This window comes from Carassius carassius, chromosome 12 (genome assembly GCF_963082965.1).
Source record: "Carassius carassius chromosome 12, fCarCar2.1, whole genome shotgun sequence".
Taxonomy (NCBI): Eukaryota; Metazoa; Chordata; class Actinopteri; order Cypriniformes; family Cyprinidae; genus Carassius; species Carassius carassius.
Genome location: NC_081766.1, coordinates 7,037,030 through 7,267,214, shown reverse-complemented (window position 1 = coordinate 7,267,214; position 230,185 = coordinate 7,037,030). Strand labels below are relative to the sequence as shown.

Here is a 230,185-nt window from a genome sequence, read left to right as displayed (position 1 = left end):
TACATGTCAGCTGTCTGAGAGTGTTAAATGTAGTCTGGTATCATTATGTATTTACAGTATAGAACCTTGTGAAGGAACAGACAGGAGTGAAAGCATATTTTAAAAAACCTTTGTGCTGTGTTCAGGACATCCGACTATATAATCAAGGCCTAATGAACAATGCAGGCGCTTCTTGTTTGGCCAGCAAATTTCCCACAAGAATGAAAACATTAAACACTGTGTGGATTTGTATGTATTTTTTTTCTGGTTTCCTGCGGGTTATGTTTAGACTAAGCCTAAATCTCAGATGTTTAAGACAATATATGGCCTTTTTTTTAAACTTCATGAAGTCATATATGAAATCCTAAGTTAATATGTTTTTTAAAAAACACCACATATATGTGCAAACAGTTTTATTAAAGATTTCAATTTTTTTTTTTACTGTTTACTGAAAACTTCATTTTTTTTTCTTCATTTTTTTTTTGTTCTATACATGCATTTTATTGTTATATCCTTATACCTAAGCTGGACATTCAAATTTAAATTATGAAAATCAATCATAAATTATTACAGTTTGTGAAACTATGACAGTCTAAATAAAGCCTGACATTTATTGTGTAGAAATTATTTATGTTGACTATCCCTCGGTTGTGGTATCATTTCAATCACAACCGACAATTTTGTCACTAATAGAATTAGCATACTTGTTTTATTAAAATTATTAAGATATCATTAAGTTATTAAGATATAAAAAATTAAGATATTTGAAGATCAACCAATATCAATTAAGAACAGATCATTTCAGTAATTTTCAGTTAAGCCCATTTTAGTAAAATTACACAAAAAGTATAAAAATACTATTAAAATAGTAAATATGTATTTTTTTAAATGCATAGAGTATATACATAAATTAGCTGTAGAGAGACAAATGATTCTACCATTTTTATTCAAAAAATGTTCTAAATGTCATTTCCACAACATCAGGTTATCAAACACAATACAGAATTACCCATCAAAAAACACCCATCAGTGTGCAGTATACATTTTTATGTGTATCCTCAAGTGAGGAAGCTCACATTTCATTTCATTCATTAGGCATCTGTCAGTTATGTGATTTATGGATGTTTGTACTCAAAAGACACAATCAAATCTCCCACTATCCTGAAACACACATAGAGACAAGTCTGCAACTCCGGGTGAAGCTCAAGGATAGTTTGTGTGTGTTTCTATCTCAGGCTGGCTCCAGTGAAGGTGTTTTTAGGAGCCATGGCAGCCTTAAATAAACACACATGCGTGCACACACAAACACACACATAAACTCAAAGTCAAAGTGCATTTTACCCTCAGTGCTCCGTGCTCAGTTACTCACTGCTCCGCTAAACAGTCATCAGAATAATGTGGAGTCTGTGCACTACTCAAGAAAGAATCTCAAGGTCTTTGTGTGTGCGAGCGTGTTTTTGTCTGCCAGTGGTGTTTATGTTCCCTCACCGTTGTTTTCATTAGAGCAATTTCCATCCTGAGAGATGGCCGTGTGTGTGTGTAGGATGAAGGATTTTACCAGGTCAAAGTTTTCACAGTTCTCAAGACAATGTCCAAATGAGGTAATAAACCACCTCAGCACTTCCATACACTCTTGTTGAAACACACTTAGGGATTTTGGAATGACCAGTGTTCAAAGATGCTCTCTCTCTATCTGTCCATTTTAACTATATTTATCTTAGTTCTGGTTGTGAGACTGTTTTAATGCAGTGGTGTTCATTTCAAATCTTCCCTCACTCTACTCTTTATGTTACTGAAGTAGATATTTCTAAGTCAAAGTTAAATGGACGGAGACACACACACACGCACGCACACACACACACACACACACACACACACACACACACACACACACACACACACACACACACACACACACACACACACACGGTCCTGATACTTTCTTCACATTCAACAAAATAACCCTAAATTAATGACCTTGTAAAAACAATACAATGTGAATAGTCAAGGCTCAAGGCACATTCTTGTCATAATACGAGGTTTATCTTATATTTTTTAGACTCAGTAAACTGGAAGTTTTTCCATTTACTGGGGGTGTAAACAGATGTGTGTAAACAGCACATTTAGTCATGATACACATTTTTTTAGTTCATTATCTAGTTTGGAGTTCGTAAGATTTTAAGACCAGTTTGTCTCTTATGCTCTCATGCACATTTATTTGATGAATAATACACTCCATAATACACTAAAGAACATACAATATTATGAAAAAATATTATGATTTATAATCACTTTTTTATTGCAATATATTTAAAAAATATGTAATGTAATTTATTCCTTATGGCAAATATGAATTTTAAGTCTTCAGTGTTGCAATCGCTGGTTTCTAATTAACAAATATACTAATTTGCTGCTCAAGAAACAATTCTTATTATTATCAATGTTGAAAACAGCTACTTGATAGTCTTGTGGAGATCCGTGACACATTTTTTCAAGATTCTCTGTCTGATGAATAGACAGTTTAAAAGAATAGAATTTATTCAAAATATGTATATTTAAATGTATATTTTAAATTGGAATGGAAATGTGCTTTTTTTTTTAGCAAAGTAAAAGTCTTCATTTCCAATCATTCATTGCCTTTTGATCAATAAAATCTTTTGGGATTTCTTTCAAATAAAATTATACTGGCCACAAACTTTTGAATGTCAGAGTTCTTGCAGTATAAGTAAATCAACTTTTAGGATCATTACTGAGCACAAGACTCTGCTAAATGTAATTTTTATAGGTGATGTTTGTGTACATTTTCAAATGATTATGACAGCAATAATTTAATAAATAACAGAGACGAGTGCTTTAACAAGGCACCCAGACAGGTGGTGTGGTCAAACATATTTTAAAAGTGCCAAATAAAGTGCTTGGATAAGTATGACAAATTGTTGTAGTCCGCCTCATCCTTCACAACCTAGGATTTAGACGTGGCCTGTTAGATGGGGATTTACAGCATGCAAATTTTGTTCATTACCACTTACCAAAGCATTCATGCTGTTTCCTAATTTTCACAATAATTCCTTTAGTGAATTATGGACTTAAAAAATACAAATAAACTGCTTATAGCAGGTGCAATTCATGTTCCCTGTTTTAATTTTAGTTCCACTGTGTGTTGTTAATGATTCTCTGATGGTTAATAACAGTCTAAACCATGTTCACTGATCAGGAAGAATCAAGAAGGAAGTAGCACTTACTGGACACACACAGTTATGGCCTAAAAAAAAGAGTGTTTTTTTTGGGGGAAGTATAGAAATTAAATAAAACAATTACCTGGAGTGAAATATGTCAGACTCCTTCTCTCAACAGTCACACTGTTTGTCATCCTGAAAGCACATCCAACATTTGGCTTTTAACTCATGCTCTGTGTTAACAAGAATAATCAATTCAACAAACACAATCACAATAAATATCATATGACTCATCACTGCATATTTATTCTTCAATTCATCTCGACCCATCAAACAAAAAAGAGCTTCTAGTTTCTCTGTCTGCTCAGTGTTCTGGAGTTATTCATTAGCCTGAGCTGCTGTTTACGTAGAGGCCTGAGCCCTAGCCAACAATGTGCTGGTGTGTGTGCGTTTTGTTTGAGTACATCTCTAGGGTTAAGAGCTTGTGTGTGTGTATGTGTGTATTTGAGCTTGGAGGACAGATCTAAAGTTATTATAGCATGTTATAAACTTTGACCTGTCACATTCTCCTCTCCCTCCACTTGAGTCCAGTCCTCACCAAAACATCTCAAAGATGTGGCTCCACACTGCCTCCTGTTGATGTGGAGTTAAAATAACAGAGTCTGTATTCAACATACAAGCACACAGGTGCACATAAAACAGAATATAAACTACGAGGGTGAATGAGGATATGTTTTATTAACTTATCTTCTACTCATTTGTTTTTTTTTTAAATGTACACATAGATATTTAGGGTCCATAATATTTAGATTAGCAAGATTAAGTCCATTGCACACAAACAGGTGTTCAGCCAGTACACAACACAAGCCAATAAATGATTCAAATACTGACTGAGAGGCATCTAATAATACCAACATACTGGAAAAAAAGCATAATATCTGAATATGTAGTCTTAATTAGGCAATATACATGCCATTGTCCATATCTAATGTTAGTTTATTGTATTTGAATATGAAACCATGAATGTGTGTTTGCTTCCAAAATGCATTGCTGCTGTTACAGCACAGTGATTGGGTCAGATTTTCTGCTCCAGTTCTCAACCCCCTCCTCTGCCTTTAGCCTAATGTTTGTGTTTGTGTATGTGTTGGAGTTTTAGAGTTACATAAGCAATTTGGGATTCAAGGCTACACACATTTATATGGCAATACAGCCATATATATGAAAATTTCTATTAAAAATAGAAAACAGTTATTTTATGTTGTAATAATATTTCACAATATTACTGTTTTTAATGTTTTCTTGTATATATAATGTATACAAGTGACTTAAAATCAAATAACTGATCGAATGTGCTGCTCATAGCTTTTCAAATAAATACTTAAAATAATATAAAGTGCAGATTTAAACAATACAAAATAATATGCAATAAAACAAACAAGAGTTTCTGAAAAAAAAAACAGCAGAGCATTTCAAATTATTGCAGAATAGTTATTAAAATAAAAACAATAAAAACAATTACATCTTCATCTGAAGGTTTAATCTTACTGATGCTTTGAGTGTCAATATTCAGTCTTCCACTCACCTAAACATTTTTGCATGGCTCTGTACTGGAGCAGAAGCCAAAGGTGCAGTTCATCCTTTGCTTTAATTTTGAATTTGCCAATGGGGATTTTGATTTACTTCTTGTACACACTGCATAGACAGATTACAAGCAACACCAGGATTGAATGTTCTACCAATTAGCAGGTTTCACACAGGAAGTGAATTTCAAGCTTTCTGTACAGATGAGACAGGTCACAGATGCACACACACTGCAGCGTATTGTTTAAAGCTGAAACAGCGTGCTGCTGTCTGTTTGACTCAGCGGAGACGGGAGAGATAGTGTCTATTGTTCTCTTATACATTGCAAGGAAAGACTTTCCATGTTTCCATTGTCATATGTGTGTGTGTGTGTGTGCAAGAAACACTCAACTCACATGTTGGCTTCACTTGATTACTGCTCTCCTTCTGTCTGGAGAATAACTGTATGTGTGTGCAAGTGTGTCATTACACAGATGGTTGTTGAGCTCAGGAACGCTAAAGCAGCCAACAGGGAGAATGGAGTGAGAGAGAGCGAGAATGTGTTTTGCACAGCTCCATATTCGGAATTGGTCACATGAGCACCCGGTTGCCTTGGTAACTGCAGTTCTGAATTGCAGGTAGTAAGGCTCAGAGATGCTATCCTCTAAAACCCCCTCCATCTATCTAGATAACTATCAGCGCTAGTGTTGTCACAGTACCAAAATTTCAGTATTCGGTACCGATACCAGTGAAAATCCACGGTTCTCGGTACCAATTTCGGTACCAAAGCAAAACACAAAAATATGCTAATTAAAAAAAAATAACTTTTTAGCACTAAAAATAAAACCAATGCCATTCTTTATACTTATTTACAATTGTGTTTAAAGTTTTTCTACAAGTTATATAATTATGAAAAACAGTAAACAACTTTCACCCAAATTTAATTTGTCTTTTAATTTATGAAATGTAAACACATTTTATTTTTGGTAAATAAAGGGGATTTGCTATTAAAATTAAAACATGGAAGAAATATTGTGATTTATTTCTTTAAAAAAATAAAATTTTATAAAATTTTTCAACAGTAGTAGCAGTATCACATACATTTACTAAATAATAGTAATATTTCTAGCACAATGCCTTTATGTAAAAATTAACTTTTAGGCCTAATGAATGCATATTTGTCATTTTAACTGAACTTAAGACTGGTGGTGATGCTTAAGATATTTTTGGTCATTGAGGGTTTCTGTAAAAAAAATAGATCATATTAATTATTATTAAAAGATAATACTACTACTAATTCTACTATCATACTAATGTATATACAATGCACTATGAATTGATGAGCTGCTGGGTTCATGAATATTAATCTGACAGATTAACCCTGACAGACTGTTTCAGAGATTTGAGATTAGCCTATTGATCTTTTATTAGCTCTCTGTTTCAGGATTAAGGCGTATTTACTAAAATAAATCCAAAGCAGAAGTATATTCATCCCATCTTTTGCTTTTTTTTCCTAGTACCTTTTAAAGACAAGAATTAGATTTTTCTTCCCAGAATGTGATTCTGATTATGCAAGACATGTAGTGTGTGACATGCTACACTTGAATTTTCACAAATAATCCCAGAGGAAAATTTTATTGCTCAGTTGTTGCTCTTTGCTCATGGCTCAGGAAGCAATAGAGAAAACTCTTTTAAATCCTTGTCTTTGATGTTTCTTTTAAAATTCCTGCAGAATCAAAAACACAAACAAATTAGATAACTGTTAACATAGTACAGTATTAAAAATATAGCATAGCATAGTGTAACACACAACAGCATAAGATATTTTATCTACTATAGTATAGGAGCCTGCAAAGTATGTTACGAATGCTAGATGTTCTGTAGAAAGGTTTAGAGAAAAACTAAATAAATAAAACTTAATTACATCAACCAATCAATCAATCAATCAATCAATCAATCAATCAATCAATCAATCAAAGTACTATAATAAGTAAAAAAAACAATGTAATAGAATTATTTCCAAATAACATTTTAGGCATATTTATTATGCAAATATATTCTCATAGAATAAATTGCATCTTTATACAAGAAACTATAGATGAACTATAGATAAATTTTAGCGTAGAGGGCTCCCTAAAAGTGGTCATATTTGGGGTCTTTGGCATCCAAAAGATTGAAAACCTTTTGGTATAGCATTATAGAGTTTATTCTTAAATATTTTATGATAGCCCAAATCATTTGGAAAGCGTTAAATGAAAAAAAAAATTCTTAATGAGTTCTTATTACAATCTCATCTTGCAGACTGGTACATGTATATTGGCAAAGCTGAACAAAGTCTGAGACACTGTTGAGATCTGAAACTCTAAAGGAGATTTCTGAATTTTTCTAGGGTCCATTTCTTAAAAACACTTAATCACACTGCTGTTTGAGAAACAACAGAGGTAGCTGAAAGATTTCATTTATGATTTTAGAGTTAAAATGAAGTGGACCCTTTTGTGAATTCAAGAGCTCATTCTGGTCATTGCAGCCAGTGTTGATTGTCATGCTTCTCTCTTCCACAGGTCAGAGGTAAAATGGGAGGGAAGCTGAGCAAAAAGAAGAAGGGATACAATATGAATGACGAGAAGGCAAAAGAGAAGGACGCAAAGACGGAGGGAGCGTCGGCGGAAGAGGGAGAAGCTCCTAAGGAGAACAAGGAGGAAGCTCCTGCTGCCACTGAGACAACCAATGACACGGAGGCGGCCGCCAATGAAGCCACGCCCACCGCCGATAGCAATTCCACCGCACCCAAGGAGGAGGAGAAAAGCACCGCCGCTGCGAAGAAGGAGGAGCCAGCGGCGAACGCTAATGCTCCTAAAGCTTCTGACGCCAAGAGCAGCGAAGCTGCCAAAGCAGAACCCGCTAAGAGTCCAGATGCCCCTCCTGCCAAAGCAGAAGATAAATCCGCCCCTTCTGCAGCTTCAGCCAATGAAAAAGAGGCTGCAAAAGATCCCGCCCCTCCTGTAGCTACAGTGACGGAGAGCAAGCCCGACGCCGAGTCTAAAAAAACTGAGGCTCCGCCCACAAAAGAATCCACCCCTGCAGAGCCAATCACCACGGAGACCAGCCCCGCCCCCAATAAGGAGCAAGCAGTCACTGTGCAGGATTAACAGAAGGAACAGTTAATGACAAGATTAATGACAAATGAAAAACAAGATCAAATCTAAATAATAAAACTAGCCCGCCCATTTTAAATTATATAAGCAATTATAATTATGAATAATGATATTAGTAACAACAATGATTTTAACATGCTGGAGGTTGATCATTGTGTTGGCGATGGACATGATCATGGTGAATAAGACTGGAAGTTATGATGATATCTTTACTATTCAATTGAACTTTGATACAAACCACCAGCCCCCAACTCTCTCTCTCTTTATCTCTCATCACCTTTCTGTCTACCTCCATTCAGTGAGGGGTGGAAAAAAACATGAAATCTATTCATTGCCACCCTCCAAATCTCACTTCCCTCCATTTGAGTGTGATGGCAGTGTGTGGGGTTAATATATGTGTGTGTGTGTGTGTGTGTGTGTGTGTGTGTGTGTGTGTGTGTGCGTGTGCGTGTGCGTGTGTGTGTGTGTGTGTGTGTGAGTGACAGTAGTAGTAATAGTAGTAGTCCAGCCTCCCTGATACATGTTTCATATTTCCTGTTTGCTGCTTTCTAGTTAGTGATTGGCATTGTGTCTTTGCTTATCCCCCGACTTTCCTACTTTATTTATTTGTCTCTCTCTCTTTTTCTCACATATCAGTGGAAACTTAATCAGTGTAATGCATAATACATCAAACACACACATACACCATGCTCAAAATTGAATGTTAACATTATTAGTTTTTTTTTTTTTAAAGGAACAGTTCACCTAAAAATGACCTAAACCTGTATGACTTTTTGTCTTCCAGAGAATGCAAAAAGAAATACATTTTGCTGAATGAGCTGCTCATTTCCGTGCACAAAAGTGAATGGGGACAAGATCTGTCAAGCAAGGTTTTGATTAAAAAGCGATTTAAATTTCAAAGAAGACTTGGAATATAGTGCACAAGCCGTATGGACTCCTTTTGTGAAGCTTTTATGGTGCTATTTTGTCCTTTTTGAAACTAGACAGCCTTTGGTCCCCATCCACTTTACTAAGAACAGCGCAGCGTGAACATTGTTCAAAATGTTTCCTTTTGTGTTAGATGTAAGAAAGTAAGTCATACAGGTTTGACATGAAGATAAGTATATTATTACAGAACTTTAATTTAAGGTGAACTATCCCTGTAATTGGATGTTTAAAAGTTCATTTTTAAGTGTGAACATGTGTGGAGGGATCCGGGAGTATGAAGTGAGTGTGTGTATGGAGTTATACATGGTATAAGCATGTATTTTCTGCACGTGTGTGTGTGTGTGTGTGTGTTAATGGAGTTTTAGTCTTTCTGTACTTTGAAAGCAGCAGATTTCATGAAGTCAGAGAGACATAGGGAAAGAGCCCAGACCTCCAAACTCACCAAATAGGATGATCTCTCAACATGCTGACAGAACAATGTGAGCGTTGTGTGTATCTGTATGTGTGAGGCTGTGTGTGTTTTGCATGTCAGTGGTTGGCCCCACTGTTGTGTATTTTTGGTTACTGTGGAGATAATGTTGCTACAGGTGATTTTTCATTTGAATTAACACACATGCTCTCTCTCTCTCTCTCTCTCTCTCTCTCCTTCTCTCTGTTTCTTTCTCTATCATTCCTTTTCTTTTCAAAAATTCCCTGGTAAATGAAAAAAATACAAATAAAACGGAAGAATTGAGATATATGTACTTGTATACATGGAGCAACATTAATAAAATGAAACAAACAGATAAAAAATCAGCTCAAATGTCTTGATTTTTGTGTTTTCATAAACTCACAGCTTCAGTGTTTCTCCCCAACACATCCGATTATATTTTTATGCTCATAACGGTTCAAACAAATCAAAAATCCAAAGCAAATATCTTGTCTAATTTTACCTGCAACAAATCCAAACTCTTATGTAATCTGAAGACACATTTGGTGGAGGATATAAACTAAAAATTTTACATTTACAAAGTTTTTTATATGGCACAGGGGAAGAAGAATTGTATTTGCATAGCATTCACAACTGCGAAAAGAAACTGATTTGAAAGAGAAATGCTAATGTTCTTGTACAGCTAACCACTAAATCTGACACTGTACAAGCTACAAGACTATTAGAAGCTATTAGTCTGGCTTCTAATAATATATATAAAATATGAATATATATGTATTGATATTTTCATACCCTAAACAAATTTATTGGTGGGCCATTTACATGACAATTTTTAACTTAAAATGGAAAACTTTTCATGTGTTTTGCCTGTTTGTTTATGACAAGTGTTCTGAGGGCCTGAAAATGCAAACTTTTGAAAAGGGGTTTCAAAGTGCAAGTCTTTGAAAACAATGCAATTGACGTCTATGTGTAAACAACAAAAATGTGAATTTGTGAATATGGTGGCATCGTGTATTACATGTTCAGTCTACATGTATATGTGCAGGTGCATAGTGCAATCTGGAATTTTGTCCGAGGAAGAAAAAAAACAGCTCTATAAATAAAAAAATTAAAAAAAAAAACGTTTTTTATTAATAAAATTAAACACATCAATGCACAGTTTTCCACACCACAATCAGTCAAGCTCATATCACCAACAAACATACACTCATTTACATCCTTCTCTTCACTCTCTGAGGCAGAAATCTCAAAACTCATCCTTTCTAATCACCCTACTACTTGCCCGCTTGATCCTATTCCATCTCATCTCCTTCAAGCCATTTCTCCTGCAGTTGTACCTGCACTCACTCACATCATCAACACATCCCTCCACACTGGTGTTTTTCCCTCATCATTTAGACAGGCTCGTATAACTCCACTACTTAAGAAACCCACCCTCAACCCATATCTTTTAGAGAACTACAGACCAGTTTCCCTTCTTCCTTTCATTGCAAAAACACTTGAACGAGCTGTGTTCAACCAAGTCTCTACATTTCTCACACACAACAAACCTTCTTGACAGCAACCAATCTGGCTTCAGAAGTGGACATTCAACTGAGACTGCCTTGCTCTCAGTTGTTAAAGCAGATCCTCTGAACTCTACTGGCAAAAGGCATCTCAGGAACCACACTTCAATGGTTTGAGTCTTACCTATCAGATAGGTCCTTCAAAGTATCTTGGAGAGGTGAGGTGTCCAAGTCACAACATCTAACTACTGGGGTGCCTCAGGGCTCAGTTCTTGGACCACTTCTCTTCTCTGTCTACATGGCATCATTAGGTTCTGTCATTCAGAAACATGGCTTTTCATACCACTGCTATGCTGATGACACTCAACTCTACCTGTCATTCCATCCTGATGATCCGAAGGTAGCTATTCACATCTCAGCTTGTCTAACAGACATTTCTTGCTGGATGACGGACCATCACCTTCAACTCAAACTTGCCAAGACAGAACTGCTTGTGATTCCAGCAAACCCATCGTTTCATCACAATTTCACCATCAAGTTAGGCACATCAACCATAACTCCTTCAAAAACAGCTAGAAGCCTTGGAGTTATGATTGATGATCAATTGACTTTCTCAGACCACATTGCTTAAACTGTCCGATCCTGCAGATTTGCTTTATTCAACATGTTGCACAACTCCTTGTTCAAGCTCTTATTCTGTCCAGGCTGGACTATTGCAATGCTCTCTTGGCAGGTCTTCCAACCAGCTCTATGTAACCTTTAAAATTAATCCAGAACGCGGCAGCAAGATTAATTTTTAATGAGCCAAAAAGAATACATGTCACACCTCTGTTTATCAATTTGCACTGGCTTCCAATAGCTGCTCGCATAAAATTCAAGGCATTGATGTTTGCCTACAAAACTACCACTGGCTCTGCACCCATTTACCTAAATTTGTTACTTCAGACTTATGTGCCTTCTAGAAACTTGCGTTCTGCAAATGAACGTCGCTTGATTGTGCCATCCCAAAGAAGCACAAAGTCACTTTTATGGATTTTAAATTAAATGTTCCCTCCTGGTGGAATGACCTCCCCAACTCAATCCGAGCAGCTGAGTCCTTAGCCATCTTCAAGAATCGGCTTAAAACCCATCTCTTCCATCTTTATTTGACCCTCTAACTTTAACACTCACTATTCAAATTCTATTCTTAAAAAAAATCTAATTGCCTTTCTAATCTTTTTTTTTAATTTTCTTTTAATTTATTATGCAATTGTGTATGAGTGTGTGTGTGTGTGTGTGTGTGTGGGTGTGTGTGTAAACACCTCTAACACTAGCTTGTTTTTGTATTCTTTTTTTGTTCTATTCTTTTTTTTTATTCTGTTTTCTTTTTATTTATTATATTATTTAAAAGCCCATGCTACGTGTACTTAGGTTAACCTAACTGAGACTTGTTATAGCACTTATATATCATTGCTCTTTTTGTTGTTTTTGATTGCTTCCACTGTCCTCATTTGTAAGTTGCTTTGGATAAAAGCGTCTGCTAAATGAATAAATGTAAATGTAATGTAAATGTAAATAACCAACGAGCTCATAACTCTGACACCCTTAATTTTGCTGGTTGACTATCTTTTGTGCTTGTAGAATCAAAAAATGTTTTCTTTATACATTGTTATTTTGTTATTTGTGTTGATAATGGTTTAATTGTAATTAATTCTCCGTATGGACACTCATGGCAGTATGTAATAAATTTATCCAAACTTAGTTTAGTTTTAGTTTGCTACATTATTAATTTATCCATGCCCGTCTCGGATGATTTTAATTTAAAAAAAAAAAAAAAAACTTAAAGTTTACAGTTCACATTTTGTAGAGATTTTTATAATACTGAACCTGAATATATATTTGAGGTTATTTGTTTAAACATTTGTGGTCTTCTATCCTTTTACCATCCTTTCTCTCTGTGTCTCTTGTCTCTGGGTTGACTAGGTTCATGTATAACTGCCTTTGGGCCTTGGTAACAGTCGTCAAGCCTCTGATCCCATAGCAACCGGTCACTTGGTTCTGTAAGGCAGAAGGAGAGGACACAGGACACACACACACAAACACACACTTAACACACATATCAAACCAAATGTAACACTCCTACAGTTCTGACAGATGCACTGACTATGGCCTACAGAGTTCTCTATCTGTTCACTACAGTTTAAAGAATGAGTTCTGCAAATTCAAAACCTAAACCTAAATCTCAATCTAAAACACAGCTCTGTTTCTACGACCAGATTTAAGTTCCAGTGGCCAACTATCAGAGAAAATATAGACTGTTCAGAACCTAGGAGCAATAACTGTGAAAGATAGCTTATATTTTTATCACTTACGCACATACATACATGAATGAGATGGGCGCCAACATCAACGTTAACACCTGATTGGATATGGAGGTAACCATGGATACCGTTCTTGCCTAGCAACAAGCTAGAATGCATACGCTGTAAACCCCGCCTACCTAAAGAAAACTGAAAGAACACACATACCTGCACAGATGCACACACATACCTGCATATACTCACACACACAGTCTATCATTTGTCACTATCCACCCACCTCTTGTTCTTCCTTCCTGTTTACACCCCCATGATCCCCCCAGCTCAAATCAGCATGGTCCCTGGAGGGAAAATTGCCGCCTGTCATTGGCTGACTGCATCTCCATGGTGACGCAGATGCAGCTGTACTCATGTAAGCGACAGAGAAACACAGTGTGTGTAAATCTCGTTCCAGCCTATAATGGTGTCACATAAATTGAGATGAGAGTTCACTTTAGTCACCTGTGCAGGTGTGTTTAGTTGCTATAAATAGACCTTAGCATATATTATTCCAACTCTACAGCATGTCAGCTAAATTTTATATTCAGGCTCAAACTAAAAGCTATCAAGGGCTGTGACCTTAAGAAAATATGTTTCAGTTTGTTCAGAGGTTGCCCTTCATAACTCAGGAGACTTAAAGAGTTAAAAGAAAATTACAGGTAAAAAACTCTTGTAGTGGGTTGTAATTACCACAAAATATGTCTCTTTTTCTTAAGAAATAAAATAAATCTTGGTTACAGTGAGGCACTACTATGAAGAGCCAATTTGTCTCAAAATACATAACTATGGTGCTGCTGTTGTGCCAGTCAAAAATTATTTTTCTTTTTATTTCAATGAAATAATTGTATTATATTTTAGTTCTATATTTTTTTCTTTGTATTTTTAGAGGATTTTATGATACTAAATTATAATTATGGTATACGTAATATCCATTACCTGTTAACTACTTTTTTAGCAAAATTTAATTTTCCAACTTAAACTATCTTAAATCTTGAATGCTTTGGAGCAAAGACTTAAGTTTGGTTTATTTTTAAGAGACCGAAAAAGTGAAACAAAAAAGAGAAAAGGGAAAAGTAAAGAGTTATAGAAGTTTATTATTATGAAGAATAATCAAAAATACTATATTCAATTATATATGAAATATATTTATTTTCCAAATCTTGTTTGACTCTAAAACTAGACTCAAAGCCGTAAATCTAAAGTTGTGGTTAAGGTTTATACCTTAAAAAAATGAGCTTTTAGTAAGATTTTGTTTGGGTGATGACAAAGATGACAGTTTGACACATCAGTGCCTGGAATGACCACCAGCAGAGAACTTAACTGCCGGATGTATACCTAATACAAGAATGGCATGGAAGAAGATGGAAGTTGTCTTGGGTGTTCTGATGAGGCAGGCCAAGTGCACACATTCAAAGTTTAGCTAGGGCCAGGGGTATACAAATTATTTCTAAAAACATCAGGGAACACATTAAGCCATGAATCTTTGGGCACAAAATCCTGTCTTGTTTTTTTAAGGACGGCATTTCAGGAATTAACAAGCACGAAAAAAAAGGACAAAATCACCACAAAGCATTATAAAAATAGTAACACTACATCTTGTGTATTATATTTTAAATCTTCCGAAGCCAAACATTAGCTTTGTGTGAGCTAAATATTGTTAAGATGGAAGAATCCCAAAACTTCAATGGATTAAGAATCGCTTATGTAAAAAATAAAAAAATAAATAAAAAAATCTTTTATTTTTATTATTAACCAGATTTTATTTTATCATAATTCTTTAGAATTTAAATTAATACTATGTATCCATATATATATATATATATATATATATATATATATATATATATATATATATATATATATACAGTATATATATGATTTTTCCTATTTTTTGTTTGGAAACTAATAAATAGTTAGAAAATGAGAAAATCTGTCTCATAGATCTCAAATATCATTTAAGTTTTCACATATTCAAACTTCAAACCTTTTGGTTTCCTTTAAAGGTGTTTTTGTATGCAGTCTACAAAAGTTCGAACCAAATTTCACATTTTGTGTAGAAAGAACAACATTTTAAATTTTGGAACGACAAGATGTTTAGTAGATGATGACAGAATTTTGCCATTCTTTTAATGACCCAATTAAATTTATTTGACCCTGTGTTCTGTCCTGTGTTGACTTATTTACTATTAAAACTGAAAGTTTGAGAAGGATGTATTTAAGAGTTTGTGGTTATTGTTATTGTTTTTTTTTTTAAGTAGCCAATACTATAAGTAATATCCGAGTCATAACCCATAATTTGCCTACTTGTTTGCAGGTGACCTTAAAATATAATGATCATCTCCTGAAAAACCAGCAGGACAGTTATGATGAATACTGTACCTCACCTACATTAAACACATCCTGTCTTTAGCCCAGTAACAGTAATTAAATATTCATAAGGCTTCATGAATAATGCAGTACCTGAGTGGGGATCCAGGCTGCTGAGAGGCTGATGGAAACTCAGCTCCTCCCTCCTCCTATCACAAGAAACATGATAATTGACTCTGAATTTGTGATTAAGAATGTCATAAGAATGATCAATATGGACTGCCATTTGCCGGAATACATACACATCCACAACAGCTGCACATTAGTGGGGGAGGGGCTTTCACTGGTGTTTCTTGATACACCATTCTCAGGATTGTGACTGTACGTGAAAAATAAGAGAGCGTATTACAAATAAAACGTGTTACCTTCTGTGTAAAACTGCACTCAGAATCGTTTCATTTATGCTATATTTTTCAGGTAAACAAGTGAATAGGCAGTTTTGACAACTATGATTTGAATTTAAAAAAGCATGTGCCCATACAGAAATGAAATCAAAAATAAACCTTTCCTCAGAAATATTCACTGAATTAATAATAAAAGTGTGACAACTATCCCCAGTCACTCCCCTTATATATTTTACATTATATATAAATAAAAAACAAGTCTTGACGGACATGTTGTGTGTCAGCTAACCGTTTGTGAGCATCCAGTGCTGAGGAAAAATCTGCAAACTGTTCACAGATGGCTTGTCAAGGAACAAACACATCGTCATTCCACACACACACACCCTACAGTGCCACAGCTGTGGTCGTATTAGTGCCAGTTTTCAAGCGTTTTAACGCTTTCATCCCCTCTATCTCTCTTCTATCTCTGTTTCCCCAATATCAGAGGTTTGCACTGTTCACCACGGAAAATGCTTCCATTCAATTGTATTTGTCAGGTAAATAAAACAGGGCCAAGAATCACTACATCCCTTATTGGCTGTCAAGAGTGTGACAGGAGTGATGTGATAATTAGCCCCGCCCATCCGTCAGAAATACACTCGGAAGAATCATGTCCGACTGACAAGATGAGGAGTTCTGTTTCCATGGAGACAACACCTACGTAAGGACAGTGGGAAGAAGAAGATGAAGAAAAAACAAACAGTATATACACACACACACACACACACACACACACACACACACACATATATATATATATATATATATATATATATATATATATATATAAATATATATATATATATATATATATATATATATATATATATATATATATATATATATATATATATATATATATATAAATATATATATATATATATATATAAATAAATATATATATATATATACACACACACAGAAATTATATAAAACTACATGTATTAAAAATTTATATAACTTAATTTAATTAATTTAAGGCTATGCCCAACCTCATTTAAAAAAGCATTCAAAAAATTTGCCAGCTTTGATTAACACTTCACATGTTATATTCCTTCAATTCATTCTTTATCTGTAAAAGCACTCTGTATCTGTAACAAGGTACATAATCCAGGTGTTTATGCTTGTTTTAGTGTATCTAAACAAATAAACATTTGTAGCTAATCAAAAGGCGAAAAACATTTGTAAAAGTGTTGACTGAAAAAGAAATCTGTTATAACATACCTTAACTCGGCATCAGTTGCTTCGTGCAAAATTGCAACTTTCCTAATATAGAAAAAAACAATAATAGTGCATTCTGGAATATTTTTTATAAAGTATTAATGTAATGTTGGGTTTTTCATAATTAGCAGTTGATGACAAAAAGTAAAAGAAAGAAAAAAATGTGACTTGACCATCATGTCAAAAATTAACCAAAATGTCAGCAGCCCAAAACATTTGAAGTTTAGATCACCCTAGAAACCCATCAGAACACCTTAGCTTGGAAAAGCCTAGCAACCTTTTGGAACACCCTACAAGCCCTAGCAACCAGTTAGAACATTTTTTGAATGTCTTGACTTCCTAATGTGCTTTTGGGACCAAAAGCTGCAAATGGGACCATTATGGTTATAAGTGTTGAATAAAATCTGGGTTTAGGGACGTTAACAATTTCTCAGTCACAATAATTCCAACATAACGTGAAAGCATCACCATGAATGTAAGCGATCAAACATACAGACCTTTATTTAAAGGAAGCCAATTACTTTATAAAAAAATTAAACCCCTTTATTGTTTTTCAGATACAAAAGAAATACAAAAAGAAACACAGACAGCAAGAGGGACACTCAGTCAGCGGCAGCAGCTCAGTCTTTTGGTTAAGTACGCAGATTGTTTTCCTCATTCTCTAGGCCAGCTCGCTCTTGTCCGTGACCTCAGCGTGGCTGGTGTCCGAGTTGCCCGGCGCCAGCAGAGTTCTGCGGTTGTAGTGGGCCTTCATGATGCCTGAGTTGTTGTTTTCATTGAGGATTTGTTTCTGTTTCTGCCGGTTGAGGGACTGGACCAGGCCGAGCACCACGGCGGCGAGCGAGTACTGGCCCGTGAGCTTCCTCGGCTGCAGGATGAGTGGGTTGGGCTGCACGCGGCCCAGAAGGAAGTGCGTGCGGATCTTGCCTTCCTGTTCGCTGATTCCCTTCACGTAGATCTCGCCTCGGTACTCGAAGGCGAAGCCGCGCTCGTTCAGGATGCCGTAGGTCTCCTCTGGGAGCTGGATCTTTCCACTGACACCTGTGCTGTCCATGCGACTTGCCAGATTGACTGTCTTCCCCCAAATATCATACTGCGGCTTCTTAGCGCCAATCACTCCAGCCACCACAGAGCCATGAGCCATGCCTGAGGAGAGAGGAGAGCACAGCGCCAGCATCAGCACATCTCACTGTTAACATTTAAAAATGGTCCAACCTACATTTAAGTCTTTTATAGAGGGCTATTAAGAAAATAAAAAGCAAAAAATCCTACTTATTTTCATCAGAAAAACACAGATTTTTGGCAATAATAAATCAATCTTTTAAGATAGACTTGAGTGCTGGGCTTCTTTAGAATAATAATTAATTTATTTACTCATTAGACTCTTTTATGCCATGGCAGCCTATTTTTAGGGGTAAGAACAAAGTAGAATCAGTTGAATTAAAATAGGTAAATAAACTATTAAACATATTTAGAAAGCGATAAGGAGTAGATAACAGAATCTGAAATGACTGTTTTCTATTTTAATATATTATAAAATGTTATTCATTTCTGTGATGGCAAGCTGAATTTTCAGCAGCAATTAGTCCAGTCTTCAAGGTCACATGATCCTTTAAAAATCACCTTAATATGCTGGTTCTCAGCAAAAATCGCATCTTATCATCATTGGTTGAAAATAGTTGTGCTGCTTATTATTTTTAAGTCAGAAATTCTGTGATGAACAGAGAGTTCAAAAGAACAGCATTTATTCGAAACAGAAATCTTTTGTAACATTATAAATGTTTTTAATGTCATTTTTGACCAATTTAATGCATTATAAAAGTATAAATTCCTTAAAAATAAACTCTACATAATCTACATAAAGATAAAACTTTTAATTTACATTTTAAGCTGCATCTGAGATTTAAAAAAAAAAGAATATTAACTCTAACACTACTAATAATATTAAAATGTTTTTAGCATGATTTTAAAATAAATCACAGAGAAGAACTACATTACCCATGATCCTGAAAGGACAGTTAGAGAAGTAACCATGGAAAAAGAAATACTGCCCACTCCCTTAAAGCATTGCAAATGACATAACCATGTCTCCTTACAACCTCAAATATCTTTTGCAATAATATTTTGTAATAAAAAGTCCATCAAATATATATATATTTATGTTTTTTTTTTTTTTGGCTTCAAATCAAATATAGTAATGTTGTGACTCATCTAAGAGTTGGTTTGGACTCATGGCTTTGAAACTTTATTTAAAAAAATGGAAAAATGTTCCCGCAATCAAGGCTGATCAAAAAGTGGGCAGTCACTGTTGAGCTCAATTCTTTCTTTCATAGGTTTTTCTAAATCATTTAATTTAATAGTTTGATTCTTACCGATTCTGAGTTGGAAGTTGTTAAACGAATGTTTGTTGATCTCCTGAATGCTTTCATTCAGAGCAATGGCGAAATCAGCCAGTGCACACAGATGCCCCCATTTATCCTCACATTGCTATGGTAACACAGACATATAGAATGATTACTGCACAAACTACAGGCTTCTAAGACATCAGATAATATCTGCTTTAGTATGAGTGAGTTTGTAGGTTTCTATAGGTGTATGTGTGTGTGTGTGTGTTTTCATACTTGTTTCTCAGGAGACAGTCCTGACACGGCCATGTATGTGCTGCCGATGGTCTTTATCTTCTCGATGTCCTGAAAGCGTTCCTCCCCCAGCAGCTGAACAGAGACAATCTTTCAGATATGACAGCCTACATATGTAGCATTAAACATTCAACAGCAGCTTCTGAGCAGGTGTGATGGATCTGTGTGTCTTAGAGAAAATCATTAATATTAAAGGGGTAGTTCAGCCCAAAATGACAATTCAGTCCTTATTTACTTACCCCCATTTCACGACAAACCTGTACGCTGTAATATTTGTCATGATGAACTGTTATTGAATGAGTTTGGATCAACATGGGGTCAGTAAATATTGACAGAATTGTTATTTATTTATAAACTATGCCTTTAAATACGTGTAGGTTTATGCTGGTAGAATTCTGACCTCATCAAAATCAGCGATGATCTCGTTGAGCAGCCGCAAACACTCCACACCCTGATTATTCATCTCAGTCTGTGAGTAAAAATCAGCAAAGCCTGGAATAGAGGCGAACATCACTCCCACCGCATCGTATGACTGCGAGTAGAGCTCCTACGGATGGAGATCACACATTAGAAACCTCCTCACTGGACACAGATCAACTTCAAAAATTTGTTCCATTTGACACAAATGAGCTTTAAAATAACACATGTGGAAACCTACAGAAATGTGGGTCCAATGAACTTCAGAACAACAATACAGTGCATGCGACATATGCAGAATGGGTTGACTTTTTAAAACTCTACTCTAGAGGGCAGTGTTGCTTTATATTAATACACTTGTTTTACTCATAAGAACAGAGAGAGGCCAGGGTTAGAGTTTAGGGTGCAGAGATGCATATGATTAGGATGGTATCTGATATTTAATGCCAATAAAACGCATACACCATACAAACAAACATGGTTTACATATATTTTATGTGATTTATATATATATATATATATATATATATATATATATATATATATATATATATATATATATATATATATATATATATATATACTGCTCAAAAAAAATAAAGGGAACACTTAAACAACATAATGTAACTCCAAAGTATTTAATAAGACTATTTCATTGATTCAGATCTAGGATGTGTTGCTTTAGCGTTCCCTTTATTTTTTGAGCAGGGTGTAAATATTATATATATATATATATATATATATATATATATTGCTCTTTTTGTTGTTTTTGATTGCTTCCACTGTCCTCATTTGTAAGTCGCTTTGGATAAAAACGTCTGCTAAATGAATAAATGTAAATATATATATATATATATATATATATATATATATATATATATATATATATATATAAAATTTATATAAAATTTATTGCATATCAATGTATATGTACAATATAATATATAATAAAAACGCTACCTGCAGGTTTTTGCTATTTGCAATTAAATGCTGAAAATTTTTATAAAGAAAACAATTATTATAAAAAATCATTAAAAATTATTTCTGTCACATGTAGCCAAGGGAACATTTCTCAATTTCATTTAGTTTAACTCAACTAAAATAATTAAAACTAAACTTTAAATAAAAATGAAAAACGATATACAACCCGAATTCCGGGAAAGTTGGGACGTTTTTTAAATTTTAATAAAATGAAAACTAAAGGAATTTCAAATCACATGAGCCAATATTTTATTCACAATAGAACATAGATAACATAGCAAATGTTTAAACTGAGAAATTTTACACTTTTATCCACTTAATTAGCTCATTTAAAATTTAATGCCTGCTACAGGTCTCAAAAAAGTTGGCACGGGGGCAACAAATGGATAAAAAAGCAAGCAGTTTTGAAAAGATTCAGCTGGGAGAACATCTAGTGATTAATTAAGTTAATTGATATCAGGTCTGTAACATGATTAGCTATAAAAGCTTTGTCTTAGAGAAGCAGAGTCTCTCAGAAGTAAAGATTGGCAGAGGCTCTCCAATCTGTGAAAGACTGCGTAAAAAAATTGTGGAAAACTTTAAAAACAATGTTCCTCAACGTCAAATTGCAAAAGCTTTGCAAATCTCATCATCTACAGTGCATAACATCATCAAAAGATTCAGAGAAACTGGAGAAATCTCTGTGCGTAAGGGACAAGGCCGGAGACCTTTATTGGATGCCCGTGGTCTTCGGGCTCTCAGACGACACTGCATCACTCATCGGCATGATTGTGTCAATGACATTACTAAATGGGCCCAGGAATACTTTCAGAAACCACTGTCGGTAAACACAATCCGCCGTGCCATCAGCAGATGCCAACTAAAGCTCTATCATGCAAAAAGGAAGCCATATGTGAACATGGTCCAGAAGCGCCGTCGTGTCCTGTGGGCCAAGGCTCATTTAAAATGGACTATTTCAAAGTGGAATAGTGTTTTATGGTCAGACGAGTCCAAATTTGACATTCTTGTTGGAAATCTCGGACGCCGTGTCCTCCGGGCTAAAGAGGAGGGAGACCTTCCAGCATGTTATCAGCGTTCAGTTCAAAAGCCAGCATCTCTGATGGTATGGGGGTGCATAAGTGCATACGGTATGGGCAGCTTGCATGTTTTGGAAGGCTCTGTGAATGCTGAAAGGTATATAAAGGTTTTAGAGCAACATATGCTTCCCTCCAAACAACGTCTATTTCAGGGAAGGCCTTGTTTATTTCAGCAGGACAATGCAAAACCACATACTGCAGCTATAACAACAGCATGGCTTCGTCGTAGAAGAGTCCGGGTGCTAACCTGGCCTGCCTGCAGTCCAGATCTTTCACCTATAGAGAACATTTGGCGCATCATTAAACGAAAAATACGTCAAAGACGACCACGAACTCTTCAGCAGCTGGAAATCTATATAAGGCAAGAATGGGACCAAATTCCAACAGCAAAACTCCAGCAACTCATAGCCTCAATGCCCAGACGTCTTCAAACTGTTTTGAAAAGAAAAGGAGATGCTACACCATGGTAAACATGCCCCGTCCCAACTATTTTGAGACCTGTAGCAGAAATCAAAACTGAAATGAGCTCATTTTGTGCATAAAATTGTAAACTTTCTCAGTTTAAACATTTGCTATGTTATCTATGTTCTATTCTGAATAAAATATTGGCTCATGTGATTTGAAAGTCTTTTAGTTTTCATTTTATTAAAATTTAAAAAACGTCCCAACTTTTCCGGAATTCGGGTTGTAGATATATTTACTAAAATAATAAAAATGACAAAAACACAACCAAATGGATAATATAAAAATGAATAAAAAATATTAAAAACTGTAATAGTTTTTCATTGATACTAAAATAACACAGATTACCATATACCACAGATACAAAATCATTTAAAAAAATGGTTCATGTATATTCTAAAATGTTATTTTATTAATACTATTCAAATAATATAATATAAAAATACTTTTATATAGAATTAATGCAGCAAATAAGTGTTTCAGTGGCAAAAAAAGGCATTACTGCATGCAATTACTGATGAGCGATCATATGTATAAAAAGTCAATGACTGCTAAGGACGAGTGTAGAGAACAGGCATTAATGCACTTAATAGTTGTTAGTCACTGAACTAAATTACTGCAGTGCCCTTTAAGAGTGGCAGGTTTTGTGAGCAAGACGGTGTATGCATGCATGTATGAAGGAGAGAGATCATTTCCTCATCTTAATAATAGAGAGTGACGTCAATTATAGCTCACACATTTAAGTGCAGACACATTTAGCATTTAGCATCAGCCGTTAAATCATGCCTCAATACTCCACCTGATTATAAATGAATGGGATAATTAAAGTAACTCAATTCACACTCTCTCTCACATACACACACTCACACATAGGCTTAATGGATGCATTTATTTATCTGTGAGTTATACAGCTTCATTATTAAGCCTCCCTATTTTCTGATTAACTGACAGCGGAACATTCCCGAAATAAACAGAGGAGTCATGTCATATGTACATAAAAACATGGCTAACAGAGGATAAACAAGATATATGTTGCAAGAACAACAAAATTCACCAGAATTGTTAAATTGGGAAATATAAAATAATATTTTCTAAAATATTATATAATAAAGAAAATAAAGTTATATTATGAAATATTAATTTTTTTGTGTTTTATGGAAAAACTTAATTTTCTGCATCATTACTCCAGTTTTCATTGTCACATGATCCTCCAAAAATCATTCAAATATGCTGATTTCATGCTGATTTCTTATCAATGTTAAAACAATTGTGCTGCTTAATATCTTAATATTAGATAAAATTTTGATGAAAGTATACAGCATTTCATTGAAATAGAAATCTTGTAAGATACGTTTTTTTTACAGTCACTTTAGATAAATTCGACTTCATCCTCGCTGAATAAAAGAATTTAAACGTGTGCTCTCTGTATTTTTATGATTTTTAAAATAATGTGGCATTAGCCTACCATCATGCTAAAGTCACATTCGACTGAAATCAGTGGGGAGTCTACTGGTGTAATATACAGAGCTGTTGCAGAACATTCCAGATTACTTATCACTTATGAGGTTTTGTGATGGAAAAGGATGTCGTCTATTTAGGGAGTTCACTAGATTTTGGAATTGTTTTTCATTGTAAAAAGTTTGTCAAATTAACAGTAACTTACTGCCAACAATTATCCAGTAGTTGCTGTATTTTGTACCACAGTAAAACTGTGTACCACTGTGTACTTTGTACCACTGTAAAACTAAGTACAGTAGATTTTACAGTACTGTAAAAATCAAAGTACAGCATTGTTATTTTTTATATATTCAATAACACAAGTTATTGCTTATACAAGTTATTGCACACCAATAGCTTTATTCAGACTTCATCTTTTACATTTCAGAGCTGAATGTCCCTCAAATATGCAGAATTACCAGCATATTAACCATATTTCATTAATGAACAAAACACAACTATAACCTAAAATCACAGGAACACATTGTGCAAGTGAAAAATAAATGGTGGAAATATAAAAATTTAAGTTTGAAGTGTTAAAGTACTTAATTTGTGACAGTATACAACAATAATCAGAGAATACATATTGTCTCAAAACATTTAAAACATTCTTCTTTATGGTGATGACTAGGGTTGCCAACTTCAGAAAAGGAAAATACAGGACAATCGTGGTTTGTAAGATACAGAATAATACTTACACACACACACACACACACATATATGTATGTATATACATTAGGCTATACAGTATATAAAAAAATACGTATTTATCAATTAAAGAGAACTTATAGATTTAATATGGGCTGTTTTTGGTGCTTAACACTTTTTTATTGGTCATTTTTGTATTTAAAGAATAAGGTCCAAGTTTAAGAATACACTAGAAGTTAATAAAATGTAAAATGTTTTTCTTCATTTAACCACATTACAGTAGTGAAAGTAGAAAATTAAAATGAACCTACTATAGCCTACTTTCTTGTGGGCTTTTATCTTCACAACAAGTCTGTCACAGAGCCGCTGTGCGAGGAGGTGTGTGGTTGTTTTCACAGTCATTTGGTACAGTCAGTTTTTTTCCAAAATGCATCAAAAATCTACAAAGATATACTGTAATACAGCGTATGCGGTATTAAACTGCTGAGAATACATACTGTATGCAAATTGTACAGTAGGGAACTGTTGAGAATACACTCTTATTGGTCATTTTGTGTTTAAAGAATAAGGTCCAAGGTTAATAATACACTAGAAGTTGCTTAAATGTAAAATGGTTTTCTCTATTTAACCACATTACAATAGTAAAAAAATGACTGCCCTTATAGATGGTGTTGTATCAATCAGTGGTTAGATCAGCATAGCAGTCAATAAACGGGGCAAGGGAGGTCACGTACGGGACACACCAATTAAGCCCAATATACGTGATGTTCCCGGTTAATATGGGACAGTTGGCAACCCTAGTGACGACTCTTCCCGCCTGTCTCCCGATGGTCCAGCCATTCTGCTTGTGCTGCTGTAGGAGGGAAATGCTAGTTAGCATGGCTTAACATGGAAATTAGCACCCGCTCTGATGTTCTCACAGACATTTATTAATGCATTAGTATTAAACTAATAAGTTGAATGTATGTGTTTCAAAGATGACCTACCAAACTAATGTACTCATACGGCTATCCGTCTTCATGAGTCTCCCTGCCGGTTTGCTAGTGTTGCTGCAGGAGTAAAATACTAGTTAGCAGAGCTTTACTGGTAAAGTGAACATTACATTAAAATAATATGTACAAGATGATAAAAAAAGTTTATACTTTTAGTATAAAAAAAGTTCTCTTCCACTGATTCTCTTTCACAAAGAGTCTCTCCATCATTTTGCCAGTGGTGCTGCGGGAGGAAAAGACCAGTTAACGCAGTTTGACTCGGAAACCGAGCATTCGCTCAGATACTCTTTATTTTGCAAATAACATCATAATAAAATGTACAAAAAGGGATTAAAAAGTCGAAGATTAAAATGAACCTACCATTGTCTACTTTCTTGTGGGCTTTTATCTTCACAACAAGTCTGGGTGTCCCTATCTGTCACAGAGCTGCTGTGCGAGGAGTGTGTGGTGGTTTTCACAGTTATTTGGTACTACTGTATTTAAATTTACAACCAGAATGCATAAAAAAATCTACAATGACATACTGTTATACAACATATAAAGTATTAAACTGCTGAGAATACATTCATAATACTGTGAAAACAAAATTCACAGTAACATACTGTATGCAAATTGTACAGTAGGAAACTGTTGAGAATACAGTAATTTAGTGTGAAAACAGCAATAATGATTTAAAGTGTTTGTACAGTGTAAACCCCATATTTTATTTTTTACTTTTATTCTTGTTTTATCATGTATATAAATCAGGGATTGGCAACTCCAGTCCTGGAGGGCCACTATCCTGCAGAGTTTAGCTTCAGCCCTCATAAAAACTCACCTGCCCGTATCTATCTAGTAATCCTGAAAACACTGATTGTCTTGTTCAGGTGTGTTTAATTAGGGTTGGAGTTAAACTCTGCAGGATAGTGGCCCTCCAGGACCGACGTTGCCTATCCCTGATATAACTTATTGATTTGTATAACTTTCTTAATTAGTTTCAACTTCTACAGTTCAAATGCCAATAAAGCATAAAGAACAGAGTGAAAGTGGCAATGATTCACCCTTTCCTCACTTGTTCTCGCAGTCTAAGTGCTGCCATGCTTTTCCTGTCAGACTAAAGGCATGAGACACCCAGATCCACTCTGTCTCTCTACCTCATTGTCTCTGTCTTTCTCCAGGAAGTGGCGTGCGACATGGCTGGGGAGAATGTTCCGGAGCATGTTCTCATTGTGTTCACGCAGCTCTCGCATCTCATTTATCTCTTCCTTCGCCTGTACACGCCATAGGAAGTCCAGACGAGCGGTATACTCCAGCTGAGAGACAGAGAGAATCAAGCTAGTGAGAACTATAAAAGCATCACAAGATGCATTAAATCAATACAAACAAGCAAAAGTACAGAACAGCCAATCAAGTGCTACAGCCCTTTACAGTTATTTTACAAAGCATTCATCAGGCTCACACAGTCCTTGGCAGAGAAGATCACCCTATTCTACGGCTGTATGTGTCAGAGAGAAGCTCAGTATCTGCCCAGATAAACTCATATCATCTGATCGCACTTCAAGACCGAATGATTGTCACCACAAATGCAAACAATACTATGAATTGCACCTGCTACTAAACTCAGAACAGACAGACAGAATATATTAATAACAAAATGAAATATATTTATTTGATCAAAATGCAGTAAAAAATTATAATTTGAAATATTATTACAATTGAAAATAACCGTTTTTATTTTGATATATTTTAAATTTGTATTTATTTATGTAGTAAAGCTGAATATGCAGCAGCCATTACTCCAGTCTTCAGTGTCACATAATACTTCAGAAATCATTCTAATATAATGATTTGGTGCTTATGAATCTTCTTAAAACTTGCTGAAAATATTTAGTTGTAAGTTTTCTAATTTATCTGTTGAAAACATTCAACTTTTATTATATATATAGAAAAGGACTTATACAGTACATTGCCATTAAATAAAATGAATGAACCTTAGCATAGGAGCCTGATAGAAATGCTAATTTTAGATGAAAATTTCAGATGGCACTTAGTCTTTTGCATCTGAACTCTTCATATATAAATAAAAAAAGGCTTTAAGTTTCAAAGAAGAGAAAAAAAAAGGTATCTATTAACTGTCAGCAATACTAGGCAGATAAATCACAAATACACACTCAGCAAACACAATCCAGTCACTGGGGGGAAAAAAAGGCACACAAAAATCCTAGCAACCAGAAGAGGACTGCATCAGGTAGGTAATCAGCAACAGGAAAAATGCAGAGAGGTGCACTTTGTGTGTGTGTGATAGAGAGAGAGAGACAGGGTCACACAGTGGAGTCAGCGGTCTTAACCGGCCGTGGCTTGTGTACTGCAAACACATACGAGCTTCATCACTGTGTCTGTCACTCCACTCTGTTCCTCTTTCAGGCTTGAACTGATGGTAAAACTAAGGACAGTATTAACTGTCTTTATGTTTATTTTGAAAGATGAAGCTTGTGATTATGGAAAGGGGTGTTACATTTCCGTCGAGTGCTTGCGGTGTTCGGCCAATCACAGTGCACTAGGTCAGCTGGCCAATCAGAGCAGACTGCGCTTGTCGGAAGGAGGTATTTTGTCGAAAACGATGCGTTTGAGAGAGACTGGGCATAGAGGGGCTTTTTTTTTTTAAATGTTTTTTGAACATTAAAGCATGTCAACATTTTCTGTCACAACAAATACATAAAATAATAATCTTTAAAAAAGCATCATATGAGCCCTCAAATTTTTTTTTGAGCCGCTCCAGTATGGAGCTATTATTATGACAAAATGATTTGAATTTGAATTGTGTAAATTGGAATTATTTGCAAGTGTAATCTAACAAAATTGATTTTTAGGTGGTAGTTTAAATAGTTCTGAATTTGATTTTTTTAAACGAATATTGAACATTTGTAATTTAACAAACTCAAATTCTGTTTTCTAAAATTCAATGTCAAAAATTCAAACTCAAAAATTCAGATCTTACAGAAAGTAGGTCACAGGTCATCCACAGGGAAGAGTAGATGATCTCAGAAAAGTCGAACAGAGCATTTTGGCCAATTGGGGACTGCGGAAATTTTCCATCGCGAACGTGGTGGTGGTTAGAGAGGTTGCCACTCTCTGACCTCTGAATTTTTTTTAAATGAATATTAGCAGTATAAGAATTCAGAACAAAAAAACTAGCTGTTTGAAAATACATGTCTATAAAATTCAGCCATAAAAACATTTCAGTTTGTTAAATTTCAAATGTTCAATATTCGTTTAAAAAAATCTAATTCAGAACTATTTAAACTACCACCTAAAATTCTATTTTGTTGATAACACTTGCAAATAATTCAAATTTACACAATTCAAATTCAAATCATTTTGTCATAATAATAGCTCCATACTCCAGTAAGTTATTAAAAAATGAATGTGGCTCTGTGATCATCAGTGTGCTAAAAGCATCAGGCTCTTCTCATCCATTCCTCACTCTGTTTTAAGAAGATGTGGAGACCTTGAGCAAGATGCCACAACCTCACTATCAAATGACACTGTATGTATAATTTGTTTTACATTTGGACAGCATTTGTTTTACAGTTGGCTCTATTTACACCTTATATAAAGATCCATCTCAGGAGATCGGATCACAAATAATTATTATTTTGCTGTTTATATCAGGACAAGCATCTCAAATGTATCTCCTGTGACAAATGGTGTTCAGTTACAGTGGGATGGTCTCTGATTTCATGATTACACCCATCATCACTCGCAATGTTGTTTTGATTGTTATTGCATGTTGACAAAGTGAAAAAGCACTGTCTATGAAGCATCAGAACAGATTAGTGTTTGGTCCTCAAGCAACATGAATAGATGATGACATCACTTTTCATTTTATTTCTTTCACACACTGTACTCAGTGAGTTCCCTTAAATGCTTTGGCAGTGTTGTGACCCTTTGTGGTACATCTTGCCTCTAACAGGAAGTGAGCTGTACTGCGTTTCTGCTATCTCGGTTCAGCATGGCTTCAATCAGCTCTCTTCCAAATGAAGAGCTACAACAAGGTCCCTGCTTATTAAGCAGTAGCACACGCTCATCTGCATATATTAATATCCAGCTTTAATTGAAAGTGTTTCACAAAGGCGTCCAGATTGAAAAATTAATTTACAAACAGTCAGGGTGTGATGTAAGTGTTTATGCATGTGTATGAGTGTAAAATGCATGCGTGTGTGCATTAATTTGCGTATGCTCTCAGACTGAATATGAAGTGAAAGATGATTTTATGAGGAGTAATTATGCAAGTGGGGCAGACAGGGGTGTAAGACTGTCCGACTGATTATTAAAAACACATCAACAAGACTAACCTCCATTAACCTCTAAAACACATGCACACACACAGAGACGGACGCACACACTCAGACAGTAGACAATTAAAGCAGTGCATATATCAACCAAATTACTTTTGACAAAAACAAACTGTATGAAAAGAGTTTAACACAAATGAGTTTTATAAGTTTTAGGTGTCTTGGGAGGCCCAGTTTTGAATCTCACCACTGTCTAGAGTGGTTTGGGACTTTATCAATATCAGAACATTCATTTAAATGGTTAAAAATCTGGCTGGTGGAAGAGCAGCTGTTACAATAGTAGCTAAAATAAATGCATTGTTTTATCCATAATAAAATGATGTGCTAAGTTCTTTGGTGGTGAGATACTGGTTCTCAAGGCTCTCACTCAGCAGATAATACAAAAGTTATGTTCCCACATGCTTTATTCCATTTAGCGAGGCATGTACCTGCATTCATAAGTTAATCAAGGGGAACATTTTAGTGCCTTTCAGAGCTCAGTAGACTCATCGGAGTTCTCCATTTATAGAAAGTATCTATAAATGTTGTAAGTATAATTAATTGAGAAAAGATGAATGAAACAACTAATGTAGACACACTTAAATTCACGATAAAATACAGCAAACAAGCATTAATGTCTTATGCAGTGTTGCATCAAGTAATTATCCATTATCTAATTATTCTATGCATTATTTTAAATTTAAACTAGAAAACAAGATTAAAACACTCAGAATGTTAATTAACTCTGAGAAAATTATTTTTTATATATTTTTTAAATATTAAATTATTTTTTGCAGTGTTGAAGCAATTAAACAATAATACATTATTTTAAATAACTTTAAATATGCATATAGTAGGTTTCAAAGTCTGAGAGCACAAGTGAAATTTGTTTTGATCAAAAAAAATTATAAATAAAATAGAACATCAGATTTTTTTTACATGTCTTTGTTGTATTTTTTTTTTCAAAATCCCAAAACTTTCAAAAACATTTATTTTAAATTGAATTTTGATTCCCAGATTTTCAGTGTGTTCTCAGACCTTTGCACCCCACTGTATATGCAAATTAATGTCTCAATACCTGCAGTGACAGAGTGCTTGTTTATTCATTCGACACACACACCAAGATAAGCATAAATAAGAAATGATCAAATCACTGTCCAAGAAACACATGCCAAATCCCATTCCATAGGCCAAGCAGTGCCAGTGGCACCACCCGCTGTTGCCATACATATGGGGGGAGGGCAGTTAATAGCTGGACACAACACATGGCACAAGCACAAAGCATTGTGGTCAACTCCATGCGCATTAATCAGAGTGGTGCCAACACACACCACACACACACACACACACACACACACAAACTACACAAACCCAGCACTCATTTTTCTTTCTCTCTCGCTCATCACCACTCAGAATGGCTCTTTCCACTGATCTACGGCATCAAAGACAACAATCAGTGGAGTGAACTTAAAAAGCTTCACACACGGTGTGTCAGAGAGAGAGCAGGGCTTTTATATATTAACTGTGAGACCTTATGAAGCAGCCAATAACTTGCAGCCGTTTCTTAGAAACGTGACATTATAAAATAGGCACTGAATGGCCTCTGATCTGCTGTCAGGTTAGCATCTGTGTGTGCGCCTCTGTTACCTGTTGGCCGTGGTAGAACACAGCTAAAAGGAACATCGCCATGAGAAGCAGAGACGTTTCCTTGGTTCCCAGGAAGCTTTTGCTGTAACCAGGGAAACGGGACAGAAAGCCTCATGAGCTCTGCAGCACATTTATAATGTCCAGAGTGCAGTTAGTTAAGACAAAGATCTGTCATAAATGTCATAAAGAGCCTTAAACACAGTGTACACTGTTTGTCAAACACTTATGATATCTGACATTATTATTTTTATTATTATTATTTTTTTTGTTTTTTTTATGAAAGTGGATTATAATGTCAGTTTTAATCAGTACCTACTTCAGGATTTGGTTCTGCTTTAGAGGTTGTAATTTGGTAGACGGTTTGGTTTTATTTAATCCAAACTGATTTACAGTGTTCTCATATAGGGACAATAACTCTGGAGTAAATATGATGCACAATGATGATAACTAGGGCAGACATCTTAGCATTGCAACAATGTTGTATAAGTAGTACATGCAAATAATTTATTTAGCTTTTACAAAATGTATCATTTTTTTTCATATTATATAAATATTTTCCCCCAATTTTTCCTTGTTTTTTAGGTGGTATACCATGGTATTCTTTGAAGTGCCTTTGAAATATAATGTGAAAATGATTAACATCCATAAAGAACTTGCATGAAGATGCACAGTAACTTTTCTTCAGTATTGTTGTTAATCAGCAAAAAAAAAAAAAAAAAAAAAAAAAATTATATATATACATATATGTATATTCTGACCAGGTACAAAAGATCATCTTATAACTGGTATATTATTACTGTTCTTGAAAGAAGTCCATGAAGGTTGCATTTATTTGATCAAAGATAAAAAAAAAAAACAGTAATATTGTGAAATATGACCATAATTTAAAATAACTGTTTTCTATTTTAATATTAAAATAGAATTACATTTTTGAAATTTAATGCAGTTTTAAAAGGTACTTTTTGCTTTTGATGGAAAAGCCGAATTTTAACAGCCATTATTGCAGTCATCTAATATGCTGTTTTGCCGCTCAATAAATATTTCTTATTATTGTCAATGTTTAAAACAATTGTGCTGCTTAAAAATGTTTTGGAAACTATTTTTTCAGGATATGCTGATTAATGTAAAGTTCAAAAGAATTGCATTTATTTGAAATACAAATCTTATGTTACATTGTAAATGTCTTTAAGTCTAGATTTAAAGGGTTAGCTCACCCTTGAAGCATCCTAGGTGTAAGTGACTTTCTTCTTTCAGAATAATCCAACTGGAGTTATATAAAAAATTGTCCTTGCTCATCCAAGCCTTCAATGGGGTAACTGGATGTTTGTTGTCAACGGTTCAGAAGATGTGAAATAAAGTGCACACATCTGTAATAAAACGTCCCTCACACGGCTCCGGGGTGTGAATGAAGGCCCCCTGTAACGAATCCATGCATTTTTATAAGATAGATATCCAGAATTCAAACGAATAAACACTTTTTTTTCTAATATCTGCTGACTGTGGGATGCGGAATATGTGCAGGTGGATGACAGAAGATGTATTTCACACGCACTTTATTACGTCTTCTGAACTATTGACAACAAACACCCGCATACCCCCACTGAAAGGCTTGAAAGAGCAAGGATAATATAACTCCGACTGGATTATTCTGAAAGAAGAAAGTCACATACTGTACACCTAGTATGCTTCGAGGGTGAGTAGAAGATGGACGAATTTTCATTCTCGGGTGAACTAACCCTTTAATACAGCTTTGCTGAATGATAATAACATTAATAATAAAAACTTTACTGACCCCAAACTTTTGGCAGTCACAGAAGTGTATGTGCAATCCTTGCAGGGTTAAAAACCTAGTTGCCAAACTAATCTTTTGGCCACCAGGCCACACCACCCACATTTAATTTCTGACGTAGTTTGATGTGTCCTTCTCATTAAGAGTTTAGCAAAAGACAGAAATGTATGTCTGGGTTGTGTCAATCATAAAACTTGCAGAAATCTATTAAAACACTTGCAGACTGCTACTCTAGAAACAGCAAGACATTTATTGCTCTTAAGTCGGTCCGCATCATTTTATGAACTTGCATCACATCCATAAGGGTCAAAGTGTGATATATAATTTCACTCTTTATAATTTGTTCCTTAATGGCTTCTGAATGGCACAATGTGAAAGTTTGCATACCTCTGATTAAGTGTAAGTGTGTCATAGCGGATGAACAGAGGTGTGTAGAAGGCCTCGGTCAGCACTGCGTAGATAGTGATCATGATCAGCAGGATGGCCAGCTTCAGGACAGAGTTCAGTCTGAGGAACACTGCACACGTCACCATAGCCAACACTCCAGTAAACACGAAATACTGTCAATGAACAGGCAGATAACCTCACCATTAATAAGCCATTGCTCTGTGTACAGTGAATGAATTGATTTTAAACAGTTTACACATTTGCTAGAATTCTATCAATCTTTTTAACAGACTGAAACTGGCAATAAGCTGTGGGTCTGACTGTGTGGGAGGCAGTGGATGAAAAGACCTCTGGGAAGAAGCAGATATCGGGGATTGAGGCAGATGCATTAAACGTCTGGTTCCTGAATGAGCCCGATTTATCGAAATCACACCAAAGCTACAATAAAAGAGAAAGAGGGTGCTAATGTTAGAGAATCGATTGCATTTGAACAATAAAACTGCATTTCCAAGAACTTTCTAGCTACACAGTACACTACAAGTGTACAGTAGCTGATAAATGGCTTAAATAATATTCTACTGAAAGTAGAAACTGATAATATTATATTAAATCAAATTAAAAATATAAAAAATTAAGATCAAATTTTTTACATGCAATTTAGGCATCACAACATTGTAATATACAGTATGAAAATTAGATTTTTATCTGGAATCTAACTCATTAAGTTCCTAGTGTTTTTGAAGATCAACTTCGAATGTTAGATGATGGTAAACATTTGTGAAGTTAAAAAAAAAAAAAATCCACATTAAAATGGACTATTCTAATATATTAAATAAAAAAACTCTCAAATCGGCCAGTAACCAATATGATATTGACATGAGTCAGAATCTGCTAAGGGGTAACAATGGAACAACAGTTTCAAAAAGTGATTTTTCACTATTATGTACTACAAGAGCTGCATTTTCATGGATTTAAATAACATATTTTTGTTATAAGAGACAATAAAAACAACTTTGTGCATCAAAACCACTTCTGTCCTGAAAAATTTAATTACAATTGAATTAAATTAAATTGAAAAGTCAACAAATTTGCGACAGCTGAATGTTTTTGACAAGCCAAGTAATTTAGTTAGGCCACGAAATAGTCCCATAAAACTTCATTCTGTAAAATAAGTATAATGAACTATGCCAAAAGCATTTTGAATGTTTTATAATACCCAAAAATGATTTATTACATTCAATTACCCCTTTGCAGATTTTGAGCCATATATTGTGCATGCCTTCTTTTTAGTCTTAGATTTTTTTTTTTTTACAAATTTATCACTAGACATAAATAAAAAATCATTTGTACTCCACAGTGGGTCTTTAATCCTAGAGTTTAAATTGGTTCAGCTCACAAATTAAAATGTATCCACGGAAACATTTGCATAGTATAATGATGATATTAAAAATACAATTAATAACAGTGTTTGCTCACTATGTTAATCATGGCAGCCAGAAAGTTGATGAGGATGGAGAGGAAGATGACAACGTTCCGTGCAGCGTACGTTTCGTTCACCCAGCAACATGCTTTTCGCAAAACCAGTGGCAAACACTTATAGTCCTCCGCCGTTGTCACGACAACAAGGCAACAGTGCAGCAAGATGAGGACGGAGAACTGTATCACCATAGTGACCATCCTACAAACATGAGTGATCACATATTACATGATGCGCTTGTAGGAGTAATCGAATATCAAATATCCAAGATCAAATTTCATTGAAAAACCCACATCGAACACTACTGAAAATATTACTCCATGACTTTTATATGCACTATAAACCCAAATAGATCATGTGTCAACCTCAGTGTCTGTGGTAGTTATGGTCATCAGTGTATTTATGTACTTGTGTATTAATTACCTTGCTGAGGGAAGTAAGCTCTGTATTCCAGTGATGAAGCAGAGAACAATGAAGGCACACACTAGATTAGACTTAAACACCTCGTCTCGCATCTGGGAGTACTGTAGAGAAAACACACACACACGCACAGAAAATTAAGGACAAAAATTCCTCTTCACATGACGTCCACAATGACACCATGAAAGCAATGCTAACCACATAGGAAAGAGTAGGGTAGGAGCTCAAACACACATAAACACACAACTCCTGTGCTCTTTAGTGAGAGGATGTGTGATGTCAGGGCTGGAGGCAGGGCAAACAAAAAAACTCAAGCACAGAGTGGCACAGGCCAAGTCAAAGGCCAAACAGGGGGCAAAGGTCAACTCAAACCAGCAGAAACAAGGTGAGGGATATATAAACTGAATAAAAAGCGTTTTTTTCTAAGATGAAAACATGCATGGTAGTGGATCATGAGTAACCTGAAGGCCCATCTGTGGGCCAATCCCAGTTGATCAGGAAGAATTAAGGTTCATATGATGAGCCAAGTTCATCAGTGATTAAAAACAATCAATTTGGAGACCAATCCAATCGACTGAATTCACTAGCTCATTATCCTAAGTGTTGATTTAAACTCACTCTCTTTTTCTTAATCAGAACCGGCTGATCGGATCAGGAAACAACCTTTTTGTCAGACTAATGGTCTAAAAGCGGTTCTCAATTTAACAGCTCAAAAACTGAATCACGATTTGTGAATGAAACATTTAGACCATGCCATAAAATGACCTTTTTTAAAATCATTTTTGGAGCTGTAGTCACTATATATGAACTGTCACTGAATATTGAAGAACTTGAAGACTCTTTAAAATTTAACATTTTTCGTTCCACTGAAGAAAGGCTGTTTGGACATGAGAGCGAAAATAATAACAGAATTTTGTTTTGAGGAGAAATATCCTTTAAAGTGAAGTCCATAACTGCTTTGCAGTGGTCTCAGAAGTGTCATCACTCCTGCTACCTGCTAGAAAATCCAACTAAAACTGGTGGCAGATGATCAATAAAATGGTGCAAATTGGTCTAGATTTTTTGGTCCATCCAGCTGACCATCTTTGACCAACAAGAAAGCAGCTACCATCTTCTAAATACAGCTGGACCACCTTAACTTGTTTTTTCGGATGGCATATAGTAATAACTGAGAACATTTAAAACTGCTGTGCATGTTCTAAAAAGTATTGACTTCTATTGCTGGCAAATAACGTCCTTTAGTTTACTCATGACAAAAACACTCTCTCGTCTCCTTCTCTTGTACCCCCAAAACAAAAATAAAGCAAAAAAGAGAGAGTGAGAGAGCAGAAAGCGAGGACAGGATTGCTGGAAGGTGGGAGCAGGCTACCTTGTGCTCCAGCAGTGCTTCTCTAAAGGTGAGAGAGAAGGGGGAGATATGTTCTTGGCGGAGCTTGTCCCCGCTGCGCAGGGCGATGGCGCTCTGCATGCGAGCGTTAATTTCCTGTGAGCCGGCGCGCACATGCAGGGCTTGAGCCAGGTGGTTGGGGAGCAGGTTAATGGAGTGACGTGTGAGCGCAGCCAGAGTCTACAGAGGAAAAGCACATGCAGCGCCCATGAGTCTAAGAGAGTGTGTGTATCTGTTCATCCAAGAGCTCTGCACAACATGAATGTGTGACAATCAAAGAAAAAATAGAAAATGATTGCACAAACACATATATGTTTACTAAATGAGGACAAATATAATTTTTTATATTTATATTTATATAAATATATATTTTTATATATTTTATATTTATAAACTGTTTCACACATACAACAGCTCCAGTGTAGGTTTTGCCAGATTTAGTTCACTTCTCATGACAATTTTGTCCCTAAATGACAGCTAAGCATGCACACACACACACACACACACACACACACACACACACACACACTTGCACATAACATGATTATTTGTACAGCAAATGCTCTGGACTGTAAGTAATAGGCTTTTCTAACTGCTTACAGCTCAGTCCATCTTTTAGAGTGAATCTAGAAAATCTACACACTATTCCAACGCCTAATAATTCCACTGCCTTAATGCCGGAAAGCCGGACCTTTTATATCAGATATTTTAAGTATCAGAATATGAGGCTGTTCCAGTTAGTTCTTTCTGCTGGAAAATCCAGTTAAAACAAGGTGGATTGATGGTGGTAGACAACCTTGGATGAGGTAAGAACCCTTTATCATTTGCTGAAAATACCACATTTTCCCTTTATGACCTATTTAAGCTATTTATTTCAGCAACTTTTGTGTTATACAGTATTTCAAAGCTTTTTACATCATGCAGTGTCAACCGATCCAAGTCCAATACCAAGATAAATCTATAGTCTATTTTGAAAACTGTCACATATATATGCTTTGAATATAAACAAATTGGTTGATAATAATGGGAGAAATATAGTAGAAGCAATGAAATAAATAAAAACTATATATTTATTTACATAAAAAATGAAAAGATAATGTCCCTTTTCTTTTTAAAATTTTTAAATTATGTAACATTTGGATTTTAATTTCCAGAAAAAAATAACTATATCATGATATAAACTTTATCATACCCTGACACAGGATTTTGGTCATGCAGCTCACCCTAGTAAACACCTGTACAATACAGCCTCACACAAGATTACAACAACAAATAGCTGAGAGGTTCAAATGAGGATAGAGCTTAAACAAAGATATCACTAGCCTTAAACGCACTGTACAACATCAGGACATAAATTAAAAATGGCATAAAAAGGACCTGGCTAAGTTCAGGCCACTCGGCTAAACCTGATGACTGTACAAGAAAAGGAAGGCGACCTTACATGACCTGCAAAACATTACCTCAGACAAGCTACACCATGGCTCTGTTTCAAATTCTTTTCAAATTTTTTTTTATACTATTTCCATGAGACATCCTAAGTGGTCCTATATAGGCGGTAACACCCATGCAAACTAACTCACACACCCAAACAATCAGTGTGGCAGACATAAAGTGAGACTTGACTAATGCAGAGTGAGACTTGACTAATACATGTCTAACTAGCTAATTCAGCCAGCGTGAAACTAGTGTGAAAATAGACTTCCAAACAAAATAGGGCAAAATATTAGCAAAACAGTGTATAATATTTGCAAGGTGCTAAGCTAAATGCTCAATACTTAAATTAGCACAAAAATATTGCACAATAAACTTGTTTTTATGGTTTTGTTTATGTTAGCAGAACAGAATAAAATGTTTTTTTTGTTTGTTTTTTTTTCATCTTCTGAACATGTCCCTTGAATGGTGGCTCCTGTTTATTCATAAAACCTAACTGACAGATGCTTAGTTCAAACATGACAAAATCAAGGAACCTGTGTCAAGATGGCTGTTTTAGAAGCATCATGCTGTCAAAAGTTATTATTACATGGAAGAATGGGAGAACACCTCCATGTGTTTGGGTCACCAAACATATTTCTGTGCAGCAAACCCAGTATCAACCATATATGTCACAAATGTAAACTGGAAGTAAAATGAAATCTTTTTTTCTCTCTGTCACAGTGTAGGCATGTGTTGCGTTGTATTTGATCATATTTCACAACGGAAATGTCAGCACAGGGGCGGAGGTCAAATGGAAGGATAACGAGCAGAGGATATTGTGTAAACAGGATCTGACAAAGACGTCTGATTTTGTTTAGACCACTGAGAGTATCTTTTAAAGAGGACTATCATCTGTGCCATGAGCTGGAGCTGTGGTCACTGTGAGCCGTGAGTCATCTAGAGAAACACCAGAATTACAAACTCCCACAGACTCAATTTCATACATACACAATAGAATATTTGCACACAAACATACGTAGACAAGGTGCTGTTCTGTCCAAAAATGCATAATATATATATATACTGTAAACCGTGGCATCAAAAGCATTGTGGCAATTAAAGGAGTAGTTCACTCAAAAATTAAAACTGTTATCTCATTTTGTGGTCTACGGAATAATTGGTTTCAAATGATGTAATAATAAATAAAAAAAACATATTCTGCAATTTCTGGTTGTTAGAAACAGAACGTGTGATGAACTACAGCTGTGTTCACTCTGCTAGGACACCTGTGTGAACTCGAGGGGCACTGACTTTATACATCCATTAAAATTACAATAAGAAAGTTCAATACTATTGCAAATGTTTTTAAACATGGCTTAATTGCCCAAATATTGTTTTGGGCCCTGTATATGGAGTTTTCATTCATCAGATGTTAGTTCTACAACAATGTGCCTAGCTTACAAGCTATTCTATATTCAATAAGATTTATTATAATTCAGCCTTGGGTATAATTTTAAACAGCTTAACATTATTCTTTACACAAGGTTGTACAGCAGTGCCAAAACAACAACATAAAGTACCGTTCAAATGTTTGCTGTTACTAATTTGTTTCTGAAACAAATCAGTTTTTTTTTCTCTGCAAGAATCCATTAAATTGATCAAAATTGATGAGTTCTATTCCAAAAATAAATGTGATTCTTTTGAACTTTCTATTCATCAAATAACCCTAATATTAAGATATCAAGCAGCACAACTTAATATTAAGAAATCTGTCTTAAGTACAAAATCAGCGTAATAAAATAAAACTTCCTTTTAAAAACATTTCAGTAATCTTACTGACTTTTGGTAGTTTATATTAATAAAAACTGGGGCTTTCAATTTAATACAATTATGATTAATCATGCCCCCTGATGTTTAAAATCATACTGACTGATGGTGTAAAGAGTAAAAGCGATTCACATTTATCAGCCTCGTGCTCATTTCTCCTGCAAACCTGTAAAAAATTGCTCTTGCACTACAATTCAGATGCATGCAAGGTACTTTTCTCACTGTAAACAGCCTTGCAACACCCCTTCCTTTGAATCAAACTGAATATGATTTTTCCTGACTAAAGGGTTTACATCAATTCTGATTGAGGTATTAATCAGATTGTGAACTGAATAAAACCTAAAAAATCTGGGTGGAGTAGAAGAGATGGAAAAGCATCTGGGTAGAGATGTTGGAGAATCAATTTGAGTTCTCCTCAATAATTCCATCGATGAAGAAATAAAGCTTTTGAGAGATCTAATGCTTTTCAGAGCAGCAGAGCTTCCTCAAATTGCTTATAGTGTGAAGTTTAAATAGCTTTTAATAGTGTAGTCAGATGGCAGGAAGCCATTGGTGAAGGATACTATGATTAAAGAAAGAAGAGAGGTGCACTTCTCTTCTTCTTCTTCTGTAAAGTGTTTGGCTCCAATAAACAAACTTCTGTATAGATCTGCAGTCACCTATTCACATTTCAGTAATATAGCTTTCAACCTGGAGAGCACAAAAATGACTTCCCAATCTGTAGTTCTCTCAAAATTTAGATCCATATTTTATTTATTGATTTTGGAACACAGACATTGCAGGTTTTTTTTTGGCTGATCAATACTAAATGCTTTCTCTACCAAATACAAAAGACGAGGCCCTCTGTAAAACTCTGGAGGAAATACTCTCAGGTTGCAGTGTTTATATGCATGTGTGTATGTTTTCAAGACCATAAAGTTTTGGATTACACACAAAAACACAAGGATCGAGACATTAAACCCATTAAGAGAACCACCCTTCGGCAGAACACGCACACCCGAACTCACTAAAACACACATTCACTCCCTCACTCTCACACACGCACACACACACACACACACACACTCACACACACACACACACACTGTGGCTGCAATGCGTCACTAAGGAAAAAGCCTGAACAAGGATACAGAGAGAGAGAGAGGATGTGAGATAAAGGAGAAGAAAAGAACAGCAAATGAAAGAGGAGAGAGAGAGGGAGGGATAAACGGAGCGTGAAGGAGAAAAAGAATCCTGTTCCTGCCTTACAGACATTCCTGTTGTCATGGAGACCAGCCCTATAATCTTACACACATGAACATGTCAGCATACTTCTGTTTGAACACATCTAGAATAGCTCAGACACACACACACACACAAACGTCTAATCAACGTGAAAGCTTGTTCTCTCAGCTGATGTGTAATTGGCTGGTTGCCCTGCCAGTCATACAGTGAGAGCTCTTTGATGTGTTAAGATGACTGCATGACAAAGGCAACAAAAGCCCTGCATTAATCAAAGACAACATTCCCCTATGCTAACTATGTCACCATAGCAACAGCCTGGCAGATTTTTGCATCATAATCAACTGCACATGCCACAAAAACCTTCTAGAACATTGTTGTGAGCCATTCCGCGAACCTACATGAACACTATTATTGCCTTTAATCTTTGAGAACTCACTGGAACTCAAGCCCACAAAAACATTGTCCTTACCCTGCAGCCTTAAAAAAAACTAATTAAGAATCAGTTAGAACATATTCCTTATGAAACAAATTTGAAAACCACATTGGAAATATCCTAGCTCTACTGAACTCTGTCTCCACCCTGAAGTTTAGAGAATCAACTAGAACATTTAGTCCCTGCCCTAACATTGAGAACCTTCTATAGAACACTGTCTTAATGCTATAGTCTTGAGAACCCACTACAACACTTTCCACACCCTAAAGCCTTGAGAACCCTACTATGCTGTGCTCTAGAGCAGTGCCCCTTTTAAACAGCATTTGAAACCTTCTTGAACCTTCTTGAACCTTCTTCCTATAGCCTGAGGACCTTCTACAACACCATCTATTCTTAACAGCCCTCCCGAACACTGTCCTTAACCAACAGTCTAGATAGCTTTTTAGAACATTACCCTTTACCCTACTGTACTGAGACCTTCTAGTGCACTATAGCTTCCCAACAGTACTAAGAACATTTACAATTAATTAGCAACATGACCCATTTTTACAGAGACTTCTGCTGGTACACTTCTGTTTCATTGCATGTTACATTAACGTTGTGGCAGGAAGAGTGTTGTAATGGGTTTTTCCAAATCTGCATGGCAGAAACAGTGTTTTGGGAGCATATATTCACATTTAATCCATCCAAGGGGAGCCACTAAAGCTGAGTAGCTGTCTACATCTCTAACTTTAGTGTGACTACTGGTCTACTGGGTGTAGCAAATCTAAAATCTTAAATAAGAATCTTCATGTAAAGAAAAACAGTTAGGGGACATTCACAAAAAAGACGCAGGGCAAAGGACTGGAAAAATAGTCTTCATACAAAGATGTAAAAGATGTCCATCTAACGCATATTTACAAAGAAAATCAATGGAAATGCAGCACTGTGGAATGCAAAAACATTTGTTTTTTGAATGGCTCCTTACATGTGCACTTACAGACCAGATCACCATATACGTTACAAAGTAACTACACACAACAATCCAGAGCAACCAAACAATGCAAAAACCATGCAGGACAAACATGAGACAAAATGGAGAGATGTGGAAATAAATGAGGAGCTCACACTGAAATGAAAGACAGGCGCAGTAAACAGACACAGAGCCTCAATTTAAGCTCAATTTGTCTGCTGTGTTTGAGGTTCATAATTGATGTGTGTTAATGTGTGTTTTCTTAACTGTGCTTGTTTGGTTGTTTGCTTGTGTGTGTTTTTGCACTCACATTCTGTTTGCCCACTATGTTATGGAAGGGAAGTTCAGGGCTCCATGTTCCCTCCGTGAAGGAAGTGTTAGACGTTCTGTGATCTGATTGGTTGGTGGAATCTCTCATGATGTCCTCAGGCAGTGTGAGTAAGCTCTCCTCTGGCTGCTTGATCAGGAAAGTCTCGATGTTATGCCTGCGCAGGAAGTCGTTACGGTCCTTGCCGTGACCCTCCTCCACCTCATAAACACCGTTCAGACAGTCTAGAGCTGCTTTAGAGATGTGGATCCTCCTGAGGGGGTCAAAATTAACTACAGATTCATCTCACACATCCAAAACAAAGCATCTTTTTCAAAATGAGAATAAACAAAAACTCAATTAATTTCCTCCCACACAATTACACAAGAGGGAGAGGTGTCCATAAAATATATATTTTCCATCACAGTCAAGCATGTTGAGGGCAACTGGATAATCCCACTTTACTTCCCTTATTTTTTAATCCCATAAGAGAGCTTTTGTGTGCACATGTGTGTGTATCTTACCCAGGTATTCCCCCTGACTCCAGTTTGTTGGCTATGTCGACATCCCAAGACCAGACGTCAAACTGCCATTTCCGCAAACCAAGAACTCCACATAGAACTGAGCCGGAGTGGATACCGATGCGCATGTCTATGTCATGCTTTGTACGTGAGCGAACATACCTAAACATACAAATACAAAAAGGTTAGGATGGATAGCTAGCTAGCTGTGTTGCAATTCTGTAATGGTGCCGCTAAACAACTGTTGAGCTAGAGAACTCACACTGGGTTTACAGGCAAGTTGAAATACACATCATACTATTACTCCTGAATGGGGTAACAGGCAGAAGTAAGTGGCTGTTTATAAATAGAGGAATCGAGGTCACACTGTCACTGCTGTGTGCGTGTTGAGTGGTAGTGTGAGTGCTGTGATATCTGACAGCACTCACACTAGTGCAATACACACATACAAACACACCTGTGGAACAAGGGCGTCTCATCTGCTATCTAGTCTCTATTAAGGGTCAACAGAATTGGTCTACTGGCATCTCCCTCTCTGTCATTCACTCACTCACTTTACCTTACTACTGACATACCATAGACTTCCATTGTTTTAAAATAACACTAATAATACCCAATTTGGTGACCTATAGGAAAGAAGCAAAGCAAATGAGATCCCTTTAATTGCACTCTTGTCGTCACAAATTGGTTATGACTTTCTTCAGTGGAACACAAAGATGAGAAATTAAATAATATGATGGTTGGTTGATTGTGTAGTTAGGGAGAGGTCAAGCTACAATAATTTCCATAAAAGAATCTTAAAAATAGTCCATACAACTCATGCACACTTGACAAGTCATTCATTATTCACTTACAATCTTCCACTCAGGTGGGCCATTGACCACTGTGATTATTGAGTCAGTCAGTTGAGCTCGAGAACAAGATCAGTCTGATTCATGATTCAAATAATTCATACAAGCTTTGTGAACTGGATCATATGATTCATTATTGGTGCGACTCAATAGAACAATTCAATTTTGTGCATTATTACGTCTCGCATTAATAAGTACAGTTATAGTATGGTTGATGTCAAGATAGTTCAAAATCACTGAATGGCTTAAATTTCAGTCTGTTCACTACAAAAAGATGTAGTGTATGATTTCAGAAAGTGTGAAATACAATGTAGATGTATGAGTCAAATAGATCACATTTAAGATGCTGTTTGTCATTTCTGAGCTTGAATGACCCCTCTTTACTCACTTTTATTAAATGAAAAAAAATGTTTGGAATGATATGGAGGTGAGTAATTATGCCAGAATTTAATTTTGGGTGAACATTCCTCCTAGATCTCTTACATGTGTCTCCTGAGCACTAGGCCTATTATATACACATTCATTTTATAGATGTATACTCTACTACGTCACTATGAAACATTGAATCCCATATTTAGTGTTGGCTGGCAGTATAAAACATGAAACATTTCACCATTACCTGATGGTTTTGATCATGCTGAGGCCCATCTCAACACAGCAGTGGGCATGATCCAGTCGAGGCTCGGGAAGGCCAGAAACACAATAATAACAATCCCCCAGTATCTTGATCCTCAGACAATGATGCTCCTTAGGGGGAAAAAAGAAGACATTTTTAATTTTTTTTACAAACTGTTGACAATATTTTTATTTATTGCAACTGAATCAATCAAAATACATTAAGTTATCCCAATAAAATTAATTAAGGGTCAGATCAGGCAGAGATAGCTGCTTAATGTAATAGTTGCAAAATTTCACATTTTACAGTACGTCAGAGGGATACTTTATATGAGGGTTTGAGCATTTATAACCACTATTACCCTATAATTTCCACTGCAGTCTCTATCTGTGGTAGTTATCTCTCAGCCTGCCAGGTTTTTGTGTAGAGCTCAGAGAGGGTGGTAATTATAAGGCCCCCACTCACTCATTCAGTCTTTCTGAGATCCATTACTCATGCCTACTGCCGTATTAATGTCTTTTCACAGCTCAGTAAATGGCTGTATGGAAACAAAGAGTCATTACGCATGTAACTGTCATTTGTCAGATGCTAAAAACACCACCTACAGCTCGATTAGCTCTGGACTGATTCATGATAGCAAGTTTGAAGCACTAGTGCTAATCTGAAGGCTAAGTGAATTCTCATCACATAATCAATATCAAACCATGGGCCAATTTATTGGAAATAAACATGGGAACTAGCATTAAAAGCTATTGTAACAACACACTCCATACTCAAAACATCAACATCAACATTACAGCAATTATGCTAATAAAAATATTATTAAACTTGAACCTGCTCTTATTTGGATTGAGCCTTAAGGAAAAAGTACTGTAGTAACATTGATGGTATCAGATGATAATACGATGGTATTTTATATATACACACAACTGTTCAGAAGCTCGGGATCAGTAAGATTTTTTGTGTTTTTAAAAAAGTATCTTATGCTCACCAAGGTGCATTTATTTGATAAAAAATGGTTACAGTGAATTTATATCAGGGGCGTTGTTACTGAAGGTACGACATGAATCGTATTGTATAATATAATAGTCATATTATTCATAGATTTCTGTAGGTCAAATGCTAGCACATGCTGCTTGCAACATCAAGGTCATGGATTTGTTTCCAAGGGAACAGACATACTGATAACATAATATGGTACTCAAATATACAGTACTCCAACGAATATCATGGCACAACCAGGGTTTATGTCCAAAAACATGTAATTTCCATGGCACAAGTCTAAAACAAATAGCAAATTTTGTCAGATTCTTGGTGTCTCTACATCACATGCTTAGATCATATGTCAAGTAATGAAAGCGTTAATGTACATTTCCCATTAGATAATGTGAGGTTGTAGAAGAAAAAGAAAGAGCTAGGGAGAGACTAGTATCAGCATCAGACGTCACACCCACGAACCGTTGGCTAAACGTCTGATGCATATGGGACACAAATATGGAAACACTTCAGGAGTGTCGAAGTCATCATTAGATTGGTTGAATTCTACAGGATTTCCGGGAGACGTTGTGTGTCGTGTTCTTTAACGTTCTGCTTGGAAACAGAGATGCTGTGGTGCCAAACCACCTCATGAAAGAAGAAAGCAGTCATGATTACAGCTAATACAACGAGCGCTTATCAGGATCAAACAAACGCTAGATTTTCAAAAGTATGTAAAATATTTTAAGTTCAAGGCATAGAATCTTTAAAATATGTCAGAGTGTTTTACACAACAGTCTGTTATTTAGGTGAAATTTCCACGGGCCCAAATGTGGTGCTGAACGAAACTAACTGTGATTGGTTGTTTGACATGTCGGTCAAATGACCTCATGGACGGGCCTTGGCCAATGAAAACTGCCAACGAATCAACCGCACAGTTAACCAGTACAGCACTTAGCAAACACATACGACACCTCTGAATAGACATTGCCATTGGGAAAGAAAATGAATACTGTTCATTACGATAATCTGCTACAGAATTTAATACCACACCAGGCCTGTTCGCCTGAGTGTGACTGCAAATTCACATAAACACGCGCAAGGACACAAGGATATTTAAACATGACATACTGATACAACCATCTGCAAACACACATATGCCACATTTGAATATCTGCATTATGCATCAGCAAGCCACTTTATGGTTGGTTAACCTCCAATGATTATTATACTGACTCATGAATACGATTATTGGGAAACTGCAGAATTAGGATGGAGCTTAATATTCTTCATAATGCATTTATTTCCTCCTCCAGTCTGAACAACAGAACAAAAAACACATTTGTTAAAAACACAAAAATCAATTTGCCCATAATATACGTGTGTAACTAATGTTTCTCTTTTTTCCAAGGACAGCTATCAAGATATTCACTAGCTGTTGACAGTTGTACACTTGCGCTAACACACACACTCATAAATCAATGTTATTAATGTTGGGGACACTGTCAGAATGATTTTATTTATATGACTTTTGCAACAGGCATTTAGCACATCAGTGCACTGCAGGACATGAAGGAGGGTGAGCTAGCACATATTTCAATCGCCTCTGTACTCTAACTGAACTCAGCTTATCTGGTGCCACTATAAACACCAAGCCAAGATATGCTGGAACTGCCCTTGGCACACAAACATAACACTTGTCTTTGTTTCACACATCCTGCAATAAATATGTGCAAGCGAAGCAGCAATTGTCTGAGATGAACAGTGCTGACTTATGTGAATAAAGCACTAAAATAAGCCTAATTTACATATAAAGGTGGTGTGTTGAATCACAATGACTTAAAGGGATAGGTAGCCAAAATGTTTAAATCTGTCATCATTTACTCAACCTTATGTCGTTCCAAACCTGTATAACTTTCCCAAGAAGAAATTCTGTTATTTTTTTTTCTTCATACAATGTAAATCCAAATCCCACCCCCTTGTTATGCCTTAATTAACCCTCTGGGGACGGATTGGGCGGTACCGCCCAAAATGGCATACTTTTACAAATGTGTAGTTATCTCAAAAACTATTAATGCTAGAGAGATGCGGTTTTTTTTCCCTTATTGCGCAATTCCACTGCGTAAACAGGCCAATGAAAACTATTATGTTAGGCAGATTCAACACGCAACAACCAATGTAAAAACCGCTGGGAGGAATATTTTTCTAACCCAATCAGAGGAAGGTTACCATGATTTATTCTAGCCATTCAGAGGACTCTGTAGCTCTGCTGTAGCCTTGTTAAAGCTGGGCTGGACTATAGTAAAACGACCTCCAGCCAGGTGTAATCAATAACCGATCGGAGAATCAGCATGAGGTGGAGAAAGCAGAAAGCGATCGGAGTGTTACAGAGAACGATCGGAGTATTAGCGAGCACAAAGAGATAAATTCAAGAGAGATATAGCATTATTACAGAATTGTTTTATCAAAATTGCAAGCAGTAAAAGATCTAGGGCAGAACAAGCTCTGGAACAATTACTGGAAAGTGACGAGGGGAAATCTGGAGCAGACAGCTTTTACACAGATGACGAAGTATTTTACCAGGATGGGGAAGATCCATTTGAGGACTGGTATGTAACTTCAAATAACCTCTTTATCATTATAATTTATTATATCATACATCTTGAGTATGTATATGTTTTGGATTTTTAGTCAGATAGCGATTGAGGCATGAAATATTTGTTTTAGTGTACCATACTACTCTTTCCCTGTAAACTCAGTTCAAGAGTGGTGTGCAATTTGTTTCAATAGACTGACTTACTCAACTAAGTAAACTGCTCAGGTCAAGAGAGGTGAAATGTGTTTTTAGTGTACAGTGGAGTTTCATAGGGTTACATGAGTTTATAGGAGTTATTTTTTCTACATTGAATTTTGACACAAAAAAAGCTTCCAGTTTGATTGTGTATTTGCTCTGATGCAGGATGCAGACAGGACAACTCGCCGCACACCCCTACCCATTGTCCCTTGGACCCAGCAAACCCTGCACACAAGCCTGCAGATGTCAGAAAGTACTGTGAGCACTGCAAGGCAAGCAAAGTGTACAACAAGACCTCCTGGCTTTGCTTTGCTCACTGGCATGCCTAGGACTGTTTGTAAAAAAAGTTAATTATTTAATTGTTCTTTACACATTTGATTAAACAATAACACATTTCTGTCAAGCAAAGAGTTTGAAAAAATTTTTTTTTTTCAAAAACTGTTCTATATTGTGTGTTTTTCAGTAATAAATGACAAAAAAAAATCTAATTTTCGTTTTTGAAATTCTCTAGTTTATTGTACAATTTTTCACTCATACTTCCTTCATAAACATATTGCATGCATGCTTATGGTAGCTTAGGGTCTTCTGAATCCATCGATACCAAATACATGGTGGTCCATCATCATTACATATGGTTTATAAGCCGAAATGTAAAAATAGAGAAAACGGACCAAAAAGGGCTTAGTCCCAAAAATGAAAAAACGCCTAGGACTGTTTGTAAATAAAGTTAATTATTGAATTGTTCTTTACACATTTGATTGAACATTAACCCATTTCTGTCAAGCAAAGGGTTTGAAAAATATATTTTTGGGTCAAAAACTTTTCACTTTTGTTGTGTGAGGTAGGATTTTCAGTAATAAATGACAAAAATCTCATTTTTGTTTTGAAATTCTCTAGTTTATTGTACAATTTTTCACTCATACTTCCTTTATAAACATATTGCATGCATGCTTATGGTAGCTTAGGGTCTTCTGAATCCATCGATACCAAATACATGGTGGTCCATCATCATTACATATGGTTTATAAGCCGAAATGTAAAAATAGAGAAAACGGACCAAAAAGGGCTTAGTACCCTAAGGGTTAATTTCCAACTGCTATTTCAAGGACCATTACATGTTTTATACCCCAAATGAAGCTGTGATGTGGCTTGACAGATTGTAATGTATGTGTGTAAGTCACTCACGTGTGCCAGTATGTCAAAGCGTGCAAAGAGTTCATTGAGCATTCGAACGAGTTCCTGAGCGGAGAGTGTGGTGGAAAGATTGGTGAAGCCCTTCACATCAGCAAAGAGAATACTGCACAAAACACACATGCACACAGATCAGCAGAAAAAAAATGATGATAATACATTTCCCAAACATTTTACAGCCAATCAGTACATTTTAAAGTGAGATAAACAGACAAAACTCACTAAATATATAAGCTAATAAGTTTAAACATAATAGCTATGCAAGCTATGCTACTATGTTTAGGGTTAGTAAGTTTTTTTTTTTTTAATTGATCAAAAGTGACAGTAAAAACACATTCAACATAAATTTAAAGCAGTAAAATTTTTCATTGATAAAAATGAGAAATGTTTCTTGAGGACCAAAATCTGCATCATGTGAAACTGAAGACTGGAGTAATGGCTGCTGATAATTCACAGGAACACATGAATAAATCTTATTTTAAAATACAGTAAATAGAAACAGTTGTTTAAAATTGTTTCACAATATTTCAGTTTTTACTATTGTTTCACAATATTTCTGTTTTTACTGTATTTCTGATCAAATAAACGCAACCTAGGTAAGCAAGTGATGTCTTTCAAAAACATTCAAAAATCTTATTGATTTAACATTTTGAACAGTCCTATAACTACACAAATAAACAGATTACAGAAATTATGCTTTGGAATATGCCATTTTTTTTATAAATTTCTATAAGGGACTTCATGTTAAGAACAGATTAAGCTGACATTAAATGTTGTTTTATGACAGGACAAGTATTTTATCTGCGATCATTCATTATTCATTTGTTATTACATATACTATATTAACACAATTTAATGGATGATGTAAGAATAAGGCTAGGCCAGCATTAAGAGTGGCTAAAATGGATTCATTTTGGCTCACATGGTCATGAACTGCCATTTTCGGGGCCAGTCGGAGCCTATTACATGCTCTTATGGTGACTGACTGCGCTGTACTGGGCTACTTGTGTGGGTTACATAAGACAGTGACTCAGCCATAATCAAGGATGACTGAGCCATTACGGCGGGTGACTGGGCTGGAATGGTGGGTGATCAAACCTTAATGGTGGTTGACTGATTCAATTCCATTTGATTCTTTTTTGTTCTATTCATGATGTCAGTACCCCAATGGAAGAAATTACCTCACGTTCTCATAGCGGTGAATGTAGATACGGTGAAACTGGTGCTGTAGGGTCTCGTCCTCCACGTTGGTCATGTCGTTAATCATCTCCAGCACTACAAAGCGCGGCAGCACTGACAAGACCAGACGCTCCTAACACAGGTGCAGCATGGGTAACGTGCTTCATTAAACATGGATTTAAATTATTCAGTCATTGAATACACAAGTACACAAACACATTTTTTTTTTTTATATTATACACATCAATTCCCTTTTAGTTTCATCGAGTTTACCAATTCAACTAGTATACCAGTTTTACATTTAAACTACTTCACAAATTATAAGGTAGAATTTCATTAGGAAACAGTTTTTTTTTCATTATTTCATTATTTAACACCAAACATTAATATATGATACAGTTTTCTTTTACTGCAGTAACAGCCAAGTTCAGTCAATTAAATATCCCAGAGCATCCAGAGGGCTAAATACAAATGCATAACTGTGTCTTTTCAAAATCATTTCCCTAAAATCTAAATCAATTTATAATTCAGTACAATGTGAGAATAAAAAGTCTGAATGCTTTTACAAGAACATCTGCCAAATATATTAAAGCTGAAGTATGTAATTGCACCAAAAGTAATTGCAAAAAAATTGATATTTTCAAACAGTTTCCAGTCTTCCATTGGTTGAGCCAACATTGTGGTGTTGGGCTGGTCAGACCATACACAATCAACAATAGCGTTTACACTTTTTGGGAGGAATAAAATTAACAGCTGCCTCTCTATATTATGTTGGCTGAGGTAGGAGAAAGTATTATCAAACTGAAAAACAATTACACACCTCAGCTGTAATTCACCATTATGATGCTGCATGGATAAAGAGGTACATGCAAATATGAATTCACCAAGCCAGAGGTTTGTACTCTCACCACTGGCTGGGCTAAAAGCACAGGAAATTTGGATAGATGGACATACAAAAGAAGAGGAAATGCAAGCACACACACACCCACACAGTGGTACCAGCATGGGCTCCACTTGACTGGCAAATAAAACCCACTTCAGCATACAGCTAGAGTGCTCTCAGAGAAAGAGATTGGTGGGGGGAGGGGGAAACAGAGAGAGATTCCCTAAGGAGTCTCGGCACCTTTCTACACTAGTCTTCTGTCCTCATGAGACGCTGTTCTCATCTTTAAATCAATTACTCTCACCCACTGTGGCTCATTGCTAATAAAGGAGTGTGATATAGCAAGGTTACATGTGAGCATAAGTGCGCACACACTTTTAAAAGGTTGGGGTCAGTAAGATTTTTTTGGGGAAAGGAACTGAATATTTTTATTCAGCAAATATGTATTAAATTGATCAAAAGTGACAGTAAATACATTTGTAAAATTTCAAATAAATTGTGTTCTTTTGAACTTTATATTCATAAAAAAAATCCTGAAAAAATGACCAAAATTGTCAAATATTGGCAGAATAATTGTCGCTTATAATATATATATATATAGTATATATAATATAAACACACACATCTAAATTAGGGCTGCACGATTAATCGCATGCGATTGCCATGCGTGTCTCATCGGTAAAGCTGGTTCTGTGATTAGTACTAAATGTCCATCACCTGCTTTCAAATGGAGCGGCACTTACTAAACAGAGCCGTAGTTCGCTGACAAGCTACACAATACCGCGTCATAATCGCAGATGAATCGCATGCGGTTATGAACACGATATTGCGTAGCTTGTCAGCGAACTACGACTCTGTATATTAATTGCCGCTCCATTCGAAAGCAGGTGATGGACATTTACTGCCAATCACAGAACCGGCTTTACTGACGAGACACGCAAGACAATCACGTGTGATTAATCGTGCAGCCCTAATCTAAAATATGGTATTTGGCTACAAGAACAGTTTGCATCGCAATTTGTTGAAGAGGTTGTTTTGTTTTGCACACATACAGTACACATAAACTTCCTGGAAACATCCAAAAGCACTCTGCTCACATACACATTTACATGTGTGACGTGAATCTGTGTGAAGGAAAATGTAAAAGTTTGCAAACACTAACCTGTCGCTGGTTCTCGGTCTCCAGGCGGAGACGTGCCTCGATGCATCTGCGTGTCTCCAGAAAGGCCTGTCGCTGGGCGCGGTCTGACAGGTAGCTGATAAACATCCCTGCAGTGTTTATACATAAGAACAGCAGCACCTGAGCTAACAGCTGAAGAGAAAGAGAAGAAAAAACAGAGAACCTTAAGCAATTAGTGTACTAAACTGCAGGTGAAACTATTCTAGATACAAATGAACTACAACAGTTTATCAGCTGTATATGACAGTGTGTGGAATATTACACTGGAAACAAAAACAGCATAAACAGTGTCCAAAATTAATATTTTGCTACATGTGCCAATGGTGAGTGGCAGTATTTTGCATTTTTACTAGAGTATATTTTTGGCATTACACTGCCTGATTTACTGTTCAAAACGAACCTGCACAGTAGCAGATACCAGCCATTGCCAAGTAAGATTTATTTTTCCCTTGCATTTGGCACTTGGCAAGTGTAAATTTCAGACCCTGAGCATAAACATACAAGAGAAAAATACTTAAATGCTTATTTTAATTAAAATACAATACTTTTTCCTAAGAGACAGAAGCTAAATGTAAAATTTCTTCCTATTTCACACACACAAACAGAGACAGACATAAATGAACACTAATGTGAAATTATTAAATGTCAGTCATATACAGGATGCAGAGTACAATATTTTAGAGTTATTAAGCATGCTATTATTTTAAAAGTACTAATTTAAAAGCAAAAGCAAATAGATTTTTAAAAAACTGTGCATGGTCTTTTTTTTTCACTTTTCAGGTCCAATTATTTAATCACTGTTTAAACTCATAAATTAACTGATTAAAATTCATAGACACTGTGATTTTCTTATGATAAATCTGTCAAAATATTTTGCATTAATATAAAGATATAAAACCATGCTGATTTTATATTGCTGGTTTCTGGCTTCCTTGTGTATCTTATGTACAAGTACATTAGAACTGAATTGAACCAATTACCCCAATTAATTTTGCAATTAATAATTGAACCACTTACCCTTCTGCAATCAATAAGATTTCGATGTGTGAAGTATGATGTAGCCACCTGAAATCATTAACACTCTAAAAAAATCACTGCCCTAACATGTTTAGGCATGTCATTGCACCTGTTACTATAAAAGCCTTATAGGCATTGTGTGTGTGTGTGTGTGTGTGTGTGTGTGTGTGTGTGTGTGTGTGTGTGTGTGTGTGTGTGTGTGTGTGTGCATCAGTTAGACACATCCCTCACCGGAATATAAATTTTATGACTGATTAAAGAGCTGCCCATCCTTTACAGTTTCAATTACATCAGTCTTTTTTTGTCCTGTGGGGGCATTAAAAGGCTGCCATTTCAGACAGAGGCCTTAATTAATACAACCCCTCCAGTACACACACACACACACACACACACAGCAGAATTAATTCAGCAAACATTATCAACATTCAATAAACAAGTTAGCATGCAAATCCACTAAAATATAACTTTTAATAATTCTAATTGTTGCTGTTTGTAATTGTAAATTATATTAACAAACACATAAACAACACCAACATGCACTTAAGCAATGTGCATGGGCAGTAATATACAACAACACACACATAGAGATCAGTGATGTGGACAGTTCTAATAGGAAAGCTCATTATTTCAGACTTTTCCTATTCAAATTACTGACCTTTAAAAACATCATCTCACATCACACAAATCCTTCTCCACATACCAAAATATGAACAGGCTACAGAACAATGACCAGTATTTGTGTGTTCTTAGAATATTACTCTTAACAATGGGAAATAAACAATAGATGGGCAGTTACTCTTTCTAGCTTTACATTTATCTACGGTAAAGGTACATTTATCCAATGTTGTTTTAATAAGTTTTAGGTCAGTTCCCCACAGGTGTACTACTGTAGGAAGATAACCACAGGTTTAGTTCTTTACAGTAATTAATTATGGCCATGATCCACTAATATTTAACAAACAGAAACAGTCATAATAATTTTGAACAATATATCTTTTTAAACATAAGAAACATCTGTGAAATGCTTTACATAATAAGTATGGAGACCTGTTTAAGTAACTGTGAGAAAGTTTAAAATACACTTTTTTTTTTGTGTGAGGCATAATGTTGCAATTATGAATAATAAGATCAAAATATTTTTGAGACATAAGGTTCAATCATGAGAACGATTCCCAACTGTGAGACACAAAGTCACAATTATAGAAATACTCCCTAATGTGAGATATGGAATTGCAACTGTGAAATATAAAGGTGCAATTATGAGAACAAAAGACCCAATTGTAAGATATCTGTCACAGTGTCTGGGTTGTGTTCTCTGGGTGTCGACTAGGTGTCCTCAGTTCCCACGGTGTTTATCATATCACTTCCTGTCTCTTTATTTGGTCACCTTCCTCCTTGTTTAGTTAATTGATTGTTCCCCACCTGTCTCCTGTTTCCCCATTATCCTTTTGTGTATTTATACCTGGTCTGTCTGAGTCTTTGTCACGGAGTCCTTGTTGTATGTTTGATACTTCCCAGAGTCTGCTCTTCCCATGTGGTCTTGTCTTGTCTTGTTTCTATGTGTTTGGATTTTCTGGTTTTGACCCTGCCTGGACTGTTTACCCCTTTGGATTTGCCCTTGTAATAAATCTCACACCTGCAATTGGATCTCTCCTTGTTTCTTGTATCACCATACGTGACAATATCAAATCCCAAATGTGAGATGTAAAGTTGTAATTATGACAGTCCCAATTGTGAGATATAAAGGCGAAAGTACAAGAATGGGTTTCCATAGAGAATTGTGCTTCTACTAACTTTATTTAAAATAAATGATATTTGAAATGTTATTTTATCTATGCAATATTCCTTCTTTTCTATATTTGCAGCTTAGCTTAAATATGAAAATGTTTTGAGTCCACTCTACATTTCATACAGTGTGTGTGTGTGCCCATCAGATCAGCTAAATACAGCAGGAGAATTAACACAACAAATCTGTAAAGTTAAATCACTGACTTCTAAATGAATACTTCAAACCACACACACACACACACACACACACACATGCACAAAAACACAGTGCACTTCAAATATAGTCATTAACACCATAATTATCTCAGCAAAGTACAGTGATATCCATCAGCATGCAGCAGAAATCGTTAAGAGTGATTGACTCCCATTGACTGCAGCTAATTATAAAAAAATAATCATAACAACAACTGCATAGTGGCTCGTAGACCAACAGATCTAATGAAACTGTTAATATCAACATTGTACTCCAGCCAGAGAGTCTTCACCACGCTGAGGATCCGAACTGATATTTAATTAACACTCCATTTAATTTCTGGGGTTGATTACAGTTGCAAAATGCTGCCTCTGAGATTTCCAATAGATGGGCTGCTGTCCACTGATAATTCAGCTGGTGAGCAGAAACATTATAATGCCAAATTGATAAACTTTGAAATTGAAATTTTACATTTGGGTTGATGTACTGCAGCCAGTTTCATTGGAGCATATTGCCTATAGAAGATGCACTGTGGGGGTAACTGCATTTCAGTGATGCTTGCTGTATACCTCGTGGCTTTTGATATTGAAGGAACAGTTCCCAGAAAATTGAAAATTTGATAAACAGCTGATAAAAACATCACAATAATCCACAAGTAATACACATGACTTCAGTCCATCAGCTAATGTCTTGTTAAGTGAAAAGCTGTGTGTTTTTAAGAAACAAAGGCATCAAGGCATTTTAACTTTAAACTTTCCCTTCTATAGTCCATAATCCATAATTTTGCTTCCTCCAGCAAACAAATGCCAGCCCCTGTTGTCATCTCACATAACAATCCACTGACACACTTGTTTAGAACTGTTTTGGACTGTTTCCTCTTGTAAACAGTGCTTTATCTGTAAATATTTATCTCCTGATACAGATGAGATGACATTGTTTTACTGGAAAAAGCTATATTTTGGATAGAGGTCTCATATTTTATCCAGGAAGCAACCATTTTAAGATAAAGATGTCTTAATAATGGATTTATTTATTACAAACACACAGCTTTTTGTCTCATAAGACATTAACTAATATTCTGGAATAATGTTTTTATCAGTTGTTTGGATTCTCATTCTGACGCCACCCATTCACTGCAGAGGATCCATTTCAGGGCAAGTGATGTAATGCTAAATTTCTCCAAATCTGTTCTTATGAAGAAGCAAACTCATCTTAAAAGTGAGGTGAGTGTGAGTAAACATATAGCAAATTTTTATTTTTGGATGAACTATTCCTTTAAAGCCCACAACCTTCTCCTTTGACAGCCGAGACCTTTAAGTGCTATACAGAATAATAGTTTCACCTATAACTGCTTATCTACAGATCACTTTTACATATTTTATTCCCAGCACTTTTCACTGATGTGGTCAGGGTTAATCTCAATCTATTTTAAAGAACTTTAATGATCCTGTCTTCTTGTGTCTTGTGAAACATTAGTCAGAGTACATGCCATATTTATTTTGATTTGAAACAGTCTTTTCCGATCAAACCGGACCGTTACCTACTAATTCTGTCCATGTTGCCCTCTACAGTGCAATACTGAACTCAGGACAACTTTACACTATCATTGTTAGCAGCACCTGGTTGATGTGAGAGTTTTGATCACACTGCAGAACCATCTACCATACATTATTAGTCACTCAGACATAAAACATTTAATTAACTAGGGAGCCTGCTAATACTGATCTCTGTACAAGTGTGAAAATCTCCATGTGCAAAAAGGTCCATAAATGCATTCTGTGTGTGCTTGCTCTACACATACAGTCAGGTTTCTGAAAGTAACTAATACTGTGTCATAGGCTTTGCTAGAGCCCATTTATTTAATTGTATTTATTAATACAATTTGCACTGAATCCTTAAAAATCTGTGATCTCGCTACATGTTTGCTGAAAACAGCAGCTGCCGCAAGCTGTCTGAAGTTATTCACTCCGAATCCTTCTCTTAAACTAAACTTTGTTATATTAAGTGTCATCTTTCCCTCAATTCAATGGCAGACCTCTGCATATGTAGGGCAGCAATGTTCGGCACAAATGTTCGGAGTGCTGCCCCCACAAACAGTGCTCCACTTCTGTTACTTTCTGTTCCACAAAACCAAATGCACCAAAAGATGGTACCTTTACTTACATAGTTGTGTAAAAAAGTATTTGCATATATATTTTGGACCCTTATGTCCAACTTAAAAAAGTCTGTATTTCACTTCATTAGATACAAAATATTAAACCAAGTTATATCTGCAAACAAATGATGCTAGAGCTTTTCTTTGAACTGACGTCCTTCTTCAGAGATGTTTTTAATGATTTTTAACCAATTGGTCTCAAGGATGTTTAAGTGGATGTATGAAGTCAGCTCCTCTCAAATTCACATGTTCTAGCACAATAACCACTGGTGTATTTCATAATATTAACAATATACTGTATTTGAACAAAAATGACAGTAAATACATTTAATGCTTCTTCAAAAAGAAGTTTCCACAAAAATATTAAGCAGCTATTATCAACATTGACAGTAATAAGAAATGTCTTTTGAGCACCAAATCAGCATATCGGAATGATTTCTGAAGGATCATGTGACACTAAAGACTAGAATATTAGTTGCTGAATATTCAGCTTTACAATCACAGGAATAATTTACCATTTCAAATATATTAAAATAAAAATCTGTAATTTTAAATTGTAGCAATATTTCACAATATTAATGTTTTACTCACCAAAACCTTTAAAAAGCCTATCTGAGATGAGATATGTATGTATGTGTGGGTGTATTTATGGTCAGTCAAGCAAGATTTGAACTCCAAACCTCTCGTACTGAAAGCTGAAATTACTCTTCTGACCCAAATCATCACCCTGCACTTTGTCTATCGACAATCCTTCCAGCTGCATACAACACTCTCACACTTGTCTGGTGGAGTTTGTGAAGTGTCTTATAAATGATTGATGGAGACCCTGCAGGAGTTTCCATAAACCCAGAGAGAGAACAAGAAAGCAACCGCATGCTAACTGATGTCTGTCTTACCCTGGCACTGATGACATTCTACAAACGTAGCGCTAAACACCGAAGCAGGTGTGTGGACAGGTCTGAGAAAGTGTGTGAGTGTGTCCTACAGTATAAGCGAAGGAGAAGAAAACAGAGATGGGAAAGGAAGAGATGCTGGCAGACAAGTGTGTGAGTCAGAGAGCCCTATATCTCCCTCCCACGCTTGCTATTTTTAAAGTCTACCTCACAGCATTTTCGACAAATTCAACACACACATTTTTTGGGTTTGCTTGGCTGAGTTTGACTATTTTGACCTGAATCTGTATGTGAAAGGACACCAAACAACTCTGTCTGCCTGCCTCTCTTTGCTGTGATCACAGTGAATAATCATTTCACACTATAATTAATTCACTCGGCTTCCTGCCTCTTCACCAATGCGTGTGCCTGGGCGCTTGTTTTTGTGTCCAGCACATTCACTTGTTTCTGTTTTTACTGTGTGTGCAGGTGAACACCACAAAATAACTGAAGTGCCACTATGACTCAATTTAAATGTGATATGATCATGTCGAGTAGCATGATCTCAGGTCATCTTGTCATTTAGAATCTTTCAGCGTCTGACAGAGAGAAAAAGAGGCTTTGTTGGACTGTATAAAGACATGTCTGCAAGCGTTTTTTTTTTGCAATATGATTTCATAAATATATTGGAAAAGCTTACAATGCTCAAGCTCTCCTCAGATGTTATTGAAATGTGTAACTGACCCGAGTGCTCTAATATGACTGCTTTGCCGCATTCACGAGCGCTTCATGACCTTTACTGACCTCTATATAAAATTTGGATCGCAAAAACAAACCATCAATATCACACTCAACAGCACGGCGCAGTCTGCGACGAACGACCTTCAAATGTCACTTTCAGCACCACGTTGGATGGACAGCGACCGTTGCGCTTTGGTTATGCCTTGAGCACTGAAAACATCCGGTGTTGCACCAGCACAAATGCACCCAAACTTGGCATGATGTAATATAGCCCATTTCTCTGTCTCACCTGATTCGTGGAGATCTGCGCTCGAGGGGGCACCAATAGCTGGAGCGCGATGTGTAGCGCGGAGGTCAGCAGTCCCGCCACGATGGCCCAGGTGAGAGGCAGAGGCAGCATGCTGTAGGTGGCAAAGAGCGTGAAGAGCACGTACCCTATCCCATCCCCGAGCAAGCCGTAGCCCAGTCCCGTCGCGAGGATCTGTGTGGCCATGGCGACCCAGGTCACCGCGCCGCTGTACTGCAGGTATCCGTGCGAGCTCGTGTCCTTGCGCACCACCACCAGAGCGCAGATGACCACCTCGATGCCCGTGAAGAAGCCGAGCAGCATTCCTTTAATCGGGTCCATCGTAGTGGACGCCAGGGTCAGATGTAGCATGAGCAGGGTCAGCTTTGTCACCACGTCCAGAATGTTCATGACCACCACCGACTTCCGTCGCTGGCCCAGGAAGTAGCGCTGGTACAGTCGCTCGAGGTCCCTGGACTTGAAGGCGTAGCGCAGCGTGGGGAAGATGACCCCGCGGTACGTGTAGCCCCAGCTCAGAAAGAAGTCGGAGTTGCTGGGCGCGCAGTCGATCTGAAGGAAACCAAGGTCGCTGCTCGAGCGCTCGGGGAAGACTTTAGTGCCGCCGTTGTTGTGCCGGTCGCTCATCGACGTCCTGCCGGCGGATTGTTTGCGCGAGCCCTGCGCGTGAGGCTCGTCTGGTGAGAGGGGTGTCGGAATGTGCTCGTGAATGAATCGCTGCTCGGTGATGTGTCGCACGGCATTCTGCCACAGCAGGCGCTTCGGTCGGTTCCCATTGTTGCTGGGGATTTTGTTGATGGTGTACAGCTCCTCGCTGGCGCTGGAACAGCGAACCTCAGACAACTCCATTGTTCCCACGCCTGACGCGGTTCTATTTACCTACGCGCGATCTCAGAACAGAGACAGCGAAGACGAGCAGGGGTGCGAAGAAGAGTGAAGGCGAACCGAACGGAGAGTGGAGAACACATCGGGACAAGCAGACTGGTCCCACGGCAGCTGCCGCTCATCCTCATACCTCTTGTCCTCCGCGAACGTCAGAGCGATTCGGTCGCGCTGGCTCGTGCCATTTGGCTGCGCAGCGCTACAGCATGGCATGCGCCCGCTCCCGTGCTGAAAAACAACGCATCTTAACGCAGTCTGACGAACAAAATGCCCACCTGTTGTCTGCGTGTTTTATCTTCTGTGCTGATACAGAATATCTTGGTTGTGTCTCTTTTCTCTTTATCGCAACCTGGGTGCACAAACAAGAATCTTAAGGAGTCTTTTCCACAACGCCATTCCGCCCCTCGCGCGGCACAGTCGAGTCTTTTACAATATGTGGGTCTTCTGTGATATGTTTTCCGCTCAGGAACGGTCTCCAGGAATCTTTGTCAAATCCAGAGGTGAGGTTTAGAGCTGGATGGGAGTTGAGAACACCTTCCTCTTCGGCAGTTTTGCGATAGCAGAAGGATAATGGAGTGCTGAAATCCAAGAATAATATCACATAATACAATCATAAACAAGAGAAACGTTTGTATCAGTCAGTAAAGATACTGAAGGCTTCTGTGATGTTATACAGAAGCATTCAGTGCGTCCGCACACATCTGGTGAAGATGGTATTTACACTGAGCGAGAGAGAGAGGAGGCGGAGTGTGTGTGTGTGTGTGTGTGTGTAACTGAGTATTCCCGACGTTTGTTACGCACCGCACAGAGGAGCGCGAGCATTTGGGGCAGTGGGGGAACACAAAGCAATTAACAACATAATTTATGTCTTCTTTCAAACACAGAAAATAGGTCAATTTAAACAATACTGAAATTTAATATCGCTTATTGATCTCAATATCGTCTCAATAACATCTCAATATGCATCCTTACACTTCCAAGATAAAAATTTTATTTTCTGCTCTGCCTTCAGTTTTGGGGTCCCTGATTATTGGAATCATTACAGAAAACAAGAGTTGGACATTTAAATCTTTGTGCCAATTTTCATTAAATTAATTATAAACTAACAAGCAGACAAAATGTTCTATCCACTGGTTTCACTTTTTTTTATCTAGAAGCCTACTTTTCGTAAGTTGCACTATGCATTGTTTATTTATTGTAAAAATTATAATATTATTAAAGTTAAACTGCAATTCATTTTTATAATTTTTATCGAAATTTTCTGGATATTTTGAGCAACTTAACATACTTAGCTCGAGCGCCGTTACCGTGACTCACCGGTTATTCGTCTTTTTCACATGTTTTACAGCTCGAGACCCCAAACGGGGCTGATCAAAGTGGACCGACAGCCCTTCGCGAGTGACTCATCACGTCCCACGCTCGCGCTGCTGGCTCTTTTTTTAACGGCTGTGTGCCTGTACCATACGACCCCCAGTCTCTCAATGTTTGGCTAGCTTCTTCACTTTTTCTGCTTGCTCTGGAAAAAGAAGGATGAAAAACTGTCATAGAAAACTCTTGGAAAACTCAGAGTCGAATCATGGTCCTGCAACCCTCCTCCAGCTCCTATAACCACTAATTGCAGCCGTTCTCCAACTTTAAGTGACAAGGGTGATTTGGCAAAATGCATACTTAAATGACTAAATAATAATAACTTGGGGTCCTTGTGGTAACAGTTCTGGTGTTGCACTCAATGTGGTCCACAATGAGGTCTCAGATAAAACCATGACTCATTATGGAACAGTTCATCCAAAAATATGTTGTGATCAGTTTTATGAGGCCGGGGTACTTGGCATTACTGGTGTTAAATTAGTGTCTTCATGTGCCAAGTTTGAATATGCTCTATGTTCCACAGACGAAACAAAGTCATAAAGTTTTGGAATGACATGAGGGTGAGTAAATGTTGACAGAACTTGTCATTGTATTAATGTTCTTATGAAGTTTCTGCTGGTCCAACATCAAGTCGCCATCAAACCAGTGTCTGATTTATCTTTATTTAGATCAATTACTTGGTCACATATACAAGCACATATTGTACACTAAAGTTAAAAAATTTTGGGATGGCAAGATTTTTTTAAGGCTGCATTTTATGCTCAACCAAATGCTGCATTTATTCGATCAACAGCAAAAAGAGTAATATTGTGAAATATTATTAAAATTTAAAATACCAATTTTAGGTAATTTATTCCTGTGACACTTTCAGCTGCCATTATAGTCTTAATTGTCACATGATACTTCAGAAATCATTCTAATATGCTGATTTACTTCTCATAAAAACATTTCTTATTATTATCAGTGTTGAAATTTGTTTTGTTGATTCATAGTTTTGTGGAAACTGTAATATTTTCTTTTTTTAAAGTTTAAATATTTTGTAATAATGTAAAAGTCCTTACTATAGCTTTTGATCAATTTTATGCAACCTTGTTGAATAAAAGTAATAATTTCTCTCAATAATAATAATAATAATAAAAACACTTACTGTCCCCAAACATTTGAACTGTATCGTATGTCACAATAGAGAATCCACATTTACTCACATGCAGAGCTAAAGTCATGGTCTATGTTTGTCAGATGAGGACTGGTGAAAAGATTAATTGTTAAGGACTCACTCACTACTGTAAATACAATACATGAGTCATGAACAAAACATGAGGAGCGACATACAAGTCTTGCTTTATATGACAGCGTCACTATGCATTTGAATACGGTTTGTGTGTTATGGAGGAGGGGGGTTACTCTCAGGATGAGTGATGTAAGTGGGCTGATTATACTGCTAATGATTTGATTGGAGGAACTGGTGAAGACATGAATGAAGACAGAACATCATTTGAGTGTTTGTGCAAGCATTGTATAAAGGCATCACACGTTTGGCTAGAAATCAACTAAAACGTATTCATGGTAACGTCTGTGAATGCTGCTACAGTGCTGTTATAGCCCAAAGCCTATTTGTGAATGCCTATTTGTACATTTTGGCAGTTCATGTGTGTTTGTTTTCCAATTAAAGTCTGACATTTGAGACGATCCCATTGAGGCACTAAAGTCAGATCTTTCAGTTTAGTTAAATGTGAATCAGTTGAGAACAGGTCATCTTTTTGCATATTTGCATATTAGAATGATTTCTGAAGTATCATGTGACACTGAACACTGGAGTAATGGCTGCTGAGAACTCAGCTTTGCCATTACAGAAATAACGTACATATAAAATATATTTACATAGAAAAACTTTATTTTAAATTGTAATCTAAATGAGGACAACATTCAGCATTTTAAGAATAAAAACAAAATTTATTTTTAATAAAATCATTTTATGAAAAGTCTGGATATCATATTTCACAAGGCTTTGTAGTAAACAACAACTACAATGTTCACCCAAAAACAATAACTTTTATTCACCCTCATGTTGTTCTTTTATCATCTTCTGCAAAACACGCAAGTCAAATTCATTGATATATAATCACTCAGAGATCTCATAGAAAAAAAATGAATGTAATACAGGTTTGGAGGCAAGGAAATGATGACCAAATTAAATTTTTTGGTGAACTATCCTTTTAAGTTGTGGTCAAACTAGGCTTCGAGCATGTGAAATTACATAAAGTCCTGCAGCTTTTGAGTTTATGCAGAGGTTAATCTGATATGTTTACAGAACAATCTCTATTTTATCAAATGTCTAGGTCAGAAATCACCAAACATGAATTTGAATCGCAACATGAATCGCGTTTCCAGTCTACGCGTTTCCGCATAATACTGTATACAGTATGTATGAATGCAAGTGAATTAAGCATAAAGTCTCCTGTAAACACAGTTTTATAAATCAATTTTGAAATATACTGTAACTGCTGATGAAATATCAGCATCATTTTGTTGTGAAGCCTTTTAAATGTGTCATCAGTGTCTCTGTTTTAAAGACCCTTGCTAATGCATGAATTCAAGTTCATTGATTCACATTATAGGGAACTACGGAGTGGAGCGATCCACTCATTTTTCTCAAATTCACCTCACACACCTGTGCATGTTAAAGCATCTTGATTACAGCAATTATTGGCAGAGATCATGGCTCAGTGCTAAGAAAGAAATCACTGATATGACACACACCTCTCTCTCTTCCTCCATCAGGCCATCTGATGAATAAGTGACTGCAAAGATCAGGAAAAAGGGATGCTGAAAAAATCCATTCAACACACACATCCAGACACACCTCACACACTCTCAAATGAAACACAGCGAAGAGGAAACCTTCACTAAAATAGCCATTGAAAAAAGACACAGAAAATACATTAGCACTTACGCAGCAAAAGCATTAACACACACACACACATACTGTGGCTTTGAGTGTTTGGGCTCAGATAGGCATGAAGGACATTCTATATTCAGCAGACACATTTGCGTAATGGCTTCTCCTGCTATTGTTATTTGCACCTCTTTCCACATGTACAGTTTATCTATCTCTGTCGCAGATGAGGGATTCACATGTGATAAATGCAGGGAAATAGTTAGGCTGACAGAGAAGATATCAGAATTAGAGACACACATCCAAACTTTAACTGAGGACAGTAAGAATGTTAGGGCTCTAGATACGGCTTTGAATGCGTCTAGCTCAGGGATTCCTGTACATTGTTCGGTTCCGGCAACAGAGCTCCTGCAGCAGGGCAACTGGTTGACAGTGAGGCAGCGTAGTCGTGAGTCAAAACACCGCTCTTCTGTTCCGATCAAAACATTAAACAGGTTCTACCCACTCAGTGATGCACCCACTGAGAAACTTGATGAAAGTGCTCTAGTTATTGGTGATTCTGTTGTACGGAACGTGAATATAGAGACACCAGCCACCATAGTCAAATGTTTACCGGGAGCCAGAGCGCCTGACATCTAGGCAAATTTAAAAGTGCTGGCTAATGCTAAACGTAAGTACAGTAAGATTGTTATTCATGCCGGCGCTAATGATGTTCGACTTCGCCAGTCAGAGATCACTAAAAATAACATTAAAGAGGTGTGTGAACTTGCAAGTACGATGTCAGACACTAATATGCTCTGGTCCCCTCCCTGCTTACCGTGGTGACGAGATGCATAGCAGATTGTCATCACTCAATGGCTGGATGTCTAAGTGGTGCCCACAGAATAACATAGGTTTCATAGACAATTAAGAGATGGTCTTCATCCCTCCTGGGGTGGCGCCACTCTTCTCTCTAGAAATATGGCAAATAGTCTTAGCTTTTATACTTGACTAACTGGGGCCCAGGTCAGGAAGCAGACAGACTGGCTAAACCGACCGTCTGCTAGCTGCCTCACGTCACAGAGGTCAGCTAATTCTCAGCACATAGAGACTCTTGCACCTAGATATCACACTATAGAGACTGTGTCTGTTCCCCGAACTAGAAAATACAAAAAACGTCCAAACCAAATTAAGATTAACAATTTAATTGAGGTTCAACAAATAAAAAACAGATGCAATATGGATAAACAAATGATAAAGCTTGGCTTATTGAATATCAGATCCCTTTCTACGAAAACACTTTTTGTAAATAATATGATCACTGATCATAATATAGATGTGCTCTGTTTGACAGAAACCTGGCTAAAACCTGATGATTACATTATTTTAAATGAGTCCTCCCCCCAAGATTACTGTTATAAACATGAGCCGCGTCTAAAAGGCAAAGGGGGAGGTGTTGTTTCAATTTATAACAACGTTTTCAGGCTTCAAGTATAACTCGTGTGAAGTAATGGTGCTTCATATAACATTATCCAGAGAAACAAATGTTAATGATAAATCCCCTGTTATGTTTGTACTGGCTACTGTATACAGGCCACCGGGCACCATACAGACTTTATTAAAGAGTTTGGTGATTTTACATCTGAGTTAGTTCTGGCTGCAGATAAAGTTTTAATAGTTGGTGATTTTAATATCCATGTTGATGATGAAAAAGATGCATTGGGATCAGCATTTATAGACATTCTGAACTCTATTGGGGTTAGACAACACGTTTCAGGACCTATTTATTGTCGAAATCATACTCTAGATTTAATACTGTCACATGGAATTGATGTTGATAGTGTTGAAATTATGCAGCCAAGTGATATCTCAGATCATTATTTAGTTTTGTGCAAACTTCATATAGCCAAAATTGTAAATTCTACTTCTTGTTACAAGTATGGAAGAACCATCACTTCTACCACAAAAGACTGCTTTTTAAGATATCTTCCTGATGTATCCAAATTCCTTAGCATATCCAAAACCTCATTACAACTTGATGATGTAACAGAAACTATAGACTCTCTCTTTTCTAGCACTTTAAATACAGTTGCTTCTTTACGCTCAAGGAAGGTTAAGGAAAACAGTTTGACACCATGGTATAATGAGCATACTCGCACCCTAAAGAGAGCAGCCCGAAAAATGGAGCGCAGCTGGAGGAAAACAAAACTAGAGGTACTTCGTATTGCTTGGCGGGAAAGTAACCTATCCTACAGAAAAGCATTCAAAACTGCTAGATCCGATTACTTTTCTTCTCTTTTAGAAAAAAACAAACATAACCCCAGGTATTTATTCAATACAGTGGCTATATTAACGAAAAATAAAGGCTCAACAAGTGTTGACATTTCCCAACACCACAGCAGTAATGACTTTATGAACTACTTTACTTCTAAAATCAATACTATTAGAGATAAAATTGCAACCATTCAGCCGTCAGCTACAGTATCACATCAGACAGTGCACTACAGACCCCCCGAGGAACAGTTCCACTCATTCTCTACTATAGGAGAGGAAGAATTGTATAAACTTGTTAAATCATCTAAACCAACAACATGTATGTTAGACCCTATACCATCTAAGCTCCTAAAAGAGGTGCTTCCAGAAGTCATAGATCCTCTTCTGACTATTATGAATTCCTCATTGTCATTAGGATATGTACCCAAAACCTTCAAACTGGCTGTTATTAAGCCTTTCATCAAAAAACCACAACTTGACCCCAAAGAACTAGTTAATTATAGACCAATCTCGAATCTCCCTTTTCTGTCCAAGATACTAGAAAAGGTGGTATCCTCACAATTATATTCCTTCTTAGAGAAAAATGGTATATGTGAGGATTTCCAGTCAGGATTTAGACCGTATCATAGTACTGAGACTGCTCTCCTTAGAGTTACAAATGATCTGCTTTTATCATCTTATCGTGGGTGTATCTCTCTGTTAGTTTTATTGGATCTTAGTGCTGCGTTTGACAAAATTGACCACAACATTCTTTTGTGTAGACTTGAACACTTTTTTATGTCAATCACAAGTGCAGTATGGAGTACCTCAAGGCTCAGTACTAGGGCCGCTACTCTTCACGCTTTATATGTTACCCTTGGGAGATATCATCAGGAAACATGGTGTTAGCTTTCACTGTTATGCTGATGATACTCAGCTCTATATTTCTTCACGGCCCGGTGAAACACACCAATTTGAAAAACTAATGGAATGCATAGTCGATATAAAAAACTGGATGACGAGTAATTTCTTACTGCTAAATTCTGAAAAAACAGAGGTGTTAATTATAGGACCTAAAAACTCTGCTTGTAATAACCTAGAACACTGTCTAAGACTTGATGGTTGCTCTGTCAATTCTTCGTCATCAGTTAGGAACCTAAGTGTGCTATTTGATTGCAATCTTTCCTTAGAAAGCCACGTTTCTAGCATTTGTAAAACTGCATTTTTCCATCTCAGAAATATATCTAAATTACGGCCTATGCTTTCAATGTCAAATGCAGAAATGCTAATCCATGCATTTATGACCTCAAAGTTAGATTATTGTAATGCTTTATTGGGTGGTTGTTCTGCACGCTTAGTAAACAAACTACAGCTAGTCCAAAATGCAGCAGCAAGAGTTCTTACTAGAACCAGGAAGTATGACCATATTAGCCCGGTCCTGTCAACACTGCACTGGCTCCCTATCAAACATCGTATAGATTTTAAAATATTGCTTATTACTTATAAAGCCCTGAATGGTTTAGCACCTCAGTATTTGAATGAGCTCATTTTACATTATAATCTTCTACGTCTGCTACGTTCTCAAAACTCAGGCAATTTGATAATACCTAGAATATCAAAATCAACTGCGGGCGGCAGATCCTTTTCCTATTTGGCGCCTAAACTCTGGAATAACCTACCTAACATTGTTCGGGAGGCAGACACACTCTTGCAGTTTAAATCTAGATTAAAGACCCATCTCTTTAACCTGGCTTACACATAACATACTAATATGCTTTTAATATCCAAATCCGTTAAAAGATTTTTAGGCTGCATTAATTAAGTAAACCGGAACCGGGAACACCCTATGTACTTGCTACATCATTAGAAGAATGGCATCTACGCTAATATTTGTCTGTTTCTCTCTTATTCCGAGGTCACAGTAGCCACCAGATCCAGTCTGTATCCAGATCAGAGGGTCACTGCAGTCACCCGGATCCAGTAGGTATCCAGACCAGATGGTGGATCAGCACCTAGAAAGGACCTCTACTGCCCTGAAAGACAGCGGAGACCAGGACAACTAGAGCCCCAGATACAGATCCCCTGTAAAGACCTGGTCTCAGAGGACCAACAGGGCAAGACCACAGGAAACAGATGATTCTTCTGCACAATCTGACTTTGCTGCAGCCTGGAATTGAACTACTGGTTTCGTCTGGTCAGAGGAGAACTGGCCCCCCAACTGAGCCTGGTTTCTCCCAAGGTTTTTTTCTCCATTCTGTCACCGATGGAGTTTCGGTTCCTTGCCGCTGTCGCCTCTGGCTTGCTTAGTTGGGATCACTTCATCTACAGCGATATCGTTGGCTTGATTGCAAATAAATGCACAGACACTATTTAAACTGAACAGAGATGACATCACTGAATTCAATGATGAACTGCCTTTAACTATCATTTTGCATTATTGACACACTGTTTTCCTAATGAATGTTGTTCAGTTGCTTTGACGCAATGTATTTTGTTTAAAGCGCTATATAAATAAAGGTGACTTGACTTGACTCATAAGACCAGGTGCCTGTTAGGTGCTTAATTTGTGTTTTTCATGGTCAGGGTGTTTAAAATTAAAAGCCATGGTCATAGTTTAATTCACTCTCCTTAATGTCATTGTGTCTCTCTGGTTACACACATACACACAAAACCCAACAATGCAGCTTACCTTTTCAAAAACCTTTATGAACTTGTTTAGTGAAGACCTTCATGTCTCTACACCAAACAACACATGACAGCAGAAGGCAGTAGAGAGTAGTCATCCAAATAACACACACACACACACACACACACACACACACACACACTGAAGACTGTTGTATTGAATGCTAAAAATTCAGCGTTGCCATAACAGGAATAAATAAAAATTTTAAATATATAAAAAAAAAGTTATTTTCAATAACATCAATATTTCAAAATATCAAATAAATGCAGGCATTTGTAAACTAAAAGTCTTACCAACCCCACACTTTTTGACAAATTTTTCTCAATATTAATTCATTTTACTACAATGGCATCTAACTGTAGTCAAAATTACCTTAAAATCACACCAACTATGTAATCATTGTCTGTGCTATGCTCACTTCTAGTGTATTTTTTGATTCAACCCTTTTTTCTACAAAACAAAAAAACATTAGTGCCTTAGTAATTACTTTGTCATTGTATTTTTCTCATCATATTTGTGCCAACAATATGTTTTTAATGCAATAATTTAATTATAATCATTATTTGCCATGTCTCACCTTCAATATTGACAAAAAAAGGGAAAACATTTGTCAGATTTTCATTGACAAGTCATACAATCTTAAAAGTAAAACAACATTTGAATGTGATTAATTTGTTCCTTTGATTTCCAACAAGGTTAAAGGTCACAAAATAAATGAGAAACTAAGAGAAAGACAGAGATAGAAACTGTTAAAACTAAAGTTCCCATAATTCCACAAAAATTTCTGCTTACATGCTGTCTTGTGCAGGCTTGCATGTGTTTGTTTGTGTGTCATGACTGTATGTGTGTTGGATTCAGCCACCTGTCAGCCCTTTCTTCTGTTGATGTTTTAGGTTCCAGAACTGTGGAAGTGATCCATAAAATTCAGCCCAAGAGTTCAGTGCTGTTCATACATGCTGCCATTACTATGAGAGACGTGAAGAAGTAGGAAGAAGCAAGCAGAATATCACAGCAAACAACAAATCACAGACTATAATTAAGTACACATATCTGCCAGTTTCTGTCTCTCTCGTCTGCTTTATAATTAAGTTTCTCTTTCTCTTGTTATAGCTTCACTTCCATGCCAACTTTCTTTCATTTAGCCTTTTCACTTTTATTTTGAATTTCCCTTTGCAGCCAACATTCTGTGTGTGAGAGAGAAAGAGACAGTGCCAGTGCTTCACAGCACGAGAGGGTACACGTAACACAACTATAAATAATGAAAACCCTCCATATCAAATCTATTCCGTTCAGGATTAATTTATTTGATCAAAAATAAAGTCAAAACATGTGAACTATTCTTTTTAATTTAAAATAACTTAATATTATTAAGCTTTTTATAACTTTTCAGTGACAGACGATCATTCAGAAATCATTCTAATTTGCAAATAAAGAAACGTTCCTTATTATCATAAATGCTGAAAACAGCATTCTGCTTAGTAATTTTCTTAAAACAGATCATTTTTAAGAGTCTTTGATGAATAGAAAGTAAAAAAAAAACAGCATTTATTATTTGAAAGATTTTTTGGGTGACAATATAATTATTTTAACTTCTGATCAATTTAATGCATTCTTGCTGAATAAAAGCATTTACTTATTTCTCTCTCTCAGAATAAATAAATACATTTAAAAAATGAACTGACCCCAAACTTTTTAATAGTGTATTGACATGTTATATACTTACACACACAATACAGAACTAATTTTTTTTTTATATTTAAACGTATGTTTACTCTATATGAAAAATCTGTTTAATATTATGTGAACTCACATGCTTTGTATGCAGCTCTGCTTCTGCAATGACTTTGTCTTTTGATTGATGGTATCTAGGCTGTGAGTGTGAGAAAAATGTTCTCAAAAGCCAAATAACCATTTATACATTGTTTTAGAGTACTTTTGTAATACAGCAGTTACAGGAAATTTTACACTAATTTAATAAAAGTTATGTAATAATAGCAAATAAATCTGAAAAAGAAGTGTTACCATTGATATATTAGGAAACGTGTCCATCCTTCAGTGTCCATGTCAAGGGTCACCATTTCTGTTCCAAACAGGTCAACTACTGCATTCAGCTAAAATAGTTTGGGAAACCTATTTTGGGAAAGATCATTTTTTAAATTTGGATTGATGAAATTACATACTGCAGTTTTAAATAAAGGGATGAACAAATATAGGGTCAAGTGTGTCACATTCATAAACACATACACGTAGCCAATTTCCCTCACATGTAATGCCTTTGAGACTTCACAGAAACTTGATAACACACAATTGAATTTTCAACAGTTTATTTAAGGTGAAAAAGTAAAATGAGCATTCAAGTTCAAACATTTGAGCAGATTTTATTCAAATGCTGATTTCACAAAACCTACACAGTTGTTTCCTTTTTAATTATATTCAAAATCTATTTTATTGCCATGAAATATGACTGACAGTTGCACAAGTTCATTAATAATGCTTTAACCATTATGAAAACCACATCTCATTCTCAGAGCTTTGAGACATTTTATACAGATTGAATGTTAAATCCCTCACTTTTCACACTGCAGATGCTAATTCCTTTTTTAATCACTTCAAGTTAATTGCACACAGTTTTAGATCAACCAAAATAGAACAGTTATCTTTACAGAAGCGCACAATTCTGTGATTTTGTATTCATGGCTTGAAACCACATTACAAAAACAAAACAAAACTCCAGATTCATTTCACATAAGAAACAAAAGTTTTATCAGTGATATAGGCCTAATATCTCAAGAAACTTTTTTTTGAAGGAGTTTCAGTCATGTGTTGTTAATATACTGCATTTAACAGCTCACCACTTTCCCAGACAAACTAATATTAAACTAATGTTGTCAGTGTTGTTTAAATCTTCTAAAGTGTGTACACACTGTACAATTTATATTAGTTCTTGCTGCTTGTCAGACTGTACGAACATGTTTGTGACACGACAAGACAAGAAAATATGTGGGGAAAAAGATGTGTGAGGAGCAAGTGGTTTGTTGTTGTCACACTAATCGTGTCATAATTTACTCACCCTCAAGTTGTTCCAAGTTGTTTCTTTCTTGTGGAAAAAATACTATGGAAGTCAAAGGCTACCAGCAACTGTTTAGTTACCAACATTCAATAAAATAAAATAAATTCTTACAGATTTGGAACAACTTGCGGCTAAGTAAATAATGACAAAATTATAATTTTTGGTCAACTATCCCATTAATGGTTCTTGATCTGATAGTTGTAAATTGTTTTGTGCCTCAAAACTTCTTAGACTGGCAAAATGTCATCATAAAATTTGAACACATTGGTCATTAATAAACTGTTGGTAAACATGTCAAACTAGCGATTGAAGACTACAGATTTTGAATCAAAGGAATCTTTTAGGATTCATGCAATTTTTTCTCAGACAGCCAAATCATGGAATCAACATGAAACCTCACCTGCATTTACTTCAGCAATGAGGAACAAACATGATATTCAGTGAGTTTAAAAATGTTTTGACATTAAAAATGATAGATTACGAATGCAAACATTCTGTTTGCAGCACTCACCAAAGAATTACACCAAAAATACAAAGAACATAGTAAATGCAACTACTGTTCATTTCGATTTCCTGCTGACTTACAAAGAATAATCATGGCAAATAAAAGGACAAAATGTCAGAATTAACTTTTACTGTTGTACCAAGAGTGCATGCACACTGTATATATCCTGCCTTCATAAATACTTACAAGCGTTACAAGGATGTCGGAAAATAATATCTGTAGGAATCAGCTGACCAATAGAAATTTCAGAATGGCAAGTCGAGCTCTGAGAAATCCAATTCACTGTTCCTTTTTGCTTTCAAACTGACCCTGCATCTTTACACATATTCCAATCCAATAAACTGACACTCAGTTATAGATTTGACCTTGCTATCTTCCTTCATCTCAGAAAAGATCTGTGATTTCAACTCTGACGCATCCAACCAGTGCCATCTCATCACCCTAGAGCTTTACCTCGAATGAGCTCATCCTCTCCCACGAATCTGGACTACAGTCATATTTCTACTGAGTTTACAAGGCCCATTAACTCATCCTTAATGACTAGTGTTTTCTGACAAGTTCTGTCTGTCCTGCATTATGATCTTGATGTTATTTCTAGTTCTGAGGGGTTCTAAATTCAGCAGCTGACTTGATTTTTTGCTACCTGTTTAGCTGCTGCCACATTATATATGTACTTTCTGTTAAGCCTCCCGAGAAAGCATCAGCTAAGTAAATACACCTAAACAGGCTAGTGTAGTATCCTATTTTTAATATGAAAGCAGTGGTAATGCAGTTTAATATGAGCATGACAATAAGCACATGTTGCACACAACTGACTTTAAATTTGACGTATCTAGCAAGTCAATTCAATTTTTAGCCGGCAACATTTCAGTTTCTTTAATGATCCTCTGACAGAGTGATCTGCTCTCACAGATCCATAATAATGGGCGCTTTTTTTTCGACATTTTACAAGATAATCATTTGCAATCATTGTCATTTTGAAGTTCAACATTTGAGTCTTTTTTTAGGAGTTTTTTCTTTCTTTCTTCTATCTTGTCAGGGGTTTGAGAGAATATTTAAAAGTCTCTCAATTGCAAATATATGTGTGTGTTTATTATGCAATCTATCCATACATCTGTTCTGACGAAATACACTGAACAGACATTGCACCCAAATGCTAGTTGGTGAAAAATGTCAAACTCCCAACTCTAAATCAAACTGTCTATTGCTCTCTCGCACAAACAGTTGTTCTATGGGTCAATACTGATCTGAAGCTCAGTGTGAAGCTCGTGGTGGAAAACTGGAAATCCTTAAAGGTGGACATGTTATGTAAAAAATGGGTGAGCCATATTTAGGTTTAAGCATTTTCTGTATAGGTATGAAATTAAAAATTAAATCAGCATGTTTTAAAGATTTATATATAGAAAAAGCACAATGCTGGAACGGGAAAAACAACAATGTTGCACCTTGTTGGATGGAAAACAACATATATACCCTATTGAAAAATAAAAATAAAAAAGTGAAGTGACATTCAGCCAAGTATGGTGACCCATACTCAGAATTTGTGCTCTGCGTTTAACCCATCCAAAGTGCACACACACAGAGCAGTGAACACACACACACACTGTGAACACACACCCGGAGCAGTGGGCAGCCATTTATGCTGCGGCGCCCGGGGAGCAGTTGGGGGTTCGATGCCTTGCTCAAGGGCACCTAAGTCATGTTATTGAAGGTGGAGAGAGAACTGTACATGCACTCCCCCCACCCACAATTCCTGCCGGCCCGGGACTCGAACTCACAACCTTTCGATTGGGAGTCCGACTCTCTAACCATTAGGCCACGACTTCCCCACTGTATACTTTAGTATACTTTTAGTATACTAAACTGGTAGTTCACCCAAAAAGGAAAATTATGTCATTAATGACTAATTAATGACTCACCCTCATGTCGTTCCAAACCGTAAGACCTCCAGTCATCTTCGGAACACATTTTAAGATATTTTAGATTTAGAGCTTTCTGTCCCTCCATAGCCTACTCCGTCTACAGCGCGTATTAACGGATTCCAGTTGCACGAGGTTGTGGTCCGTCAGTGCGTTTTAAGCAGCGGTGCGTCTGCAGCAGTGCAGCGATTGTTAACGTACTGAGTCTATTTTTGCTGTGCTGCAAGCGCTGAATTAAAGTGAAAGCGCATTGTTCACGGGAAAAATTAACATGGATTGACATGGAAACGCAGTCATTTCACAATAAATGTATACTAATTAAAGTCTACTGTGTTTCACACGCAACACATGTTTCTGTTTCTGCCTGTGGTGTTTTAATTTTAAATATTTTAACAAGAGAAGCAGGCTAATTATTGTGTTTAAATGTTTTGCCGCTTGCTTGAGCAGCTTATTATACAAACCTAGAAGTAAAATGCATGAATAATGCGTTGTATATATTTTTTTACCGATATCTTTACGTTCCTGGGCCTGGGAACATTTCAGTTGCATTTGGTGTCTATGCAGGGTCAGAAAGCTCTCAGATTTCATCAAAAATATCTTAATTTTTGTAACAAACATTAGGGAAGGTCTTGCGGGACATAAGAGTGAGGGTACTAGGGTATTGTGTCACATAAAATGAATTGCCACACTTAAAAAAACTATAATAATATTTGTTTTATTTAAAACTAAAATATATTTTTTCATCCTTTTTTTAAATTCAGCTTTTAATCCTCAAGACAATTTCAAGACAAAGCATTTCCTCAAGACATTTCTTCCCTAGACAACAAAAATGGTATTCTGTGTAAGTAGGTGCAATATTTCCAAGTTTTCTGAAGCCATATAACAGAACAGACCAAATTTTGTTTTTATAAACTGGAAATGAAAACAATGTTCTTTCCTTGCCACTGTCATATCCATAATATTCTCAACATTCTTCATAATATCTACTTTTGTTTTCCACATATATGCAAGAAATAACATGCAAGTTGCCAAATCAAATAGTAATATAGTAAAATGTACATGTCCAACTCTTTTAATATTAATTTCCACACTGGAAGTCCTGATGTAAATTTTATAAATGTCTTCAGATGGATTAAGAGAGTAATGTGCAAGAGTGCGTGTGGTTTTGTCTGTGTCTGTAAGGAGTTGAAAAATAATATACTGTATCCATTAACTTAATTGTAAACAAATATTTAAGGTTCAAATGTATATTTGCCAAAAGAAAAGTGCATATTTTAGATGCAATCACTGCAATACACGTTTGCATGCAATATTCAAATAACTACGGCACTTTACTGAATGACTGGAAATACCTGCTGCCATTTGTGCACACAAACAAACACAACTAAACCATTACTCAATCAATCAAACTGCCCAAACTTTCATGCTTCATTACCACCAATATCAATGAGGCAGAAAACAGTGTGTGTTTGTGTGTCCCCACAGGAAAAAAAAATCACAACACACAGATTTGATGGAGATTACTGAAGAAATAGGATTATTTGGCCACCATTTCAGTAATTATTATGCAAATGTTTGCATCTGTAGGTGCCAGCGTAGTTTCAAACCAGTTTGTGCTGTTTCCCTTAGTACACTGTGTTAAACATTCAAGCCATAATACAATGTAAACACACCTAGTTGTAAAGAATTTTAAGTATGCATGAGAATGTGAGTGATTGAGTGTGTGTGTTTTCAGTGTTTTAACAGATGCTTGGATAAAATGGAGCTTAATCACATAATTCCAGTAAAGCAAAGATTTTATCTTAATACTGTGTATTCTCTCTCTCTCTCTTTCTCTCTCTCTCTCACACACACACATGCTCAGGTCTTCAAAGCTTAGGCTATTTGACTGGATGGTTTCAGCTTATCCTAATATAATCCAGTTATACACATGAGGTCTGAAACAGGCACACATTACTGAGGTTTGTATTATAATACAGTATGACTACTGTAAATGACAATATTCTGCCAATAATGTGTTGTGATGAAGTGGCAGGTTTTTGTAACAACAAAGACATCAAAAGCCATTTAGAGTAAACCCCTTCAATTTATTAGTAATATCGAAATGAAACGTTTATGATTAGAAAAAGGATACAAAAGCCTAATAAAGGTGCTTCTTATGACTATATTCCAAGTTTTCTTAAATTATAGAATACCAAAATGTTATTCACTGATAATCTTTCCCTCCAGTGGACCATCAACCAGTGGTTGGGGCCAGATAATTAAGTACTGAAATTGAACTTGAGAAGCGAATCAGTCAAATTCATGAACAAATAAGTTAGAGCAGTTGTATGAACAAGATTAAATGCTTAATTGAAAAGATGGCAAATTTGAGGAAAAACAGTAAAAAAATTATAAATAAAATTAATTATTCAAAAATCAGTTTAAAAATGTGATTAAAATGAACAAATAAATAGTCCAGTATAGTACCGAGTAGAAAATAATAATGCAACATAAAACATTATATTTTACACGTATTTATAATATTTGTAAATTGGGTTTTTATTCATGAATATAGCAGCCATTTAAATTTTAGGATGGGGTGCCTTGCATGAGGATTATCAAAACTGGGGATCCATGATGATTATGATGCTTCTATGGTGCCTTTTAATTTTATTTTAATTTTTTTTTTTTTTTGCTGTTTACAAGGTCCAGTTCATTGTACTAGCATGGGAAAACAAAGCAACAGAATGTATCTTGTAAAGTACCATAGTAACATTCATTAAAGATTAAACAATATACATTATTTATTTTTATTGGTTGAACTACACCTTTAAGAAGAAATTAATGGTAAAAAAAATAATAATCTCACCACATGTAATAGATTTTTAATGACTTTTTTTTTTTTTTTAATAATGCCAAGGTACCAAAGATACAAATACAGATAATATCAACATCACGTGCAAAGAGGTGATACTACATGCAAAGCATCATTTACAGACATATGCAACAGTAAATAAATAATACAAAACAAAAACTTTAACAAAATAAATTAAAAATATTAAATAAATGAATCGTTTTACAAGCTTTGAGATTCTTGGAAGATGAAATAGTTTGAATATACTGTTGAGCCTCTTTTTCAAAAACAATATATAAAGGATTTTGACGATTGAATTTACTACGGTGAATGTGAAATTTTGGTATATTAAAGAAGCCAAACAGTACATCCTTAAAAAGCAGAGAGAAACCATGGAGCACACTGCGATTGACAACACTACAGAATTCAATCCAAAATTGCTGTGTGTGAGGACAATCCCAAAATATATGTACATCTGTTTCATTGGGGTCACCACAAAAACAACAGCTTGTATCGATGTCTGATTTAAATCTTTTCAAAAACACTTTAGTTGGGTAAAATCTGTGTAATAATTTGAATGAGATCTCTCTAACCTTGTTTGTTATTATGTATTTCGAAGACAGATTCCATACTTTTTTTTTTCTTTAATGACTTTTTATGCAGCAACATACACGCGCGCACACGTCACACGTCTCTCTCTCTCTCTCTCTCTCTCTCTCTCACACACACACACACACACACACACACACACAGTTCATTAACCTAAATCAAAAGCAACTGAGATTGCCCTGCTTATTAATTTTAGAAGCTGGATAGGAGAGCAGGTAATATTCACACAAACCTCCAGGGACTTGTTATTATAATACATTATAACAAAGTAATCAACTTCTTTCTTCTACCCACCTGTCTCACTCTGTGAATCCCCCTTCAGCGTGTGCTGTGTTTTTAGTTTTTTTTTTTCTTCAGTGCGCGCGCTCTGCTCTCTTCTTTTTTCTCACTGCCGCTCGACGATCACTTCCGTGTTGGCGAGTCCCGACGTCACGCGGAATGTGAAGCAGGAAACACGGATGTGTTGCGCTTAATCTGCATCTACAGGTATTCACACACAACTCGATTTCTTTACTTTATTAATTCTTAACAACACAAGACATCGTAGCGCCATTTTTGATCATATGTTTTTATAGCCGTCTGTTTTAAGCTCGTTGAACGGTTCTGATCGGATTCGCTTAATACGTGTTTGTGTGTATTTGTATGTGTGTGATCCAGACGTGCTCCGATCCATATGTTAAACCCAAACCCCCTTTCAAGCTGATCTAATCCAAACGCAGTGCCTCGGACGCGGACGGAATCGAGTGGAGGAATGCCTACCGGTAAGAACCCGAATCCTCTTTCCTCTGTCTTTAACTTAAGACGGTTTATGGTGCAAATATTGTACTGCAGTGTGTATGTGAGAATGAGTCAGTGTCATTAGCCTACTGGGGTTCTGCTGATATCAGCTCTTCCCTGCTGCTTCTTCATTACAAGAAAAGCACAAAAAGTGTGGTATTACATTGTTTTGTTATTCCTTCAAGTACCCTAAATAACTAGGTACATCATCCAGTAGTAACATGGTCAGTTCCTATGGTCATTGACTAAGCAGTCTGTTTTACCCATGATCCCATGGAGGGCAATGAGTCAGGTCAGACTTGAGGTGTTGGCACTGATGCCATAGACTTTGACAGCAGGTGACCCTGGCATGTGATTTAGTGTCAGCATAAAATCCCACTCTAAGATTGACAATTTATATAATGTATTTGGATGTTCCTGAAGAGCTTATGAAAGTCCTCTGCGGCCAAGAGACACTGTTGTGCTTCATTCTTCAGTGTTATTTCAGAAATACTGAGATTCTGTTGTAGTTTTTATTCACATTTTGAATTAGTTTTTGTCGAAATGTCTGTTTTGTATTAAAGTTTTTATAAAATTTTCAGTTATTTTAGTATATAAATTTAAATTAAATAAAAATTAAATAAAAAAGTTTCCTTGGCAAATAGCTGAAATAAGTGTGTATGTGTGTGTGTGTGTGTGTGTGTGTGTGTGTGTGTGTGTGTGTGTGTATATATATATATATATATATATATATACACACACACACACACACACACACACACTTATTTATTTATATATATATATGTGTGTGTATATATATATATATATATATATATGTGTGTGTATATATATATATATATATATATATATATATATAATTTTTTTATATATATATATATATATATATACAGTGACCAAGAGACCTCAAAGCGTTGCAAATAAAAAAAAAAAACACCTGCAAATTAAGAAAACATCTTCATCAATTTGACAACACATGCGCTGCAAAAACTTACAACACAACAAAGAAAACTGCTGCAAATACAAAACAAACAATAAAAAAAAGAAACATGCTGTAAATATGCACAGACCACATTAGAAGTGTTTAAGGGAAGGCCGTGTCTTTGTTTGTGTTTTGAGAATTTGCAGCGTGTTACTGTTAGGGCCCTATGAAATCAGTTTAATTATTTCCTAAATTCCGTTTATTTTATTTTTTCAAATAGTTTTTTTTCCATTTGAATTTTTCTTGACTCCTTTTTAATAGTTAAATTAAATTGTATTAATCAAAAAGCATGTCTAACTAATTAAAATCATGAAACTTGTTATATTTTTCCCCACCATATTTTTGATTGTTACCAAATTCTGTTTTAGCATGTCTAATTATTTGAATGCATAAAACAACTTAATTTTTTTTTCTTCTCCATAAAGTAGCCTTATTTTTTTCCCCTCAGCAATTCTGTGTTGTGTATTTAAATATTTCTGGTTATCAAATGAATGCATAAAACATTCATTTCATTTATCTTTAAATTATTGAAAATTTAAGCAAACTTTATTTTTTGGCAAACAAATGACACATGTGACATATTTATTTGTTCTTATGGCTGGTGGTATTTATCAGCTATTTAGGCTGATAATTTGTTGGATATTGTTTTGTTAGTTTTCAAGTCTGGTTTGGTATTGTTTACTTTATAATTGTTTTGGTATTTTAGTTGGCATTTATTAATTGAAATTTAAATATTTTACCTGGGTTTTTTGGTGTTGTGTTTTGGTACGTTATTGCTATGTTTAAAGTTTGTGACATTGTTTGGTTTCACATGTAATATAATTTTATTGTGGCATTTAGTTTGCCATTTGTGATATAGTTTAGTGTTGCATTATTTTGTCAGATTGCGTAATGTGTAGTTTGACGCAGTAGACCAGACACCCCTGAGGGTTATTGCTGCTGACTCTCTGCACTCAAAAGAGAAGTACAACAAACACACACACACACACACACACACTGAGAGTAAGGTGACCTCTCCACTGAAGTACAAACACAACTCCCACACCCCTCAGAGGGAGTATGATAACCTCTATGCTCTGACACACACACTGTCTATTTCTGGGCAGTCAGGACCCTGTAAGACAAGCCCTTTATCCTTGAACTTGGATGAGAGCGGAAAATGGACAGAAAAAGTGATTCTGTGAATGTTCTGTGGCTACATTCACACTACAGTCCTATTTCCTTTACACAAATATTACTCTTTTTTTCATCTGAATTTACATTTACTTAAGATGTCACTGATTGCAACTAGCAATCAAACATCGTTTAGTAGTACCAAGTTCTATGTCACCAACTTCCCTGCCCACGAACACAGTAAAATGTCCATGTGGTTAACATCATGTTGAGAAGATCCTATGCTGTTAGAGTAAATTTGTTTTATCAGATCTCATAATTACCACAAACTTGTCAACACTTGACACTTTACCAGTGAGACATGTCCTACTCCAGTGCTTGTGAATTAGTTTCCTGCCGATAAGCCAGTTCAACCATTTCATTATCAGACTCTGGCTTGAATTGGTGAGGTACAATAGATACTATCTATTCCATTTATTTACAAGTCTCCAGGGCCCTCATTCTATCATGGCAATGGGCGTTTTGTTTCCGACACAAACTGTACACAGTAGACAAATCCAGAGCAAGTCTTTACTGTTCTGCACCAATCACAGCAGTGAGGGCTCGCGGAAAGGAGCGGTTTAGAGAGACTGATTCTTTGCACTGCTTCGCACGAGTCATTTAGAAATGAGGTCAAATTAAATCTATTTTAAAATAAAAAATAATGTGTTTTTTGACCTTGCATGCATTTAAACCTGTTTTAGGAGACTGAGAAAACAATATTAGAAACCTTAAAAATGGCATCATAAGGGGCACTTTAAAGAGGTTTACAAAACATGGCAGAATCTGACATACAGTAGAAGTCAGTTATGTTGTGACATAAGATAAATAACTGGTTCTTGGTTTGTTGATTGCCCTGATAACTCAGGTGATTTACATTTGAACGGTCCCGTCTGTCATGTTTGCTAATGATAAGGGGAAATTAGAGTTCGGGTAAGTTCAAGTTCATAGTGTGATTCTCTTAGAGTATACATTGTGTGTGCTCCGGATTTACATTTTATGAATCTTCTTCAAGCACAAGCAATCAGGTTTTTGAACCTTGAGCACATTAATAAAAAATAAATAAAAAAACTTTTTTCAACTACTTTATTTTTGCCAAATTGAATTAATCTCACACGGATCCAAATAATCAAGGTTTTTGGAATCCGAAGAGCATTTATAATAATAATAAAAAAAACGTTGGTCACCTACACAGTTCTCAGATAAAATAAAGGGCAATTTATGATGATTATTATTATTTATCAGCAACTGGACTTATTATTAATGTTAAATTAAGTATTATTATTGAATTTATAATCATTTTTTTCTTCTTTAGTTTTATTCTTCTACAGAGGACTTGGGTTTGCACAGCCTTAACAGTTTCTGTTGGCAACAAAGCATTGGCAGAACTTAACTGTGGAGAAGTCATTGCCAAATTGGATAAATCTTACACATGTCCAAATAAACAAGTTTTTGGAATATGGAGTGCATTACAGTTATCTGCTAAAACAAATAATTTTTATTTTATTTTTTATTAAGAGCAACAACCATTATTATTTTAATATTAAATTAAATCTTATTTCTTATTGATATTAATAAAAATTTAGTTTTAATCTTTTACGAAGGACTTGAATTTGCACAACCTTAACATATTCTATTGGCAGCTAAGCATTGACTATTAGTGACTGCTTGCTAGTTTGTAGTTTGCACACCTTGCTGAAAATGAGAACTGCTGTTTCAATGTGATTGTATGCCTTTTTGTTCTTTCAGCTTAGCTATAGGATATCTAAGCAGCGTATTGCAGTACATATTGCTATGTCAAATATTTACGATATGTACTTAATCGTATTTCAGATTTGATATTGTCATTTAGGTGTGATCTGTTTCAAATATTGGTGAAAAAAAGAGAATTGATTGAAATTGCTCAGCCTAGCCTCTCTCTCGCTTTCTCAGGGATCTTTCCGTTTGTCTCTCTCTGAAGGATCTTTCTGATTATCTCTCTCTCAAGGATCTCTCTCCCTCTCTCATGGCTTTGAGATGATAATGTGCACATTTCCAAAGCAAAGTTTGATCTTCCGTTTTAAGTGCATGAGAGAGTTTGATCTGTGTGTGTGTGTTTGATCTGTCATCTGTTTTGCATTGATGTTCCTGGCTTTCCTTTTGGCAGTGTCTCATTCATATGCGCAGTGGACGATGTGCTAGTGAAGATTCAGTGTGAGGGAAAACATCAAGGGAAAGCGGCGACGTGTGTGTTTTGTGTTGGTCAGGAGTGTGCACGCGCATGGTGGCATTATTCTATTAGATGCTCGTGTTGACATTGCAGTGAAATTTTCAATGTGCCAAAACACCAGCATCATCAGAATTAAATACTGCTCACCCCTCTGTCCTCATGCAGAAGGGTGTGTATGTGTGTGTAGAATATGGTTAGACTTCCTGCACTTTACAGCACCTACAGAGAGAAAGATAGAGAGACAGAAAGACAGCGATTGTATCCCAGGTCCAGTGAGCAGACACAGACATGGACTCAGAGAACACTGATGCTGGTAGGTCTGATCTGTGTCTGTTTGTGCATGTTTTTTTCTTGATTGCTTCAGGTAATTTTACAGCGCGTGTAATATATAGAAATATTAAAATATACAGCCTGAACATTGAAAATATATTCAGTGGTAAAATATTAGGTGCAAAAGCTTTGATTAGAATTAACAGTTGAACAGTATATCGGCATGGCCAATATTTGGCTGTTGATTAACAGAAGTGGTAGTTTCCCCTTGTGCCAAAGATGTCCGTCTGAATGTGTGTGATTGTAGTGATCATAATTCAAAGTAGATGAATTTAATGTAAATTTATTTAAATTAAATTAAGTGTAAATATAATTTGAAGCTCACTAACAACCCACTGTCAGCGTGCAAGTTAAAATATTTTACAAAAAAATTGATATATATATATATTTATATATATATATAATGAAAAACTAGTTAACCTCAGCAATTGATTATAATTAAAACAATGATTTGAAAAGCTCCTTTCCTTTCATGTAAAGTGTACTTTAAAAATAACAAATGAATAGCCAAGAAAGTACATAAATAGCTGAAACCATTGTGCTTGGTGATTCATAAAATGCAAGTCAAGGGCTACCATTACTGTGAGATTCAAACAAAAGCTTATCAGGCAACACAAAATTAATATCCATGGCCCCTGATATATTGAGGTCTTAAGAAATGAAACGATCAGTCTGTGCAAAAAACATTATTTTCTGTGATCCTTAGCCTCAGGCAAATGGGGAAGTCCGATTCCTATCTGCAGTCTGGTTGTTTCGGATGATGAAGTTTCAGTAATTATATTTGGGTTACTCTTTATTCTGTTTAATGACCGTTAATGAATTAAAGCTGTAGTAGTAAAGTTATTTGGCATTGAGAAGCCTCTAGATATTTCACCAGAACACAATTCAACATATTGCTACTTGAATGAATGAATGAATGAATGAGGGATTTATAGCACTTTATTGTGTATTGCTGCTGTACACCCAAAGCGCTTTACAGTCATATATATACTAGAGGTCTCTCCACCTGTATGATTTAGCATAATTTTTGCTCATGGTGAAGTATGTAAATGCTGCTGACATGTGCACCTGTTGAAGTGTATCGACACTGTGTGTATGAAATAGACACTGTTGCAGTCCACATGCTAAGAAGCACTAATTAAATGTTTTGGTCAATGATTTCAATTCATCACTGTATTTGGAGCTTGTCTGGTGGTAACCAGCTGGAAGAACTCAGGCAACAGAATCTAAACTATTTCCGATTTTTTATTTTTTGCTCTTTTCTTTTTTTGCTTTTTGCTGTTTTCAGGTTGTTAAAATTTTGGTGCATCACTATTAATTTAATAATTTTATAATAAAAAAAGAATTTCATCACTATTATTAAGTTATCAAAAAATAGCAGTCTTTTACCTCCTTGCTATTATTTCTGTTTTTATTAAAAATATCAGATGTTTTATCTATTTTATTATTTTATTCTATTATTTACATTTACTTACAGGGATAGTTCACCCCCCCAAAAATCGATCATTTATTTACTTACCCTCGTGTCATTATAAATGTGAACTTCCTTTCTACTATGAAACATAAAAAAGTTTTAGAATGACATCATTCAATTATGACCACATGTATTTTTTGGATGAAATATGACATACAACTGACCATGTTTACATTAATATTTCACTAGGAGAAGCATTTTGACCATTCATGCACAGCCATGCCATGTGTCGACTTTAGTATTACATTAACCATCCTGAACTTTAAATATTGGTCATATTGGTCGATTACTAATTAGAACTATAAAGAACATAGAACAAGAGAAGGATTATGATTTTAAAACCGCATATTTACTTACTGCCAGAGAAAATTCCATACACACTTCATGCTGTTTTTGTTTGTAGTCTCCTAAATTATCGCTGCCTGCCGTGTTTGCAGATGTCAGTCATATATTTTATAAGCAAAAATTTTGAGACATTTGCATTGCGTTATTGGAAATAATAACTGAGCTAATGATCTCATAAGTGCACAGCAAATGTGCAGACGATGCACATCGTCTAAATGGTTGAATTTCTCTCAAATGTAAAACCGGTCAGATGTTTAGAAGAGATAAGAGGTTTTCCGTTTCCTTCACTCTGTCCTCCATTCCTTTTTCTGCTCTGTATTGACTAGCTCATGCATATCTGCCCTCCACACCATCGACCCATGCAGGTAAATTTAGCACAGCGTATGTTTGGGAGAGTGTATTTGTATAGACTCTACATGTACTCTGTCAGATGGCAAAGGATTATGGGTTTTTTACATCATAGACTTTGGTCTTCAGCTTCAAATATGAACAGAAAGCCAGGTATATACGCACTAAAGCAAACACACACAGACGAAAGGTCAGAGGTTAAACTCTAAAGTGCAACCTTAGTTTAAACCAAGAGTAGGTTAATTTTAGTCTTAGGATGCTTTCACACAAGCACTTTTGGTGTGCACCCTTTTTTTTTACTTTCATTTTTTGATTAGATTACTCCCCACAGGTTGTTTTGTGTTTATGCCATGTGCTCACAAAGGTCTTAAAGTTCTGCCTTCATTATTATGCATCCTGGTCTGTCTCTCTGTCTTTTTCTCTTGGGCTCTGTTCTCGCTTTTCAAACTCTTAAGCTATTTCAGGTCCTCATAAGGTTAAGAGGATTTTCTCTGCAAGCACTGAATCAATCTCTTCATTTCCCCAGATGCTCTCATGTTGGCAGTAATGGGGATTCAACAGGCACTAGTGGGAAGCAGGATTTGCACCCTGCTCTGGGGTGGCCCGCACAGGACGAGCGCCCCCTGGTGGCTGTGGCTGCTTCTTCTCTGTTATGAAATCGCTTTCCTCATGGAAATGAAGATGAAGAAGAAAACAAAACCTTAATGATTTTGTCCTCAGAACGCCCTTGACATTAGTATTATTTATGTATATTGTCTCTTCATTTGTGATTAGCAGTTTTAGCCTGGGCTTGTTAACTTTTGTGTTTTTTTTAAAAGTAATATGAAAAAAAATCAAAATTTTATATGAAATCAAAATATACCCGCATTTGGAATTATCGTTGATTTATGTCTTTCAAACTTAAATATTGGGCTCTCTATGATGAATACAATGTGATTGTATTCTGAGGTCACAAAATAACATTATCTATCCAGCTGACCTGAAATTTTGTAGAAAATGTAAGTGTCTTTTGTTATTTCTTTCTATATAAAGTTACTCCGTCAATTTCCAGAATCGTTTCTGAATTTAAAGCTGACATAGAGACACATTATAATAATTATTCATACAGAATATTTATAATTTATCTGTAGTTGCACATTTAAAAAACATAATATTCTAATATAGTTTATAATATAATATAATCCAATAAACAGTTTCTGTTAATTTTGAAATCATTTTTTTTTTTTTTACATTTTATTGTTTTAAAATAGTAAAACATGACAGAATTCCATGGCAGTATGTTTTTGTCCTCAAAAAACATAGGTTATAAATGTGTAATTTAAAAAATTGTTCATAATAGTGTGAAAATGGGTAAAATTGTAGAGAATGTATTTAATCTCTTCATCCCTCTTACTGAACCCCATTATTACATAATTATCCAGTTATTGGTGGATCAAATGAAAATATCATGATTTTTAATATGTCTGATTGAGTTGATCCACATTTTAAGTTATGAAGTGAATAAATGTAAAGATTTTGAAAACAAAAAAAACTTACTTTATTATGCTTCATTAGCTTAGACCTTTCTCTACAAATATATCAGCGTACAATGTATCAAGGGTTAAGATGATTATTCTTTCAGAGTCCTGGTCTGGTTTCTCTCTGTCACCTCACAGACAGACCACACTAGGCGTAACTTCCATTCATCTGTAATTGGTTGGTTCTCCTGTCAGTCCCAGTATGGGGCGAGTCCTCGTGCAGGTATTTGGTTCAGGTGTGTCTGTGTCTCATACCATGGTTCAAGCATTAGGCTGAAAGGTCACAGTTCGGACTAGGTTTGAGGTTCCGGGGGTCTAAAGGAGTTAACAAAGGTCAGAGGTTATAATGAGGAGGTACAGGCAGGTGCCTCTCTCGGAAGCTGACGGGACCTTCAGATACAGACACACCTGGGAAAGGAGATCTTTCCTTAGCAGGCTTGGTATCTATGTGTGTATGTTTGTGTGCGATCATGATGATTAATACAAACCTGTTGCACACCCTTTGTTAGTAAGATTGTTGATGCATTTGTCACTTTGCAGTAGCGTTCGGCTCGCTCACCCACTCTCTTTCGCTATTCTATTTATTTCTCTCCCTCACAGCATCTCTCGCTTTTTCCATCTTTCTGAAGTTGGATCAGGTGTTTGAGCTGATAATGGCGGCTCCTTTTCCACATCTCACTTTGCAGCCCCTGCAAACACACACACACAAGGCATATACTCGTGCATGCACGTGCAATCCAGATTCATTATCCATGTTGGAATGGATGAATGAACAATTTCATCTCTAGCTGGTGAAGGGCTGTCAGAGCAGTGTGTGTGTGTTGAATATGAGGAGTGTGCGTGTGTTTGTGTGAGTAATGGCTGCTCTTGTGCTCTCAGATTTCTTCTTTGACTTTTTTTAAATAATTAATCAGCTCTTCTAACCGTGTGGCTTCACACACAATGAACACACACAGTAGTTTGCATTGTGCCTTTCATCAGTGAGTGCACTTACACATTACATCCTGACAGCTCATTTTAATAACATGCATATGTAGATTCTGATGTGCTTATTGGCTTTAGTGGGTGAAGTCTGAATCTATGTGTCAGACTGCTTATGTTGCATATCTGTCCCATCTCATTAGGGCCATTCTTGCTTTCAGAAACCGTTCGACACAGTGCTAAGAAATGCAGCAGAAAGCAGGTGTCATGAGGCACATTTGTAAAAGCTGAACTTCTTTTAAAGTAAACTGTCTCAAAAAGTGATGCTATAGCAGGAGATGCTTTAAAAACCCACAACAGTCAAAGACATCAGTCTAGTGCATGTTAAGATAGAAAAAAAAAACATTTACAAAACCATTCAGACAGAAGTAAGGATGGTACCTTAAATCTGTTTATTTCTTTAAATGCACATATTCAACCTCATTACAATCACTTGTGTTCATGCAGACTGAACAGAAAACAAAGTGAGTTTGAATGCCAAGGATGTGCATCTTTAGTATGTCTAACACTTCTCTTTTTCTTCACAGGTGTGTGTGGATGTTGTGGTCCTCTGCGGCCACGCTACAAGCGTCTAGTGGACAACATTTTCCCAGAGGACCCCAAGGTAATATATCCCTGGAATAGATGGAAATGCAAAGATTATTCAGGAATATTACATAAGAACTTGTATCTATGCATTATATCATTATATCATTTTATAATAACACAAAATTGAAATAAAAAAATTAAAAAAAGTTAGTGTGTGTGTTCTATATTATGATTTTTCTTTTTTTTATTATTAAAGAATTTTCAAAATTTGTAGAGTGTTCCTTTAGAACAGTAGACTGTAGAATTCTGCTGTCAACAAGTCTAGCTCATTTACATAAGTTCTTGGAAAGATGCTTTAAATAAATGCTTCTTTAAATACCATCTGCATATCAGAGTTCACGCACTGGGATCCAGACACATTCAAGTTCAAGTGCTGTGATCAAAATATATTCTGATTGGCTCTTCCTGTCCTCAGAAAACAGCTGAAGTAAATGCCAGGCATAATAGGAGAGAAGCTGCTTGGTCTATCAATCTAAATTTAAAGCACTGTTGACTAGAATATGTTCATTATTCATATTGTTGGAGAAAAATATCTTGGCACTGTTATTATGAATATATATTATTAATGCTTTAATTCTGACCTTTGACCAGTTCAGCAGTTTTTGAGAATGTGATATACCACAACAACAAAAACACACACACACACACACACACACTGTGGAGGCTTTTAACCTTGCAGCTACTCCATATTCATCACATTTAAATTTAGCTCTGTTGATTAGAGTGACTCTCTCACACACACACACACACACACATGATTGTTTTCTCTGAAGGCGAAGTGTGAGTAATATTCCTATTGGATGGTGTGACTGTTTCCACCAGAGAGAGACAGATTCCCTACAGGCATGTTATGTACTGTATGTTAAACTCATGTTAAGTTAATTAGCACTTTGAGAGCTTCAGGAGTTTATTTCTCTTAAGGGATTCTGGATAAAAGTGATTTTCTATACATATGAGGCTTTCTGTTGAATAACACTTTAAATTCTGTAGAAATATTCACTGTAATTATTCAAAAAAAAAACTAAAAATGTTTAATAATTTCAAAAAAAAAATTATATCTAAGATATGTCTTGGTACGATTCCAAACAAAAGTAGTCCAGAATAAGATTATTTATAAAACCTGCTCAGAACCATTATTAACAACAGTAGGAGATTTTCTTTAACTGGTAAAAAATACAATGATGCATCTACAGCACAGACACCTAATAGTCCAAGATTATTGCAGAAAGTGGCGATTTCTGGTAAAGAGACACGTTTTCTTGTAAAATTCTAGTCAAATTCTAGTAGTATTTTCAGTTTATTGTTCTTTTTTTTATTCCTCAGGATGGACTGGTGAAATCTGATATGGAAAAGCTGACTTTTTATGCAGTGTCAGCACCAGAGAAGCTGGACCGCATCGGTGCGTACCTGGCCGAACGCCTCAGCAGAGATGTGGTACGTCATCGCTACGGGTAAGAAAAATTCAATACGGGATTACATTTTTTTTGTTATTATTATTTATTTTATTTATAACTATTTTATTTGATTACACTTTCATTTTTACTGGTATTTGGAATATAAATATATTCAGTATGTTCAAGTGTGAATTTTGTGTGTGTGTGAACAGGTACGTGGTAATCGCGATGGAAGCGTTGGATCAGTTGTTGATGGCGTGTCATTCCCAGAGTATCAAGCCATTTGTGGAGAGCTTCTTACACATGGTGGCCAAACTGCTGGAATCCGGAGAACCCGATTTACAAGTGCTGGGAACCAACTCCGTAAGTTTGAGTGTTTGACTGAACAAACCAGCAAATGCACTCCAAAATCTCTGCAGGAGATTCAGGTGAAAGATGAGAAATGGCTTTGACTCTTGTTCTGCCATTTATGCTTTTTTTCCCTTTTATTCTATCTTGCACTCTCTCTCTGTCTCTCTCTCTCTCTCTCTGTCTCTCTTTCTCTCTCGACTCACTCAGTTTTCTGCTGTATTATTGCTCATCTGGGTTTCTCAAATTTGTTCCCAGTGGTTCCAAAGCATTGCTGAGATTCTTCTGCATTGAATTGTTTGGGTTTTTTAAACATTACATCATCTATTAAAGGCAGAAAATGAATTTCTCAGTCAAGCTGAATAAACTAACACAAGATATTATTTCATATCCTTGCAAAAGCAGGTCACTCAGAAATCATCATGGTATATTGACTGTATGAGTGTATTTAACATAGGATTGCCCACATCGTTTAATATTAAGAAACTTACCAAACCGAAGCCAGTGGAAACAGAGGTTGTTTAATGCATGTTTAATTCTGAAGTGTCAGAAACGGGTGGGAAAGGTCACCTGAAACTGAGTTATGGCTAGTGTTTAGAGGACTTCAGTGAATTAAAATGCTACTAATGTCAAATATGTACCCTTTAAATTGTTTAATTCAAACAGGCAGTGATTCACACATGCTGTATGCACTTGAACATAATCATTATGGGTGTGTTTGATTCTTTGTAGTTTGTGAAGTTTGCAAACATTGAGGAGGATACGCCATCTTACCATCGCAGATATGACTTTTTCGTGTCTCAGTTCAGTGCCATGTGTCACTCCACACACGATGACCCCGAAACTCGCGACAGGTGTGTGAATTTATATGTCATTATGGTTATTTCATGTTAACTGTCAATAAAAGAAAAGAATTAAAATAAGATATAATAAACTGAATTCAATTTCCTGAAATCATGGTTTCCACAAAAATATTAAGCAACACAGCAGTTCACAATATTGATAATAATAAGAAATGTTACTTGAGCATATTAGAATGGTTTCTGAAGGATCATGTGACACTGAAGACTGCAGAAATGGCTGCCGAAAATGTTTAAATAAGTTAAAATAAAAAACAGATATTTTAAAATTAAATAATATTTTTATTATATAAATAACTGTTTGTTTATACAGCAAAGTTTTTATCCACTAAGCCTTATATGTGGATTCCGAAGTCATTTCTGAGAAAATTCTAGCATCATTTGTTTCTAACTGCCAATTGTTTTGATGTTGTGTTAGCAATGCACTAAATACTTTTGGGACCACTATAAGTTGGCCACTATAATTGACACTAATGAGTGCATTTATTTATTGTATATTTAGTTAGTGTATTTAACATGTTCTTGCTGTAGGATCCGTGTAGCAGGCATTAAGGGTCTCCAGGGTGTCGTCAGAAAGACTGTGAATGATGAACTTCAGGCAATCATCTGGGAACCTCAACACATGGATAAACTCATCCCCTCCATGCTCTTCAACATGCAAGATAACGAGGACTCTGAGAGGTACAGTACACACACACACACACACACTTGAAGCCAAAAGCATTTAATTTCATGCTCAAGGTGATATTTGCTGATTGATTTGTTGTTGATGTTTTTTTGTTCGGTACCATGCACTGAATAAAAACACTGCCAAACACATGGAGAGGCAGGAAGGAAGATTTTCTCGATAAGTGAGCTTTGGAGGTCCACATATAGAGGGCAATAAAGGATATCTGATTCCTTTAAGGTTGTTTTTGTTTGTGCGAGAATAAAACGTGAGTGTTTCTCAGATAAGGACCCCTGCGTGCACAGAATATTTAAGTTTAATTGCCTGTTTGTGTTTTTGAGTACGGAAACATCACTCACACCCCTCTGCCCTATAATCAGGAGCTGAAATTCGATCAGGTGTATTGATCAGTGATTAAGGTTGCAAACACAAACCTGGGCATGTGTTTGATTGACGTGTGTAAGCTGGTTGGGAATGACATCTGACCTGCTAATGTCACAGCAGACACTTTCCTCATTATAATGAGTATATTCAGAAATTTGCACGATACCTTACACAGTATGCAAACGCTGTGTTCATAGAATTAACAGACTTACTACATTAGCTAAAATGTGCAGTATATAACTAGTGCATACTGCTCTGAGTGCTCTGTCCTGTGTTGCACTGAACTTGTCCTAGCTACTCTCTAATGTGAATATTAACTATTAACCATGATTTGACAAGAGAAACTTTTACTGACTCCTTATTTATAATTTCTGCATAAAGTATAAGTTGATGGATTCTGTTTGGTTGTTAGCTGAAAAAAAAAAAATCATTCTTAAAAGGATTCCAGTGATATTGTTCCTCAGTGTTATTATTGGAATTCCTGTAGTGTGAAAACACCCCAAAAATAAATTTCCCCTGATTAAAAATAAATGTTTACTTGGCTTGTTTGTAGGGCTGCACAATTTGGCGGCACATGTGTTCAATATAATAATAAAAAAAAAAAAAAATTATACCTATTACTATTGTAATATTTCAGACTGAGCTACTAAGAAATAGTGAAAACTCTGGATCATGAGCAGCTTGCGTGTAAAAGAACACAGTGCTGCACTTCACTCTGAAACATGCAGCACATATATTTATTTATTTATTATTCATTTAATAATCGCACTATGCCATGTGACAATTTTGGTTTTATTTAGGGTAATTGTGCAGCCCTCAATCATTATAGTTTTCAGCCTTAGTGTGAACAGCCCTGTAAACAGCAATGCAGTTAAGTAACAGCATTCAGTTTAAAACATAGCGCATACTTTTTTATCAGAATAAGAATGAATCAGAATCAGAATGAGCTTTATTGACGGGTATGTTTACACATATACGAGGAATTTGTTTTAGTGACAGTTTATTGTTTACAGTTTATTGTAGCAGGAAATATACTTTATACAGTATATACTGTGAGGTAAAGCAGTATGCAAGTATTCCTTTTGAAAACATAGCCACTGCTTGTGGTTGAGGTGCTTTAATTCACAGCACTCTGATAAGATTGAATATGTGACTACTATTGGCAACAGAAAACTCATACACACATAGAAACAGCTGATGTGTGTGTGCATAGTTGTGTTTTTTTTTTTCTTCCAGCTTTTCAAGGTCGTCAGATTCTGTTAATTGCTTTCAATTGGCTGTCATTGAGCCAAAGGGACAAAGAGTACGTGTGTGTGTGTGTGTGTGTGTGGCTTAAAACACATCTCTTCCATCTTTATTTGACCCTCTTTAACACTCACTATTCTAATTCTATTCTTTAAAAAAATCTAACTACCTTTCTAATCTTTTTACATTCTATTTTCTTTTAATTTATTATGCAATTGTGTGTGTGTGTGTGTGTGTGTGTGTGTGTGTGTGTGTGTGTGTGTGTGTGTGTATGTGAAAAGATCTCTAACACTAGCTTGCTCTATTCTTTTTTTATTCTATCCGTTTTCTTTTTTTCTTTTTCTTTTTTATTTTTTTATTGTATTATTTAAAATCCCATGCTAGGTGTACTGTGTTAACCTAACTGAGACTTGTTATAGCACTTATATATCATTGCTCTTTTTGTTGTTTTTGATTGCTTCCCCTGTGCTCATCTGTAAGTCGCTTTGGATAAAAGCGTCTGCTAAATGAATAAATGTAATGTAATGTGTGTGTGTGTGTGAATGTGTGTGTGTGTGTGTGTGAGTGAGTGAGTGAGTGAGTGAGGGAGAGAAAGAGAAAGATAAAGAGGTGGCTGGGCTTTTTTTCTTAAAAGGTCTTAATGCATCATTTAGTACACTTATGTGTGTGTTTGACATTAGAATGCAGAATGTGAAACCACACACTGTAAACAACAGTTCAGTACATTGCACTTACACTTATGTGCTTGTCTCTCAGGTCTGGAGAGGAAAATCCGGCTTCACTGGCAGAGAGTTGCTTTCGAGAGTTGCTGGGTCGCGCTGCTTACGGCAACATGAACAACGCTGTGCACCCCGTACTGGTGTAAGTACCATTGCCATGGCTACAGTGTGCTGTAGGCACCATTATCCAATGCTATTGTTTGAATTGTCACTATGGTAACAGCAGTGGTCCACTCACTATAATGTAAGGAATGCTGATTCCAGGTCCAAGCTCCTACTTGTTTCATTTAAAAATATTATTGCAAAAGCCGTTTATGAGCACTATTTATTCATATTACACAGTCAAGCATAAGCTAAGCATTTCACAGTGTACATTAGAGTCTCTGTGCTCACCGCATCCCAGACACAAATATTTTAATGATTTATAAAGGATAAATCACTGTCTGGCTTTCTGTTGTTTTGGTATGGAGATATTACATTTAGGGGTGCACCGAAATTTCGGCCGCCGAAAACTTTCGGCCGAAATGGCATTATCGGTTTCGTGCCGAAATAAAAAAAACAGCCGAAAACGTAAACCGAAAATGAATGTCACCCGCCCCTCCCATCCGTGCACAAGCGCTAAGGTTTCACTCACGGTCGAGCTGTTATCACGCGTCTGCCTATCAAAGATTAAGCATGTCAAAGGGCTGTCACAATAAAAAAAAGCTTGTCACAAAAGCTGCACAATCGATCGGACCAACCAACACAAGTTTCGAAAACGAAAATAGGGAATCGATTTTAACGGCCTTCTCTCGGAGCGCGTCCAGCTCGTCACTATACGCTCGCAGCGAACGCGCGTCACACAGCAACTGCAGGTTCTGACACACACACACACAGCTTATTAGTGCATAATATCAATGTAGCCTTCAGTAATGTTTTTCATTGATGTTATGGCAGTCCACATTGCTGACTTGTGCGCGTCTCAAGCGCCCTCTTTACGTTCGCCCTAATGCCTGTTTAGTTGTCGGTGGATTTGCCTATATTTGGCGTTGAAAAACGGATCAACGCCAAATATAGGCAATTTACTAACGATTCAATGAACACTTTGCCTATGTCTCAAAAATCGAACAGGATTTTTTTTTTCACAAAAGTGACAGCCCTATACGAGAGGACACCAAAGTTGCAATATGTAGCATTTGTTCTGCAAAATCTCCAAATTTTTGGATTTTTTTTGCACAATTTTTAAAAAACTATTTTATTTGATGGAACATAAAACTTGAAGAATAATTATTATTTATATTTATTGTTAAAAATATTTTGTTTTGTTATGTAACTGTTAATAAAAGTTTGATTATTATATTGTGATTTTTCAATTCAGATCCATTAAATCCAAGCAATATATATATACGTTTTTAAAAGAAGCCATTTTCGGCTTCAGTTTCGGTTTTCGGCCAAGTGCATCCTAAATTTTCGGTTTCGGCGCAGAATTTTCATTTCGGTGCATCACTAATTACATTACATTGTGAGTGTCGATTAGCGTCACTTGTTATTTTCTTGTGGCATCTGTTAGAGCGTTTGGACTCAGAAGTGATGGTACATGACATCAGACTTTTCAAGTGGACTCACTCATTACAGCAAAATGAACAGCCATTGACTTTAAGTTGTGTTTTTTTGTACTGGGCTTGTTGCCATGGTACTAGCATTACATTGTGATCAGGGTACCATGACTTCAAAATTTTCCATAATTTTTAAAATGCACACATCTGGACCAGGAGATTTTGTGACATTGCTATTACAGTTGAAATATTATTTTATAACTTCCCTTTTTTGTTGCTATGGAAACTCCATACAGTTTCATGGGATTCACTTTGATATGCTTTGATTTGGCTAAAAATGTATTTAGGCTGAAACAGTTTTGGATGTGAACAATCATTGGCCATACAATTTATGATTAATTAGCGCCTTTATACAATTGCGCATTTTAATAAATGTTTTATTATAGCCAACATTTATAATGTTTATATATCAACAATTAATTGGAGTAGAAACATAATTATATCATTAAAAAGTTAATATAAAAGTTGCATGTATGTGCAGTGTAAATGTTTGTATATAATTCAGGTTTTATTTGAGTTATCACCTTTTATTGCTGGTTTCTTTTTCTTGCTAAATGGAAACTTTAAATTTCGGTTGAAATGAATTTTGTTGCATCACTAGTAAGTTTCGTTTTATAGTTATTTTTGTAATTTGGAAGCATATTTATGGTCACGTCACTTCCTTCACACACGCTTCACACCAAAGCTTTTAAATGCCCTAACTGTTTTAATGTAGTTATGGTAAATTAATATAAATTACATAATGCACTTGAATCTGCAATCATGCACTGTGGCATCATTCACTCTTAAACATGAGCTTTTATCCTTCACATCACACTGCCTGAACTGCCTAAATACCTGCACGTTAAAGTCAGGTACAAATATCTGCTAAATATTGGTATTGCACCATTTTAAATCTGATATTTCATGTAACCCTGTAACACACATGCAAATGCGCAGGCTAAAATATGTGTGGCTTTTTCAGCTTTTCAAGGATGTCAGATTCCATTAATTGCTTTTCAGGACTGATTGTGAGAAGATATTGCAAGAGAAAACTGAAAGCAGACAATACATTGATAACATGTTCATATATACAGTATATCAGGTGTTGTATGATCTTGATGAGCTGTAGTCTCAAATATGCAGCACGTACTCGTATTCGAAGGGTGCCAGAACACTTTGAGACACGCAGATGTTTTCAGACAAACACAGCCCGGTGTTAGCCTGTGAGCTCAGGTGTCCAGACGCTGCTGCTGCTGCTGTCAGCCACTCATCTGCTTCCTCTCACGCTGTGGTAATGATGGGATTCATTCATTCCAGTCTCAACACAAACATCATGCAAAAATGCAAGCAGCACCCAGATGGCTCTGTTTTCTGTTAAAGGAATTGTTTTGATCTGAATCCAGCTGTTTTGTGCTTGATTTATGTGTTAAATGGGTTACAGATGCAAATATGTGTCTCTGATTGCACACTGACTCTGCAGCCTAGTGACTTTCCACTCATACTGACACTGAATATTGACATTTATCTTTTTATCTTTTTAAAAAAAAGTATTTCATAACTTCTGCCTTTGTTATTTACAAAATATTTTAATTTAGCAGAGTGCTAAATTAAGTAGACTACATGGACAGATGATATTAGATTAAAAACACTCACATAATTTTCCATTGTTATATGAGTGAAAATTATTCACCTCAGTGCAAATGGATTAAGCAAACTTTCATTTTACAAATTTAAATGAATTGCATGCATGATAAAATGTGCAAGTATTGCATTAATTCGTTTTAATTAAATTGGGCAAGCAGCAAAAACCCATCTTCGAGTGTATATTACGTGAGTAGACAGTGCGCAATGAAATCAGTATTGAATATTCCCATGCGGCTGAAATTAGTTTAGCAGTATTAAATATTAAAGGTATAACTATTGTATTACAAACTAAAATATTTCTTTATCAAAAGAATTCTGCAGGTGAATTTTCGGCAGCTTGTGACTGCAAATCAGTCGAATTCAGTACTCGTTTCCTGTCCTGTTTAACACCTCTGAACTATAGTAAGGCTCCATAGCCTGTCCTCTCGTGGCTTATTACTTGAATATCTCATCATATTAGAGCTGTTTTTTTTTTTCCACCATTAGCGCTAATGTCATTTCCTGGTCATTTTATAAGCAAGACAATGGTTTAAAGATGACTATATCATTATGACACAGAATTTCATGAAATAAATAAGTTTATAATGCCCTGAAATGGGATTTAAGTATTTGAAATACACCGTTTTTAATGTGAAAAATTTTATTTATTCAAATGTTTGTATACATCACCATTCAGAATCATTTAGAATGATTTCTGAAAGATCATGTGACACTAAAGACTGGATTAATGGCTGTTAAAAATTCAGTTTTACCATCACTGGGATAAATTATATTTCAAAATGTATTTGAATAGAAAAGATGAGCTGCTTTGACTTTGAGTTGTGTGTAAATGAGCAGTTCTTGGTCTGACTGCTCTGACCTTGTCTCCATCTGCAGCTTATTAGCACACAATTCTGACACATGCAGCCGTATGCTCCGTGTGTGTGTGTGTGTGTGTGTGTGTGAGTGTGTGTGTGTGTGTGTGTGTGTGTGTGTGTGTGTGTGTGTGTGTGTGTGTGTGTGTGTGTGTGTGTGTGTGTGTGTGTGTGTGTGTGTGAGTGAGTGTGTGGACACTCATTAATGAGACCGTTTTGGCTCATCTCAGTCATTGGCCAATTAGTGCTGAGTGAGACGTTTGTAAAAAAGAGAATATCAAAGCGCCAAGGGGCTCTCAAAGGCATCTCTTTCTCTGTCACACCACCTCACCTTCTCCATCACATCTCTCCGTCTGTCATCTCTCGCTCTTTCTCTCGCTCTCTCCTAATTAAACTGTGCACGGTGCGCTCCGTATTTATTAAACTTGTGGGAGGTTTTGTTGAGGGAACATTGAGCTCCAGGCCAGACATCTGTACCTCTGATAATAACACATAAAGCTGGTGTTCGGGGAGACAGACAGAGTGCGGGAGCTTTTTTTGGGTCGAGGGGGATTCAGGCGTTCTAAATATAGCTTGCATCGGATGGGTGGTGAGATCAGATTGACGTTACCATGGTGACCGCAGGAGGGGAGACGATGGTGGCACAGAGGTTTTAGAGTTAGATCAGACTTTGAGAGCCTAGAGGAGAGATAAAGGTGTTGAAACAGGATTTGTAGTGTGGAGGATTGCTCAAGTTTTCCGCATCACAGCTGCTGTTGAGTGGAAGCACCATGTCTGACGTAACAGACAGCGCTGCCAGAATTGACTCCAAACACTTGTATAAAAATCACAGACTGTGAATGTGGTCGCCTGGTTGCACAGCACTAACGTATGTTCCTGTGGCTCAAGTGGTAGAGCATTGCGTTAGCAGTGCAAGGTTGTGGGTTCGATTCCCAGGGAACATGTTAGGTAAAAAATGTTAGCCTTAATGCACTGTAAGTCGCTTTGGATAAAGGCATTTGCTAAATGCATTAATTTAATTTATTAATTTAACATGAGTTTTTAAAGACTCCAAACTAGTTTATTAATGGAATTTGAGTTCCAAACATGTATGACTTCTTTTCTTCGGCAGAACAATAAAAGATATTTTAAAGAAGGCTGGTATCAAACAGTTTTGGTGACCATTGGTCACCTGTTTATTGATGAAAAACACTGAGACATTTCTCAAAATGTCTTGTGAAAATTGTGGAGTGCAAAGATTAATAACTTAAAATGTCTAAGGATTTTTTTATTTTTTTATTTTAAGGATAAAATTAATCGTATTTAAATATGACAGTTTTCACATTTAGTAATACCATTTAGTAATTTCATATCTGCCATTAACTGACTCATATATTTAGTTTTAACTGATTAGCATATATTCCCTGTTGCAGTCTCAAGCCCACATTTCTAGACACTGACTACCATTTGTTGCACTCTCTCCCATTCATAATAATATGAGTGAACCATCTTGGTGTATATGGATAATCATGTAATCAATACTAGTGTAGTATTGATGGTTTGAAAACATTATCAAATAATCCTAAATATTTGGTAAGCACAGAGAAAGGGAAGACATCTCATACATGTCTATCCATGAATTGTCAGTAAATATGTCGTCTTCTAAAAGGTCATTATAAACAAATTTATTTTCTTGCAGGCATTTAGACAACCATCATTTATGGGACCCAAATGATTTTGCTGTTTCCTGTTTCAGGATAATCATGTACTCAATACAGGTAAAGCTACCAGATTCTCACTTCATCTCTTTGTGTTAATCCTGTGTGACCATTGCAGCATTTAATGATAATGGAGAGAAAATTCACTTCTACAGCATGTGTAATGAAGTGTGTGTCTGTGTGTGTGTCTGTGTGTGTGTGTGTGTGTCTGTGTGTTTCAGGCCCAGCATTCTCACCATGTGATCCAGCAAGTGTTGTCTCACCTTGACACCCACAGTAAGAACACCCCACGTGTGAGGGCAGGTATCGTTCAGGTGCTGCTGGAGACGGTTGCCATCGCAGCCAAGGGCTCCATCGGTAAGACTGAGTACTGATCATCTAAGACAAGCATCATGGTTATTACTGCTCATACTTTGTGTGAGATTTACAAACTATTAACCCTAAGAACGGAACTTTGGCACGTAGATCGTTCTGCACGGTTTGTGCAACAGACATAGATGATAGCTCAAATTGTGTGGCTTTATGTGGAGAGATGTATTTGTCTCACGAGTGTTAATTAAGACTTAAAACAGCTAAACAAATCCCAGAAACTCACACAAACCGTGATCTTGCGTAACATTTTCACATTCTGGCTTTGAAGTAACATCAGTTTTTTTTTAAGAAACTTTTTTTATTATTATCAATGTGGAGAACAGTTGTTCTTGTTCATAATTCTGCGGAAACCGTGCTAAAAAAAAAATTCAGGATCCTTCAATGAATAGAAATGTCAAAAAAAAAATTTTTGTAACATTTAAAATGTATTTACTGTAACTTTTAATCAGTTTAATGCACCCTTTTGAACTGCATTGTACAGTTCGAATGTAAAAGTCTACTTGTTGCCGTTTTATTCTCATCCTAAAATCATTGTTCATTTCTTTCTTTTTTTAATGTCATTCTGTTTGTTCTTTTGCTTGTGTGTAGATGCCCAAAATAACAAACTGCATTTCTGCTTGTCATTTTATCATCTCTTCTGATGTTCATTCTTTAGTCTTTTCTTTATTCCATGTCTTTTTCCTGAAATCATTTTTTTTTCTCGCACAGGTCATATTGCACACAATCAAAACAATGTTTACACGTTTCTCAGTCCTGTCTCTTTACCACCCAATCTGTGGTTGGGTATGTTAACTAACACAGCCAGCACCCACTCAAAACCTTCAGGAGGTCACTAAATTGGGTGTGTGTATGATGAACTAGTGCATTCATTAGGGGTCCGTCATGTGGTTTTTATGGCGTATTGATTACTTAATGTCTGTTTTACAAGTGTCTGAAGGTTTTGAGGGTTTGCTGTGTAGAGAAACTGCAGCGCCCCCTAGCAATGCTTTTTAGTTCCTGCATCTAGTTTGAGTCACATGGTCTGATGGTTTTTTTTTTTATGTGGTTTTTAAAGGGACAGTTCACCATAATGTTAATATTGTCATAATTTACTCACCTTCATGATGTTCCAAACCCGTATGAGTTTCTTTATTATGTTGAACACAAAATAAGATTTTTTGACAAATGTTGGTAACCAAATAGTTGACGGTAGCCATTGACTTCCATAATATTTGTTTCCATACTATGGAAAAATTACCAATATATCTTTTTGTGTGTTCGGCTGAAGAAAGAAAATACAGGTTTGGAACAACATGAGTGTGAGTAAATGATGAAAAAATGTTCATTGAACTATCACTTTAATATCACACAGTGCTTCTTCAGTAGGTCCAGACAGAATATAATGTTTTAAGCATTTTCTGTGCTTATTTTGAAGGAAAATCTTTTTGTGTGCTTATTCTCAGGTCCCACAGTCCTGGAGGTGTTTAACACCCTGCTAAAGCATCTGCGTATGAGCGTGGATTTTGAGCTGGGCGACGGTTCCCGCAGGAACTCTGCGAGCAGCCATTCCTCCACCCGCACCAAAGAGAGCGAGGAGCGGATCGTCCAGAACGCCATCATCCAAACCATCGGTGACAGTTTGACATGCTCACTAAAATCTGACTTCTTGTTATGTCCAAATACTGAACCAATTCAATAAAATGGATTTGTGTGTGTGTGTGTGTGTGTGTGTCTAGGTTTCTTTGGAGGAAATCTTCCTGACTATCAGAGAGCTGAAGTGATGATGTTCATTATGGGGAAGGTTCCTGTTTACGGCACGCCATGTCACACGCTGGATACAGTCAAGATCGGGTAAGACAGTGTGTGTGATTCTACATTCGTCATGGCAGTTGTAGTGTTTGGAGAAAGTGTAAGGATGCATTTTAAACTGACACATGCACATATGCAACATGCAACTAACTTCAGGATGTCAAAAGTGCGACTTCAGTGAGTGTAGAAAAAACTTTAGGCACTGTTTATTTCATTTGTCTCTTTGTTTAGCTGTTTTTATTTGTACTATTCTTTTTGTTCTGTACTGTACTGCATTATTAGTTACTTATCTTGAATAACTGGAAAAAAAGAAAGTAAGAATTTAGATGTTTTTGAAGGCTTTATGCCATAGTTTTAGTATAATATAATAATCTCAAATAATATTTGTGATCATCATATAATAATCAAGATCCATCAAATTACATTTTCATTGATTTTGCTACCAACTACTGAAATGCCTAATACTATGCACATACCTTTTAGCGTATGTAAAAATTGAAACTCCAAATCAAAGATTTTGAATTCTCTCCTCTTTCTTTTACAGGCATCAGGGCACTAAGAGGATCCAGGCAATGCTGTTAAGTTCTCTCATTATGGTAAACCTTTTTTCTCTTGCGCGCGCGTGTGTGTGTGTGTGTGTGTGTGTGTAAGGTAGTGATGATGAAGTAAACTAAAGGTGTGATCACATTTGTCCTTGCTCACTAAATTTTTGCCAGCAAAATGCATTCATTTCAATAGGAATCCACGCAGTCTGTAAACATGCACGTTCACTCAGTCAAACAAATTTGATTCATTGACTAACAGAAAGCTGCTCAGTTTGAAAGTGATTTCAGTGTGAACTCTGCTTCATACATCACTGTCGACAATAGACGACTGACTCACTTTGCTAGAAAAAAAATTGCAGAAATTTTGCTTATGTGACCGCACCTTAAGGCTTCTATCAGGCATCATTTCAGAGTTATCAGTCATGCCTAGTGAATATATATATATATATATATATATATATATATATATATATATATATATATATATATATATATATATATATATATATATATGAGATTTATATTCTCTCTCTAAGCTTGGTAGTAAAAACCTTCCACTCTCTCCTGGAGGGAGTTTCTGAAGGTTCCTAGACATCAGACTGCACAGATCATAACATAAGAATACAGCTGCCTGTGGTGCTTTGTGTCGTTTTTCTTTCTTTTTTTTTCTTCTTTAGTCTGGTTTATGGCTGGTTTCAGACAGGGCAACTTTTCAGGTGTTACTAGTGTGACAATGTACTATAGTGGTGGTGCTGTTCATAACTGATGGATTCTTTCTGTGTGTGTGTGTTTGTGTGTGTGTAGGTTACGTCAGGGTTTAAGTGTAAAACGATGTGTGCTGGCCTGCCCGTGTCGTTTCTGGAGCCGTTATGCTCCATCTCTTTAATGGAAGACAGTGAACTCCGGCAGCTCGTCTTGGAAATTCTGCACAACATCATTGATCGGCATGACAACAGAGCCAAACTCAGAGGGATCCGGTATGAATGCACACTTAACACCTTAAAGTGAATGTGTGAAAACTAGGACTGTCAAAAGATCATGCGTTCACACATGCAATTAATTAAATGATTTAACACTGTTTTTAATGCTGTAAATGCATTTATTCAATTTGACATATTACTCTTTCATTATGTTCTGTGGGATTTGTAAAACCTAATTAAAGGAGCTGCTGCACAAGTGTCATGATTCCTGTAAGCGTTTATGAGTATTAATCGTTTTTTTGGGTTATTTATACATCAAACCCAGATGGGCTGTTTACCTTCTTTTTTGCATTCTTTGTATGTTGAAAATCTTTTTTTTAACATGAACATTTTATTTACTTAATGTTGTTTTAAAAGTCAGTATTGTGATCTTTCTTTTATAGACCATACTTTTTTTTTAAGAAAGCAAATGTGGATGAGGTCAAACTTCAAAAAGTACACAAAAGCATCATAAATGTATCATGAATTTAATCTGTATCACTATAATGCTATATACTGCATTTCACAATTTTTGCGTAAACTACTCCTTGAAAGAATTATGAGATCAGTCACAATTAAAAGATTTACTTGATTGACATGACCAGTTTAATTTTTTATTGATATACTGTTATAGTATTTATGAAAAAAAAAGAAAAAAAAAACGATATATATATATATATATATATATATATATATATATATATATATATATATATATATATATATATATATATATACAGTATATATATATATATATATATATATATCTTTTTTTTTTTTTTCATCACTTTTAGGTGAGAATGTGTGTTCTGATGCATCTGCCTCAAGAAACGCTTACTGAACAATTTCCTTTGTGTTTGTGTGCAGGATTATTCCTAATGTAGCCGCTCTGAAGATCAAGAGAGAAAAAATCTCCAAACAGGATGTGGTCTTCATGAAAAAGGTACAGGACTTCATAAACACATACGGACATCACAACCACACACACATGGAGCCGCAGCCCTTAAACTGTTGATCTCTTTCCCTCCAGCACGGGCAGCAGCTATACAGACACATCTATTTGGGCTGTAAGGAGGAAGATAATGTGCAGAAGAATTTTGAGCTGCTTTTCACAGCTCTGGCATTGATCACTATTGAACTGGCCAATGAGGAGGTGGTGATTGATCTCATGCGCCTGTCCATTGCCCTGCAGGTATGCTCACCTACACTGACATTTCTTCATTTAGCAGACGCTTGAATCCAAAGAGACTTAGGAGAAGCAATTTGTCCAAGATTTCCTATTTGTTATGCTAAACTCTGTTTTGTTTGGCTGAAGGATATGGCACTGGCCAATGAGGAGAACATGCCAATGTTTATTCGCTGTGGAATCATGGCACTGGTCGCCGCATACCTCAACTTCCTCAGTCAGATGATTGCAAATCCCCCTTTCTGCCAACACGTCAGCAAGGTAAGTGTGCGCACATGCTTATGGCACACACATATATACAACATCCTGTAAATCCTTTTCTTCCTGTCAGGTGATTGAGATGAGAAATCTAGATGCTCCGCACCTTCTGCCAGAACATGTCTTCAGAGAGAAGTGTGTGTGAGTATTTCTGTGAATGTGTTTGTACTTAAGAAGAAAGTCAGTAATCAGCTAAAATTAGAGTTTTTTTTATTTATTTATTGATATCAATTGATATGGGATAAATAATTATGCTTACCTTTGGCTTCATCTAACACTCACTTAAAGTTCATCTTTTAAAACGCTTAAATGCTTAAATGTAATCTTTAGCTGGACACAAAATAATTCAATTTTTTTATGCTGTTCATTATAATGTTGTGATTCTTGAATTTACTTTAGCCTTTATTTTAAATGCAACCCTTTTTTAAACCTTTTAATTTTCAGCCATAGCTTGAATCTGTTGATTTTATTTATGTATAATAACAATGCCATAACTCATCCCAGGTGTCTTTCCTTGTGTGTATCTGTATGTTTGTGTGTGTGGATCAGGTTCCCAGACTCTTTAGACCGGGACGACGTTGGTTTGTATTTTCAGACGGCTGATCTGGCAGAAGCTCTGTCTGTACCTGGATATAACGTAGAGAGACTGGCCATACCATACATACCGCAGGTTACAGGTAAACACTATGCTGTGCTGTACAAAAAAATCTAACATTATCTGATTTAATTTAATATTAAAGATTAAATCTTAAGCAGCAACATTACAAGCTGCTAATTAACCCTACACTGACATTACATTTTTTGTAACTTTTTTTAAAATAAAAATATTAAATCGTTTTCTGCCTATGAAATTACTTTTTTTGCTGATTAGGCAATTATTCTATTAATTAATAGTATTTAATAAATAAATAGCATTTCCCTGTTCAATAATATCAAAGTGGAGAAAAAAATTCTTGTCCTGTTTTTTTTTTTTCATTGAATATTTCATTTCAGATGAAAATATGCCACATTATAAAAATAAAATGGTTGTTAATGCTATTTTGTGCTGTCTTTAAGCACTTAAACTTACTTAAAGCTGCAATACACTACACATCTTTTGCCCATATTTGTGGCCTGATCTGCCACCTGTATGTCTAGTAGCTGAAAGTCATAGCCAGCCTGCAGATTTAGGGCAGAAGTGACAAATTTGATTCCATCCAGTCAGAGTATATGACGTTTGATATTTTGAGCTGATTTTAATACAGATAGTTTTCATTTGTCATGCATATCCTAGAAACCAAACAAGTTTCTGTATGAGTTTATGTTAAGAAAGTCTTGTAGTGTTTGATCCTCAGTTTTTTTTTAGTGTATGATGCCCAGTTTTTCTCTGTATCCACTTACAAAGTTGGCAAGTGTTTTAAAATCTGTCATGTAGTGTATTCCAGCCAAGAACTGGTGCTAAACTGAATCACCAAGTCCCTCTAAACCTCTAAAATAGTAGTTTTACTGTTAATACTAACTTCCTGAAGATCATTGCTTGTCACGTATGAATTTCCCCCTCTTCATTTGCTGTTGCCTTCTGTCTGTCTGTGTGTTTGCACTGTAGTCCTTTACACGGTAGGAAAGATTCTGCACAGATGCAGACAGACATCCAGAGGTACCATCAGTGAGTTAGTGAGGTCACCTGTCTGTGTGTTTGAATAGAAAGTTTAGTGAATAGCACAAATATGTATTTAGTTTCTTACATATGTAGACTTTCTCTCCTCTGTAGCAGCCGTGACAGAATTCCTGTAGCTCCTGAATGTGTTGTTAAATAAATTTCTGCATTGGGATGAAATATACAGCAGGTACAGTATATTGTGTAATGAGATAAACTGGTCCTGTTTGGTGTTTTGTACGCTGCTGTCGTGTGGACGGTTTTACTGGTAGGTTAAAGAGAATACACACACCGCTTTGAGCTCATAGTTCAGTAGCTTGGGTCAAAGGGAGAGTGCTGATGAAGCATCATTTGACATTTTATTGGAATTTTTGGACCTCACTTTTTTAACCTGCTGAACTAGAGAAAGTCTCTGAGTAGAGGGTTTATTTTACATACAAATTTGGTCACAGATTCCAGTGCTGATTCGATAAATAGATATTATTATTATTATTACAAAGAATTTGTGAGATTTTAATTAATATGAATTGCAAATATATAATTTATATTTAAATATATTACATATAATTTAAAAGTGTACTTTTACTGTATATAAAACTGTTAGTTTGTTCAGCCTTGATGGAATGTGAGTGTATATATTTGTTTCCTGAAATGAGATGTTTAAATGGAGTTTACTTCTGATGTGTCGTCAGCACTCTTGCCCTGAAACTCTCACGTTTACTTATGATTTTTTTTTTAAACCTGTTCTGCTGTGATTGCTGCTTTTGTTTGTATGATTTGCATTTACTTCTGCTTAATAATGATTTCTTGCCACTATGCCTCAACATTACGTTCATTAAACATGAGCTGTCAGTGAGATTACACTGGGTGGTTTTGGGAAATTCACCTCCCTTCTTGAATCAGAGGTGAATTGAACCCATATATCACAAATGCGAATACTGGGTTTAGTTATCCAGATCAAAACAGTGCATGATCAGAAATATCTGAGGTCTCAAAGCTTCCACCATTTATTTCAGTGACTTCTGTTCCACAGATGAAGATCGACTGTCCCGTAGGAAGAGTTTTGTCGACACTATTTCTCTCCAAGTTGACATCCTTTCCAACAGCTTGCCTGATCAGGTACACTGGGCACAATTTAAACATGCTTTATTTGTTCATCATGAAGAATTAGACTAAAGAAGATTTTTGTGTGTTTATCCTGTAGTCTCAGCTTGCAGAGGAGATCACATTTGAGACCCTGAAGAAGGCCATCGGTATGTGTGGATTAGTCGGCTCAGTGTGTGTGTGTGTCTGTGTGTGTTTTGTGTGCTAGCGTCTGATGTCGCTCCATCTCTCTCAGATACCACAGGTCTGGAGGAACAGGAGAGGGAGAGGAGACGGCAGGTGATGGAGAAGTTCCAGAAGGCTCCGTTTGAAGAGATTGCCGCCCACTGCGAGTCCAAGGTACAGCATAGGTGTTCTGCCAATCAGCTTGTTTACCTTTAAAACACTGGGGGAAACCAAGACTGTGCCAATATGATAACAGATGATTTTTTTTATAGTTTTAGCCCAAAAATCCATGGATTGGCATACATGCACTATTGTTTAAAAGTTTGTGGTCATTTTTTTGTTTAAGAAAATTACAACTTTTATTCAACAAGGATGCATTAAATTGATCAAAGGTGATAGTAAAGAAATGGATACTAGTACAAATAAATGATGCTCTTTTATACTTTATATTCAGTAGATTTCCACAAAAATATTAGGCAGTATAACAATTTTTAACATTGATAATAAGACATTTTCTTGGGCAGCAAATCAGCATATTTGATGGATCATGTGACATTGAAGACTGAATTTATTGACTGCTGAAAACTCAGCTTTGCCATCTCACGAATAAATTACATTGCAAAATGTATTAAACTAGAAAACGTTTATTTTTAACTATTTAATATTTTACAATATTATCCTTGTACTGTATTTATGATCAAATTAATGCAACCTTTCAAAACCAATGATGCCAAAGTTTTCAATTGGCCAGTATATAATAATATTAGATATAGGTCATTTAGTTTTTGTAAGACATATCACTCTACCAAACTCTGAACTGAATAAACCATTTCCTGTCAAAGTGCAACAAACATGGGTGTTTGCTTAAACAATTTCTGACTTTTCCTGATTAAAGATCTCTTTTTAAGATGTATGATGGCATTACACATTATTGGGTTATTAAGCATAATTTTGTTTTGATAATTAGGGGCCCTTGACATAGCATTTGAACTTCCTGTGTGTGTTTTCAGGCCAATATGCTGCACGATCGCTTGGCTCAGATATTTGAACTCACCATACGGTATGTTGACATCTCATAAAGTAGAATATTTACTTGTTATAATAATATTTTTCAGTGTGAACTGATATTGGATCGGTTGTTTTGTCTAATCATCTCTAATCAGCCCTCCCCCGAGCCCATCGGGCACTGTGACGGTGACGTCAGGCCACGCCCAGTACCAGTCTGTGCCAGTCTACGAAATGAAGTTCCCTGACCTCTGCGTGTACTGAACCATGACCTTTCACCTTAACTGTATCACACAGACTCAACCTTGACATGTGACCACTGACCTTAATCACACTTTGTTTGGTCCTATGACCTTAAACTCATCTGAGCCACTCATCTTCATTAGACACCTTTCACTATGAACGTCGCTTACATTCATGTCCAGCAAAAAGACTGGACAGGCAGCTCATGCCTCCATTCTGCACCAGCCAGCACGCAGAGCTTTACAACCAGCTGTCCAATCATACACCAGCTCTATAGAATCATGTGAATCATATATGTGTGGTTTTCAGTTTGATTCTTGCACTAAACGGCAGCTCCACGAATCAAACAGAGTCTTTTAAACACTTGATTCTTCAGCCTTTTAATCTATTGCTTCATAGGAGTCATTTAGAAAATGACTGGCTCTGAATTTATTAAGGGAACTTAATTGCTAGTATTAGCTTAAGTGCTAGTTTATATTCATTAACTCTCATTTCTAAGCCATCATCAGCAGAGAAATTTGAACATAGAATAGATTTCGGCTCACTTAAATCTCGCCTATATAAATTATTATAGTGTATAGTATCGCAAAGTATAGTATAGCCTATTTTTGACAAATATACATACTTTTAGATGAAATGATTGCTGATAGATGCAGAGTGTTATTTGTGTTCTGTTTGCATAGCTTAGTCAATGTTTCAGTGCAAACGTTTGTGAGTTTAGGTCTTTATTATTCTACAGTAAGCCTTTAACTTCAGTGTTGTGGATGTCAACGGGGCTTTTGTTCACCCAGAGTTCTTAGTGATCACTATGCTCTCCATTTTGCCTTCACTGTATAGAGAAACCAAAACATTTGCTTTTCATCACCAAAGAGCTCCACCCACGCACTTCCTTTATGGCCACACATGGCCGCCAATCAGAAAGTGAATTCTCTTTGAGGGCAGGAACTAAAACCTTCTTGAATTAAAACCTCAGAACAGTTGCTAGAAAGTCGGGAGCTGAAAATATGGATTATCAGTGATAAGATGATCTGCATTCATCAACTTTTTTTTTTTTAATAGAGCCACAAGGACGTTGAAATGCTTTTTTGCTTTTCAGGTGACTTCATTCATTTACCTTGGACAAAAAAAAATACATGTGTGACTGTAAGATGCTGAAATACTTTTGCTGGAAATGTTTCACATCATTTGAGCTTCCTGTAGTGAGAGCTGTGATCAATTTTAGTTGATTTTAGCTGGTAGGAACATGTCTGTGCGGGACCATTTAGGACATTTTGGTTGATCCTTAGGTGCTTTTCATAGATTCTGGGGGTTTGTTGTCAAATGATTGCCTTGTCTTTGTTTTCTGAATGTGTTTATGTGGATGGACCGCCAACTGAGCGAACACAAATTGGGTGCATTTGTATGCTGATTATGGATTCTGTAATGATGATGCAATGCTGTTGCCATTTTTGGGGGTTGTGAAATGTTTCAGTGGTCCAACTTTTTGTGTCCAGAGACTTGCACTGCATTATGGGATTTGTATGCACAGAAGGTAAAGAATGAAAGTATTTAAAGGTCAGACAAGTTGATGGCTATAAGATAGCAGATTAACTGCCTTGATTCTGATCTGTCTTGTTTATTAAAGAAAGTCTGAAGTGTGAAAGGAAGGATTTCAATGACAAAATGTTGGTGGACTGGAAATAGTCAGTAGTTGACCTTTGGCCGTTGTGTATTTTTCTTGGTAACTTTCTGCATTTCAATAGAAGTTGCTTTGCAACAATATGCGTAAAAACTATTTAATGCTGTGATGAAATCAGAAACATTATTTCTGTGGAAATCAAAAATCTTAAATAATATCTAGATTAATGCAATATATTTTTGGTGTAATATAAAATAGGAATGTGTTGTTTCCCTGAAACATCATCTGTAATGCACCTTTAGAGATTTGTGTGTGTGTGTGTCTGTGTGTGCATGTCAAAGGGATACTATATATATATATATATATATATACTTTTTTTTTTTTACATCAGTGAAGGGAAATCTTGTTAAGGGTCTTACTTTAACTGCTAAGATCATTTTTAGTGTAATTCACTGTATGGTTTTTTTTTTCATCCTCAATGGAACTTTACGGTACTTTAGCATTTATCACATGGTTTGTCTGAAACTTATCTTTAGTTCTGTTTTATCTGTAACTGTAACTTTTTTTCAGTTTTTTTGGGTGAGAAGTGAAAAATAGGTTAGGTTTCAGGTTGATGGTGATGTGTCAGTATGAACAGAAATGGTTTTGCAGTCTTCCATGTGAAGATATTCCAGAGGATAGGCATATGTGTTCATGCATCAGGCTAGATTAGAAATGTGTAATGGTATGAACCACTGCAGTGTTGCTACAGATAGTAAAAAAGTTACCATGAAATCTCCAGGTGTTAATTAGCCATATCAAGGTTCGCCACATTAATGTGCAATGAGAATTTATGTACGATATCTTAAAGTCTTAATAAATATTTTGTATTTTAATGTTTCTGTTGTTGTTGTTTGTTGTTGTTTGTTGTTGGGGGGGGGGGGGGGTAAAAAATACAGTAAAGTTAGACTTGTTGGTTGACCACAACTATACAATGTCAATTAAATATCAGTCTGTGCAACAACAAAGAAAGGTTCCCTGACTTAGTCTCAGCGGATTTAAGTACAGACTAAGTAGTTACTACACTTAGGCCATGATTCTTTTCAAAGTGAAATCAGATTAAATCAATACATCAGTGCCATGATGTATACTTACAATTATACTTAACAAATACACTTTTAAATAGTATTTAAATAATGTTGAATTTATTTACCATTACAGTGCTGAAAATAATACTTTTTGCATTAGGTTACAGTAGGCTACTGAGAATTGGAGGAACATTCATAAAATCTTAATGTTTCTACAAACAGGCTTCTTTTTCACTCTATGCAATTATTCTTTTTTTTCTTTTCTTTTTTGTAAAATATGACAGACATTTCTTGATATTTTTCATGAGATTCACCTAGATGGTTTTTTTTTGTTAACTTAAACTAAAACTTTTAAAAACATTTTTGTTATTTTAAATAAGCTAAAAAAAATATTCGATTTATAACTTAAAAATGAGAAATTATGTCTTGAAAGTGTATTGAAAAAGGTTTAAGCTGAAGGACAAAGAATACAAAATTGAATAAAACCAATTTCTACATAAACAAAAAAAATGCATTTATTTTGTTATTACATATCAGATATATCAGATAAAAAAAATATATAAAAATATAAAAAATTCAATAATTAAAAATTAAACTGCTGGAATTTATGATCCAGCACAGCCTTTTAATAGGTCAAACACCAGCAGAAGAGGAGCAGCAGATCTTGGATGATCTTGTGTGACTGCTGGATACTGAGTGAGTTCAGACTGAGCTTAACTTTTCCTTAAATGTGTGTGTCATCTTTTCTGACTTGATTCCTCTATCATCGAGAGCTCCCTGAAAATATCTAAATTATAGTACCACCTCAGTCTATTGCTCCAATACTTCTTCCTCATCTTCTTCTATTTCTTGTTCTTCCTCCTCCTCTTCTTTTTCTTTTCCTGGCTCCTCCTCTTCTTCCTCCTCCTCTTTGATGTCCTGCTCTGGTTTGCTGTGTGTGGGGTTTATGTTGAGTGCAAGTGTGTGTGGCTGAACATGTGTGTGTGTTTGATTGGTTTTGTGTGTTCATTTGAGGCCGGGCTGCAGTCATTTCATTGCTCTCCTCACTGGAGTCCTGACTGGCTGATTGTGCTGAAGAATGAGACTTACGGTGGCATGGTGGCCGGGGACCAGAACACGAGGAGGTGACTGACTGACTGAAGTGTGAAGCTGCCATGCACTCGGCAGTCGAACGATCGCAGACGCACTGCAGTCAATCACACAGACTCTCTCCTGAACCTGCAACATATACACGATACAATCATTAACACACAACTTACCTCCAAAGAAAATGTTCATCATTTTTGTATTTTTGAATTATTTTGTTTTGCATGCGCATTATGCGTGTGTGTGTAATGCAATACATCTGGGTTTTCCTTTGTGGCAGTTGATGTGAGCATTGAGTTTTCTGTTTCTCCTGCAGCCCAGAACACTGAGCTGCTCCAAACAGCACTGCTGCAGAAAACAGCACCTGACACAGAGACACGTCAAGGACAGTCGGTATACACCAGAGCTTCACTGAATTGAATTATCTGTGTGTGCATGTATATATACACAGCCAGTCAACTTATTTTGTGTTTCTTAAGATCTTAATAGCCTTTTGAGTGCTTAAATGATTGAAAAGAAATGATTGATTTCTTTATAACACATATCCTGGATTTTATGTTTTATGAATACTATATATAGATAGATTCAAAGGTTGGAGTCGGTTAAATTTTTTTATGTTTTTGAAAGTCTCTTCTGCTCACCAAGGCTGCATTTATTTCAGTATTGTTAAACGGTTTGGAGTTTGAATATTACAATTTAAAATAAGTATTTTGTACTTAAATATAATTAAAAATCAAATTTATGCAAAGCTGAAAATTCAGCATTACTCCAGTCTTCAATGTCACCTTGATCCTTCAGAAATCATTTTAATATGCTGATTTGGTGCTCAAGAAAGCATGTTAAAAACAGCTGTGTTGCTTAATATATTTGTGGAAACTTACATTTTTTCAGGATTCTTTTATGAATGCAAAGTATTTATTTAAAATATAAATATTTTGAAACAGTATAAATGTCTTTACTGTCACATTTGATAAACTTAATGCATCCTTGCTATTTAAAAGTATTAATTAAAAATACTTAATATACAATCGTAATATTAAATCTTACTGACCCCAAACTTTTGATAACTGCTTATCCTAACTGAAGCCAGCAGTTTTGCTAGTGAAGATGTGTGTGTTAGGTTGTTCTGACCAGTCCAGTTGGTCCACTGGGTTTCCTTTCCCCTGCTGTCCACAGTAGCAGCCGTAGTGTTGATATGTGGAAATCGTCCGGTCAGACAGTACAGCATTTCTCCCAGAGCAGACATGTCCCTCAACACCTGTCCAAATGCACTGTACTGGAGGAAAGAAGTGCTGCATTCTACAAACAAACACACACACACTAATTAATGCAACCACACATCTTTGATTCTGGCATCTCTCATCATTTCAGTCTATTTGTTACTTATATCCAATATAGATATGTTTACATGCATGTAAGTTTGATTATTGCTGCACTAAAGCTTTCATTTGTCTTTTTAAATATCATGTAAACAGTTTAGTCTGACTGAAATAGTAGCAGCCAGTTTTGTTAAGTCAGACTAACAGATTAACGTAATGCAATTGTAGCTTGTAGTGGGGTGGTGTTGATGCAGTGGATAAGACACATGCCTTTGGTGTGAGAGACCTGGGTTCAAATCCACTGTGAGACACCAATGTGTCCCTGAGCAAGACACTTAACCCCTAGTTGCTCCAGAGGTGTGCAACCTCTGACATATATAGGAATTGTAAGTCGCTCTGGATAAAAGCATCAGCTAAATGAATAAATGTAAATGTAGCTTGGCTTTGTGCAGAATGAATACAAGTAATCGGACTACAACTGGCTTCAGCATTGTGCAGATGTGCTGAAAAACAGAAGTGACGTGGATTTAAGATAAGATACTACCAAAAAAAAAAAAAAAACATTCACTCATATTTTAGGCTATTTCATTTATGTATGTATATGTATGTTTTTGTCCATTTCTCTGTATATTTCTCACCTTCAGAGTCACCTTGCTGCTGCTGCAGATCTGACAGTCCAGCAGCCTCCAATAAAGACCAGGCAAAGAGCAGTGCCGCCGGTCTCTGGACCCGGTGAGACTCTGGGAAACACACAAACACACACACACACACACACACACTGATTTCTCCTGAGTACAGACACGTATGTGCAAGAGTGTTTGGAGAATAGCTCAACATAAGTTACCCAAGCAGGACATGTTCTTGGATGAACATCCTGCTACAACATTACCATACCGATCAACCAATTAGATTTTAGGAACGAGGTTATCAGAAACCAATCATTTTCCTCTTATTTCACTAGTAGGTAATGAACAAGTTTTGACCCTTTTCAGATATCCAGGGTTCTCGAACTCGAAGCATTCATAGTAAATGGATAAACTTTAAGAGTGGTGAAGAGAAACTACAACAGAAGTATAATATATTTTTTTCCCATTTGCCCCAGTAGCAAAAGAAAAAATCCACAATTGGTTATAAAACCGTAGTATGATGTAAATAACAATGGAAATAACAGACTGTGAAAAGGGTCAGTTTGCTTGATACAAGGATGTTGATCCAGAAATGTGTCCTGTTTGGCTAGATCATATTGTTTTTTAAAGTTAATAATAATAAAAAAGTTGCTGAAGTGGATTGTCACAGTTACCGATTTTCTCCAATTCCTGTGAGCTGTCAGATGGCTCTTTCTCTTCCTCGTCTTCTTCAGCAGAGTCCTGCTGAGCTGTAGAGGTCAATGACTGTGAGCGATCCAGGACGGGATGTTTCTGGGGATGGAGTGCAGTTTCGACAGCAACGTGGCCTGATGTTGTGGTCTATGTGCTGATGGGTTTGAGAGGAACCGTAGATGTGGTCTTGTGGTTCTTAGTTGGTTGTGCAGCTGTGTGAGCTGTTGGTCTCTGTGATCCACTGTGAACGGCAGGTTTAAGGAACAGCGCTGGAATGATCCACGTGGATGGACTGGCCTCTCTGACGCTGGATGGGATCACGGTGGTTTGGGTTTTCACTGATTCACCCTCTTCTTCATCACTTTGTAGATCTTCCTTACGGTCTTTCTCGTGCCTTTCATCCTCTTGAGATGGAGATGGTTTTGTGTTGGCTTGAGTTGAGTTTTCGGTTTGGTTGTGCTAAAGCTAGCAGGATGTTCTGCACTGCTTTCATTACTTGTTTGGGGTGTTTACTATTAAATCACTCTCTCTGTCAGTCACTTTATCTTCCTCACTGTTTTTCTCTCTGTCTTCAAACAATATCTCTTTGTCCTCACTTCCTTTCATAAACGGATGTTGCACCAAAGTGGATGCAGCTACTGTGATTTTATTGGTAGCTGTTGGTGTTTTTTTTTACTTCTCTCTCCTCTGGTGACTCATCACTCTTTTCCTCTGTTGTGATGTGTAAAGGTGGGCTGACATACGGCTTAGCGATACCTCTTAGGTAATTAGTTGTAGTATGTGCACCAGATGTGTGTGTGTGTGTGTGTGTGTGTGTGTGTGTGTGTGTGTCAGGTTTTGAAGTGTCACTTGCAGCTGACTGAAGTGTGTCTCCATCACTCTCATCCTCGTCCTCCTCAGATGAATGATGGTCAGATTGTGTGTGAGTTGTTGGTGTTGTATGGGGTGTATAGTTAGGACTGTGTGTGTTTAAATACAGAAAGTGGTTTAAAGATGAAATGTTTATTTATATATTATTATAATACTTTTATCATTTAGAATTATTGTGACCTTATTCCATCCAGCTTCTTTTGAAGAAAAGAATGCGAGAGCTTTGATTTTGTTTTGTAGTTTTAGTCCTCATTGAGTTATAACCTCATTATATAAATCAAAACTGTTAAAACATTCTTAAAAATATCTATATCTTTTCAGAACAGTATTGTTTTTGTTAACTAAAATGACAATTAAAACTATTATAAATTGTTTTTGTTAACTGAAATAAAGTTCATAATAAATATAATAATAAATAATTCAAATCCAAAGCTGTAGGCTGTAGCTCAAGCTGTAAACGGCACATTCCTACCACGGCCTCCTCTTCCTCTCTCTCAACTATACTTCCTCTCTCTGAGTTTCTGTCCATTTCTCTTTCCTCTTGACCTGAAGATGAAATTCAGCTTAGATAAATAAAGTCTTAAGGTGGCTGATGTTTTCTGGGGAATATGAGGGGAAAATGACCCTCTGGACTAAAAAAGAGTCTAAATATAAGTTCAGTGAAGTGCTTTACCTGACTGAAATATCCCAGGATACTTTGTGCTCAGGATATTGCTGCTCTGAGAGCTGTTGAACAGCAGCATCTCATTGGTGAAGTTACCCAAAGTCTCATTCAGTTCGTCATTTACTCCTGAAAAACAGAGTAAAAGAGGAATGTAAATTATATTTAAAAACCTAAATCCTAATATAACAAATTTAAAAAAGATAAAACTAAGAGCTAATGTGGGTCAAAATGGACTCACCTGCTCTATTGGCCATATAACTAGTATAGGTGTCATTATCAGGTAGATCCGTCACAAAGGGCGAGTCTGAAATAACATAAAAAACAGATGAAAATGCTGACATGTAACAAATTTATCTGATTCTGAACACTTTAATGTGCCACTGGTAATAACTCTATTGTTAAGACTGTGAAAAGCTCATCACTTCATCTCATCCGTGGAAGGGAAAGGTGATTGTGCTCCGATCTAACACTGTTACAGTACCTGTCTGTGATGTGATTGGTTGGTTACCTCCAACCTGTTTTGTGACTGGATGGTTGAAGCTGATGCAGTCTATAACCGTCCGGTCACAATGACAGAATCCTTCCTCACAGATATCCAACATATAGGCAAATTTTAGATACAGAATTGGGGTCAACTAACTGTTTTCTCCACTTAATACATTAATCATGACACATAAATAATATAGGTAGGCCAACAACCAGAAACAAAATATGCATTTTAGCATTTCTATCAAGTCATTGCACTTTTTACATATGCCGATTGAAGTAAGGTTTCAAAATTCTTAAAAGTTTTGTTGTTAAGATTATCATGATGAACAAAACATTTAAAATGATAAATGTTTCTTGGTCACAGACCTTATTTTAAGAAATGGAAAAACGCTATTGGGTTTTCGTGGAGGGAAATAGGCTGACGAAAAGCAAACATCTGTCATGAAAATGTTTTGAAAATATTTCTGTACCACAGCTGGAGTTGTGGCTGCTGCAGGTGTAGTTGTTATAAGATGATGTCGTCCGACTGCAGTTTCTCTCCCTTAGCTCCTGAGAACATCTCCAGTGGATAAGACAACACAATCACATTCATTTTAATTTTCCATTTATTTGTACAATTTATTTATTCAGCTTTCCAGAAAATAGGACGGGAAAAGAAAAATGAAAGTAAATAAAAACATTAATGCCCTCTGATCTCACTATAGATTGTTCTTGCACATGTGGGTTTATGTATGCATTTACACTCACCTAAAGGATTATTAGGAACACCTGTTCAATTTCTCATTAATGCAATTATCTAATCAACCAATCACATGACAGTTGCTTCAATGCATTTAGGGGTGGGATCCTGGTCAAGACAATCTCCTGAACTCCAAACTGAATGTCAGAATGGGAAAGAAAGGTGATTTAAGCAATTTTGAGCGTGGCATGGTTGTTGGTGCCAGACGGGCCGGTCTGAGTATTTCACAATCTGCTCAGTTACTGGGATTTTCACGGACAACAATTTCTAGGGTTTACAAAGAATGGTGTGAAAAGGGAAAAACATCCATTTGTGAAGCCACAACACGCACAACCTTGAGGCGGATGGGCTACAACAGCAGAAGACCCCACCGGGTACCACTCATCTCCACTACAAATAGGAAAAAGAGGCTACAATTTGTACAAGCTCACCAAAATTGGACAGTTGAAGACTGGAAAATTGTTGCCTGGTCTGATGAGTCTCGATTTCTGTTGAGATATTCAGATGGTAGAGTCAGAATTTGGCGTAAACAGAATGACAACATGGATCCATCATGCCTTGTTACCACTGTGCAGGCTGGTGGTGGTGGTGGTGTAATGGTGTGGGGGATGTTTTCTTGGCACACTTTAGGCCCCTTAGTGCCAATTGAGCATCGTTTAAATGCCAGGGCCTACCTGAGCATTGTTTCTGACCATGTCCATCCCTTTATGACCACCATGTACCCATCCTTTGATGGCTACTTCCAGCAGGATAATGCACCATGTCACAAAGCTCAAATCATTTCAAATTGGTTTCTTGAACATGACAATGAGTTCACTGTACTAAAATGGCCCCCACAGTCACCAGATCTTAACCCAATAGAGCATCTTTGGGATGTGTTGGAACGGGAGCTTCGTGCCCTGGATGTGCATCCCACAAATCTCCATCAACTGCAAGATGCTATCCTATCAATATGGGCCAACATTTCTAACGAATGCTTTCAGCACCTTGTTGAATCAATGCCACGTAGAATTAAGGCAGTTCTGAAGGCGAAAGGGGGTCAAACACAGTATTAGTATGGTGTTCCTAATAATCCTTTAGGTGAGTGTATATCAAATTATATTTACTGTATATGTGTGCATTTGTGTATAAAAATATGCAGTTTAATATAAATATACTGTATATATTCCAACTGCATAGAGATGCAGCTAACAGACAGAAAGAGGGGTCAGAGCACGCGATGAGTAGCCTATGTGTGTGTGGACTCCACTGTGAAGTTAATAAATCCATTTAAAATCTTTCTACCCCGTCCTGAGTCTAATTTCATCCGCTTCTGCGCGCTGTATGTGCGCGCGCGCAGCGTCCCGGGTGTTTGCGGTGCTACAGTAACGTCCGGGATTCTCAATATCCGCGGGACAGAGTCCGGTCTCACACCGCAGACTGACCGCAAACTCCAGCACTGAGCGCAGGTCATCAAACACAGCATACAGCCAGGTGAACCGCTCACCCAGACAATCTGTATGCAACGTAACAACAACATACACCTATTTAAGGAAAAGCGATTGTGTATATGGTTTAATAAATGTTATAGATATAATATAGTTAAAGTTCACGTATATTTTACTCTTGGGCATTTGTTTGATTGTGTTAATGAAACTCACCAATCAAAAGCTCGTCAGAACTGAGGTCACTTGTTTCTGGGCAGAAAACATAGGCGGAAAACAGCAGTACCATGAACTGCAGACAGAATTTGTCGTAAATTAGTTTGTTTAACATAGGTAATGATAACATTCATCATAGCATAGACATTTTTGTGAAAAATCCGAAACATAAATTCAGTTTCACTACAAATTAACCTAAATAGTTTATATATTTTTAGTTAAGCAAGAAATCTAAAAATAACGCCCATACATACATACATACATACATTAATACAGTATATATATATGCAATACAAATTAATCAGTCTTTAAAAAATGGTTCAGGAACTTGGGTAAAATTGTTGCTACAGTTTCATATTGAAAGTGTAAAAGTATTTTTGTCCATATATATTGAATCTTAAAATAACTGTAAAATATATTAAAATAGAAAAATATAAAGATTTTGATTTTAGATTTGGGTATCGTTCACTAATAATTCCTTAGAGGGGTCTTAGAAAAAGGCACATAGAAAATGTTGTTATGCAATATTCATGAAAAAATACAGAAAAACATTAATGGCAAATATTATAAAAAAAAATTAAATAAGCGTTTTCTTTTTGAATATATTTTAAGATGTATGTAAAATAATTCTACAAATTATTATAATACAAATTATATGTAGCCAGCCATTACTCCAATCTTCAGTGTCACATGAAGATCCTTCAGAAATCATTCTAATATGCTAAAAAAAAAAAAAAAAAAAATTGTAGGAACTAAGAATAATTATGTCTATTTCAAGGTGATGAACTCACTTTTACCTGTTCCTTTGCTCCTGACAGACAAGTGTTTGCATATTCTTACCTTTCTGCAGGGTGAAGAGGAGAAAAACATACAGTAGCATCATCTTTATCCTGTAACAAATGATTCCACTATTCATCAAGTATTGCTAGGTTCAGTCAGTGAACAGGGGAAAGCTGAACCAAGCGCTTTAGCAATCAGTTCTCACTTCACAATCTCTTCTAATGCAGGTGTGTGTAAGAGATGAGAAAACAATCCCAAAATCAACAAAGGCCTATTTAGGACACTCTTAAAAGTCAAAGGGCAAAAGGCAGAGTGGTTGCCATAGTAAACGGGCTGCAGGAAGTACACACTCTTTATGTTTGTGTCAGGTCATGCATAAGATGAAGTAGGATCTCTCACACACACACACACACACATGCACACACCTTCTATAGCTCTCTTTTCTGCAGGGTAAAGGTCCTGACCCCAACTGATAATTTACCTCCTCAAACAACTGACCATTGCATGTGTGTGTGTGTGGACAGGAACTCAAATAGAAAGTGGCGTTTGTTAATCATTGTTTCTGTACTTTTTGTTTTTAGTTAGCTCTAAGGAGTTTGAAATAAGCATGCTGCTAACAAGGCAATACTCTATACTCAAAAAATGCACAGCACACACAAACATTAGTTGTATTGTATTGTAACAAATTGTATTTTTATAAAAAGGATTTATTGATAAAACAATTTTCCCATCTCGTTTACCATCTTGGGGGTATTTTCTCTCTTTCAGGTGCTTCCTGGTTTGATTTTAGTGTGTTTGTTGGTGAAAAACTATTAAAAAAAAATTTAAGCTGCAAATTAAGTTTAGTTCTCGTCTTACATCTTCACACACATTCTTGCCAGACATTTTTGCTTCAGATCAGACAGAGAGGGGTTGTGAATATATTAGTAAAGAAGTTTCTTCAACATGGCCTGGAAGATTCTTCAGCCTGCTATCATCAGGGAGGAGACTGCGGAGTCTCCAGGCCAGCAGACTGAAGGACAGCTTCATCCACCAGGCTGTCAGGAAGCTGAACTCGCTCCCGAACTTGTCCCCCCCCCCCCCCCCCCCACTAATATACGATGACATGCACCAGTCACTTTGTGCATCATTGGTCTGCTCACTACCTCTTTCTTCATGGAACTGACATCATTCCACTACCTCATCAGTTAGTTAAATAAAATAACTGCTCTTGAGCCCTTTGCCACTTTAATCAGACTTAATAAGCTTTTGTTTTGCACTAAATAATCTTTTATCTGCACTGTTGTTCACTTCATTGATTTGCACTCTATCTGCCTTTTGCCTTGCGCTGCTTTATTTAACTTTATTTTTAATTTAATTATATGTCTTTTTTTAACATTGCCTTATTGTATAGTTGTATCTACATTTTATATTTTGATCTAGATTTTTAGGCTTTAATGTTATCTGTGTGCACCGGGGGTCTGAGAGTAACGCAATTTCGATTCTCTGTATGTATGTACTGTACATGTGGAAGAATTGACAATAACACAGACTTGAACTTGAACTTGAAGATTGTCCCATTTGTGCTTTCTAAGATTCATCAAAGGATGAAATTTCAAAGAAAAAAAAGTTTGTCTTTGTAATATTTCATAAAAATGTTATGTCATCATGGCCACTTAAGTTTCAGGTGCAGCTGGTGTTTTAGGAGGCAAGTAGTTGTTTCAGTACTCTCATTCAGGACTGACTCTATTCTTGTATGGAATGGCTACTTTACTCTACATGATTCAATCAGTTATTGATCAAGTCCTGCCCCATTTATTCTTATTTGGTCCTATTAATTTAGGAACTTTCAGGATTGATTCCGAATTCTTCACATATTCCTGTAGGATTTCCCCTTAGATGACTGGTGTATTGTCAGTGCTTTTCTGCTTCATCAGCTCATTTCTGGCATCAGACAAATTATATTTTAGGATGGTTGTGTGCTAAACAAGCAACTGTATGTGGTCTCAAATGCCATAAGATTCTCAAGCCCTTGAACTAACTCTAAACACAGCAGCAGTCTGTGACTTATTCTCCAGTTTCATCGCTGGAGACACACTACAATCAAGTGACTGTCTGCAGCCTATTTCATCTTATTCTAACTTTTCCCAGCACAACACACACACGTACTTCACCATCATTAAGATTGACTACACATCATTAGTCTTGTAGCAAAAGTGTTTTAATGAGATCACACACACTTTAATGAGTTAAGATACACATGCAGGTATCCACACACACACACACACAGAAACAAATGAGATTGCAGTGATCTGTGTGTGTGTGTGTGAGTGAGAGAGAGAGAGAAAGAGAGAGAATGATAAAATGATAGTCATTCACTCATCAAGGAAAACAGACAGTGTCTCTTTGTTCAGACACACATTTAACCACAGCCAGCCATAGCTTTAAATAACCCAGAACAAATAAATGAAAAACATTAACGAAGATATAAGTGATAATAGTAACGACCCTTTTATGGGAATTTTAAAATTTCAGCCGCACTAAGAACAAGAATAAAACTTTGCTAAACTACAGTGATTGTAGAAGAAATTGTACAGGATTTTCAATAATCTCACATTTTGTCTGTTGCTGCTGATGATTGTAATGGACTTTTAGTAAAGGTCTGTGATGTATATTTGTACAAACCTGATTCTCAAAAAGTTGGGACACTGTACAAATTGTGAAAAAAAAAACAGAATGCAATGATGTGGAAGTTTCACATTTCAATATTTTATTCAGAATACAACATAGATGACGTATCAAATGTTTAAACTGAGAAAATGTATCATTTTAAGGAAAATATAAGTTGATTTTAAATTTCATGGCATCGACACATCTCAAAAAAGTTGGGACAAGGCCATGTTTACCCCTGTGTGGCATCTCCTCTTCTTTTTATAACAGCCTGCAAACGTCTGAGGACTGAGGAGACAAGTTGCTCAAGTTTAGGAATAGGAATGTTGTCCCTTTCTTGTCTAATACAGGGTTCTAGTTGCTCAACTGTCTTAAGTCTACTTTGTCACATCTTCCTCTTTATGATGCGCCAAATGTTTTCTATGGGTGAAAGATCTGGACTGCAGGCTGGCCATTTCAGTACCCGGATCCTATGCACCCGGATATTATGCACTGTAGATGATGATAACTTCAAACTCTTTGCAATTTTTCTCTGAGAAACTCCTTTCTGATATTGCTTCACTATTTTTTGCTGCAGCATTGGGGGAATTGGTGATCCTCTGCCCATCTTGACTTCTGAGAGCCACTGCCACTCTGAGAGGCTCTTTTTATACCCAATCATGTTGCCAATTGACCTAATAAGTTACAAATTGGTCATCCAGCTGTTCCTTAAGGACATTTAACTTTTCCGGCCTCTTACCTGTCCCAACTTTTTTGGAATGTGTAGCTCTCATGAAATCCAAAATGAGCCAATATTTGGCATGACATTTAAAATGTATTACTTTCAACATTTGATATGTTATCTATATTCTATTGTGAATAAAATATAAGTTTATGAGATTTGTAAATTATTCCATTCCTTTTTTACTCACAATTTGTACAATGCCCCAACTTTTTTGGAATCTGGTTTTTATATTATATGATAATAAGATAATCGTATTTTATTATATGATAGAATGTTTCGATTTATTTGCTGTTAGGATTAGATTTGATGATATTGTGTAACTCACTTCTGTAAAAAGTGACTCTCCTCATACGACTGCAGACCTCTGCTGTGTTTCTCAACAATATTGAGGATACACACATAATTACTGTCTCACTCCCTGATACTATTGACTTTATAAAACAAAACGGTGAATATTTTTTAAATTTATTTAAAAAAGTCTGAGACCACAAATGCTGAAAACACTTATTTTTTCACTTTTCTAAAATGTAATATAAACATTTTAGTGAAAAGATGAATGTGTCCATTTTTAATGGCAGCAGCACTCGAGTTGGAAAGGAAGGAGCAAGGAAAACATTTCTACAATGGAGGTCACATGGTCTGTGTCACAAATTTGATAAGTAGCTTAGAAATAATGTGGAAACTTAAAACTGTATCATCCATTTTCAAAAATTAAAATATTTGTTTATTAACACACTTTGATTCTCAAGACTGTCAATATGAATTCAGACTTTTGTTTTGTAACATGCATCTATATTATTTATGCCCATTCTGTGACTATAAAAGATGGCATAGTTGTTGAGTAGTTGTGTAGTGCTGTACCTCTGTGTAACGCTGCTGCTCTGTGACTGAATTCTCTGCACACACACTGAGAGTAAAGCTTGCACAGCTCAAACACACGGCTGCAGCTTCACTGAACTAATGGTCACCCTGTCCAAGATCAGCTCATCTTCAAGAGTCTCTTTCAGGTCCTCTTTCTCACTTCTTTCATGAAATAGCTCTAGTCTCCATGGACATCCTGTCAGAAAAAAATATGTCATCACAAAAAAATGGGGAGAAAAAAGTAGCATCTCCAAAAATTAATTATTATTATTATTATTTTTAATCAGTATTATAAAAGTTATAATGGAAACACACTACAATAAGATAATGCATGTGAAAGGATTTGGAGTAGCACATTGCTGGATAAAGGAAAGTGTTTCCTTTCTCAATTGGTTTTATGCAACTATTATTTAATAAAATACTTTACCCAGAATAATATGCAGAGACTACGTTAAGTAAGACATTTGTATACTGACTAAACATAAAAATAAACGCTGTCAACAGTCACTACCTGCAGAATGGGGCGTGGCTATAGGTGTTGCTCCGCCCTATAACAACTCTCATTGGCTACATCGTCTTTCATAACCATACATGGTCAATAATCGGGGTTGTGTGCGTACTTAGTGTAGGAGCTGAACTGTAAACATTGAAAACGTTGACAAAGACGTCATTATAAATAGTTTTGGACAATGTTAATAAAGTATTTGAGTTAAAGTACAGACACCCTGATGAAATATTACTGTAGTAAATGTAAGCCAGATATACTAATTTCGTTTGTTGTGCCATCTAGTGGCCATCTCTATTTTAATTTGCTGGAATAAATGTTCACTGAAGGGGTCGATGAGGATGTTTTGATTCATAGCCCACTCTCTCTCCCATATGCTGCGTCCTCTTCGTGTCGATTCAAAGAGACAGACGTAAGTGTGTGTATATTGATTTTTAATGTGCTTTTAACCTTCCCTGACCCATCCAAAACAAAACAATCTCCAGGTAAAATAATGGACCATAGTATCGGTGGCTCTGGCCTGTCTCCATTCAAATCAAATCATTGTCATGGCATCAATAACATTAACCTTGCCGCTTTATCAGAATGAAAGGTCACAAAAGGTCAGATTCCATTGTGTGTGTGTGTGTGTGTGTGTGTGTGTGGAGGGTCTTGCCTGGTTTTTCTGTATGTGACACTTTAGTGAGCTGCTGGATGCTTGTCATTGGCAGTGAAACCGTGGGGAGCGATGGTGTGTGGTCACCATTACAGCTTTTGGCTGGGTGTACACAGCAGTTGTGAGATCACTAATGGGTGTGGTCCTCACATGGACAGTAGTTTCAGGAGCTCCTGTTGATCTAATTAGAGCTGATGATGTCATTGTAGAGGTTGGTACTGTGGAAATGGTACAAAATCAAGCTGTTAAAGCAGTTTTTCTCTCCGAAAAGTCTTATTTTTGCTGGCTTCAGCACACCAAACTCCTTAATAGTCAAGATACCTCTGCTCCTGCGGGAATCTGCACTGGGAGTGCTGTAGGAGTTGGTAATGGCTTTAGGCCATAGTACCAGGTCACTAGTGTTTGGTAGGTCATGCCACATTACTGTAGAGGTAAGGCAGGGCTCTGATTGGTCAGTTTTGATTCACACACAATGCAGCATGTTGTATCATAGCTGAAAACAGACACCGTTAATGACAATAATATGCTCTCTGAACTCACTCACCAAAGGGCAGCAATGGAAATGTCTTATTACCTACAGAAAAGCAGGAGAAAAAAAAATCACTGAATCTGACCTGAACATTCATAAATATATAAAGCATTGGAGTAATGAATTTGTGTGTGTGTGTTTGTATGTACCTCTGGGTATCTTCTCTGTGATGGTCTGATCAAACAGAGATCTGAGTCCATGTCCCACAGCTGAGACTGATCACTGTCTGAACACATGCCTCTATTTTAGTTTCAGTTTTTTTTATTTTCTTTGTTTTATTACATAAATGTGTAGTAATATATTTTGATAAGTTAATTTAACACTTAAAAAATAAAGCGTGTGAGAGTGGGGATAGTTGTCATTCGTACATTTATTTAGACGCAAGGTTATTCTAATCTTACCCTGGAGGGCCAGTGCACTGCAGAGTTTAGCTCCAACCCTGATCAAACAGAGAAATTTTTTTTTTCAGTTTCTTATTAATTGCATCCGATTATTTATCTATGCGTAGTTGACATTGTTGACATTTCATTGGTGGTAAAACAGACATGCCAGTGAAATGACAGACATAATTTTTCTTAAACCTGAAAAAAAAAAAAACTAGGGAGTTTCTTTCAGAAAATGGAAAATACAAAAATATTACAAAGAGATATTTAATCAAAAAATAAAATAAATTTCACTATACATAAAAAAAATAAAAATGTAGAAATAATAAAATAAGAGCAGCAAAAAAAGTTCACACTGTATGTAAAGTGTATGTGAGAGCTGAAACACAGAGCACTTGAGGAATGTGAGTGTGAACTAAACAATATAAAAAAACACACTCACCTGCAAAAGAGAGACAGACACTGCAGGACACAGACAGATGTCTGCTTGCTGTCCGCTGTCCTCTGTCTCTCACAGACTCACACACAGAACCAGCAGGGCATCATGGTCCCTGGAGAGGGCAACAGGCTGGAGTAGCCCTCCAGTGTTTCACCTGAGCTCAGCTGGCAAACACAGAGGACCTGCTCTCAGCCCAACACACACACGCACAAAGAAACTCTCACAGATATAGATTCTCTCTCTCCTGTTAAATGTAACAGTTATATAAACTCACATGCTGGTTTCACTATATTGGTTTCAGAAATGTGACATGCAAAAGTGATTTCAAATGTCTTCAAACGTGGCCTAATTATAGTATAGCCACTTTTTTCTCACAGATGTAGCTGTACATAAATAACTGAGTTTGACATTTTTGGCCTCTCTTTAAATATAAATTGACATGTCTTGTACACAAAGCCTCTCCTTTCATGAACTCTGTTCTGTTTGGCAGCGTATGGGTTCTGGGAGAGCGCAAGGCCTGGGAAACTTTGTTGTCCGTGAGACCAAGAACAAGGCAGAGGGCAATTCCCACAACAACCCCTATACTTGTGTTCTGCACAATATTTCCTGCTATATTCTTTTATTTTGACTCTACTGAACTCAGTGGCAGATTCTTTGGTGACCAAGAGACACTAAATGTTGGTTCAACAGGTAATGTTGAGTGTCATATTTTACAAGCATTGCATGTTACTTAAGTTTTCAAGATACAATCAAAATAATTATAAAATTTAATTTCTAAAAATAATCTGATATATCACCATATACAGTAGTCTGGGATGACAAACGTGATGTGACAAAAACTCCAATCCTCAAAACTCCAGTCCATCAGTTAACATATTGTGAAATGAAAAACTGTGTTTGTAAGAAACCAATCAATCATTTTTTTTTTCATTTAAACCATTGTTTCTGGCTAAAATACAAATTCTTAATTCACAATATTTCTTCAGTGAAAATAACAGTAAAGATATTTATAAAGTTGAAGTATTTCTATTTCAAAATATTGATTTATTTTTACTTTCTATTCATCCAAGAATCTTTTAACAAAGTTTCCACAAACATATTAAGCTGTTATCTGTATAATACTGATAATGAGAAATGTTTCTTGAGCACCAAATCAGCATATTTGAATTATTTTTGAAGGATCATGTGAGACTGTGGAGTAATGACTGCTGAAAATCCAGCTTTGCCATCACAGGAATACATTACATTTGAAATATTAAATATATTATATTTTATCTTATATTATATTTTATCAAAACATGAATTATCTTACTGATCCCAAACTTTTTAATGGTATTGCATACATTTTCTCAAAAACTTTGTTACATTCAATAATAAATAATAATGTAGCATAACTAGTAACTTTTTATTCTAAAGTTATTTTCCAATGTAACACTCCTCAACAATATTGAGTTCAAAATGCAGGATTAATTGAGGATTTCTAATTAAAAAAGAACAAACTGCGATGTTTATTATAATATATCTTTATTACTAACTGGTGCAATTCGAAGATTTAACATAAAAAAATCAAGTTTGTCATAACATTTGCATATTATCTCATCAAATTAAAATATTAAAACTGGCCTTGACCAGAATGTAAATAAAGATTATTATTCAAAAACTGGAATGAATATAAGAGCTTAGAAGGCCACTAGTGTGAAATCATTTCATCTGGAACCAAAAAGAAAAGAACTAAAACATAATTTGTTGGGTCTTTAAAAGGAAAATATACAAAGAATAGGTCCTAGGACAATGAACAGATGCTTTACTGATGCCACCGAGAGCAAAACGATTATGGATGGCCTAAAAAGCAAAATAATGGCAGGTTTGATTCATGATGAAGATTACATAATGACCAGCAGAGAGGGACTGGAGCACTAAAAGGCCAAGGCACAAACAATAAACAGCAGTGTATCTGTGTACATCAGTAGTCTGAGATCACAACAGACAGCAGTCAATGGTCAGAGAGAAAATCAGATAGCAGTCATTGCTTTCAGATGATTAATAATAATGGGAGGCATTTTTGGTCTGAGATAACAATGGACAGTTTTTAGTTCAAAATAAAATGTATAAAGATAATAATGGGTCGTTTTATTGGATGATTTGTGACCAGTTTAGTTGGATTAGATGAGGATAGTTTCAACATCTGTGCTAAGTGACGAGTTTGAAATAAAAGGTTGACTGTAGTGTTTATTCTGGGGTAATGACAACAGTATTTAGTTTGAGGATTTATGCCATAGTTTAGTGTGAGATGATGAGCGGCAGTGTTTAGTCTCATGATCGCAGGATTATTGGACAGGAAAGGGACAGTACACCCAAAAATGAACATACTGTCATTTACTCAACCCTGTATGACTGTATGACTTTCTTTGTTCTGCAGAACACAAAAGAAGATATTTGGAAAAATGTCTCATCGACTTTAACTGTATGGACGAAAACATTATTCTTTTAGAGAAAATATCATCTTTTCTGTCCACAGAAGAAGAAAAAGAAAGTAGTATTTTTATTAGAACTATTAAGTTCACATGAAACATACTAAACCTCAATTGACTGCCTTGACCAACTTAATGAATGAGATGGCGAGTGAAACGATGTGAAACGATGCAGACAGACGTTATGACAACATGACCAGCTCTACACTTAATTCACACTGGACTTGACAAATGACTCGAACCTCAGATTAATGAACTTTGAATTGATTTGAATCTTAATATTAAACCTTATCTTGATACTTTATAGCCAGTGATATGATATTTCGACATTGTGAACTGTAAAATAAATAATTTGATATTAAAGGGAAGTATGCAGAGCCCATAACCAGGGGCAGGGTTATTATAGTTCACCAAAACAGCAAAAAATTAAAACAATACAAAATGGTTTAAAATAAAATATTAAAAACTTTAACTTATTTTATTACAGCAAGTTGCCAAGGCAACCTTTGTCATTTTCATTTAGTTTAACTTGATTTACAAACTAATTAAAAAAAACAATTGACGAAAATCATAACATTAAAAAAAACACACAAAACTTTAAAATGGAAAATATACAAAAAAAAAAAAAAAATTATATATATATATATATATATATATATATATATATATATATATATATATATATATATTAATATATTAATAAAAACTATAGTAGTATCTATGATGAATGATACTAAATTAACCTGGGGAGGAACTGACATTAAAAACTAATTTCATTTTTCAACAAAAACAGACCGTAAATTCACATTTGAATAGTGAATTCTCAGGATCTGTTCAAGCTGAAACCTTTTGGAAGACCTTTTGGAAAAGTATTTGTTTTGGTGTAAAACATTCAGTAAGTATAACTACTGTATTAACTATTGTAACTTGCTAGGTAAACTTGTCGATGTTTAAAAATATTCTGCTGTCTAAGGGTAAAGCTTGATCATTTTCCACAGCCAATTGAGTGACTACAAGCCCTCCCTTACCCTGGAATGATCCATGTGATTGATGTAGGGTAACCGTAAGGAAGCTGTAGTTACCCTGGGAAAGTTGGTCCCACAGTACAGTGGCAATATTCATTGAGCTGGCAGTTTTATGTGCCACTCACAGACGGGGTGTGCTCATTGTTTAGAATAAAGCCAGACACTTAAGGAATTCCTAACTGAGGCTCTGCTTTTGGTCCTTAGCTAGTGGTGACGTCCCAGAGTGCAGTTCATGCTGACCAGAGTAAAAATGTTTATACAATCTGCAAAAGGAACTTAAAAACGAGCTCAAGATGAGCAGAGAAAGAAGCTTCCTCAAACCAAAATATTTGAAACAAAAGCAAGTGCAAACCGGAGACGTCGATACATTAAGCTCCTCCATGGATGATCATGCAGTCCATGCATACGAAAAGATGTATAAATAGAAAAATAAATGTTTACAAAAAAAGGCATAGCATCTGTTTTGTTCTCCTCCCTTAAAGATCCCAGTCAAGTCACTCGTTCTGCCAAGTGCAGTGTCTACCACTAGAGATAAAACGCATGCATTCCATGCAGTGCTCTTTGCTTTGCAGGGGTAAAGCGTGAAGTGGATACATATTTAGATATGAGTATTATGTTTGTGTTTATGTGTTGATTTGTTTTGTGCTGTACAAAGTCTGTAGTCATTATAAAGAGTGTGTGTTAGTGCGTCTTTAGGGTGGTGTTCCCCACGTTCCATCGGAGTGGAACCCGTCTCCGGTGGACGAGGGTGGATAAGGTCCGCTGGGGGTAAAGGGATCAGTGTCCGTATCCGACTCACCCTCGGCTAAATATCGGCGGTCGCAGCCCCAGCTTGACCCTGCCGTTAACCCTGAGGCCTTGCCCTTGACCTCCTCTTTCTCGGCGGAGATGCTGAATCCGCTGGGCGAGCGTTCCAGCTCTTCGTGAGTGACCGACAACAGGGACAGCGGCGTTCCCACCCTGCGGCCTCCCGATTGGTTGACATTGGATGGGGAGTGGCTAGGCAGTGGGCTGATGGGCAGGACAGTCGGTCTCGGCGGGTGTGCATCAGAACACGTGTAATATGGTGTATTGTGCAGCGGGGGGCCGTAGCTGCAGAACACACGGTTGCCTGTGAGGCTGACAGTCAACGTGGGGTCGCAGCGCTCCAAGGTCATGTGGCTGGGGCCTGTGAGGTCATGTTGAATATGCATGTCCACCAAGAAATCCAGTTTCTTCTCCATGTCTTCTACCTGTGAGGTGACGACAGAGTTTAGCTAAACAACTTTAACACACAAAAAGCTGTCTGAACGTATGAGTACCTGTCTCTCAACCCGCACAAATCTACCCATCATGCTTTGGTCTTCGGCATCTGGCAGGCCTGCTTTGGCAAGATATGACTCATGTCTGAGAGAGAAAAACAGAGAGGAAAAGTGAATCAAGAGTTCAAATGAGAAATGGATGTAGCTCTGTAATTAAAAAAATTATACTAAATTATTAATAAATTATAAATTGCAAGAACTCTTCATTCAATATAGGAATTATTATAAGACATTATTATTAAATATGGTTGTAGTTTTATTAGGATTATACTTTAACAATATAATGTATTAGTATAGTTTTAATATATATTAATATAGTTTTAAACTTAATAAAAATATAAAATATTTACCTAGGTGACTGCTGGGTGGGGTATGGAAATGGTGGTTTCTGGGGTTTCTTGTGTTTTGGAGTGAGAGACGGTCCTGGTGTCAGTATCAGATCTAGTCTAAATATGCAACAAATAGCAAATATTAGTGGATACTAGAAGATTATATAGTACAGTTTAAATGATGCAAGTAAACAATTTGAAATGGAAAAAGTTTGACTCATAATTTTACCATCATAAAGTTATTTAAAAGTTTTCATGTATAAATGTTTCAGTGTGTGTGTGTGTGTGTGTGTGTGTGTGTGTGTGTGTGTGTGTGTGTGTGTGTGTGTGTGTGTGTTACTGACCGTGTTTGTAGATATTTGATTCTGGTGAGCATGTCCAGGTGTCCTGCAGAATACTGCTCAATCACGTCCTTTACATCATACGGCCTCAGAGTCTCCTTAAAACGCTTCTTACTCAGCAGGAATATTACGATCCTTCAAAATAAGAAAAATTAAGAGGAAATTTTTTTTAAATAGTTAAACCTTGAATTTAGAACAACTGAAAGATCTGTTAAGATATAAATGATGATGTATGTGCATGTATATTACCATTAAAAAAAAATATATTTTTAATGTCTTTTGTACATCAATTTGGATAAAAGTGCTAAATGCAGAAATGTAAATGTAATGCTCACCGAGGCTGTATATATTTGATTAAAAAAATACAGTAAAAACAGTAATGTTGTGAAATATTACATTTTAAAATAACTGTTTCAACTTTAAAATATTTAAAAAATAGTTCATTCCATTGATGGCGAAGTCGAATTTTCAGCCGTCATTCCACAAATCATTCTAATATGCTGATTTGCTGCTGCTGAATTTCCCATTAATATCAATGTTGAAACAGTTAATACTGTATATTAACAGTTAATGCTGCTTAATATATTTTTTTCAGACTTTTATGAAGGATATAAAGTTCCAAAGAACAGCTTTTTTGTACCAAATGTAGAAGTATGTAATGCTACTTTTGATCAATTTATTACTGAATAAAAGCTCAATTTATTACTGTACAAAATTATTATTTATTTTTTTTAATCATAGTGAACTGAAACTTTTGAACGGCAGTGTAGGACAAAAAAACAGCATATAAAATAAATAAAATAATTAAAGAAAGAAAATCAATTGAAAAATGATCACAGGTTATTTTTAAGGATTATAAATATGATATAATCTCTGTATACCGCAGTGCTCTTATGACTAATTTGAGAGTTGGAATCATCTCCTCCAGCAGTATGTCCGGTGGGAAGCCCTTCTCCTCAGGAGTTGGATCAGGCAACCCACCTGTATCTGCAACGAAGCAACAAAACAAGGTTAGATTAATTGCATTGTGTAAATGTATACTGTACTTAAAATTACAATTTTAAATTTACATTTCTTGAATTATTGACAATCCATTTTCCTGTTTAACACTGTAAAGGCGCTTTGACACAACCAGTATTGTACAAAGCGCTATACAAATAAAAGTGACTTGACTTTACTATACTTGAGTATATCTATTATTACAGTGTGTAAATAGCTAAGAGTGTGTTTATGTATATTGTGCATTCATATTAACTGTACAGGTGTTTGTGAGTGTTTACAGGTCTGTCGATACTGTTTTTTCTAAGTATGCACTAGTTAAAAAGTTTAATACTTTAAATAAGTTGAGCTTTTAAAAATGCATCTTGAGTATGTGAATGATGTGTGTGTGTGTGTGTGTGTGTGTGTGTGTGTGTGTGTGTGTGTGGGAGTGTGTCTTACCCTCTGAGCTCTGTCTCATGGCGTAGGCCTTCATTCTGAAAGCAGTTCTGAATCTCTCTCTGTTACTGAACCCTGCAGGTTTGCCCTCTTTTGATGGACTCTCCTCAACTGCCTCTGCTGGCCCACAGTTCCCTGACACACTTTCAGGATTGGCAGTAGGCATCATCACACGGGCCCTTACCATCGACGGTCTCGGAGTTGACAGCCGCACACGTTCCAACAAACTCAACTTCTGACTGAGGAAGAGACAGAGTAACAGATGAGTTGAATCTCAGAGCTCTGAACATATTTCGTTAATATTCCTAATCATTTTGTAATTCTTATTCGGTCTCTGTCTGTTAGAAGTCAATGAAAAGAAATTGATGATGATAGGGTTGCATCCCTAAAAGCACACATACATCTGGCCGATGTCGACCCGATATACAAAGTTCTGTTGACAGGATGTAGCCCATTTTGTTAATTGAGAATATGTTGCCGAGACGTTGATGTTTGATGACAGTAAAGACATCCATAATTTCACGAAAGATTTCTATTTCAAATAAATGCTCATTATTAAAATGTATCACAAGGGCAACTTTTCAGGCACCAGTGCTCAGCAACAGACAGGAAATGGACCACAGGTTGAGATGTACAATTATTTTGGATTTCAACTTTTCCTCACCATCTCCCACTGCTGGCCATTTAATGATAAAATTAATGATCATAAAAAAATTAAATATATATATATATATATATATATATAAAATTGATTAATATAATACAATAAATTGATACATTTATTATAATCTATATTATTATAATAAATTGATAAAAAAATTAAATATTATTAATAATAAAATATAATAAGCATATTGGAATGATTTCTGAAGGATCATGTGACACTGAAGACTGGAGTAATTATGCTGATTTGCCATCACAGAAATAAATTATATTTTAAAATACGTTCTTATAGAAAACTGTTATTTTAAATTGTAATAATATTTAACAATATTACTGTTTTACAGCATTTTTTTATCAAATAAATGCACACTTAATAAGAGACTATATATGACTTTCTGTCTGAAATGGACTGAAAACTAATTTTAACTTTCAAGCCAGGCTGTCGAAGGAAAGTTCATCTTAACAAACTTTACTTTTCTAGTTTAATATAAGAGTATGCAGGCAGTACGTCTATGCAAAGGTGCACAAAAACCCTGGGGAATCTGTTCTGAAACTAAACCCTTTCAAAGAAACAACGCAGGGCATTCTACTGTAAAGGGTACCCAAGGATTGACACACACACACATGCAGGCTATGCACTGCAGCACACACATATCTCTTGAGTACAGTGAAAAGAAGAAGATTGAAGTGGTGAGAGGGGATGAAACATCTTGAAATGCTCCACAATTACAGCTTATTACGAACCAGTTACTGATACAATACCCCCCCCCCCCCCCCCCCACACACACACACAGACACAAAACTTAATCTGTCTGCAGTCGATTCAAACTCTGAGAGGGTTTTAATGAGTGAAAAGTGACTGTGTTTGTGGTGTTGTAAATACATTTGTAAATACAGGAAAGCAGTGAAAAACGTGAGAACAGTTAGGAAGAGAATCAACACATAGATTTCACATGAACAAATGAATGTGGTGCAAGTGGTATCAGCTGCTTAGTGTGTGTACGGTCCAGTTTCTCCATTTTGGACTTGTTTTAGTAGGTCATTGATAATGTCAGGCTGCAGGTTTCCCAACTATTTGGCTTTGTTTGTATGGGTGTGTGTGTATGTGTGTGTGTTTATTTGTACCAGTATGTCAGGTTTTGCTTACATTGTGGGAACAAAATGTCTGTAAATGGATGGAAAGATTAGAAATCGACTACATACTAAAGATATTTTTAATAAAAATGTAAAACTGCAGAGGAGTTTGTGTGGAGATTTGGCTCAAAGGATTCAACTTAACTATCCATTATCGATTTTTTTTTCACTGATTACTTTTGAAAAAGCAACACTCCCCTTCCATACTCTTAGTTAAACAAAAATGCTAAACAAAACAAAACTTTATTTTGGTATGGAGCCACAAAAGGGACATGTGGATATAAAAAAATAGATGAGAGGAAAAATTATATTCCAAAGCTTTTTCGTTTTCTCGTAGACTTTTGTGTTCCCTGAGAAAATGTTTTTGTTTGCAAAACTTTTGCATTCCTCTGATAAAGTTTGCGTTTGTTTTCAAATATTTTCAAATATAGCACTCAATCCAACTCTCCCTGCTGTTTCTATCTGTAAATCTTTCCTCTTTTAACAAATGGACTGTCAGGCCAGTGTCCAGGTCAAGGACAACTGGTTCTCATGATTATTATATACGTAGTCCATCTTTGTCAAGGCTCATCATGCTTGGTTAGCTAATAACAGTTCCCATCATTTTCCCTACAATGACACAGACGTCACACATCCAGCCGTCCATTAGATTCTCCCACACACACTCATGTTCCCTCTCCCTTGCTATGCGTTGACACTATCATTTATCAGTGATCCATAATTCACTCGTTTCTAATGGACTCTGTAATACCATCATATATAGAACTACTGTCCACATGTCCCCCAACTGAGAAACGAGCTCTCACAATCTCTCACACACAGAAACACACTGCTGGTCATGACGCCTTTGGCACTGAATTAATGGAGGTGCTGGTTATTAGGAGTTATTTAAGGAAACACATTTCACAGAATCATTCATCTCACACTCACAAAACAGTGAGCGAGAGACAGAGGGAATAAGAACGAGAGAGGGACTTACCTAGCCATAACCTCAAGAGGCTCCTTCCTGCAGGAGACAGAAACAACACACACATTTTGTTAGACCAGATTGTATTTATGACAATTTATGATTGTATTTATGTATTTATGACATAATTCTCTTCATTTGCACCAAATGACCACTAGAGTGTATTAGAATATTCACATATACAAAAAAAATATTCATTAAACAGTGGTAATGTTTTTTAATAATTATCAAATTATATTATTATATTATTGAATATGAGATTTAATGTACCAAAAAACTATGTAACATCAATAGAATAGTGCTAGTTATAGTTTGTTTATTGGTTGCTAGTAATAACTGAAATCACAATGGAAAGGAAGCAGTATGAATAATTGGTAAATTAAAAGAGATTTTTAAAAGATTTAAAGAATTTAATATATTTTTTTTTTTAGTTTTCAATTTATTTAAAAAAATTGTAAGATTTTTTATTTATGTGCTTTTGTCATATGTTTCTTTGTAAATATTACGATTTATGTTTAATTTAGATATATTTCAGTTTTTTATTTATTTCCAGTTAGTAACTGGAAAATGTTACAAAAAAATGTAATGTTACTAAAATGTAACTAAATAAGTGTTTCAACTTATTTCCGTTAGTTGCCAAAGACACATTCATATTCTCCATTTAATGTTTGAACTATTTTGAAATTAACTCACTGTAACCTCTAGCAGACCTCTAGATGATGCTGTGGCTGCATGCAGACAATGAACATTAAAAAGAGATGCACAGAGAATAAAACAAGTGAAATCATAAAAATCATAAAACAAACCAGGCATAATATGAAATCATGATGATGACAAACATAAAGGCAAGTCCCTGTAAACAAAAATTATATATAAATGCTAAAATATTCAAATGATGTTTGTTTTGTGAGTGATGTATACCTGAAGCATGGCAGAGAGATCACAGTCTCATAGAATCTCCATGTGGCGATGAGATCATCTCTGACGGGGTTGGTGGAGTAGTATCTCCATGCAGCCTGAAATCAAAATTCAGTATTGAACATTAAGCAAATGTGCTGTTGTGAAATGTGCTTCAAGGGGTGAATTAACTGCTGATTTAAGTTTATGATGTTTCTGGTTACCTGTATTAATGAAGCTGCAGGATTTCTGCGTTTCTCAAAGTGTTTCTGCCTGTGCTGTTCCTGAACCTTCAGGGCCAACCCAGAACCAAGAATACCCTACAAAAATAACCAGAATGATGATTCATAAACTGAATGATGTTCCGCTCCTACGGCCCAAACAAAAATCTCTCTTTAGAGTCAGTTCATGCAAGTGAATCAACCACAGACAGCTAACAACTTAAAAAAAATTTTGTTCTTGTAATCTTGTAAGACTGATAACAGTTACTGATTGTTTGTTCATATGACAATGTGTTTTTAAAAATACATTCAATGACTTTTGTCAGTAATGTTTTATATAAAATGAATGACTAAACGTAACCCATGTTTTTGTTTAGTGTTGTTGTTTAATATATAGTCATGGGCCAATTAATATATTACATTTATGCTGCCTCTAAAAAGTTATTAAAAAGTCTGTGTACACACTTTTCCAAAACTGTTTTGAGCTGGGTTACTCTCAAAATCATTGGAATTGTAAAGGAACTTAAATCTTTAAAGGAGCTATGTGGAGGTTTTTACTTAAAAAAAATCTTTAAGATAGAGTTTTCATTTGTACATGTATGAGCCAACCATGATGTAAAAAAAAGAATGACACCTCGACTGTCCACCACGGTTGCCTCTATCAGCCTTTAGGCTCAATTGTGTGTGGAGGAGTCGGGCCCGAATGGGCGTGAAAATTCACAAAATGTGACTTCATGTGCATTCTCGTCTACTTGGGCTTACAACCGTACGGCACGCCAGCCATTATAGTAAGCAGCGGCAATAGTGTTTTGAAATGTACTCTGCGGATGGAAAGAAGCGACCAGCCTCCAGCACAATTCAGACACCCACGGACACTCCTCGTAAGTTAAAAAAAAGAGCGTGCGCACTGAGAACGAGCATGAGACTGGCTGCAGTTCCTCTAATGGCCACTGGTGTCAGTAACGGTTAGAAATTTCAGAACCTACGCAATGCTCCTTTAATGAGATAGCTCACCCAAAAATGAAAATTACCAAGCTCAAGCCATCCTAGGTGTATATGACTACAATCAGAGTTATATAAAAAAAAATCATGCTTTTATACTGACATTGAATGGTAGTCAAGATTTTTAAGCCCAAAAAGTGCATCCATCCATCATAAAAAGTACTCCACACGGCTCTGGGGGGTTAATAAAGGCCTTCTGAAATGCTAAGAAAAATATCCATATTTTAAAACTTTATAAACTGTTGTAAGGACATTTTTTGATATAACTGTATTTGACAGAAAGATGAAAGTCATATAGCCCTAGGATGGCTTGAGGTTAAGTAAATAATGGGATACTGTAATTAAAATTTTTGGGTGAAAAGCAGATACCGCCGTATTAACCACCTTATTTCACAGCACGGAAGCAAGCTATTTTCTGTGAATGTGCAATACTTCTTTATCATTTGAGCCATAGCTAAATAACCAGAAGAATAACAGTGTGTAGTGAAAGCTAAAATTTATTTTACTCTGTTTATAATTATAAAAATTTTATCAAATAAGGAGAACAGTTGCCATTTTGCAATATAGCTGGAGGCAGATGACGCTGTAAGTTACAAATGGCCACATCTCTCTCACGTTAAAAATAAGGTGGATAGTCTAGTGGTTATATTATCATTTGTAACAGTGTAAATGTACATTTAGGGAAAAAAAAGGAACCGTACTTACGGCTGGAAGAGCAAAAAACGACACACCGATAAGAGCGAAGGTCCCGGCTAAAAGACGCCCTGCCCACGTTTTCGGGGTCTTGTCACCATAACCGATGGTTGTCAAGGTGATCTGACATAGGAGTGAAATCATATGTCATCAGTGTGATTAGCACGACTAAGAGCCAAAGTACTTGAGCTGTAAAACCATTAAAAAGGTAGTATCAATGAAGCTGCTGTTAATGTTACGAAAGGTGGTATAAATGGGGCTGCTATAAAACCATCACAGTCACACGTACTAATGAAACTTATGTATAACTGTCACGAATAATAGCATTGTTAATTGAGCTACTGTAAAAGGAATTGCCTCCCATTTAAAAAAAAAAATAACTTTTGTAATTGTTCAGATTTTCTTTCCTATTAAATTGACTTTGGCTTTTCAACATGGAGGAAAGATACTATTGTTCTTTACCATAGCAGCTCAAAAACGCAAAAATCACTAAACATGTGCATAAAGCATTGTTTAATACAAATAATAATAAAAACCTGGATCTGATCTTTTCAGCAGAGTTTTTATACATTCACTTATAAAAGATTGAAAAAGTAACATAACACAACACAATATAATGCAGTTTTGGTAAAAAAATCTAAAGTAGCAATGTATGAATTTGAAAAAAAAAAATTATCTTAAATTGAGTTAAAATTAAGCTAAAATCACTAAACCAGTGCATAAAAGAAGTGAAGAGTTAGAGAGTTTTAGTAAATGTATCTTAATTATAATTTTAGGGCTGTTTTTTCCTCAATCCAATCAATCATATATTTGCTTAAGAAAAAAAAATGAAAAAAAAAATTCACAAATATATATTGTACTAAATATATACACATATATTTACATACATTCACTCTTAAAAAAAAGTTTTTAAAAAATACAGTGCATAACCCAGAAGTAATGCAGGTTTGATATTAATGTTAAACTGGTCATCAAAGCTTTGGTGTTTTGTAATGTTTTGTAAAATGCTTTGTAAAAAATTACAAAATTAAATTTTTTCCACACTCCCCAGTTTGTCGAAATTCATTTACGAGGTGTTCACAATTCAATTTAAAAAAAGGTCTGATTGCATGTGATAGCTGTGCGTCATTCTCACCAGTCCCCACCAGAGGGCGTCTGCATAGGTATCAAAGTCCTGCGGGGCCGGTGTCGGGGAGGAGCCCTCGGTGTCTGTTAGCCCCATGGTAGCATCATCCTTCTCAACCAGGTACACCAGGAAGGAAGCCAGGATCAATGACAGGAAGCCGATGTACCACGCTGTGATCAGCTCCTGACCGCACACACCAGACGGGAAACACACACACAGCAGTGCTGAGATCAAACTTCACTAGACACTGATATCTGATTGTTTGTGCTTGCGTATGTACTTTGCATGTCTGTGTATCGCAGACCATAGCATTTTGAGGGATGAGTGTGTGTGTGTGTGTGTGTGTGTGTGTGTATTCGATTGTGTGCATACTGCCGACCCCATAGGTTTATTTGAGCATGCTTGACATGATTTAAACAAGCAAGATGTGCTCTTAGATGTTGATCAAGAGGCAAAGACCTGTTGGCATACATCACATCATGTGTGTGGATACCTTGCTGTGTGTGTATATTGCAGATCCTAGCAGTTTCCAGGTGCCTCCGCGGCGATCCATTCGTAGCATTCGTAGGATCTGCAGGAAGCGCAGACTGCGCAGCGACGTGGCCAACACATTTCCCTGGTTTCGTACGGCAACCACCGGCACCGAAGCAATCAGTACAAAGATATCTGACAACATAGAGAGTACCCACACTCTCAGAAAAAAGGTACAAAAGTTGTCACTGGGGCGGTACCTTTTCAAAATGCACATCTTTGTACCTAAAGAGTCCATATTGGTACCTAAAGTGAACATATTAGTACCTAAGAGGTACAAAAGTGTACCTTTTGAAAAGGTACCACCCCACCTTTTGTACCTTTTTTTCTGAGAGTGCATAGTGCACATAGGGGATATACTGTACAAGTCTCTTCTGCTCACTAATGCTGCATTTATTTAATTAAAAATACAGTAAAAACTTAATATTGTGATTATTGTATGTTATTTCAATTTAAAAAACTATTTTCTATTTGAATATATTTTAAAATGTAATTTATTGCTGTGATGAAAAAGCTGCATTTTCAGCAGCCATTACTCCAGTCTTCAGTGTCACATGATCCTTCAGAAATTATTTTAATATACTGCTTAGGGGTTTTTTTTACCATCAAGGTTGAAAACGGTTGAGCTGTTTAATATTTTTGTGGAAGCCATAATACACATTTTTTAGTATTCTTTAATAAATAAAAAAAAAAAAATTAAGGGGTCATGTGATGCTTTTTTAAATATCATTATTTTGTGTATTTGGTGTAACAGAATATGTTGACATGCTTTAATGTTTAAAAAACACATTATTTTTCAAATACTGTACATTATATTGTAGGTCCTCTATGCCCCATCTCTCTCAAATGCTTAGTTTTCTTCAAAGTCCCTCCTTCCGATAAGCACAGTCTGCTCTGATTGGCCAGCTGACCTAGTGCACTGTGATTGGCCGAACACTGCAAGCACTCATGGGAAATGTAACGCCCCTTTCCATAATCACAAGCTTCATCTTTCAAAATAAATGTAAAGACAGTTGATACTGTCCTTAGTTTTATCATCAGTTCAAGCCTGAAAGAGGAACAGAGTGGAGTGACAGACACAGTGATGAAGCTCGTATGTGTTTGCAGTACACAAGCCACGGCCGGTTAAGACCGCTGACTCCACTGTGTGACCCTGTCTCTCTCTCTCTCTCTCTCTCTCTCTCTCACATGCGCACGCATGCACACACAATGCGCAAAACTCCACATTTGAACATTCTATAGCACATACAGTACTTGAAAACTAATTACAAAACATACTTACAGTAGCTGATTCAGAAGTGATTCTGACTCCTCTCCTAGGTTAATGAAACGGTCGTCCATAATGTTTTGCTGTTCTGTTGTAAGTAATCTTAAAGATTCCTAAATGCATCTACTTTCAGAAGGCCAAATAAAGTACTTTTACTTTCGCCTAGATACACAAAGCATCTCCCTGACATGGCTGCTTCAACATTAACTGTGGTTTCTGAAACCACGTCTTATTTCTTTGCGTGGACATTTGGGCGGCATTACACAAATATTTTCACATAGTGACGTAGACATGTGGAGGTGTGTTTGATTGAGCCATTTTAGGGGGGCGTGACAGAGTCTTTAAAGAATATCTCTTTGGATTTGAGACTTTAGTTATTGCAACTTTACAGATCTTCTTCATGCACCAAGAGCTTGTAACACTCCAAAGAGAAATGAAAAATTTTAATTGCATCATATGACCCCTTTAAAAGAACAGTTTATATTTAAAATAGAACTCTTTTATAACATTATAAATCTCTTTACGGTCACTTTTGATCAATTTAGTGTGTCCTTGATGAATGAAAGGATTAATTTTTTTTTAAACTTCCAGTGTGTGTGCATACTGTATGTGTATGTTTCAAAGTGACTGTGTGGTTGTTTGGTTCAGTGTGTTCAGCTCACCCAGGACACACAGCGGTTTGCGGGCGAATTTGAGCCGTCCTCTCCAGCCCTTATATCGACAGCAGCAGCCAGCGGCCCATATCCTCAATGCAAACTCGCCTCCAAAAATAAAGATTGTAAATGTCTCCTGCAGTTGAGAGAAACATCCAGTCATTTTCCTCTCAACCATTCAATCTCACAAGCAAACATTGAATTGGCTATGAGGAGATGAAATAAACCCACCAGAATCACCAGCCAGTGAGCCGAATCTTCCTCGTGCTCTTTGAACGTTGTTAAAATTGACAGAATCAAACATCCCAAAACAATCAGAAACCTAGAGATTCAGAAACAGATCAGTGAGCAGAACCTTTAACCTGGGTTATTGTTGTTAACTAAAATTAAAACCATTTAAAAAAAAATTTAAAAAAAATTAAAAATAAAAATGAACTTAAATAAAATCAAATATAAAAAAGGTAAATATATTTTATTTTGAATGTTTCCAAGGAAAATAAAAATTAATTTGTCTTTAGGTTGAAGTACTAAAATAATTTAAACTAAATAATCTAAAACTAATAAATAAAATACTATATAGACATATTAAAAATGAACACAAAACAAAACTTTAAATAAATTAAAGTGAAAACCAAAAATTTGAAAATCTAATTCAAAATATTAACAAAAATATAACAGTATATAATTGATACTAAAATAACACTGCTTTTGACCAGACTGCAGATTGTAATTTTATATATTAACATATCAGTTGGAGAAAACTGGGATGAAGATCTTTTTTAGTTGCTATGGATACCTCAGCTGAGTCATGCTAATTATTATTTTTTTCTTTTATTTTTATTTTTTGTCAGAAAGACCTTCTACATAGATATAAATGATCATGATATCATTCTACCAGCAGAGGGGGCTGCTGAATACACTGCACTGTATTGGAAGAGAGAGAGAGAGAAAGAAAAAGAGAGAGAGGGAAGTATTGGAAATGTCCATTATTCAGCAAATAACAAGTTGGCATAAAAATAAAATTTCCACCTATTTAATAAATTATAGTTATAGCTTTTATCTTATTATTCATCCATGCATGTCTCATTTTACACAACGTTAAAGCTTTAGAAATACTGGAACACAGTATAGTACACATAGATTTATGTGAGACATACATTGTTTATAATACATCATGTTCATTTTTTTTGGGGGGGGGTGAAATAAACCTAAAGCAAGTATTTAGTGCCAAATACTTAAACACATAAACACAACCATTGTGTTGATTTAGTATAAATGTGTGCAATGATTTGTGTATGCAAGTGACTAAGTCTAAGGCGCTGTCCTTCGATGCCATTTTCTGCAGTGTTGTTCTGTTACGTCTGGGCATCCAGCAGAGCACACATGCAGACGCACATATTTCCCTTATCATCCTCACTCTATTTGTCAGTTGACCTGTTGGCAGTTACTATGGTTTCGCATTTGTAGGTTATATCTGTGCTGTTTCCATGGTTACACATATTCATCTCACACACACATACACACTGCTACATGCTCAGCATCTGGTCTCCAGTGAAAGCTTTTAGCATCAGCACACTAATAACCTGTAATGGTCATACCTCTTTTGCTTTTACTGTGTGTCGATTAAAGAGTTGCAGGATTCTCTTCAAGATCGATGCTTCCCTTAACACAGAACGGGGGAATGCCATGAGCATGCTCATTCTCAGCTATTGCTCTTAAAATAGGATTTTATTGTTAATGAAAAGGGCTATTAAGAAAGAAAAAAACTCTACAACCCAGAATGTAGAGCTGATTGTGAAAAACTAGTGACCATATTCAGCCCCATATTAGGGGTGAGGGGAATAATCGATTCTTGGATGCATCGCGATGTGGACGATTCTGAATCGATTCACAAATGTCAAAAAATTATTTTATAAATGTAAACTGGCAACATAATATTGACGGAATGCAAATGACTGAACTCTGAAGCATGGAAGTGCAGCACCTGGACAGTCTGTGGAGTGCACGTAAGAGACGCATGATCAGGCTCCCTCATTTGTTGAGGAGGTTTTATAAGTTCCAGTATGTTCCCACAGTATCAGACTCTTTTATCCAACAGTATCAAGGAAAATTTAATTTGTTCGTAAAATGACCCCTTCAATGCTGTTTACAAAGAACTACAGAATTGTTAGAGATGTTTGTTGAATATAAAGGTTGGTGAGAGCAATCCACACCAGTCAATAGTGATTCAGGTGGTAAGTGGTAAGTGGACACAGTAAAATCTGGCATCATTTTATAGTACACTGAATGGAGCCAACTATGCAGTGTGCTGTTTTTAACTGCAAAATAAGAGCATCGGAATGCAGAGACAAGGGTATATTTTTGAGAATGCATATTATTTATGCGGTAAACATGATCAGTGCTACTGCTAATACTTTTATTTAAACTATTACTAGTACTAGTAATCTTGGTGATGCTGTGAGACTAATGTGTGTGTATACATGTGCATCTGTGAGAATGAGTGTGTGTGTGTGTGTGTGTGTGTGTGTGTGTGTGTGTGTGTGTGTGTGTGTGTGTGTGTGTGTGAGTGAGTGAGTGACCTGGCTGTTTGTCTGATCGATGTTGAGGGCATATTGGCTGTAATGGGAGCATCAATATATGAGGTGAGTCATAACAGGACACATCAACCTTTATAATAAACATACACACATACACACACAGCTGTGCGGTTCTGCCCCAGAGCACGCTGGATACTAAAGTGAGTTATTCTGTAGTACTTGTGAGGAACAGAGAAGGAGCCAGAGAGAGAGAGAGAGAGAGAGACATGTAGCCCCATTAGAGGTTATTAGTGAGGTGGATGTTAAAAGCACAGTATTTGTCCGCTGATTTCAGGGAACAGTAGATTACAGCTCTCTCTGGAGACCAGAGCACAAGGAAGCAAGTATGTGCATGGAGGTGCTTATGCAGATGAGTGGGTCAAACCCAAAAATGGGTTACAGGTCTGTTCCGTAAAAAGCATGGGGAAATGCTGAAAAATAATACAATAAAATAAAATATAAAATAAAATAATAAAAACACCACCAAAACACAGTTTTAAAAAAAATCTATAAATATGACCCCTTTAAAAAACAAAAGAAGTGTATGCTATGTCCTCCTTACACGTATACAGTAAGTGCCTTATTTTAAAATGCTTATGCTGTAGGGTCGTTAATGATATTTAGACAAACTGAAATGAAAATGTCTTATGATTCATCAAAAACATTAACATTAAGTGCCGTGAGGTGTGTTCCCCCTTTATGATTTTTAAGAGTTCTAAATGGATGTGGATTTTTTAAAACAAATTCAATTTACTGTTCCACAAAAAGAACTTTAATAAAAACCTATAATGCATTTTAATTATTATTTTGTTCTTTGAAAAGGAAAAATGTTTCCTTTCTCCTGCCTTGTTTGTTTTGATTAATTAGCTCCACACCTGTTTTAGTTCTACCAATTAAGTTTCTGTGACTAAAGTCTGTGTTCCCCTATGTTCCTTTGTCCGATTTTTATTTGTTTGGACATGTGTTTGGTTGTGCTTGTTCTCTTCTGTGGATTATTAAAATAACTCTTTTGATTTTACCCTGACATCGTGCACTTTGTTTTGCACACATGATCGTGACGCCTATAGGATTTAACTCAGAACTTTAACTGGGCCACTCTAAAACTTTACTTTTGTTTCTTTTCAGCCATTGAAATGATGATTTGAGTCCTGAACACCAACCTAAGCTAATGCTTGATATGCCTGCAGTTGTTCTGGGATGTTTTGGGATTTCCCAGATGAGGAGCTGCTGAGCTTTTGGAGAAATTTTGTCTGGTCACCCACTTCTGGGAATACTCTATTCGAAGGTAATGGCTTGCACTGTGCTTCAACAGAGGACAAGAAATGGACTATGTAAACTTCTCCAAAGTAATGTAGCTCAACTTTTCTTCAGTTGTTTCTTTAACCAGGGCATTGTAAACCTGTAAAAGCTTTGTAGTAATACTCGTCTTGAAGACGGTTCAGTAAATTCAACAGGACTGGTTGCAGTATAGACCGTGTCTGTAATGGTCTCCTAAATCTAACTGTCAAATGTGGTGCGTGTGGGTTGTGTGTGTGTGTGTGTGTGTGTGTGTGTGTGTGTGTGTGTGTGTGTGGTTTTTTTTTTGTTTTTTTTTTTTTTAGTTTTTTTCCCCAAGACCAATTCAGTTACTTTTTCTCAGGGTCGGTATGGGTATTCTCTGAATTTTTCTAGTAAGTAAATGAAATTTATGTAAAATGGTCAAATGTAATGTGATGATACAAAAACATCCACTGAAACCACATTCAGGCAGTTTTGATTTATTTTATTTATATATATATATATATATATATATATAATCAATTTACCTGATAAATATTATTTAAAATAAAAAAATATAAATAAAATGACAAATGGTTCTATATAAAATTGATTTGTTTTATTTATTAGCCAATATATGTACATAGTGCCGTCACAAACCATCATCAATAAAGGTACTTGTACTTTTTAGGGCATTTGCATATAACGTCTTGCCTAAGGGACCAGAATCACACTTGTATATACATGTACTGTACATAAGGTGTCATGTACGTCTAAAGCCAAACACACAGTCTTCCTGTGTAGACATAATCTATTTGTTCACATTTAACTGTGGCCCTAATTTGGGACAGTTGCTGAGCAACAGAAGCTGTGGAGCACATTCCTTTGTCATGCATAGAAAAAAAAATGCATGCACTCACTATCATACACATACAGTACAGGCATGAATGCTCACACACACACACACAAACTCTGACACTTATTCCCTTATTTTTGTTTGGGGTTGATTGCAAAGCAACTGCTTAAAGTGTGTGTCTGTGCGGTGAGGAGGCTGAGTGGTGTAAATATGCTGGAAGTGTGTACGTTCAACGGCAGACAGTTGAGCAGCCCTCCTCCGCTACACAAGGCAATGTTACCTTGGAAACATGTCACATGACTGTGTGCTTGAGAAGGCAGTAAAGCAGCATTTAGCTAATAAAGAGAGAGGAAAATGACAGAGATAAACTGAAAGATGCTATTTTTAAATCAAAATAAATCCATTTTCTACTCTATAAAACACTTCTGCCTGATTGGGGAAAAACACATTAAGAACATCTAAAGACAAACTCTTCAGCGGACACTTGATTCACAGCTATTAACACACTTTGCATGGTACTACTCGACTCTAAAATAAATCCAAATAATAAACTGCACCTAACCATATAATGTGCACAGTTGGACAGGTTGCATGACTTGCCCTCACTCTTGAAAACAAGATGCAGAAAATGCAAGGTAAAATAAAATACAACCTAAACTACTACTACTACATAGTATCCATTTAAATATGTGTTCAGTTGAAGTTATAATAGGCATTGTATGTGAGATCAATTATTGGCTAACAATAGCATTAAATGATCAATTTCCTATCCCACCAATATTGTAATATTTTTGCATAATAAACCCGTCACACTTTTTCATGAAATATAAAGCATTTTCACTTTCAACATTTATTTGTAAGGTGAACATCTTATATTATCCCATTAAATGACAATGAATTGACTATTTGAAAATATTTTTAACTCCTTTTCTGTCACATTATGTTAAGTTTACTTCAGTTCCTGTCATGTCTGTTAAGAGATCTCATTACTTGCCATGGTTTCTGATTAGTTAATCCCTGTCCAACTGTTCCTCTCTAGTTCCCTCATTTACCTTGTGCATGTACAGTATATATACTTCATATTCTGTTCTATCCTTTGTCGGTTATTATTTAGTGTTATGTGTTGTGTTCTCATTAAAGTCTTCTTTGAAGTATGAATACCACGTCTGTATTCATCACTCCTCTACAACCCATGACATTTTCAGATTTTGTAGGTTAAATGCAGTGTTGGGGGTATCGAGTTACAAAGTAACGGATTACAGTAACTATATTACTTTTTTTATGGGTAACGAAGTAAAGTAACGCATAACCCTAATAATATTGGTAAGTAAGTACACTACTTTACTAGACTATAGGAATGTGCTTTCCTGCGTTACACAAGCCGTGTTTGCCTGTGTGTAAAGTTCTGGGCCGAGTTTCCTGATAACGATTGATCTTAGCACTTAAGAGCATTTTCAACGAGTAATTTTACGATCGTTCGTTATTGTTTCACGTGCTTTTCCCAACAATCACGTAGCTGTGCTTTAAGTGCTGCTAGAGGAGTCACTGTCCATTTGTAAATTGCTAAAATGTCACCTTATAGAATGACTCGTAATTGTAGTACACGCTAGTTTATTGACATTAACCTAATGCTGCGTTCCAGACAGACAACTTGGATATAATAACTATAATACAATACTATATTATATTATAGTGTATAATATTATACTTTACATAATATATAATGTACTTTTTATACAGTAGAGAGAGAGAGAGAGAGAGAGAGAGACGTTATTTCCGGGTCTAATACATTTTCATGCACTTCAGCAAGTCATTGACATATTTACATGCATAAAAACTACTTAATTTATTCAATTATTTCTTAAAATAGCCTTATGAAATGTTTTTCCCCCTCCAGGACTGCACTGAGAGTCATGCTGCGTTCACTTCATGAGCATTTGTCCGTTTGATTTGAGTCAAACTAGCGTCACATCACATACACGGAACTGTAAAGGTATTCACGTTAACACGTCAAAATAAGAGTCCGGCTTAATTTAAAGACAAGTATTTGATTAATAATATTAAATTTAACCATTAGAAAGGAGTTGATTTAATCCAGAAAAATTTAAACGGAAAAAATTTATAGGGCCCTAAAAAAGTAAAGTAATAAGTAGTGATGGTACTTTTCAAATGCAGTAACTAGTGAAGTTATCTCATTACAAGTAACTAGTAACTAATTAATTTTTTTGAGTAACTACCCCAACACTGGTTAAATGATACATTTTGAATACTACTTTTTATCATTAAAACTGAAACTTGAAAATTTGACGGTTTTTTGTTCATTTGAGAAATGCATTAAAGCACATACATCTTCATTCTTATTTTGTGGGGGGAAAATGGAAAGTTATATACTGTATATAATATATTGAACTCTATATTCAGAAAATTAATGAACTAATGTTTGATTTTAATTATGTTTTTGCACTTATCTTGTATAGTCACTGATGTCTAATGTAGAATCCTGAACTGGGTGTCCTGAAGCAAAACTAGAATAAGATTAGAATATGATTTGGCAGAGCTTTTAGCTTAAATATATGGAAGAAACACACAGATCTAATACAGAACAGATCTAATAAAGAGCTCCAAACAGGAAGGAAGCCCCTGAAGGCCTTACATCAAGCTGCTCACTTTTGACCATATTCACTTTACCAGTACAGCAACAGAACTTCTTTAGAAGGATGATGCCGCATAAAACTCAGAGACAGAAAGTGGAATGACTCATGAGCGATCACCGTTGTGCTTTTGAGCAAGGCACCAGGGAGATTGTCCCTGTAATAAATGTACTGTAAGCTGCTTTGGATAAAGGTCTGCTGAATGACCACTTCTTTCACATAACAAGCAGCATTTCACTTATTGCAAGTCATTCTGTCAGAGTAGGCAAAGATTTGGAGCTTGAGGGAACTGGACCTGGTTGCTTGTCTAGTACATTTGGGGACTCTTTTACCCAGGCAGGCCTGACTCAGGCAGGTGTGTGTGTGTGTGTGTGTGTGTGCACGCGCGTTTGTCTGTGTGTGTGTGTGTGTGTGTGTGTGTGTGTGTGTGTGTGTGTGTGGATCGCAGAGTTGGCGCTCATGGCCTCATTAAACTCAGCAAGATCAATCAGTGGTAGATCATTTTATGCTTCCCTTCAAATGCTTCAAACAAATTCTGTATTCAGCGATTCCGTTCACCTGTACAGAGAGCACCTACTTCTACTCTATTGGTGCATCTTTAGAAGTTTGCTTTCTGCATTAATTAAACATTTACGGGCACCAGGGTTGGGCAAACGTCAACATGTGAAGGAATACACAGGTTTGAAATGACATGAGGGTGAGTATAGATGGGAGAATTTTTTCCCTTTAAGAATTGATTCCCTTTAAACATATTATCTAGAATTTGAATTGAATTGACCACACAGCCTACTGAATTTACTTAACTGCAATTTAAAGAAATTCAACACAGTTACATAAGAGCACAATTTCATTAGTTTGATCAAACAACAAATAGTTAATAACTTCATGTTCAGAACTTCATATATAAATATGAAGTTATCCCTTTAATGTGTGATTCATATTAAAAATTATAAAAAAAAATACTTATATTTAACTCCAACTGCTGGTACTGTACTGTAAACACTATCCATTTAACCTTTTTGCAATAAATAATAAACTTATCATATCACTACAGGCTAAAGAATTTATCAGCAAATTGCCATTTAATTTTTGGCCTCTTATTGGAAATGTCTGGCTAATGAAAACAGACTATAGACGTAATATGACATGAGGACTGGAATATGTGAGTGGAGTAACACACACAAACAATGCTCCTTTTTCAAACAACATTTACTCTACTGACATATTATAGTGAGAATCTGTCTCCACAAGACACCAATGTTTGCTTACAAACCAAATTACTTGTAAAAGCCACAATTCAATCTTACAACAAGAAGTATTGTTAAGTGCACCTTTTTGTGGTTTCTTGCCACTTTTATTTATAGGTACAGAAGAGAGAAGGATGTTAAAACATTGGAAGAAAAGTAGGGAATGTGAATGAGAGATGTTAGATTTAAACTCAAGCTGCCCAGATGAGCACCATGTCTCATGAGCTAACCACTTTCTCCAGTAACTTTAATTCAGTTTGTCAAACAAGTTTGCTAAGCAAAAACAAAAACACATTATTTTGTTGGCACATATCTAAACACACACACACAAACAGAGGGATTTCCCACTCTGACAGCACGCCATTTCCAATCTCACTCTGTAACACTGCAACCTGCCGGGATAAAATGATCTGTGAATTAGAGAACCGCAGAGAGTGCACACACACACAGCACATGCGTTCACACAAACATATTTACACATTCACATTGTGAGTGAGTGTGTTTGTTAAAGAAAGAGACAGAGTAATTGGCCTAGAGCTGTACAGACATGACTTAAATGGATTTTCCGTCCCAATCCTTTAACCTTTTATCTGACTGCGAAGGTCATGCTCACACACACACACACACACACACACACACACTTGCAGAGGAGGCCAACTAGAGGTGAGGAAACACCATGTGGCCTCAGAATGTTGGGTATTGCAATTTAGGGAGGAAGAGACTTTGCACCCTCTACAAATGTGTGAGGTGATACTGTCGTTATTGTTTGTTATTCCACTGTAAAACTGCTGCTTAGGCAAAAGGAAACTGAAGTCACTGAATCACCTGTTGCAAATGTGAGAAGACAATTTTTTCTTTGACGAGCTCATTATGCTTAGTTGTTTTGAAGACAGAACCAGCATAGAAATGTCCAGTAATTAACCAAAAGACCTTAGCAGTGCCTATAAACTAACTAGAACATCCTAGTAACAAGCTAGAATAACCTATACATCTAGTAACAAGCCAAAAGACCCTAGAAATGCCAGGCAACTACCTAAAACATCCTAGCTAGAATACCACAGAAAGGTCAAGTAACCAACCAACTACCCTACCAATGCCTATTTATGATCTATCTATCATAAATAAAATAATATAATTTCATATTTATGCATTTAAAAAGATATTGTAGAAAACTACTTTTTAAAAGAGAAGCGTAAAGGTGCAGAATGTAATATTGACAGCTAGCATTCAAAATATTGGAGAGAGCAGTTTCTCCTGTCTGCTCCTCCTTAGACTTGATGCTCACACAGGTTGCCAGATTGAAGACATTCAACAAGAATGGGTGCAATTAACAATGGAGAGCAACGAGCCTTAAACTATAAGTTGATGAGTTTATTTTATCTGCATTTTAATATGGCTCTGGACATGGAGCTTTTTAGTTGAATGGCAAGGCTTTTTAGGTCAGGTTAGACATTTTGACACAGAACGCACATTTCAAAGTAGATTAACTGGCTGTAGCATTGTTTTTCAGAGAAACGAATGTTTGGTGAAATGTGACCTGCGAATTCGCATCACATGAAGATGTGACCAGTAGAAGATCGATAAGTCACTGCTTAACCTCTCTGTACAGAAATTCACAAATGGACGAAGTGCTAATTTTAACCATAGCGCAGCGTCCTATTTCATATAATACATCTTTAAAATATTATAAAAATCGAATAAAAAAAGAAGCTGCATGGTTCGCAGTGTCAATGGAAACAGGAACAGTTGGTACATTTGAATGCGGACACATTTATAATTTTTTTTAATTGTTGAGTGTGTATATATACTGTATAGAGAGAGAGAGAGAGAGTGTGTATACAATATAATAAGACGCTTTCGATGCCATTGCAAAAGACACAGTACAAGCACATCGGAATCCATGTTGTGATAACTGAAGGGAAACCTTGGTACCTTATGTTATATCCTGCTCCCACCCATATTCGCAGCGGGGTACAAAACTTTTCAGCATGTTCACAGTCTAGTGTGACCGCCCCTTAACTCTTTCCCCACCATGGCCAGAATTTTCTGTCATTTATGAGTCTACACATACCCACCATTGTTGGAATATTCACTATTCACTGTACACTATTACACATCTTCTGAAAGAGTAATGAACCCTGGATCAAAACATGGTGAAGCAGCAGCAGAAACAAATGATTTCACACTGTGAGCAAATGCATATTTAAAAAAATATGTTCATCAAGCATTAAACAGAATATAAATCAAAACTGTCTAGTGTTACCAAATGAAATGTCGCCCACAAAGTGGTACAGAATATAAAGAAAAACTCCATCTATGTTTTGATCATCATTCTAAATCTGATTCAGACATAGTCTTAAAAAAAACTGACAAATTTCTAACTTTTTTGTTCAAAATATTGCCTGTTTTTTGTTTAAAGCAGAGGCTCTGTTCTTTCTTTTGACATACTGCATGTTCAGATATTCATAAAAAAAAACCCTCTCTAAACCAGTCACAACCTCCCCCACATACCCTCTTTCTCTATGCGGGTTGAAGGTCACACAGTCACCAGTTGAGGACAAACCCTGGACATTATCCTAGATGTCCAACTGACCTTCAGTTTGCATTGCATTGCAGCAACCACCCGCTACTAGACTGGTTTACTGCAAATCACTCCTCATTGGCCCCCTTGAATCCATTCAGCATGTTATTTTATTAGACATTCAGCTGACACTTTCTTACCCAAAGCAACTTAAAATATATTCACGACAAGAAGACCCCACCCAGAGCAACCCGAGATGAAGTGCTTTGCTCAAGGGTGAAATTGTGATGGAGGATCCCAGTAGCTCTCCACTTTATGAATCACCACATCAACTTTCAGATTACTAACTCAGATCTTTAACCATTAAACTGCTACCACCATCCCATTCTGAAACACTGCAGATTGTCATATTCAACCTCCATAAATTTTCACGTTATGTATTTACTGAGCTCCCTGTGATTTAGCTGCCGGTTTAAAATTCCACTTAGAGTAACTAGCCAAGAGTGCAGTCAGTAGCCTTGGCCCCTGTTACCCACAAGCTATGATCAGACCCTATAACTCAGTCCAGCTGAAGGTTCTGACTTCATATTTTCAAGGTAACATAAGAGCATGGATTCAATCACCATTGCCCTGACTTACGTAGCCTGCTTCAACCATTATTTATACATGACCTGACACCTTTCCCAAAACTCATTTAATGAAGCACACGGAAAGTTTAATTAAGCCAGTGACTCTTCACAACACTTTTGTCAATGTCTTAATCTTCAGAGTAAATCATTCTTATGCGTCAACCTGACATCTTATACAAGATAAATCTCTAATCTCCTGTGTGTTCAAGAACAGCGGTATGTTCTTTCCTGAGATATAGATTTAAAAAATTCCTGCATTCTGAGAAATGCTTTACAATTCCCTGTTGTACGTGGTGGCCACTAATCGATTGCCAAAGGCAAAGTGAGAATTCGATGCTGAAAATCAGACACATCCTGTCAAATTTTAAAGAGCAAGTATAATGGACATATGAAACCCAAACCCTCTAAGCAAATCTTCTGAACCCATACCACTATTACTATATCAATCTATTAACAAGACATTTACAAACCCTATTCTATTCTCTATTTTATTCACTACACAAATCCCCATCACATTTGTTTATTTTCTATGTAAGTTTAAATCACGTTTGTCTTGTCAGAGACAATTTGGCTTTGACAATTTCAGCTTACACATCACACAGAGACATAAAAAGTGTGCTGGTCAGATATGTTTTTCTCACATCCGTGAATACACCACAAGCACCCCATCACTATGACAACTGAGGCAATTATCTAGAGGTTACCAATAGTTGGCTCACCCATAGTGCAATACAGCTAATTATGCCTCTAGAGGTGCAGCCTAAAGATCAAATGATTAATTATCTAAAACACCATTCAATATATACAAAAAGTAAATATTAATTATATATATATATATATATATAACATACTATAAATATATACTACACAATTAAAAATATAGATATTAATTACAAAATTTATACAAGCTATATATGTATATATACGAGACAGTGTATAATAAAATAACTTTCAAATACATACATACATATATACATACAGAATCAGAATCAGAATCAGAATCAGAAAGAGCTTTATTGCCAAGTATGCTTGCGCATACAAGGAATTTGTTTTAGTGACATAAGCTTCCAGTAAACAGAGACAACAACACACAGACAAAAAAAAAAAAAAAAAAAAAAAAAAAACAATTTACAGGAGAATTACAAATTGGCAAATAAATACGTGTATAAACAATTGTGCTATAAATGATAATGGAATAGGATTGAGTGAGATGCAGGAATGTTCTAGGATGGAGGGGTAACAAATAAATATAAGGATATTGCACATTTTTGCATAAGCATACGTTTAAGTGGGAAACATTTAACTGTTCATGAGGTAGATTGCCTGGGGGAAGAAACTATTCTTGTGCCTTGCTGTTCTTGTATTTGCGGCTCTGAGGCGCCGGCCAGATGGCAAAAGTTCAAAGATGGGGTGACTTGGATGTGAGGGATCCAGAGTGATTTTCTGAGTCCTTTTCCTCACTCTGGATGTGTACAGTTCTTGGAGGGTGGGCAGGGGAGCACCAATAATCCTTTCAGCAGTCCGAACAGTTCTCTGTAGTCTTCTGATATCTGATTTTGTAGCTGAACCAAACCAGACAGTAATTGAAGTACACAGGACTGACTCAATGACGGCTGAGTAGAACTGTTTCAGCAGCTCCTGTGGCAGGTTAAACTTCCTCAGCTGGCGAAGGAAGTACAACCTTTGTTGGGCTTTTTTCACAATGGAGCCAATGTGATTGTCCCACTTCAGGTCCTGAGAGATGGTGGTTCCCAGGAATCTGAATGACTCCACTGCAGCCACAGTGCTGTTCATGATGGTGAGTGGGGAAAGTGCAGGGGGGTTTCTCCTAAAGTCCACAGTCATCTCCACTGTTTTGAGCGTGTTCAGCTCCAGGTTGTTAAGACTGCACCAGACAGCCAGCTGCTCAACCTCCTGTCTGTAAGCAAGCTCGTCACCGTCCTGGATGAGGCCGATGACTGTAGTATCGTCTGCAAACTTCAGGAGCTTGACAGAGGGGTCTTTAGAGGTGCAGTCGTTGGTGTACAGGGAGAAGAGCAGAGGGGAGAGAACACATCCCTGAGGGGCACCAGTGTTGGTGGAGCAGCTGTTTGACATGAATTTCCCCAGTCTCACTAACTGTTGCCTATCTGTCAGAAAGCTGGTGATCCACTGACAGATAGAGCTAGGAACAGAGAGCTGGGTCAGTTTGGTTTGGAGGGTTGTTGGGATGATGGTGTTGAAAGCCGAACTAAAGTCCACAAACAGGATCCTCACATAAGTCCCTGTTTTGTCCAGATGTTGCAGGATGAAGTGCAATGCCATGTTGATTGCATCATCCACGGACCTGTTTGCTCGGTACGCAAACTGCAGGGGGTCCAGTAAGGGTCCAGTGATGTCCTTCAGATAAGCCAGAACCAGTTTTTCAAACGACTTCATGACGACAGACGTTAGAGCCACAGGTCTGTAGTCGTTAAGTCCTGTTATCTTGGGTTTCTTTGGAATGGGGATTATGGTGGAGCGTTTGAAGCAGGAAGGCACTTCACACAACTCCAGAGATCTGTTGAAGATCTGTGAAAAGATGGGGGCCAGCTGGTCAGCACAGATTTTCAGACAGGCTGGTGTAACGCCATCTGGGCCTGGTGCTTTTCTTCTTTTGTTTTTCTTGAAGACCTGGCGCACATCATCTTCACAGATTTGAAGAGCAGGAGGTATGGAGAGGGGGATTGCAGGAGGTGTTAATGGTTGTGTAGGGAGATGGTCAGAGTGGGTGTTGGGGGTTTCAAATCTACAATAAAACTCATTCAGGTCGTTAGCAAGTCGTTGATTAGCCTCAGTGCAAGGGGATGGTGTCTTGTAGTTTGTGATGGCTCTCAGTCCTCTCCAAACTGAAGTAGAGTCGTTGGAAGTAAACTGGTCTTCCAACTTTTTAGCATAGGTCTTTTTAGCCGCTCTAATCTCTTTGTTCAGTGTGTTCCTGGCCTGATTGTACAAGACCCTGTCCCCATTTCTGTAGGCATCCTCTTTGGCCTGACGAAGGTGTCTGAGTTTTACTGTAAACCATGGCTTATCATTGTTGAACGTTAAATAAGTCCTGGTAGGAATGCATATATCCTCACAGAAACTAATATAGGATGTTACAGTCTCTGTGAGTTCGTCCAGATCGGTGGTAGCAGCTTCAAAAACGCTCCAGTCTGTGATGTCAAAAACAAGATTGTAAATCCTGCTCTGTTTCGCTGGTCCATCTCTTCACAGTCTTTACTACAGGTTTAGCAGATTTAAGTTTCTGCTTGTAGGTCGGTATAAGATGAACCAGACAGTGATCAGAACGTCCCAAAGCTGCTCGTGGAACAGAGTGATATGCATCCTTTATTGTGGTGTAACAGTGATCCAGTATATTACTGTCTCTGGTGGGACAGGTAACATGCTGTCTGTATTTTGGCAGTTCACGGGAGAGATTGGCTTTATTAAAGTCCCCAAGAATGATTAAAACAGAGTCCGGGTGTTGTTGTTCTGTGTCTGTGATCTGATCAGCGAGTTTCTGTAAAGCCAGACTTACTTGCGCTTGAGGTGGAATGTAAACACTAACCAGAATGAGCGAGTGAAACTCCCGCGGCGAATAGAACGGCTTGCAGTTGATAAACTGCGTTTCTAGATCAGGACAGCACATCTTCTTTAACACAGTTACATCTGTACACCACCATTCATTGATGTAAAAGCATGTCCCGCCGCCGCGCGATTTCCCCGTTGATTCTGCGTCGCGATCCGCTCTAAACAGCTGAAAGCCCGGCAGATGGAGTGCGCTGTCCGGTATGGCGTCATTCAGCCAGGTTTCCGTGAAACACAGAGCAGCAGAGTGAGAGAAATCCTTATTTGTCCGAGAGAGCAGAAGGAGTTCGTCCGTTTTGTTGGGTAGAGAGCGGAGATTTGCGAGATGGATGCTATGGATGCTAGGCAACGGCGTTCGAAATCCGCGCTTCCTGAGTCTGACGAGCGCTCCCGCTCGCTTTCCCCGTCTGCGCGTCCTGAAGCGCTTGATCAGCGCCGCTGCTCCTCCGATAACAATGTTCAGTAAAACGTCTGTATAATAGAAATCCGGAAAAATATCATGTGGTGTGTTCTGCCGAATGTTCAGCAGTTCATCCCTGGTGAAACTGATCGTGTTTGTTAAACAAAAAACAGGAAAAACGAACAAAAACAGTACAAACACTGGAGAGCCAAGCACTGAAGCAGCCATGTGCGGCGCCATCTTGGATTGGGGTCCAAATACATACGTATATACAGTCGTGGCCAAAAGTTTTGAGAATTACATAAATATTGGAAATTGGAAAAGTTGCTGCTTAAGTTTTTATAATAGCAATTTGCATATACTCAAGAATGTTATGAAGAGTGATCAGATGAATTGCATAGTCCTTCTTTGCCATGAAAATTAACTTAATCCCAAAAAAACCTTTCCACTGCATTTCATTGCTGTCATTAAAGGACCTGCTGAGATCATTTCAGTAATCGTCTTGTTAACTCAGGTGAGAATGTTGACGAGCACAAGGCTGGAGATCATTATGTCAGGCTGATTGGGTTAGAATGGCAGACTTGACATGTTAAAAGGAGGGTGATGCTTGAAATCATTGTTCTTCCATTGTTAACCATGGTGACCTGCAAAGAAACGCGTGCAGCCATCATTGTGTTGCATAAAAATGGCTTCACAGGCAAGGATATTGTGGCTACTAAGATTGCACCTAAATCAACAATTTATAGGATCATCAAGAACTTCAAGGAAAGAGGTTAAATTCTTGTAAAGAAGGCTTCAGGGCATCCAAGAAAGTCCAACAAGCGCCAGGATCGTCTCCTAAAGAGGATTCAGCTGCGGGATCGGAGTGCCACCAGTGCAGAGCTTGCTCAGGAATGGAAGCAGGCAGGTGTGAGCGCATCTGCACGCACAGTGAGGCGAAGACTTTTGGAAGATGGCCTGGTGTCAAGAAGGGAAGCAAAGAAGCCACTTCTCTCCAAAAAAACATCAGGGATAGATTGATCTTCTGCAGAAAGTATAGTGAATGGACTGCTGAGGACTGGGGCAAAGTCATATTCTCCGATGAAGCCCCTTTCCGATTGTTTGGGGCATCTGGAAAAAGGCTTGTCCGGAACAGAAAAGGTGAGGGCTACCATCAGTCCTGTGTCATGCCAACAGTAAAGCATCCTGACACCATTCATGTGTGGGGTTGCTTCTCATCCAAGGGAGTGGGCTCACTCACATTTCTGCCCAAAAACACAGCCATGAATAAAGAATGGTACCAAAACACCCTCCAACAGCAACTTCTTCCAACAATCCAACAACAGTTTGGTGAAGAACAATGCATTTTCCAGCACGATGGACCACCGTGCCATAAGGCAAAAGTGAGAACTAAGTGGCTCGTGGACCAGAATGTTGAAATTTTGGGTCCATGGCCTGGAAACTCCCCAGATCTTAATCCCATTGAGAACTTGTGGTCAATCCTCAAGAGGTGGGTGGACAAACAAAAACCCACTAATTCTGACAAACTCCAAGAAGTGATTATAAAAAGAAAGGGTTGCTATCAGTCAGGATGTGGCCCAGAAGTTGATTGAGAGCATGCACAGTCGAATTGCAGAGGTCCTGTAAAAGAAGGGCCAACACTGCAAATACTGACTCTTTGCATAAATGTCATGTAATTGTCAATAAAAGCCTTTGAAACGTATGAAGTGCTTGTAATTATATTTCAGTACATCACAGAAACAACTGAAAAAAAGATCTAAAAGCAGTTTAGCAGCAAACTTTTTTAAAAAACTAATATTTATGTAATTCTCAAAACTTTTGGCCATGACTGTACACTCACCTAAAGGCATATTAGGAACCCCATACTAATACTGTTTGACCCCCTTTCGCCTTCAGAACTGCCTAAATTCTACGTGGCATTGATTCAACAAGGTGCTGAAAGCATTCTTTAGAAATGTTGGCCCATATTGATAGGATAGCATCTTGCAGTCGATGGAGATTTGTGGGATGCACATCCAGGGAACGAAGCTCCCGTTCCACCACATCCCAAAGATGCTCTATTGGGTTGAGATCTGGTGACTGTGGGGGCCATTTTAGTACAGTGAACTCATTGTCATGTTCAAGAAACCAATTTGAAATGATTCGAGCTTTGTGACATGGTGCATTATCCTGCTTGAAGTAGCCATTAGAGGATGGGTACATGGTGGTCATAAAGGGATGGACATGGTCAGAAACAATGCTCAGGTAGACCGTGGCATTTAAACGATGCCCAGTTGGCACTAAGGGGCCTAAAGTGTGCCAAGAATACATCCCCCACACCATTACACCACCACCAGCCTGCACAGTGGTAACAAGGCATGATGGATCCATGTTCTCATTCTGGTTATTTCTCAACAGAAATCGAGACTCATCAGACCAAGCAACATTTTTCCAATCTTCAACTGTCCAATTTTGGTGAGCTTGTGCAAATTGTAGCCTCTTTTTCCTATTTGTAGTGGAAATGAGTGGTACCCGGTGGGGTCTTCTGCTGTTGTAGCCCATCCGCCTCAAGGTTGTGCGTGTTGTGGCTTCACAAATGCTTTGCTGCATACCTTGGTTGTAACGAGTGGTTATTTCAGTCAAAGTTTCTCTTCAATCAGCTTGAATAAGTCGGCCCATTCTCCTCTGACCTCTAGCATCAACAAGGCATTTTCGCCCACAGGACTGCCGCATACTGGATGTTTCCCCTTTTCACACCATTCTTTGTAAACCCTAGAAATGGTTGTGCATGAAAATCCAAGTAACTGAGCAGATTGTGAAATACTCAGACCGGCCCGTCTGGCACCAACAACCATGCCACGCTCAAAATTGCTTAAATCACCTTTCTTTCCCATTCTGACATTCAGTTTGGAGTTCAGGAGATTGTCTTGACCAGGACCACACCCCTAAATGCATTGAAGCAACTGCAAACTGCCATGCCACACACAATTAAAAGATGTAAAAAAAATCTTTACATATGTACTATATACTACAATACAATAAGAATCAAATACATGCACAAACACATTTTTACTTGTATTATGTACTATAAATATATGTTAAGCTATGAAATAACATTTGAATAATTATTCCAAAACTTATTTTATTGCATAATTTATATTTATTGTACACTATATATTTTCTTTAAATTAATTTTGCACCGTTTCTTTCTTTTATTATTACTGCAGATGTGTTTATCTTGCTCCACAGAGACTATACCAACAATGCTGGGATTAACAAAAGCATCAATTAAACTACGATAAAAAGGGAAGTACCCCCTATGTTTAACAACTTAATTTAATCCTTTCTCTAGATACACTGGTAAAGTAGGGTAGAGGCAAGTTGAATTATTAACCGAAATTGTTCCCAAATGCACACAAACCACACACACAAGCCACAACACTTTTCAGCACATAAAGATTTTTTTTAATGAATTATTCAAATTAATATGGTGTGGACTAACCTCATATGATACAAAAACCTGGTTAAAAGCCCTGATACAGTCTGAAAAAAACACACACACTGGGGAAAGGCTGTGCTGAGCTGCAGATACTGTATGATCCACATCCTGTATGAGGCATTAAGCACGGTGGACAAAAAATGGGCCATGAATAACGTGTGTTTGTGTGTGTATAGAAAACAGGTTTAGTGTCAAGCTTGGGGCTTCAAGGGAAGTTGTTCATCTGCACTCTAATTCCCAACAAAGAACAATTTTTACTTAAACAGCTATTTCCTATGCTGTATAATCGCTTAACAAGTACTGATATCAGGCCTACTGACAGCTCCACAGACCAGAGTCATTTATGTGTTTCGTATGCTGTATAATAGTTTCACAAGTTCAGATGTCAGGACCACGGACAGCTCCTCAGACTGGCGTTATTCATGTGTTTCCTATGCTGTATAATCACTCCACAAGTACTGATATCAAGACCACGGACAGCTCCACAGACCAGAGTAATGTATGTGTTTCCTATGCTGTATAATCGCTCCACAAGTACTGATATCAGGACCATGGACAGCTCCACAGACCAGAGTAATTTATGTGTTTCCTATGCTGTATAATAGCTCCACAAGTACTGATATCTGGACCACGGACAGTTCCATAGACCAGAGCCTGGACCTCTTTACTTCACAGCATGACACAACGACAGGCAGTATCTCTGGCTCTGCAATGTGCATATGGCGCTGGTATACGACCACAAACGACTGCTATACAGCTATAAGTGCTTTGATTTCTGGTTACTCAGCTGGAGGTCGTGCTCTGTTTCAGTACCATGGAGAGCTCCAGTACAAACGGAACCACATTATACACTTCAAAGTGTTCAATGCAAAAGCAAAAAAAAAAAAAACTCGGAACAACTGCTTTCCTGCTCATTAAAAGATAAGCTATCATTCTCTAAATAATCCCACAACTGTAAATATGCATAAGTGGGGCCATTAAGGAGAACCTCAATAATCAGATTAGTGTTTAATCAGAATGACTCTTAGACTTTGACATTTGCTCCTCTAATTTGAGTATTTGGTTACATGTATGTATATAACAGTTACAGCCAAGAGTAAACACATAAATGGGATTTCCATGTATTTGCATTTCATTTCCTTTCTTCTTTGGGTTCATTTATCATTCATAATTAAGCTCAGGGAGTTTTATGGGGCTGCATTCATTGTTAAGCCTGGAACAATGAAAAGGGTTGTTCAAATCATTTGGATTGAACTGAATTGTTGTAATTTATAATTAACTGGACTGTTCCCTCTGTGTGTGTGCGCTTCTGGCTGTGAAATGCATCTGGGTGCACTTACACAAACGCGTGGTAGAGCAGCGCCCATCCTCGTGGTCTCTCGAGCACGTCGTAGATAAGATTCTGTATCCGTCGCTTCCTGATATTATTCCTCTTCACGGGACGTGTGTAGCCCAGGGGCGTCTTAGCGAGCAGACCGATGCTCTGCGAGCCCCGTTTGAAGTCAGGTTCTCTGCCTGAGCCGACGAGCAGCAGCGCGCCGTCCCGTTCCTGCCCCGCGCACTGCTCCAGATCTCCGGCCAGCGCGCTCTTCCGCTCGCGCGAGTCCTCGGCACCGTTAGTGGCATTTCTGGACCTGATTCCCATGTTCACTGCTCTCAAGCCTCGGCGCGGCGCGTGTGGAAGTCCGGGATGGGGCGCATGCCATGATCCGGACAGGGAAAGCGCGAGCTCCTCAGTGGTCGTGGGTAATTTAAGGACCTCGTTCAGGAAGGGAGGCGTGAGGATGGGCTGTGGATTAAAAAAACAAAAAACATTCAAATCTGTCAAACGCACATGACGCTCGGTTGCCCAAACGGTTCTCGAAAGTGTATCCCGATGTGAACGGAACAGCATACAAACAATGTTTCATGCAATACTATTCAACAACGCAACATCACGACTGAATAGCGAGAAACAAACGAGTCGGTTCTTCTAAGTGGATCCAAATCTGCGATCTGATTCCCGAACGAATGACTCTTATGAGCCGATTCTTTTTAGTGAATTAAAGAAATACTTAAATCGGTTGCTGATATATTCTGACTGAACACGTTATTACTTTTGACACGTCCGTTTGGAAGTTAAACAAGGAACTTTCATGTGCTATATTGTACTTCTATTGTAGGCTTAAGCATATGGAAAACATGTATTTAAATATACACAAAATGATTTATGTAATCGATTATATTTTGTTTTACATTAAATAAGTCATTAATACATCACATATGCAACTTTTTTCATTTTAGTACTTGATATAATAACGCTGTAAAAAGTGGTTAAAAGTCGGTGTTATGTAGTACATAAAAAAAATAATTCAGAAATTGTTATATAATGTTCTGTTAAAATCTACAATGATTTAATCATTTGTGACTGCTGAAGGCATTATGCAATAAGATGTCACTCTCTTTAATGTCTTCCGCAAGAACAGGCTACTAAATGAATCGTTAATGGAACGAATCGAAATTAAAAAGCGAATCGTTTAATTCATTGGGATTCCCAAATGCAAAAATGTGCGGTTAGAAATGTCGATGGGCTAAACAGTGCTGACAAAGAGCATCTGGTTCATACGCAACAATGCCGTGCAACAACTGCATCGCCTCGATTCGCGCCTGAAGCCTTTACCGGTATGAGCAACACACATGATGTCAGAAAGCGCAAATATAACAGGATTCCGCTGTCAGCTGTACACACACAAACGCACACAGAGCTGCCTTACCGAATTCTCCGTGCGACCGCATGACTGCTGAATCAAATTGTTCTCGTGCTGCCGTTGCTTGTTGAGATGAGGGAGCAGGCTCAGACGGTGCTTCAGACACAGGGGCAAGACAGAGAGCTTGTGGGCACGTGACACACTACTGACATAGCATCTCTGAGCCTCGACAACGCAATATTGTGCATGCCATCGCAACCCAAAACTACCAAGAGGCTGCTGGAGATGCTTTCACATTAATCACAAGGCGGAAGATGGCATGCCTGAATTCCTTCAGGGTGGATTGCTAGTAATCTGAACCCAAACAGTGTCACAAAGTGCACATCAAAGATCAGACTTGTGTTTCTACAGCAGTAGTCTGCAATCCTGGTCGTGGAGGACCACAGAGCACTGCATGTTTTGGATGTCCCTGTTACATGAAACACCCAGCTCAGATCTAGGAGGATCTACAAATGAACAGATGACATAATTTAGGTGTGTTAGTGATAGAATGTTTTAGTCTCTGCTTTAAATTATGCAAAAAGCAGAAGGTCAAATGGATGTCCAAATATGCATTATTTATAAAACAGTAGGCAAACAATACCTAGATGATCTATTGGATTCATTGAGATTCTGTGCCAGTGGAGATTTTGTTACTCCATAATTCCAGGGGGGGAAAAAAATAAATAAAAACTTTCATGTTAATGGAAAAATGTTAAGAGTGGTTATTTTCCATAATAGTAAATTTGTATAACTTATGGCTCTCTTCAGTAGCTTTTTTTATTATTATTTAGTTTTTGTATGAAAAACTGAAACAAACAAACAAAAAATGACATTTTAACTGACATAAATGGCTACACAGAGTACCAATATTAAAGTTAAATCACATTGAGGGTATATTTTACAAATCTGTTACCATGTAATTGTTGGAGGAAGTAGTACAGACTTTATTATTTAAAATGTATTAGAAGACTTAGATTTGACTAAGACATAATTGCTCTTAAGTCTGTTTGAATGGCTTTTTTTTTACACAATATACATAACCATACACAATATAAAAAATACCAAGGCATACACTGTAATAATAATAATAATAATTAGTTTTATGGATTTAACTTAAATATAAGCTGAGATTAATACCAACATATTGAAGTGTCATGCACTAAGCATTCTATACAAATCTACAAAACTGTAGGTATTATATATATATTATACATCCCCATTAGTAAGGTTAATATATATATATATATATATATATATATATGATAATGCAAAATGATATTCAGCATAATATTATATATGGATACATTTCTACATTTCTGGTTTGGTGTTGGAGTATTTGAACCTTACTAATGGGGATGTGGAGGTACAAAAGACCAAAAAGGTTGGAAAACACTGCAATAAAGCTCTCTAAAGTGAAACTGAAACGGAGAATCCCACAGTGAGGCAGTTCTCAGGATTTCATTTATCATTAATGAGATTTACACTCTCTCTGAGAATTAAGTTTCTTAGGTTTCAAATCTCACGCATCAGAGCAAATGAGAATATTCAGCACACACTGGGGTTTTTACAGTGCACGTGCTGTCTTAACTAAGGTTGATTGTTTTCCATTGAGTGCATACAACGACATGTTGAGAATTTGATTTAAATCATTTAGGGGAGTTTTTTACCTCTTTGTTGGCATTTTTTAGTCTCTAGTGCAGTGGGAGTATCTTGACTGCTTTTACAGGGCTAGTCAAGATGGCTGCTGAAATACACACACACACACACACACACACACACACACACACACACACTGTCCACAAAGGTGTAAATTCACATTGTTAAACTCAAAATCCACAGAAAGCTCTGTTTAAATAGATTGCTTTATGGGACACTCTAAGGTGACCCCAGTACTGCAGTGCATTATGGGAACATTCCTGTAAATCAAAGCACAATCATGAATCTCTTTTTCTTTCTGCTTATCCAGTCACCTCTGTCATTTCAAATCCAGAATTCTCTTTTGGGATAAAGCAGTTGAAGTAGATGCAGGCTTTCTTAATTCCTCTTTCTGGGAACACGGCCTAAGATTACGGCTATAAATCTTTATGATTCATTAGCCATAAATTTAAGTGCTTATGACGTCAAGCAGCTAGGAGTGATACTGATAACCTCCGAAGGAAAGAGAGCGGCCATAGTTCAGAGCCTGTGCCACCACCGTCTGACATACACTTCCCTCATGAAAGCAGGATCCTAAAGCTACAGAAATAAATGGGGGGAGAGAGAACGAGCAAAGTGAGGATGAAAAAGACAGGCCGATCAATAAAAGTGAAGTAACATCAAAAATGACCTGACTGTTGAGTTAGTCTCTTGGAAAGTCAGAGCAGACAGCATCTTCTCCTTGTCAGAGATTGGAGGAACAGCAGAGCCAGGGGAGATGAAGAGACAGTGGGGAGAGAAAGAAAAGAGAGCATCTTTGTCAGGGTGACAGAGGGGTTTAATAATTCAGTCTATGTCCAGCTGCTGCATTAAATAAAAATGTTTTCATTTGCAACAGTTTCAAAAACCTAAAATTCAAATTGAACACACACAACTGGAGCAGAATTCATTTTTGGTATGCAGTTCCTAATGTGAAAAGCACATGAAGTGCAATACACTTGAAGCATATGCGAAAAGCACATGAAGTGCAGTAAATTTACATTTAAACCAATTGACAAAATTTTCACAATGCTTTTCACAAACCTTTTGAAACTTTTGAAACTCCAAAATACAGTATACACTGAAAATATGGAATTCAAACTGTAGTTAAAAATGTTCAAATAATTAAAAATATTTTTTGCATTTATTTGAAAATAAAGCAAAAACAGAAATATAGTGAAATTATAAAAAAATATATATATTAATATATTTTAAAAAGTGATTGTGACAAGTGAGGCGTGGCTAAGGGGCATGGGAGTTGTCACGGTTCATGAATGCACTGTTTCCTGCTCGTCTCATGTTACGTCATGTTGATTGTTTCATGTGGGTGTTACCGCTGATCATCTTGATCAGAGGCAGCTGCAGCTCATTACATCAGCCTATTTAATGCCCTGTCTTTCGTCTCTTGTTTGTCTGATCGTTGTTTGAGGTCCTCCATGATTCTTGTCTGTGTCCCATCTGCTCAGCATAACTCCTTGTGTCTTGTTCCTGTTCGGTCGTTGTGGATTACACCATCATCTCACGGATCCCTCATCATCACTCACCTGCACACTCTATCGCCTTCTCACCGGTCGGTGCTGCCATCGAGGTTCCTGCGCCACCCACCACCAACCCAGCCTGGCGTTACGTCTCTAATAAAGACTGTTTACTTGCAACTTGCTTCCTGTCCTTTATACGCCGTGACAGGAGTGGAGCAAGGATGGTGGAGTAAAGTATAATGAGCAACACCTGTGCCAGCAACCAGTCTAGAGTCCCACGGAGGAGCTCCGGAAGGATAAAAGCAGTAATGATGACAGAGCGGGTGGGACCAAGGATCCCCATGGTGGAGCAGATTACCAGCAGAGTGGAGCAGGCGACCATAACAGAGCAGGTTACCACCACAGGTCAGGTGGCCAAGGCGGAGCAGAGACATGGACGGATCACCTGGTCATGATAGAACAGGCAGACGGTTTGTGAGCAGCCTCCATGGCCGCAACATGACAGCAAGGCATTCAGAGATGGCCTCCATGGCTGTGACAGGACAGGCAGAGAGTTCAGGGATAGCCTCCTTGGCCATAATTGGACAAACTGAGAACTCAGAGACAGCCTCCTTGGCCATGATAGGGCAGATTGTGAGTTCAGAAACAGCCTCTTTGGCCATGACAGGACTAGCGAAGGGTTCACGTGCGACCACTGTGGTCAATACAGGACAGGCAGGAAACTCACAGACTGGCGCCAACACAGGACTGAGCTCTAGGACTTGAGCGGGCTATGGAGCGGATTCATGGATTGGGGCAGCTCTGGAGCAGATTCATGAACTTGAGAGGGCTCTGGAACAGACTCAAGGATGAAAGCAGGCTCTAGAGCAGATTCATGGACTGCAGCAGGCTCTGGAGCAGACTCGTGGACTGGAGAGCAGTATGCAGCCCATACACACAAGATGGCACCTGCCAGCACAGGAAGCGCAGACAACAGTGGCAGGAACTCAGGGACTCCCAGATTTGGACTTGGGACCTCTGGACTAGATCTGCTTGTGGCTCGCACCGAGTTCAAAGGTGGATCCTTGGCTTGGCAGGCACAGGAGGAGAACTGCTGAGTTTATATTCAAAGTCTAGCTTTCTGTAATAAATGTCTACTGAAGGCGAGCTTGATAAACCCAAGTGAACCCAAGTTATTCCAAATAAGCAAACTTAACAGAACATGACTTGGTGCATTAAGTAATCATGAACTTAAACAGGACCATGAACTTCAAGCAAGGAAATCACACGACAAACCAGGAAACATAACAATGACTGAACAACAAAATAAAAGACTTGAAAACATGAACATGAAAGAAAACGTACTCGGTTACTAACGTAACCTCGGTTCTCTCTAGAAGAGGGAACGAGTACTGCGTCTTAGCTAAGACGCTACGGGAAAAGTCTCTTTTCACGAAACACTGAAGCAAAAAATTTTCCTTAATTTTGAATTATTGTAAAGCGCATTTGCAGCAGCACACAGCCATAGGCGAGACGGCTCGCTCGCTCATTGGCTGCTCTGCGGCAACTGCACAAGCCTATCGAGCGCAGGCTGATGCAACATCAGACCAATGAGGGCGCTCGCGCCCTCCATGCCACTTCCCGCCAAAACGGGTGTGGCCTAGCCCTATAAAGGGAGCTCGAAAAGGCTGACTCACCTGATTTATTTCATCGCCGAAGCGAACCAGATTGAATCGTACGCACGGCAGAGAACGCAGTACTCGTTCCCTCTTCTAGAGAGAACCGAGGTTACGTTAGTAACCGAGTACGTTCTCTTACGAGAGTTCTCTTGTACTGCGTCTTAGCTAAGACGCTACGGGAACCCCATGTAAAGCGCCGTGCACGCAGGGATCACACACCAATAAACCTGGAAGCGACGCCCAGGACTTACAGTGCACAATCACCAGAGGGACTCACAGAGAGTCCTAGAACAGGAGGGGGGGAGGGACCCTCCGTCCCATATCTAGCAGCGTCCGTAGACGCGGCGATATGACATCACATAATCAAGGCAAGGCCTGACCAATGTGGTAATGTGGGTCTTACGCAATACTGCCCATATAACAGTCGGCGATCTCAGAGTTCCAATCAGGACCCTGATTCATCTATACCGACAGCAGCTTTGCTTGCAGGGTGGGAACCTCCAGGTTATAGAACCTGATAAATGTAGACGGCGAGGCCCATCCTGCCACCATACATATATCCTGTAAGGAGATCCCACTAGACCACGCCCACGATGAGGCGACGCCTCTTGTGGAGTGTGCTCTGACGCCCAGTGGGCAATGAAGGCCCCTGGAAGCCTAAGCTAACGCTATGGCATCAACTATCCATCTGGATAGGCTCTGTCTCGAAACAGCCATTCCCTTGGAACGTCCACTGAACGAGACAAACAGCTGCTCAGTCTGTCTGAAGACAGCGGAGCGAGACACATAAGCTCTTAAAGCCCTAACGGGGCAAAGAAGACTCGAGTCTCCATCCTCTCCTGACACCGACAGGGCAGACAGGGAAATAACCTGAGCCCGAAACGGCGTGCTGAGGGATTTCGGCACATAACCGTGCCTAGGTTTGAGTATGACCTTTGAGTCATTAGGCCCAAACTCCAAGCACGTCGGGCTCACCGAGAGCGCGTGCAGGTCACCCACACGCTTCACTGAAGCGAGAGCCAACAAGAACACCGTCTTGAATGACAGATGTTTGAGGCTAATCGTTCGGATAGGCTCGAAAGGGGAACCTTTCATGGCCTCCAAAACCGTCGAGAGGCCCCATACAGGGACTGACGGAGGTCTGGGAGGATTCAGCCTCCTAGCTCCTCTAAGGAAGCGGATGACCAAATCGTTCCTTCCTATTGACTGACCGAGCGTTGTCTCAGAAAACGCTGCGATAGCCGCCACATAAACTTTGAGCGTGGAGGGGGCTCTGCCCTTATCCAACAGCTCCTGTAGGAAGGAGAGAACCTCCGTCACCTCACAACTAAGGGGTGAACGTCCCCGAGCTGTGCACCAGCTGGAGAATACTGACCACTTCGAGGCATACAGCCGTCGAGTCGACGGAGCTCTAGCCTGAGTGATGGTATTTAGCACTCCCACTGAGAGATCAGCGGGTAACCGTTGAGCGCCCACACATGGAGGGACCACAACTCCGGTTGAGGGTGCCAAATCGAGCCCCTGGCCTGTGAGAGGAGGTCCCTCCTCAACGGCACTGGCCACGGGGCAGTGTCTGCTAACTGCATTAAATCTGGAAACCATGGTTGGTTCTTCCAAAGTGGTGCTACAAGCAGCACTGAGCATCTCGTTTCCCTCACCCGTTCTATCACCTGCGGAAGGAGGGAGATGGGGGGAAAAGCATAGAGCGGGCAGCACGGCCACCTCTGTGACAGCGCGCTTTCGTTCTTGGAAAAGAACGCGGGGCAGTGAGCGTTTTCGTGGGACGCGAAGAGGTCCACTTCCGCCCTGCCAAATCTCTCCCACAACAGCTGGACTGTCTGCGGGTGTAGAGACCATTCGCCCGTGGGAATGTTGTTTCTGGACAGTCTGTCTGGACCCAGATTCTGTAGCCCAGGCACATGAACTGCTCTCAGCGAGCGCAAGTTGCGCTGAGCCCAAACCAGGAGGCGTTCTGCCAACCTGTACAGGTTTTGGGACCTGAGACCGCCCTGGCGATTTATATAGGACACCACAGACATGTTGTCCGAACGGACTAAGACATGGTGGCCCTTGATTCAGGGACAAAAGCGCGTCAGCGCGTTCTCTCCTGCCAGCATTTCCAGACAGTTGATATGTTGGAGCTTTTCCCGTTCTGACCACAGGCCAAAGAACGGTCTGCCCTTTGAGCAGCGCTCCCCATCCTGAAGATCCAAGATGGCGCCGCACATGGCTGCTTCAGTGCTTGGCTCTCCAGTGTTTGTACTGTTTTTGTTCGTTTTTCCTGTTTTTTGTTTAACAAACACGATCAGTTTCACCAGGGAAGAACTGCTGAACATTCGGCAGAACACACCACATGATATTTTTCCGGATTTCTATTATACAGACGTTTTACTGAACATTGTTATCGGAGGAGCAGCGGCGCTGATCAAGCGCTTCAAGACGCGCAGACGGGGAAAGCGAGCGGGAGCGCTCGTCAGACTCAGGAAGCGCGGATTTCGAACGCCGTTGCCTAGCATCCATCTCGCAAATCTCCGCTCTCTACCCAACAAAACGGACGAACTCCTTCTGCTCTCTCGGACAAATAAGGATTTCTCTCACTCTGCTGCTCTGTGTTTCACGGAAACCTGGCTGAATGACGCCATACCGGACAGCGCACTCCATCTGCCGGGCTTTCAGCTGTTCAGAGCGGACCGCGAAGCAGAATCAACGGGGAAATCGCGCGGCGGCGGGACATGCTTTTACATCAATGAACGGTGGTGTACAGATGTAACTGTATTAAAGAAGATGTGCTGTCCTGATCTAGAAACGCAGTTTATCAACTGCAAGCCGTTCTATTCGCCGCGGGAGTTTCACTCGTTCATTCTGGTTAGTGTTTACATCCCTCCTCAAGCGCAAGTAAGTCTGGCTTTACAGAAACTCGCTGATCAGATCACAGACACAGAACAACAACACCCGGACTCTGTTTTAATCATTCTTGGGGACTTTAATAAAGCCAATCTCTCCCGTGAACTGCCAAAATACAGACAGCATGTTACCTGTCCCACCAGAGACAGTAATATACTGGATCACTGTTACACCACAATAAAGGATGCATATCACTCTGTTCCACGAGCAGCTTTGGGACGTTCTGATCACTGTCTGGTTCATCTTATACCGACCTACAAGCAGAAACTTAAATCTGCTAAACCTGTAGTAAAGACTGTGAAGAGATGGACCAGCGAAACAGAGCAGGATTTACAATCTTGTTTTGACATCACAGACTGGAGCGTTTTTGAAGCTGCTACCACCGATCTGGACGAACTCACAGAGACCGTAACATCCTATATTAGTTTCTGTGAGGATATATGCATTCCTACCAGGACTTATTTAACATTCAACAATGATAAGCCATGGTTTACAGTAAAACTCAGACACCTTCGTCAGGCCAAAGAGGATGCCTACAGAAATGGGGACAGGGTCTTGTACAATCAGGCCAGGAACACACTGAACAAAGAGATTAGAGCGGCTAAAAATACCTACGCTAAAAAGTTGGAAGACCAGTTTACTTCCAACGACTCTACTTCAATTTGGAGAGGATTGAGAGCCATCACAAACTACAAGACACCATCCCCTTGCACTGAGGCTAATCAACGACTTGCTAACGACCTGAATGAGTTTTATAGTAGATTTGAAACCCCCAACACCCACTCTGACCATCTCCCTACACAACCATTAACACCTCCTGCAATCCCCCTCTCCATACCTCCTGCTCTTCAAATCTGTGAAGATGATGTGCGCCAGGTCTTCAAGAAAAACAAAAGAAGAAAAGCACCAGGCCCAGATGGCGTTACACCAGCCTGTCTGAAAACCTGTGCTGACCAGCTGGCCCCCATCTTTTCACAGATCTTCAACAGATCTCTGGAGTTGTGTGAAGTGCCTTCCTGCTTCAAACGCTCAACCATAATCCCCATTCCAAAGAAACCCAAGATAACAGGACTTAACGACTACAGACCTGTGGCTCTAACGTCTGTCGTCATGAAGTCGTTTGAAAAACTGGTTCTGGCTTATCTGAAGGACATCACTGGACCCTTACTAGACCCCCTGCAGTTTGCGTACCGAGCAAACAGGTCCGTGGATGATGCAATCAACATGGCATTGCACTTCATCCTGCAACATCTGGACAAAACAGGGACTTATGTGAGGATCCTGTTTGTGGACTTTAGTTCGGCTTTCAACACCATCATCCCAACAACCCTCCAGACCAAACTGACCCAGCTCTCTGTTCCTAGCTCTATCTGTCAGTGGATCACCAGCTTTCTGACAGATAGGCAACAGTTAGTGAGACTGGGGAAATTCATGTCAAACAGCTGCTCCACCAACACTGGTGCCCCTCAGGGATGTGTTCTCTCCCCTCTGCTCTTCTCCCTGTACACCAACGACTGCACCTCTAAAGACCCCTCTGTCAAGCTCCTGAAGTTTGCAGACGACACTACAGTCATCGGCCTCATCCAGGACGGTGACGAGTCTGCTTACAGACAGGAGGTTGAGCAGCTGGCTGTCTGGTGCAGTCTTAACAACCTGGAGCTGAACACGCTCAAAACAGTGGAGATGACTGTGGACTTTAGGAGAAACCCCCCTGCACTTTCCCCACTCACCATCATGAACAGCACTGTGACTGCAGTGGAGTCATTCAGATTCCTGGGAACCACCATCTCTCAGGACCTGAAGTGGGACAATCACATTGGCTCCATTGTGAAAAAAGCCCAACAAAGGTTGTACTTCCTTCGCCAGCTGAGGAAGTTTAACCTGCCACAGGAGCTGCTGAAACAGTTCTACTCAGCCGTCATTGAGTCAGTCCTGTGTACTTCAATTACTGTCTGGTTTGGTTCAGCTACAAAATCAGATATCAGAAGACTACAGAGAACTGTTCGGACTGCTGAAAGGATTATTGGTGCTCCCCTGCCCACCCTCCAAGAACTGTACACATCCAGAGTGAGGAAAAGGACTCAGAAAATCACTCACATCCAAGTCACCCCATCTTTGAACTTTTGCCATCTGGCCGGCGCCTCAGAGCCGCAAATACAAGAACAGCAAGGCACAAGAATAGTTTCTTCCCCCAGGCAATCTACCTCATGAACAGTTAAATGTTTCCCACTTAAACTTATGCAAAAATGTGCAATATCCTTATATTTATTTGTTACCCCTCCATCCTAGAACATTCCTGCATCTCACTCAATCCTATTCCATTATCATTTATAGCACAATTGTTTATACACTTATTTATTTGCCAATTTGTAAATTTCTTTTTTTTTTTTTTTTTTGTCTGTGTGTTGTTGTCTCTGTTTACTGGAAGCTTATGTCACTAAAACAAATTCCTTGTATGCGCAAGCATACTTGGCAATAAAGCTCTTTCTGATTCTGATTCTGAAGTGGAGGCGTCTGTCGACACCATTTTCACTTTCGAGGAAGTCCCCAGGCTTACACCTGATTGGTACCGGTCGTTCGCTGTCCAGGGTTTCAGGGCTGTAACACAGCTCTGATTGACCTTGAGACACAACTGACTGGATATCCATGCTCCGCGCGGTACCCGCGCTTTCGGCGACAGCCGCGCCATCATGGAACGTGAGTCCAGAGCTATACCCAAAAACAGTATCGTCTGACTGGGGTTCAGCGAACTCTTCGTCCAGTTGACACTGAGACCGAGTTTCTCGAGGTGATCGAGTAAAATGGCCCCGTGTTCCACAAGCTCTGATCGTGATTGAGCCAGAATCAGCCAGTCGTCCAAATAGTTCAGCACTCGCATGCCTCGCATGAGTCTGAGAGGAACGAGCGCTGCGTCAAGCCGAATGGCAGGACTGTATACTGGTATGTCTGGCCCTCGAAGGCTAATCTCAAGTATAGCCTGTGACGTGACGCTATCTGTATTTGAAAATACGCGTCCTTCAGATCCATCGACATGAACCAGTCTCCTCTGCAAATATGTGCGAGGAGTTTCCTGGTCGTAAGCATTTTGAAACTGTGTTTCACCAATGCCTTGTTCAGCTGTCTTAGATCCAGTATGGGCCTGAGACCCCCGTCTTTCTTGGGCACTAGAAAGTATCGGCTGTACAGCCCCCTTCGCTTTGAGCTTGAGATACAGGCTCCACAGCCCCTTTGCTCAACAGTTTTGATATTTCGGCCCGAAGTAGGTGTGCTACTTCTGTTTGACCGTAGTTTCGACACGCGCTAAAAAGCGCGGAGGGCGTCGAAAAAACTGTAGCGAGTAGCCTCTCTTTATAATGTCTAGCACCCAATCCGAAACCCCTGGAAGCGCTGACCATGCATCTGCATGAATGGCTAAGGGTTGGATGCGAAGCGCTCTGTTGGCTGGGCAACGGCGGCGCTTCGGTGTGCTGTAACATGGGCGTTATGCCTGTGACGTTTGAGGCGGGTAGCGCGCTGATCACAGCGGGCAGATCGCTCTTCCTCGACCCCGCCACGGTGCTTAACCGAGTGAGGGAGGGCTGAGCGGGTCCTGTGGGACTCGTGCTGTCTGTGAGTAACTGTGGGCTGTAAGCGTGCACATTTACTGCTTTCGACTCGCTGTCTGCCTGGGCAGAGCGCACATGCACGGGTTTCGTTTTTACAGAAACCACACGCCGTGTGTGACATAGTGTTTGCGGGCACTGAGGAGTGGGCACGTTTACTATGTAGTGCGCGCGATCGATCTGAGTCGATCTTATGGGCGCGAGCCCTGTGTGAAGGGCTGTGCTTATATGCGGAGATGGGCACTGAGCAGTGGGCATCGTCACTACATTTATAGCACCATCGGCCGTGGCCGGGACACCAGAAATTACACTCTTTTCGGGAAATATCTGGGTAGCCGTGATAACGGCTTTTGTGTGCAGGCAAGCGGGCAACTGTGCAGGCTTGCGCGTTGCAGAAAATGCTGAGACAGTCACAATTCCTGGAACTGAAACAGCGGCGCGCTTGGGTGAGAGCTTGGCCACAGCGGAACTCGTACACCGGCGCTTTCCTAGAAGTGCTAGGATGACTTCGGGGCTTCTGGCCTCACCATAATCCTCTGGCGTGTTTCCTGCTGCGCGGGCGACGGCTGGTAGAGCTAGAACGGGGTCTCGAGCTGCGTTGCTGACGCTGTTGCGATGAAGCAGCAGGAGGCGGGGGGCGTGGCTGAGAGCTTTGCAGGGCCGGTCTAGCACGACTCGCTGCAGAACCGGAGCGCTTCGGCAAGAAGTGCTTGAAAGCTTGCGACGCTTTCTGGTCCTCGATGAATCTCTCAACAAACTGGTTGACAGACGATCCGAAGAGGCCAGCGGGAGTCAGCAGGGCATCGAGGAACGCAGCGCGCTCAGACTCTGCCATGTCTGATAGCGTCAGCCATAGATGTCTCTCAGCCACAGTAGCGGAAGCCATAACCCGTCCCATGGCCTGTGCAGCGGACTTAGTAGCGCGGAGAGAGAGATCCGAAGCACTCCTCAAATCCGCGAGACAGATAGCTTCAGGTCCCATCTCATCCAGCTTACGGAGGAGATCACCCTGGAAAATCTGCAGCGTGGCCATGGTGTGTAACGCAGACGCAGCCTGCCCAGCAGCAGAAAAAGTCAGCGCGAGCAGAGATGACGTCATGCGGCAGGCTTTCGATGGCAACGCCGCTTTCGTCCGCCGTCCAGCAGAGGGCGGGAAAAGGTGCGTTGCTATAGCCTGTTCCACCGGCGGAAGTGACTGGTAGCCTCTGTTTTTAGCATCATCCAGTGTGGAGAATGCTGGCGAAACAGATGAACGAGTTCGCGCCGAGTATGGAGCGTTCCAAGCTTTCGCCACTTCTTCATGAAGCTCAGGAAGAAACGGGGCGGGCTTTGAGCTAGGAGAAGTACGCTCATCCGGAAGAAAGCTACCATCCAGCCGGGAATGAGAGGGGGGCGCTGGTGCAGACCACTCGAGGCCGAGGCTCGCCGCGGCCAGCGTGAGCCCTCTCCTCACCCAGGCAGGAGACGCAGATGACATGACGGTCTCCTTCGCTGAGCGGGGCCCTGCACGAGCCGCACGAGGGCATCTTTAAAAAGACGCAGCTCTTTTACGAGTTTGTGTCGTAGGGCGAACACACACGAGGATACAAGAAAGGATATAGGCGCCGGAACGCGCAGCAGGAACGGCAGTGGAAGGCGGCGTAGGCCAGCGGCTTCAGGAATGGCTCGTCCCGCTGAGATGCTATCGACGGCGCTTGCTTCCTCTCGTGATCCAGCGATGCGTGAGCTTCGCTGAAGAGATGAAAAATCAGGTGAGTCAGCCTTTTCGAGCTCCCTTTATAGGGCTAGGCCACACCCGTTTCGGCGGGAAGTGGCATGGAGGGTGCGAGCGCCCTCATTGGTCTGATGATCAATGATGATGATGATGGTCTGATCAGTTGCCGCAGAGCAGCCAATGAGCGAGCGAGCCGTCTCGCCTATCTATGGCTGTGTGCTGCTGCAAATGCGCTTTACAATATTTCAAAATTAAGGATAATTTTTTGCTTCAGTGTTTCGTGAAAAGAGACTTTTCCCGTAGCGTCTTAGCTAAGACGCAGTACGAGAGAACTCTCGTAAGAGAACCCCAAACCCAACATGACACCATGATAATTTTTTTCAGAATGTTTTGATGAATAGAAAGTTCAAAAGAACATCATTTATATAATTTTTAAACATTTTGTATTATTATAAATGTTTAATGTATAAATCCACTTGCTGAATAAAAGTATTAATTTCTTAAAAATAGATCTTATAAATAAATCTGATGTATAATTATGACTCATTTCAAAGTCACTAAATAATCACATTTTTGTTCTTGTTAGATGCTATTGTTTCCATTGAAACACAAGAAGCTCTCTGGATCATTTCAAATCATGACATTGTTACAACATGGATATCATCACCAAGTTTTACATAAACTTGTGGAGTTCATGCAGCTTGATGCACACTACTTAGATATTCATGTCAATTTTTCAGTTCAACTTTTCACTTTTCAAAATTTTTTATGCTGAAAATATAATTCATGAAGAAAAATGTTTTGTTACACAAGAAAATCAAAATATAAGCCAAGACTATTGGCCCCCAATGTATAATCTTTTAGAATCTAGTTAGCCTGGAAGTCATTAATTAAAAAACTCTAAATGATGCTCTTTGATGACTCTATTACTATACTATATCTATACTATTCTCTGAAGCGTCTTTAAGATGGGTTTCATAATATTTAGTCCAGCACAGCAAAGAGCTGTTTAAATGTCAGCAGCAATGTAAATCACTCATATGCTGACATGAGTTTTAATAAAGGTGGAAATTAAACCTGCACAGTCCATCTGCACATACCGATAATTCACTCATGCACACATAGAGCAGCAGGGGAAAGGACAGACACAATACTGAAAGAATAACATTCAAACACTGAGATAAGCTGTGTACCTGCTGACCCTGAGTGTGAGCTGTAAAGAATGTCCATATACTGTGATGTGTTTGAACTTTGTTGTGTGTGTGTGTGTTTGCGTGCGAGCTGTAAGGACTGTGAACTATAGGGTGAGTATATCTTCTTGCTTTCCTGAAAATAGAAATACTGCAGAGAAATGAGCTCATCCGTTGGCAGTTATGTACACATCTGACCTCTTTAACACAAACACACACACACACACACACACAGCATTTTCCTTCATCTCCAACATATATCCACACATTCCTCCAACACATATAAGGAAAAAAGCAGCACAACAAACTGACTCTAAGCCTATGATTAGAAATCCTGGACTATTAATCAACTTAAACAAACATTAACACAGATCTTGAATAATAATCACTAAGCACATGCAAGTGACCAGAATCAAATTACAAATGAAGTACACTTACTGTTCTAAGGTTTGGGGTGGGTAAGATTTTAGTTTTTGAAAGAGGTCTCCAAGGCTGCATTTATTTGATAAAAAAATAATTTGATAAAAAATAAAGTAAAAACAGCAATAGGGGAGAGCGGGTTGATTTGAGCCTGTGGGGAAGTTGAGCCACCCCTTGTTTTTAGACAACCAAAATTGGTGATATGACAGTGTCACATGATCTTTCAGAAATAATTCTAATAAATAAAAAAACAGCATTTATTTGAAATGAAACATTTTTGTAACAGTGTAAAAGCATCTAATACAATAATACTTAAATACAGTAATAACTGACATTTAAAGGTGCATGATCTTTTTTTGGACTCAAAATTATGTAGTTATGCCATCCACCAGCAGGTGACAATACATGTAAGGCTGTCTACAGCGGCATTGAAGCTGTTTGTCACCTCAGAATGTTTACTAGCTAAAGACACAATCAGCGTTGGCAGTTTAATTTCCAAAAGAAACTCATTGGTATAAAAAGTTCAATGAGCTGGATGATCACAATATTGTATTTTGATGAGCTGCTTTATATCTGAATCATTTTTGTTGCATAATTAATGAATTTTGCAACATTGACACCTTATTGAACTGAAGTGAATCAACATTTAACTGACAGTGTTGCATTATGCTGAGCTGCTTATAGGTGAATTATACAATGAAAAATATAATAGAACTCTACGATAATGACACTATATTTTTGAGAGTTGCTTTACAGCAAAATTGGAATTTGTCTCATATTTGAAGAACCATTAAAACCTTAGATTTTTGGCATCTTAATATCACTGTGAAGCTTATTTGAAACAATACGTATTGCATCAAGCACTATAGAAATAAAGGTGACATTCTATGACCTGTTTTAGAAAGGCAAAATTATTTTAGACATACTTTTATTGCTATGACTACTACAAACAAATGATCATTTAAAATAGTAGGTCAGAGGCCAGAAACATCACAAGTTGGTTTTGATGGAAACATTTAAAAAAAAAAAAAAAAAAGAGTACATATATAGCAATACATTTTACACATATTACAATCATGAATAAAATAATTTCAGATGGATGGAGAAAATAATTTAAGCTGCACATCAAGATAAAAACAAAACAAAATAAAGCAAAACAAAACAGGCATTTCCATTGCGGACAGCTTTATTGATTATAATTGGAGCAATTTAGTGTTGTCCCTCCTTATATCAGACAGACACAACTGTACGTCAATAAACAAGTATCTGTGTGTGTGTGTGTGTGTGTTTGACAGAGAAAGAACACACTGAAAGTTAAGAATGCGTAGCAGTGAAATATTCAGCAAGCTTTAATGAGACTGAAAATTACTCATCTGCTTAACTGTATGTCTAATGAATAGAACTAAATATATCTCACACACACACTTCCACGAGCTCAGCAGAGAGTGTGGTTAGGCTTATGCTCTCTTGCTGTGTCATGTAATAGCATATTCTCTCTCTTTCTCGCTCAGATAAGTGGAGGCACTTCTGGATCATCCACGAAGTCCTTTGACACAGGCCTTTCCTCAACACCACAGCGCTGGTGAGGCTGCAATAGCTGCAGGGGCTTGTGGGAAGACTCCTTTCCTTTGGGAACAATGTTGGCCAGACTCCCAGCCAGACCGGGATCCACCTCCAGTAATTCACGCCCTGCCGCTGCCCTGCAGAGAGACAGATCTGACTGAGATTGCTGTTTTATTGCGTTTTAACAATTTATTAGTCTATAACTCTAGTCTAACTGTTCAGTCAGCACAATCTCTGCAAAAATCAAAGTCGGTTTCTCCCACCTACTCTTTGCTAAATCACATCCACCACAAAGACGCACACTATAAGACACATTTGACCCTTTCTGAATAATTGTCCTAGTTGTTACTGTGCTTGATTCGTCTGTGTACCTTATTATTTATTTATTTTTTTAAATATATTTTTATTGGAGGAAGAACAAAGTGATGTATCACATACAGAAAGGGTTAACAATGTTCCTTATTTTTACAATTTTTTACTTTCCCACAACCCACCCACTGAACATAGAAAATAAATAAATAAATAATAATAATAAAATATATAAATGTATAAAAATAAAATAAAATAAAAAACAAATAAAATCTATTTCGAAGTTCTTATATTACAAACAGTGAGAAAATAATTGACATCATTGTTAGCCCATTGTGTTGGATTGCGTTATCTGTTTCAATTTGCACAGGCCTTTTAATAACAATATTAGTTTTAGTTTGGGGGAAGAGTTACGTCCTTTTCAAAATATGAAATCATTGGAGTCCAAACTGAATAAAAACGTTTAGTGGATCCTCTAAGAGAATATTTAATTTTCTCCAATTTCAAAAACAGCATCACATCACTAAGCCAAAGTGAAACTAAAGGTGGTTTATTTGATTTCCAATCAAGTAATATTCTTCTCCGAGCCAAAAGACATGCAAAAGCACATGCGTCTTGACAATTTTTGGACATGACCACACCTTGTACAGGTACTCCAAAGACAGCCATCTCAAAACTAGGCCTGATATCATATGCCTCAGACAAAATTTTAAATATAGCTGTCCAGTAATCCAGCAGTCTGGCACAAGCCCAGAACATATGAGCAAGGTCTGCTTTAGCAGAGTGACAATGCTCACATGTATCATCTACATTTGCGAATATCTTGGACAGCCTAACCTTACTGTAATGAAGTCTGTGGAGGACCTTGAACTGGATTAAACCCAAGCGAGTACAGGAGGTTGTTCCATTCACTCTAAATAAAGCATTATTCCAGGTTTCCTTTGATATATCCACAGCCAAACCCTTTATCCATTCTGCCCGGATTTTGTCTAGATTCATATTTTTTATTGACATTAAAATATTATATACATTAGACATTATTCCCTTCAAATGTAAGGGGATGTTTAAAATTGTATCCAATCCTGTACTGGGAGGAATGGATGGATATGTGGGACAATGATTTTGTATTAGATGACGAACCTGAAAATATCTAAAAAGGTGTGATCTTGGCAGGTTATATTTTGAGGAGAGATTGGAAAAAGGGGCAAAAACACAGTCAATAAAAAGATCGCTAAATTTGACAAGACCTGATTGTTGCCACTGATTGAAGACTGAGTACAATTGAGCTGGAAGGAATATGTGATTCTTGCATATAGGGCTGGCTATGGAGAAGTCTTGAGAGTGTTTGCAACGACTGGGCATTGGGTATACAGTGAAATGCAAAGGGGCAATTTAGATAAAGCTAAAGCAGGAAGGGATTATGAAGTACAGGAGTTTGCCTCTGAAATACACCAAACATCTTTGGGGTTCTGAATCCAATACAGTACTTTTAAAATATTTGCAGCCCAGTAATAATACCTGAAATTAGGAAGCGCTAATCCGCCTTGAGATTTCTGTCTTTGGAGAAATTCCTTCCTAATCCTAGGTGTTTTACCACCCCATATAAATGATGAAATATGTCTGTCTAAGTTCTGAAAAAAGGATTTTGTTAAAAATATTGGAATGCATTGAAACAAGTACAAGAACCTTGGTAGAACGTTCATTTTTACACAATTAATTCTTCCTGCAAGAGAGAGAAATAACAAACTCCATTTTTTTAAGTCAAGTTTTAACTTGTCGATTAGGGGAACAAAGTTCTCTTTATAAAGGTTAGGGAATCCCTGTGTGATGTTTATCCCTAAATATCTAAAACCTGATAAAGACAACTGAAAAGGTATATCGATATTTGAAATATGGAGGCCCTTACTACTTATGGGGAAACAAAACCTTTTTGCAAAATTCAGTTTATAGCCTGAGAAAGTTCCAAATTGTTTCAATATTTTAACTATCTGTGGAATACCTAAGATCGGATCTGAAAGATACAACAGCATATCATCTGCATATAAGGATACTCTATGTTCTATGCCCCTACTGCTGATGCCAGTAAAATGTTGTGAGTGTCTTAATGCTATAGATAGGGGCTCCATGGCTAAAGTAAAAAGTAAAGGACTAAGAGGGCATCTTTGTCTTGTACCCCATGATAGGGGGAAATACTTTGAGCATAATCTATTTGTAATTACAGATGCTTTAGGGGAAAAGTATAATAACTTAATCAATGAGAGAAGAGATGTACCAAATCCAAATCTTTCCAGCACAAAGAATAAATATTTCCACTCCACCCTGTCAAACGCTTTTTCAGCATCTAACGAGATGACTACCTGAGGGACAGGGTCCTGAGAAAGTTTAGACGAGGGTATTACCCCTAATAATCTCCGGATATTACTAAAAGAATGTCGACCTCTGATAAAACCTGTTTGGTCTTTTGAAATCAAGTTCTCTATTACTGTATCTAAACGTAAAGCGAGGATTTTTGCCAAAATTTTTACATCTGAGTTTAAGAGAGAAATTGGCCTGTATGAGTTACATTTCAAAGGATCCTTTCCAGGTTTTAGTAAAAGTATAATGTTTGCTTCATTCAAGGTTTGTGGCAAGCTACCCTTTTCAAATGAATCCACAAACATATCAAGAAGAATAGGGGCTAATATATCAGCAAAATTTTTATAAAAGTCTATCGGATAGCCATCAGGACCAGGAGTTTTTTTGCTCTGCATTAATGTGACCGAGTTTAAAATTTCTTCTATTTGTATGGGCTGATCCAGATAAGTTTTCTGCACAGAATTGAGGATGGGTATATCTATATTGTCTAAAAATTCAAAAATTTCAGAGTTAGAATCAGGGCTTTCAGAAGTATACAAATTTGAGAAGTAGTTCTTAAAAATGTTATTAATTTCAATTGGATTAACTATTAAATCATTATTACTGTTACAAATTTGAGGTATAAGTTGAGAGGCGGCTTTAGATTTTAACTGGTGGGCTAGAAGTCGTCCTGCTTTTTCTCCATGCTCATATATATAACCTTTAGAACGTGATAGATGCCATTCAGTTTTATTTGTTGATAAAAGATTGTACTGAACTTGAAGGTTCAACCTTTCTTTGTAAAGTTCAGGTGAGGGAGATGTGGAATTAAGGTAATCTACCCTTCTTATAGAATCAATTAAGTCGTCCAGTTTTTGTTTACATTTTTTATTGAGAGTTGAAGTATATGAAATTATTTCTCCCCTAATAACTACTTTATGTGTCTCCCACAATATAGATGTTGTAGTAGATTCGGACCTGTTATGTAATAGGAAATTATCTATAGCTGTTGATACAAATGTACAAAATGCAGGATCCGATAACAAGGCCGTGTTTAGTCTCCACATAGGCCGTTCGTTATACCTCAAATTGCAATTAAGGTCTAATTGCAAGGGAGCATGGTCTAAATCCACAATAGGTAAATATTCGATTTGTCCAACAGAAGGGAGGAGGGATGTATCAATAAAGAAATAATCAATTCATGAATAGGAGTGATGAACATGTGAAAAATAGGAATATTCTCTGTTATGTGGGAACAGAAATAGCCCCCCCCCCCCCCCCCCCCCCACTTGATCCATGAATGTTGATAAGGCTTGAGCCATCTTCGAATGGGATACAGATTTGGGGTTAGAATGGTCAAGGGACGGATCCATTACACAGTTTATGTCACCACCAAAAATCATAAGATGGGTGTTTAGATCTGGCAATAATGAAACTAGCTTATTAATAAAACTCACATCATCCCAGTTAGGCGCATATACATTAACTAATATGACAGGAACATTATATAATATCCCAGAGACTACAACATATCTTCCCTGAGGATCTGCAATAGAAGCAGTAAATTGAATGCTTTTGTGCATCAAAATGGCAGTTCCCCTTGCCTTAGAGTTAAAGTTAAGAGTGGAAAACTTGCCCCACCCATGATTTCCTAATTCTGAGATGATCGACAATGCGTAAGTGGGTTTCCTGTAAATATATTATTTCAGATTTAATTTTTTTAAGTGTGCAAAAATTCTATCTCTTTTGATTGGGCTATTTAGGCCTTTGACATTCCAGCTAACACATCTAACTTTCAACCCCCCAGGAGATTTAGTTAAATCGGCCATATCAGGCATGGACAAATATACATTTGCATGTATACACAGATCAAAAACGGAATCGGCAACATACATTTTTTCTCACTATTCAATTTTTCTGAAATCATAACATAAAACAAAACTTTTCCAATACTTTTTGGACAAATGAAACTTAGAAACAATCCTCCCAACATTTTCCTAATGCTTGCTTCCCCAATTGAAACAAGCCGCAGAAACCTATTTAAATTGCATGGCTCTCGATTATCCAGTCTTAATCTCGATCTTCTTGAGAGACTCCAAACCACAATATTTACACGGAATACAGCATAGCGTCATTATTACGCATTGTACTAAATGAGCTTTAAGGCAATAAACAGAAACAAACATGCCATCTTTTCTTGAATTTTTAGATAACTTGCGATAAAAGAATAGATAGAAAGTCACCTTATTGCTTGAAGTACATTGTCTGTGCCATTTAACTTCCCAGACAATATTTTACCACCAGAGTTGGTTTTTAGTCTTGTGTAAGGATGCGTTGTTTGAAAAATGCCTCGGCAGCCTCAGGTAAATCAAAGGTGTGAGACGTGCAGGATTCAGAAGTTGAAACTTTATGCCTTTCTGATAGAGGGATTGTTTGACTTCTTTGAATCCGGCGCGTTTCCTCGCTAAAGCTGCGCTCGTATCCGGGTATAGCCGCAGTGACACTCCGTTGAATTTAGTATCATGTCGCCTGGCCCATTGAAGTGCCTTTTCCTTTTCCTGAAATCGGTGGAAGCAGACAATGAATGGTCTTGGGGATTGCCCTGTTCCAGGTTTGGGGCGAAGCGCGCGATGCGCTCTTTCAAGTTCAGGAGGTTTGTCAAACACGCTCTCCTTGGTATCTTTAAACAGCCCAGATATAAATCCGATGGGGTCTTTTCCATCCTCAGCGCCTTCCGGAATATTGATAATACGCAAGTTAGCCCTTCTGGATCTGTTCTCAAGATCGTCCATTTGGTCAAGAAGAGATGTATTCTGTGCTTTCAAGGATTTGATGGTCGCTTCCGCGGCGGCTAGCCTTTCAAAGTTTTCGCCGACCAGTACTTCAGTAGATGCAAGTCGGTGCTGAAACGAGCCAACTGTTTCGTGTAACGTGTCAAGGGAGGCCTGTAACGGCTTGATTGAATCTTGAATTAAGCTTGCCATGTCCTCTTTTAAACTGGCCCGCTGTTTTGCCAGTTCGGAGACTAGCTGACTCATCGACAAGTTATCCGTATTGTCTTTTTCAGGCATGTCTTTGTCGCTAGTAGTGGTGTCATTAGCCGCCATTACTGCTAGTTTACCCGCTAGAGTGGCGCCTGACCGTGTTGCTGGCGCGGTACTATGCTTCTTTTTAAAATTGCTGCTCATTTCGCTTTCTGAACTGTGTGTAGTTCTTATATGTTATATGGCAAAGCAATTAGATTAGAAAAAGAAGACGCATAAATATGTTTAAAAGGAGTGTGGTTGGGAGGTCCTCGCCTGTGCTGCTCTCTCTTACATCGCCAAACCGGAAGCCGTGTACCTTATTATTAAGGGAAAAAAAATTACTTAAGAGACTAATATGACTTTCATTATTTTGAGCAACACAAAGAAGATATTTTGAAGAATATTGGTAACCGAACAATGTTTTTTATGCTCACAAATTGAATTGTGGTTAATTTACATATATATATACACTCCAAGTTTCTGTTCATAATAATATTAGTGTGAATGTGTTAGCTATAGTTATGTTAAAATTATATAGGGAACCTTTGAATATTGTATTGGACAATGGGAGTACAGTGTGAGGTTAAGAACCATTGAACTAAACATTTAACCCCAAATGTGTAACTGCATGTCACGGTTGGTAAACTGTGATCTCAGGGTTTTGAACTTTGTGGGCGAAGTCTGTGTGTTATGCGTCAACACTGATTAGTTTGTGGGCGTCTCCGCTAATTGTGTTCGTGAGAGCGTTGTTTCATGTTTGTAACCTATGTTTGCTTTCTTGTGTGTTTCTGCGTTGAATTTCCGTGTCTCCCCGGAACCCCATCCACTCTATGCATATCACCACAAGCAACATCACTTACCTTTGGCTCGCTTCCCCACAGTTCCTGTGTCACTCTCTCCTGCTGTCAGCTCATCTCCGCCCTCCGGATACTTCACCCACCTGCACCATCCTGGACAGTGTATTCCTCTCAACTTCATCTTTGTGTCTCATTGTCGTCTTGTATCATTGTCTTCATTAAACTGTATTAAAACTCACACTTGCTTCCTGCCACTCCTTCACCTAGTCGTTACAGAACGCTCTCACCAAACATGGAAGCAGCGAGCATCACTTCACTTTCGGAATTTATCCATCACAGCATGAACAGTATGGATCAGCAGCAGGAGAGCATCGTGAACACCAGACGCGCAATCCAAGCGCTGGTGACACAAGTGTCCGAGCTCACCCAGCAGATCCATCAACTCGCCTCTCCCACTGCACCCACCGCACTGCCTGCGCCGCCGGTCCCCCGGGAGACCTCCCAGGACCACTTCCGGCCAGAGCCGCGACTTCTGGCGCCAGAGAGCTACTCCGGTGAGCCTAACTTTTGCAAGACTTTCCTTAACAAATGTTCCATGTATTTTGCATTGCAGCCCCGCACCTTCGCGATGGAAGAGTCCAAGGTTGTGTTTGCTCTTACCCTACTGTCTGGCAGGGCCGCCTTATGGGGGACGGCGGTGTGGGAGAATCGACATCCGTGTTGCACCTCGTTCCACGCACTCTCCGAAGAGATGAGACGAGTGTTCGATCGAGCCGCGGCCGGCAAGGAGGCCGCTCACCAGCTCTCGGACCTCCGACAAGGGAAATCGTCGGTGGCGGATTATTCCATCCAGTTCGGCACCCTGGCGGCCGCGTGCCAGTGGAACGGGGAGGCGCAGTGGGATCGATTCCTGCATGGGCTGGCCGACCGTGTTCAGAAGGAGATCTACCTCCTCGAGCTGCCCCCAACGCTCAACGGTCTCATCGACCTGGCACTCCGGGTAGACGCTCGGATTAATCGCCTGGGTAAACAAGCCAGTCCATCACGCCATTACGTCTCTCCGGAACGGGGCCACTTGAGTCGAGAGAACATGGTCGGTCCCATCTACGATCACGAACCCATGCAGGTGGGTAGAGCTCAGCTTTCCCAGAGGGAGAGAGAGGTCCCAAGGACTATGCTTGTATTGCGGTGGCTCGGAGCACTCCATCCATTCATGCCCGGTAAAAGAGCCAGCTGGGTAGTAAGTTTGAGGCTACTATCGGGTGGGATCTCTGCCGGGAAGTCCTCAACCACATCTTCAACTCTCCTTCCGGTAAAACTGCGGTGGGAGAACCACACTCACGACTGTCACGCCCTTCTGGACTCTGGGGCTGAAGGTAATTTCATTGACTCTCTCCTTGCACGTCACTTGAACCTTCCTGTCCTTCCTGTGTCTCATCCCATCCATGTCACCGCACTCATGGCCAGGAACTGCCACACGTTACTCACTACACTGAACCCATAACTCTGCTCACCACAGGCAACCACAGTGAAACCATATCCTTTTATCTCATGGACTCCCCTGTCGCTCCCATTGTTTTAGGTCACCCCTGGTTGATCAAACATAATCCAAGAGTGGATTGGGGTTCCAACACAGTCACTTTGTGGAGTGAAAGTTGTCATGAGTCTTGTCTGGTTTCTGCTTGTCCTGTTGTGCCTGTTTCTGTCTTTCAGAAGGAGACCATGGTGTTATCAAACGTGCCCGCAGAGTACTTGGACCTGAAGGAGGTGTTCAGTAAGTCCCGTGCTGCTTCTCTTCCTCCGCATCGTCCCTATGACTGTACTATAGACTTAGTTCCAGGTAAGTCTCCGCCTAAGGGCAAGCTTTACTCTCTTTCTATTCCGGAGAGGGAGGCCATGGAGAAATACATTTCTGATTCCTTGGCATCGAGGTTCATCCGCCCTTCCTCTTCTCCAGCGGGGGCGGGATTCTTTTTTTGTGGGTAAGAAGGATGGTTTTCTGCGACCTTGTATTGACTACTGAGAGCTGAACAACATCACGATAAAGAACACCTATCCGTTGCCGTTGATGTCTTCAGCTTTCGAGAGGTTACAGGGAGCAAAAGTATTCACAAAATTGGATTTACGAAATGCTTATCATTTGGTCCGCATCAGGAAGGGGGATGAATGGAAAACCGCCTTTAACACCCCTAGAGGGCACTTTGAATATTTGGTGATGCCGTTCGGGCTCTCCAACTCGCCAGGGGTTTTCCAAGCACTCGTTAATGACATGTTGAGAGACATGGTAGATCAGTTTATATATGTTTACCTGTATGACATACTGATTTTTTCTTCATCTCTCCAGGAACATGTGCAACACGTCAGACGAGTGCTCCAGAGATTACTCGAGAATGGGCTTTTTGTCAAGGCGGAGAAATGCATATTCAATGCACAGTCTGTCCCCTTCCTAGGGTATATTGTCTCGTCCGAGGGAATACGTATGGATCCTGACAAAGTTAAGGCTGTGATAGATTGGCCATCTCCAGATTCCCGTAAGGCCCTACAGCGGTTTCTGGGGTTCGCCAATTTTTATCGACGTTTTATTCGTAATTTCAGCCAACTAGTCTCACCTCTGACCGCCTTGACCTCCCCCAGTACTCCGTTCAGGTGGTCGGATGCATTTACCAACCTCAAGAGCCACTTCGTTTCGGCTCCCATCCTTGTAGCCCCTGATCCCACACGGCAGTTCGTGGTGGAGGTCGACGCATCAGAGGTGGGGGTAGGAGCAGTTCTTTCCCAAAGTGCTGCCTCGGACGATAAGATGCATCCCTGCGCGTTTTTCTCACATCGTTTATCTCCTACTGAACGCAATTATGACATTGGTAACAGAGAATTGTTGGCTGTCAAATTAGCTTTAGAGGAGTGGCGTCACTGGTTGGAAGGGTCAGGGGTAGCTTTCATTGTTTGGACCGATCACAAGAATTTAGAGTACATTAGAACTGCCAAAAGACTCAATTCCAGGCAGGCTTGGTGGGCACTTTTTTTTGGTCATTTTGATTTTACTCTGTCGTACCGCCCGGGTTCCAAAAATGTCAAACCCGATTCTTTGTCACGTCTTTTTGATACTCCCGCATGCCCGGTGACTCCCGAGTGTATTTTACCTGAGAAAATAGTCGTCTCAGCACTCGTATGGGAGGTCGAATCGAAGGTCAAGACGGCCTTAGAAGGGGTAACGCCTCCACCCGGATGCCCACCGAATCGTTTATTTGTGGCGGAGGTGTTACGGTCCGAAGTTATTCAGTGTGGCCACTGCTGTAACAGTGGGGCGGCAGTGGCTCAGTGGTTCATGTAGGTTGTCTACAAACCGGAAGGTTGGTGGTTCAATCCCCGGCTCCACCTGACCAAGTGTCGAGGTGTCCTTGAGCAAGACACCTAACCCCAGCTGCTCCCGACGAGCTGGATGGCGCCTTGAATGGCTGACACCGCAGTCGGTGTATGAATGAGTGTGTGAATGGGTGAATGTGAGGCAACTTGTAAAGCGCTTTGGATGGCCATGTGGTCTGTTGAAAGCGCTATATAAATGCAGTCCATTTACCATTTACCATCTGTAACGTTGCTTGTCATCCAGGGATAAGCCGAACAAAGGGTTTAGTTAAGCAACGATTCTGGTGGCCACTTATGGCTCGAGACGTCCACGATTTTGTTTTGGCTTGCTCAGTTTGCACCAGTGGTAAGTCATCTAACGGGCCTCCAGATGGGCTTCTTCAACCGCTGTCTGTCCCTTCAAGACCCTGGTCACATATCGCTCTAGATCTTGTTACCACCCTCCCGCCCCCTAATGGCATGACGGTCGTTTTGACCGTAGTGGACCGGTTCTCGAAGGCGGCAAAATCATTAGTCCGGTGACAGTCCGCCTCAAACTACCTCCAGCGTACAGAAGAATTCATCCCGCCTTCCATGTGTCCAAAATTAAACCAGTGTTTTATTCACGTATTAATCTGCCTACCCCGGTTCCCCCACCGCCGCATCTTGTAGATGGGGAACCGACTTATTCGGTGAATCGTATTCTGGACTCGAGACGGAGGGGACGAGGATTCCAGTACTTGGTGGACTGGGAAGGTTACGGTCCGGAGGAGAGGAGTTGGGTACCTGCTAGGAACATACTGGATCACTCCCTTATTGATGATTACAATCAGCAGGTAGGCCCTTCTGGGAACTCCAGGAGGCGTTCTTAGAGGGGGGGGGGGGGGTACTGTCACGGTTGGTAAACCGTGATCTCAGGGTTTTGCACTTTGTGGGTGAAGTCTGTGTGTTAAGCGTCAGCACTGATTAGTTTATGGGCATCTCCGCTAATTGACATCAGCAACAGCTGTCACTCATTACTCATGTTTGTGAGAGCGTTGTTTCATGTTTGTAACCTATGTATGCTTTTTGTGTGTTTCTGCGTTGGATGTCCGTGTCTCCCCGGAACCCCGTCCACTATACGCATATCACCACAAGCAACATCACTTACCTTCGGCTCGCTTCCCCGCAGTTCCTGTGTCACCCTCTCCTGCTGCCAACTCATCTCCACCCTCCGGATACTTCACCCACCTGCACCATCCTGGACAGTGTATTCCTCTCAGCTTCATCTTTGTGTCTCATCGTCGTCTTGCATCATTGTCTTCATTAAACTGTGTTAAAACTTGCACTTGCTTCCTGCCACTCCTTCAACCAGTCGTAACACTGCATTAAGCTGTCCTGAAAGTAACAGAGACTTCCAGAAACAGATGCTGATGGAACAGCAATGGTGACAGGAAGTAAACTGTTAACTGCCATAGAATGCAATCACTAAGCAAGACAGGATTATCAAAATTACAAAAAAGTCATTTAAGAAGAAAAGAAAAGGGCTGATTTGGCATTTAATGATCACTTACTGTGATCCAACCTCACACCATAAAACAATGTTACCTAATCTGTTACCTAAATAAGCTATTCTCCTATAGCAGACATTACAGTACAACATCACAAAGTAGTGTTGTCAAAAGACCCGGTACTTCGGTACCAAGTCGGTACTAAAAATTTTTAAATGTGACGGTACCAGGTTTCTTTAAGTACCGGTAGTACCGAAGACCCGTTCAAACCCGGTTCAGCGCTATGATTTCCGCGAAGCAGAAAATGAGGACGGAATCTCAAAATCCAGTCATGAAAATGAAACTTACATTTTAATATGGACAGTCATAGAATTTGTCAAAGTTAGCATAAATTAATCAAATCAAATCTCCATATGGACCAGTATCTGTAAATGTTAAGCCGCAAAAGTTGTTTGAAATATGAATCCGTGTTCTGCGCGTCTCTGTGTGAATTAATGAATGACAGAGACGTGCGGGTTTGTTTACTACATAGACTGAAGCGCATGACGCTTGCATTAATTTCAGCATCTGAGCTTCAGAGTTCTCTCTCCATCAAGCGATCTTTTCAGTTTCTCACACATGCAAAAGGGAGAGAGAGCGAGAGTCTTACCACGCTGAATCGACACGCTATATGTAAACTATTCTTTATTGTCTTTTCCTGTAATGGAGTTCATTTAGAATTATTCATATTCATTTTTGAACAAGTAGAAGACATACCGGTTTCTCCGGTAGTGGGCGGAGCTAATGCGCAAATGGCAATTTCATTGGCTGGCGCTGATTTAGTACCGTCCCTGTTTTGATTTCAGCAAATCAGTTTGACCGAACGCAGACAACGTGATTAATATTCATGAACCCAGCAGCTCATCAATTCATAGTGCATTAGATATACATTAGTATGATAGTAGAATTAGTAGTAGTATTATCTTTTAATAATAATTAATATGATCCATTACTATTTTTTTTTACAGAAACCATTAATGACAAAAAATATCTTAAGCATCACCACCAGTTTTAAGTTCAGTTAAAATGACAAATATGCATTCATTAGGCCTAAAAGTTAATTTTTACATAAAGGCATTGTGCTAGAAATATTACTATTATTTAGTAAAATGTATGTGATACTGCTACTACTGTTGAAAAAATGTATAAAACTTTATTTTTTAAAGAAATAAATCACAATATTTCTTACATGTTTTAATTTTAATAGAAAATTTTAATAGAATTTTTAATAGAAATTTTTAATAGAAAATTTACCAGAAATAAAATGTTTAAATTTCATAAATTAAAAGACAAATTAAATTTGGGTGAAACTTGTTTACTGTTTTTCATAATTATATAACTTGTAGAAAAACTTTAAACACAATTGTAAATAAGTATAAAGAATGGCATTGGTTTTATTTTTAGTGCTAAAAAGTTTTTTTTTTAATTAGTATATTTTTGTGTTTTGCTTTGGTACCGAAATTGGTACCGAGAACCGTGGATTTTCACTGGTATCGGTACCGAATACTGAAATTTTGGTACCGTGACAACACTATCACAAAGTAGTGGCTAATCACATATGCACCCTAATTAATTAATTTAATGGATCATTATGGATCGGCTGTGCAGATTAAGAAAGCAAAAATGAACGGAAACCATGTTTGTTCATTACTTGACAAGCACTAAGCAGTGAGGCAAGCTGATAAATGTCCATTAATACACTACTGTTCCCCACCATCATCATGTTGTACCACAGGCCTCTCCAACAGAACAGTGCTGCAGCTTTCTGCCTCTTACATAGAAACACAAATCCCAGTATGATGGCCAGCCCCATCCATCATGATAGCAGATACATCAGTCCTGACAGCCTGAAGACTCACACCAAAAGGTTTGTGACTTCAACAAACAGCAGGGCTTTATTTTTGCTAGGACAGTAGTCTAACAATCTCTGATGAGCTCTTTGACCACACAATATCACTAATAATACATAGCATATATTTATAGTACAGTATAAGAGTCACTCTTTTTTATCTCTGCTTCTGTTTCTCGCATGCTTTAAGAATGAATCACTAAAAATGTAATTAGTGTGGTAGCTGAAACCTGATTGGACTCTGAATTACTGATAGCGTGCAATTATATTGTACTTTCCGAGCAAATCAGCGGGTACATTATCACACACACACAGATGATTTACAGAAAGTGCAATGATTTCCTCAGGGGCAGGTACACAAACACAGGTACGTTAGAGTGTGTGTGTGTGTGTGTGTGTGTGTGTGTGTGTCTGTGTGTTACCTGAGGGTCTCAGTAAATAACATAAAAGCAAGAGCATCTGACCTCCAAGCATGTCAGGAGTAATCAAGTTAAGATGATGTCATCCATCAGGATGAAGTCAGGGCAGAAGAGTGCGTGTTTGTGAGCGAAATAAAAGTAACTGGTCTATTTGCATCTTATTTGCATTTTTATTAGGTCTTTAATGTTATACCCCAGTGTTCACTTACTATGCTGATAAACCGGCTGAAGGACACACACAGACACAAGGTCCCAAGATGGAATAAATCCTTAGAGTCAAAAATCTAATTCCACAGTCACAACGGGTTAATACAAACATGCATTAAGACCCATTAGAGGTGCCTGCACACACACAAGGGATATTGTACAGTGTGAAAGTGACTGCACAAGACCTCCCGCTGTAAACTGCAGAGAAAACGAGAGAAGGGGAGAGAGGACTATAAAGAGAGATCAATTATAAAGCAGATAAGTGTGTATGTGTATATATATTGCAATTTAGTAATTTAGTAAAATTAGCTCCAAAGCCACTTCCCTAATTAGAAGTTCAGCGTCCCTGGAGCGACCTGCAGTTGAGTGTTTTACTCAAGGTCGCAACTTTGATTATTGTCATCTTAAATGGTTAGTTCACCCAGAAATTAAAATACTGTCACCCTCTCACTCACCCTCATGCCATTTGAATGCCAGATTTTTCTTTTTTTTCTTGGAATACAAAAGGTATGTAGCAGAATTCTGTTTTAGGATTTGTATATTTGATGAGTTGATAAAAACTATCCCAGACCAAGGCCACTTTTTTGTTGTCTGGTGTGGTATCAAAACCACGATCACACTATTAAGACAAGAACACACACGTCCACATAGACATGCAGATGAACTGCTACTGAATTACCTGGTCGCTTTCTTGATATTTTGCTTACTGGTGACACTGCTTGGCCTGGCAATGGGTTTCTTTGGTTTTATCTCTCCATGTGCCTAGAACAAAAAATATTTAAAAAAAATATACCAGAATGGGTTTTAAGAAGAGGTTTTATACAGTCTAGATATGCATACAAAAAGTTATCCTCAAAAAAACTTGCAAATTAACTGATCATTCAACTACACTTTCTGAAAGCTGTTAGCCAGCATGTTAATACATCAGTTTGTTACTGTAGATTTCCATTCCAGTTTCACTACACTTGGTAACTGACTATGAACAATGTTTTTGAGATATTAGGTTAAAAACTGCAAAAAAAAATAAAAACTCTAAAGTTTGGAGACAGTAAGATATATCGTTTTTTTATTTATATGTTGTTGTTGTAATTTTTTTAAAGAATTTAATACTTTTATTCAGCAAGGATACATTCAATTAAAAAAACAAATTACATAAATTAAATATATTGAAATATTAAATATATTAAAACAGAAGGCAGTTATAATAATATTTCACAGTATTACTATTTTAGTGTATTTTTGATCAAATGTAGCCATGGTGAGCATGAAAGACTTTAATCAATAAAATAAAATAAAAAATCTTACCCACATCAAACTTTTGAACAGTAGCTTACATAAAAGTAAAGGAAAAAAAGTGTTGAAAATCCCCACCATTTCTTTCACATTTAGCATAATTTTCAATCATATTTTTCACTTCAGTATACTTGTACAATATTTTGTTCATGTACAAGTTTCATTGCAGCATTATTAATATAAGATCACAAAAGCCTATACATAAAAAAATTCAAATAAATGAAAAAATAGTTTTAGATGAAGCACAGAATGTTAGACTGCAGGGCACGTCACCTTTCAGAAAGTACTTCACATCAGTTAACTACATTATGGCAAAGTTCTGGGATTATATTGAAGGGAATGATTTTAACAGATATTCTCTTTGGTAAGGTTGGGCTGGGATGGAAACTATGTTCAAAGACATCAGGAGGGTGTTTGAAAGGTGTGTTTCAGGTGTAGTGAGCTGTACCAGAGGGAGGATGAGGAGCAGGTGGCCGGTGGTTTGGGATCTCTGTGCTGTGCTGCTGTCAGGCTTCACTTCTGCAGGCAAAACCAGCTGGAACACCTGCACACACACACACACACACACACACACACACACACCAAACACACACTTTTATTTATGTGGGCTTTCAAGCACTTGTCACTGTAAAAGTGATCTACTACAGTATCACCAGTCATAAACTCATATACATCAATACCGAGATCATTCGCACACAAACACACACACACACACACACGCACAAACATCTGTGGTGTTGTGAAGTCAGAACCGTTACTTGTGTTGGTCTGCGGCAGATTTGTGAGGAAATCAAGCAGCATATAGAGTGTAGATTTACTGCTGGGTAATCAGCTTTAAAGGTCAAACTCATCAGATGAGAGAGAGAAAGAGATGGAAAGAGAGAGACAGAGAGATGTATAGTATACCTTTCCTTTGACGGACACTCTCACGTATGTTGGCTGAACATCCACATCCAGCAGTGAGGTGTCCATATGCCTATAGCACAGAAGAGACCAATGTGAGAGTGGATGTGTTAGAAGAAAAGTTACTAAATGACAGCCAAATACACTCAAAGTTTACTCAAAGAAAGAAAGGAAGTACAATGTTATATCATGACTTTATCATTTTGTGCTGATCGTTGTGCAGGACAAAAGCCAGCTGGAGTGAGTGAATGAGTGTGTCTCTACCTGTAAACATGTATTTCCAAATATATGTAGTTGTTCTCATCCTCAGTGAGACTGAAGTCCAACCTTGGAGGAAGAGATCACATGAAATAAATATTATAAGTAATGTATGTGAGCTCATGTGTATCTTTAGTTGGAGTGAGGCACTGTTGATGCATGATATTTACTGTATCTCTCCTGTGTCCTAGTTTAGCCATCTTACCTGATGTTGATTTCCTGTTTCTCACTATAAATAGACTCAAGTTATCACTTGGGCTTTTATGTCTTGTTAGCCCTAGTCTCATTTAGCCAGACTTTTGGCTGTTGGCATAAATTCTGGTCCACTTTCCACATTATTCTGCCCAATCTCTCAGAAAAAAGGTACAGGTGTCACTGGGGTGGTACAAAAGGTATGAATATGTTCACTTTAGGTACTAACATGTACTCTTAAAGTAAACTAATATGTACCTTAATGGTACTAAGATGTACCATTCAGGGATAAATGGGGTACAGACATATACCTTCTAATTTCTGTATCGTAGAGTACTGCTCCAGTGACAGTGTTGTACCTTTTTTGGATAAGTCCATTTGTTTGCTTTGCCTCACTGAATTTTATCCTCATACCTGTTTTTGGACATATGCATTTTGGATATATTTGCAGTTTTCCATTTTTCCTTCTGGATTGTGGATTCTGGGCTTGTCACTTTAAAATGGTGAGAGCTGGCTTTAGTCTGACTGACTGCTACACAATTTATTGTAGACGGGGTCTGTCCACCACAACACAAAATCATGTTCATAAGGGACGGAAATGTGTCTTAGAATTTGTGAATTTGTTTGAGAAAATAAGCAGCAAGCAAAAGAAAATGTTTTAGTCCTTGGCTAGAATAATCTGCAAAATGGACCGGACTGACAGTAGTAGTGTGTTTGTGTGTTTTTGTGTGTGTACTTGGGCTCATTGACATTCAGCACTCGTCCATCTGCAGTAATCAGACTTCTAGTGGTTTTGGTTTTAGGCTTCTCTCTGTAGAAACACAGAATTGACTGCATTACGAAACATTGCTTATAGGAAAAACATGTAAAAGCTTAATGTCTTTCTCTTCTTTATCTCATAGAAATGGGCATCACAGTGATATTTAGATGTAGATACCACAACAGTGATTTCAGTCCTCTTTTTCTTAGTAAGCAAGTACCTCTCTTTCTCTTTGGCCCTCCTCTTGTCCTCCAGATGGCGATGGGCCTCTAGTCTGGATTCTGGTGTGAATGAGCATGGCTTTTCCCAAAACTCCTTCTCTTTATCCTCAGTGGAAACCTTGGAGCTTGTTCCTGGATTCTGATGGGTCCCATTTTGGTTTTCAGACAGCAAACTGTTTAAAATAATCATCACGGTTAAGGCTCATCAAAGTTAGAAATTCACAGTTCTGGCTCAAAGCAGATAATTATATTTTTTTACGCAAAACACCATAGTATGTTCATATTCAAATTTCTTCAAAATAACTTATATTATGAGGAATTTTCTGTGAATGTAGCTTTTCAAGAACCTTAAAGAAGCTTTTCAAAAGAAAGTTTTGGGGTGAATCAGTGTACAACCTGTGTGTACTTTCTACTGTGTGAATTATACAGACTTCAATCATTTTACTTTAATTTCTAAAAAGGTAAATATCAGGGTACAATCTGTTAAAGTTTATCTAATACAAACCAAATTGTCTTTTAGCTCTCCTAATTCAGTTATTCAAAGTCCGCTACCTTACAGACACTCACTGGTTTATATGAGGATCGTCCTGCTTTTCTGTTGTCTCTTTCAAACCACTCTTTTTCTGTTCCTCTCTTTTCTCTAAATACTCTGCCTCCTGCTCAAAAACAAGTCTCCTCACTGCATCCAGTTCCTGCAGGGCCTGAATACGCTCACCTCGTCTGATTTCTTTCCCATCCAACCACTGCAAAGCACAAAAGACAGTCATTCATAAATAGCGCAAAGCTTAAAATGTCTCTGTATATGTCTGTCTCAGTGCAGTACCTGTAGTTGCGGCAGACATGCCACCACATATTGTCTGTATCCGTGAAATTCAGTACAGGGGTTTCCCACCAGGTAGAGTTCTCTGAGAAGAACGTTCTGCTTCAGAGACTCCACACTGCTCAGCTTACCCACAAAATTCACCGTCAGGTCTAGTTTCTGTAAACTCTCACAGCCTACAAACAAATGCACCCATATAGTAGTTACATGCATACATATGAACTGATTGACACAAAAATCAAGCCTAAATAGAGCTGTATATATGCATATAAACAGTATATATGCAACAAAATACACCACACTCTTCAAGCTGTTAATTTTCAAATGATGAACACATATACTGTTAAAATTAAGCATTTGAACATGTTCCGGCTGTCAGAATTGGATATGCATAATTCATATGATAAACTACACTTGTGGTTGCTCTGCTAGGACACTCAATGTTGGGACTAGTTGGTTAAAAGTAAATTAAATGGTTCTAATTTTTTTTCTCATTATTTCTGAGTAAGTTCATATAATAGTTAAAATCATATATAAAAAAAATAATAGTAATAAAATAAATAAAAAAGATTTTTGTTACTTGACATAAAATAAATGTTAACTTAAATAAAATATAACAAAACAAACAAAAAAAATTGCCAAGGAAACAACTCTCATTTTCATTTAATTTGATGTACTAAAATAACTGAAACAAAAATTACTAAAAACAACATAGACATGTTTTTAAAAAACAAATGCACAAAAATCTAAAAAAATTTAAATTGATGCTAAAAATTACCAAATTCAGAGGGTAAATAATAATAATAATTATATATATATATATATTTCTTCTGTTCATCAAGCCTGCATTTATTTGATCAAAAATACAGAAAAAAACAGTAATATTGTAAAATATTATTACATCTTAAAATAATAGTTTTCTATTTGAATATACTTAAAAAAATTATAATTTATTCCTGTGATGCAAAGCTGAATTTTCAGCATCATTACTCCAGCCTTCAGTGTCACATGTAACATCCAGTCTATCACATGATCATTTAGAAATCATTCTAATATTCTGATTTATTATGAGTGTTGGAAACAGTTCTGCTGTCTAATATATTTGATGAATAAAAGGATAAAAAGAACTGCATTTATTAAAAAAAAAAAAATTCTAATAATATATATTCTAATAATATATTTTCTTTACTATCCCTTTTTATCATTTTAACACATCCTTGCTGAATAAAAGTATTGATTTTATTTTAAAAAAAGAAAGAAAATTACTGACCCCAAATTACTGACCGGTAGTGTATATAGTTATTACAAAATATTTATATTTTAAAAACATAGCTTTTCTTTTTTTCTTTTTTTTACTTTTTATTCATCAAAGTATCCTAAAAAAGTATCACATGTTCTGAAAAAATATTAAGCAGCAGAACTGTTTCCAACTTTGATAATGAATCATCATATTAAAATAATTTCTAAAGTATCATGTGATAATGATCCTAAAAATTCAGCTTTGCATCACAGAAATAAATGATAATTTAAAGTATAATAAATTTAAAAACAATAATTTTAAATTGTAATAATATATCACAAAATTTACATTTTTTCTGTATTTTAGATCAAATAAATGCAGGCTTGATGAGCAGAAGAAACTTCTTTCAAAAACATTAAAAATAGTAATATTTCCAAACTTTTGGTCTGAATATATATATATATTATATATATATATATTATATATAGTTATACATATATAAGTTATATATATATATATATATATATAACTTATATATGTATAACTATTTATGAAAGTCACCTTCTAAATTCTCGATGACTTCTATGTTGTTCAGTGCAAGATTTAGATACTCCAGCTTCTTTAGTCTGCTCACATTTTCTGCATAAACAAAGTTGAAAGCATATAGCCATGCATTTAGTTGTTGTGTTTCTACTGATATGTAGCCTACAGGAAAATTTGCCTAACGTTACCTATCTTTGGGATGAGGTTGTTCTGTAAGTAGAGGATTTTGAGGTCTCTGCACCATTTGTCGATAAGCTCGATCCTCTCGATGTCCTGCTGATGGAGGGAAACCTCCTCCAGGGAGAAGATCTCCCCATTATTGTGCTCTGCTCTGCGGCGGATCAGATCCTCGCTGACTGATCAGAAAGCGAATAAAGACAGGATTAGTTTACCAACCGCTAAACCGCAAGAAAAAGGAAAAAAAATAGTAACTTTATTTGGGAAGAATCCTTTGTTTAAAGAGGCATATAATACAATAACTATTTTATTATAGGAATAAATAAAAATTGTCTTTGTTAATAATAAAGCACTTACTGCGGACCATGACTTGCTCGCGCAAGTGTGTTATACGTTGCTATAGAAACGGGTACGCTAGTGCAGTCCGAAGCTCGTGCTTGTGTTTCCAGGCATATCCTTTGAAACGTTCCAGTCGAGCAAATCGCCAGAATCAGAAAATCATTCAGTATTTATCGCGACAATAACAATCCTAATCTTCACTAGCACTGTGTAATCTCGACACACGACTGAACAACAAGTTTATTGAACATTTTTATCAACAAAACGCTCCAGTTGCTCAGTTTATATTCACGTAGCATCTCAGCCACCTAGCGGGCAGGTGAACAATAACAGTCAAAGAAATGTATTGATTTTGGAGATGCTGTGTCGTGAAGGATGTAACAACATTCTTCTGTAATGGGAGAACTAAGTGTTTTAGACATATTTTTAAATTACATAATTTTTCAGAATTGGTTGTCAATTCCAATTGTTTCAGAACCTTTTTATCTCTCTGCAGAAATGCAGTTTCACTTTCATTTGAGTAATGGATTTTTCAACATCATCAAAAGAGAGAAGAGAACTGATGCTGGGTGATTTTGTAGATCTAGGAGGAACAGAGAAAGACTGGAAACTACACAGACACAAAGACACAAAATACCAGTTAAAGACACAGAAATATTTGATAGAAGCACAATCTCTGTACAACATACTCTTCCCTTCATGAAGATCACTCTCCTGTTTGTCAGATCTCTGTTACCTGGAAGAAATGGATGTGATTGTCTGTGTGTGAAAGCTGGTCCAGCTCAGCGTCTCTCCTCCTCAGATCTTCAATCTCCTGCTCCAGTTGCTCCAGTTGTCCTTCAGCTTGGCTCACTTCAGCCTTTTCCTGATCTCTGATCAGCTGTGTCACCTCAGAGCAGCTTCTCTCAATGGAGCGGATCAGCTCAGTAAAGATCCTCTCACTGTCCTCCACTGCTGTCTGTGCAGAGCGCTGTCAGGACACACAGAGAGAGAAGCATCAGAATCAGTCCATTCACTCAGCTCTTCCTGCTACCTATAATAGTCAGTAAGAAAACAAACAGACAGAAATCAGTTTGGAGAAGATCGACAGCAGTTCAGACTATGAAAAGACAATGCAGAAAAGCCGAGCGGGTGTGGAGGAAGACGAAACTTGAAATTCACTATAGCATCTATAAAGACAGCCTTCATGCATTTAATGTGAAACTAGCCACAGCTAGACAGAATTTCTTCTCAAACCTTATAAACAGTAACAGTATAAACAGTAACTTAAATAACACTCGTACTCTTTTTGCCACTGTTGAGATACTGACAAACCCCCCAAGTCAGATTCCATATGAAATGCTTTCAGACAGCAAATGCAATGAGTTTGCTTCCTTCTTTTCTGAGAAGATCATCAATATCAGGAAGGCGATTAGCACATCCTCAAGTAATGCAGAGGTCAGACAGATTTGGCCACAATATCAAAAAGATACTATGTCTATTTTTGAAACAATTGATAGCAAAATTCTGGAAGACATGCAGCAACTAAAATCGTCAACCTGCTGTCTTGACACACTTCCCACATCTTTTTTCAAAAGTGTGCTTAACTGCTTAGAAGCAGATCTCTTAGAAGTGGTAAATGCCTCACTTCTTTCTGGGACATTTCCAAACTCCCTAGAAACTGCAGTTGTTAAGCCTCTCCTGAAAAAGAGCAATCTTGATAACACCATTTTGAGCAATTTTAGACCAATATCTAATCTTCCTTTTATAGGCAAAATTATAGAAAAGGTAGTTTTTAATAAGCTGAACAAATACTTAAACTCAAATGGATACCTGGACAATTTTCAATCTGGTTTCCGACCTCATCACAGCACAGAGACAGCACTCATTAAGATAATAAATGATATTCGCTTAAATTGTGACTCTGGCAAAATATCGGTGCTGGTATTGCTAGATCTCAGTGCTGCGTTTGACACTGTCGATCATAACATACTACTAGAGAGACTGGAAAACTGGGTCGGGCTTTCTGGGATGGTACTCAAATGGTTCAGGTCATACTTAGAAGGGAGAGGCTATTATGTGAGTATAGGGGAGCATAAGTCTAAGTGGACGTCCATGACATGCGGAGTCCCACAAGGCTCAATTCTTGCACCGCTCTTGTTTAGCCTGTATATGCTTCCACTAAGTCAAATAATGAGAAAGAACCAAATTGCCTATCACAGCTATGCTGATGATACCCAGAGTTACCTAGCCTTATCTCCAAATGGCTACAGCCCAATTGACTCCCTCTGCCAATGCATTGATGAAATTAATAGTTGGATGTGCCAGAACTATCTTCAGTTAAATAAAGAAAAAACTGAAGTCATTGCATTTGGAAACAAAGATGAAGTTTTCAAGGTGAATGCATACCTTGACTCTAGGGGTCAAACAACTAAAAATCAAGTCAGGAATCTTGGTTTGATTCTGGAGACAGACCGTTTCAATAGTTATGTCAAAGCAGTAACTAAATCAGCATACTATCATTTAAAAAACATTGCAAGAATTAGATGTTTTGTTTCCAGTCAAGACTTGGAGAAACTTGTTCATGCCTTTATCACCAGCAGGGTGGACTATTGTAATGGGCTCCTCACCGGCCTTCCCAAAAAGACCATTAGACAGCTACAGCTCATCCAGAACGCTGCTGCCAGGATTCTGACTAGAACCAGAACATCTGAGCATATCACACCAGTCCTCAGGTCCTTACACTGGCTTCCAGTTACATTTAGGATTGATTTTAAAGTACTTTTACTCGTATATAAGTCACTAAATGACCTAGGACCGAAATATATTGCAGATATGTTCACTGAATATAAACCTAACAGAGCACTCAGATCACTAGGATCGGGTTCACACAAAACTAGGGGAGTCCGCCTTTAGTTACTATGCCGCCCGCAGTTGGAATCAGCTTCCAGAAGAGATCAGATGTGCTAAAACACTAGTCACATTTAAATCTAGACTCAAAACCCATCTGTTTAACTGTGCATTTATTGAATGAGCACTGTGCAATGTCCGAACTGATTGCACTATATTTTCACTGGTTTTTTATTTGACTATTTTTTTATGTAAAATAATTTTCTAACTGTTTTTAAATTCATTTTAAGTAAAAGTTTTAATCGTTTTAAAATTGCTTGTTTTATTTTTGTTATTATTTTTCTTCATGATTATTTTACTTTCTTTTATGTAAAGCACTTTCAATTACCATTGTGTACGAAATGTGCTATATAAATAAACTTGCCTTGCCTTACCTCACACAGTCTGTTCCCCACAGTGGACTTCAGTGGGACTGAAAGAGTCACTGACTGACTGGAAGAGAGTCCTAACGGAGTCTGAAACAGCTCTTCAGCAGCCAGCAGCTGTTCTTCTGCTCAAAACTCACCTTGTGAGACTCTACAGACTTTCTCAGCCTCTGAATATCCTCCTTTCTTTTCTTGAATTTTTTGGTGGAATTTTCTCTGGGTTTCATCCTAATTACAGCTGTCCTTATGTTAGACTGCCATGTAAAGAATAATTACAAAGTAAAACAAATATTATGATAAACTAAATGATAACATAATAAGAACTAGTTAGTCATCTTTGACTATGTATATAACCATAAATATTTTTATTTAGTACAAGTACTAGCAGTGTCTTTCAGTTCATACCTGTTTCTCTGTCCACTCAGCTACAGCAGATACAGTCTTGTGGTTTTTGTGCAAATCAATTGTACACAGATAACACAGTGCTGGTCAGTATGACAAAAAAATTCCAGCGGTTTATCATGTAGAGGACAGATAATCTCCTGTAGTCGACCAGTGGCGTCCATCACTTTATGACGCTTTCCAGAGTGAAATTCTTCATTGAAATCCCGTTTAAAATGATTTTGACAAAAAGATTCTAAATTTGTCAGACACGATTTGATGGCTTTGTTTTTGTCCTCAGTACAGATGTCACACTCCACATCTCCAGATCCAGAGTAACACTGAGCAGGACGAGCAGCTTGGAGTTTTGTCTTCTTGAGTTTCTCCAGCACTTCAGCCAGCCATAGTGTTTTTACCTAAAACAGGTCTTGGGGTGAAGGTCTGTCTGCACTGAGGGCAGCTGTAGACTCCCTTCTGATCATCCTGATCCCAGCAGTCTGTAATACAGCTCATACAGTAACTGTGTCCACAGGGTATAGTCACTGGATCCTTCAGTAGATCCAGACAGATTGGACACACAAACTGCACATACAGGTGTGCCATTAAGACAATAAAAAGTTAAAAAATATAGGACAGCCTCAAATACAGACTCAATATAAGCCTTGTGTAAGAATGTAAAGCTACAGTGAGCCAGTAGAGGGCACTGTCTCAGATACTATCAACACATCCCTCTCATTGTCCAAAATGCTTACCATTCTTTAGGGTCACAGCCAATATCAACACATGAAACCAAATCCATCAGTGTCCGTCCATCAGAAGAGGCAAGGAAGGCTTTGAGTTTTATTTTATTTTAACCTGTTTTAACTGATTTACCCATTAATGTGCATAATTCAGATCTGTTGTGTTGGTGATTAGTGAGATTGCTGCAGCATTGATTATCAAGATTATTTAAATAGGCCTATATCAGGGGAATATAATTTGTGTAAATGAGCATAATTATTAGCAAATATATGAAAATCAAACTTGCTGGAATATGTTATTAGTTAAATGATAAATATTATTGTACACATCAGCCTCAGCAAAAAAAAAAAAAAAAAAAAAAATATTCAAGGACCACTGCACTACCACTGCATTATTTAAAAAATATACACTAGAATCTAAATTTTGGTCAACACAACCACACATTGAACCTGTCAGACACGATTTACTCACTCTGGTGTTGTTCCAAACCAATGTGACTGACTTTCTTCTAGCTACAAAAAATACTTTCTTTTTTTCTGGACAGATATCTGGGTTATAGGGAATGTCATGCTCCAAAACAACAAAAATACTGTAAAAGTGGACCTCATTATTCACTTATAAAATTTGTTAAATTTAAAGACAGGAGAGTTGCTGTAACAAAGAAAATGTTACTGGGATTCTCTTTCCCATAAAGCTTGGTGTTAGCAACATGGATTTGATTGATTCATTTGAACATGAGAAAGATATTAACCGATTAAACTACTTTATTACTTAAATCAAGCAGTTTCATTTCAAAGAGGAATTATTAAACACTCATTTAACAGTAAGTTGTTACAAGGGTCTCTCTCTAGTTCAAATGTTACACTAAACAATAAGTAAATATTTAATGTTTTTTCATACTGCAAAAAACAAAAAGGAAGAAGAAAATCACCCCAAAAATATAGACAAGAATGAGAGACTTGAGATAGTTGCCCTGGCAGGGATGTTTATTGGGTGAACTGTACCCAGTGTTACAGAGATTTTGTAGTAAAATAGAATACATCAGCAGAAACACATAATCACAATGTGAAAATAAACAAAATACAGGGAGGTTTTATGACTCCTAATTAAATCTAGTCAAGCAAAATATATATATCTGTATTGTATTATATATTGTCCAAGCCAATTTTAGTATTTATTTTTATTTTTATACTCACCAGTCATTGTTAGATCATATAAGATATTTTTCAGTAAGCTTTTTTTAATGAGATGATCAGTGTTGATTTGTTTATTAGAAAGTAAAAGACTTATCCAAGTATCCAAGTTGAGACATTATCCAAGTTGCGGAATTATCATGAAGCTTAAACTGTTAATATGCAATTTATATGCAATGAGGTTGTATCTTATTTATAGCTTACATAGTGTAACATTTGAAACACGTTTACATAATGAACTGAACTCAAACCCAGCATAGAGAGGCTGAGTGAATGTGGTCTGGACTCTGTGAATGAGGGTCATTGTGTCAGAGACGCTGTAGAAGGACAGAGTTCCTGCACTGTGATCCACATACACTCCTATTCTAGAGGAGCTGGAGACTACAGGGAGTGCAGTCCATCTGTTGTTGTGCCAGATCGACCAGCTGGAGTCAGAGCAGTACAAACTCCAAGAATGATCATTACAACCAAACTCACACTCCTTTCCCCGTCCCTTCCTGCTGATTCTCTTATATGACACTGTTATATAAACCGAACCACTCCACTCAACCTCCCAGTAACAGCGTCCACACACACTCTCTCTACACAACACCTGAGCAAAACCGTCAAATCTGTCTGGATGATCTGGATACAGCTGTTCTTCACGAGTGTATTCAATCACTCTGTTCTCCTCCGACAGACAGAGATTCTTATTCATGGTGTTTAAATCCAGAGTGAGTTGATGAGAATCTAAATGGAGATATAGCATGTAATTCACCTGAAATTCAGCTAATTTCAATCATTAAAATAATACTTAAGCTTGGCTTAGCTTTTTATGGACCGTAAAACTGTTTAAGATGAGATAAAAGTGAGTTTATGAGCTGTCAAAGTCTGTCTTCAGCTGTGGAGTAGAAATTATATTTGGATGTTAGGGAGTTTTTTTCCAGTCGCGTCCGCACCGCATCGAGTTAAAGGGATGGTTCACCCAAAAATCAAAATTATGTCATTAATAACTCACCCAGTTTAAGATATTTTAGATTTAGTCCGAGAGCTTACAGTCCCTCCATTGAAACTGTGTGTACGGTATACTGTCCATGTCCAGAAAGGTAAGAAAAACATCATCAAAATAGTCCATGTGACATCAGATGGTCAGTTAGAATTTTTTGAAGCATCGAAAACACATTTTGGTCCAAAAATAGCAAAAACTACGACTTTATTCAGCATTGTCTTCTCTTCAGTGTCTGTTGTGAGAGAGAGTTCAAAACAAAGTAGTTTGTCATATCCGGTTCGCGAACGAATCATTCGAGTTTACCAAATCGAACTGAATCGTTTTAAACGGTTCGCGTCTCCAATAAGCATTAATCCACAAATGACTTAAGCTGTTAATTTGTTTAATGTGGCTGACACTCCCTCTGAGTTAAAACAAACCAATATCCCGGAGTAATTTATTTACCGTATTTTCCGGACTATAAGTCGCACTTTTTTTCATAGTTTGGCTGGTCCTGCGACTTATTAATCAAAATTAATTTGACATGAACCGAGAGAAATGAACCAAGAGAAATGAACCAATAGAAAACATTACCGTCTCCAGCCTCGAGAGCGTGCTCTATGCTGCTCATTGCTCCTGTAGTCTACCACTGAGCAGCATAGAGCACGCTCTCGAGGCTGGAGACGGTAATGTTTTCTCTTGGTGCTTGGTTCTAAATAAATGCGACTTATATATGTTTTTTTCCTCATTATGACATATTTTTGGACTGATGCGACTTATACTCAGGTGCGACTTATAGTCCGAAAAATACGGTACTCAAACAGTACACTGACAGAACTGGTGTGAAGAGAGAGATGAACACCGAGCCGAGCCAGATAATGACTCGTTCACGAGTCAAGAACCGGTTGCATCGGCTTTCAGATCACCAGTAGTTCTTTCTGACAGTTCGATTCAATAAACTGGTTGAAGAAAACGGTTCACCGGTTCTTTTGCCTTCGACGTAATGGCGTCGTTGGCGATGATTGCAAGCCTTTGGTTTACCCGCGCTCATAATATTAGCACAGAATCAGTTCAGAATCAATCACCAAAAGAATCAGTTCGGTTCAGACGCTCGGTGTGTCGGTTTGCTTCACGCTGAATCACACATGCGCAGTATCATCAGCTCCTCGGTTCTTGAATCGGACACGTCTGACAGAAACGGTTCTTGACTCGTGAACGAGTCATTATCTGGCTCGGCTTGGAGTTCATCTTCAGTTCTCTCTTCACAGCAGTTCAGTCAGTGTACTGTTTGAGTACATGAATTACTCCGGGATATTGGTTTGTTTGAACTCAGAGGAAGTGTCAGCCACATTAAAAAAAGTTAACAGCTTAAGTCATTTGTGGAATAATGCGTATTGGAGACGCGAACCGTTTAAAACGATTCAGTTCGATTCGGTGAACGGTTTCAAAAAGATCCGGTTACATCGAATGATTCATTCGCGAATCAGATGTGACAAACTGCTTTGTTTTTAACTGTCTTACAACGGACACGGAACAGAAGACAATGCTGAATAAAGTCGTAGTTTTTGTTATTTTTGGACCAAAATGTATTTTCGATGCTTCAAAATATTCTAACTGACCCTCTGATGTCACATGGACTACTTTGAAGATGTTTTTCTTACCTTTCTGGACATGGACAGTATACCATATACACAGCTTCAATGGAGAGACTGAGAGCTCTCGGACTAAATCTAAAATATCTTAAACTGTGTTCCAAAGATAAACGGAGGTCTTACGGGTTTGGAACAACATGAGGGTAAGTTATTAATGACATAATTTTGCAAATTGGGCGAACTAACCCTTTAAAAACATCTCAACTTTTCAGAATGCCGCAAGCGCACCGCAGGTCATGTGACAAGAACTAACCAATCAGCTTCATCCTTTCCCGTAACAACGTTGAAAGCTCAGCTAAGATGAGGGAACAGCTAATCATAGCTGTATATGGATTGCCATTTTTAAATAAATTTAGTAGCAGAGCTACTGCAAGCGATTTTTAGTGCTGCAAATCCATTTATCCTTTGCTGAAATTTCCACATCTTCGTGGAGAGAGTGCATCATGGTTGCTTAGCAACGACAGACGCCCCAGGGGTGCAACTGCCCGAGCGCTTTGGAAAGAAGGACGCGTTTTTTTAGGCGCGATATGTGAACTGCCCTAACGCGTGTTTGAAACCCGCGCCAACACAGACTTACTTTATTTATTTTTTTATCCTTACTTCAGCCGCTACAGGTGATCATACCAATAACTTGTAAGCTTTACAAGAATATCAGCAGAGACCTGAACCAGGAAGTTGGTCACCAGATCACACGGTAACCAGTTAAACCGTAACATCGGAGACCGCCAGGATGTTTTCCTCTGAGGTGCTTGTGCATCGCATTTGTGCTGCCGTGGTACACCATATCGGTTTTGCAAAGGGAACAAAGGGCCATTTTATTTGGCCTCTGTTTAAAGTATTCCCATACTTTTGATAACAGTGGTCTCTGTTTTTGTGATAGAATGCAACTTTCTTCATTTCCAGTATGCCATTACGCGAGATGTAAACAGTGTGACGCGTGTGATTGTGATTGCTTGACAATCCTCATAATTCTGCGGTTCTCTGGGTTGGTTGTGCATCTTTGTTTTCCACACTTTTTCCTTCCAGTCATCTTTCTATTAACATGCTTGGATACAGCACTCTGTGAACAGCCAGCTTCTTTGGCAATGAATGTTTGTGGCTCCTTGTGAAGGGTGTCAATGATTGTGTTCTAGACAACTGTCAGATCAGCAGTCTTCCCTATGATTGTGTAGCCTAGTGAACCAAACTGAGAGACCATTTTGAAGGCTCAGGAAACCTTTGCAGGTGTTTTAAGTTGATTAGCTTATTAGCATGTCACCATATTCTAATTTGTTGAGATTTTGCTGAGATGCACCTGTATATATATATACAACCACACACACTCACACATATTTTAGCTGCCTTTGCATGATTCATATGGATGCTGAACATTGGTTGTGTTTGAGGGAAAAAATGATTCAGTAATAAAGGTTAAGTGATTTGAATAAAGTCTTATGTGAAATGAAAAACTTTATCCATTAACTGATGTTTGTTCATAGTTTTTTTTTTTAAGGAGTATTTTTTATTTTGCAGTTTTATTATAGAATGGGTTAAAAGCTGTTCATAAAGACTTACACTGAAGGAAATCCTCTCTGGTTTTGGGCTCAGAGGTGGGAATGACCACGATGTATGTTACTATGGAAACAGATGTATATTATAAATCACATACCGTATAAAGAGAAAATATGAAATCTATGTCACATTCAGATATTGATATGCTTTTTACATAAATTATTACATTATTACATGATACTGTATGTATGACTTATTTTTCTCATAAAAGGATGAGTTATTGTTTTACCTCTACCAGATATCTTTTTTATCTCCTCTCTGCAGAAATTATCCAGTTTCTCTTTCAGATGAAACACATATTTACTAATATCATCAAAAGAGAGACGAGAACTGACAGTGATGCTGGGTGAGTTTGTAGATGCAGGAGGAACAGAGAGAGACTGGAAACTCTACACAGACAAAAAAAAACACAAGAGAAACACCAGATAAAGACACATAAACATTTGATAGAAACAATCTCTGTACAACATACTCTTCCCTTCATGAAGATCACGCTCCTGTCTGTCAGATCTCTGTTACCTGGAAGAAATGGATGTGATTGTCTGTGTGTGAAAGCTGCTCCAGCTCAGCGTCTCTCCTCCTCAGATCTTCAATCTCCTGCACCAGTTGCTCCAGTTGTCCTTCAGCTCGACTCACTTCAGCCTTTTCCTGATCTCTGATCAGCTGTGTCACCTCAGAGCGGCTTCTCTCAATGGAGCGGATCAGCTCAGTAAAGATCCTCTCACTGTCCTCCACTGCTGTCTGTGCAGAGCGCTGTCAGGACACACAGAGAGAGAAGCATCAAAATCAGTCCATTCACTCAGCTCTTCCTGCTACCTCACACAGTCTGTTCCCCACAGTGGACTTCAGTGGGACTGAAAGAGCTCCAGCACTGGCTCCTCGCTGACTGACTGGAGGAGAGTCCTTACTGAGTCTGAAACAGCTCTTCAGCAGCCAGCAGCTGTTCTTCTGCTCAAAACTCACTTTGTGAGACTCTACAGCCTCTTTCAGCTCCTCAAGCTCCTTCTGTTTTTCCTGGATTCTCTCCTGATATTTTCTCTGCATTTCACCCAATTGTCTCTGTAGGAAAAACAAATAACCATAAATCTGACATGTTACTGCATGCAACAAACAATTAAAGCCTTGTGATATCGTAGTGAGAACTATTTTAAAAATTATCTTTTAACTACATAAAGGGATATGCGATTATAAAGTCATTATGTAGCCTACATTCTGAGTTCATACCTGTTTTTCAGTCCTCTCTGCTGCAGCTGATACAGTTTCATGGTTTTTGTGTTTATCCAACATACAGAGATAACATATACACTGCTGATCAGTACGACAGAAAATCTCCAGCAGTTTATCATGTAGAGGACAGATCATCTCCTGCAGTTGTCCAGTGGCATCAGTCAATTTGTGTCGCTTTCCAGAGTGAAATTCTTCATGACGTTCAAAATGTGTTTGACAGTAAGATTCCAGACACACCAGACAGGACTTGATGGCTTTGTTTTTGTCCCCAGTACAGATGTCACACTCCACATATCCAGATCCAGAGTAACACTGAGCAGGACGAGCAGTTTGGAGTTTTGTCATCTTGAGTTTCTCCACCACTTCAGCCAGCATGGTGTTTTTACCTAAAACAGGTCTTGGGGTGAAGGTCTGTCTGCACTGAGGGCAGCTGTAGACTCCCTTCTGATCATCCTGATCCCAGCAGTCTGTAATACAGCTCATACAGTAACTGTGTCCACAGGGTACAGTCACTGGATCCTTCAGTAGATTCAGACAGACTGGACAGTTGAACTCATCCCGAGTCAAAGAAACACTGGATTCTGCCATTTTACAGCGAAGAGAAACACGTACAACCGCCTAAAGTCTCAGACTCTGAGCATGCGAAATTCGTTCGTACGTGCTGCGAAATGGAGCATCCGATCGGGACCAGGATATGACATCAGGCGCCAAGGTTTTCACTGAGTACACCAACAAAATATCCTCATTAGTCTTTATTCTTTTCCATTCATGTGATTACAATCAGTCACAAGTAGAGTTAGTCAAGTACACACACGCACACATGCAAATCTCATGCAATAAAAAAAAAAAATAATTCGCTCCTGTTTGCCACCGCGAACCAAGCCGCTTCTCCTTTAATGTGATTTTTGTAATATTTTGTTGTATAAAACAGGATGATGCGACACTGCTAAAATTAGCCATTCATCCATGTTTATTTTTTTTTATTGCAAATCCAAAGATGACATCAATGAAATACAACTTTGCATACATTACACTGATTATATAAATCATGCAATGCCATCTGAACATACGGAAGAGGAGAGAGAGAAAAAGGATGACAATAACTGGTTAAAGATAAATATCCATTTAAATAGCATTTTTAAACCATAAAGAAAGGCAGGAACAGAGCAAATAAAGAAAAAAGGATTAAAAAACACCAAAACAAGTATTAATCACGGACACGGTACATGAAAGATCTCATATCTCCTAAAAAAAAAGAAATACATTTTTTTTTTGTTATTAATTACTCTTAGTGATTTGATTAGATGTTCTACTTCAACATAAGAAATCTATAAAAGTAGGTATTTTCTTAAGTAACCTTTGTTTGTGGAAATAGAATTTTGCCACAAGGATATGAAATTTAACAGTTGATTCAAAAGATTTGATTTGGTTTTCAAAAAAGCAAATAACATCCTTTTAATGTGATCCATGTTTTTAAATTTCTGTACCGAGAGGTTTCGTTGTGACGTTTTGATCTTCTATTGATCGTACGCATTCACGTGACGCGAACGTTTATGAAATAGGGTTTGAAAAATGGGATTTGACATTGTAAATGATAAAAGATCACAACTGCGATTTTAAATGTATCAATATTTAACAATGATGCTACTGATATATGGATTACGCACTATTAATTAAAGAATAAGTAGCCTACTAGTAACATAAAAATATTTTTAAGCACTTGATGTTGGACGTCCACTAGATGGCAGTGTGGTACAGAAACCCTGTTTGCGAGCTGTGGTGTTCCAGTAGAGGGCGCTCTCACACACTGTGGAATTTTCCATCATGTCTCTGTTTGTGCCAATCTGCCAAACGCGTGATACAGCACAGCACATTCAAGAGCTCAAACAACTAGGCAGACTCCCGTAGGATCATTTAAACACAGAAAATATATTTTCTGATTACAAAAATCAAAACAGCTCGAATGTATTGTATTGTATTATAATACGCAGTATTCAACACTCAGATAAAGCTTAAGAGCTTTAATTGTAAATTCATGCTATCTGTACATGCAATTACATAGAGGTTAAAAAGTTAGAATTTTATAGAGAGAGGAAGAAACCAAAGTAGCGCTGAAAGATCTAACCTACATTATAGATGAGTATGGCCTTCTGAAACCCTCTTTTAGTAGGTTATGTTGCTTTCCTGGTTTTATGTGATTTAAACTGGTCTCCCAGTTGGGCCCAGCTGGTGTTCATGTGGTTTAGCTGGTAAGCAAGATGATCTCCCAGCTTAACATTTTGAAAAGTGGCTAAAGCCCATGTAAAACAGCCAACAGACCAGCCTAACTAGGCCTGGAGATCATTTGAAGCATTTAATGCTGATACTTGAGAAAATGCGCAACACAAAATTCAGAGATGAAACAAATTCTTAAGGGTCAGTGGCATGATTTGTTACATGTAACTTGTTTTTTTTTAGTGGAAAAACTTAGCAATTTGGGGACATTTCATATACTTACATTGGTTTTATGTACAGCTCTAAATACCACCACCAAACCTTAACCCACACCTAAAATAAATTTTCTTCATTTAAAATAAATAACCTAATTTTGTATATTTTTCCTTATTATAATTTTTTTTTTTACACAAATGAGCATGTCCCTGAAGGTGAGGTTTTGTCAGCTTTAGCACATTTCTCCACAATTTTTTAGGTACAAGCATACACAATTAATAGTGCTTCTCAAAATACAGTCCTGACCAAGTATATAGGCTACATTTACAAAAATATTTTATTAAAAATAGATGTCAGCACTCTGTACATTGTCAAAGAAGGGCAGCGCTGTTATATTAACATAAATTTAGAAATTAATTGAAAACATAAGCTCTTTAAATATTAAACCAAATCCATTTTCTGACTACACAGAATAGTACTTCATTGAAACATAAACTTGTTTGGTTGTAAGTAAAGATAAAGTCATGATGACTAGCACAGTCTGAGAAACAGAAAGACACAAATGCACACCGGCATCTTAACAGCTGAAATATGAGGAATTCTGTTCAGTTAATGCCACTTGTATAATTTAGCATATCTGCACTCTAATTACTCACAAAAGCTTCCTTTCTTTCATAATTATCTTCTATTATTATAAACAAAGACAAATTAATTGCTGAGATTTAAAATAATATACAATATTAGATAAAAAAGCAACATTTGTGACATTCGCCTAAGTAACGTGTTCACAGTTCATCATGTTACACCGTTTTCCTTTGTTCATGCAAAAGTCATGTATCTTATATGAATTAGAGCACAAATGCACAAAACATTAACGCTCAAGAGTAATGTCTCTGCCTCTAGCTTCCAAAAATGGATTTGCAAAAATAATAAACATGTTCAAACAGGTTTCCAGAGCACTCCCCCATCTTTCATTGGTTAAACTAACAGATAGCTCCGCCTCCAAATCACTCTATTGGTTGAGTAAGTGTTGCTATATTGGTATTCTCTAACAAACAGAGCAATCAACCTTCAAATGGCTTATTTATAGTTTGTCTCAGTATATCGAGATAGTATAGTAAAACATATTTTAACAAAATATTAATGTTGAAAACTTCATTTTATAGCCAATTTGAGGCAATTAACAGAGGTGTGCTTATTCTACAGATTGAATAAAAGAGTACTACATGAATAAATCTGTAATAATAATAAAGGGAGTTAGGAGTAGTCTTAAAGGGACAGTTCAACCAAAAATTAACATTCTCATCATTTACTCACCCTCAAGTAATTTCAAATCTCGACTTTCTTCTGCAGAAAACAAAAGAAGATATTTTGAAGAACTGGTTTTGTCTACACAATGTAAGAAAGTGAGGTCCAGAACAACACTGCCCTCCACTGTCTTGCACTGTATGGTCAAAAAAAGATAAAAGTTTTAAAAATCTTTTGTGTACCACAGAAGGAAATACATATAGCATACAAAGTGTACATTTTTGGGTGTACTATCCCTTACATCAACATTATGTAATCGTCAACATTATGTCACGTTTCTTGGTGAAGTTTTAGGTCACTGTTACATTGTTACAAACAGTTCAATTTTAATGCACATAATTTCACCTACATAAAAAAAAAATCAATGGAAAATGTTGTGTTATAACATTTGGCATTTCACACTGCACAGTAAACAGCATTAACTAAAACTGTGACTCGATACTAAAAATATAGTGATTTCTGGGGTACTACATTTAAATATTTTCTTTATTAATCACAAATTATAAAATGCATATTGAAATGTACATACTTGATTGAAATATAATATACATGAGAAAAAGGACCCAATTTATGTCCAAAACACAACGTGTAGCAATATAAATGGTCTAACTTGCCTGGATTTAGTCAGATTTACTGAACAGAAAGTGTATTTTCCATACATTTACTGCTAAATTATGTGCATATCAAAAATGATCTTAGTGCCAAAAATGCTAAACATGCCGCTTATGTGTGCAGTGTGTAGCCAGTTAACATGGCTTATTCCATTTACTTTGCTTGTTCTGATTTCAACCTAAAAAAAGGAAAACACATTTTTCCACATAATCAATGAAGAGTTCCATTTTTTTTAACACAGAGAAATGTCTGAAATAATTTGTGTGTGTGTGTGTGTGTGTGTGTGTGTGTGTGTGAGGAGCATCCTCAAAGCAACATAAGCAACTTCTTATAAAAACATTTGGCCAAACAAATTAACAAAAACGCTCAAATCCAGGTGATGCAAGAGAAGAAGAGAAGAGACAGGTAGTGTGTAAATCACACAGTCCTTGCACAGTGTTTGTGAGGGTTATTCTGATTTGTGGCAGTAGATGTCTTTGAGAGCTTTAAGCTCCTCTATAAGAGTCTTATTCTGGTTTTCCAGCACAGCAACACGATTCTCCAAGCATTTCACGTATTCTTTCTTCTTTTTGCGACACTCGCGCGCCGCCTCCCTACGACACACAAATAAAAGGTCAAACATGAACATGCACATCAGCATATACATACATGAATCACTGAGACTCAGATGTGTGGGTACCTGTTCTTCATGAGGCGGACTTCTCTCTTTCGTGTGGCCTCCTCTGCGTTCTGCTGTGGGATATGCATCGTCCCCGGTGAGGCTGCCATAACAACGCCTGGTGGTAACCCTGACGATGGGGAGCGGATCTGATATGCTGGCATGTCTCCTGTGGCAGCTACATGCACAAATATATACCCAAATGCATTATTTAACAGATAAATGGGTAACATTTTAATTAATGATAGTTAATGTTCACGTCTACATAGTAATTACTCCATCAGAAATGAAAATGAACAGTGCTTTTTTCTGTCTTAACGTCTCTGTCTTAAGATCAGAGGTGATATATATATATATATATATATATATATATATATATATATATATATATATATATATATATATATATACTTGTGCTAAGACATTGGAAAAATTTAATTTTATTAATTAAATGTATTATTACTATTATTTACGAAAAAACACACTAACTGAAAATTACCCATTGACCAGGTATATTTCATCTGACCAATAAAAAGGCACATAACACTGAATCTAACCAATCAGCTGTGACTTTTATTGTTACCAGGCTTAAAAAGCAGGTCCATTTGGATTCATTAGTTTATGCAATAAATTCAAAACAATATAAACAAGCAGTTACATAAAAGACTTCTCATCCGCCCATCAACACAACATTAAAAACACCTTAAGCAACACTGAAAAAACACAATTAATTAGGCAACAAAAAAAACGTTGCTGGTACCGTACAAAACAGGTTCCCAGCAGTAAATGTCCTTCAACAAACTGGATATGATGTGTATGTGTGCGTTTGTTATCAGACAATGTGACAAAATGCTGACGTCACCACATGCGTCGTTGCCCCAACCCCCACCCGACTACCTCGCTCTCTCCGCCTCTCCGTCTCAGCTTCGGCCGGCTTCCAGGAAACAGACTGACGTCAAACAGAGAGCCAATACCCCCCCCCCCCCCACTCCCGCTTCTCATTCTCTTGCTGCTTCTTTCTCTCTCTCTCTCTCTCTCTCTCTCTCTCAATGATTCATGAGTGTGAATAAACAGGCAGATTTGGCAGCCTGATTTCGTAAAACACAAAATGTCAATGAGTGTGTTTATGACTGAGAAGAAAGTTTCAGCCACATAAAAGGAATCAACCAAAAGAAGCACAAAAACATGTCATTCTTCCACTGTCTGTAGACTGATTTTCTCAGAATGCTTATAAACTTTTGCACATGATAAAACTTTTTATCAACACTGCAGGAACCAAACACTTCAACAAACACTTATTAACAGTAATATTACTGTATGCTGTATTTTAATTATTACAGCCTATTGTTATTTTGTTAACTACATTACTTTTGAAACTGCTGACATTTTCTGCAGGGACAACCTATACTCCAAAAAAAAAGAAAAGAAAAGCACTTCATAATTATTGTCATTAATATATTACATATTTTATAATCTTTATAATAATTACTACTTTAAAAATTATACTTATTATTATACGTGCATTATTAATATATGAACTCATATTAATTGAGAGATTGCAGGATCATTTAAAAATGGCTAATAAAAGAAAAAAGTGTAAAGTAACTAAAACTGCAACTAAACCAAATGTTCCATATTCATAAAAAGAAAACAAAAAAAACAACAACACAAAGAAATTCTCCTTTTTTCATCTTTAGCTGCTACTAGCTTATTTATCGAATAAAAACATACAAAACTTCAGGAATGCATAAAACATAAATAAATACATTAGCATTGCACTTGCTTTTCTCTTATAAAACACACACACACACACACACACACACACACACACAGACTCACCTGACTCCGTCTCTTCCCCAGTCACTGCCATCTCTATGCTGTAATAATCCAGTGGTAATTGTTTTTGAGCACTATCTTCTATGTTTCCTCTTTATTTCCTCTTAAAGCTCTCCTCTTAAATTATCTTCCTTCCAGCTGGCTGAAGGAAGATAATTCACTCTTTTTGACTGTCTTAGTTTAAGTTGTGACACTAAGTGTTTTGCCTGTGATCCTGCCTCCCTCTTTCTCTCTCTTTCTCCCTCCCTCTGCCTCTCTCTATCAGATTACTATTAAGAGCATTGACATCACTATGACATCACGGCACACAGGGAAATAACACAATGTCTCTGGAGAATGCCCTCCCCACACACAGTGTGTGTGTGTGTGTGTGTGTGTGTGTGTGTGTGTGTGTGTGTGTGTGTGTGAAAGAAGACACTTGCTTTGTAATTAAACATCCATGCTTAAATTCGTGACCTGAGGGAAATTAAAACCGACATCTAACAAACTGTGGAACTGCATGAAATTTAAATATTTAGGTTCATAGTAGAAAAAGAGAAGAGAATAGAAGAGAGGAGAAGAGAAGAAGAAGGGAGAAGTTGTTGAGCTTGGTGTATTTTTAGATCATGATGACGCAAAAGCATTTCAGCACAAACAAAAGGATACTGTGCCCATTTCACCTCATAACACTAACACAGGCATAACAATTGAATAGGCATGCACACACAAACACAGAAACATCAGTTATTCTATAATACTGTTTACATACATAACTCCGAATATATATTTAATTCATATCGGCTTTTAACAGGTCTGAAATAATTTGAAACAAACTGTCTTTTTTAGTATACTGTTTTGTTTGCAGTAAAATACTACACATTATATTATTGCATATTATTTATTCATAAATACATACGTGTATAAAAAAACATAAATGTACATTAGTATAAATTCTTAAATATTAAAACAATTACAAATATTAGACTTTGTAATATTAAATATTATATTAATTAAATATTACAAAATAATTAAGTACTCTATTTATATTTGTATTAGGTGGTCGACCGATTATCGGCAGCAATATTAAGAATTTTTATGGTTATCTGTATCGTCCTTATTACAACTGATTTGCCAATAAAACTATCTAAAAGCATTTAAAGAAAGTTTTTGTCAGAGCATTTGCTATTCTTAATTTTGACATTAATTTTCATTTTTACACCAGACATATACTGGCTCAAAATATCGGTTTATCGGTCTACTTGATCTGTAATAATCGTCGGCATCCGCTCTTAAAAACTCACATCAGTCGTCCCTAATTTGTATAAAAACTACCTCACTAAATTTAGCATTTGTATGTTAGATTTATGCTTATATAACAAGAAAAAAACTGTTTGCCCACAGTGTAAGAGCAAACAGATAATTAAAAATATTTGAAATATCTCAAGGATGTTAAGATATTTTACTGAAAAACAGGACCAAAATATTGATTAAGAAAATAATTTTTGCAATATTCAGCACAAAGACTGTACCAGGGTATCAGGGTACATTTATTATTATAGATATCAAAGGTATTATTCAAAGCTCATATTCAAAGTTGGATTTCCCAGAAATACTAAGTCTTTATCCTTATCTTTGCAAATCAAGGAGATTTTCAGCCGTAGTTTATCAATGTCACATCACAAAAAATTTAACCAGTTTCTTCTCACTTACTGCAAAGTATGCAACTTCAGCACATAATAAAACAAGTCTAACAAGTTTCCCACAATGCAAAGTTCAGTTCAGTGTCCTTCATCAGCCAAAAAAATACAATTAACCTCTTCCTGCTTGATTTTAGAAGCAAACAAACAAACAAAAAGTTAATAAAAGTTCAAGTGTCTTACCCTGAACGAGCACCTGTCCAGAGGTCAGCAGTAGCTGTTGGCTGGGGTCTCCAGGCTGGGAGCCGTACTGCAGGATAGTGGCCCCAGACTGTGGTGTGGTGGGGCTGGGAAGAGTCAGAGCCTGAACCCCCTGCAGGGCCTCTCCTCCAGGGCCAGCCAGCTGTATCGCTCCACCCTGAGTGATTGCAACTGTACAGACACAAAAGAGTTAGTCTTGAATCGTCCCAAACACCTGCTATAACACATGATAAGGGTTTAGTGCATTTGGTAAACATTTGCGCAGTATCAAATATATATTGGTATTTCGTAACAATGGGCTGATAAACAACAAAACCCCTCTTTTTTTAAGGGTAATTCACATTTCATGCAGCACAAACACATAATAGTTTATGAGAAATTAACTCAGGCGTACTGTATTGCCCGGAGCTGGTTTGGTAGATTGAAGATGATGACATCACCGTAGCAACACTGGAGGTGGCCAGGGTTTCTTCCTCCACTTTCTCCTCTTCCTCTATCTTTGGCACGGCACGTACATCTGATGACAACTCATTAAAAATTTTCCTGAAAATACATATGTAACTATCAGGATATGTCACTAAATTTCAGGAAATTCTGGCAAAAAAATATTGTGTGCTTATGGTGTATGGATTTCTGGGCATTACTGGATTTGGAGTATTTTGTTGTTAAATGCAGGGATGATAAGAATGATGTCAGGTCATGAGGTCATGCTATTGTTAACTTAAACTATTAAAACTAATCATTTTCAGTAAATAAAATAATGATAAAATTAAATAAAATACTATGTAATATTAGAAAGGTTGTCTTGGCAACTACAGTAGATGAAGAACCTGAAGATACATAAAATACAAGGTAATTCAAAATATTAAAATATATATAATACTATAATACAAATAGTCCATAAATATAGCAAAAATGTTGCTCAAGAACTGATCTCACCTGTAAGATGGTCGTCTGGACAGAATCTCCCTTCTCTTCTGAGGATCTGATGGGTTTGAACCTGTTCCACCAGTATCAACAACTACCTAAAAACATACAAACACACATCTTCATTCCAAATGAGCCTTTAAAAGATTTTAAAAGCATTTGTGAAGGGGGAAATTATCAGCAAATAACAGCAATATAGACTGCTTTTTTGCCAAGGCTTCACTGTACAGGACATTCTTTGAAAATATATATTTTGGGATATATTGATGACAGAAAAAAAGTCATACGAGTTTGAAGTGACACAAGAGTTCCTAAATATTTATTTAAAAACAATGCATGCCAGGGCTGCACGATGTGTCGTTTAAGCATCGATATCGCGAAGTACGAATCCACGATAGTCACATCGCAGGATGTGTGATGTAGGCTGTCGTAGTTGATCCGTTATTAATTAACTGTACGGGCCAGCTGCTCCCTGGCCCTTGACGAATGTGATTCGCGGATTAATTGCACAGCTTAACCATCATAGAGTGAAAGTTTATCATTTGCATGTGTTTTTAAGAATGAACAGAGAGAGAGAGAGAGAGAGAGAGAGCGCGCGAGAGAGAGCGAGAGAGAGAGAGAGAAACAGAGGAAATCATCGTCTTCAAACAACACGAGCGCTGTCTTGCTCTCTCTCTCTCTCTCTCTCGCATATTAATCAATTGACACGATGGTGTCGATGTTTAAATCATTTAAAATGAGAATGTAAGTGTGCTCACCCCATTTTGTTTGTAAGAAAAAATAAGATTAGATTTCATATCGCAATATATATTGCAGAAAAATAAAATATCGCAATGTCATTTTTTCCCAATATCGTGCAGCCCTAATGCATGGATAAGAAAATGGATTTCTCTTGAGATAACCACTGTGCCAGTGACCATGAGTCTTTGCCTCCTGAGCAGATTTGTTTTGTCTGACGTGAGCTTTGTGTGTGCGTGTGACCAACAAGATCCGATGCATTGACTCTCACTTTACTCAAATCTCATTACTGCTCCATACAGCTACTCTCACTCATCTTGTAACTATGTCAATCTGCTTTTCCTTCATCCCATTGATCTCAGGATGAGTTAAAACGGCCTGCAATTGGCTAAAGCTCTAACTACTGCAATGTGATTGGTCAGTCTCTCCAAGTGAAGGAACAGGTAAATGAATAACAGGATTGTGCTTCAATGGCTCACATATCAGCACACGTTTTGGTTTAATAAGAGTGGACTTTAGAAACGGTAACTTTTACTAAGATTTGTATTTGGACTAGTCCTTTACAAATGCCTTACATCTATACACAAAAAACCTGTATGTGTGTACCTGCACAGTTTTTATCTGAGGTGATTGGATAACAGAGGGCTGTGTGCTCTGAATGACTTCCTGCACCTGTAGTGTCTGTCCATCAGGTAATGACCCCACAGACACACCCTCATTCACCTGAGAGAGAGACAGAGACAGAGACGGTAAAAAATGTCTGACACTATTTAGCCCAGTATTTTTATTGTTAACTAAAACTGTCCAAATTTTATTTTCAAAATGAATTGAAATAAAGCTGAAATAACATAAAACTGAATAAATATTTGATGAAAAGCTTAAATTTAAAAAAACATTACAAATCCTGCCTCGGCAACCAGAACTATTATAGTTGACAAACTATGAAACTAAAATTAAAGCTGATAATTAAATAAATTGTCATTTCTTGAACAAATAAATGTTAACTGATAAAATAATCAAATATAATAATACAAAATAAAATATTAAAATAATTTTATTTCAGCTCATTGCCAAGGAAACATTTACACATTTACCTTGAGGTACTAAAGTAATTTTAAATATTAATAAAACAAATAAACTACATTAATACATTATATAAAAAAAAAGACTAAAAATTAAAAAAAAAAAAATACTGGAATTTTAACAAAAATTTAAATTAATATAAAAAAATGACTTAACAAACTAATTAAAACTTTAATAGCATTTTAATGATACTAAAATACACTATGGGTAACTAACCTAAATAAATAGAAGTAGAAGTACTAAAATTACTAAGACTGCAATAAAAATAAAGATTAAAATATTAAATAAAAATATTTTTAAAAATGTAAAAATAAAATAGCTAAGCACAGAAAACTAACTAGAATTCAAATGAAATATAATTTATTAAATATAAATTATTATTAAACAAAAATAAAAACTAACTCAAATTATTAATTAATACTTTAATAGTCAATAAATAATACTAAAATAACACTTATTGTTTAACAACATCCATTTAAAACAATAAAGTCACATTTTGGTTCAATAGGACAGTGTTTTAGAAGAGAAGTGAAGTTGGAGATAGAGAACCGGGGCAGTATCGGGAAAGATCCATGTGCAGGGACTCGAACTCAGGAAGCCCGAAGTGCAACGACGATATATGTTGGTGTACAGCCCACAAGGCTATTGAACTCTTTTTTTTTTTTTTACATTTAATCTGTGAATATTTCAGTCTTAAACCACACATCAAGTACCATTGTATACCCATGTTTTTTTTGACACCGTCTCATAATAATAGTATGTTTTTTTATGGTAATACCATTATTATTATGATGTTATGGATATTACCATCCATTACCATGTTAAGTAACCTGAAGTTCCACATAAATCCTGTGGTATCTGAATACAATAATCAAACCATCTTATGGCAGTAATTGAAACCCAGCATCACTGTACTTTGGTACCACCTAAGCACTTTTGTCCTAAGGGTTGGAATGTGTAATAGTATCTGTAAATAAGATTTTGACACATTTTATCAAGCATTTGTGTTTCAGTGTGGCATGATCTGTGTAACAGGCTGTTTATATACAGTCTATGGTAACAGGTGTCATATCTGTGTACGGCTTGGAGCTGTGTGAGTGGATCAGAGTCTTTCTGTACCTCACTTGTTACTTTCTCAGTTGCATTGGTTTCCTGTTGCGCTATGGTTGCAGTTTCCATGGAGATCGGCCTGGCAACAGAGCAGACAGGAAATGCACAGTCAGCGCTCTGCAGAGTCACATGTCACAAGATTTTAAACAGCCAAATGCATTTCACATAACAATCCATTATTTTCAATCCAATCTAATGGTTCAAAATGTGATGCAATAAAACTGCTCTGCGATTGTGAGTGCTCGTGTTGAAATGTTCATGCATTTGTGAAACTTGTGAAGCAGTTTCTTCTTTTGCACAGTGGAGGTTTTCATCTTCTGACAGTGTAAATGGACGAGATTACCCTCATGTTATAAGGCTTTCCCTAACCTTATGAAAAATGCATGACAACGCTTTAATACTATTTATTAATTGGATTTAAATAGGTGAGAGAAACTTATCAAAATAACTCGAAGAGAAAATAAATTAATTTATAAATTAATTTCTATACTATACTTCACTATTTTTTACAGGCATCAACTTACAGAATATGAAAAAGTAATGAATAAAAAAACTAAATAATGTAAAATACAATACTGGTTTGGTTTATTATTATCAGAAATTGCGCGCGCGCAAAAACAGCGAGCTGTAACGGGCGCGAGCACTTCCTCATTCTTTCTGAACGGTTCTTGGCCAATGTGCACAAACTTATAAGGAAATATGAGGAAACATATTTTACTCCATTGCTTTAGCATTCTGAGATTATTCCTTCCAGTGTTAGTTTAAGGGTGTTTTACGTCAGTGCTCGCTTAACTTCTGTTCCCTCGCTGGACTGACAGAACAAACGCGCGTAACTTTAAACAGCTCGCGCTTATGTAACAGCAAACTGTGGCAAGAGGATATGACATACATAACTACAACATTCATGGGTTGCTAAATAAATACTGGAGAGTAAAGCAACTTGCAAAGTTTTTAGGCTCTTTAGGCAAGCTGTCTAATGTTACTGTATTTATTTGCATAGTCCTGGACCAAGCTGCGTCATTCCACAGAGCCTCAATGCATTTTTAATATCGCATTTAACTTGATCTTGTCGCTTTTTTACTTAGATTATATTTCAGAGTAACTCTGATTATTAATTTTAAACACTCAGAATATGAAATCTGCGCGCTTTTCGTTATTCGATGGTCTATTTTTTGTCAACAGTAGCCTAGTTTAATGCAGGTCACAGCAGAAACCGCGTCCTAGACAGCTTCGCCTCGTTGCACATATTACACTGAGAAACTAATTTAACAGAAGCTACATGTTCGTTTTATGCGCTCATCTCTAGATCCTCTCGGGCGGGTGGCGGCAGATCGACATGCCAGCAATAACTTACCCGAGTTTTACGTAGAGTCTCGTCACTCGTTACGGGTGGAGAGGAAGCCCGACTCACTGCACACGTAGAGCCCACGTCAGCTCTGATGATGCGCCTGGGAAATGTGGAATATGCAGCCGGAGACCTCGACAACACACACACACACACACACACACACACACACACACACACACACACACACACACACACACACACACACACACACACACACATAGTGGGCGGTGCCTATGTGCTGAGGGGCCGCTGTCACTCACCAAATGCCATAAACAGTCAATTTAATCAACAAATTGGTTTTCAAAATGCATTAATGCGTTTGAAGCTTCAATTTCAGTTTAATAGTTAATCGAATTTTAATAATAAAAAGTGTTCCAGACTGTTCAACACTTACAACAAAGATTTATAGAAATGCTGTACTCTTAAATAAATAAAGAATAAAAAGCCAACAAAATTAAAAATGCATCATGATTCATTTATTAAAAAATAAGCTTAAATAGATTTGAGTCAAATAGAAATACAGAAGTTTGATGAAATAGCGCCATCCTGCGATAGAAGAATGTCGTCTTTTCTCCGTTATCATAAAGATGTAATAAAATGTGTAGTTTGAGAGAGACTGATCGACAGACAGACAGACAGACAGACGATAGATAGATAGATAGATAGATAGATAGATAGATAGATAGATAGATAGATAGATAGATAGATAGATAGATAGATAGATAGATAGACAGACAGACAGACAGACAGACCGATAGATAGATAGATAGATAGATAGACAGACAGACAGACAGACAGACAGACCGATAGATAGATAGACAGACAGACCGATAGATAGATAGACAGACAGACCGATAGATAGATAGACAGAATGTTATGTGATCATTTAGCTATTTTAATTAAATTTCAGGCAGAGTTTTAGTTGTTTGTTGTTATTGACTGGCACTTTGAGGTCGCAATGTCACATATGTTGTGCAAAGATCTCTTAAGTCAGTCTTGATTGCATTTGTTGGAAACTATTTGCCAGATTTTTCTCACTTGTAACTCCTTACAAGTGAAAAACAGTCGCAGGAGGACACCACTGACTTTGTCTGCGAAAAGCAGATGCTCATCTTTAAATGATGAGTCAGTGTGTAGACTCCACCACTGGGATTCATCCCACTCTTTGAGCTGATACTTCAGTTCAAAAACACTTATGAGAAGATAAAAAGATTACACTACCTGCAGTTTCAAACAAACAAAAAAAAAACTTCATGGCTCTAACA

The 230,185-nt window shown here is 37.4% G+C and overlaps 7 protein-coding genes, 1 long non-coding RNA gene and 1 pseudogene across 20 annotated transcripts in view; 2 read left to right on the top strand and 7 right to left on the bottom strand.

The window, feature by feature from the left end:
• LOC132154600 (brain acid soluble protein 1 homolog) overlaps positions 1-9,592 on the top strand; it is a 13,877-nt gene extending 4,285 nt beyond the window's left edge. The window contains exon 2 of one of the 2 annotated variants that reach the window (XM_059563228.1): positions 7,277-9,592. In XM_059563228.1, coding sequence (XP_059419211.1) covers positions 7,289-7,864 — 576 coding nt within the window. In that variant the 5' untranslated portion in view covers positions 7,277-7,288 and the 3' untranslated portion in view covers positions 7,865-9,592. The remainder of the gene's footprint in view (positions 1-7,276) is intronic. The other variant, XM_059563229.1, reaches the window with a different exon arrangement.
• A 7,923-nt stretch (positions 9,593-17,515) lies between these two features.
• LOC132154591 (adenylate cyclase type 8-like) lies at positions 17,516-62,207 on the bottom strand. Of its 3 annotated transcripts, none has more exons than XM_059563213.1 (18): positions 60,573-62,207; positions 53,500-53,649; positions 51,457-51,587; positions 50,270-50,381; positions 45,319-45,446; positions 43,852-44,010; positions 43,331-43,601; positions 37,154-37,351; positions 35,788-35,888; positions 35,364-35,565; positions 34,209-34,325; positions 33,888-34,060; positions 31,712-31,793; positions 26,885-27,043; positions 20,079-20,225; positions 19,661-19,753; positions 19,412-19,526; positions 17,516-18,185 (listed from the first exon to the last, which is right to left on the bottom strand). In XM_059563213.1, exons 1-18 carry the CDS (start codon positions 61,434-61,436, stop codon positions 17,701-17,703), a joined length of 3,687 nt encoding a protein of 1,228 aa, XP_059419196.1. In that variant the 5' UTR covers positions 61,437-62,207; the 3' UTR covers positions 17,516-17,700. The 3 variants fall into 3 exon arrangements, with proteins under 3 accessions (XP_059419196.1, XP_059419197.1, XP_059419198.1); XM_059563214.1 differs by having other exon boundaries at positions 34,236-34,325; positions 60,573-62,206; XM_059563215.1 differs by lacking the exon at positions 37,154-37,351 and having other exon boundaries at positions 60,573-62,206.
• Positions 62,208-71,039: 8,832 nt separating this feature from the next.
• LOC132154594 (uncharacterized) lies at positions 71,040-80,038 on the bottom strand. The gene is made up of 4 exons (XR_009437173.1): positions 79,885-80,038; positions 72,674-72,749; positions 72,462-72,516; positions 71,040-71,616 (listed from the first exon to the last, which is right to left on the bottom strand). It is a non-coding gene; the product is annotated as an uncharacterized LOC132154594 (long non-coding RNA).
• On the top strand, positions 79,979-111,556 carry LOC132154592 (protein EFR3 homolog A-like). 5 transcript variants are annotated; one of them, XM_059563217.1, is made up of 25 exons: positions 79,979-80,076; positions 80,248-80,351; positions 90,230-90,306; positions 91,614-91,741; positions 91,897-92,047; positions 92,765-92,886; positions 93,424-93,573; positions 95,945-96,049; positions 101,661-101,739; positions 101,901-102,036; positions 102,760-102,834; positions 103,494-103,661; positions 103,767-103,881; positions 104,384-104,435; positions 105,189-105,361; positions 106,211-106,286; positions 106,374-106,535; positions 106,659-106,790; positions 106,861-106,922; positions 107,337-107,464; positions 109,457-109,542; positions 109,628-109,676; positions 109,763-109,866; positions 110,703-110,752; positions 110,856-111,556. In XM_059563217.1, the coding sequence occupies exons 2-25, from the start codon at positions 80,342-80,344 to the stop codon at positions 110,959-110,961; spliced, it is 2,496 nt and encodes an 831-aa protein (XP_059419200.1). In that variant the 5' UTR covers positions 79,979-80,076; positions 80,248-80,341; the 3' UTR covers positions 110,962-111,556. The 5 variants fall into 5 exon arrangements, 4 of the variants coding, with proteins under 4 accessions (XP_059419200.1, XP_059419199.1, XP_059419201.1 ...); XM_059563216.1 differs by having other exon boundaries at positions 106,861-106,928; XM_059563218.1 differs by lacking the exon at positions 102,760-102,834 and having other exon boundaries at positions 106,861-106,928.
• Positions 111,557-114,262: 2,706 nt separating this feature from the next.
• LOC132155388 (uncharacterized) lies at positions 114,263-122,634 on the bottom strand (annotated as a pseudogene).
• A 9,790-nt stretch (positions 122,635-132,424) lies between these two features.
• On the bottom strand, positions 132,425-167,923 carry LOC132154590 (potassium voltage-gated channel subfamily KQT member 3-like). Of its 2 annotated transcripts, XM_059563212.1 has the most exons (17): positions 167,868-167,923; positions 167,291-167,730; positions 165,878-166,326; positions 145,566-145,656; positions 145,344-145,470; positions 143,377-143,549; positions 142,893-143,066; positions 141,770-141,880; positions 140,066-140,161; positions 139,866-139,960; positions 138,957-138,983; positions 136,184-136,419; positions 135,625-135,730; positions 134,747-134,878; positions 134,424-134,519; positions 134,074-134,158; positions 132,425-134,004 (listed from the first exon to the last, which is right to left on the bottom strand). In XM_059563212.1, the coding sequence occupies exons 3-17, from the start codon at positions 166,180-166,182 to the stop codon at positions 133,465-133,467; spliced, it is 2,394 nt and encodes a 797-aa protein (XP_059419195.1). In that variant the 5' UTR covers positions 166,183-166,326; positions 167,291-167,730; positions 167,868-167,923; the 3' UTR covers positions 132,425-133,464. The 2 variants fall into 2 exon arrangements, with proteins under 2 accessions (XP_059419195.1, XP_059419194.1); XM_059563211.1 differs by lacking the exons at positions 167,291-167,730; positions 167,868-167,923 and having other exon boundaries at positions 165,878-166,607.
• A 15,248-nt stretch (positions 167,924-183,171) lies between these two features.
• Positions 183,172-204,335, bottom strand: LOC132154139 (dynein axonemal assembly factor 11-like). The gene is made up of 12 exons (XM_059562755.1): positions 204,046-204,335; positions 203,700-203,867; positions 203,530-203,607; positions 201,732-201,904; positions 201,476-201,651; positions 200,908-201,081; positions 200,664-200,738; positions 199,742-199,804; positions 199,481-199,550; positions 199,023-199,118; positions 197,961-198,043; positions 183,172-183,606 (listed from the first exon to the last, which is right to left on the bottom strand). The coding sequence occupies exons 1-12, from the start codon at positions 204,053-204,055 to the stop codon at positions 183,414-183,416; spliced, it is 1,359 nt and encodes a 452-aa protein (XP_059418738.1). The 5' UTR covers positions 204,056-204,335; the 3' UTR covers positions 183,172-183,413.
• Positions 204,336-209,718: 5,383 nt separating this feature from the next.
• Positions 209,719-215,687, bottom strand: LOC132154589 (tripartite motif-containing protein 16-like). Its single transcript, XM_059563210.1, has 6 exons — positions 214,991-215,687; positions 214,730-214,825; positions 214,286-214,519; positions 213,996-214,155; positions 213,770-213,829; positions 209,719-210,325 (listed from the first exon to the last, which is right to left on the bottom strand). Exons 1-6 carry the CDS (start codon positions 215,579-215,581, stop codon positions 209,790-209,792), a joined length of 1,677 nt encoding a protein of 558 aa, XP_059419193.1. The 5' UTR covers positions 215,582-215,687; the 3' UTR covers positions 209,719-209,789.
• A 3,512-nt stretch (positions 215,688-219,199) lies between these two features.
• On the bottom strand, positions 219,200-229,079 carry LOC132154587 (cAMP-responsive element modulator-like). 5 transcript variants are annotated; one of them, XM_059563205.1, is made up of 8 exons: positions 228,927-229,079; positions 227,582-227,651; positions 225,986-226,102; positions 224,654-224,739; positions 224,109-224,257; positions 223,697-223,885; positions 220,023-220,179; positions 219,200-219,936 (listed from the first exon to the last, which is right to left on the bottom strand). In XM_059563205.1, exons 2-8 carry the CDS (start codon positions 227,639-227,641, stop codon positions 219,792-219,794), a joined length of 903 nt encoding a protein of 300 aa, XP_059419188.1. In that variant the 5' UTR covers positions 227,642-227,651; positions 228,927-229,079; the 3' UTR covers positions 219,200-219,791. The 5 variants fall into 5 exon arrangements, with proteins under 5 accessions (XP_059419188.1, XP_059419189.1, XP_059419190.1 ...); XM_059563206.1 differs by having other exon boundaries at positions 227,582-227,689; positions 228,927-229,052; XM_059563207.1 differs by lacking the exon at positions 225,986-226,102 and having other exon boundaries at positions 228,927-229,078.
• Between the last annotated feature and the right edge of the window lie 1,106 nt (positions 229,080-230,185).

What these genes read in the sequence shown, in the direction of transcription:
- LOC132154591 (XM_059563213.1), bottom strand. Translation starts at nt 61,436, where the DNA reads ATGGAGTTGTCTGAGGTTCGCTGTTCCAGCGCCAGCGAGGAGCTGTAC. An exon ending in AGCATGATCAAAACCATCAG is followed by an intron (nt 44,011 to 45,318) that starts GTAATGGTGAAA and finishes TTGTATGTTTAG; the next exon opens with GTATGTTCGCTCACGTACAA. An exon ending in ACATAGTGGGCAAACAGAAT is followed by an intron (nt 37,352 to 43,330) that starts GTGAGTGCAAAA and finishes TTTCCTCTGTAG; the next exon opens with ACTCTGGCTGCGCTCACACG.
- LOC132154592 (XM_059563216.1), top strand. An exon ending in CGCAGCCAAGGGCTCCATCG is followed by an intron (nt 102,037 to 102,759) that starts GTAAGACTGAGT and finishes TTTCTCGCACAG; the next exon opens with GTCATATTGCACACAATCAA. An exon ending in TGTTAAGTTCTCTCATTATG is followed by an intron (nt 104,436 to 105,188) that starts GTAAACCTTTTT and finishes GTGTGTGTGTAG; the next exon opens with GTTACGTCAGGGTTTAAGTG.
- LOC132154590 (XM_059563211.1), bottom strand. Translation starts at nt 166,431, where the DNA reads ATGCTGTTCCGTTCACATCGGGATACACTTTCGAGAACCGTTTGGGCA. An exon ending in CGTTTTTTGCTCTTCCAGCC is followed by an intron (nt 140,162 to 141,769) that starts GTAAGTACGGTT and finishes TTATTTTTGTAG; the next exon opens with GGTATTCTTGGTTCTGGGTT. An exon ending in TTAGTCATAAGAGCACTGCG is followed by an intron (nt 134,879 to 135,624) that starts GTATACAGAGAT and finishes CTTATTTTGAAG; the next exon opens with GATCGTAATATTCCTGCTGA.
- LOC132154139 (XM_059562755.1), bottom strand. An exon ending in GACGATCCTCATATAAACCA is followed by an intron (nt 201,082 to 201,475) that starts GTGAGTGTCTGT and finishes TATTTTAAACAG; the next exon opens with TTTGCTGTCTGAAAACCAAA. An exon ending in AATATCAAGAAAGCGACCAG is followed by an intron (nt 183,607 to 197,960) that starts GTAATTCAGTAG and finishes GTCTCTCTGCAG; the next exon opens with GGCAGCGGCAGGGCGTGAAT.
- LOC132154589 (XM_059563210.1), bottom strand. Translation starts at nt 215,581, where the DNA reads ATGGCAGAATCCAGTGTTTCTTTGACTCGGGATGAGTTCAACTGTCCA. An exon ending in ATCACATCCATTTCTTCCAG is followed by an intron (nt 214,156 to 214,285) that starts GTAACAGAGATC and finishes TTGTCTGTGTAG; the next exon opens with AGTTTCCAGTCTCTCTCTGT. An exon ending in CAGAGAGGATTTCCTTCAGT is followed by an intron (nt 210,326 to 213,769) that starts GTAAGTCTTTAT and finishes ATCTCCATTTAG; the next exon opens with ATTCTCATCAACTCACTCTG.
- LOC132154587 (XM_059563205.1), bottom strand. Translation starts at nt 227,641, where the DNA reads ATGGAAACTGCAACCATAGCGCAACAGGAAACCAATGCAACTGAGAAA. An exon ending in CTGAGAAAGTAACAAGTGAG is followed by an intron (nt 226,103 to 227,581) that starts GTACAGAAAGAC and finishes TCTCTCTCTCAG; the next exon opens with GTGAATGAGGGTGTGTCTGT. An exon ending in GTCCGCCTCATGAAGAACAG is followed by an intron (nt 219,937 to 220,022) that starts GTACCCACACAT and finishes TGTGTGTCGTAG; the next exon opens with GGAGGCGGCGCGCGAGTGTC.